This window comes from Furipterus horrens, unplaced genomic scaffold (genome assembly GCF_987537825.1).
Source record: "Furipterus horrens unplaced genomic scaffold, mFurHor1.1.pri manual_scaffold_10, whole genome shotgun sequence".
Taxonomy (NCBI): domain Eukaryota; kingdom Metazoa; phylum Chordata; class Mammalia; order Chiroptera; family Furipteridae; genus Furipterus; species Furipterus horrens.
Window position 1 is genome coordinate 62,846,052 of NW_028327180.1, and position 257,244 is coordinate 63,103,295.

General features: G+C 44.4%; 4 protein-coding genes, 1 long non-coding RNA gene and 2 other non-coding genes across 10 annotated transcripts; 3 read left to right on the forward strand and 4 right to left on the reverse strand.

Moving 5' to 3' along the window:
• Positions 1 to 12,285: 12,285 nt before the first annotated feature.
• On the reverse strand, positions 12,286 to 152,815 carry TRRAP (transformation/transcription domain associated protein). 2 transcript variants are annotated; one of them, XM_090287915.1, is made up of 70 exons: positions 152,663 to 152,815; positions 152,210 to 152,259; positions 140,718 to 140,828; positions 139,363 to 139,467; positions 138,269 to 138,352; positions 136,416 to 136,472; positions 134,590 to 134,715; positions 133,098 to 133,175; positions 132,827 to 132,915; positions 131,898 to 131,994; positions 130,480 to 130,618; positions 127,118 to 127,196; positions 125,219 to 125,453; positions 123,720 to 124,086; positions 123,540 to 123,637; positions 122,641 to 122,835; positions 121,896 to 122,087; positions 119,066 to 119,231; positions 116,865 to 117,121; positions 114,845 to 115,045; positions 106,871 to 107,022; positions 102,268 to 102,467; positions 100,591 to 100,808; positions 100,294 to 100,491; positions 99,178 to 99,438; positions 98,520 to 98,681; positions 96,330 to 96,426; positions 94,660 to 94,781; positions 94,168 to 94,338; positions 89,844 to 89,912; positions 85,528 to 85,647; positions 85,210 to 85,329; positions 84,631 to 84,795; positions 84,357 to 84,538; positions 83,868 to 84,066; positions 83,232 to 83,360; positions 80,108 to 80,374; positions 78,433 to 78,639; positions 77,503 to 77,661; positions 77,276 to 77,410; positions 75,896 to 76,006; positions 74,579 to 74,725; positions 72,921 to 73,134; positions 72,262 to 72,387; positions 69,720 to 69,866; positions 68,824 to 69,023; positions 68,130 to 68,251; positions 67,593 to 67,806; positions 62,325 to 62,504; positions 59,411 to 59,557; positions 58,150 to 58,269; positions 57,647 to 57,934; positions 57,347 to 57,484; positions 56,352 to 56,464; positions 55,778 to 55,913; positions 50,837 to 51,028; positions 45,242 to 45,437; positions 44,378 to 44,643; positions 43,756 to 43,856; positions 41,015 to 41,216; positions 39,708 to 39,872; positions 38,166 to 38,256; positions 36,664 to 36,809; positions 35,624 to 35,885; positions 24,260 to 24,485; positions 23,218 to 23,435; positions 21,739 to 21,923; positions 17,382 to 17,585; positions 17,100 to 17,294; positions 12,286 to 13,384 (listed from the first exon to the last, which is right to left on the reverse strand). In XM_090287915.1, exons 1-70 carry the CDS (start codon positions 152,760 to 152,762, stop codon positions 13,100 to 13,102), a joined length of 11,496 nt encoding a protein of 3,831 aa, XP_090144041.1. In that variant the 5' UTR covers positions 152,763 to 152,815; the 3' UTR covers positions 12,286 to 13,099. The 2 variants fall into 2 exon arrangements, with proteins under 2 accessions (XP_090144041.1, XP_090144040.1); XM_090287914.1 differs by having other exon boundaries at positions 36,664 to 36,863.
• Positions 117,368 to 117,474, forward strand: LOC150000466 (U6 spliceosomal RNA). The gene has a single exon (XR_016513882.1). It is a non-coding gene; the product is annotated as a U6 spliceosomal RNA (small nuclear RNA).
• LOC150000467 (small nucleolar RNA ZL1) lies at positions 152,338 to 152,534 on the reverse strand. The gene has a single exon (XR_016513865.1). It is a non-coding gene; the product is annotated as a small nucleolar RNA ZL1 (small nucleolar RNA).
• Positions 152,816 to 154,493: 1,678 nt separating the features above from the next.
• Positions 154,494 to 157,163, forward strand: LOC150000468 (uncharacterized). Its single transcript, XR_016513479.1, has 2 exons — positions 154,494 to 154,875; positions 155,614 to 157,163. It is a non-coding gene; the product is annotated as an uncharacterized LOC150000468 (long non-coding RNA).
• Positions 157,164 to 190,799: 33,636 nt separating this feature from the next.
• On the reverse strand, positions 190,800 to 195,315 carry NOP16 (NOP16 nucleolar protein). 2 transcript variants are annotated; one of them, XM_090287917.1, is made up of 5 exons: positions 195,099 to 195,315; positions 194,901 to 195,009; positions 193,373 to 193,442; positions 191,756 to 191,862; positions 190,800 to 191,223 (listed from the first exon to the last, which is right to left on the reverse strand). In XM_090287917.1, the coding sequence occupies exons 1-5, from the start codon at positions 195,203 to 195,205 to the stop codon at positions 191,080 to 191,082; spliced, it is 537 nt and encodes a 178-aa protein (XP_090144043.1). In that variant the 5' UTR covers positions 195,206 to 195,315; the 3' UTR covers positions 190,800 to 191,079. The 2 variants fall into 2 exon arrangements, with proteins under 2 accessions (XP_090144043.1, XP_090144044.1); XM_090287918.1 differs by having other exon boundaries at positions 193,373 to 193,458; positions 195,099 to 195,190.
• A 345-nt stretch (positions 195,316 to 195,660) lies between these two features.
• HIGD2A (HIG1 hypoxia inducible domain family member 2A) lies at positions 195,661 to 196,686 on the forward strand. The gene is made up of 2 exons (XM_090287919.1): positions 195,661 to 195,870; positions 196,254 to 196,686. Exons 1-2 carry the CDS (start codon positions 195,717 to 195,719, stop codon positions 196,418 to 196,420), a joined length of 321 nt encoding a protein of 106 aa, XP_090144045.1. The 5' UTR covers positions 195,661 to 195,716; the 3' UTR covers positions 196,421 to 196,686.
• Positions 196,687 to 198,787: 2,101 nt separating this feature from the next.
• CLTB (clathrin light chain B) lies at positions 198,788 to 219,473 on the reverse strand. Of its 2 annotated transcripts, XM_090287920.1 has the most exons (6): positions 219,100 to 219,473; positions 214,103 to 214,149; positions 204,538 to 204,655; positions 204,265 to 204,376; positions 202,199 to 202,252; positions 198,788 to 199,210 (listed from the first exon to the last, which is right to left on the reverse strand). In XM_090287920.1, exons 1-6 carry the CDS (start codon positions 219,269 to 219,271, stop codon positions 199,039 to 199,041), a joined length of 675 nt encoding a protein of 224 aa, XP_090144046.1. In that variant the 5' UTR covers positions 219,272 to 219,473; the 3' UTR covers positions 198,788 to 199,038. The 2 variants fall into 2 exon arrangements, with proteins under 2 accessions (XP_090144046.1, XP_090144047.1); XM_090287921.1 differs by lacking the exon at positions 202,199 to 202,252 and having other exon boundaries at positions 219,100 to 219,470.
• Positions 219,474 to 257,244: the final 37,771 nt, after the last annotated feature.

The window sequence follows — 257,244 nt, forward strand, 5'->3', positions numbered from 1 at the left end:
TAATGTGGTTATGGAACCAGCTGGAAACAAAACCAACAGGGACTGTACAGCAGGCGGCCCCGGGGGCAGGTTCATTTTGTTAAACACGCAATAAACTCACGACTTTACGTTTTCAGCATCTGTTACTTTGCTGTGGAAGTGAGATTCCAGTTTCATGCCATTGCCACAAGGAAGGCAGGCAGTGGTCAGAGACACTGGCCACGGCCTTGTGATGAGAAGGGCAAATGTAGGGCCAGAACTGCAGGGGAAACTAAGGCAAACACACAGCCCATGAGCGCACCCCACCCAGCAAACCCTCATGGGCCTCTGAGTGGTACTGACCTGTTGGCTTCTCCTTCACAATGCTGGACATGTCTGTTGGTTTGGGTTTTTATTTTCCTTTTGATATATTTTATCATGATAAAATATACATAATATCTGTCAGTGGAACCTGAAGTTAACGTGTGTATAACCCAGTGGCATTATATACACGGCACAGCACTGCATAACCAGCACCACCGTCTGTTCCCAAAACCCTTCATCTTCCCGAACTGAAACCATGCCCATTAGCCAATAACGCCCACACACCCCCAGGCGTTGGTGGCCTTTATTCAACTTTCTATGAATTCCTCTTCTTCATATAGGTGGAATCACACAATATCTGTCCTTCTGTGTCTGACTCATTTCATGTATCTTCATGGTCCGTCCATGTTAAGAGCATATACCAAATATTACTCCTTTGATGAATAATACTCCATTGTAGGAGTGTACCACATTTTGTTTTCCATTCATTTAATGAACACTTGGTGTGATAGTTAATTATATGTGACAACTTGACTGGCCACACTACCCAGAAAAGATATTACAGGCTACTATCTTAGGTTTTCTTTAATTTTTTCAGTAGTGTTGTGTAGTTTTCAGTGTGTAAGTCTTCTGCCTCCTTGGCAAAGCTTATTCCTAAGAATTATATTCTTTTCAATACTATTTTAAATGGAATCGTTTTTCTTAATTTTCTTTTTGGATTGTTCATTGTTAGTGTACAGAAACAAACAATTTTGGTTTGTCGATTTTGTATCCTTCAACTTTGCTGATTTCATTTATTAGTTGTAAAAGTGTACGTGTATTCTTTAGGGTTCTCTAAATATAAGATCATGTTGTCCATAAACAGGTCATTTTACTTCTTCCTTTCCAAATTGGGTGCTTTCTTTTTTTTTTCTTGCCTGATTGTCCTGGCTTGGACTTCAGTGCAGTGCTGAACAGAAGGGGTGAGAGTGGACATCTTTGTCTTGTTCCTGATCTTAAAGAAACCACTTTCAGTCTTTCACCAGTATATTAGCTGTGAGATTTTTCACCTATGACTTTTATTATGTTTATTCTGTTCCTAGTTTGTTGGGCGTTTACATCATGAAAAGGTGTTGAATTCTGTCAGGTAATTTTCTGCATCAACTGAGGTGACCATTTGACTTCATTCGGTTATATGATATATTACATTGACTGATTTTTTTGTATTGAGTGATCCTGCATTCCAGGAATAAATTCTATTTCGTCATGATGTATAATTCTTTTCCTGGGCTGTTGGATTCAATTTGCTAATATCTCGTTGGAGACTTTGCATCAATATTCATGAGGGACATTAACCTATTGTTTTCTCGTGGTGTCTTTGGCCTTACAGAATGAATTAGGAATCTTCCCTCTGCTTCATGTTTTTGGAAGGGTTGGAGAGTTGGTGTTAATTCTTCTTTAAATGATTGGTAGAATTCACTTTGTTGGCAGGTATTTGGTTACTGATTCAATCTCCTTACTAATTATAGGTCTATTGAGATTTTCTATTTCTTCATGATTCAGTGTTGGTAATTTGTTTTAGAAGTTTGTCCTTTTATTGGCATACAATTATTCATAGTACAGTTGGCCCTTGAACAACATGGGTTTGAACTGCATGGATCCTTTTATTGAGTAAACACCACGGATTTTATTTGATAAATATATTGGAAATTTTTTTTGAGATTTCCTTACTATTGTGAAGCGGTTGTATTGATGACACCAGGCTACCATAGAGCAATCATATTCCTGCCTCTTTGTTACCAGTGCGTGAATCATTATACCTGTAGTAAATGTGAATTTCTTTTTCCACATTACCTTTTCATTTTTTATGTCTAATGTTAATAATACCTATTACATCTACAGTATTTTATAGGACAATATTGATGTTGCTACTGATAGACAATTCATCTTGTAAACAGACAATAAACTTACAGTATCAATAAATACAGTAGAATACTATAAATGAGTTTCCCTTAATGATTTTAACATTTTCTCTTATCTAGCTTAGTTTTTTAAAGACTACAATATATAATACATATACAAAATATGCGTTAATTGGCTGTGTTATTGGTAAAACTTCTGGTCAAAAGTAGGCTATTGATTGTTAAGGGTTTGGGGAGTGAAAAGTTATAGGCAGGGGTCAGTAACCTATGAGCCCCGCACTGTTCAAGGGTCAGCTGTGCTCTCACAATCCTTTTTATTTCTGTAAAATTCACAATTACTGTCCCCTCATTTCTGATTTTGTCTTATTTTTCTTACTAGTTAAAAGTTCTGTCATTAAGTTGATTTTATTTTAAAGAACCAACTCTTGGCCTCAGTGATTTCTCTATTTTTCTATTCTTTACTTATCTCTGCTATAATATTATTTCTTTCCAATGCTAGCTTAAGGATTTAGTTTTTTCTTCTTTTTCTAGTTCCTTAAGGTATAAAGTAGATTGTCAATTTGAGACCTTCCTTCTTTTTTAATGTAAGCCTTTACAACTATAATTTCCTTCTTAATGCTGCTTTTGGTTTTGATATGTTATGAACTGCATTGTCCTTTATCTCAAGATATTTTCAAATTCCCCTTGTGATGTTGCTTAATTTCCAATTAATATTTATGAATTTTCCTTTCATTATTGATTTCTAGATTCCTTCCATTGTAGTAAAAAGAAAAAATACTCTCAATAGTTTCAATCTTTTAAAATTTGTTGAGACTTGTTTTATGACCCAACAGGCTCCCTCTGGAGACTGCTCCCCTACACCAATGAGAATGTGCGTGGCGCTGCAGTTGGGCTGAGTGTTCTATATATGTCTGTCAGACCTAGCTGCTCTGTGTCGTTCAAGTCCTCTTTTCTTTCCTGATCTGTCTCAGTTGTTCTACCCTACTGAGAGCAGGGTGTTGAAGTGTCCTACTATTATTGTAAAGCTATTCTGCCCTTCAGTTTTTCAGTGTTTGCTGTTTGAATTTATCTTAGTTGGGTTTTGAGTTTCTTAAATTTGTATGTCCACTTTTTCTTTAGCCATTTCTTGCAAGGCAGGTCTTTTGGTAATGAACTCCCTCAGTTTTTATGACTTATTTCTCCCTCCTTTTCAAACAGTTTTGCTGGATATAGAACTCTGCCAGTTTTTTTCTTTCATCAGTTTGAGTAAGTCAGTCACTGCTTTCTGGCCTCCAAGGTTTCTGATGAAGAATTTGCTGGCAATCTTATTGAGGATTCCTAGTATGTGACGTCTTTCTTGCTCTTTTTCAAGAATGTCCTTTGTTTTTCTTTTGACAGTTTGATTATAATGTGTCTTGATATGTCCGTGGGTCCCTTCTACCTGAAGTTTGTTGAACTTTTGGGATTCCCACAATACATATGGTTTGCTGACTGGGGTCCCATGGTCTCTGTGGTTCTGTTCATCACTTTTCTTCATTCCTTTTTCTCAGTATTTCAGTTGTCTTTTAAGTTCACTGTCTCTTCTGCCCACTTGCATCTGCTTCTGAACTCCTCTGAGGAACTTTCATTCCGGTTGTTGTCACAGGTATTGTTCTACTGTCTTTGCCGCATCTGCCTCAAGTCCCTTGAGTGGCTTTCAGACAGCCGTTTCATCCTTGCCTAGCAAATCTGCCATCCATGCGTCCTCAGTGACAATTTCTGGTGACTTTCTGTTGAAAAGTGAACACCTGAATCTTACACTGTAACTCTAGAAATCAGATTCTCCCTGGAGTTTTTGTTTGTTCATTCAGTTGTTAAAAGTGTCTGATGAACCTCGGATAAAAGCCTGCAGTCTTCTCAGGTCTCCCCTGAACCTGTCTCCCTCCCTGGGCGTGAGTATGGCTTTCTGCATCCCCTGGACAGGAGGTCGCTTTAAACACACACTCTCCCCACCGCTCCCGTTTTCCATAGCTTGAGACTCCTGATAGCACATTTGGCGCTGTGCTCCAAGGCTCACAAGGCTGCCTCTGGTGTCGGCCAGACCGATTTCTTCTCTCACGGCTGAACCGGGAAATGAGCCTCTTCAAGTCCTTCATTTGTTGGCAGAATTCTTCTTGTGGGTTTGTGACTGAATGTCCTGGTTTCTTCCTAGTTTTTGTTGTCCATGCAGTTGCTTTTGAACATCCTAATCCTTAAATGTTTGGCTCCCCAGATGGGGAAAGAATTTTGAAAGCTGAGACTGTTCCTTTAAGTCCTTCAGAGCCTTCTGTAGCTGGTAGGGTGTGACAGTGGCTGCCAGGCTCTGTGTCTGCACCTCCTGGGTCAACAGCAGTCAGCAATCAGAACGCAGAACCTAGTAGCTGGAGGACATGGTCCTTCCTTCCTTCCCTGGCTTCAGCAAGTTGCACCAGGAACAGATGGGCACCTGCTGCGGGGCTGGGATGGTGCACAGCAGCCACTCCTGCTCTAAAAGCTGAACTTCACCGAATCAATCCATTTCCCAGCCAAGCTTTCCCCTCAAAGTTATGAGCATTCACACTCCAGAGTTTCAAAAGAATTAAATCAGATTCTGCAACTCTGATTTTTGTCAAAGCAGAGATCCCCCCTGCTTCCTGCTCCACTGGCATCCTTGCTACCACCTTGGTCACCTTTGTCTCCGCCCTGTTGCAGCGCATGTGGCTCAGCCCCAGTCGGACTCATCAGGGGTTTTCTACTACCCACATCACAGTCCTTCCAGGTGTTTAAACAAGTCGTATACCTACCTGTGTCCCCACACCTTCCCTGCCTACTATCGTGATGGCTTTTTAAAGCCTGCTCTCTTGGAACTGCCTAGTCTGTTCCTTCGTCCTCTCCTCCCCGACATAAGCATGCCCTCCCTTGGGCAGGCAGAGCAGCGGTGCCCTCGTCCTCCGCACTTTCCCTGCTGAGTGGACGCAGCTACATACACGCGCACGCACACACGCTTCCTTTCCTGTCAGTGCCATCGAGAGCAGAAATGGGGTCTAGGGTTGAACCCTGGCTTTGGACCATGACCTTGCACATGATCCCTAACCTGTGCCTCAGTTTACTCATTTGTGAAATGAGATGAGAGCACTTCCTCCCAGGGCACTGGAACACTTACACATGTGCTTGCGTGAGGTGCTCAGAGCGGTGTGGACACGGAAAGGCTGTCACCGTGGCCGTCCTGTCCCAGCATCTGTCCATGGGAAACACTGCTGCTTCCCACGTGAGGGTCTTACCTTCCATACCCCGCTTCCCTCTGGGCTCCTCCACACAGAGCGTGGAGGTGGCCTCCCGGGAAGGGCAGGAAACCTGGCCCTTTCAGAACCAGAGGGTCCAGCATCTGGGGCTCTGGGCAGGTGGGGCAGGGTTAGGAGGCGTGAGGAGGGTCCTGAGGTTGAATCTAGCTCCAGTCCACAGCCATGTGATCTTGGGGGAGGGACTTAACTCTGTAGCCTCCATTTCCTTATCTAAAATTAGATTTAAAAGATCAACTGCTATAGTAACACGGAAGATTCTCAGAAACATTGGCCACAGAGCCCGAGGAGATAGCCTGTCAGCACAGCCCTCCCTCCTGCGGGCGAGGGGCCTGCTGGGCCTTAAGAGTGGTGGTCCTTGGTCTGGGTGGTGGCAAATGACGGAAGAGATGAAAGGCCCACCCTGGGAGGAGAGCCCACCCAGGGGGCGTGTGCCCCCTCCCTCCCAGCTCCCATAGGGGGCTGGGGACTCTGCTCCAAAACACTGGCCCAGGCCTGTCACTGTCTCACACCCTAGACAGAAGGTCAGCCTTTGAAGTCCCATATTTTCCATTAGTCTCTCCCTACCCAGATCTTTGATGAAAGGTTTTCAGTTTTTAGTGCAGGATCACACAAGCTTCCCAGCCACCCCTCTCCCTGTGAGCTGCCACCCAGAGCCCCTACCGCAGCTGGCAGGTCGTGCCCAGGCTGCACTCTCAGCACCCTGTGTCCTTTGAGCAAGGGGTCATCCTGATGGAGGGGGGGCTGGACTCAGGCCCATCGAGCACCCACACTTTCTCCCTTGCTGGGCTCCCTCTCGCAATGCTGCCCCCTCCAGGCCGCTCCCCACACGGCCACCGCTGGGCGCCCATGGGAATGCGCAGCATCGCCGAGAAGACGCAGGCCAACTCCACCAGGACATAGAAACCCTGCAGAAGGCAAGCTGGAAGGATTTTTCAAAGAAACTGACAAGTGGCTGAGCTAGGTACTTACTTTAAAACTCTTGAAGTACGGTGAAACCAAATGTATGCTAAAATAGCAAAGAAAGATATAATTGTCAATGCTCTTAAAGATCATATTAAAAATCCCTAAACAGCCCTTGGTGGGTGGTTCAGTTGGTTGGAGCCATCAAAAGGTTGCAGGTTCGATTCCTGGTCAGGGCGCATACAGAAGGCAACAGATCAATGTTTCCCTCTCTCCCCCTGCTCCCTTCCTCTCTAGAAAATCAATAAACATATCCTCGGGTAAGGATTTTTTTTAAATCCCCAAACAGAATGTCACCACAGCCAGAAAAAACAGTGGTGAGTAGATATATCAAATCATTACATTGTACACCTTGGACTCTCACAATGTGATGTGTCAGTTAGATTCAATAAAACAGGGAAATCCTAACACATACAAAAAATTAAAAGCTTGAAACCCTTTTTTAATGTCTTGATGGTAATTCGTCTATGACCTTGTGGGGTTGAAAGCAGACTGGACATGTCCCTCCAGGCACCTGTGTTGGCTGGGTCTCCTTGCAGCTCAAGGGAGTCGGAGCGCCTTGACCCTGCGGGAACATCAGCCACACTGACTCACAACTGCGTACTTAGGAAACCTGGTGCTGAGAAGAGAACCTGGATGGTGTCAATCTCCCATTTCCTTTTATAACTTAAAAAAAAAAAAGGGGGGGGGTGTTGTTCAGGCAGAAACTGCACTGAGATAAATGAATTTCTATTGAATACTCAATGAAGAATGCATTCCCTATGAAGAGAGACTTGCCAAAGCAATTTAAAAGATCAGCCACATGTGCCAAGAACTGGAACTCTTCAGAGACCGAAGTGCTTGTGGAAACAAACCCTCAATGGCCATTGTCGAGGCCAGCTCACTTCCCATGAGAGGAACACATGACTTAGGAAAAGAAAGTGCACACTTCAGGCAGGTTATTCAGCAGGAATCAAAGTTCACCGTGTGTCCCTGCTGTTTCAGGTGACGCACCTGGCAGAGGCCAGACTGGCGCACCAGCGAATCCTCAGCACCCAGATTCCACTGAGCTGAGCCAGGGCCCAGGGTGCACCCATGGCCCCTGCAGGCCCAGAACCTCCATGCCTATCAGAGGAGTTCAGGACCCTGATGGCTGGGCCCCCATCTGCCTGGGACCACTTGGCTGTGGATCTGGTCCTCCACCTCAGACACCTGTCCTCCCCTATATTCAGGAAAATGAGGACAATGTCCTCGCCACCAGGAATTCTCTCCTCCAACAGTCTCCCTTGTCCCAACACACAGTCTACCAACAACAGAAATGTCTACACCAGGCGCTGGACATCACCTGTCCACACAGCTCAAGGTACCGCCATCTGCCTTCCAATGCTCCAGTCAAAAGAGCCAGAACCTCAGCCAGACTCTGTACCTGACAGTCTCTGTACAGAAGTCATTTCGAGTTTTTTCCTCCTTTACCTTCGTTGTTTTTAGTTCACAGATAAGGTGGTTCAAATTAGAATCTTGATGGAATTATTCTAGAATGATTCGTAACTGAAGAGTAATTAAATGTGAATCTTATAAGGTAATTGCCTCCATTCTATCTGTAGGTAGTGTTAATACAGAAATGTTATTAATAAATCTACTGAAGCAATCCGTAAGTACAGCAATAACTTTTTGTCTTCTAAAATAATTTTGACCATTTTCTCTTTTAGTTTTATTGCTGTTATTTAAGTGATTACACAATAGCTGAAATAAAAGCTTCATAATGCTGTAATTTTTAGGATACCACTTATAAATGTACAATATAAAATGTGATCTTATTACAAACTTGTTTCAATCTTATCCAGTTTCTGGCTAATGTAAACTAATGCTGCATTTTCTCCTTTAGTTGTGGTTGGCTACCCAGCAGGATAGGCTGGGGGAACTGGCAACTTGGTCCCTGTCCCCTTCACAAACCAGAAAGCAAAGCAGACCAAACATGATCTTATATATAGGAAAACCTAAAAAAATGCATATCAAAAACTGTTAAAACTAAAAATGAATCTATACCACCCTCCAAAGGGGGCTTTTTAGACCCTTTTACCTAATTATCCCCCAGTGATAAGGGAACCATATTACTCCTTTTAAAAATGCATGGTCTGGGGACTTCCGGCCAAGATGGAGGCTTAGACGGACACGCTAGGTCTCCCTCTACAACTAGAGAGGAATACAACTACTTCAAAACAAAGGATAACTAGAAATTCCAGAAAATAAAACTACACGGAAGCCCAACATATGAAGTTATAAACCAGCGGTGCCATTTGGGCAGGTAAGAGTTAAAGAGGGCAGTGCTGTTTGCGGTCGCACCTGGGACAGCCGCGGGGCGGCGAAAAATCCCGGCTGCAGTCAAGCCCCTGGCAGTGCGTGACCCCAGCGCTGGGGAAAGCAGCCACCGCATCGCCTTGAACAGTGAGGCCCAGGGGGGCGGGAGGACGGATCCCGGTCTCCTAGCTGAATAACTGTGTGAATCCATCTTGGACCCCCGCCCCCAAAGAAAGCACCACAGGGCTGCGAAATAGGTCGCGGACAGGCGCCGGTCGCTGGATTGTGATGCGTACACAGGCACTGCCCCCTACAGCCGGCCCAAGAAAACAAAACGCATCTGTCAAAATGAGGCAGACAACTATAGAAATCCCGGTGGCACAGCTCACCAGGCAACAGATAGAGAACCTGACAGATGAACAGATAAGAAACCTGTCAGAGGCTCAGTTCTGGGCCATTGTTATCAGGTGGCTTACAGAATTCACAAAAGAGCAGGAAAAAGATAAGAAAGAAGCGAAAAACATTCATAATGAAAGGAACAAAACCACATACGAGACAGATGGTGAGGAAAAAAAATCCAGAGTTCGTTTCAACAAACTGGAATATGGAGAAGGAACAAGCAGTCAACCAATGCAGCGAGAGGAAATGGGAAGCAACAATGAGAGGATCAGAAACCTCTGGGACAGCTATAAAAGGCCCAACATAAGAATCATTGGTTTGCCAGAGAGTGAGGAAGATGAACTAGAACTTGAAAAATTGAGTGAAAATATAATAAAGGAGAACTTCCCAGACTTGGGGAAGGGAATAGACTTGCAGGTCCAGGAAGCAAGGAGAGTTCCCAAGAGACTGGACCCAGGGAGAACCACTCCAAGACACATTATAATCAAAATGTCAAAAATTAAAGATAAAGAGAGAATCTTAAAAGCAGCAAGAGAGAAGAAAAGAATTATGTACAAAGGGGTCCCAATTAGACTATCAGCTGACTTCTCAAGGGAGACCCTACAAGCAAGAAGGGACTGGCAAGAAATATTCAAAGTAATGAAAATCCAAAACCTACAACCACGAATACTCTATCCAGCGAAATTGTCATTCAGAATAGAAGGACAGAGAAAGTGTTTCCAGGACAAAATAAAACTGAAAGAGTTCATTAGATCCAAACCACTGTTATATGAGATGTTAAAGGGACTGGTTTAAAAAACAGAAGGTAGGGAGATGAAACAAAGGCAAACTAAACAGGCAACGAGAGTGGAAAAGGAACTGTGGGTACGGGAAGCATATTGGGGGGAGGTCAACAGGGAGGGGGAGTGGGGAGAGGGAGGGAGATGATATAGGAATTGGGGATCATGGTAGGAGGGAATGGAATAGACGGAGAGAGGTTGGGAGGAACTGTATGCACAACTAATGGACATAATCTAAAAGGGGGGGACAACTGGAGGGAGGGGGGCCACCGGGTGGAGGGGAGCAGAGGGAAGGGAAATTGGCACAAATGTAATATTTTAATCAATAAAACACATTAAATCTGAAAAAAAATAAATAAATAAAAATAAAAATGCATGGTCTGGGACTTCCAGCCAGGATGGAGGCCTAGACAGACACACTGCATCTCCCTCCACAACTAAGAAGGAACACAACTACCTCAAAACTAGAGACAACCAGAAGTTCCAGAAAATTGAGCTGCCTGGAAGTCTAACAAACAAAGATATAGAGAAGAAATACTCATCTAGACAGGTAGGAGGGGCGGAGCCGGGACAGAGAGAACGCGGTGTGGTGGCAGCAGCAGCGGTGGCAGTGGCAGGCCAGCGGAAAGTGCAGTCACGCATTTTAAAAAGTCAGGAGGGACATCTGGGGAGCACTCCCAGCACCAGACCAGACTGCACAGCTCACAGTCCCAGCACCTGGGAAAATTAAGCCTCGTTTTTGACTGCGCAAATCAGTGGGGCTTGGGGCAGACGAAGAAACAGCCAGTCTCTCAGTAGAGTCTGCCTGTTTAAAGGGCCCCAATGGTCCTAGAACGTCCGCAGACCCACCCACTCTGGGAACAAAAGCCAGGACAACAGCTAAATAGGTGCCAGTCCCATACGGAAGTGGGAGAGGTGCCTGGAAAAGGAGCGAGTGCTGAGCAGGCGGCATTGTTCTCTCTCGGACCCCTCCCCCACACACAGCGCCACAACGTGGTGAAACAGTTCACCCTGTACTGCTGAATACCTAAGGCTCCGCCCCTTACAATGTAACAGGAATGACAGCTCTACCTAAGACACAGCGGCAAACAAACACAGGAGCCTGTCAAGATGAGGAGACAGAGAAGTATGGCCCAAAAAGGGGAACGGATCAAGGTTCCAGTGGTAGAACTAAGCGACAAGGAGATAGCCAACCTAACAAATGAGGAGATAGCCAACCTGGTGATAAAGATGCTCAATGACTTGACAGATATGCTTAAGTACAGCAAACACATAAGGGAAGAAGTGAAGGCTATGCTAAATGAAACGAAGGAACATACACACAAAACCAATAATGAAGGAAACCGGGGTTCTAATCAATGACTTGGAACATAAGGAAGAAAACAAAAGTCAACCAGTACAGAATGAGGAAACAAGAATTAAAAAAACTGAGGAGAGGTTGAGGAACCTCTGGGACAACTTTAAACGTGCCAACATCCAAACCATAAGGGTGCCAGAAGGAGAAGAGGAAGAGCAAGAAATGGAAAACTTATGTGAGAAAATAATGAAGGAAAACTCCCCAAATTTGGAGAAGGAAATAGACATACACGTCCAGGAAGCACAGAGAGTCCCATACAAGCTAGACCCAAAAAGGGCCACACCAAGACTCATCATCATTAAAACACCAAAGGTTCAACATAATCTTAAAAGCAGCAAGAGATAAGCAGAGAGTTACCTACAACTGGGGTACGTATAAGACTATCAGCTGATTTCTAAAAACAAACTCTACAGGCAAGGGACTGGCAAAAAGTATTCAAAGTGATAAAAAGCAAGGACCTACAACCAAGATTACTCTATCCAGCAAAGCTATCATTTAGAATGGAAGGGCAGATAAAGTGCTTCCCAGACAAGGTAAAGCTAAAGGAGCTCATCATCACCAAGCCATTATTACATGAAATGTTAAATGGAGAAGCCAAAGAACTTACATGCATGACCCATGGATTTTAAGTGCAAGGAGAAGGTTGCTGGAGAGAAGGGGATACTGGACGAAAGGGGGTTAAGGGAGACAAAATTGGGACAACTGTAACAGCATAATGAATAAAATGAATAAAATATACTTTAGTTATCTGAGCACGCAGATTATGTGCATACACTGGTTATGTGCACACAGAGGTTATCCGCTCACACAGCAGCCCTGACACGTGGAAAAAAAGCTGAAAAGAACCAGAATCCTGGGCCAGCTTTCACGCCATTGAAGTCGAACCTGCCTGCCTTGTCGCCATCAGGAACGGTGCTGTTTGTCTCACACCCAAGTTCCAGGCAGGATGCACCCATCACCATGCACAGCCCACGCAAGCCAGGGACCCCCGGTCTCTAAGAGCAGAAGAAACACCTTAGGAACAGGCATCTTAACACAGAAGAGACAATGCATCCTTTTATAAAATATTTATTCTAAAAAAATCACACTGTACAAATTTAGATACAACATTCTCAATACTCACTTATAAAAATGTGAACATAGACTGGAGTTAACAGACAAACTTCCGTTGCTGTTTTTCTTTTTAAATTAGGAAGGGAGAAGTGATTTTTTTCGGGTACAATGATAGTAAATGTCTAGCAGACATTCAGAGCCGGCCAGTAAAAAGCATGAGTCCCCAGCCAGCTCTCTGGTGGGATCCGTCCAAAGGCACGAGGACGGCGCCCCGCAGGTGACAGGGCCTCCTGAACCCGTCACACGTTCAGTGAGACCCCTGGCACCGGCTCACACAGCACAGACATGTATGCTCACGACCTGCTCCTAGATGCCCACATCTCTAACCACTGGGCCTCTGTACAGTATGATAGGGTCTGTACAGAAGCACAAAACCCAGTGAGGCACTGCTTCTGGGAGCTATGGACAGACATCACAGAGCTGTTCCTACAGGTTGGCTATTGCTCACCCAGACGGAGGGGACAGGGAGTCACACATAAAATCCAGGCCAGGGACCCTGCCTTCCTGAGAGGTTCTTTTAAAAGCCCAGAGTGAGTTCCAGCTCTGGAGTTTGGAACCACACCCCCCCCACCTTAGTTCAGCCCCCCACTCAGCTGAATCCACCCTTTCTCACGCAAACTGTCAGCAAAGCGGCAGCACCATGGGGACCAGAGCTCCCAAACACATGTGAGCAAAGCCAAGGAGCTGGCTGGAGCGCCAGCGGTGGGGAGTCTGGGCGGCGCCCTTCCTGTTCCGGGGGATGGGGTGGCCGTGTCACAGCCAGGGATGCCAGGCGGGGTCCATGCGGCACAAGTTGTCCAGACTGTTGGCGGCAGCCACCAGGGTGTTCACTTTGCTCTCCCCACCTTCAAACTGGGCGAGGTTGTGCAGGCGGGTCATGATGGCCGTGACAGCCTTCTGCACCAGGGAGACCAGCTGCTGGCTGTCCATGTTCTCCGGCTGCCCGGCAGCCGAGAGGGGAGAGGAGGTGTCCTCCTGCGTTTTCTTGTGCCAAGCAATGATCTCATCCCGAAGCACAGTTTTCAGGATGCCGTCCACCTGTGCGAGGAGGGAATGAAATGATCCATGTTTAAGCAAGAAAGGCTGGAGAGACAGCTGCCCCAGGGAACTCAGCACAGCCTAGGGCCCTTCGGGTTCAGCCACCCCAAATGCGCTCGGGAAGCTGCTTGGACAAACCACTCCTCCACACAGAGCAGTGGCGGAAAGCCTCACATCAAGGTCCGGCGTTGCTGTCCGGTCCCCACAGAGCTGGGCACACGCATCCAATGGCGCCTGCTGCCTCGTGCTGCTCCCTGGGGCCCACCCATCTGCCCTCTGTTCCACCCCACACCCCCTAGTGCCCAGCTTGGCAGCTAGGAGTCAGAAACACCAACACCAGCTCTAAGAAGGCTCACACCCCTAAACTCACAAGGTGCCGGGCGGCGCTGGCGCGGTCGAGGGAAGTGGGGGTGAGAAAGGCAAGGGGGAGTTCTCGGGGCCTGTGAGGTGGTCACACCGGGGCAAACGGGGGAGGCGAGGGTGCAAGCACGTGGGTGCTGCAGGGCACGTGTCTCGGGACACGGACGGGCACACAGGCCCAAGCTGCGAGTCGCCTGGGGACGCTGGAGGGCCTGGGAGAGCCGCCTGGGCCTGTGAGAAGTCCCTGCACAGACGGAGGCAGAGCCATAGCTCCCCCACTTCCTAACGCTTAGCCCTCAGCGCCTTAGCTTCTCCTTATAAGCAGGGCACAGTAACACAGCCTCTCTTCTCAAGTTATGTGAAGATTAAAAGACTGAATAAATTGTACAGAGTCCAGAGTGGGGCCCCTGCTGGGACCACCTCCTGATGGGAGGGAGCAGTGCCCATGGGGCAGGGCTGCCTCAGGCAGGAGCCAGCACAGAGGGCCCCTCCACTGCCACATAGCTGCCCTCGGTGAGGGAGCTAACAAGGGCAGCCGCTGAGGTGGGGGACACCAGCTGGAGGACGGGAAGAGGGGCCAGTCCAAGTGCAGAGACTACAGACAGGGCACACACACACCACGTGGGTTTGGCATTATGTTCTGATGGTGCCAAAGTAAAACCATCGCCTTTCCAGAGCCAGAGGCCACTCAGGTGGGATCTCCCGCACTCGTCTGTCTCCCCAGGAGCGGTGGGAGTTGAGGGCTGGGCTTTGCCAGCGCTGGACTTTCAATGGGCAAATGCGGTCAGAGCAAGCAGGGGGGCCAGCCAGGGACACCGAGCTGAAGGCACAGGGCTGGCGGGGGTTGGGGGGGTGGGGGGGTGGTGGATCTCACAGAAGCCCGGGCACCGTGTCCTCCAGGGAGGAAGATCAGAAGACTGGGGAGGCGGCTGAGGGCTGCTCTGGCAGGACGAGGAGGGAGCCGGGCTAGAGGAGACGGGCAGGGAACTGAAAGGCAGGACAACACTGGCCCTGAGGTCATCCAGGAAAGACAGCAGTATCACTCAGGAGACAGACCGACTACCAGCCTTGCCAAATCTTCATGAACTGAGACATCCAGCAACAATCCATCAACACATTCAAAGCCTGCTGAGCACTGTCAGGTTAAAACACCCAGGGCCGCTCAACAATAACTTCACAAGAATATGTTGAGGGTTTTACTCGGCGTTACTAGGTGCTAAGAGAATGTGTTTTTAGAAGAGATCCCCATACAGAATGGTCTCCATTTTACCTTAAGGTAAAGGCATTGGCTACATTCAGGCTGTGAAGAAATTTGGGCCCAGTCTGGAGAAGGCCCAATTTTTTCCCATCTTCACCAGCACAGTCTATGCAATGAGTAACGCATGGTGTTACGCCAAGCTGTAACATGCCTTTAAAATAAAGAGCGCCTTATTATCAACAAATCAACAAACAAGTGTTGCTGAGGACATGGAGAAAGGGGAACCCTACTGCACTGTTGGTGGGAATGCAGACTGGTGCAGCCACCATGGAAAGCAGTATGGAGTTTCCTCAAAAGATCAAAAATAGGCCTACCATAGGATCTACCAATTCCACTTCTGAGTATTTATCCAAAGAAATCAAAAACACTAATGCAAAAAGATATGTGCACCCCTAGGTTCATTGCAACACCACTTATAACCACCAAGATATGGAAGCAACCCAAGTGCCCATCAATAGACAAGTAGATAAAAAAGTTGTGGTTCATATATACAATGGACTATTAGTCACAAAAAAGAATGAAATCTTGCCATTTGCAATAGCATGAATGGCCCTAGAAGGTATGATGCTAAGCAAAATAAGTCAGAGAAAAACAAGCATCATAGGATTTCACTCATATGTGGAATCTAAAGAAAAAAATAAACAAAACAGAAACTAATAGATACAGAGAACTGATAGCCAGACAGAACAGGGGTTGGAGGATGGGTGAAAAAGGTGAAGAGATTAAGAAGTACAAGCTGGTAGTTACAGAGCAGTCATGAGGGTGTACAGCACAAACAACTATTTCTGGTGCCAGGTGGGGACTAGCCTTATCAGGGTGATCGCTCTGTCAATAAATGTCTGATCATTATGATGCACATCTGAAACTAACATAACTGAATGTCAACTATAATTGAAAAATAAACTTAAGAAGTACATAAGGGGAGCTTTCGTTCTCTTTAGTTTTCAAATTAAATGCCATTCTAATATTCTAAGGATTACCCTACAATTATTTCCAGAAGTGTAACATTTCTATCTATGCAAGAACTTCACATTTCAAGCCCCAAAGTATAAATGGGTAACAGTGACCTGCTATTCACCGCATCAGAGCAAACTTTTCCCTCAAGAAGAAACCTAAAGGCTCCTCATGTTTACTCGTGTTCACAAGAGTTCAATCCCGATACCCCAAAACAGCATTCCACGCAATAGGTATGTGCCACTGACCATCAAAAAGAGCGTGATGTGTATAAAATATAAAGTATTATTCACAGTTAAGAGTTTATTCAATAATTTAAAAACTATCCCAAGTAAATGTTTCAGGAAAACTATTAGTGTCTGAAGCCTTCTCTAGGCACAAGCTACTTACCTGAGAAAAAAAGATAAAAAGGGAAAAAGATACGGCTGGTCTCGTAAGTTAAAACAACCCAACAAGCAAACAAAAACCCACCGGTTATGTCCTTCCTCAACTGTGAAGAGACAGCTTCAGAATGAAGTGGCTCTGAAGCCCTGTATGTCCTGCCCTAGCTGGATAACCTCTGACCAGTCGCTCACCTCCCCTGGCCTCAGTTTCCCCATCTGCACAACTGCTGGGAGGACTTGATGAGACTCCATCTCAGCAGCCAGTGCAGTGCCAGACCAGACAGCACCCAGGGAGGGCCCAGGTGGCTGGAAGCTGTCCCTGGGAACAGTTGTCACACACCCCCACATGGCCAAGGGCACGCTGCCACACCTCCTGTCACTGGGAGTTTGCAACGAGCCTCGCATGTCAGGTGCGTGCGGGCCCCGTCACCACAGCCCTCATAAGACAGACAGCGCCCTAAAGGCTACTCATGCCTTTTAGCGCACAGAGGTTTGCAAAATGCAAGCAGAAGGTGGCTATAAAACAGAGTAAATACAATGGATGCGCAAGCTAACATTCAGGGAGATTATCCAACCAAGGCTTCTGGACCCCTTTCATAAACGGGTTCCTCAACATCACCAACACTGCATCTTACATCCCTTCTCTCAGCAAATGAGCTCCAGCTGCACAGCAACAGCAGCTTCTGCTGAGCACTCCGGAGAGGCCACAGCGCGCACTCCGTAGCCCCAGCCCAGCTTCACAGATGGCCTCATGACCTACCTTGAAGTTTGGCTGAGCAAAGCACCTGGCGACAGCGATCATGGAAGCGGTCAGGGGGCCAGAGACACCGATGGTGGTCAGGAATTCAGAAATGTTGGGCGTGAGGCGAAAAGGGACAGGACGGTTGGCATCTAAGTCTCCAGTCGCGTCATTTATGTCAAAGCGAAAGTAGGCAACGTTCAGTTTGCCGGTGTCCTGAATTCCAGAAGGAGACACTTCAGCAACTTAAACAGAGACTGCAGGCATCTGAAGGAGAGGGCCTGGCTGGCCACACCACATTACCTGAGCGATCTGCAGCATCTCGGGGTTGAGTCTATTTAAATGCAGGACGAACTCTGCAAAGCCAATCAGCGCCAACTGTATGGTGACCATCTTTCGGAACGTCCAGTAGTCAGTGGCGTTGGGGAAGGTGTGCAGGGCCCACTCCTTCAGCATGCTGCGCGGCACCATGTTGCTCTGGACCTCCTTGAGGATGTCCCGAAGGACCTAAAATAGGGGATCGATCACTCGTGACTTCCCACCTAACGCTTTATTTTTTCATTCCAAAGGAAAACTCTCACACTGTAACGTCTTCCTTCATAACAGCAGAGCTAATTTTGCCAACAAATACACACGCAGTGCCCTCTGACTAAACCAAGGGGTGCACGGGCCACTTAGCTTCCCTCCAGGGTCCCACACTCATGCTCAATGTGGCAGAGAAGCTGTCTACATAAAAGCCCTAGTTCATGGTGTGTGGTGTCTGTCTCACCAAACATTTAAGTAAATGTCTTGCTAACTACAGACTGTAACAGGCCAGTTAACAAAAAGAACAAAAGAATTGTTAGATCCAACACCACCACTTCATATCTAAGACTGTTAAAGACGAAAGTTTTATAACGTAAAGAGCTAGTCTAAAATCAGAGCAAATGTTACACAATACTTAAAACTGAATTCTATGCTGGAAGACTCAGGACTATCTGAAACACTGCAGATTTAGAGACGGCCTCAATAAAAAGTTTACAGAGTTAATTTAGTTCCTGTTAGACCCACTAGTAGAAGTACAAGGTCTATTCTGAGCCACATCCCACCAAGCTCTCTGAGTAACCACTAGCATGTGAGCCCCCAGCAACCAAGAGCCACGCAGGCTATCAATCACACACAGTTTCTATTCATTTCCTCCTTTGTAAAATGGAAAGAATCATTTCTAGATAGCAGAGTGAGGACTTTCAAAATCTGCTCCTTTGTAAAAGTAGTAGGAACACTGGCAAAAATCAGCAAAACAATCTTTTCCAGAACTCTAGATACTAAACAAAAGCTTACAATAATCTGAGCAGCTTTTATTCAATAAAATAAAGGTGACTCTTGGTGAGAACAGTAGGCGTTGTAGCATTTTATTTTTATTATTTTTTAAATCCTCACCCAAGGATATGTTTTACTGATTTGAGAGAGAAAGAGAAACATCGATCAATAGTCTCCCATACACAACCAGACAAGAGCTCAAACCCGCAACGTAGGTATGTGCCCTGACCAGGGATCAAACCTGCAACCTTTTGGTGTACAGGACAATGCTGCAACCCATTGAGCACCCAGCCAGGGCACCTTTGTGGCATTTTAGTTATCATACTCCCACCTCCTTCTCCACAGCTCCAGACGAACCTTGTAACTGTGGCAACTGTAGAAACTAGCAGCCAAAGGAGTGAGCAGAATGGGCTTGGTGATCCCAAAGCAAGCCTCAATGCCACAGCTGTCACTCTTGGACCTGTCCAGCAGCTTCCTGAAAAGTTTCATTCATTAGGCTTGTCTCTAATTGAACTCAGAGTTCACTCAGCAAGGAGCATCCTGTCTGAGGCATTTGTTGGAAACAATCAGGGACAACCATTTCACAAGGTTGAGGGTGCTGAGGCCCTGATGCCAGCTGGGACACAAGAGGCAGCCAAACCAGAGGAAGACCTGGGGAATGAAGTGACAGAGGGGTTCTGAAAAGCTCTAACCCAGTCCTGGGACTGTAGAAGGCCCTATGCTCTCCTGGTTGACCTTGAGACCCTGCACAAGCAGGAAGTGAAGGTCAAGGCAGTTGTAAACTCCTTGGCCACTCTCAAGTATGCCCTGAGACACGCACACACACACACAAAGGCCCTCAAAAAAGGTGAAAGACTTATCATTTCAAGGCATTTAAGACCCTGGCTGGTGTGGCTCAGTGGACTGAGTGCCGGCCTGTGAACCAAAAGGTCGCTGGTTCAATTCCTGGTCAGGGTATATGCCTGGGTTTCGAGCCAGGTCCCCAGTTCGGAGCATGCGAGAGGCAGCCAATCCCTGTATCTCTTGCACATTGATGTGTCCCTCTCTTTCTCCCTCCCTTCCCCTCTCTCTAAAAGCAAATAAATAAAATCTTTAAAAAAAGAAACTTAAAAAGTTTTTATCCAACAAGCTCACTGAATAGTGACTTCAATGGATATACATAACAAAAACAGGAACAACAAAGCCTAGGGGGAAAGATCTGATTTCTAGATCCTTTTAAATAATTATATTACTTAATAATTGTGTTACTTATGTAATTAATTATATTACTTAAAATGTCCAGTTTTCAATAACAACAAAAATTATTACATACAAAGAATCAGAAAAACATAGCCAATCCATGGGAAAAAAAGTTACTTGCTTCAAGTTACTTATGTCCAGAACATATAAAACATTTTTAGAATCAACAAAAGACAGATCACCCAATTTAAAAATGAGCAAATGCCTTAAGTACTTTTCTCCAAAGAAAATATGCAAATAGCCAACTAGCACATGAAAGATGCTTAATATCACTAGTTATCAACAACAGCAGCCAGCTCTTCACACCCACTTGGGCAGCTATAATCAAAGAAAGACAATAACAAGTGTCCTGGGAAATTAGAACCCTCACACACTGCAGTCATTTTGGGAAAGAGTCTGGCAGTTCATCAAAATGTTAAACAGTAAGAGCTACACCATTTAACCTAGCAATTCCACTCCCGCATATGCACCTACGAGAAGTAAAAACATATCCATACAAAAGCTTGTACATTATAGCATTAGCTGTAATACTGAAAAAGTATAAACAACCCAAAAGTTCATCAACTGATGAGTGGACAATTTAAACATGGTATAGTCATACAAAGGACTATTATTCAGCAATTAAAAGAAATAAACTCCTGATCTGTGCTACAAAATGAATGAAGCCTGAAAACATGAAGCTAAGGAGCCAGCCACAAAAACCACCTATTGCATGCTTCCACTGATGCATGTCCCAAATAAGCAACTCAGGGACAGAAAGACCGTGGCTACCAGGGGCTGGGAACAGGGGAGCAGGGTGTGACTCCTAATGGTATGAGGTTTCTCTGGGGGAATGAGGAAATGTTTTACAGATAGTGGCCTCGCTGTAGTTGCACAGCTGTGAATATTCTGAAAACACTGCATTGTACGTTTTAAAGGGTGAATGAACTTTATAGCATGGGAATTATGTCTCAATAAACGTTACAGAAATGCAGAGGACGAAGGAGCAGAGTTCATAACACAGCAAACCAAGGAACTCAGAGCAGGAGGGCATGCAGCTGTCCGTGCTGCTGTCAGCATCTGGACACATCAGTTAGACTTGCTGCTTATAAAACAGCAGACGTGTTTGCAAACAGAGGCCACCGGCTCCCACACTGTCAGAAGTGAATGTGGCCTTAAAAACACCATCCATCCATCTTCCACAAACCCCTCGAAAGTTCCCCTGGTCCAGAGTGACCTGGGCCCCAGTGAGGCCTTGACACTGATTCCCAAGGGAGAAGCTGAGCTATCCACAGGAGCCAACCAGACAGAGGGGTCCCACTGGCTCTGCCTGCACGGAGGTGGAAGGCTATGCCAGACCCCAGGCCTGCACGACCGGGGGCTCTGCCTGCACGGAGCACTGGCAGAGTCAAGTCCTCTGGGCCCCAGATGCACCAGAACAAGCCCCTGGGAGAGCAGAGGCAAGGCTACCACTTCCTGCTCTGTGGTGTCACTCCCAGGACCCATGAGGCCCTCTCGGGAAGCACAAGGACCCACGGCATCTGGCGGCTGCCCCTTGGAGACACACATGGTCCTGGACAAACGTTTCTAATTGTGAGCCCACGCTGCTCTGCTGCCCTCCATGGGCCGCAATCCACAGGTGAGGAGAAAACTCTGTCGCCCCGGTGGGTGCAGTCAGAGCCTATGTGGGGCCCACACAGCCAGGTCCAACGTGCTTCGGGGCTTGTCACTTCCTGTGCTCTAGAAAGTGTGCACAGCATCGAGGCTGTATACCTAGGGCCCAGCCATAGACCGGATAACAGTGCTAAGCAGATCAACAGCCTCACACCACTTAGACCAGGTTTGGCTGCCAATGAGTTTTCTAAGCGCAGGTAAAGAATTGGGGACCTCTCCAAGGTTAAAAACTTACCTCTTTTTCTTGTTATAAAAACCGATCTGCAGCAAATGTCCCTTCACCAAATCTGCAGCCATCTTGCTTCTTCCATCTCACAAGTCCAAGCTGGAACTTTGCACCCCACCCCCACTCCCCCACACATACACCCACCCCTTTCCTGAGCACCCTGTCTCAGAAGGACCACTGCCGAAAGCAGCCGCTTCCAAGGCCTCAGGCAGCAGCTGGAACTCCAACTGCCCCGGCTCATACCTGGTGGCTGGCTTGCGTGCCGCGCGCCTGCACGGTGGCCAGTCTGTCGTAGTACCGGGAGATGGGGTTGTCGTGCTCGATGCCCTTCTTGGCACAGCGCTGCTTGTAGATCTCCACCAGGGAAAGGGAAGAGGGGTTGTCTTCCACCAGGCGCATCTGTGGAGACACCGCCACGACCCGCGGCACTGCGGAGAAAGGGCGAGAGCCGTGGGGCAGCTGAGCGCGTACCCAGCCGCCGGCACTCACTACAGCTGCAAGGCTGTCCTGGAAGCGGCAGTGGGTACGGGGCAGAGCTGGAGGAACTCTGGTCCCACTGCGTGTCCTGAGGCAGCACCCACAGCACGGAGCTCACTGTGCTGGGGCCGGAGCCTGGCCTGCCAGCACCCTATGTTTAGACACAGATGGACAGAAAGTCTCAAGAAGGCAATCTCAAAAAAAAGAATAAGAAGATGGCCAGCTGTACTGGTGCTGCTGAGCAGGTTAGCAGCCACCGTGGACCCATCCCCATCGCTAACCTCTGGGCCACCTGCCCAGGACCGTCAGCAGGGGCACACAGACGCTCCAACTCTGTGAACAGAGCAAGATCAGTCTCCTGCCACATAAACCACAGCTGCTGGCTTGTTGCCGTGCTGTCAGTCTGTGAAGAAATTCAAAAGGACTCCAGCGCATGCATATATACTTAAGACTACAATTTGGTGGTAATTAAATGTCTCTTTGAAAAAAGGAAAGAACAAGCTATTATCCACAGCTGGAAGCAACCCTATAGATCACGTTACATATGTGTCAAAATACAGCTTTCTATAGACTTGTTTTTTTAACCTACTTCTTATCCTGGCAATACTGAATTTAAAAAACTTCCACATGTGACTAGAATATGCACCACAATGGGCGTCTAGCCTCAGGATTCAATACTAAAGCGTTTCACCACCAGTGTCTTCTCTGGGTGGGACTGCAGGTATCTCATCTAGTCCCGTTACAGACAGACAAGGCCTCTCACGAGTGCACCCTCAGGGACAGTTCAGCTGTGGGAGACCTCTCAGGGGCTGATGGCAGCCACCGGCCACGGTCCCTGGTCCTCCCAGGACTCCCCGAGCCACTGACAGCAAGCTGGAGCGGCGCCACACCCTGCAGCATGTGGTCAGGGGGCGTTCAGAGAGCTCACTTCACATGGAAGTGCTGGTCACAGACCCGTAACAGGCCCTCCCCTCAGCCCAGGTGTCGCCGATCCCGGGGCTGATTCCTGGGGAAGTGAAGTTGGCAGTGGGCACAGGCATGGCGCCTCGTTTTCCAAAGACCTCTGGCAAAGAGGAACCTACAGACTGGGCAGAGGCTTCCTCCAGGAGCAGGGGCCCGTGCCCCTCACGAGGCTGTCCCTGAGTGGCGCAGCTCGGCTTGTGCTCAGTGCTGGCAGACGGCGCACACGGAACCGTCCCGGGCAAGCGTGCACTACGAGGGAGCCTGCAAGCGCAGCTCTCCTACCTGTGAAAAATAAGTGCCGCTTCGTGGTTTCCTTCCTCTTCTCCAAACAGGGGTTGAGCAGGCGGAGCAGCTGCAGCACGCGCTCCTCCCTGCGCGACTCCGTCAGGCAAGCATCGTTCATGACGAGGTACGGGTAGATCTTTCCGTTGTGCCCGCGGATGTACAGCCTGCGGGCGGCCGTGTTATGCTTCTGCACGATCTCCACCCGGGGCATGAACCTGCCGGCACAAGCACACCACTCAGTCTCCACTCCGACCCTCTTCTCGGAAAAAAAAACCAGCGTTCCGAAAGCCTCGCAGGAACTGTCACTTATTCGCACCCCGCCTCTTCCTGACAAGGTGGCGCAATCACTCAAGAAGAAACCACAGCAGAGGAAAAGCCAAGGGCGGGAGGGAAGATGAGCTGGAGTTTCAGAAGACTGATCCCAGAGCCCAACTCCAGGAGCGGCATATGGGCCCCTAGGCACAGCAGGGCAGAGCTGGGAGGGCCCAGGGCGTCCCTTCTAGCACTCACAGCAGGGCAACGGACACGCCCTCGCCCTCGCGCTGTGGGCCTCAGCCACTGACTGACAAAGGTCAGGGAGGAGGAGCCTGGCCAGGGCCCACATCAGGCTTGGGGGACAGGGAAGTGAAACTCTGGATTGTGTGGGAAAGCTGAGCTCCGTGTCTGAGTGAAGAATAAAACCAGACAGCTGACTACTGGTTAAGAAAGCCACTTCACAGCCCTCTTTACATTTTAAATGAGATGTAAGGTGCTGCACTGTATTCACAACTGCCTGCATCCGTCTGAATCCTGTGCTAAGTGTAAACAGACACAGGGAACTTTATTTTGTGAAGTTCTGTGGGTAATCTGAAAAGGTCCTTGGGAAGCGAACACAAACTTGACTGAAACAAGACATTCAACCCATCAATCAGACCAGACCCTTCAGGGGTTCCACCACTCAGCCTCGGGCATGCCTGCGTTCTGTGAAACAGGCACCACACCGCCCGGTGGGTATTCTGCGGGCCCGGCTGAGTAGCTGAGCCAGGCCAGGCACACTCACCGAGCAATCTTGATGTAATAGTGCGTTGGCTTCGGCATCAGAAATTCCCCCGGGATTTCAACCTCTGCTGTCTGTGCCGAGAAATTGCTCAGAAACCGACACTTCTCTTCTATGAGGAAGAACTTTGGAAGTTGCTTGGTTTTGGCCTCCAGAATTTTGATCCACTTTTTCAATTTAGAAATAAGGTTATGAAGCTTCATGGATCCTGGAACACTGAAGTCAAAATCTTCAAAATAAAATATGCATAAACGTTTTTAGTCACCTGGGCTATTTCTAATTCACCCCCAATCACTGCTCAAGCACCTCCCAGCTAGAACAGGCCTATTTTCTATCTTATCTGCCACCACGCCCCAAAGACCTTCTTGCCTTTCAATGTGTAAGCTGGGGCCTAAAAAGAGAAAACAAAGTCCAGTGTGGCCGCTCTCCCAGTGCCAGAGATGGACCCTCACCCCAACACAACCCACCCCCTTTAGGAAGGATGTGGGGACCCCGGGAGGCCCTTGCATCCATGTCTCAGCATCGAGCCCCCCCCACCCCACCCCCCTAGGGTGCTGGGAGCCCATCTGCCACACGCTGGTCACCTCTGAGAGCAAGTGTTGCCTTGGACACCAAGGCCCTATGTAATCAAGCTGGAGCAAAAGGAGAAAATAGCCAGAAAGGGAAATTATAAATCAGCTTCATCAGAAGGAATTAAAGGCAAGAAATCAAAATGGCAAAAATGGAAGACATCCCTTTTCACTTAAGCATTAAAAATGCTCTGGTTAACGCAGTCCTCAGAGTTTATTAAGACTCAATTTTACATAGGGGGACCAAGATGGCCGCGGAGTAGGAACAGTGTTCTCAGCTCGCTCCTGTTAAGGAGACAATCCAGGAGGAACAAACTCGGGGAGGAATGACTGAGTGAGTGGGAATATCTGATAACGTGAACGGGGAGATCGTGGGAGCAGCGTGGAGGGGGGTGGAGGGGTTTATCACAAACTGCAGGCTGAGTCATTCTGAGACTCCGTGCGTTTGCAGTATCAAGCTGGAGAGCTCACTAGCTGGGAGTGAATTCTTGTAGGGAGCTAGGGAGAGGATTTGGCCGAAAAAGCCAGAGGAGGGAGAGAACAGTGAACAACCAGGACTGGGAGAAACTGTGTGACCTGAGTCTATTGAGAAACATCCTCAGCTGCAACCTCCGACGGAAAGCTCGGCATCCCGGGCACGCCCAGCACTTGCGCTAGGGCCCTACAGAACAAAGGAGCAGTTTTGGGGCTAGGAGACGGGCCGCACAGAAAAGCTGCTGCGGAACTCCGGACCGGGGGAGAACTGTGTTCTTGAAATCAGTGTTTGCTCTTTAGTCGCGCTAGAATCCCACAGAACAAAAGGCAGGTTTGGGGCTAAGAGAGAAATAGGACGTGCAGGGTGTGTAAGTAGGGAAGAGAGTGGAGGCGGAGGTTCTGGAGGGGAGACGGTTTTAGGGCAGGGAGAAGGGCCCGCAGGGAAGGGCTGCTGCGAAGCTCCAGACCGGCAGAGAGCTCCGGGGAAGGAGAGTGCTGCGCTGACCTACCACACTAGAGTCCCACAGAACAAAGGGACGGTGCTGTGGCGGGAAGAAAGATAGAGCGCGCAGGCCGATAGACAGGGAAGCCAGCGGAAGCGGTAGCTCGGAATAGAGAAAGTTTTGGGGCAAGGAGAAGAGCACAGGCAGGAAAGCCACTGCAAAGCTCCAGACTAGGGGAGAGGCCCTGGGCAGGAAAGGGCCACTGGGCCCGGCACTTTGACCGACTGTGCCAGAGTCCTGCAGAACAAAAGGACGATCTTGAGACAGGGAGAGAGGTAGGGTGCGCAGGCATATAGACAGGGAAGAGAGCAGAAGCTGTAGCCTGGGAATAGACAGGACTGGAGGCAGGGCGGGGATTGCTGGCAGGCACAGGCTGGACCAACAGAGGGAAGGAGTAGCTGGACAAGCCTGAGGAGGGCTGAGGGTGCCTCAGGAGGGGAAAACTAAATGCAGCCCACAGCAGAGCGGTGGTAGGCCCACAAAGAAGAGACTAGCAATCCCAGATCAAGCAGAACCCTCCCACAGCCAGCCCACCAACCAGAAAAGATTTGAAACTCATGGAATTTTGAATAGGAGCAGACTCAGGAAGGAAGCAAGGAAAAACCAAAAAACAAACAAACCAAAAATACCCAGAGACTGTGCATAAAAGTTGAATTGAGTTAAAATCCTCATTCTTTTATCTCTCACTCTCTCTCTAACTACCCCTACCGTCAGTCCCTTCTTATTCTCGCTCCTTTTCTCCCCTCCCCTTCCCTCCCTTCTCTCCCCTTAGCATTCTCCCCTGCATCCTATTCTCAGTTAATTTTATAATTTTAAGTTCTCTCCCTTTCTCAACCTCTCCTTTCTCTGCGCTACACACCTTCAACTTTATTAAATTTCTTTCTTTATTTTGTCCCCCTTCAGTCTACATTCATTTTTCTTTCATCTCTTGTCCTTATTTTCCTTCTCTCCCTATACATAATCTCTCTCTCTCCCTATTACACTTTATATTCTAATCTCTTAATATTCAAATTATAATTCTAATCTATCCCCCTCTCCCTTCACTCTCCCATTCTTACCCCTTCTCTTTTTCTACCCCATCCCCCCACTTCTTTCCCTACCTCTTGTATTTCTCTCCTTCATCCTATCTTTTGCCAACTCTTCAATTTCAATCCTCCCCTCCCTAATATCTCCTCTTCCTCCTGATTTCCTTCCCTCCTCTGAGCTCTTTTCCTCCCAAATCCTCTTGCTTTCCTATCTCCTATTCTTCTCTCTCTATATTCACCCTTTCTCTCTATCTTGCGACTTTATATCATGTTTTAATCTCCTAATCTTTTTTATAACATATAATTTAAAAAAGAATTTTAATCCAGTCCCCTCTCTTCTACCTCCCCTTCTTCTTTTGTTCTCTCTCCTACCCTTCTCTTCTCTACTTTCTCTCTCTCTTTCCTCTCTCCCTTCCTGTCTTGCTATTTTCTACTCTGTATTTTTACCCTTAAAATATTCTCTCTCAATCTAGTTCCTACCTTCTAACCTCCCCAGCCCTCTCTTTCAATTTCTGGCTGTCTGTCTACCTGGATGTCTGTTGTGTCTACCCTACCTCCCACGCTAATCATATAGTATATACCGATTATATAATCCTAATACCATACACTTCAACTTTCACACTCCACACTGTAACCCTCCCCTCCTTTTCAAACAGACAGTGTAAGTGTTAATTGCTCTCTTACATAACCTTGATCCCAATTGCTAATATTAATACTCTATCAACTTCCAGCTCAAAAATTACCCTTCCTTCATTTAAAACAACTCCTTTCTGTTTCTCCTAAGAAATAAGAGTCCCAATATCTCCACAAGTATATTAACACGGGCTCATTTGCAGCCTATAGTGGGATTGTATTTGGGGGAGACATTGGAGGGTGTGGGTTTCTTGCCTGGGTTGTGTAATTATGTTTTAGCAGCACCTCCACAAAAGATCTCTAGACAAGGTGGGCAGAGTGACTCTCAATCAACTAACCAGAGAAAAAGGTCCACCAAAAAGTAGTTGAAATACAACCAGACAGATTAAAGAAATATCATCAAGGACAACACAGACGGAGATCCAGGAGGGCGGAGGAGTAAGTGGAAGCTACACTAACCCCCTCCCAGGACCAGCCAGTGCTGACTCAGCCCCAGTACAGCAGACAGACCATCCCCCTCCAAGTGGTGTCATACTAAGGGGAAATAAAAGCCCTGCCTACAGGAATTAAGTTGCCACACCCACGGTCCTTAAGCCTGACGGCTGATCACAGATTGAGTATAGTAACAACTAAAGAAGAGAGACAAAGGCAGTAGATCCCTGGAAGTCTCCAACAGGCTGCCTAGGGCCAGTCTGGTACATGATCTGACGCTACCAGAGGCAGATCCAGGAAGAACTGATCATTCCAAGAAGCACCAACAAACAAAAGGAATCACAAAAATGGGGAGACAGAGAAACAACCCCCCATCAAAAGGAAAGGTAGAATCCCCAGAAAGAGTGCTAAATGAAATAGAGGGGAGCAAAATATCAGATACAGAATTTAAAACATGGATTATGGAGAAGCTAAATGAGCTCAGCGGAAACTACAAAGAACTCCAGAAAAACTACAGTGAACTCCAGAAGAACTATAAGGAACTTACTGAGAATTATACCAGCATCAAAAAGGACATGGAAACTATCAATAAGAGCCAGGAGGAAATGAAGAATACTATCTCTGAATTGAAGAACACAGTAGAAGGAATTAAAAGCAGGCTAGAGGAAGCAGAAGATCGGATCAGAGAGCTGGAGGACAACGTACACAAAAACTCCCAGACAATGCAACAAAATGAAAAAAGACTGAACAAGACTGAAGAGGTTCTAAGACAGCTGCAGGACAACATGAAACGTAACAATATCCGTATCATTGGAATTCCAGAAGGAGAAGAAGAGGAGCAAGGGATAGAAAACCTCTTTGAAAAACTAATGACAGAAAACTTCCCTCACATGAGGAGAGAAAGAGTCACGCAAATCCAGGAGGCACAGAGGGTCCCAATGAAGATGAACCCCAACAGGCCCACCTCAAGACACATCATAATTAAAATGGCAACATCCAAAGACAAAGAGAGAATCCTAAAAGCAGCAAGAGGGAAACAACTAATAACATACAAGGGAGCTCCAATAAGGCTATCCTCAGATTTCTCAGCAGAAACACTACAAGCCAGAAGGGAATGGCAAAAAATATTCCAAGCAATGAAAAACAAAGGCCTACAATCAAGAATACTCTACCCAGCAAGGCTCTCATTCAAAATGGAAGGCGAAATAAGGAGTTTCTCAGACAAAGGAAGACTAAAAGAATACATCTCCACCAAACCAGCAATGCAAGAGATGCTAAAGGGTCTGCTCTAAGAAGATAAAGAAACAGAGAGAAACAGAGAAGAACACGAGTACAAAGGGGGAAAATGACAATGAATAAGTACTTATCAGTAATAACCTTAAACGTAAATGGATTAAACGCTCCAACTAAAAGACATAGGGTAGCTGAATGGATTAGAAAGAATGACCCACATATATGCTGTCTACAAGGGACCCACCTTAGAACAAAAGATCTACACAGACTGAAAGTAAAGGGATGGAAAAATGTATTCCAAGCAAATGGACATGAAAAAAAAGCCGGGGTAGCAATACTTATATCAGACAAAACAGATTTCACAGCAAAGTCCATAAAAAGAGACAAAGAAGGGCATTTCATAATACTTAAGGGAAAAATCCATCAAGAAGATATAACCCTTATAAATATATATGCACCCAACTTAGGAGCACCCAAATATGTAAGGAAAATTTTGAAAGACTCCAAGAAAGATATAGGCAGCAACACACTCATCGTAGGGGACTTTAACACCCCATTGTCAACAATGGACAGATCTTCAAAGCAAAGAAACACCAAAGATATTGAGGCACTGAACAACACTTTAGATCAAATGGACTTAGTCGATATATATAGAAGTTTACACCCCAAAGAAGCAAAATATACATATTTCTCAAGTGCACATGGAACATTTTCAAAGATAGACCACATGGTAGGACACAAAACAAGCCTCAATAAATTCAAGAAAATTGAAATTATATCAAGCATCTTCTCAGATCACAATGCCTTAAAATTGGAAATCAACCTCAAGGAAAAAACTCAAAAACATTCAAACTCATGGAGAATGAATAACATGCTATTAAATAATGAATGGGTTAACAATGACATCAAGGAAGAAATCAAAAAGTTCCTGGAAACCAATGATAATGAACACACAACAACCCAAAACCTATGGGATACAGCGAAAGCAGTCTTAAGAGGAAAGTTCATAGCAATACAAGCCTACCTAAAAAAGCTAGAAGAATCTCTAATAAAAAATTTAACCCTACAGCTACAAGAACTAGAGGAAGAACAACAAGCAAAACCCAGATCAAGTAGAAGGAAGGAAATCATCAAGATCAGAGCAGAATTAAATGACATAGAGTCTAAAGTAACAATTCAAAAGATCAACAAAAGTAGGAGCTGGTTCTTTGAAAAGATAAACAAAATTGACAAGCCTTTAGCCAGGCTCATCAAGAAAAAAAGAGAGAGAACCCAAATAAATAAAATCAGAAATGAAAGAGGAGAAATAACAACTGATACCACAGAAATACAAAGAATTATAAGAAATTATTACAAACAACTGTATGGCAAGAAATTTGACAACCTAGAGGAAATGGACAAATTCCTGGAAAACTATAGTCTGCCCAAACTGAATCAAGAAGAAGCAGAAAGTCTGAATAGACCAATAACAGGTAGTGAAATTGAAGCAGTAATCAAAAAACTCCCAGCACACAAAAGCCCAGGACCAGATGGCTTCACAAGTGAATTCTACAAAACATTTAGGAAAGAACTAACTCCTATCCTCCTCAGACTATTCCAAAAGATACAAGAAAAGGGAAGACTCCCAAACTCGTTCTATGAAGCCAGTATAACCCTAATTCCAAAACCAGGTCAAGACACAACAAAGAAAGAAAACTACAGACCAGTATCGCTGATGAACATAGATGCTAAAATCCTCAACAAAATATTGGCAAACCGGATCCAGCAACACATTAGAAAGATCATACACCACGATCAAGTAGGATTCATCCCAGGGATGCAAGGATGGTTTAATATTCCCAAATCAATAAACGTGATACACCACATAAACAAAATGAAAGACAAAAACCACATGATCATATCAATAGATGCGGAAAAAGCATTTGATAAAGTACAACACCCATTTATGATAAAAACTCTCAGCAAAATGGGAATAGAGGGAGCATACCTCAACATAATAAAGGCCATATATGAGAAACCTGAAGCCAACATCATACTCAATGGGCAAAAACTGAGAGCATTCCCCCTGAGATCAGGAACAAGACAAGGATGTCTGCTCTCTCCACTCCTATTCAACATAGTCTTGGAAGTTCTAGCCACAGCAATCAGACAAGAAAGAGAAATAAAAGGCATGCAAATTGGAAAAGAGGAAGTAAAACTGTCATTATTTGCAGATGACATGATAGTGTACATAGAAAATCCTTTAGACTCCACAAAAAAACTACTCAATCTAATAAGTGAATTCGGCAAAATAGCAGGATACAAAGTCAATATTAAGAAATCGAAGGCATTTTTATACACCAACAATAAAAACTCAGAGATAGAAACTGAAAGAAAAATCCCATTTACCATAGCAACAAGAAAAATAAAATACCTAGGAATAAACTTAACCAAAGAGGTAAAAGACCTGTACACAGAAAACTACATAACACTGAAGAAAGAAATTAAAGAAGGTACAAATAAATGGAAGCGTATACCATGCTCATGGATGGGAAGAATCAACATCATTAAAATGTCCATACTACCCAAAGCAATTTATAGATTCAATGCAATCCCTATTAAAATACCAGCAACATATTTCACAGACCTAGAACAAATACTTCAAAAATTTATATGGAACCAAAAAAGAGCCCGAATAGCCACAGCAATTTTGAGGCAGAACACAGTAGGAGGAATCACAATACCGATATCAAACTATACTACAAGGCCACGGTAATCAAAACAGTCTGGTACTGGCATAAAAACAGACATATAGATCAATGGAACAGAATAGAGAGCCCAGAAATAAGCCCAGGTTCATATGGTCAACTAATATTTGACAAAGGGGGAAAGAACATCAAATGGAGTGAAAAGAGCCTCTTCAACAAATGGTGTTGGGAGAACTGGACAGGGACATGCAAAAAAATGAAACTAGACCACCAGCTCACACCATACACCAGAATAAACTCAAAATGGATCAAAGACTTAAAAGTAAGCCGTGACACCATAAAAGTCCTAGAGGAAAAAATAGGCAGGAAAATTTCAGATATCCCACGTAGCAACATTTTCACTGATATATCTCCTAAGGCAAGGGAAATAAAGGAAAGAATAAACAAATGGGACTACATCAAACTAAAAAGTTTCTGCTCAGCTAAAGAAAACATCAGCAAGATGCAAAGGAAACCAACCATATGGGAAAATATATTCGCCAATGACATCTCAGACAAGGGATTGATCTCCAAAATATATAAAGAACTCATACGACTCAACACCAAGAAGACAGACAACCCAATTAAAAAATGGGCAAAGGACCTGAACAAACACTTCTCCAAAGAAGACATACAGAGGGCCCATAGACATATGAAAGTATGCTCAACATCACTAGCCATCAGAGAGATGCAAATTAAAACCACAATGAGATACCACCTCACACCAGTCAAAATGGCAATCATCAACAAATCAACAAACAACTTGTGCTGGAGAGGATGCGGAGAAACGGGAACCCTGGTGCATTGCTGGTGGGAATGCAGATTGGTGCAGCCACTGTGGAAAACAGTTTGGAATTTCCTCAAAAAACTAAAAATGGAACTGCCTTTTGAACCAGCAATTCCATTGCTAGGATTATATCCAAAAAATCCCGAAACACCAATTCAAAAGAACCTATGCACTCCAATGTTCATAGCAGCACTATTTACAATAGCCAAGTGCTGGAAACAACCTAAATGCCCATCTGTAGATGAGTGGATCAAAAAACTGTGGTACATTTACACAATGGAATTCTATGTAGCAGAAAGAAAGAAGGAACTTCTACCATTTGCAACAACATGGATGGAACTAGAGAAAATTATGCTTAGTGAAATAAGCCAGGCAACAAAAGAAAAATACCTTATGCTGTCACCTATTACAGGAAACTAATGAACAACACAAACAAATGAGCAAAATTGAACCAGAGGTATGTAAACAAGAAGTAGACTAACAGTAACAAGGGGGGCAGGGGGGAGGAAAAGAAAGGTGTAAGGAGATGGGTCAAGTTAAAATATATATATATATGAATGACCCACAGACAGGTGCTACTGAGTGGGGACTAAATGTGGGGGAGGGGAGGGACAGGGTGCAGGGAAACAAGAGGGCTAAAAAAGTGAGACAACTGTAATGGAAAAACAAACAAAAAATTTTTTAGTGGGGGAAAAATGAAAATATGAAGAATGGAAATGCCAGTTCAGTGAATATTAGGACAAAGATTTTCCTTCACGTTGTATATTTTTCTCCCTGTTTGATCCCTCCAGAGTTTGGCATTGTAAACAAGTAAGTAATGACATAAGTTCCTTTGCATAGAACTAATAAGACCAGTTGTCAACAGAGGTTCTTTTTTTTTTGACCAAGTCTTTGACTGGAATGTCAAGCCTAAAGGAAACATACTTGGGCTCAGATTGTTACCAGAAAGCCCTGAGGAACTGGGAATGACTTTCAAAGGTAATAAAAGCCCGTGAGATAAAAGGCCTGGTACCATGGTTGGTTGTGCGGTCCATAGCAATCTTTCCAGGGAAGGAACGAAGGTTGTTTTCCTGAAAGATGGCTAGAAGGGACCTTAAGGCACAAGGAAAGACCAGAAAGACTTGGAAAAAACAGGTGTGTACAGGCAAGGATGAATGCCAGATATGTGGCACAGCTTCTGTGCCCTGAAGAACAGACTGAAGGTCACCCCAAATATTCCTTGGGTAAGTTCCAGCAAAGCAGAACTAAAGATCATAAGTGATCATTTGCTGCTCTTGTTATGTTTATGCAAACGAACAGGATAAATTAAAAATGGACTTAATGTAGTCCCTTTAAAGACAAGGAGGGTAACCTTAGGGAGAAAAATTAGTATTCAAGGAAAATCACAATGATCAGTAGTAGAGTATAAAACAGGGCAACTAACCGTCTTAAAAGTTTCTTCTCCAGATTTAGAGACTTGTTTGCGGGTTATGTTACATAAATTAACACGTGTTTTTTGTTTTCAAAGGACATAAGCCAATGATCGCATTACCTGAGTGATTATCTGTACGCATAAGCCTCACTTAATCCTCTCTGCAGCGCTGCCTCCTGAGACTCAACGGTTTGGCTGAACTAAATGGCTGGGTTGGGGAAGAATGGGGTGGTCTGTGGGCTTCACTTTAAAACGGGTTTCTCTTTTCTATCCTAATGGCTTGGACAGAAAGGCCCAGAGGTCTGAGAGGGGGAAAAACCTAAACTATTTACCTCAGCCCAAACTAAGTATAATGGGCAAAAGGGTTTTGGACAGGCGAGATGTGCCTAGCACACCTTCTTACAAAGAAGCTTTTTTTTTTTTTTTCCCCTAATATGGAACATTGAAAAATTAATCCCTGCCTTTTGTCATCTAGTAGTTATAGATTGAATGATGTCTTTTAACCCTTTTCGCCAAATCTGTTGCCCCCAGAACACAACAAGGACACCAGCCTGTTAAACCAAGCATGCCGTTGACCGGAGACAGCCAACTGACCTGGAGTCTGCACGATCCTTCCCCATGTGGGAAGGCCACCCTCCCCTCCACACCCCCACTCTTATTAGGGTTTTCTGGACCCAAGGGTAGGTAGGAAGACGACCATGTCCAGCTTGAAGCAGCTAGAGGAGCTTGAGACCTTCGCCCATTGTCCTTTACAAGATTACAAAGGGTCCTAATATTTGAGGGGGGGGGGAATAGTTAATTTTTACGAACCAGGGGTATGGACTTGGGGGGGATTGCTGGGGGAGGGGGGTGCTGGGTGGAGGGGAACAAGGGGGAGAAAATTGGAACTGTTTTAACAATATAATCAATAAAAAACATTTAAAAAAATAAAATAAAATAAAAACACAAATATAATAAAGTGTAAATGCAAAGTATTAAAAAAAAAAAAAAGACTCAATTTTAAAGGTCAATTAAAATGAAAAGTCCTTCTTAAAAAAAATACTTAATTCCCTCCCAGATTAGCACCAGTGGTGAATGGGATTCTTATCCCCTAACTTGCCAGAGTCCAAAGGTCAAGAAAAGCCCACCCACTTCTGTCTTCATGCTGACAAGGACCGGTGGTCCTGAGGCCAAGCAGATGGCTGCAGACGCAGCACAGGCAGCTTCACCCCCGAGCTCGTGGCAGCGCGGCCAGGCCTCTCCACGCCTTCCAGATGCTCTTCTGCACCTTCTGCACCCTCACCTGCCCAGGGTTAGGTTGTGCAGCCTGAGTCCAGGCAGACTCCCGGCCCCTCTTGTAACTGCCTTGCAGAGCCTCCCACCAGCTTGGCAGAGATGGCCTCCTCCCCACCTTCCCACTCTCCAGGGCTGCTGCAGACTGGACTGCAGCTAAATGCAGAAACAATGGCTGAGGGGTCAACAATATGAACGTGGAATCAGAAGCAGCGAAGGCCCAATCAACACCAACACGGGAGGCACCAGAGAGGACGTAGCTGCCCCAATCAAGGTGCCTGAGGAAGACCAGTGAGACTCACCAGTTGTGAACTGTCCCTTCAGCTTCTGGAAGACAGGGTCCTGGGCCGTGGCCTGCGCCCGCCTGGCCAGAGACTCAGAGGCTGCGCTGGAGAACATGGTTGAGACGTTGGACACATTCTCTAGGCCCACCCCAAATGTGCTCACCAGCTTCTTGACAAAATTCAGTGTGTGAGGGGTAATTTTGGCATCGGACACCGCTCCGCTTTTCTCAAAGGCGACAGAGTAACATTTTGCCAGGCCCTGCTGGAGCTGCCTGAGAACCTAGCAGAAAGAGACCAACACAATTTGCAAAGGAGAGCTCAAGTCAAGCCGCTAACCTGCCACAGAGCACCTGGCCAGCACGTCCCGACCCGCCCCAGGCCAGTTTCTGTGGCACACAGCAGGTGGACACTCAGTGTGTGCTCCACGCTTTGAGCTGCCTTTTTAACAGCTTGGAGTAAGTGTCCTAAACATTAAACAAGAAGAATGTCCCCCCACCCCGTTTTTGGTGACATACATCTCCTCTGCTGATTAACCCCAGGAAAACCTTATTCAGATGCTTCGGGTCGCTGCCACATGTCTGTGTGCACAGAGGACGCTGCAACAGCAAGAGGCCTCATGGCCAACTGGGTAAACGTCTAGGCAATAAAGGCTGATTATTTTATCATCAGCTCATACAAACACCACTAAGGGGGTGGCCCCGCTGCTGGAAAGATCACTGAAGAACTGACTCCTGCTGCTAGGGGTTGCCGCGGCCAGCTGCTTGCACCCTGCTCCTGGTCACACCCGCCGCTGCTGCCTGCCCAACATGCGGTATCTAAGTTACTGAGCTCATACAACTAGCAAAGTCAGCATTTTAAGGGCGAAAATGGTTTTCTCAATTTCATCCTTTTAAATCTCCCACTTCAAATATTTAAGGTTGCACTAGTATGCAGACATTAACTCTGCCTGTTGATCCTTAAACTCAACAACAAATATATAAAATGACTAGGCAGCTAACTGAAGGTCACACAGGCACAAATACATATAGAATGACACTCTCAAGATCGCATCCAAATACCTCTTCATGCCAGTTTTCTCGGAACCAGACCATCTGATCGACGATGCCTTCCAGGGAAGACAGAAGGGTTGGGTGCAGTTCCCGCTGCATGTGCATGATTCGGCTGCAGCGCCACATGGGTGCTGTTGCTCTTATGGGCCCTGGATCTGATGCAGAATGGGACTGGTTACCCACTGAACTGGGCTGCTGCTGTCCAGAATCTGAGAGCAACACACACAACGCCAATGTCAGCGCCAAACTGACCGATGCTAGAGCTCGATGCTCTAGAGGACCCACCGGCCAGAGGAACACTGGTTCCTGCCGGTGTGTGGACACACCACGAGGCTGTCTCCCAAGCCTGTGTGGGAGGACGCCTGGTTCTCAGGAGAGGGAGTGAGGGATGCGGCAGGGCAGGATGAGTGTACACAGCCAGGCTGCCACGGGGTCTGTGGAACGCGTCCGTGTTGACAGAGAGCAGATGCAGCCGTGTGCAAGCAGGGGAGCCCAGGAGAGGCCGGGCAAGTGCTTGCTGCACTCTCTTTTCTAACCTGACTATGTGTGAACATTTTTAAATGTCTCGAGAAAGTATTTAGCAATACATTTCTTATAGTGTAGTTCAGAGAACCTGAAAGTATTTAACAAGCAAGTCTACATTTTTCAGCTAAGAAAGCCAAACCACATGTGTAAAATGGCATTTTTGAAAACTACAGTCACTTGCTATATGAGAAGTGAATTAAAACCCCTAAACCCCATTTTTCTAGCTTCAGCCCACTAAGAATAAAACGTCTTAATTTTCAAATGCCCAAAACATGAATCCACCTAGGTGGCTCCAGGAGGTTAGAAAGAGGAACGTGCTGTGCGACCTCCTAACCCGCCAGCTCCCCGGCAGGCACAGGGCCCCCACCAGCCAGAGGGCACCACTGAGAAAGGCTGGGCTTGCAGCACGAGTGTCTGGGTATTAAAATTTTTTAAGCAAACAGTCCTTAACTTGTTTAAAAAGTACTATGCTTAGTGGGCAGCTGAAACCATCACGTAAGTTATTTCTTTACACACTGGGACTACTCAATATAGACTTAAAATATTATATTTTGAGTAAATTTTGACATCTGGTGAAATAGATTTCTATGCTGATTTTTCTGACAGCTGAAGCTATTCCTTATAACCTAAATAACATAAACATAGCAACTAACATTTATACTGCTTACCAGGATGCACTTATAACTAATAACATAAGTTATTTATAATTATCTATAGCTAAAAATTTCATATATGATTTCTACTTAAGGATCAAATCACTCAGGTAAATGGACATCCAATTACACTGGCAGAGGAGACCCATAACCCTCACTCAATAGATCAGGCTCTGCCTTGTGGTCCCCAAATACCCTCTCATGGCTGAAGAAAAGACGGGCTAGGAAGCCAGCCCGTCAGCTGTGGAACCAGCATATCCACAGCAGATGGACAGGACACCCCACACAACAATCCCTCCACAGCCTGGCTGGCGGGCCCCGCCCAAGACATACCGCTCTTGTAGCGTTCTCGCTGTTCTATCTTCAGGGTCAGGTACAGTGTCCGGATGGGGAAGTAGACTGCCTGGGGGTACACTCGTCCAACCTGCTCAGAGACACGGAGGAATGAAGCACACACTCACCACTGTGCTTCCACAGGAATACAGCTAAATCAACAGAACTGGTATAAATCACAAACCATGGCTGGTCTGCACTTGGACCAAGGAGGCAAATGCTGCACCACGGACCTAACTAATAGACGGGGCCAGATTAACCAGCAGGTAAAACATCCAAGAGACAGCAACACAGCGCACGCATTTCAGTGCTGCCCAGGGATCTTACTGACACAGAAAGCACACTTGCATCTGACTCAGTAAACCCCAGGAATGTAAAATGCACAAGTCCCTGGACCTCACTCAGGCAAACAAACTACAGGAAAGCACAAAACAACACCAGTCAGTCTTGCATTTGGCCCAGTTCACTGGGAATTGTGAAATGGCTTATCGGTGAGTAACTTTCCTCTGCATAACTGTCGCAAGGAGAGTGAAATTTTTCTATTTACAGTACGAAAACCCCGCTTTACCAAATTGGGATTACGGGGCTCCTTCCGAAGGGCTGAGGAGATGCCATTTCACTCTGGCACAAGCCACAGGGTGGTTGGCTAATGTGCATTAAGAGTTGTTCACTGAATGACAATACAAATAAATTGACTGAATCTACATCCCGACAGATAAACCCCAAGCAAAATGCCAGTATCCAGAAAAATAAGCTACCTCCTCTCAAGAGAAAAAATAAAACCGTTTCTGGGCACAACGCAGATGACGCACCGTGTGAGAGAAACAAAGTAAACTGGGAGAGCAACGAGCGGCACGTTCCTCAGTGCCAGATGCCGCCACCCCTTGCTCGTGACCAGTTAGTTTCAGGACTATCGTCTCACAAGAGGAGGCACCATACGTATCCCAGACTGAAGCATCTCTCAGTTTCTACTGTTGGGGTCCTTCCTCCGACCCTAGTAGTTTCTCAGGAGAGGAACATTCTGGAACCACTCTCAAATAACAGTCATGAAAGCTGCCTATCCAAGGCCCCGTCCCCATAGCTGTTGACCTTTGACAGCCGCAGCCCAACACTGACCCCACGCCCCAAGGGCAACAGCCTCCACATTCACGGGAGAGTTTATTCTGAAGGGAAGCTCTGAAGACCTCCCAGCACAGGCAGGAAACCAGTTATAAACTCAATCAGGCACACATTTCCCTGTGACTGACTCTCAGAGTACTCACTAATGATCTTACATTTTAAAAGAATGCTTATTTTACTTGCATCTTATGTGGCAACATGTTCAAGCAAAGACTACCATTTTTAATACTGTAACACTATAGCAGATGATTTCATTTCAACCCTGACATATTTTTCAATCACATTTAACTGGTATCTAAATGGGTACATGTTCTCATCTCTTTGACCTATTTTCCATACTTCGAGCATACACATCTTCTTTCTGGAAAAAATGTGAAATAAAGACATAATTTTTGGTGAACAAAGCCACCTTGTTATTCTGACCTGGCTAATAAGGTTCAAAAGCAGCTTCCCTTCGGAGCCCACCAGGCAGGTAAGCAGCTGGGGGATCCAGGCCAGCCACTGGATGGGCGGCACACCAATGCAGTACTTGTCCACAGCATCAGCCAGCGTGTTTTTGTCATCATCGAAACTCAAAAGCCACAGCACCTAAGAGAGAAGAAAAAATTCTAGAGCTGAATGAAAATTCTGAGGCCTTTAAGTGACTTTTTCCCAGCATTAAAATACCATTATAGAGTAGTTTTACTGGAAACATTATCTACCAAAGGGCCAACAATATTGCTCAACATAACAGATATATAAAATCAAAAGTCTGATTGAAGTTTTTGTCTAGACTTAGCTCTACTGCCAATTACTAACGGATTGAATCAGCTTGGCCAGCGACCCCAAGGAGGCAGTGGGAGAACAGCACAGGCTGCCCATCTACTTAGTCACCTCATGATCTCACCAGGACAAAACCACTCCGGCTATAAAGACCTCAGAGGAGCACCAACCTAGGATCAGGTAAGCCACAGGTGGGCAGCCTAGTGTCTGAAACAATGACATCTAGAAACAGCAAATTTGCAATCAGATATTTAGGTAGTTTGTGTCCGACAGTTGGTTTGTTTCTATATGCTGATGATGGACATTTCAAATTTTGGCATAACATCAAGGAATTCTAAAAAAAATCATATTTTTAACAGACAAAACAGAAGAGCACAACTTATTCTTAAGTTTTCAGCAAGAATTAATTCTGGGTTGTATTTATATGTTTCTTGGCACAAGATGGAGCAACACTGAAGAAGGACTCTCACGCTGATGAGCATCAGTGGGCATCTGTCAAACTGCCAGTCCTATGCCTGGCACTACCTCAGAGCAACGCAGGATGAGAGTGCCAGCAACCATGGCCTTGGTCTGTACACAGCCTGCAACCATAGAGCTGACAGGCTCTATGACCATGTGCACTGGCTCTGCAGGTGAGAGATCAGAACCCAGCGGGTGTCTAGCAGGTGTGTTCTCCTTGCCAGACCGTCATCAGTCTGCAGGACCCTATCCAGTGTGTGATCCCACCAAGAACACTGAACTTGAGACCTAAGACCCAGACTCCAGGTTCAGTTTTGCTGCTTAAACGTCCTGGGACCCCAAGTATGTCCAGGCCTCAGTTTCCTCAGCTTTGAAGTTGAACTTGGGAGAGTGATGAGAATGGCAAGTTAAGGCCTCTCAGCCAGCAGAGACTTGCAAATAGCTAAACTGTCATCCAATTTAAAGGCTACCAAATGGTCTTTGGTCAAAGTTACTTCTTTTGGCCTCACCTTGGCTAAGTATTTTCTTGATTTGCTCTCGTTCTGATGCCGACATGCATGCAGGTAACAGGTAATGGCAGACACTCCAAGATGCAGCTGCCGTTCCTTCACAAAGATGTTCTCCAGGTAATCGCCCCACATGGCCCATGCTTTCACCAGCACATCATGCATCTGTACAGCTGCCGAAAAAGCTTTGTTGGCCTCCTCAGACCTGTGAGAACACAAATCAAAATATTAACTTGGTTTCCTTTTCAGGTGAATTTCGTACCCATAAAATCAACCATTTTAAAGTGAACAACAATTTAGTGGCCTTTAGTACATTCATACACTTTGGCCATAGTTTTCATTGTATTCCTTATGTTACGTTTATCCTTAAATATTTTATTCCTTTTGATGTTATACATTGTTTTTATTCATTGTTCGAATTTCTCCAGTGTATCTGTTGATAATAAACATGAGTGAATCAGAAAAAAAAAAAAAAAAAACTAAAGATGATCTAAATAAATGAATCCTGTTTTCATGGATTAAAGGCTTAATACTGTGACAGTGGTGATACATCCCCAAGTTAATCTACAGCTTCAGTGCAATCCCTGTCTTAATTCCCTTGGAAGAGACCTCAAAAAGTCAAAACAATCTTGAAAAAGAACAAACTTTAAGAACACTTCCCAATTTCAAAACTTACTGCAAAGCAGCTGCAACCCAGACAGTGTGAACCAGTGTAAGGATCACACACACCCCAACGGCACAGAGCTACATTCTTATTGAACTGATTCAGTTAATGCCATTTAATGGGGGGAAGAATAGTCTTTTCAACAAATACTGCTGGGACAACACACTATACACATGCTAAAGAAATTAATTTTGGACCACTACCCTCATGCCACATAAAAAATTAACTCTAAATGGATTAAAGGTGTAAAGGTAAGAACTGAAGCTATAGAACTCTTAGAAGAAACCATAGGAGTTAATGCACATGACCTTGGGTTAGGCAATGGTGTCTTAGATACAAAACCAAAAGTATAAGCAATGAAAGAAAAAATAAATTGGACTCATCAAAATGATAAACTTTGTGCATTAAGGACACTATCAAGAAAATTAAGAAGATTGTCTACAGAATGTGAGAAAATATTTTCGAATGATCTATCTGAAAGCAACATAACCAAACGTGTAAGAATCAGAACTCAACCATAACAAGTCAAATAACTCAATCTAAAAATGGGCAAAGTAACAGAATAGATACATCTATAGAAAAGCTATATAAATGGCACAGCAGCACCTAAAAGATGCTAAACTTCCTGTCACTAGAAAAATGCAAATCAAAACCACAAAGCAACAGCACTTCATACTCACTAGAATAGCCTTAGTCATAAAAGTGGAAAAATAACAAGTGCTGCAATGATGTGGAGAAACTGGAAAATACAAACAGTCCAGTACAAATTAAAATGGAGCACCTACTGTAGAAAACCAGCAGTTTCTCAAAAAGATAAAGTATCATGTGACCCAGCAATTCCACTCCTACGTATTAACATGTACCCAATGAAAACTGAAAACATGCTCACACAAAACCTTGTACATGAATGCTCACAGCAGCATTATCCGTCGTAGCCAAAAAGTGGAAACAACCCAAATGCCCATCAATCGCTGAATGAATAAATAAAATGTGAATATACAAAGGAACAGCATTTGGCCATGAAAAGGAACAAGTCCTGATACATACAGATAACCTCGAAAACATTATACCAGGAAGCCAGATTCAAAGGTCATATTGTATATAATTTTATTTGCATGAAAAGTTGAGAACACGCACATCAGAGAGACAGAAAGTAGATCACTGGTTGTCAGAGGATGAAGGCAAGGGAGAAAAGGAAGTGACTACTAACAGTATGTGGCATCTTTTGGGGATGATGGGAATGTTCTTGAATTAACAAGTGGTGATGGTTGTACAATACTGTGAATATACTAAAACCACTGAATTATATATGTTCAAATGGTGTAGTTTATGTCATGTGAATTTAAAACATATTTTAAGAGGATAAATAAATTCCTTTTATCTTGACATCACTTCCTTACTTAAAAATAAGTTTAAAGGAAACCCCTGTAATTAAAAATGTGAGAAGTGGGCTTTAAAGCTCTATATATGGCAATGGGTAGCATCTTACATCTCATTTGCATATTTTTATAAAATTTCATCTGATGTTTATTTCTCTAAAACAGGGGTTAGCTACTTTTTTCTGTAATGGGCCAGTGAGAAAATGGTTTAGGCTTTGCAGGCCATTTAATTTCTGTCACAACTCAACTCTGTGGCTCTCTCATGAACAGCCACAGACACATCAACACGTGGGTGTGTTCCAACACACCATTTACAATAACCAGACACTGGCCGGCTGGGGCCTGCAGGCCACAGATGACTGACCCCTGCTCCAAAATAAGCCCCTCCTCCATAAAAAGGATCTCTGCTCACAGACAGCATGCTGAGAAAACAGAGAAATGAAACCATGTCATCCACTGCTCTGTTTTCAAGCAACTCCTTTTTAAAAAGCTTTTCAAGTTCTACACAACAAACTGGCTCATCCGTTGGCTGCAAGTTTACTACCTCTGCAGAGGTTTAACACCTGAAATATCACTCCTGACAACTATCACTGATTCATACCAATTTCCAACTTGACCTTCGCATTGGCTTCAATAATAAATAAGCATTTAAAAAATCTGATGGGTTATTCTCTTATTCCCCTCTTATGTAACATACATACTTGTTGATCTGAGCCAAGAACATTCCCTTCAGTGCATAAAATTCAGCAGTCATCTCTTTTGTGAAGTATTTTAAGTTTGTAGATTCTATAACTTCAAGGCCCTGTTTAAATAAAAATGTGTAGAAAAAAGTTCTTGAAATTTCTAGGCAATAATATTAATATAACAACTTCATTAAAAGATTTATCTAGGCAATAAGTCCTAAAAGTTATTGACAAATATACTTTCATTTGACAACAGATTTGCCTACCATGAATATGTGTAGACTAACAAAAAGTACTGAAACGGAATCACTAAATGCCAAATTCAATTCGAGACACATTAAGGGTATTATTTTCTCCCAGCTTCATATATCTAATCAGTTTCTAATCATAGCCAAAATCTACCTTGCAATTTTTTTTTTTAGATGCATTACCTCTGCAGTTTTTTTTCCTTAGATGCATTAACCAAGTATATGGTAGGACAGAGACAATGACATGTATTTCAAATATTCAAGGGGTAGCCTTTCCCTTTCTGGTTTAGGAAGGCCTGTCTCCCCAACGCAGGCTGCAGGAGGAGGAGGCTCTAGCCCTATCACCTGAGCCAGCTGCCCCCACACAGCCACCAGACCCGCTGGCACTGTACCTGCATACACTCGTTCTTCCCCATGACCCCTGCCAGCTGCAGGTAGCATTTGACTTGCTGTCGAATCTTCTGGAAGCAATCCACAATAGGAACGGTTGGAATAGTATGAATACGACTTAATATATCCAGAGCTACATTGACCAGTCCTTGTTTTCGGGCAATTTTTCCATATTGGATGATCGCTGAAGCAGACGCATGCACCCCGAGCATAGCGTTATTGGAACTTGGATCATGCTGAGAACTATTTTCATATGCAGTTACAATAGCTAGAGAGCAAAGAAATGACTTATCAGTCTATGCTAAACATTTTCAAAGTGCTCCACAATGAGGCTTAAATAAAAAGTGAAAACAAACACATATTACTTATGAAAATGGAAAGCTCTGTGACTAACTCTCATCACTTTTCCCTGTATTTTATATTAAAAGGAAGATACAAAAAGCACTGTTGAGTTGAGTGTTAGCATCTTGGCTAACTATGAGCAGAGGAGGCCAGAAAACTGGAGGCTATATGTAGCCACAGGAGAGCAGCTCTTCCTCGGGGAAGCAGGGGGTGGGGGGGACACAGCTTCAAAACAAAGAGCCACAACCCACAGCTCTCCGCGCTGTCCTGAGCCCCTGATACAACAAGCAAAGTCTAGCAGTGTTTCTCTTCTAGCTACAGAAAAATATAACAGGTAGGAAAAGTCCTTCCCATCTTTCACAACCTTGATCTTTGCCTCGCCACACCACCACCATCTCCCATACCCACCAAAAAATAGAAAATCTGGTAAAAGAAAATACAAAACAAAACCAAGACACGAAACCAGAACAGTGGGATGTCTGGAAAATTACATGATGAATACATGCCGGACCAGGTAGGTTTACCCTGGTAATGATGCTGCCGCCACATGAAGACGCTGCTCCAGTGGGACAAGTCGTCAGACACGATGGGCAGCCTGTTCCTCCAGGTCTTCACCACCGTCTTCATGTCGTGCAGGCTGTTGTTTCTCCCCAGGTTGGTCGGCTGCAGGCCAGCATTTATTTGCGCGGCTTCCTGAAGTTCAATGATTTGCTGGGCGGCCTGAATGGGACCAATATAAGCGATTCCACAGTAAGCATTATATCAAAGATTACATGAGAAAATGAACCAGAGTTGATCAGGGATCTGATTTACTGTACAGAGCTCACAATTCGATTATGAAAGCAAGCAGTCTAACCTATACAGATACCTTTGATTCCACACTTCACTCACTCTTCACCTCCAGCACGGCTCTCCTGATCCCCTGACCCCAATTTTAAAACCTCAGCTCTGTGGCCACTGTGAGACAGGAGATGGGGAGAATAATGGTGTAGACACCAAAACTTGCTAATGGATAGCCCCCCAAACAATTCTCTTTTCCAACTAGAGTTGACTGTTTACCAACGTCTGAGAACAGCCTAGCTCCCTGCCTGCAAGCTTTCCTTCCATCAACATGGAAAATCCCAAAACCACAGTAACCATTTTAAAATATGGTTTGACGATCTCTTTGGGCTGGCTTAGACATTTTTAATCACATCCCTATTAGTCTGTCTAGTTCACTACCTTTTAAATCCCAGATGTGTTGCTGGCTCCAAATTTCTGGTGCAGTATTCTTACTAGGAAGGCCCTGGTCACAATTCTGAGCCTAACCGAATTCTACCCATTAAGTTCCACCTTCCCCTCCCATGGGAACGGACTGCTCCTACCTACATGGCACTGAAACACAGTCTCCCTCTAATTATTATTTTACATTTTGCTTCTTATAGATTGTCATTTCTCTCCAGTTGGATGCTTCTTTGAGGCAGAATACAAGTTTAAAATATTTTAAATCTTGTTGTTTGGTCTTGATGTTTTTTTAAAGATAGATGTATGGATGTATGGATTTATTGATTGACTGATTGACTGATTGAGAGGCGAAGGGAGGGAAAGAAACATCAATGTGTGGTTGCCTTTCACATGCCCCCAACTGGGGACCTGGCCCACAACCCAAGCATGTGCCCAGACTGGGAATCAAACCTGTGACCCTTTGGTCCACAGGATGGTGCTCAATCCACTGAGCCACACCAGCCAGGCCTGGTCTTAATTTTTTTAATTGCCTACAAGAATTATCTATATTTCAGGTTTAGTTCCTTACATGTAGATTTCTAAAACCTTTATCTAATCCTCCCTCTCCCACCCAAAGCTTATTGAAAATAGAACATGGGATATTTGTTTTGTAAAAACAGTTTTACTGAGATATAATTAAAAGACCAAAATTGCCTCTTAAAGTGTACAATTCAATAGTTCTTTGCCTATTCTCAAAGTTATATAACCATCACCACTATCTCATTCTAGAACCTTTACATCATTTCCAAAAGAAGCCTTGGACCCATTGGGCACCCTCATTCTTCCTCCCCAGCAGGTGACACCTACCCATTTGCTTTCCACTTCTGTGCATTTCCTATCAATGGAATCATACACTGTGACCTTCTGTGTCTGGCTTCTTCACTCAGCCTATTTTCAAGGTTTACCCAAGCTGCAACATGTTATCAGGACTTAATTCCTGATTAATACTCCAGTTAATACATTAATTACTGAATAATACTCTACTTCATGGATGTACCACATTTTATTTATTCATTTTTCAGTTGATGGTCATTTGGAGTGTTTTCACATTACAGCTACTATGAGTATTACTGCCCTGAGTATTTATATTTAAGTTTTTTTTTTTTGTGGCCATATGTTTTAATTTCTCTTAGATTTATACCTAGGGTTAAAAGTGTTAAATCATACTTATTCCATGTTTAATATTTTGAGACACTATCAGACTTATTTCCAGAGAGGCAGAACTATTTCACATTCCCACCAGCAATGGGTGAGGGTTCCATTTCTCCACATCCTTACCAATACTTGTTTTTGTCTGTCTTCTTTGTTCTAGTTATGCTAGTGGGTGTGAAGTGGTATCTCATTGTGGTTTTGATTCGCATTTCCCGAATGACTAATGATGTTGAGCATTTTTTTGTGTGCTTATCAAGGTCATTCATATATCTCCTTTAGAGAAACGTTTATTCAAATCTTTTGCCCATTTTGATATTGAGTTGTCTTTCATTGAGTACTCACAAGAGTTCTTTACCCATTCTGAATAAAAGTCTTTTTTTAAATTTGCAAATATGTTCTCTCATTCTATAGGCTATCCTTTTACTTTCTTGATACTGTTCTTTGAATACAAAAGTTAAATTTATTCCTAAGTCTTCTATTCCTTTTGATCCTATTGTAAATGAATTGCTTTCTTAATTTCTCTAGATCTGGGCAGCTTTCACCCATTATTTCTTCAAATATTCCTTCTGCCCCCTTTTCTCACCCTACTCCTTCTGAAACTCCCATTACGAGTGTCTTGGTACATCTAACAATGTCCTGAAGTCTCTGAGTCTCCATTTATGTTTCTTCGTTAGTTTTCCTTTCTGTTGTTCTTTAGACTGGACAATGTCAATTGATCTGTCTTCAAGTACACTGACTTTTTCTTGTACCTGCTGAATCTGCTATGGAGCTTCTCTAGTGAATTTTTATCTTCAGTTATACTTCTGAACTACTGGGTTTTTTTTTAATCTATCTTTTCATTGATATCCCCTCCAGCTGGTAAGCCATCATTCTTGTATTTTCCTTTAATTATTTACATATGGTTTCCTTTAGTTCTTTGAACATATTTACCAAAGCTGATTTAAAGGTTATGAATCTAGAGTTCGACAACTGGGCTTCCCTCAGGGACAGTCTCTATTGACTGCTTCTTCCCCCTTTACATGAACCATATTTTCCTATTCCTTTTCATGTCTCATATTGTTGAAAACTGAACATTTTATATATTATAATGTTGCAACTCTGGAAATCAGATTCCTCCAATCCAGGGGTTTGTAAAGGTTGTTTTTTTGGTTTCTGTTTTCTTTTTTTGGTTGTTGCTATTTGTTAAATGACTTTCTGGGACTAATTCTATAAAGTCTGCATTACTTGTGGAATGTAACCACATAGTTTCTGCTCAGTTAGCTTAGTGGTCAGCTAATGATTAGTCAGAGCTTTCCTTAAGGACCTGAAATAACAAGACCCCCAGCCAATGCAAGGGGCTCTGTGTGCCTGCAGCAGCGTGCCTTCCACACCCACCCAGGCAATGTCAGTTCTGCCTTAGCCTTCACTTCCTGCCTGTAAGGGGCCTCGAGGTCAGCCCATGGTGAAAGCTCAGGGTCTTCTCAAGTCTCCTAAGCATGTGCAAAGATCTATGAGCCCTTCTAGGTTTCCAAGAATACATTAGAGTTTTTCAAAATCTCTATGGACATCTTATTCCCTAATCTTCTCTTTACTTAGCCAGTCTCTTCTTCTATGTCCCAGCTGGTATTGCTGCCTCAGGCAGCTGTGATGTCAAACAATTGCCACTGATTGTTTTTGACAAATGACCCCAGACATTACTTTCTTCACTAAGTGTGCTTTGAGTCAGGTCAAACAGAAGCAAACCCTGTGAACAGGGCTTTTCTAGAGAGCTGCAATGCTGGTCAAATAGTGCCAGTTCTCCGGGGCTGAGGTTTTTTTGTTTGTTTGCTTTTTGTTCTTCTTTTTGAGTATCTAAATCTGTTCTATCCTCCACTGGTGGCTGATAGGCTACTGGTTGGCACAGCTGCTATGGTTGGAAGTGCTTGGTGTTCAACACTACTGCAGAGAGGGGGAGAGGAATAATGGGAGTAGGACAATTAAATGCTACAAAGCTTGCTATTCTTACTAATTATGGCTGTTTTTCATAAATGCTCCTTGGATTGTTGCAAGTCTGTATTTAATTTCCAGAATCCTGAAAGTTGTTTATGATAATTTTCCCCAGTGTAGTTGCTGCTTTTATGAAGAAGAACTTCAGAAGCCTTTATTCTGCTACTGTGGGTGATCTGGCTGAACAATATGGTAATTAAAGTCACTCTCTCCAAAATAAGACTCAGACTCTCTGTTCCTTTTAAGATCAGTAGTTGAACCAGAAACCCAGTATTGGTGTTTTCAGTATGCCAAAGCAACAGACTAATTAGCTAAAATCTGTACCAAAACTTGAAGTCTAAAATCAGTAAAATGGGAATGTTACTGTGCAAAAGCAACAAGACGGTCCATTCACTAATTTTTTTTTTTTTTTGGTGGCAGTTGGAGAAGTGGAAGAGTCACAAGTTCAAAATATATGCTTTAAAACCTAATATAATAAAGCTTCTTAAAATTAGGCACTTACACTTACTAAGTTTGGGCAAAAGGTACTTATTTGATTTTTTAAAAATAAGCACTTCTCTAACCCATTCTCTTCACCTTCCTTGTCTCAAATTATATACCAGTAATACCCTAAACATAAGAATAGTTATCAAAATGATCAAACTGAAATTTTAAATGTTTCCTAAAATCATTCTTATGGACACAGTCTTTATTTTACAGTCAAATGTGTAACCAAGCTAATCAAAAAAACATTTATCAAGCATCAACCATGAGTGAAGCAGTGGAAGAGAAACAAAACTACCTTTGATTTCACCTGCAAAGTACTTGAATCAAGAGTGTCTGAAATACTGCATTTTAAACTCTATGCTTTAAATATATAACTCAGAATAATTTCTACTTATTCGCAATTGTGTTATTCACAATACTTATGCACTCATAAGTTAGCCTGAGAAAAAGCAAAAGATAACAGAGATAAAAAGAAAAATATCAAAACAAAACAAGTTATCAATGAACTATTTCACTTTGCAGAAGACAGGAAAATCTAAGTACATTAATATACAACTATACTATGATAAAAATCAACATTACCAATTTAGTCTCAAAACTACTCTTTCAAATATAAAAAAAAGTATGACCATTCTGCATTATGGTTATAATACCAGCCTACAGTTTTACTCAGTAACACAGGTAGCTGCTCAGCCCCCAGGGTGCGTGTGCGCATACAGATGCACACGCACACAGGAGCTGGAAGGAGCAGGCAGAAATATGCTCTGTAGAGAAGAGCAGCATGCGTGAGGAGATGTGGGGGGAGAGAGTTGAGCAACATGCCTGGACAAACTGTCCGAAATCGTGAAGATGGCACATAAGGAAGAAGCCAAGGCACAGTCTACTCAACCATAAGAGTTTCAGAGGCAGAGAGACCTTTCCAAAATGAACAGCGGCATCACACTGGTGGCGGTATAGTGGGCCCTAAAGAAAATGCCTAAAGCAAAAACGCACATCATCAAAATCACTCTAAGGATGTCTCTTGACACTTAAAATCCCTAGGAAGCTCCAAAAATGAGAAGCAACATTTCAGTCCTCTACATTTTCACTCTGGCCTTCCTTCCATTGAGGATGAGTTTAAATGGGAAAGCATAAGGCAAGTGGGAGGAGTTTCCTCTCTGCCATCCAGACAGTTTACGGACCTACATCTGGACAAGAGGTTCTCTGCTATGATAGGCCCCCCAAGACTGCTCCCATTAATGTATTGTACCCACCTGGAGAAGAGGGGTGTGCACGTGGGAGACCACGTGGGGCAGCCGCCGCCACTCGCGGATGGCCAAGCTGCTGGCCATTTCCACCAGGCGCTCGATGAAGCTGAGCTGTTGCTCCTCAGGGTGGCAGATAGCCAGGTATCCACGGTACATGTTGACCTTCCAAGCCATCTCCTTGGGACAACTTACTTCAACCTGGTAGTAAAAGAACATTACAGAGGAATGTAATATGGGTATTCTTCCTCTCAGTAGAAAGTGTCAAAGAGGGAAGTCAATTTTTTGTAGTCAATTATGTAAAGCAATAAGCAGAAATTAAGCATAAACAGACATTTATTTTCTTTAGAGAAGTCGTATGTTTAGACTGCTTTTCCTGGACACTCTCCTTTTCTGAATACCAGTCAATGGCTAATCTCTAGCTACGAAGGAAGGTATGCCACAGGCTCTTCGCTTTAAGGTATTAGCAGTTTCAAAAAGGGCAAACTGATCAACACTGCTATGAAAGACCAGATTAACAACCATCACTTAGCTACAAATCCAGCAAGTTTTTTTAAAGATTTTATTTATTCACTTTTAGAGAAAGAGGAAGGGAAAAGAGAAAGAGAGAAACATCAATATAAGAAACACTGATCGGTTGTCTCTCATATGTGCCTCATATGTGCCCCTACCTGGGACCGAACCCACAACCCTGGCATGTACCCTGACCGGGAATCAAATTGGCAGCTTTGTAAGATTATGTCCAATCACCTGAGCCACACCAGTCAGGGCCAGCTAACAAAGTTTTAAAGTACTAAATACATATTCATTTCCATTCTGATAAATATCAATAAAATTATTAATGGTTTTCAATTCAATTTTTATTCTGGGAAATTAATCTAATTTGTTCCACATCACACAAGGAAGCAGAAGGCAGTGATTCAGGTTTATAAGAATGATTGAATATTCATAAATTTACTGTCATTTAAAAGCCACACTTTACTATCTATCATACAACTTTCCCTGTATTCCTTATATCTTGGTTATCAGTTCTATTATGAAGCAGACTGAGCATGCAGTCATCACATCCCTCCAACCCCAGCCCCAACCCCTGCTCCTGCACACACAGCTACATCCGTGGAATGGCTGCACGTGTGCCTCTGAAAGCCATGTGCTGGCTGACCAGCTCCATAGAAAGCGTTAGAACTCATCACACATTAGCACTCTCTTACAGAGCATTTAAGTGATAAAATATTGAAGTCTTTTAAAAAATAACCTCTTGGTGTATAAGAAAATGAAAGGATATCTCTGTTGAAGAAATTGCACAGAACTTGCTCTAACAAGATCAATCAACATTCATTCTGAAGCACTTTTGGGAAGCAACAATTAAAATCATACACATTCTAGTGTCTTAGTGCTATCTGCCCAAATGATGTAATAATGGTAATAATAATACTCTTGCTTATTATACCTTGGCTTATTTTGACATCTTATACTTTCAAAAAAATTTTTACATTCTTGGCCCCTCTTAGATCTCAATAACCCAAGGATGAAGAAATTCAGGAAGGCAAGCTTGTGAATACATCTGCTTCCAACATGAACCTCTAAAACTATATCAATCTCACGTTTTCTGGACTTTATCCCTATTGAACATAAGCTTTTGTCAATTATAACCCCTATCCTAAAATTAAGAGCAAAGGCACCTCTTTCATTTCCCTCCCTGAAAATAATTAGCCCATCCATCAAATCATAATAAGAAATGGACTACTACAAGCAGCCCTATAATCATAATGCACAGAAATAAAAAAATAATTTCAGTTTTTTCTTTTAAATACTGGCAAATAAATAAATAGTCCTATAAAGACCATTTGAAATTAATTCATTATTACTCAGAATGTTTGTATATACTGATCTTTTTTCTAATCAGTAAGTGCCTTACAATCATTGGAAAATAATCAAGACTTTGTGAAAAAAGAAATTTGTTTGTCAGACCTATCGACCATATGATACTGCACATACCCAGCTAATTGAAACCTTGGAAAGGATATTTTTAAAAGATAGAGGGAGTTTTAAGTATTTATTCAGCAGAACTTTTATCAGACTAAAAGAAAGAATAATCAACTTCCAGCCACGATGGAGGCCTAGACAGACACGCTGCAATTCCCTCTACAACTAAGAAGGAATACAACTACCTCAAAACTAGAGACAACCAGAAGTTCCAGAAAATTGAGCTGCATGGAAGATATAAACAAACAAAGATATAAAGAAGAAATACTCATCCAGACAGGTAGGAGGAGCAGAGCCCGGGCGGAGAGGATGCAGTGTGATGGCGACAACAGCAGCAGCAGTGGCAGCGGCAGCAGCGGCAGGCCAATGGAGAGCACAGTCACACATTTTAAAAAGTCAGGAGGGACACCTGGGGAGCGTTCCCAGTTCCTGACCAGACCACGCACATCACTATGCCAGCCCCGGGGAAAATCAAGCCTCACTGCTTCTGACTGTGCAAACCAATGGGGGTTGGGGCGGAGGTAGAAACTGCCAGTCCCTCAGGAGAGTCCACTGGTTTAAAGGGACCCCAAGGTCCTAGAACATCCGCAGACCCACCCACACCAGGAACGACAACCAGGTCAAAAGCTAGAGGTGCCAGTCCCATACCAAGTGGGACAAGTACTTGGCAAATGGGCTAGTGCTGAGCAAGCAGCATTATTCCCTCTCAGATCCCTCCCCCACATACAGTGCAACAACGTGGTGAAACAGGTCACCCTGTACTGATGAATACCTAAGGATCCGCCCCTTACAACATAACAGGAGCAACAGCTCTACCTAAGACATAGAGGCAAGCAAACAGGAGCCTGTCAAGATGTGGAGACAGAGAAGTATGGCCCAAAAGAGGGAACGGATCAAGGTTCCAGTGGCATAACTAAGCGATGAGGACATAGCCAACCTAACAGACACAGAGTTCAAAACACTGGTGATAAAGTTGTTCACAGGCTTGACAGATATGCTTGAGTACGGCAAACGCATAAGGGAAGAAGTGAAGGCTATGCTAAATGAAACGAAGGAACATCCACACAAAACTAATGGTGAAGGGAAGGAAACCTGGGTTCAAACCAATGATTTGGAACATAAGGAAGAAAACAACAGTCAACCAGTACAGAATGAGGAAACAAGAATTGAAAAAAATGAGAAGCTTAGGAACCTCTGGGACAACTTTAAACGTGCCAACATCTAAATTATAGGGGTGCCAGAAGGAGAAGAGGTAAAGCAAGAAATCAAAACCTTATGTGAAAAAATAATGAAGGAAAATTCCCCACATTTGGTGAGAGAAATAGACATACCAGTCCAGGAAGCACAGAGAGTCCCAAACAAGCTAGACCCAAAGAGGGCCACACCAAAACACATCATAATTAAAATACCAAAGGTTATAGATAGAGAAAGAATTTTAAAAGCAGCAAGAGAAAAGCAGTTTCCTACAAAGGTGTGCCTATAAGACTATCAGCTGATTTCTCAAAAGAAACTTTGCTGGCAAGAAGGGACTGGTGAGAAGTATTCAATGTGACAAAAAGCAAGGACCTACAACCAAGATGACTCTATCCAGCAAAGCTATCATTTAGAATGGAAGGGCAGATGAAGTGCTTCCCAAACAAGGTAAAGCTAAAGGAGTTCATCATCACCAAGCCATTCTTATATGAAATGTTAAAGGGACTTATTTAAGAAAAAGAAGACCAACATTATAAACATTAAAATGACAACAAACACAACTATCAACAACTGAATCTAAAAGATAAAAACAAAAACAAACTAAGCAAACAACCAGGACAGGAACAGACCGTAAATGTGGGGATCATTTGCAGGGTTATCAGCTGGGACAGGGAAGGGGAAGAAATGGGGAAATGGTGTAGGGATTAAGAAGCATAATTGGTAGGTACGAAATACACAGGGGGAAGTTAATAACAGAGGAAAGGATGAAGCCAAAGAACTTATATGCATGACCCATGGACATGAACAAACCCAAGGACTGCTGGAGAGAAGGGTGGGTACTGGGAAGAGGGGAGCAAAGGGAAAAGAAACTGGGACAACTGTAACAATATAACCAATAAAATATACTTTAATTATATATATATGTATATATATATAAACGTGTATATATATAAAATCTTTACAAGTGCTTGGTTATTTCTCAGAGCAACACAAGCTCCCTGCATCAGTTCTTCAATCTTTTGCATTTTGTTAAAGGAACACTAGTAACAAAATAAATGCTGTAACCACAACAGCTTAAAGATGTGCTTTTTGCAGCCTCCACATTAAGACAAAGAGACCCCATTCACATGACCGCCACCCAGAGAGGCCAAAACCTGGACCGCAGCTACAGGGACAGCGGCTGAGGGAGCACACGATGGGTGGGCACAGAGGCAGGAAAAAATAAAGCAAAGGAGAACAGCTGTAGCCACTCTCCCATCATGCCCCAACCACTCTTGATAGAGGGTAACTTTTTTAAGTGTGGAGCTCCACCAAGTTAATGACAACTTCACTTACACTATACCACCATCTCTTCCATAACACAAAACGTGCCTGCATAGGATACAGGTTCCTTCACCAAATGTTTACTGACAGCAGCTCATGTGCCAGGCCCCGGCCCTACAGGGCCCCTTTGCAAAACTGACTCTGTTCTTCTACATTTCTCCAAGTCCTATTTATTTGTTTGCTCATAGAATCCAAGGTCTCCACACGATACTTATTATTATAATTGAATAATAAACAAATACTTAATTTCTAGTTTAATTGAAAACGAGGTAACCAAAAATCATTCTTGCTTCTCAAAAGCTACCTTTATCTGCCAAAAGGCCCAGGCTGTTCTAAGTGAGGAGCAATCTCTAGAGGCTCACAGCTTTGGTGAAAGCCATCCACGCAGCTGTGAGGAACGTGGGCTGGGAGTGGACATGTCAGCAAAGAAGTGGGAGGGAGCCTCACCTGCACCAACGCCTCCTTCATGGCGGTCCAGTTTGACACCCGCCAAGCACACTCCAGCACGAGGTAAGGGTTTATGTGGCCTTTGGACTGGCCGTACTCCGTCAAGGCTTCCCACTGGTTCAACTCCTTAGAGCACCTAGAAGACCAGGGAGTTGGTAAGTCAGTTACCACAAAGTCAGAAAGCACAGGCAACAGCCGTTTATTCGCATCCCACCGAAGCAAAAAGACATCCTTCCCCCAGAGAAGGGTGGGCTTCTGTGGATGCTGAGCTTGGTCCATTGCAAGCACTGCATGCCCTCTGGAAGGAGCTGCTGCCTGGACACAAAAGACTGGCCCCCACACAGCAGAGCACTCCACACACCAGAGCAGGAAGGGACCGGAATCACTGCTCTCCAACAGACATTTCTAATTACTCAAGACTTTAAAAGTGCCCATGGATTTGTGTTTGTTCTTTTCTCTATCGGACCATAAAGAAAGCAGCAGAGTTCCCTTAGAAACACTCATTATGAGAACATTTCAGAGATCTGTTATGGGTTCCCTTAACTGACTCCTGATCCATCCCTGTCCAGCTTACCGAATCCAGTGGTCCTCCCAAAGCTGGTATTCAGGGAAGATAGCAGGGGATGCATTAGTCCTCTCGTGCTCTTTTTTGGCTTTATCCATCGCTTTCTCATAGGACTCTTGTGCCTGAAAGAGTTAATAATGCTTTCGAACTGCTGTTTAACTAGAAAACTTTCCACAGCCATTGCTCAATGATTTAGGGCAAGTTGGATCATAAACCCAGGAGTGCCTCACACTCCTCTCTGCAATCACGGGCCTCCTGTGCCTCCTGGAATCCCCTCTTCACAGAGCACAGAGCAGGGAGGAGAACCAAGGGCGTACCCCCACAGGATGGAGGACTAGGAGGCTGCCTGGCCCTGGGTTCGGTGACCAGAGCAGAGGTTTCTTGAGTTTCTGTGGCTCAGTGACCTAAACAGGGCTAAGGACAAGACCGTGCTACACTGAAAGGACAAGCACGAAGCTAAAATTTAAACACAAAATGCCATCTACCTTCCGTTTCCAATAGGACCAATGAGTACAGATAAAAACCATCCATATTAGCTTCTAATGGCAAAGGATTTAGGATTGAGTGTTAAAAATGCTCATTAATAAAAAAGAAAAGAAAATACAAGAATACCCTTTTAAAAAATGCTCATGTTGTATATGTTTCTCTTAATCTTCAGTCAAAGGCCTTTTTTTGTTGTTGTTTTTTTTTTTTTTTTTTTTTTTGGTTTTTCAATTACAGTTGTCCCCTTTTCCCCCAATTTCTCTCCCCCACCCAACCCACCCCCTCTCCCGCAATCATATCCCTCCCCGTTGTCCATGTCCATGAGTCATTTATACGGGTTCTTTGACTAAACCCTTCCCTTACTTATCCCCCTTCTCAAAGGCCTTTTTAAGTGTAGGACGAATACTTCAAGTTAAACAGTAAATTTCTTATGTAAATGTGAACTGACTCGAGGATGTTACAACACCATTATAATTATAATATAACCATGCAACCCATCCATTTCATTTGACAGCGGCTACCTGCTCAAAAAATCCATGCTGCTCGTAAGCAATAGCAGTTGCTGTCTCCGAATACTTGCAACGCTTCTGCCATAAACCAGCCCACATATCTTCCTCTTGTAACAAAGAATAAAGTTCTGAGAGGGAGTCCAGTATCTCCTGAAAACAGAGATCGTGGTTTCTGAGTGCTCATGACAAATACGTTTTTTTTCCCCAATAAAACAACTTCACTGCTGGAACTAAAAATCACTGAGGAGATGTTTACTGAGAGGTTAGGTCACTGGCAGGGAAGACGTGATTGACAAATGGGGGTAGGCGAACCTGCTGAGGTGGTGTTATGCTCTCCTGTTCATAAAATTCCGTCGTTTGCTTCGGCTTAATCTGCAGACTCAGACCTTTTTCAAAAGCCTGGTGCTCCAGCATTAGCGTGGAGCGGAACCAGAGGTTGTGTGTTTTCCCCAGGTACTTCAGCACACAGGGCCTGATGGGGATGGGAGGAACGCACTGGGAAGTGGCCTCCACGAAGCAGTTCAGGGCGCTGGGCTGACAGTCCCGCTGCACCTGGTGGCTGCCGCTGCACAGGAACGGGCTGATCTCGCCCGCGAGAGCCTGAAACCAGAGACCACGCTCATTCAGGCCTTCATTCAAAACCAAAAAGTCTCTGCTTTCACATCCAGCATCTGCAAATGGCTTTGATAATTCACTCTTGTTAGTAAGTCAGTCGTTTCCCCATTCTCTGAAACTTTACCAAAACTATTTTGTCATAAATACTTATCAAAAGCTAAAACTGCATTTTCCAAAATAGAATTTAAAAATACACTCACATGCTGCTGTCTATCAGACAAAATTTTCCACAGTCTGGGGAAAAGCTGGACCCAGGTCCTCTCTGCCAGTGTCGTGGAGATGTGGCACAGCTGGACAAAGGCGCTGAGCAGCGCCCCCGTCTAGAGAGAGAAACTCGGTCAGTGCAGCTGGGCCTGGGCTGCTGCTAAACCTCCTGCCCGGCAGCTGCCAGACACTGCTCCACTTTCAACTTCCAAGGACCTGAGCAAGGGTCATGTCAGAGTGAAAACAGATTCTGGGCACCAGAGACGAACTCACACTGGGCTTAGCGGCCAAGACAGGCAGGGGTAAGAGGCTCAGCAGTGACATGCCTTCATTTTAACTTGAAGGATATTTCCAAACATGCCAACACTGGAAGTGCACAGGAGAGGTACATGGGTGCCATCAGGCAAAGGCCACTGGCCAGAGAAAATGGGAAATACAAGGACCACACATGTAGGAAGTAAGTTATTTGCCAATAGGTACCATTCTGAAGAACAAATCAAGATCTGAAAGTTCAGAGTCTCTGCAATTGACAGCAGACAAAAGATGGACAACTGACTGGAATGCAAGGAAACGCCCTGTGAAGGGGGCCAGAGGTGGGATTCAAGGGCCCAAAAAGCCATCAAGTCCACAGATGCATTTGATTTCGTCCACAGCTTCGTTGTGTTTGAAAATCTGATCTAGCTGACATTTTCCGTAAACAGCCAGCTTTCTAGCATGCTCTAAGCCCCTGGGGCCTGCCCCGTTTCATATGCAAACAGAATCATCCCTGTTTCTTTGTGATACTCCTCAAAAGCAATTCAGAACATGGAGCCATGAGTGATTCTGCATCACTACCGGAAAAACAATCGTATCTATAACTCACCTAAGTTTGTGGAAGCCAAAGATCTGGACAGATCTCAAAACAGATGCACCTAGAGGTCCCCATTCCCCAAAACGAACTTGCTTCACCACATATTCCCATTTTCTCCTTTTTAATTGCATTTGAAAAATAATCCAGCAATGTCTCATCATATATATGCAGTAAATAATCTAACCATTCCTCTCAAGGGACATATTTTCTCGAATCTTTACATAAAGCATCTACTTTAGAATCTCACAGAACTTAGAAGAGTTTCCATTGAGAAAGGAAAGCAAATGCAACTTGTCAAAGTAAATTTGACACTGCTGTGGAAAAATCCTGATTTAGGACTCCAAGTATTCAAGGGGGTGGGGGAAGGGCAGGAATCCAAAACTATCCCTCCAAACCTGCACACAGACCTTCACTTCCCGCAGAGTATCAAGAAATTTGTCATGTCTGTTGGTTAACATATGCAGCTGGTTTCCAATGTCCTTTTCAGAAAGTTCTTTGGTTTTGGGCGTGCTGGTCTGATCTCCAGGAGCTAGTTCAATATCTATCTCTACATCCTAAAACACAAAACAAACATAAATAAGCAAAACCAAAAGTCAATACTTAAAATCCAACAAACATGATTCTTATAAACTTATTACACTTTTAGCAAGTAAAAGTTTAATTTAGATGTTTATATTATTAAAATAATCTTAAATTCTAAAATAAACAATAATTAACTAAACTAGACCCACCTCCTCTCTTACTCTTTTTTTTGATGACCTCATATTGCTCTCATATTTGGACTACAGAAAGCAAAGTATGAACATCAAAAATAATAAAGATTATTAGGGATTACATACAGCCTATCATTCCTCAAAATGCAGTATCGCTGCCTAGCTGACTTGCTCACTCAGGTTAAGAGTAATGTTGGGGCCACCACACAGATCCTTGTTGGCATAATGTTTCACACAACACATTCCCAAAAAGGAAAAAATCTTATTTCTGCCAGAAGTTACTGGGAAGTTAGTCAAAACTCAATCATCAAATTAGCCTCTAAGCAAGGTGCCAAGTGTTTGGTACATGCCCTTGACAATGTGGAAGAACCACTTCAAATTTGGCAATTTACTTCACATAGAAGGATTACAGAAAGCAAAGAAGGTCCTATCACCAAATGAGCTAGTGTTTAGCAATGTAGTAAAGAAAATTTTAAATTCTAATTTGTTAATAAAGTGAATTGAAATCTCACATACAGAAGAAGGAATAAACTATCCCTTTTATAACAAAAAAGGGTACCTTCTCCTTCAATACTGGGTGCCTGTCACCTAAAACCCAACACTCCAGACAGTGTTCAATTCGAAGACCTGTGTTTGGAGTGGTGTCAGCCACTTCATCGTGGGGCACCGAGTGACAACCCTCAAGACCAAGGCAGCAGCCTGGCTGGCCTGCCCTTGGCTCCACAGCTGACCCTGCCAGGACCAGGCAGAGACGTGCGAGGTTCACAGCAAAGGCTACTGGTGGAACCAGCTCCTCAATGGCAGGCATCACTCCTGAGAGCAGTGCTTTGTAATACAACATGGGCTCTTTTCACTCAGACAGAAAAATCACCTGTGGAATACCCTGCATAATAAAGTGCTCTAGGTCAAAACCAAATGGTAGGGCCCTGGCTGATGTGGCCCAGTGGGTTAGTTGTTGTCCCACAAACTGAAAAGGTCACTGGTTCAATTCACAGTCAGGGAACATGCCTGGATTGTGGGCCAGGTGCCCCGTTGGGGGGCGTGCAAGAGGCAGCCAATCAATGTTTCTCTCTCACATTGATGCTTCCCTTCCTCCCTACCCCTCTCCCTAAAATAAATAAAAAAAATATTTTTAAAAAACTGAATGGTAGGCAACATGAGATGCTTATCAATTCTAACTTTTAAAAATCTAATTGAATAAAAACAACCTAAATGTCTGTGGATGGATCAATAGATAAAAGAAAGTGTGTGTGTGTGTGTGTGTGTGTGTGTGTGTGTGTTGAATATTGTTCAGCCATAGAAAAGAATGGAGTCTTGACATTTTTGAAAACATGAATGGCCCCTGAGGATATGCACTAAGAGAAATAAGTCAAGAGAGCAGACTGGTTAAACCAAGCACGCCGTTGTCCGGAGACAGCCAACTGACCTGGAGTCTGCATGATCCTTCCCCATGTGGGAAGGCCACCCTCCCCTCCACACCCCCACTCTTATTAGGGATTTCTGGACCCAAGGGTAGGTAGGACGACGACCATGTCCAGCTTGAAGCAGCTAGAGGAGCTTGAGACCTTCGCCCATTGTCCTTTACAAGATTACAAAGGGTCTTAATATCTGAGAGGGAGGGATAGTTATTTTTTACGAACCATGGGTATGGACTTGGGGGGGGATGCTGGGGGAGGGAGATACTGGGTGGAGGGGAGTAAAGGGGAAAAAATTGGAACTACTGTAACAGCATAATCAATAAAATATATTTAAAAAAAAAAAAAAAAAAAGAAATTCTGATCATGCCACTTATTAGTTGTATGAATGTATATAGTTTGTTATATGTAATTACTCATAGAATTGTAAAGATTGCCAAGGATGATGCCTATGAAGTGTTTAAATATGCTGAAATAATTGCTAAGAAATAAATACAAATCAGCCAGATTGTAGATTATAACATCATCTTTCTTGATATACTTTTTGTCTATTAACAATTTTATATGTTCTTCTTAGTGATAACCTATCTGTTTTGTTTTTTGTTTTGTTGTTATGTGTTTGTTTATTACTATTTTAACACCAAACAAAAAATATATTAACTATTCCAAAGGGTGATAAAAGTTCATTGCATCATCTTTGGAAAAAAAAAAAAAAGAGAGCAGACTGGTGGTTGCCAGAGGCAGGGGGTAGGGGTGGGGATAGAATGGGTGCAAAGGGTCAAAGGCACTGACTTCCACCATGTCATGGGGATATAATGGACAGCACGGTGACTATAGTTAATAACATACCACACTGCATATGTTGAGTCTCTAAAATAGTAGTTCTTAAAAGTTCTCATCACAAGAAAAAGTCTAACTATGTGTGGTGATGGATGTTAACTAGACTTATTGTGATCATCTCACAATATACACAAATATCAAATCATTATGTTGTCCATCTGCTAAGAGCAATACAATGTTGTATGTCAATCATATCTCAACTAAAATCTAATTGAATGTGCATACCACTTTAGAAGCTTGGAAGTACAGATATTAAAACATTGCTCTTGCCTAAAAAAATATAACACCGATACAAAACTGGAGAAATGGGCATTCTACTGTAAAAAGGGGTCACCACACCATCGAGACATTACCTCCTCTTTGGACTCGCTGTTCTCTCGCTCCCGAGGCTCCTGCTTGACATGAGTGACCATTGCAAAGGCCGCGCGATCATGGCTGTCGGCCAGGTTGATGACATTGGTGATGGACGGGAGCATAGCTCCCTGGCAGCTGGTACCGATGGGCGTGCTCTTCTCGCACACGGCCAAAAGGAGCTAGAGGGTGTGGACCAGAACAAAAGCCTAGCACCCACACCTCACAGGTGGGGTGTGTAGAGCCACAGTCACCTGTCACCCACACAGGCAGGCCCATTCTGACCACTCCCGAGCCCACAGCTCTGCTCCGCCCCTCCCCAGCTTAGATGGAAAGTCTGACCTCTGCACACAACCCTCACTGAGGAACCTCTGTCTGACTCAAGTGTCTAAGCTCAGCTCAGCTCAGCATCTCTGCCCTACTAGACAAGCTTGCTCTCCATTCTCTCAGATAAGGCAGCTTCCTTCGTTTCCCTCACCCATCTTTTTCTTCTCTCTGATCACTCACACCGCATCATCAAGTCTTGCCAACTTTACTTCCTGAATACCTAGACAGCGGTCACCTCCTGCCTGGACACACCGCCTGACCCCTCTTGACACCTCTTCTCACACCGATCATCTTCCATGCAGCTGATCCAGGGCCCCGCATGCACCCTCCCATGGCTTCCACAGTCCCCAGGGGACAGTGCGGCTCCTCACAGCATGGCTCACAAGGTCTTCATAGGTAACACTCCATCCACACATGCAAGTAACCCTTCGTGACTGTTCCTCACACCCCAACATGCTGCCCAACCCAGCCGTTGCTCACGCTGCCCTCCAGTCAAGCTGTGCCTGCATTTTTGTAGCAAGTATTTACTGAGCACCCACTTAGTGTGAGGCCCTGGAGATCCATGTGTCAACTTCACAGAGATGGTATCCCCTGCCCCCCGGACATTGAAGTGTCAGAGGGAAGGACAAGACCAATATCAACACATGAAGAGACACGTACTCGTGACAGCAACCAAGGAACAGTAGGCGGACAGAGAAGAGGTTGTCCACTTCAGCATGGCATCCCAAACGTGACCTGTTTGAGAATGTGGAAGGCCAGGAGGATTCCTGGCTTGGGCCCTAAAGCTGGCCTTGTCCTCTACTGATTCCTGTATATCTGCCATGAGCAATGTCTTCCAGGGCCTGGCACCTATAACACCAATCGATAGGTCTCTTGAGTGAGTGATGATTATATTGGGAACTTTGCCCACTCTGTTGCCATTAGCAAAATTCCAAATATATGCTGTACTCAGCAGTATGAAAACATAAATGCAATACAAACAGAAACATGTTAACAAGCTCTCACTGAAACCCAGTGCCACAATTCTCTTTTCCCTCCAAGAGAATTTCACAACCTTCTGTCTCATTAAAACAAGTAATCTGGACTTCCGGCCAACATGGAGGCGTAGACAGACATGCTATATCTCCCTCCACAACTAAGAAGAAATACAACTACCTCAAAATTAGAAACAACCATAAATTCCAGAAAATCAAAGTGCATGGAAGTCCCGCAAACAAAGATATAAAGAAGAAATACTCATCCAGACAGGTAGGAGGGGCGGAGCCAGGGCAGAGAGGACACGGTGTGGTGGTGGCAGCAGCGGCCAACAGCAGCAGGCCAGCGGAAAGTGCAGTTACACGTTTTAAAACATCAGGAGGGACACCTGGGGTGCGTTCCCAGCTCCTCACCAGACTGCACAGCTCACTGTCCCAGCACAGGGGAAAATCAAGCCTCATTGCTTTTGACTGTGCAAACCAGTGGGGGTTGGGACGGAGGCAGAAACTGCCAGTCTCTCAGCAGAGTCCACTTGTTTAAAGGGCCCCCACGGACCTAGAACATTCACAGACCCACCCACTCTGGGAACGACAGCCAGGGCAGCAGCTAGAGGCGCACCGGTCCGGTGCGGAAGTGGGAGAAGTACCTGGAAAAGGGGCAAGTGCTGGGCAAGCGGCATTGTTCCTTCTCAGACTCCTCCCCCACATACAGCACCACAATGTGGTGAAACAGGTCGCCCGGTACTGACGAATACCTAAGGCTCCACCCCTTACAACACAGTGGAAGGGACAGCTCTGCCTGGGACACGGAAGCAAACAAACACAGGAGACTTTTGGCCAAGATGGAGGCCTAGACTGACACGCTCCATCTCCCTCCATAACTAAGAAGAAATACAACTACCACAAAACCAGAAATGACCAGAAGTTTCAGAAAATAAATGGAAGTCCAACGTATGAAGTTAAAAAGAAGTGGTGCTCGTCTGAACAGGTAGGAGGGGCAAAGCTGGGGAGGAGAGGTCAAGCTCTGCTGTCTTTGGCAACAGCAGCGACAGAGGCAGGACACCAGTAAGCACAGGCACCCGTATTTAGGGAGAGGCAAGAAGCACGTGGGGAGCACCCCTAGCTGCACAATAGACCCGTCAGCTTGCGATTCCAAAGCCGGGGAAGGCAGACCTCCATTGCCTTGGACTGTGAGGCCTGCAGGGGTGGTGAGGAGGCTCCCGGTCTTTCAGCGGAGAGTGAACGGCAGGAATCCATCTTGGACCCCCACCCCCGCAGAAAACGCCATAGCATGGTGACACGGGTCGCCCGGTTGTGACAAGTGCACGGGGCTCTACCCACTATAGCATAGGAGTGACAGCCCTGCCCAGGAAGCAAAGGTAAACACAAAACAACAGTCAGGATGACACAGATCATGATAGAGATCCCGGTGACACAGCTGACCAGACAGCAAATATCTAATCTAACAAAGCAGCAGATATGAAATCTTTCTGAGGCACAGTTCAGAGCTTTGGTTATAAGAATGCTTACAGACCTAACAGCAGATCTTAAGACGGAGAAGAAATGAAGGCTAGCTCTGCTAAAATAAACAAAAATATATACGAAACTAGTGGTGAGGGCAAGAAAACCAGGGATCAAATTAACAAATCGGAACATAGGGACGAAACAAACAGTCAACCAGTGCAGAAAGAGGAAACGAAAAATGAGGAAAATGAGGAGAGGCTCAGAAACCTATGGGACAGCTATAAGTGGGCCAACATCCAAATCATAGGGTTGCCAGAAGGTGAAAAAGAAGAACTAGAAATGGAAAAATTATGTGAAAAGATAATGAAGCAGAACTTCCCTAACTTGTGGAAGGAAACAGACTTACAGGTCCAGGAAGCACAGAGAGTTCCAAAAAAACTGGACGCAGGGAGAACCACACCAAGACACATTATAATCAAAATATCAAAAATTAGGGATAAAGAGAATCTTAAAAGCAGCAAGAGAGAAGAGAATTACATACAAAGGGGTCCCAATAAGGCTATCAGCTGACTTCTCAAAAGAAACTCTGCAGGCAAGAAGGGACTGGCAAGAAATATTCAAAGTTAACGAAAAGCAAAAAACTACAACCACAATTACTCTATCCAGTGAAGCTGTCATTCAGAATAGAAGAGCAGAGAAAGTGCTTCCAGGACAAAGTAAAACTGAAGGAGTTCATCAGATCCAAACCACTATTATATGAGATGTTAAAGGAACTTGTTTAGGAGAAAGAGGATCAAAACTATGAACATTAAAATGAAAACTGTATCACAACAACCAACAACAAAAGCTAGGGAACTGAAACAAAGGCAAACTAAGTAGGCAATGAGAGTGGGGAAAGAATTATAGGTATGGGGAACATATTGGGGGGAGGTCAGCAGGGAAGGGGAAGCGGGGAAAGAGAGGGAGATGGTACAGGAATTAAGAAGCATAGCAGGAGGGAGTGGAGTAGATAGAAAGATGTTGAGAAGAACTATATGCACAACCAATGGGCATGGACTAAAAGGGGGGAACAACTGGAGGAAGGGATGTCACTGGGTGGAGGGGAACAAAAGGAAAAGAAATTGGGACAACTGTAACAGCATAATCAATAAAGCATATTAAAAAAAAGAAATAAAGAAAATGATAACAGCCAACACACACACACAAACAAGCAAGTCATCTGGTAACCTAGTTTTTATTCATTCTGGGTGAGAGACTTGGATTACTTGCATCATAGCAGGTACTACAGGAAACCTACGTTGCATGGTGCAGTAAATTGATAACTAAGCCAAAAAATGAAGGAGAGCCAATTAAAATAAGGAAACGAGAAAACAAGAAGTCTCACTACAATCCTATTAGAAACATACAAAAATATCTGACTTACCACCTACAGAACTGGTCTGCTTTACAAAGGCCTTTATCCCCAGCACCCTGACTCCCCACGCTGATGGATTAGAGCCCGTGGGCTGGCGTGGATGCCCTACCTTCCTGCTTTACCAAGCAGCTCAGTTGGTTAGGGCATCATCCCGATACACCAAGGTTGCAGGTTCAATCCCCAGTCAGGGCACATATAAGAAATTGATGGGGTTTTTGTTTGGTTTTTTTTTCTCTCTCTAAGAAATTGATGTTTCTTTTTCTCTCTTTCTCAAATAAATAAATTTTTAAAAATAATTTTAAAAAATTTTAAAAGCCCTGGGCAGTGTGGCTCAGCTGGTTGGAGCATCATCCCGTAAACCGAAGGGTCACGGGTTCGCTCCCTGGTCAGGGCATGTGTAAAAGCAACTAATTGATGTTTCTCTCCCACATCAGTGTTTCTCTCCCTCTCTCTCTCCCTCCCTTCCCCTCTCTCTAAAATCAATAAGCACATCCTCAGGTGAGAAAAATAAATATTTTTTTATAGAAAGAATTATGAGCCCTGGCTGGTATGGCTCAGTGGATTGAGTGCTAGCCTGTGCACCGAAAGGTCACCAGTTCAATACCCAGTCAGGACACAGGCCTGGGTCTGGAACAGGTCCTCAGTCGCAGGCGTGCAAGAGGTTAACAGATCAACGTGCCTCTTGTACTTTGATGTTCCTTTCCCTCCCTTCCAACTCATTAAAAGCAAGGAAATAAAACCTTTAAAAAAAAAAAAAAGTCTTTCCTTTAAAAAAGAAAAAAAAAAAAGAATTATGAGAGCTGACAGTTATTGTACATTCAATGTCTAGGACATGTAGACCGAATTTACAATTTTTATATTTGAGGGAAATGAATCTTTAGCTACAAACTAAGGAGTATTATCCAACTTTGTAATTAAAGCACTAAAAATCACCCCAAAAAAGCTTTAGATAAAAGTATAGCTTTATGTCTTTTTTTCCTACTAGAGATTAAAAGTAATTGAATAGTGAAGATTTCTATTCATCTTGGCATGTGTGAACACCTGCTAGCTTCAGTGTCCCCGCCACAGAGGGTAAACTGAGCTCAGCCTACCTCAATACATTGCTTAATCCAAAAGTGGCTCCCCATGGCTTCCCAATTCTGGGAGCAGGTCACATAAAGCAGACGCTCGTAGACCCGACGTTTCATAGAGTTGTCAAAAACCTCGAAAAACTTTGCCCTGATGAGTGGCTGGGCACAACGCAGCCCAGAGAGAAAGGCAGGCTCAAGTTTCGCAGTCAGCTCACTGCCAGACAGTGCCTCATCCCTGTAATCAAAGGAATAAGTGAGATGAAAAAGCTACACTCAAAGACAGACCCCTCAAGCCATAAGCAAACACGCACAAAACAAGTGGGTATCAACTTCCCAAAACATCTTTGGAAAAACCAATATGTTATAAGTCATCGTAGGCTGATGCAGCATTGGCACAAAACATCCCATAACAATACCAAAGTATGTTACATGATTTGGAACTTAAATGAATATATAAAACTTGAGTATAACAAAAAAAATTAAAGTAATATAACATTGGTTGGTCAGAGAACACATTATGGACTGATTCACGGGTTATGTGAGAATTGCTATAATTACCTGTAGACATAGTTAACAAGGTCTAAGAACTGTGCATTTAATTCAAGGTCGTCTGGAAAACGCTTTTCTATGTAGGTCATCATTTTCACAAGCAAAATGGACTTCTCCCGGAGTGTAGGTGTCTATACAAATTTTTTAAACAAAAGGTCAATTACTTCTACCTGAGAGAAGTATGTCCAAGAGTACTTCTTTCAGCTCTAATACTTTTTAAACTTCTACTATTCAGTCAAGTAAAATAAGACAGTCATTTCTAAACAAACACACAAAATCAAAGATGGCCCTGGTTATGTCTGGACACTTAAAATCAAGACAGACGCCAATATAATGTTCCTAGGGACTACAACTCATTTTGGAGAGAAAGCAAGTAAATCATAAAACAAATCAGAAGTTTGCAAGCATCTGATTATATTACGTAATAGTTCCTCGTTATGTTTTTCTCCACTTACCTTCGCCACCATAAAAGGTTCATTTAACATTTTAGTAAGTAAAGCCACATTAAGGTGAGTTTCTATTTTAAATCCATTAAGTGAGAAAAATTCACCTAACAAAAGATACTGTGAATGCAAATAGAGGAGAACAAAGTGTTTTGCTTGACTGAAAACTTCCAGAAGAGCTGAGAAAGTGAAGCCAGAGTTTTCTTCTATCTACAAAGGAAGGTCACCTGGCCAACATGCAGCCCCTCCTCCCAGCTCACCTGATTGGCTGCCATTGGGGAATTATTTTTAACCCACTCTTCCACAATTTTAACCACAGACCGGAGGATCTTGGCATCGGGTGACTTTTCAATGAGTGAGGTCAAGATGGCCTGAATGAAGCTCTTCCTCATCTCCATGCTCATCACAGCCAGCCGCGTCTTCACCAGCTCCAGGCTCAGCATCACCAGCTCACTGGTTCCTGCTCGGGCCAGGAAGGAACAGAGCTCAGCAGTTTCTACAGATATACCTCAACAGGCTACCACTTTGCACTAGGTGGCGCGTTGATTCTGCCCATTTTTCTCCAAAATATTTTCTCCAGCCACGTCACTTTCTTGCTATTCCACCACCTTGCAAGAGTGGCCCTGAAGAGGCTCCTCAAGGGAGGAGATGATGGGGCTGCTGGAACCAGTGCAGGCAGCTCTGGGGCACAGCCATGAATTCACACCCATGGCACTGTGCTCCAAGGTGCACTGAGCAGCTGTGCTGATCACCCCCCTCTCACCCCCCATCCACCCACACAATATTTCACCCAGATTCCTGGAGCTTGTGACTTAATTCTTCATCAGACGTAACCACTCTAATTAAGCAAGCCCTGTGTTATGGCAAAATTATTAGATGGCTCTCATTTAGTGCTATATGTTCCACATAAATGTCCGATTATTTTAAAATTCTTCATTCTCTAATTCACAAATTTTTAAAGCAATTCATTCGAAAAAGGAGTCTCATTTTGGTTTTAAATGAATCACTCAGAAACTCTTTGTTAAAGCAACTGATAATGAACTGCACACAAACAACAGGCACCAGTGTTCCTGTTAGAATTCGGCCACGAAGCCAGCAGTGTCTAGGTGTTACACAAAGTCTGAGGAAAAACTTGGAGACCATGCAGGGTTGTCACCTGAGTTTGCTTCTGAGCTGCCCGAGGCTGCCTGTGGACTGAGGTGCTCACGCACCACCTTCTGCAGGGAGCGCATGAAGACTGAGATCAGCCGGTCTATGTAGCTCGGGTTGTTGCTGCAGGCCGACTTCAGGATCATGAGGGTCCCTAAAGGGCAGAAATTGTCAGCTGGCTTTTAGAAAGTTCTTGAAAATTGAATGATTGACAAAAATGTGCTAATTATAACATTTTATAATGTGCTAAATAACAATGTGCTGTTTCCAACAAACATGTGGATTAATTCCAAATGTCAACATAATAAGCTTTTCTATGGTATAGACTATATTTTGAAGCATTATGTATGTTCACTCTTATTCATGAGCAACATTTTCAGGCATAAAAATGGATTTTTGTTCTTTAATAGAAACATTCTTATCTTCAGTTATGCATTTTATCTTTATGTTATGTATGGCAAACCATCCTCAGTAAAATTTTTTGTCCCATGATACATTTGGGAGTGGGGGAGGGATGTTTTTTTATGTAGACTATCAGGGCATGACAAATGTTTTAAAATTAAATTTGCATCTCATTCTCAAAAACTGCATAACACCAGAACATGAACCCTGAGTATATGAAAATATTTTATCTTTCATAATTGGCATTTTTATAAACACCTTGACCCTGACCTACACATTAAATTTTAATTTTGTATTCATAGCTCACATCATAAGAGGGTCTTGATTTGCCATTTTCAGGTGCCATCATCCCAGATTTGGACAGTTTCAGCCTTGCTTGTTAAATGGCTGGCTCTCGGTACTGCAGTGAATGAGTGACCGATACGATTCTACAACAGGTAACCCATGGCCCTGGTGGGTGACGACGATTATAAGGAACATGTTCTGGCCGTTCCTGGCTACCTTGCTTGCCTCTACTAAGCAGTCATTAGTAATGGTGTCCTGGGTCTAATAACACTGCGGCCCACCCGACAGACCCCCTCGCCCAAGGCTGTACCGGCATGCTGTCACCCCCTACTGAGGAGGGAGGCAGGGCCCACAGTGGCCAGCTCTTCTCGAAGAGAGTCTTCTGGAGAATTAACAGGATGTTCATGCTGCACTGCAATGGAAGCCAGGTTGCAGAGCAGGATCTACTGTATGAACTCGCTTTATAAAGTCACGAAAGCATTACTCACTATCCAAATCTATCTGGTTCCAGAATAGAAACAGCAAGCATGAATAGCAAGGGATACTATTTTAACTAAATTTATCAGACTCCTGAATTTTACATAGCAAGTAGGAAAAGTCTGGAGAGCAAAAAACTCATTAAAAACATAATGTATTCAGTTTACAAATGCAGACATAAGTGTTTGCATAACAAGGGATTTCTATATGTATGTACAGAAAAAAGACACACACTCCAAAATGCTGAATGAGGACAGAGGCTGACAGGTAACTTCTATTTAGCTTTCCTTCATTTGTATTTTCAAAGTTTTATATAATGAATATGTAATAAGGGAGAAAAAATTTTTCAGAATTGCTAACCCAAGGTCTAGTCCTACTCACACATGTGGGTTTAGCAGAAAGCAGAGTATCTATACATCTGACTTCTTAGAGGCCAAAGTCACCCAGCTGCCCTGATTACCCAAGAAACCAACTTTTGTTTCACCTGGAGCAGCCAGAGCCTCATCAAGTAAATGAGGACAGGTTCTGGTTGGTGAGTGGCTTGCTGACAGGTGAACATGTTGTGAAAAGCAGTGATTCTGCATGTTTGTACATAGCTTTACCAGCATCTTTGTACTTGAGTAAAACAGAGTCAAGAGTATCTATGCAACACCAGGAAATTACCCTCACAACCAAATCCTGCATCTGAGGTTGAAGCAGAAGAAACTAGGAAGCACTGGTGTTGGGCAGGGTGACAGTTATTCACCTCAAAGACCGCAGAGGACCGGCCCTGCCCCAGTGGCTTAGCTTGTTGGAGCATCATCTCATGCACCAAAACGCTGTGGGTTCAAGGCACATACCTAGGTTGCAGGTTTGATCTCCAGTTTGGGCATGTATGGAGGCAACCAATTGATATCTCTCTCTCTATCTCTTGCTCTCTCTCTCTCAAATCAATAAACATATCCTCAGGTGAGGATTTTTTTTTTTTAAAGGCCACAGCTGTGGCTGATGGCTCAGTAGATTAAGCGCTGCTCTGCGAACTAAAGGGTCGCCAGTTCGAGTCCCAGTCAGGGCACGTGCCTGGCTTATGGGCCAGGTCCCCAACTGGGGGCCCACAAGAGGCAACCACACATAGGTGTTTCTCTCCCTCTTTCTCCCTTCATTCCCCTCTCCCTGAAAATAAATAAATAAAATTAAAACTAAATTAAAAAAGAAAAGAGCACAAGGGACCAAAGCCTTGTATGCACCAGGCCAGATGCAGACACCATCACTCTAACAATGCCTCCAGCTCAGAGCCCCCTAGACAGCTGGAGCCTGTCCCTGCTAAGGAAAGCTCATCCAGGGAGCACAGGTAGAGCAAGGCCATGCTGAACTACGGCTGGGAAAACAGTCAGGCACATACTCACCAAAGAGCTGGGAGGGATTTGCGTTGGTGGCCTTCTCATAGTTGGTGAGTCCCTCATAGATGACCTTCCCAACGGCCGCATAGAGGCATTCCAGCTCTTCGTACTTGGAGGCCACACTGGAGGTGCCTGAAACAGAAGCATGAACCTGGGCCCTGTGATCTGGGTCCTCAGGCCTGTCCAGGCCCTGGGACATTAACTTCTTTCACACTGCAGGGCTGAGCTTTAGTTCTGCTGGGATCTGTGGCAACTGGCATGAGCATTCCTCTCCCATTGGTGCCCACCTCTGGGAGGGGCTCCTACTTTACAAAGCTAATCAACAACCTTTTATATCATTAGAAGCCACTCTAAATACACTTAGAGTATTTATCTTGTCAGCTGTTCAACATCTGGCAAAATACTTTCACCTAACTCCCCTTCAATGCCTTAAGGAAACAGTAATGCTCAGTTGATGAAGAACTGCACTTCCAAAGCAGACAAAAAATATAATGCAATGACTACTGCTGTTAAGTTCTTGGTCAGATTCTTTTAAAGGTTGAAAGTAAAAAGTGAGCTAACAAAATGCTCCAAATAGGGGCTAGAGGATGAGCACTCTCCAGTCACAAGCTCTCTGCCCACCCACCTACTCAGAGAGAAAGGCATGGGTGGAAAAGGCCACATACTTGGCTCTGTTGGGAAAATGCTCATCAGGCGTGAGAGAAGGCTGTGGACGGCACGTAAGACTTTGGTGTTTCCACACGTCATACAGGCCGCAATTCCACGCTGCAGGGGTTTGAAGCTACTGAGGATGGCTGGAGACTGGAGGACAGTTAGCAAGAAACTCAGCACCTCCAATCCTGTGCAAATATTTCCATAGTTCACTTGATTAGGCTGCTCCTGGAATGGAGGGCACAGGTCACACACACATGAAATAAATACTCCAGTAAATCGCATCTAACCAATTTAAAACTATGTGCTTCTAAGTATTTAGAAATGAAGTAAAAAACCACTAAAAAATAAACGATACATATAAAAACATGTGACCACCATATTATATTAATACAGTAGGATTTTGTGTTTCTTTTAATAAATTTGCTTAAAATATTTAGGCAAACCTTTAAAAACTCATGAAAAATATTCAACATTAAATGTTAAAATTTTGAAACCCACCAAACTCTGTGCTATGCAAACATTAGCCTATTTGCAGACAGAGGCTGTCTACTTACAGCTGAGCTTGATCTAACTGTGATAGATAGGAAAGAAATCAGACCCTCCAAAGAGAAAAAAAAGGAAAGAAACTGCAGACAATCCAGAAGTTATTTATCAGGCTGGAAACAAAGCCAACTAGAGACTCAGAGGCCTATGATTCAACTGTTTTCACAGCACAGGTTACCTTTGCAACCTTTCAAAAAACCTAAGCAACGATGGTAGTCTCTGCAATGCAAAAGAACAAAAGCTTACAATGGGTTTGCAACCACCATGGTTACAGGATCCAGAGTTTTATAAAAACAAAACAAACCAAAGCCCACCAAATAATCAGCATCGGGGGCTATTTCTTTGTTACTTGACTATACAGTGCTCGATAACAAATTCTATGTCCACCTACTTTAAAAATTCAAGTTTATTTTAAAGGTTGTTGCATAAATCAACTAAAAAATGTTAATTTCAAGCCAACCAGTACTTCAATTTAAAAAATGAGACTTTGAAAAGCAAGAGGACTATTATGTTCTAAAAACTGTACTGTACTGCCCTGACAGCAGTGGTTTTTAAACCATTTTCAGGAAATGAAATTTCCTCCTCATCAGCAGCATGAAAATTAATAAATGAAAGCTCATTTAAAAAGGTGAGAAGGGGGAGCCTTTGGGCACTATCCCTGGGTCAATTATAGACAGGAAGTGGTCAATTACAGACCCCACCAGGAAGAACTGTCAATTACAGATCTCAACAAGAAAAAAAAAAGCACACCACCTTACTACTGCGGCAGGAAGAGCTCCTTCCTTGCCCAACGACTTAGCCAACAAGAAAGTGTGGCCGCCCTGAGCTCTCCCTTTCCTCCACTCCTCCAAAGGACTTGTGTTCAAACAGCCCCTCCCATCTTCCTCCTCCTCTTCTAGAAAGTCATGTTCTTCCCCTTTGCTTGCTGACTTGCCCTGGGGTTTTCTGCTATAGTTTATCATTTCTCTGCTGTTCCCTTTTTTCTGGTCAAATATCTGACTTTTATTTTTAGGGTCAACAGTAACCAGTAGGGGAAGTGGAAGAGGCCACAACTGGCCAAAGGAATGGAAAACTTGGATTCTGGTATAGCGGCCCATGCCCAGGCAACAGCAGCCCCCACACCTACCACGCTCATCAGCAGCTTGTCGAACCACTGCAGTTTGAGCTCGGACTTGGACCACATGTCCGGGCGCAAGGCAGTCTTCAGGAGGGTCACGCAGCGGCGAGACAGCACTTCCCCAGGAGACCCGGCAGCGTTGGTGTTGTCGTTTACCTGGAAATTCACTCAATTCAAGCCCACATGTCACTGCATACATGTTTACCATCATTCTTGGGACACTGCTTCTTGCCGGTGCCCCACGCCCTTGCCTCCCAGCTCTAATTCACTGCCACTTCCCCTCCCAGCTGACTCCTCCTGGCCCTCTCCACCTCAGGGACCCTCCCCACAGGGCCCTCCCTATCCCTTGCAGTGGGTGAGTGGTGAGTTGTAATCATTTGTGTGACTAACTGATCTAACATCAAGAGGCCCCCAGAGAGTAGGATCTGTGTCCCTCCCCTCTGAACCTGCTTGGCTGTGCACTGCCAGCAGGCAGGAAAGTAGGGGCTGAGTCGTTACATACAGAGATTTTCCAACCTGTACGCTGCCAGGATGTTTAAGACATGTAACACCTGACTATGTAATCAAGGGCACTTGACCTCCTTTCCCTTAGATCGTCAAACAAAAAAATGACAACAGCCAACACAACAATAGCCATTCCAGTGTGAATGAATCAAAATTACAACCTGTTTTTTTGTCAGATCAGCAAAAAGTATGTTTTTTGCCACAGAATTTTAGTAATTAGTTTATGTGTGCCATGAGATGAAAAAGGCTGAAAATTGCAGGTTTAGTGGGTTCTTTCAGTACTTGGAAAGCCTCAACAGTATTGTAAAACACACTTTTTGGTTTTTAGTAATTATAAAAACTTAAAATACCCAAATTTTTAAAAACTGCCTAATTTCATTTACAATGTTTTTATGAAATATAAAAATGAAAAGTTTTAGAAATAGATTCCCAATAACTCCATGAAAACATATATTGATATAAATGGCGTAAATTCAAGGTGTAAAAGCATTTAAATTACTAAATGTTGAGTTGGACCATACCAACACCTTTGTGAGATACGTGACTTGGATGTTAAATAATTTGCCCAAGATCACTGAACCACCATGTTTCACCAATACCATGATTCCACTGCCACTAAAAAAAAAAAAAAAAAAGTGCAGATTTCACAATTATTAGCATGTCATGAAATCCATGGAATTTGGTATGAAAGTGATAGAATTAGCTGTCAGACCTTGGTTTATCTATTTCTCTTTTGACTAAACTGTTACGGGTAACATTCTGGAGTTGACCACGCAGTCTCTGCTCTGAAGTGCCCCAACAGACAACATTCAGAGCCCACACCTGACATGCCACTCGAATGAGGAAGTTCACCACAGTGTCCGTATGCTGCTTATCAATGGGCTTGGCCAGAAGGGAGTCCGCTCCAGGCAGTGACTGGCTCCTCCCAAATACCTACAAAGGCAAGAAGAGCCTTCTCAACAATGCACTCCAGTATATGGCACTGACTCGTGCAGCCTGCTATTGGGACAGATGCCACTCTGGGCATCAGGGACACCAGAGGCAGGAGTGGTGTCCACAAGACAACTAATAAAGTAGCCACGAAGGAGGTGATAAGTCATATGCTTGAGACTGGAAGGGACCGTGGTCAAGAAAGTGAAAGGATGCTATCAAGGTGGTTCTCAGACTGAGAAAAACCCAGCCATGGCAAGAGAGAACTGTGCCTGCGGGAGGTGCTGGAGCCAGTGCACAAGTGCTAAGAGAGAGCCCAGAACCGGGCATTGCTGGAATGGAGCAAAGGGCTGGCTGAGCAGGTGCAAGACATGGACGCCCACAGAAGGGCCAAGTCACACAAGCTCTGGAGGCCAGAGTCAAGGGAAAGTCCTGCTGAGGGAAAAGACAGTCTGTCTTCATTTTTAAAGTTTTTATTTGAAATGAGCATATTATTCACAGGAAAGTGCAAAGAGAGTACAAAAGTCCCACGTAGCACTTCACCCAGCTTCCCCTGGCTTAAATTTGGGACTTGTTTGGTACTCTGCTTTGTGAAAAGTGTAATGAAGAGAGATGGAGGAGTGAGGAAACTGGGAGGCAGTTCCAGTGATCCCAGTACAAAGTGATGGGGCACCTGCTCGCACACAATGGTGGGAGCAGAACTGAGAGTAGAGGGTGGGTATTTGTGGCAAAGCTACCAGGACCTGCTCTTGACCAGATGTGTGGAGAGAAGGGAATGGGAAGACTACAGATGGCTCCGGGTCTCTAATTTGAGCAAGGGTGAATGTAGGGGCCACATGTCCAGAGGAACAGAGGAGTGGGGGGCAGAGTGAATACCCCCAGGGCTCTCATGGCACCAGCTGCCCTCCAAACAAAATGGAACACACTATCTTTTTTAAAGCTGAACACATCATGGGTGCATGGTCTCTATCAATTTTCTTGCCCTACAGAGTTTCTTCTCTTGATGCCTTTCTGTTAATAATGACTCATATCATCAGCACTCTAATGGTATGAAGTGGCACAGCGGAAAATGTGTCTGCTAACTTGGGAAACTCCTGAGAGAGTGCATGTCATTGGGTCTCTCTGTGGAGCACAGCCTTTCCCAGATGTCTCTCTAGCACTGTGCTGGGCACTTAGGCCACATTCTAAGTTTGTTGAGTAAGGGAATAAACCTCAACAGGAAGCGTAGAGCCTGGAAAAGAAAGCGCATGCAGTGTATGCACGTGATCTTACTGCGCTGATGGCTCCTGTGGCCGTCCTGAAGCGTTTCACCTCCTGGGCGGAGTCCACCGACAGGCCTCTTTTAATGGAAGATGAGACAGAGCTGACTCCTTCTCCACTGGAATTTGGGTCCATATCAGAATCCGGCTTCAAAAATATACACATTTGACTTTACTGATTTCTACGGAGCAGCAAAACAAACACAATCCTGGATGACACAAGAGGGATGACATCTCTACCTGCTGGTCCTTGATCCTCTGCAGTTCCCACTTAATGACAACTTCCGACAGGTCCACTGCCAGCCTCCTCTGCTCGATGGTGACACTAGGAGTGAAGCCCAACCTCTGCATGGCACTGACCATGTGCTGTACCAAGTGGTGCCGCACCGGATAGTACACCTGTGGGCACACGACAGGGACGCTGTGACCCCAGCATACACGCACGTGCACACACATACACATATGCCCGCACACAACCTGCCTCAGGTCCAAAATACTCACTTCCCCTGTCCCTGGTGGAGTCCCAATACAACAGTGTATTTATTTCTGTATTTTAGTACCATCTTTTAAAAATGTTGACACACTGAATTCTCTTTAGGTAGACAAGTCTAGTCACACATAGCAAACTTTCTACTTACCGTCCTAATAGTTTAGCCATGCTGAGAGTCAAATTACCAATTCTAGCAGAGCTGGCTATAACAGCTTTCAACTCAATACCACTAGTTTCTTTCTCCTCTACCCAAAATCTATAAGAAATACATACTTACAACATTTACATTTGTTGAATATACGAAACCCAACAAAGTGGGCAATGGCCATAGAGAGGAGATGCCGGCAATAGGAACAACTTTTTAAGCCTAGTTACTAAAATTTGGAGTTAATGATGACTCCTCCCAAAGTAATAACCTATAATCACTGTTAACTGAGTATTTATAAAAAATATGCAGTCTAAACAGAAAGAATACACCTGACACATTCTCTAAAGTACCGCACTTTCCATGTTGATAAAGCCATTCACACACACACACACACACTAATCAACGGTCCTGAAATACCTGAACTACAAGATGAATAATCTCCTATTATGGCAAAAACTGAAAAACAGGCAAAAGTTCAAAGCCAATGCCTGAAAATGCATCACACTTCAATCTACAGTGCTTGCTTATGCACCTTAAAATGCTGCACTATCAAATGCAAAATGTGCACCAGCTGAGGGACGGTGTGCCCCTCCTCCACGATGATCTTCCTCGTCCAGTGGGTCAGCATCTGGTGCCCATCCTCCATCCTGGCCGGCACTGCCGGAGTCAAAATGGCCATCGCTTGTCGGACAATTGCTCGAGCTTCCATTGCATGGGCCTTGAGAAGACTATGAAAAACCTAGAACAGGAGAGAAATTCTTAACTAAGATGAGAATGAAGGCTTTAAAAACAAGATGAAAACAATCTCTTGAACCAAGGCACATCTTTGCAAAACAATTTTCATAAAATTCCTCAGGGCTTTTTTGTTTGTTTTTTTAAGATCTTATTTATTTTTAGAGAGAGTGGAAGGGAGGGAGAAAGAGGGAGGGAAATATCAGTATGTGGTTGCCTTTCAAACGCCCCCAACAGGACGCCCTACCCACAACCCAGACATGTGCCTTAACTGGGAATTGAACTGGCGACCCCTCGGTTCGCAGACCAGCACCCAACCCACTGAGCCACACCAGCCAGGGCCTCAGGGCTCTTATTGGAAAACAACGCAATTGCTTTCTCCTTCATCAATTTTGATCCATGAATATATTCATTCTAATATTTACTGAGCAACTATTTTGTGCCCATTCCTGGCTAGGGTGGAGTATATCAAGACGAATGAGACCTAGCTCCTTGCTGGCGTCAATGTGTAGCTTAACTTATGGGAGGGAAGTCAGTCAAAGTACAAAAATCATCTTACTCCGGCCACGGCGGGAAAAAGAGTGAAAGGGACCACAATCAGAAGTAACCTCACAGTAGTTCAGGGAGCAGCAAGTGCTTACATAAGTAAGTTCAGGGCACACAAAGACTGTGCGATGGCACTGAGGGGTGCAGGGACAGGAGGGTGCTGGAAACCCACAGGACTTGCCCAGGCCCTGACTCTGAGGAGAACAAGAGGGTGTCAGAGAGGGCCCTCCGGTCTGCGGCTAGGACAACTGGGGAGAGAGCAGTGCCAATGACAGAGATTATACTCATAACAGCTCAACTGCCTGTAAGAGGTAAGGTCTGAGAGGTCACTGGCTTTTTGGTGCCTGGGGTTTAATGCCACAGACCTCCACAAGAGGGAATGGTCAGGGGGAAACAAAGAGTGACCTCAGAGAATAGGACAAATGCAATTAAATGGGAACAACAGGCTGAGCGCTCAAGTCTATTATCACATTGAATTCTTACACAGAGACAGGAATCAACCCACCCAAGGGCTGTCTGACAACCAAGCCAGCCACCAGGGACTCAGGATGTGCTCAGGATCATTCACACAGCAGAGGGCTTATAAGGTGAGGGTTCATGAGTCCCCGCTGTCTGCAGCAAAGGGAACAAAGAATTGGAAGCCAGAACGCAGTGGGAAGAGGAGCACAAGGTGGACAAAGGAGGCATTTTGTCGTTTCAGAAGCAAGGCTGCAGAGAGACATAAGCAGAGCACTGACTGGGGAGCAAGGGGAGAAGGAACAGTCATGGGGGGCATCACAGCACGTAGGAGACGGCAGAGACGAGCATCACTGAACAGCATCAGGGAAAGACAATAGGGAAGGAGAGATCATGATGGTATAGGAGCAGCATGTGCATGTGTGAGAAAGCCTGCAACTGTCGGGCAGAAGGGAGGGAGCCTCGCAAAATACCTGAAGGACAATTTTCTTATGTATCGCGAATTTGGCAATAATGTGCGCCAGGAGTAAGTGTCCGCTGTATTTGCACGCTGGGTCGACGCAGGCCTTGGAGAGCAGGCAGGGCCAGGCGAAGGTCATAAGGCGGCGCAGCTTGCTGTTGCGGTTCTTGTTGTTGTCGTGGATGTGGTGGGGGGCGTGCTCCACCAGCAGCGTGGCATACTGCAGGAGGTGAATCCGCAGGGAGTCCAGCATGTCCGCCTGCTTCTCGGGGTCCAGGACCTGCAGGTAAGGCAAGCACAAGGAACTCATTTCCAGTTTTGAATTGCGTTACCTACTAAATGCCACACAAGTTTAAACCTTAAAAAAACACACACACGTGCACACACACATGCACAAACCTATCTATAGAATTATATAAGTTTTATAATGAGGGACCCAAAATATCTCATCAAGTTTCCTTTAATACCTATGGTAGAAGCTCACTGAATTTATTTCGACACTGCATCGAAAAAGAGCAGGCTTACATTAGAATGCAGTGGGTAAAGTGACTTGACGTGGAAAAGGAAGACTTCCTCTTTGATATAAGGTGATTTAGGACCGAGTTTCTTAATTTCCAAGTAGTCGACATTTTTTCCTGATCAACTAGCAATTATCCAGTCCTTATTTTTCAGTGTTAGGATCAGAAAATGTTACCTTAAAAAAAAAATCTTGGTTTAAAAAAAATAACTGTTCTAGTTTTCCATGTAATCAAGTATCTGACAGATCTCTTATGTGTTTCATAGAAATTAGAAGAAATATACACTCTGAGAAATATTCTGCATGTCTCCAGTGAAACAAGTATTAAACTGCACCATTCAGTTCCCCTAAGGATTCTCACTACTTTCTGTCTACCGGAATCCCTGAAAGACGGACACCTTCCATCACAACAGTGCCTTCATCTGGGTCCCTATAGTCCCTAAGTCCTTCTTCCCCTGGATCTACTGCGGCTCCTCCTCAGGACTCCAGCCAGCCCAGGACCATTCATCCTCATCCAACATTCAAAATGCCAACTCCTCACTTGCGCTGAGTCAGTAATGGAAACCAAAAAATCATTCCTTGGGCTTAACTCTCATTTCTTTGGAAGGGTGGGACAGGGGTCAAACTGCAGAAGGAACAAACACTATGTAAGGACCAGTAACCTGACAACAGGAACAGCAGTCCACTCTGCTTGGACCCCAAACAGGAAGGCAATGAAATGGGTAAGAGAATTGCATGCTTCCAGAGAGAGCGTTAACGTACATGTGGAGCGCTGGAGACCTGGAACGCCAGTTGCTCACAGCACTCCAACCCACCCACCCATGTACAAACGCTCAACCCAACACCTGCCCATGACATTCAATAGTCTAACCTGCAGAGGGTGGCCAGCCAGGCTTTGGGAAAAACACAGGGCAGGCATTTCCCAAAGAAACATTCAATTCGAAAAAACCTCTTTAGTGCACACTAGAAACACTGTTATAAAAATGCAAAGACCTTAAAGCCTAAGCTAAGCTCAGACATCATCCTGCCACAAAGACACTTCATTAAGCTGGCAACAGAGCGGTCACGGCAGCCCCGGTATCCAGTCTAATATTCTCACTTGACTTTTCGGAGATTCCTTTGCAAAGCTAAATACTGAGTGAGTGAGTGAGTGAGTGTGTGTGTGTGTGTGTTATATATATGTAATGTGTGTGTGTATAAACTATACTGATCAACAACAGGCGTTTTTACAAAAAACTTTTGATATCTGAATTTTCATTGAGATAATTGTTTCTCACTGAAATCTATTAATGTAGAAAAGTTAATTCATTTCAAAGTGAGGCAGACTTTAAAAATTCACTATTAAGAATTATAATAGCGCCTGCCCTCCCCGCATGGTTTCATTTTCCCCAGTCAGTTACCTACAGACCACCATGGTTCCAAAACATTAAATGAAAAATTCCAGAAATAATTCACAAGTTTAAACTGCATGCCATTCGGAGAAGCATGATAAGATCTCTCGCCATCCCGCCCAATCCCACGCAGGACATGAATCACCCCTTTGTCCACAATGTATAAGCTCCCTGCCCATTCCACTTACTAGCCATCTCCATTATCAGATTGGCTGTTGGGATATCGCAGCATTGTGTTCAAGTAACCCTTGTTTTACTTAAAAATGTCCTCAAAGTGCAAGAGTAGTAATGCTGGCAATTCGTATATGCCAAGGAGAAACCATAAAGTGCTTCCCTTTCAGTGAAAATGCAAAATTCTCAACATAATAAGGAAAGAAAAAAAAGTATGCTGAGAGGTTGCTAAGCTCTTTGGGAAAGAACGAGACTTCTATCTGTGAAACTGTGAAGGAAAAAGAGATCCATGCTAGTTTTGCTGTTGCACCTCAAGCAAAAATTATGGCCACAGTGCGTAGTAAGTACTAATTTAAGATGGAAAAGGTATTAAATTTGTGGGTGAAAAACATGAACAAAGAATGAGTTGTGCCAGAAAGCAGTGAGCCTATACGAAGATGTCAGTAAGAGGCCCCCCGAAATGAATGACACCAGGCCAGTTTCCACAGGGAGGGACAGTGGCCACAGACCCAGCCAAGGTCTGGCACTACATCATCCCATATCGTCACAAGAAGAAGGGCAAGAACAGTATAATAAGCTATTCTGAGAGAGAGAGAGAGAGAGAGAGAGAGAGCGAGAGAGAGAGAGAGAGAGAGACCACATTCATATAATTTTTATTATAGCATACAGTTGTAACTGTTCTATTTTATTATTGTTGTTAATCTCTCAATGTGCCTAATTTATAAATTAAACTTGACCAGAGGTATGTATGTACAGGAAAACACATAGTATATACGGGGTTCAGTACTACTTGCAGTTTCAGGCGCCCACTGGGGGTCTTGGAACGTATCCCTCCAAAAATAAAGGAGACTATAGTATAATGCCCTGTTACAAATGAATGCAATCATGAGAAATAATTTAAGTCTTAGGAAATTAAGCTTATTTCAGTGAACCGCTCTCTCTCTCTCTCTCTCTCTCTCTCTCTCTCACACACACACACACACACACACACACACACACACACACACACACACACACACACACCCCACCAGTCACTTTTCAAACCCCTGCATCACCACCTTGGTTATGAACACGCTGGTGATGCTTTCTGGGTTGTCGCCTTCAGGGTTGGGAGGCCCGAGGAGCTGCTCTCCTTCACCCTTCTCAAAGCTGTACAAGAAAGCAGGATTCAAGATATGCTGCAGGACCTGCAAAACAATGCAGTCATGAGGAAGGAGAACAAAGCCATGCTCTGTGTTTCTCTAACAAGGTGGGCAGGCTGTAAGCTCTAAGGTTAGAACTCAATCTGGGGTGCAACTGACAATCCTTACTTTTACTCAAATGGTACACTGGAAAGGTAGGTTAAAAACTTGAGGAAAAGAGACATCAGCTTGGTTTACTCTTCTCACTGCAAACAAGGCATTTTCTAAAAACAAGGAAACTACCCCTGAAACCTATATAATTTTATTAACCTATGTCACCCCAATAAATTCAATTTAAAAAAGTAAAAAGACGATAACTAACAAATTACTCTCCAACACTGCTTCACTGCTGGACCTGCCTTGTGTTTCTCAACAACAGCATTTTCCTCCTAAACAGTCCAGACTGCGACGCAAGTGTCAACAGAGGCACAGCAGGACAGGCACAGTGTCCTGGGCTCCCCAGACAGCTGGCTCCCACAGCCACAGCTGCTCCTGAGTCACAGTGGGACTCACCTTGGCTTTCAGTTCATCTCCGAAGTTGGGCTCATTGAAATCCACAAAGTAAAAAAACAGAGCACGTTTTTGAGCAATGCTATAATTTTTGGGAATCTCTTCCTCCATATATTCTTTTAAGAATGTCATGTTGCAGAGAAAACGACCAGTAAAGGCTCGGAGCAGCTGGAACAGCAATTCTATATCTCCATAATTCCTTCTGAAAGGTCAAATAAGAAAACAGGGTTAAGTTGTGGCAATTTTCGTAAGTTTGTATTACCTCTGACTTATCTGATTTTTTTTAATTTGTTTATTGGTTTTTTTATTACAACTGTCCCAATTCTCCCCCTGTTACTGACTTGTCTAATTTTAAACAGCTAATGTATAGCCCCTTCTCTACCCCGTATGTGACTGCGCATATCCAAAGAACCACAGCTATACTCAAATGAGAAAAGACTGCATATTTGATGAAATACATCACTTGGTATAAAACACAAGAGGTGCACCCACTTGCAGTAATTCAGCAGACAGTAGGCCAGCAACTTGGGCTCTTTCCAGTTTGTGGCAGCCATGTTCTCCTTCCGGTGCCTTTCTTGAAAGGTCTCACTAACCCACACGCGTTTCAGCTGGATCACCAGAGAATGCTGATTGGCCAACCAGGAGTCATTGTTTTTCACTATAATACTTATGATCTGTCAAAGAAGAGATAATTAGGGAACTGGCAGGGTTCTCTGTGTCTCAACTAAGCTCTTAAAATTTCAGGTGTCTAATGAAGGGATGCTACCTTAATGGCCTGGAACTGCAGGTCCAGGCGCATTGTGCTGGTACTGGGTGAGCCGGGCCGTACGGCGGTCTGAGTGCCTCCAGGCACCAGCAGAGCGATGAATCTGTTGGGGTTAGCTGCCAGCACATCTCGAAGAGGTCTGGCATCTTTGTGCTTTAGAAAACTCTAAAAACAAAACAAGCCATTTTAAGCTAATTTAAAAAAAAATCCCAAAAGGTTTACATGATATAAACTCTAAGGTTCTTTCTAAATCTCTCTAGGCAGGCTAAAAAAGAAAAAGAAAAGAAAAATAAAACCACGATGAACACTCTTTTCTAAAAATGCTTTTTAACCAGTAATCATACTTTATGATTATGATTATGATAATACTTGCAGTTCCTTCAGTTGTTACCACCCCCAGAATCTAGACATTCCCGGACTTGAACTCTTTCTATACATAAAAATGATGTTTCTGATTTTTCCATACACTTGAGAAGAAGAGAGTCTGGCACTGAGCACTGAGGTGAGTCTCAGATGTGGAGTCTCACTGGCTGACACAAGTTTGCAGGGACATCCCACCCCGGCCCCTCGCACCCCTACCATGAACATCCTGCTCCACTGCGGGTCGTTCAGCGTCGCCTCCATCATGAACAGCTCCACGGTCTGGGAGGGGTGCCGCGTCAGGAACTTGATCAGAGGCTCCCGGAAGGGACTGCCAGCCTGGAAGGCACACGGTGGCAGCACATGGAGCAGCGTCCCTCCCTCTCCCCCGTAACTACCTCTGAGCTAACAGCCATAGGCAAACAGTAATAGCTAGTATCTGTAGACTGTTAGATTAATCCACCTAAAATATAACAAAGTGGAAATATTAAAAGCAACAGAGGAAGACTCAGACTTAATCCTGAGTTCGACCGTTACCTCAATCAACATAGCCCGTTCTGTTTTCATCACAACCTCCAACAAAGGCTTGACCAGAGTCTGAGGTGCAGCTGGGATCAGATGAAAAAGGTTTATGATAGCCGAACAAATTTTCATTTCCTAATGAAGAAGGCCAGAAATTACAAAACAGGCCAATTATTTTCACTAGCTAGATATATCAACATCACTACAGATCCTACTACAGTCTAGCTGCATTCGCAAGGCTAGCCACCAGCAGCAAAGAGTTAACATGTAAAAAGCACAACTTACCAAACCCCACATGATAGCTACGGCCTAGGGAAACTAACTCTCCTTGGCCTTCGGGTTTCTTGGGGGGCAGCACGGGGGTGGGGTGCTGACTATGTACACCAGACGGGACTGTGCTGTGTCAGTCTCCTCACATACTGGCCAGTGTTGGAAGTGCCCTGACGGGTTGCCTAGGCTGACCACTCACAGGGGAGGGTGTGATCGTGAGAATGTCAGGATTCCCTCAGTTTTCTCTGATGTCATGGGGTCTTCCCAATGTACGAAGCTCTGAAGGCAAAGATTTATTTTGCCCTCAAAACTCAGCACAAAGTCCTCAAAAAATACTTAAGTATTTACCCTGGAAATTAAATATCAATGTAAATAAATTTCTAACCATGGCACTAATTATTTGTCAACCAGGCCTAAAAATAAAGCTGACAACCACTTTATTGAATCATACTGAAAAATGTGAAACACCAAGAATTTTGCACTTTTCAAAAGTGCTAACAGCTCCATGGCCAATTGCTGAGTGTAATTCCAACTTTTCATTCTCAGTTTCAATCCCCCCAGTTTTGTCTGCAATTCAAGGGAATTCCCCATGACCACAGGACGGAAGACTTCCTGATGCACCGTCCTGTCTGGTGCAATCGGATGTCCATTACTCTAAGCACAGTAAAATGGGGATGATACACAACAGCAGCACTGGAGACACAGCTCTAAAACCTCTTTAAACCAAAAGGCCAAACAATGAGATGGGTGAGAAAAGAGAAAAATCAGATGACTGTAATCTCTAGAGTTCTTGTTTCTGGACAGAGTAAGCTCTATCTTGAAATTAGAATAACATTCTAGTAAAAGTACTTTTATATTATGGCTTTTTGTTTTCAAAGCACTGTCACAAAATCACTTCTTTTGGTCTTTGCAAAACCTTCATAGGACAGAAATGACAATTATCATCCCCATTTTACAAGAGAGGGAAACCTCAGTTTGACCATCCAAGTTCCAGTGCTGTGACTACGTTTGTATGGTGTGCGTGAATGAGACGCAGGGCGCACGGGGCAGGGTGGTAGGGGGTTCTGAAGTCAAGGCAGCCCGTCAGTGTAACTAGGCAACTCCCGCCCATTTCTAGCAGGTATAATACAGTCTTTGTGGAGTTTCCTCTCCGGAGTTGTTAGATGTGTGAGTTCATATAAACTATGATAGCAAAATCCAGCGAAATCTTAAATGTTGAGATACTGCAATTCTGACATGTAGAAAACCAGAGAACTTAGAATCTTGTCTAAAATATCCTAAAAGAAAACATGCGTGGCACCCGGACAATTCACAGCAATGATACTGATACAACTCCGCCACAGACAGACAATACGGCTCACTGCACTCCAAGGCACAACGCACTCTGTCCACCACAGAACCACAAGTCACAGCAAAACCAAGGACAACCACGGCCCCCTCCTGCGCCTCCACTGCAATTCTCACCTCTACCCCTTCCATGGCAGGCTGAACCAAAACAAAAATTACAGCATGAAAAAGGGCAACAGAAAGGTGAAAAGAAAAGAAAAGAAAATATAAACTGTTCTTCACATTGCAAGTCATAAACTGACTTTTAATAGGTTGTTCTCACCTCAAACTGACAGAATGGAGACAAGGAACACCTCCCGCACTCTGAAATGCTTTCCTGAGGATGGGGAGGAAAATCATCTTTTTTCTATTTATGTTATTTACATAAAAAATTCCCATATACTCATACAGAAGGGTTATTGGAGTAAACAAGACAGTAAAGACACAATTATCAAAAGCACACAATAATTAACAAATGCTCAACGGCAAAAAGAAAAAGAAAAAAGAAAAATATACCTTCCACCCTTTACATGTCAAACTCAGCCCCTCCTATAGTGTCGAATGAAGTGTATTCCTTCCATACTTCAAATTTTAAAACACAGAAATTTCAAAATTCTTGTCTAGGGGAGAAACTGTAAAACTTTGTTGTAGACAACTACATTTAAATAACTGCTTTGTTTAGAGTGACTACCTCAAGCTGTTTTGTGAAGTGCTAAGACATTTTTAAAAACCTCTATTTATCCCAGCTAAAGTCAGAAGAGTACCAGGGGGCTTAAGCCACATCAGTTAGGCGTGAGGCCCTAGCACTCAGAAGAAGCCATAGGCCACGACTAGATATCTGAGCCATCTTGTCAAGTAAAGCTGTGTGTGTGTGTGTGTGTGTGCACGTGTGTATGCATGTTGGGAGTGTGTGCATGTGTGTGCACACTGCATGCTGGGGGCTGTGTATGTGTTTACAGACATGGCATAACAGGTGGTCCTGAGTTCTGCCCTGTAAGTTCAATGCTAAATAGGCAAGCCTTCCTAAACATGACGGTAAACAAATCTCTGATCATCATCGGGGGTGCCCAACATTACAAAGGGGCTTTTGTTTACTTTTAGTCAACTGTTTAATGTGTCTTTAGTAGTCTCTCAATGAAGTAGTATTTTTGGGAGATTTGACCAACTAGGAACCAACTACTTTCCAAGACCCACTCCCAATCCTGGACAGCATGCGTGAAAAAGGACCAGGACCCAGGAACCGACAGGCAAGGCTTGGCACTGGACGAAGGCGATGATGCCATGGCCATGCCACCTGTGGCCCCAAACACCATGTCCTGGATTCAGACCTGCGAGTCCCCTCAGGCAGCTGGGCGTCCCAAGCTGCTCAAGGAACACATCTTGCGACAGCCCACACACTTCAGCCAGCAGGAGCTCCAGGGCTTCCCAGCACCCGCAACTGCCCCCACCCCCAGCCCTCCAGAGGGCTTGCTCTCAAAGTTTATGGAATCTTTTTGATCTAATGGAAGTCATTCATCAACCCACAAGGTTTTTGAATGTTTATTCTGGGGTTGCTGTGTGTTTCAGATAATTAACAGCTTACTGTACAAACACATACAAAATTTAGAGCAAAAATACACAGCAGACAAAAGATGGGAAGGAAAAGCACAGAAGCACTTGCCCCTAACTCCCAAGGGCTTAGGCTTTTAAAATACACTTGTGCTCTCCCCCCAAAGAATCCCTGGCTTTTTTCCTGTTTATATAAATAACAAACCTTCCAAAAGGTCACAGATGATATACCAATCCTAAAAAAGTTAAAAATCCTGGTTTAGTTTTGCTTAGTTCGCTCTTTAGAAGCAGCAAGAAACAAGACTTACATAAATAAAACGGTTGACACAGGATGGTCAAAACAAAGAATAAAGAAAAAAAAAATCAGGCTGGGATGAAACACAGCATCCACGAGTAGGCACAAGAGGACAGAAGCTGCATGGGTGATACCTCTGCCGAGCTACCGGAGGCCCTCCTCAGGGCACAGTGGCGCTGGCGACACAGACTCAGGAAAACACCACCCCACTGACAGGACACGCATCGACTTAAAGCACATTTCAAAAGAACATTGACATATACAGGTAAGATTAGAGTCAGAGCAGCAAAAACCATTCATGTTTAAGAGACAAAATCTTGAATGACCGTATTGAATACTCAAAAAGATTTAAAGTGGTTTTCTCTGAAAACCTTTGAAGTAGTGGCCATTTGACTTCCGGCAAACAACAGGGGTTGGGGAGTTAGACCTAGAAAACATAAATACTTCTCTATTTATGTAATTCTTTATTACGTTCTCCTAAAATTGCTACTTGGTTTATGAGGTGATGATGACAAAAGCAATGGAGAGAACAGCTGAGAAGTCACCACCATGCAAACAGCAACTGCCAGAACAGTCTAGAAAATACACTTGATGCACTTTAAAGCAAAGCTAGTAAAGCTAAAATACTAACATTTCAAGCTTCCCACAATTTCCATCAACAAAAATGTCATATAGAAGTGAATAAAGGGAGATTTTCAAAAAACACAAAAAGAACTGTTAACGATTTTTTAAAATGCAATGCTGATAAAATATGTTTAACAATTTCAATGGCCTATAGTCATATAAAACTAGATTCTGACCAGCACTTTAATTAAAAGCACTGCTCCAATAGTAACACATAATGGCAGTGCCTGGCAGGGTGGCCCCTCCCAGAAACAAACAAGTCACTCACGTTTCCGTCGCTCCTCTGGCCCCCTTTATGGGTGAGGACCACCACTTCCATCCACTTTCGCAGATGTTGCTGTTGAAAAAAAGTACATCCTTAGACATTTCTTCCTCACAATAGGAGTATTTCAATTCCAAAATGCTGCTTTTAGGTGAAAATACATATGTAAACATTCATTTCCATCCAATTTAATGTGAGAACAGCAGTGTTTCTGTTAAAGAGATAGCCTAACCATCCAACTGGTAATGAGAGTAACTGGCATTTGTTTATGCTCTGTAACTAGAAAGGCTGAAAAATGCCCCAAAACCTTGCCATTCCAATACCAGGATGTTTACTACTGCCACCATCTCTACTGCCACCATGCGTGGCCGGTACCGGCGAGGCAGCTGTTCCCTCACGGAGTGCTGCCATGCCATGGCACCAGTCACGGCGTACGGTTGAGAAGTGAGCAAGCAGACTGCCCTGTCCCACGGAGTCAGGGCTCTGGAGGGGAGAACAAGGTGAAACACACAGGCGCGTGCTGTGACAGAAGGACGGGAGCCGTCTGAGCTGCGGTGGAGGAGGTCGGGGTGAAGCACACGTGCAGGAGCACAGGGGCAAGTGCTGCAGACAGAGAGAAGAGGACAAAGGCCTGAAGCCACAAGAGAAAGGTGGCTGCTGTGGGAGGAGACGGGCTCCCAGGAGACCAGGGATAGGCCACTGAGAATAAGCATGACCCCATCAGCTGAGAGGCCATGCAGAGGAGGGCCGGTGGGCAGCAACTCCCTTCTGTGCAGACTGAGGGCAATCGCTCTGTACTTACCCTGTGTTCTGCTGCTGTAGCGACAGGAGAGAGCCCTTGGGCCCAAAGCAGCTGTAGCCTGACTTGGGCATGGGGCAGTCAGGGTCCTACCCATCCCACCCACGGGGACCAGCAACACCAGGCAGACAAGCACCCAGTGCCTACAGCTAAAACCACAAGACATCCAAATCACAGAAGTATCATTAGCCTACACTGACCTAACTAACATGTTCTTCAAAGCGACATGAACAAGTTGCTTGAAAAGGACTTCACGGTAAAACAGGCTTAGGAACAGATGGTTTAAATACGTCTAAACACTTTTCTGTGAGCCTTTCATGTAAACTTCAAGAGGAATACAGTAAGTTGTGTTTCCCAAACTTAGCCAGTGTAGGTTTTTCATGGAAAGCCTATGTTTTACAGGACCAATGTTCCTAGAAACATATGTTGAAAAACACTAAACACATACTTCTTCAAGAAATAAGGTGCACTAAGCTAACAATGCTTTACCGTAAAATTCCTTGAAGAAAATTGCCAGAATATGTGTTCATAAACCCTGCATCTTATTAGAATAGCTATTTATAACAAAGACATAAAAGTAACAAAATAAAAGATGCAAAAAATGGCCAACAACATCATTCTGCTGTTAGACTCCCCAAAGGAAAAAAAGAATGTTAATAGGTATATAAAACCCATGTCTAGTTCAATAAGGAGATATCCAAAACACCTGAGAGACTTCAATACCAAGTGCCAAGAAGCTCAAATTTTAAGAAAGGGAAATTCCCACAAATGCCCACTCTACAGAGTAAGGCGTCTTGTCTTATCTCTCAAAACTATGCCGAAGGTTTGAGTTGTTAACCTCAAAAGCATACGATAAGGGAAAACAAAGGCTCAGCGACGGAGCACAGTTCTGAAGGACATGACTAAATAAGGGCAAGTGTGTCTTCGACCGCCACACCTGGCAGAGCACAGTGGATGTGGGATGTGGCAGGGACACCAGAGCCACAAACACAAAACACCATCAACACAGGCTCAGGCTGCACACGGGTGAGACGGCGCCAGATGAAAATGGCCCAACACACGCCAGCTTCGGTCATTCTTCATCCAAGTGCACCAACACTCTGCTTTCAGAGGCGTTTCAAGCAGTGAGGAGGCATTTGTACCGCCGGAGAAGGAACAAATCCCCCAAACTCGTGTGACTTTGTTTTAGGAAAAAGGTTTCCTAGCCTCAGTCAGAAACCACAGATTATAAGGCAGTTCTCATCACACTGCTCTAAAAAGACCTGACTAACAACATTTACTGAAGGAATTCCCAGATCACGGCAGATCTGAAGGGTTTAGAATAGGGATAAAAAGAAAGAAGAAAAAAAAAAAGTTGCCTCAGGCAGGCATGCAAAGACTGAAATGACGGCTGACAGAAGCAGAGAAAAATCTTAACAAGAAGGCAAACATAAAAACACTAGGACATTGAAAAGACACACACAAACCTCATATATGAAAGAACTGGTAATGGCAACATTACGAAAGATTAACGCACGTGCTTGTCCAGAGCAGGAAGTGATTAATGTCACTTACTTTAACCATACCTGTGAATGGATGGGTATAAATTGATAGGTATGTATGTGTATTACATATGTTTGGAATCTTAAAGGGGAGGAGTCTTCCAACTTGGAAAATTCACTAGCATAAAATACTTCCCAATTACACTCTTCTATTATGGCACCATGACTTTTAGGTCCAATAATAATACTATCAATTCCTAGTTAAGTGCTTGAGTCATTTTCATTTCTTAGGTGTCTACCGATAAAGAAACAAGTATATTTATATCTAAAAGTAGCAATCTATCTGCTCACTGTTTACAGCTGAGGGAAAGGTAAATCAAAACAAAACAAAACCAAAAAATAACAAAAATAAAAAAACAAACCCCACCTGTATCTTAAAACAGCTAAGTGACCAAACATTACTTATGAAAAATACATGCATATTTGCAGTAACAGTCTATGAAATCCTAAGTTAAATCATTTATAAAAGTCTATTTACCAGAAGCAAAATCAAATACGTAAGAAAGTTAATAGCTGAACCTCCTCATCTGTTTACACATCCAACTTAAACATTGCCAAACAGCTCAGACCAGTGTAGCTCACTTGGTTGGACATCACCCCACAAAGAAAAGATCACTGGTTCAATTACTGCTCAGGGCACATGCCTGGGTTGTGGGTTCAGTCCCCAGTCGGGGTGTGTACAAGAGGCAACCAATTGATGTTTCCCTCCTTCTCTTTCTCCCTCTCTTCCCCCTCTCTCTAAAAAAAATAATCAATTAAATATTTTTTTAATCGCCAGATTTTATTTGCATCATTATTTCCTTGGTAATTCTAAAAACCCAAAGGACTTCTAAAATTCTTACAAGTTTTTCACTTGTAAGTCTATAACAGCAAAAGCCTGGGAACAATCTAGATGGTCATCAGTCGGGGAATGGTGCAATAAATGAGAGCACATCCACATGATCAAGTATTATGTTATCATAATACAGAGTGAAGGAGCACTTTATGTTCTTATATGAAATGATGGGGTCATAAATAGAAAAAGTAAGAACTGTATATATATTAGGCTTCCTTTTGTGGAAAACAAAAAAATAAACACATGTCCCATTACAAATGTAAAACACCTCTAGAAAAACATACAGGACACTGTTAACACTGGGTGTCTCCAGGAAGTGGATAGGGACCTTGAGGATGGGATTGGAGGGAGATTTTTCACAGCATACCCTTCTACACCCTTTGAATTTTAAACCATATAAATACAAGGTCTGTCTGGAAAAAGTCTAGCCATTGTTAATATAACGAGAACCATTGTAGGATGTCTATGTAACGTGGCAGCCAACACAAGTGGACTGGAATGTTCATGAGTGAACAACGACAATTTCACTATACTAGTCAGTGGGGATGGTAGATGCCATTGAGTGAGCATGTGTACTGTGTGGCTGTCGCATTAAAAATGACTGAGCAAGTAAGAGAAACAAATCTGCATCAAATTTTGCATTAAGCTTGAATATTCCTCTGCAGAAATTATTCGGATGATTCAGAGGGCTGCAGCTATGGGCAACTGGTGATTGGCAGCTTCAACACGACAATGCGCCCACTCGTGCATCAAGTCTCATGCAGTTTTTTGGAAAAACATCAAATCACCCAGGTGATTCATCCCCCTACAGCTCAGATTTGGCACCCAGTGACTTCTGGCTTTTCCCAAAACTAAAATCACCTTTGAACGGGAAGAGGTTTCAGACCATCAATGAGATTCAGGAAAACACAACAGGGCAGCTGATGGCAACTGAGAGAACTGGGTGAGGTCCCAAGGGGCCCACTATGAAAAGGACTGAGGTGTCACTGTCCTATGTACAATGTTTCTTGTATCTTGTATCTTCTTCAATAAATGTCTCTATTTTTCATAGTACATGGCTGGATATCTTCTAGGCAGACCTCGTATGTCACTTACTTTAAAAAATTCAAATTGTTCAGGTTTATCATAGAGTATGTTTACATGCATTTGGCTTACCATCATCTGATCACAAAACTTATCATTGAAGGAGTTTGGGAAGAGTCTGGTAACCGAAGTGAGACGATTCACAACATTCAGCGTCAAGCTTCGATAATCCCCCAACATCATCAACAAAGGTCGCATATGTGTATGGATTTGATCTACTTCTATGGTAGCACCTTCTAAAAACTATGTTAAAAGAAAGGTTACAAACAGAAACAGATAACAGAATATAATTTGTAATAGAACAGAACTCATATGCTACTCTAGCAGCAAGCTTTTGTCTTCCTTGGGAAAATAGAAGATTAAATATATGTATTGCAGAAGTTTATATGACATGAGGAAGAGTAGTCATTACAGTTTAATGTTTTTAAAGGTTCAGTATAACTATGGACCAGGTAGGGACATTATTACTGTCACTGTATATTAATAAGCACAGGCAGGTTTCCAGGCACACAGACAAGGTAAACAGAGCTCCTGAGGCAGAGTTCACATACACACACCGCTCACCTTTCTCATACAGGCTTCTCCAGCTTCCTGGAGCTCACTATTGGTGGAATTAAGAGCTTTGAAGAGTGCAGCAATGATCTTCTCCCTGGACTGAGGGAGGTAATTGCAGGCAGCAAGCGCATCTTTAGGAAAATAAATATACAATTTCATTATTAATCCCCAAAATACACGAACAATTTCCTTATCTAAAGGCTCTTACCAACAACAACAACAAAAAAAAAGCATCACTAAACCCCTTCCCTAGTATCTGACCTCGAGAAAGACAGAGGAAGATATGATGTACTCCCATGATCTAGGAGAAGTCAACAGCCTGCCTGAGAGGCCATGATACATCTTACCCTATTCAGACAGGAGGAAGAAAGGCTGCAGAAGGAACAAAGGGAGTCCCCACTGACCCTGCTGGCCCCAAGACACCTTCGTACAGGCTGAGCATGGCTGACCTCCAGGCAGACACATGCTGACTCCATCCAGAGGGCACAGCCTGGAGCTCGGTGATGAAAGGACAGACAGTCACCGCCTGGCCTCTCTGCAGTATTAACCACTAATTGGGCAGCCTTCTCCCAACTTAGGAGATTAAGGCTTTGAAAAATACAACTATTCTTAGGAAAGGGGATACACCTCAATCCTATGTTAGTTAAGAGGTAGCATTCTAGAAAGAGGAATGCCCATATTTGCTAAAAGGAATGTATGAGGGGCACCCCAGAGGAAGGAAAACCCATCAGAATAAGAGAGAAGCTGGCAGACATCCCTGCACCCACTGCCCCTGGCTTCTGTGTCTTGAACACCCCAGCCCCATCCTCGGGCTCAGGTGTACAGTCTCTATCTCTCAGCTCCTCTACTGCTAATTCAAGGAGTCTGGCAATACTTTAGTAAGGGTATAAAATATCAACAAAGCAAGAGACAGCATCAACTGAAGGAATCTGTATTGGGTATTTATTTACCAAAAGAAGAGGAAATGACTGCTTCTAAGTATAGGGTGAATACTGATCTAGTCAAAACTTAGCACAATTCCTATGCTGAACACAGATAATTAATATTTACGGAAACCTAGAGACAGTAGGATTCTCGAATGCTTCTGAAACCTTGCAAAGTCTATAAAGATTCCTGTATAGCCCTGGCTGGTATGGCTCAGTGGATTCAGCGCCAGCCTGAAAACTGAAAGGTCACTGGTTTGATTCCCAGTCAGGGCACATGCCTGGGTTGTGGGCCAGGTACCTGGTTGGGGGCATGAGAGAGACAACCGATTATTTCTCTCACACATCAGTGTTTCTCTCCCTCTCTTTCTCCCTTCCTCCCCATCTTTCCAAAATAAATAAATGAAATCTTTAAAAAATAAAGATTGTTATATATAACTATATAGAGTTGGATAAAAATGGCTATATGAGTGGTATGACAATTCTCTTAAACCGAAATATTAAATTCATAGAACTACAAAAAGTTTATTACAGAGTAAAATCCAGTTTTCTATAGAGTAAAAAAATAACTAAAATCCTAACAATCTACATAAACCATTGATATTTCATTATCGAGTTCAATAAACATACAAACATAATTTTTGATCCAACCCTAAAAACAACATAAAAAGCCAAAAAAATTAGACAACAAAAAAAGGCTACTGTCCGCTTTCACTTTTGTCCCCAGCAGCTCATTTCAGATTTATATTAACTTACTCAGTGCTGCAATTCGCAAAGGCACAAGCGACGGAAGGCTTTTGTAACAGGGCAGCTTTGTTAAAGCGGAATCTTCAGCCTCACACAAATTCAAGAGCTGCAAAAGATAAAGCAACTTAATTTAGCCTGCTCTTACTGTAAAAACCAATTAACACTGCAAATTAAAAAACACAACAATCTTCCACACACCCCACAACACAATTAGCAACTGACAAACGGAACACAAATCCTAAAGAATTTAAGTATGAAAATATGACTAAGCTTCCTTATTCTAAAGGAAACTCAACCTCATTAGTGAAAAAAATTCTTACATACTTTCTCACCCAGTGTTTTTCTTTACACAGAGAATCACTTTATCTAACTGCCAATTCCACGATGGCAGGTACATTCTCCTCCTTGTTCACAACTGGGCCAAGTGCTCAGCAAATGCATGTGCTAGCTACAATTCAAATATCTGAGTTGTCATTCTTTTTTTTTCAAGTACAGAAAAGCATAAAGAAGGAAGGTCAAAGTCTCAAGGAATACTATAACTCAGAGATTCCAGTGGTGATACTTCTGACATTTTATATATTTTTTATATATGTAATATATAAAATATACAGTGTTTTATTATTTCCCCATTTCATTTACATCCTCAAAAAATAAACTATACCATTTTTTTTTTCCTTAACGATTTCCATCTAGTAAGAAATGTAGGAGAGCAGAAAAGGATATACAGTGAGTACTGCAAGCTACCAGCCTGTCCCCCTTCACTAGGAAACACCCTCTGTGCCCCTCACACGTGAAGAGGTGTGTGCACCTGCACAGACACAAACACCTACACGTATATCCAGGTAGCTACGCTATAAAGCCAGAGATCCCAACATGGCCACACACCAGAATCCCCGGGAAACTTTCAGAAGGTAGACTCCCAAGCCTGATCCCAAATCTACTGAACCTGAATCACCAGAGAGAGGACTCAAATTTCTATTTTTCAAAAGATCCTCACATGTTTTGTTGCAGCTAGCATACTGACGCACACTTGGAAAACTAGTTTCGTTCCCCAAGATTTATTATTCAGCACTACCAGGTTTTGGTCTGAAGCTCAGTGAGGAAATTTCCACACTGGTTAAAGGTCGTCTGCCTCTAGAACCACCAAAGAAGCCGTCCTCCCACTTCCGGTGGTTCTGCTGGACCCTCAGTCAAGACTCAGAAGTGATGACTATTATACAACAGACATAAGCTATGAAAGACCAAAACCAGACAGCATGATCACATGACCCTATGTCCAAGCAAACACATAGGACTTAAAAAACCAAGAGGTAAATTTTTGTCATTGGAAATTCGGACTAAGTGTGGATCAGGACAAATTCACTTCCTTAGGACAACGCCTCCAGAAGCGTAATTAATGTCTTAGAAAAACTTCCAACTGGGACTGATCACCAGACGAGTACCATATTCTAAGAATTAATGCTTATAATTTATACCTAGTTTAATTTCTATTTACTGCCTGGTATCAGCACTCCCTGGAAAGTTAACAGTAACACACACTTGCAAGATGCCACCTGCCTCTGCCCACTATCCTGAGTCCAAGGGCAAGTCCAGTCCAGTGAACAGCATTAGAACCAGCCAGACAGAGCAGTGATTAGGGCCCAGGCTATGAAACAGCAGTCATGGTCCCCACCCAAGGTCTGTGGCTTCTCTGCTGTGGCCTCAGGTGTGTGACAAACTCTCAGGCTGCCTTTCTGCATCTCGAGACCTCAGAGCTACAGAGGACACCTGCATGAAGGAAGTGCGCAACAGTGCGGCACAACCAAGTGATCACTAAGTCCAGTAAGCTGGAACTTGCTGTGCGTCTTATTTTGGCACCAGCCACTGGGGCAGTGGCAACTAACATAGATAGTGGTCTCAGCTCTGGATTACAACTTGAAGGCCCTGAAGAGCAAGGATCCCTGAGGAAGGCGTACAGAGTTCAAAGGACTCAGGAAACACCCACATTTTGCGGAACACCTATCTGCAGTCACCACGCCCGCCTTCTCCCCAGTCCCAGACTGACGCCAAGGGCAGAGTGTCGTGCCAGGCTCTGGCTGGTTCCCTGCGGCCACCTCCCAGGCCTCCTCTGAAAGCTGCCTGAGCAATCTTCGCACACAAAGACAGGCTACCAGACACACGTCATCACCATCCACACCATGCGCACCACCACCCCCCTACCTCTGTGTAGAACACCTTATGCTCCACCACGTTCAAATCCATTGTGAAGAGCCTGGGCTGCAACGTGGTACAGAATGTGTTTCCCTCCATCAGGCCAATCTGCGCGTTGGCAGGCTGGTGTCTGAGCAAATGCTTCTTAGGTGGGACCATATCCTGGAGGACCTAGGACGGGCAAGGAGGAAGCACCACTAACCACCTGCCCTTTGAAAAGCAAATGCCTCTCATCACAGTACTCTAGAACAATTACCAATCTGAAAGCCGTAAGAGATGACAGGTTATGACACATGTCTTTTAGTTAGGTGTCAGAGGATATGTTTCATGTGCTAAAACTGGGCTGTGGGTGTCCGATACATTTCATTCCTAAGACTCCAGAATAACCTCTCCTAAAACAAGCAAACACAAACCTACCAGATGATGCTATACTGACCCAGGAAATCAGCCTCCTATTCTCTTGACACTGACAATTACCAATATAGCCACCATTAATACAAACACATTGCTTTTTGCGTATCTGAGGTCAAAAGCAGCATGTATAAACAGTACTCTGTGAAGTGGACACAAAATTATAAATTACATATCCTCTACATCTCAGATTTGAAGTGAAGAAAGCCTCAGACGCTTTGCTCAAGTTACCTTCATCTGGTGACAGAAAGCTCACCTCTTTATGGGGTTCCATTATCACGGTCACACTTTTCCCAGTGACCTGGGCCAACACTTGTAGTGAATGCATAGCTTGTTTTCTCACAGTGGAATTTGGAGAGGTGACTTCTCGAACCAAGTCATGTGTCACATGGTGAAACGACTTCTCCTGAGCGGCCACAATCTCTTCTGCTCTCTCCTCATCTTTTAAAGGTGTTGCACACCTCATCAGAAGCTGCTCCAGCGTAGTCTTGGCCATGGCAACCGCTCCATTAGAAACCTGCAGGCCAGGGACTCCTTAGATTGAAAAGGGAACTGCTACCCAGGGGGCACCCATGTCTGCTGCACAACCTGCCTTCCATAAACACTGTAACCGTTGCCGGGCCGGAAAAGGGGGGCGGCAGGGGGGTGGGTCGCACCCCACACCAACTAATTTAATAAGACTATGTCAAAAGCTCCACTAGGTACTTCAGCCGCTGAATCACCTTCGTATACAAAATTCCTGCTTGTCATTCACAAAAGAAAATGTGGATATTGACATGATCTTTGTAGTTGCCAAACAAGTAAGAGGGCAGTGCCCACCATATTCTATTTGTTCAAGTTACACCTGCACACAGCTTCATAAAGAATGCAGCTGCTACCCTGGCTTGTGTGGCTCAGAGGAATGAACGCTGGCCTAAGAACCGAAAGGTCACCCAGTCGATTCCCAGTCAGGGCACATGGCTGGGTTGTGGGCCAGGTCCCCAGTTAGGGGCGCACACATTTATCTTTCTCTTCCTCTTTCTCCCTCCCTTCCCTTATCTTTAAAAATAAATTTTAAAAAAATCTTTAAAAAAAAAGGAATGCAGCTGCTGTAGATAAATTTGGAGCATGAGCACTGCTGAGCCCAGGGAAAGACTAAGGAGCAGTGCTCCCTCACAGAGGGGCTCTGGCTTCTGAAGGCAGATGGGTGTTTGATAACCAGAGAAAGAAGCCTAGATGGGTTCCGGTCTGTCCTTTTATTAAAGACACTGTTATGAAACCTAAGCTGTTCGCACGAGTCAGTTCTGCAGATCTGTTCTCCTAACTACTATTCTCCAGGCAAACCAGCATCTTGTGACAGCCTGGGTAGGTTGGAAACCACCCCATCACCTACCTCTCCAGTTAAGTCCATCATGACAAAGAGAAGTGCTTTGAGGAATGTCTGCTGGTTCTGGAGAACCCAAGTGAGAGGCAGCCGCTCCATGAGAAACTTAATGGACACCACACCCCCCAGCTTTGCATACCAGGCCTGCTCATAACAACACGCACACAAGCGCTCCACAATGTAAGAAAACAGGGGCAGCTGGCATGCCTGGGGAGAAACACAAACACACCAACCTTAACATATTGCTGCAATTCCCCCTGAGGCACAAACACCCCAAACAGAAGCCACTTCTCAATTTGTCCTTACCCTTTCCTTTGAGCCCAGGATGATACTGGCAACATCAAAGATCACAGCGAGAGCCACCTCCCCGATCTTGCAAAGTTCCTTTTCTTCATATGCCATACAAATAGCTATGGCGTCAATGAGAACCAAGGGATCCATTCCTTTTGACCCGTTTTCTTCACTGTGAAACATGGCTGTGCTGGGCTGGCTGCCCACCTGGTAGCAAGGTAGCAAAAAGGGACCTGGAGGGGAGCACAGGTACGTGAGAGGTGAGTACACACACAATATTCTTGTCCCTCAAACTGCAAAAGTACCTCATTCTTTTCTTTGAGGTCAGGAACTCAATAGACCAACTTCTGCTAAACTGCAATTATTTGTAAACTAAGTGGTCTGATTTGCACCAAGTAATTTTTCTGAATGTTTTCCATTATACATTGTATTATTTTCAGATTTTCTCAATCATAAATCAAAAATGTATTAATTTAAAATGAGACCCACAACCAGGTATCTTCTTTTCAAAAAATCATTAAACAGGCCAAGGGGCAGAGCCCGGGAATGACTATGGGTTACCCTCTGGACATTCCTGACACACAAACCACAATGAAAAGCAACAGCATCCAGCTATGACACCCACCACACACAGGCCAGGCTGCCAGCAGCTATTATTAAATTAATGCCTCCAGGGTGCCCAGTACCAGCAAGAAGCTTACTGGTCTGCTGGGAAGTTAATGTTAACACAGAGGAAACACTGAGAAACAAAGTAAGCGCTAAACTGTACACTACTAACTGTTCAGGCCGAGAAGAGGTCAAAGAGAGAAAGCCCCACATGTCCTGCAGCACTCAGAGAGCTACTCAGTGTCCTCCAGGGCATGGCTCTGAGGACAAAGCTAGATCAGTGCTACTCAAGCATGCCCACCAATCAGTGCTGGTCAGGAGGAGTGACAAAAATTGAGCATGTTCAGCCCTGGCTAGTGTGGCTCAGTGGATTGAGTGCCAGACTATGAACCAAAGTGTCACCAGTTTGATTCCCAGTCAGGGCACATGCCTGGGTTGCTGGCCAGGTCCCCAGCTGGGGGCGTCCAAGAGGCAACCACACATTGGTGTTTCTCTCCCTCTCTCTCTCTAAAAATAAATAAATAAATAAAATATTTTTTTAAAAATAAAGTTTAAAAAAATATTGTGTGTGTTCAGAAACTTAGAAAGCTCTGCGCAGTGCCATGACATTCTTACTGTCTTTTACAAAAAAGCACCAGTCTGCAATGGGTTAAAAATAAAAGCAAGGAGACAAAACCGGTCCTTCACCACTGGAGTCTGAGCACACCTGCTACAGAGGCAAGCAGCCATTCTAGCTAGACAGGGAAAGGGCTTGGAGATCAACCCAGGGCAGAGACGAGCACTGCAAGGGAGCCTTGGAGGAGCTGGCAAGGCAACAGGTGACATTGAAAATGGCGCCATGGGGGAAGGTCAGCCATCAGTGTAACTGCAAACTATCTCTCTTACATACACCCCACAATCTTCACAACACAGCACCCATCACTGAAATACCAATGATCACTTTCAATGTAATTAAGTGGAAAATTAGAAAACAAAGGCCAAAAATCAACAAGCCAAACTCAGCTTCTCTAAAACACCACCCTGTCCTGACCAAGGTTTTGAAGCACCCTAAAGAGGTCACATGACCATGTGCTCTGCCCCACTCACCACACTGCTGGGCCACTGCCACCATTGTGTAGTGGCGGATCAAGCTGGCCACGAAGGGCAGGGCACTAGGTCGGAGATCTTTGATGACAGCTGACATGAAGGCCCCAGTCAGAGCCTGCTCAAACGTCTTCCGAGCTGGAGTGTCTTGTGCTTTGTAGCGATGTGATATGATGACATTAGGTATGGTCTTTTCTGTAAAGCTGGAAGACAAAATTAAATCCATCATCACAACACTGAAGTCCTGAGCTGATGGTTCTGCCATGAATTATTTTCAACCTGCCCACCTTCCTCTTGTTCAGATAGGCCGGAGTGAGTTAATTTCTGCTTTAATTTCAACAACACTGGGAATCAAACATAATGAATTTCGTTATGAACATTTATAACCAATGGTTCAAGAGACACCAAGTATGTTTTACCTGATATGAGCATGACAATGACCCAGAGTAAATTACAAAATGGCAGCAGATTCAATATTTTTATAATTTTAAAATTTTAGGTTGATGTTTGAATTTAATCATTTATAATTAAATAAGCCAAATTCTAAGTAGTAACATGATCAAATAGGGATGAAAAAAGCTATTACTTAAAGGCAGCTATACATCTATATACATTAAAAATCAAACCACAGATACAGGATCAAACAGGGTGATGGGCCTCATTGATAAAGCATTTACTCCCAATTACATGAGATTAGCTAAAGTCCAAACAGGCAGAATCAAGGAAGCAGACTTCAAACACAAGGATAAGAAATAGTCATCAGTATTTTAAAAATTATTAGTTCCTCTGAAATTTGAACAGCTCCAGATAACAGAACTTTCTTTCTGTGACATGAAACCAGCCTCCAATTTTTCCCACTAACTCTCTGGTTCTGCCTCTGAAGCTATTAAGATACATGAAGGTCCTTCATTACCACACGCAGCAGCTTTAAACAGAGCAGAAGGCTTTTTAAGTCTTGTCCAGCTCATCATAATGCTCCTTCCAATGCTACTGGGGTTGAGGTGCCCAGCACAGACATGACTCCCAGTATCCTCCCCAACCTGCTCTTCCCCAAGGACCCCAACACCCCAGTAAAGTGGTGCTTTGGGCTTCAAGTCAAGAAAACCCTCAGTCAGCCAGACTGAGTTACATACTTTCATCCACTCCCCAGAATACTTAAGAGCAAACTCTAAGGTCTCCATTGAGTCCTCCCGAGGCCCTGCTCAGCCCTGACCAGGCACCACCCCTCTCAGCCAGTGCGCCTGCATCCCTGGGCTGCTGGGCCCATCAGGCGACCTCTGCCCTGGCATTCCCTGAGCCTCTGTGGTTCTCTCAACCTCATCTTCAGACTGCACCGCGACCTCTGTTCAGGACCACCTACCACCCCCAGAGGACTACTCTGACCACCTGATTTACTAAACTGCCCTTTTCGACAGCTATCCCCTTAGCCCAGCAATTTTCAACCGTTTACATCCCATGGCACACATGAATTAATTACTGAAGTTCTGAAGCACCACAAAATATATTTTTTGCTGATCTGACAAAAAAAAAAATGGTATAACTTACATTCATTTACCCTGGATGGCTATCGTTGTGTTAGCTATTGTCACTTTTTATTTCACAATCTAAGGGAAAGAGGTCAGTGCCCCTGACTAAAGTCAGGTATCACCTGTTTTTTAAAATCTTGCAGCACTACACACTGGCTGAAAGTCACTGCTTTAGCCTGATATACTTAATAGCACTTTCCACTGCTGAAATAGTACACATTTGTTTCTTTCTGCTTGGTGTCTTCTCCCCACTAGAATAAAGTTCCTTGAATGCTAGGACGCAGTCTTGAACAACACCTGGCACCAGAAGGTACTCAATCTGTGGAAGCAGCGAAAACGCAGAGATGGAGAAAGGGTGGTCTTTATAATAAATGGAGAGTGGCTATCAAGAGGGCCAAGACTGAAAGTAGAACCCTATGCAACACTATTCACAAAAATAAAGTCTAAAGACATTAAAGGTCAAAATGTGAAGAACAGATGATACAACTTTGAAAAGATAATACAAGAGAGGACCTTCATGGCTAGTATGTGGGAAACAATTCCTTACAAATGATATGAAAAATATTACACAAAATTAAAAACTATATCAATTTGATCACAGTAAAATCATGAACTTCTACTTATCAAAAATTCAACTGAAAGGGGAAGAGGGTGTACAGAAGTCGAAAAGAGTATAAGGGGGATAAATGGCAATGGGAAAAATCCCATAAAAAATTAATTAAAAGGTCAAAAAGAAAGACTTAGGAACAACGGCACCCCAATAGCAATGAGCAGAGCACAGCAAAGAGCCCTAGGTATCAGCTCATGTCTGCGGGGAGCCCTCCCTCCTCTCACAGAAACCAGCAAGTCCAAGGCTGGGGGACACGGGGAGAGGCACACAGGGGGCCAAAAGCATCTTGTCGAGCTAGAAAGGAAGTGCCCAGAAACTGATGGGGACACATCAGAAGAGGACAGGAGCCAGGCAGGATAGGGCTCATTGATTACATCTGGATAATTTGGCAATCAAAATAAATAATGAATTGTCAGACATTAAATAAAATAAAAGTCCATGAGCCTGGACTGCTATAAACAAATATACTTCCTTACTTTACAAAAAATGGAAACTGAGAATAGAAAATCAGCTTTTGATATCTCTACAGCAATAAAGAGGGGCAAACTACTGACTAACTGTACATTATAGATGAGTCTCAAAAGCATCATGCCGGCGGAAGAGAAGCCAGACACAGAGACCATACACAGTGTGGTTCCACCTGCATAAGGTGTCCAGAAAGGGCAGATTTATAGAGATAGGAAGTAGATTAATGGTTGCTTGGGGCTGGGAATGGGGGTTAACTGTAAATGGGCACTGAGGAGTCTTACTAGGGGGATAAAAATGTTCTAAATCTGATTCTTATTTGCAACACTCTACTAAAAATCATTAAATTGTAACACTTGAAGTAGATGAATTTTGAATATATAAAGTATACCTCAATAAAATTGTTAAAAACAAAGAAAACCACCCTTTTGTAATCATCATACCAATACTTGAATCAGGAAAGCACCATCAATGAACGTTATAACCAGCAAATAAAACTCTGATGACAAAGAGGATATTTACATTATCTCAAACTCTCTCCCTACCAATTACTTATGAACTACAAACAGTAAAATAATAACCTGACAGTGGAGCGGGGCCGACAACACTCTTACCAAGGGAAGCGCCAACATCAAACAGCCCTTGATGTGACTGTGAGAGGAACACTTTTTTTGAGGGTGTGAGCGGGGTTCTAGTAGATGAGCAGTCTGAATCTAATCATGAAAACAGGCAAATCCACACTAGGGATAGTCTATAAAGTAACCGGTCTAGCCCTGGGTGGTGTGGCCCAGTGGACTGAGCACCAGCCTGCAAAGCAAAGGGTCACCAGTTCAATTCCCAGTCAGGGCACATGTCTGGGTTGCAGGCCAAGTCCCCAGCTGCGGGCGTTTAAGAGGCAACCACACATTGATGTTTCTCTCCCTTTCTTTCTCCCTCCCCTCCCCTCTATCTAAAAATAAATAAATAAAATCTTTTTTTTTTTTAAAGTAACTGGCCCGTATTTTCCGAAAATGTTAATGTCATAAAAGATTTTGTAATGCCAAATAAGTATTCTATTTTTCGATAGATTCATCAATTTAAAACCTTACTGAGCAAAGTAGTTGTTCGTAACTGTCTTTTTAATGTCAAAAGCGCCTAGACTGCCACTACCTTTTTATTTGATATTGGTTATTTGTGCCTTCTCTTCATGCTAAGAAAGGAAGGAAAGAAACTTTAATGCCTTCTTCACCCTTGCCAGTAGCTTTTCTATTTTATCACAGTTTTAAAAAATCAACTTTTGGATTTTTGCATTCTATTGTATGTTTTCCTTCTGTTCATTTCTTCTCATCCTTTTCTTTTTTTTAATTTTCTTCTAATTTTTAAAATAAGTATTTAGCTCAATTAGACATTTATTCTTTTCCATTATGATTTTTAACACCTTTATTGAGGTATAATTTATATTCCATAGAACTCATTTATTTTAATTATACAGGTCAATGAGTTTTAAATTTCTATAGTGGTACAACCATCACTACAATCCAATTCTAAAACATGTCATCCTGAAAAGTCAATCCCATGCCTACCCCCAGGGCAACCACTAATCACAACCTAATTTGTAGGAGCAAAATACAACTATCATGATAAATATCTGGAGAAAGAAAGTGTCACTATGGACTGGAAAAGCAAAAGATGCACTGATGTGTATCATGTGACAGGTGCTATGGATATATATAATGGTGAGAGGAAGGAAGAGAAAACAGTATGACCCTTGGTTCTTGCAACTTCCAATCTTATGAGGAAGCAATCATAAAGGCAGAACACAACGGAGATAAATTCTAATAGTCATGCACTTAAGTTCTCTATATTTTTTCTAAAAGCCAGCAGAAGTATAACTAGGCAAATCACAAGTCATCTTCCTAACTTTAAGGAAAATGCTCACAACACTAAGAAATCTGGGAGGTCCTCTCCATCCCTCATTCCTGAAGCAAGATATGTCCAACTGCAGAGAATTAAATTATCGACATACTTCGGGTGTGCAAGGAGCTGGTAGAGAGCATGTTTATTGTCCTCGAGACTCATCATTGCCACCAAGAAGCACTTGATGACTTCCCAAGCCTGCCTCCGGTAGTAGGGCTCAGTGTTGGCACTTTTCAGGCAGTCCAGAGCAGTTTCAATGGCCTACGACAACAAAGAAACAAAAAAAATGACAGTTTGTACTGAATTACACGGCTTTGGCAGGCTTCCACTGAAAGCATTCGCAGCACCACAAAGAACCTTAATGCGTAATTTCTCCAGAAGTGAGCACTGTGGGCCTACATGGGCCAGCAGGTACTCACCACATGGAAGTACTGTGAAAGAAGAAAATGCACGGTTTAAATTAAAATGAAAAATAGAGTTCACTAATTTTTGTGCTGAAATAGCCAATGGGAGAGTCACAAAAATGGGGAGACAGAGAAACAACCCCTCATCGAAAGGAAAGGTAGAATCCCCAGAAAGAGTGCTAAATGAAGTAGCGAGGAGTAAACTATCACATATGGAATTCAAAACATGGATTATGGAGAAGTTCAATGAGCTCAGCGGAAACTACAAAGAACTCCAGGGAAACTACAAGGAACTCCAGAAAAACTACAAGGAACTTACTGAGAACTACACCAGCATGAAAAAGGACATAAAAACTATCAATAAGAGCAAGGAGGAAATGAAGAATACGATCTCTGAATTGAAGAACACAGTAGAAGGAATTAAAAGCAGGCTAGAGGAAGCAGAAGATCCGATCAGGGAACTGGAAGACAATGTAGACAAAAACTCCCAGACAGTGCAACAAAATGAAAAAAGACTGTACAAGACTCAAGATATTCTAAGACAGCTGCAGGACAACATGAAACGTAATAATATCCGTATCATAGGAATTCCAGAAGGAGAAGAAGAAGAGCAAGGGATAGAAAACCTCTTTGAAAAACTAATGACAGAAAACTTCCCTAACATGAAGAGAGAAAGAATCATGCAAGTCCAGGAAACACAGAGGGTCCCAATGAAGAGGAACCCCAACAGGCCCACTTCAAGACACATCATAATTAAAATGCCAACATTCAAAGACAAAGAGAGAATCCTAAAAGCAGCAAGAGAGAAACAACTAGTAACATACAAGGGAGCTCCAATAAGGCTATCATCAGATTTCTCAGCAGAAACACTACAAGCCAGAAGGGAATGGCAAAAAATATTCCAAGCAATGAAAAACAAAGGCCTACAACCAAGAATACTCTACCCAGCAAGGCTCTCATTCAAAATGGAAGGTGAAATAAGGAGTTTCCAAGACAAAAGAAGGCTAAAAGAATACATCTCCACCAAACCAGCACTGCAAGAGATGCTAAAGGGTCTGCTTTAAGAAGTTGAAGAAACAGAGAGAGACAGAGAGGAACATGAGTACAAAGGGGGAAAATGACAATGAGTAAGTACTGAAAGAAAGAAGGAACTTCTACCATTTACAACAACATGGATGGAACTAGAGAAAATTATGCTTAGCGAAATAAGCCAGGCAACGAAAGAAAAATACCTTATGCTGTCACCTATTACAGGAAACTAATGAACAACACAAACAAATGAGCAAAATTGAACCAGAGAATACAAGGATGCCAGCCTGTTAAACCAAGCACGCCGTTGTCTGGGGACAGCCAACTGACCTGGAATCTGCATGATCCTTCCCCATGTGGGAAGGCCACCCTCCCCTCCACACCCCCACTCTTACTAGGGATTTCTGGACCCAAGGGTAGGTAGGACGACGACCATGTCCAGCTTGAAGCAGCTAGAAGAGCTCAAGACCTTCGCCCATTGTCCTTTATAAGATTATAAAGTGTCTTAAGTCTGAGAGGGAGGAATTGTTCTTTTTTATTGTTTAATTAATTAACTAATTAATTATTTTAAAAATGAAAAATAATAATATATGAAAGGATGAGGCAGGAGAGCTTGTATGTACGACCCATGGGCATGGACTTGGGGATGGATTGTTGGGGGAGGTAGGGTGCTGGGCGGAGGGGAGCAAAGGGGAAAAAAATGGAACTATTGTAACAATATAATCAATAAAATATACTTTTAAAAAAATGCCAAAAAAAAAACAGCCAATGGGAGATCCCAGAAATTACGTGAGCTCAGAAGACCGCTTGCAGTGGATTTGCTGGATTACACTAGATACTGAGTCATCTACACAGGTGTCAAGGTCCCCAAGAGAAGAGAGAACTCTCTGCAGACTTCCCTGTGTCTCAGTTCAAAGCTAGAAGACAACTTTCCCAAGCTTTCACTAAATTGCTCTTTAAAAGAGAAAAAGTTGTACATCATTTTTGCAGAAAACCTGCATAGCAACACTCCACTCATATTTTTATCCTTTTTATTTCAATGAGGTTGACCAAGAAGGCAGGAGAGTCACAATCACACAAAAAATAATTTGAAGCCATTAACCACTAAGATATTAACTTGGTAATTATATACATAAACATCAAAGAACTAATCTGTGTCAAAGATTAAATATTTATCCAGGCTTTGTGTGAGGAGCCAGAGAGGGAACCGAGGGACAGAGCTCTGCACTCGAGACCCAACCAGGTAACAAAGCGCACATAGCTGCTCCATGTGGCATGACCACTCAGAAGGTGACAGGGCTCCTCACCACAGTGCCCCACCATAGGCCCGAGTTCTTCTAGGGCACTTTAGAATTGTCACTTCCCCTACCGCCTCTGACCTGATCATTAATAGGTAATAATAAATCATGTGAAGATAATCTCAACAATTTTATTTTTAAGAACCAATGTGGTCCTGGCTGGTGTGGCTCAATGGAGAACACCAGCCTGCAAACCGAAGGGTCACCAGTTCTACTTCCAGTCAGGACACATGGCTGGGTTGTGGGCCAGGTCCCCAGTTGCGAGAAGCAACCACACACTGATGTCTCTCTCCCTCTCTTTCTTCCTCCCTTCCCCTCTCTCTAAAAATAAAACAAATAAAATCTTTAAGAAGAAAAGAATCGATGTATGAGACAATTACCCGCTGAAAAGAATAAAGGGTTGGAGAGTATGCCTAACGCGGGATTACTGGAAGGGAATTCGCTGGCCACGGGCTTGGCCTTGCTCTCACTCCCTCTGCCTAGTGCCCTCCTTCAGCACATGGCTGCACCAGGCCCTGAGGATGCTGCCTGCTGGGAAGGGAGGCCCACATGAGCCGAGAGGTTCCCACACGTGTCCAGGATTGTGGGAACAGAACCCATCTTCAAAACCTGGTGCCCCAAGGCTTTAGCTGTTTTGGGAAAAACAACTTCTGAAGAGATTTTCTTGCTCTGCTTATCTATACAGATGTCACAGATGTCAAATAAAAGTCAGATGCCTTAGTTTTCACTGCTATCAACCTTGCCACTGACAGAGCTAAAGCAAACAGAATCCTAACTTAAAGAAATTACCTGAAATGTGAGAACATGCTGCAAACACAGGAAGCTCACTACAGTGATTTTCAATGTCAAGATAAGAGAGAATTTTAGTTGTCAGTATTCTCTTAAAAGGAAAGGGTGTTTACTTGGCAAACATTTTGATAAGGGTTTGGATGAGAAGCTGAGACTGCACTTCACCCCTAAGGTTTGGAGAAGGCAACACCGATCTACAGAGTAAAGCTGGAGAGGGCTGGGGATGATGGCATGTGCTTAAGGGAGTAGGGGGACAGCTGGACTAAGAGATGACAAAAAAACAACTCCTAACTGACAATTATCCTTCCTCCCAAACATTTAGTCAAGTCTGGTTTTAAAAAAATAACAACCAAATGGGGTTCATTCCAGGGATTCAGGGATAGTTGAACATCTGCAACCAATCAATGTGATACACTGCATTAACAAAAGAAAAAAAAGATCACATAATCTCATCAATAAGCACAGAAAAAGCACCTGACAAGATACATCCATTTAAGATAAAAACACAATAAAAATGGGTATAGAAGTACCTCAACATAAAGGATATACATGATAAATCCTCAGCTAATATCATACTCAGTGATGAAAAACTGAGACCTTTTCCTCTATGATTAGAAATAAGAATGCCCAATCTCAACACTACTATCAATAGAGTCCTGGACATCCTAGCCAGACCAATTAGGCAAGAAAAAGAAATAAAAGGCATCCAAATTGGGAATGAAGAAGTAAAACTGTCCCTATTTGCAGACAACATGATCCTATATACAGACACCCTAATGACACCACAGAAAAAACTATTAGAAACAGTAAACAAATACAGTAGAGTTGAAGGATTAAAAATCAATATACAAGAATCTGTTGCATTCCTATATACTAATTAAATAACAGAAAGAGAAATAAAAAAGTTCTAACAAAACAAAAAGAATGAAGTACCTAAGAATAAAACTAACAAAGGAGACAAAGGACCCATACACTGAAAACTGTAGACACTGTTGAAAAAATTAAAGAGAACATAAGGAAATGATGTAAAGAAATGAGAAGATAGTCTGTGTTGATGGATTAGAAAAACTAACATTGTTAAAATGGCCATAATACCTAAAGGAACATACAGATTTAATGCAATCCCTATCAAAATCCCAATGGTATTTTTCAAAGAAACATTCAGAACAAAAAAAGTCATCAAATTCGTATGGAACCACAGAAGACCCCAAATAGCCAAAGCAATCATGAGAAAAAAAAGAAAAAAGCAGCTCTGGTGATGTGGCTTAGTGGATTGAGCACCGGCCCGTGAACCAAAAGGTCACCGGTTCGATTCCCAGGCAGGGCACATGCTGGGATTGTGGGCTAGATCCCCCAGTTGCAGGTGTAGGAGAGGCAACTGATCAATGCATCTTTCGCACACTGATGTTTCTCTCCCTTTCTCCCTTCCCCTTTCTCTAAAAGTACTATATTTTTCACTCCATAAGACAAACTTTTTTTTCCCCAAAAGTGGGGGGGAAATGTCTGTGCGTCTTATGGAGCAAATATTGTGTCACAGACTGTGATGTGTATTACCTGACCTGTCAGCAGTGGCGACAGCAGTTAGACGAGGAAGTGGTGGGCCCACATGAAACCCCAGGGGACACTTAAATGTTCCACTTTACTGCTGAATCTCAGGGTGTCTGGTCAGTATGAAGACAGTGAAGAAAGTAATATCAGTGATTGTGAGCAACTAAGCTTCATAAATTCTGACACTAGCAATGATGAGTTCTTAGGGTTCCCAGAAAACTAGAAGAGTAATTGAACCTTAGAGTCTCTCCTCATTTGTTAATGACAGTGATGATGATTCTTAATACCGCTGTTGACTGCTGTTCACTTTACATGGTTGAAATATTATTCTATTATATTTTATTAAATATTTTAGTACACCATTTGGTTCAGAATATTTTTTTTCTTGTTTTCCTCCTCTAAACCTAGGTGCGTCTTATGGTCAGGTGCGTCTTATGGTCAGGTGCGTCTTATCGTGCAAAAACTATGGTAAATAAATAAAATTAAAAAAAAAAAAAAAAGTAGGTAATTAACACTCCCTGGCTTCAAACTCTATTACAAAGCACCAGCAATCAAAACAGTATAGTACTGGCAGAAAGTCACACAGACCAATGGAACAGAACTGAGAGCCCAGAAATTAAACCACACATATATAAGCAACTAATTTTCAAGAAAGGAGCCAAAAACATATAATGGAGAAAGAAAAGTCTTATTCACAAAACTGGAAAGCCACATGCAAAAGAATGAAATTAGACTGCCATCTGACACCACACACAAAAATTAACTCAATATAGATTAAAGACTTGAATATAAGATTTGAAACAATAAAATACAAAGAAGAAAATATAGACACTAAACATATAGACCTCAGACTGAGAGGGGTTTTTGTGAATTTGATCCCAAAGGTAAGCAATATAGAAGAAAAAAATGAATGGGACTACACAGCAAAAGAAACCATTAACAAAACAAAAAGGCAACCAACTGAATGGAAGAAGTTATTTGCAAACAATCCCTCCAATAAGGGATAAATATCCAAAATATGTAAAGAACTCACACAACTCAACAATAAAAAACACAACCTGAGTAAAAAATAAGCAGCACTGGCTGGATTGCCCAGGTGATTAGAGCATTGTCCCATATACCACAAGGCTAAAGGCTCAATACCGAGTCAGGGCACAGGCCTGGATTGTGGGTTCAATCCCCAGTCAAGGAGTGTATGAGAGGGAGGCAACCAATGTTTCTCTCTCACATCAGTGTCTCTTTCTCTCTCAAATCAATAAACATATCCTTGGGGGGGAGGGAGGGAGAAAAGGAAGGAAGGAAGGGATGGAGGAAGGGAGAAACTGGGCAGAGGACCTGAATAGACACTTTTCCAAGGAAGACACAGAGATGGCCAACAGATAACATGAAAAAATGCTCAACGTCACTGTTATAAGTTAAATGCAAATCAAACCCACAATAAGATACCACTTCACACCTGTTAGAATGGCTTTTATCAGTAAGAAAAGAAACAAGTGTTGGAGAAGATGTGGGAAAAAAGGAATCCTCATACACTGCTGGTGGGAATGCAAACTGGTAGAGCCACTGTGTAAAACAGGATGGAGGTTCCTCGAAAAATTAAGAATAGTTACCATATGAACCAGCAAACTCCCTTCTGGATATCTATCCAAAATATTGAAAACATTTATTTGTAAAGATGTATACACCCATATGTTGCAGCATTATTTACAATAGCCAAGACATGGAACTTAAGTGTCCTTTGATGGATGATTGGATAAAGATGATGTGGTACATAAATACAATGGAATATTACTCCACTGTAAAAAATGATAAAATACCGACTGTCATTTGCAACATGAGTGTATCTTGAGAGTATTATTATGCTAAGTGAAATAAGTCAAGATATAAAAGGCCAAGAGCCATATGATTTCACTCATGTGGGATATAAAACAACAAACAAAAAAAATCTCATAGATTCAGACAACAGAATGGTGGTTACCAGAGGGGAAGAAGGTGGGGAAAGAACAAAAAAGGTAAAGGGGGTCCAATACATGGTGATGAAGAGACTAGACCTGGGGTGGTGAGCATACAACAGAGCATATATAGATGTCACAGTATGAAGTTGGACACCTGAAATTTCTATAATGTTATTAACCGGTGTTATCCTAATATAATCTCACACACGCGCACACACTCCCAGAACTCATTATATGGGTGAATTCTTATCCAGACAGGTACTCATGCCAACTTCTAAAATATGAAACAACCTGAGCAAAGTGACAGCTTTGAATCACTCCATGTCATAGAATGCCGTTTTAACACCAGATCTGCAAGTAGCACAGGAATCTCTGCTGACGGGGGTTTAACGAAATGACTGAGCTGCTTAGATACACATAAAAGCCTACTCTAATAATCTTTTTCAAATACCCAATATACAAGACATAGTAATAAAAGCACAGTGGGGAAAAAGCTGGTTATACAATAAGGAGGAAAATTCAAATGCAACAATGTAAATTACAATTATGTAGAATAATACATACAATGCATATGTAACAAAGGACTGAGAGGTGTAATTAAATGAAGGGGGAAAAGTTTTCTTTTTTTTTCAATCCTCACCATAGGATATGTTTACTGATTTTAGAGAGGAAGGGAGAAAGAGAGAGAGAGAGATCAACATGACAGAGAAACATCCATCAGTTGTGTCCTGTACATGCCCAGACCACAACCTAAGTATGTACCCTAACTGGGGATCAAACCTGCAACCTTTTGGTGTACAGGATGATATTCTAACCAACTGAGCCACCCAGCCAGGATAGAACAGTTTTTTTAAGGAGGATAAAGCAAAAGCAGTTGAATGGAACACTGCAGGTTATTGGGCACACAATTTGTTCATTTGCTATGCAACGGAAGTGTTCTAAAAGGCATGTAGAGAGCAACAAAAGAGCTGCTCACAGCTGGCTAAGGAGCCAGGAAAGAGAGCAGCAGTTATGAAACTTATAGTATCTTTAAGAAGCTCCCAGAGACTTCCAAATTTACCTTCTCCATTGGGAGTTGAAGAGATGCTTTACAATCGGAAAACTCCACTGTAATACTGGGGCCTTGAACTTCAGTCACAATATAGTGCAGCTTCTGGGACTCCTTTAACATCTTCCTGTTACTGCCACCAAATTTACCAAGTACACGATAGGCCACGTGAGAAATGCTATCAGCAGGATTGCGTAAAGTGCGCCATAAAGCCTAGAAATCAACATGCTTTCATTAAAATCCTTTCAAGGTAATGCATGTACATGGTTCACAAATCACAGTTCAAAAGTTATAAAAGACTACACAGCAAAAATTCTTCCACATCTGTCCCCCAAACACACAAGTTCTTCTTGGAGGAAACCAATGTTATTGGCCTTGTGTGTGTATCCTCCCAAAGAAATGTTTTGTCTTTACAGAAATGCATGTATGTATATAAACATTCCTCCATGCTCCTGAGATACAAACGATAGCATATAGTAAATATTGCAGAGCTCAAAAGCAAGAAAATTAAGCCATATATAGTTTAAGCATCTTAACAAAATGAAATTAGGAGGAGCATAGAAGGAAATGCAATTTACTGGTAAGTTCTCATCCTGGGGTTAGATGGTGAGTTCTGAGGTTTTTACTTCTATTATTAGGTTTTATATCTTTAAAACACGATATATAAATTAGAGATTTCAAATCTCACATTAAAAAGGATAGCAAAAGGGGGAAATGGGGATCATGTCAGGATCTGCATTATGGGAATAAATAATGTGTACCTTGTACTTACAATTAGTAAAAGGGGCACATGGACTCAACTGTTCCAAAAACTGTCAATCTTCCCATATTTTCCCAGCTAAATTACCATGTCTTGAAAATTACCATAGCTCACTATTAAAGTATTTTCTTAAATCACCTTCTGGAGCAATGCCCAATGTTAGTATCTAGCAATAATCAACATAAAATCATGGTACCTTTCTTTAAAGTAAAAATGTCTCTTCCATTCCTGTAGGTCGAAAGAAGCTTCTCCTTAACAACTGCTGAGAGGTGTTGTCCTGGTCCCCTCACCCCGCCCCTCCACCTGGCCCACCAGTCCTCACACATCCTCAGAAGTGACCTCTGAGTAACTCCCCAGGCAGGGCTGATGGCCCGGTGCTCACACGGGCTGAGCAGGCTGATGAAGCTGAGGCGAGGCAGCTCACACCGCCGGGCCGGAGGACAGGGGGCCGTGACTCCGAAACGCGCTGGGGCCCTGCCTCTGCCTAGGGCCGTCTCCTGAGAGGAGGGCAGGAGGCCAGAGAAGCCCTTCCACCTCTTCCTCCCGCATGGCACTCACCCCTGCCTGGCTTGGGCCTTCCAAGTTGCCATCTCCAATCTACTCTGTCCAAAGACTTCTGTCCCCTAGGAGTTACTGAGTATCTATCATATAAAGCCACCAGAATTCTGGCTTTATATTCTGCCTCCCTCCCAGCTTGGGGTCAAACACTATGCTAACAGGGTACATGAGTAAGTAACAGGCAAACCCCTTAACAATGACCAACCACATTACAAACCAATAACAGCAGCAATACATGAAGGAAAAACCTGATATCTGATATCTGAACTTTAATGAACAAAAAAATACAACATGTTTGCAGACAGATATACCTTGCCTTAGGAATCTGCATCTCTTTACTGTGTAACTCAAGATCTTTGGTGAATAAAGAAAGGATCTCCCTGGAAGCGACAGTGTTTCTAACACCTGCCTTTGTAAGCAGCACCTCAGTGAGAATAGGGCACCTGTGAAAACCTCCAAAAAGGGGAGCGGTACTATGAAACCAACATCCACTCAATACTTACAGTACTTCTTTACGCCTTCCCATGAGCCAGAAGACGCACAAAGTAACTTGAAAGCTTCACCTCTTCACTCCGCAAAGTTACCCACTGAGCATGGAGAGCTCAAGAGGGGCCTGTCACTGCCAGAAACTGCCTGCCTGCCTGAAATTTTCAGTGAGGACCAGACACAGGCGCACCTGACGCCCCTGCTGGCGCTCAAGAGAACCAGACTTACCTGCATGAGCTCTGCGCGTACCGGCTGAATGTGGTCGTACAGGAAATCGGGCTGCAGGTTGTCCACACACAGCTCCAGAGTCCTCAGGCCTTGGCTAACCAACGTCTGTGAGCCATTGAGAGCAGACACCAGGGGATCCATGAGCATGGGCAGGTAGGGCAGGAGAGAGCTCAGCCGCACGGGCACGGTGAGACACAGCTCCACAAAGAGGTCCTTCATGTGCTGCTTGTGCAGGCCACTCTGCAGCATGTTCAGCCCTGAGGGGGGGAGCACACAGAAGGAGAAGTCACCTTCCAGACACCAGCCAGAGTTACTGCACAAAATGACTGGTCCACATTTTGTCATATACATGAACATGATGACAGAGAGACTGTTTATGCCCTCCTTAAAAGGAACTGCATTAATTAGCTACCCTGTTCTATAACTGCATCCATGATCGCTTTTGTCTATGCTAACCAGAGGAACAGCAAGCTGCATATAATTATTATAAGTTAAATTATATAGTGCTCGCTTCGGCAGCACGCATACTAAAACTGGAACGATACAGAGAAGATTAGCATGGCCCCTGCACAAGGATGACACGCAAACTCGTGAAGCGTTCCATATTTTTAAAATAAAAAAATAAAATAAAATAAATAAACTGCAAAACAAAAGAAAAAAAAAGTAGAGTATCTGCACTACAAAAAAATTTTTAAAAATAAAAAATAAATTAAATTAATGATAATATTATGCTCTTGTAATAACACTAGGATTACACATCAACCTTTTAATAATCTTATACTATTAATAAGCCCAATCTAAAGACACAGGCTTTCTGATATGACATATTCATCTCAAGTTTAAGGTTTACAATCTTACATCTTTTTTCAAGCTTCCAGTAGACCAGTTGATGTCTACACTTTAAAATATAAATTTTTCTAAAACTCCACTTCTGTTTTTTTATACAGAGGAGAGCCTCCTCCTTATAAAGCCGACCTCCCAACTCTGCATGAGGGGAACCAAGGATTTACTGAGCTCTTCCCTGGCACGAGGCAGGTCCAGACTGGCTCACGGAGCACTTGGAGACGAACAGAAAGAGAAAAGCATGTGGCAGCCAACCTGACACAAGGCACATCCAGGTACTGCAGATTAACAAGAGCTTGGAAAAGAGCCACTGACAGAAGGCATCACATGGCAGGAGGAGGAGAGGGAGAGACTAAGTGCCTAGAAGGGTATCCGCCTGAACACATGTGGTTAGGGAGAGAGGAGCATGGGGCCAGCCGAGAGCGTGCAGAAGAAGAATCAGGCTCATCAGAGCAGAGGGCTCAGGTTGAGGACTGACTGGAGATGGGACTAAATATGAAAAATGGTTTAGCAACATGTCTGGCTTATGGAACAATCATGACCATGTTACAGTCAATATATCCAAATATTTCCCAGTTATTTCCTGGTTATACTATGTTGTAAATGGCTTCCCCGTGCCAGGATGCCAGGAGCTCACACTTCACAAAAATACACGTTCCTAGGACAGTGGTTCAATCAGTTCATACCCATAAACACTGAATGAACTCAAGATGCCCTTTAGCTCTATATCTTTTTATTGTTGTTCAATTACAATTGTCCCATTTTTCCCCCTTTGCTCTCCCTGTTCCCACCCCCACCCCTGCCCCTCTCCCCCACAGTCAATCCCCAACCTGTTGTCCATGTCCATGGTTCATTTATACTAGTTCCTTTAGCTCTATGTCTTGAAAGAATTCCTAATTATACAGGAATTACAGGATTATGGTTGTGTAATTAGTAACTAAATAAAAATATAAATGTATAAATCAACTTTATAACTTGCTTTTTCCCTTCTTATTCTGATTCTCTTTCAAATCTAGGGATTCCTGATCTCATAAAACCACTAGAAACAACTTTCTTTCTAGATCAGCTCACCAAATGCTAACTGGAGAAGCTAAAACCTTCTAACTCCCATTCAATTCTGAGTGGAGAGACGAGCCCAGCCTAAACAGGGGGGGCTCCTTTCAAAGTCCCACTGACTTGAAAGAGAACAGAACATGGGACTGGGGCACACTCTCTCTCTTTCTCTCTGCAGGGAACATGCATTTATATACCCACATCATGACCTTCAATGGGTGCAGAAGATGAACCTCAGCAAGCAAAAGCAGCCAGATCCAGGCACGCAAACAAGGCTAAAAGGCAACTAAAATCATTGCTCTGACCTTGCAGGAGGTTTGGAAGGAGAGGCAAAAATTCCTGATACAGGAGATCATGGCTTCCTCCCCCAATAGAGCGGAAGAGGGCCCGAAGCAGCAGGAAGTAGTTGTAGGGCTCTTTGGCAGTCTGTGCGAGCTCCATGGAGCTGTTCACGATCTTGTGCAGGTGGGGCTGCAGGGCGGAGAAAGGCAGGTTAATAAGTTCCAAATGAGGACGGTCAACATCCTTAAGAACTACGCTAAACATTCACTGGAATCAAACAGAAATGGAAGGTAATTCTTATAAAATTATTCCCAAAGGGAAGAAAAACAAGAACTTTCCAACCTTTATTTGACTCAAATGTATTTCTCTTAAAATATATGTTGGTTTCTACATATATTTTCATATTCACTGTTTGGCTGTGAAAGAAGCATTTAATAGGTTCCTATCTGTCAGCTCTGCAGTTCTTGAGAATACGTCACTAAATAATCAAGCAGATCAAAGAACCCCATTTCCTAGAACAATCTAAATACAAGAAGTAACCTAAAGAAACTAAACTTTCCTATCAATCAAATATGTAAAGCTTGGCCCTGACTTGTGTAGCTCAGTGGATTGAGTGCTGGCCTGCAAACCGAAGGTAGCCGGTTTGATTTCCAGTCAGGGCACAGGCCTGGGTTGTGGGCCAGGTCCCCATTTGGGGCGTGCGAAAGGCAGCCAATCCATGTTTCTCTTGCACATCATCGATGTTTCTCTCCCCCTCTCTCTCCCTCCCTTCCCCTCTCCCCTCTCCCTTCCCCTCTCCCTTAAAAAAGATATTTAAAAATCTTTTTTAAAATATGTAAAGTTTGGAAGAGCCTCAAAAGTCATTTAAGATAAGGTGTTAGAAGACGGTTGAAAAATAGGTATTTCTTTAACTAAAAAGCACTTTATTAGCTTATAGTAATTTTAATTAACCTTGTAATCCAGATTAGGCTTTTCATCTTGTACTTCGAATCCTGGTTTTGACATGTGACAGTTAAATCATGTAACTTTTTTGCATGGTCACAGTGAACCATGAACTGTAAACTATTGGTATAGTTACTGATACTGGTCGAAACTTGTTCCTGTATATGGCATGACATATTTACTTTACAGAATAAATCAACTATATATAGTTCTCGAGACCAAAAATTCTATGAATTTGTTCTTTAATATATTCTTGAGCATCTTCCCATCAGGTTTTGTGGATTTTTTAAATTGACTTTAAGAGAGAGACAGGAAAGGAGGGAGTGAGAGAGAGAGCACAGGAGAAACACTGATTTGTTATTCCACTTATTTATGCACTCATTGGCTGCTTCTTATACGGTCCTTGACCTGGGATTGAACCCGCAACCTCAGTGTATTGGGACAATGCTCTAACCAACTGAGCTATCTGGCCAGGGCTAACCCTGTTAGGTTTTGTTTTTGTTGTTATAGTTTTGTATTTTTTCTTTCACATATTTTTTCTTTCATAGTAACACAAAAGTAATATTAAGATTCTTCATAATTACTGTGTAATTGAAAAAAAACTGGGAAAACCACCTTGGCTGGTGTGGCTTGGTGGATTGAGTGTGGGCCTGCAAACCAAAGGGTTGCAGGTTCAATTCCCAGTCAGGGCACATGTCTCGGTTGAGGGCCAGGTCCACAGTTAGAGGCGAGCCAGAGGCAACCACACATTGATGTTTCTCTCCCTCTCTATCTCCCTTCCCTTCTCTCTAAAAATAAATTTTAAAAATATTTAAAAACAAAAAACCTGAGAAAACCATCACAATCACATAAAAGCACAGACTGCTTTTTATCACTATTTGTACTTTTACTCTAGAAAAAATAGATCTTGTTTGCAGCTTCAAATTTTCCCTATGTGAAACATCTCTCTTCAGACTCAACTGGATAATATTCAACCTTCTATAGGAATTAAAATTTAGCCATAAGTGGAAATGAATGTTTACAAGTTTTTGTTCTGCCATCTGCCACTTTTAAGGGGTGATATAACCATGAGTGGGTTTTCTTACCCATTTTCTAGATTCAAACAACTGACAAAATCAATTTACACAGGATTAATCACTTAAAAAAATATAGGAGTCACACTCCTCCAAGATGTCTTTCTTAAGGAACACAAGATGATCAGAATTCTTGACTTAAAGGGGAATAATAAACAGTCCTGAAATGGAATGTTTATGTATTGCCACAAAGAATACAAACACACAGAAGAAACAAAATTAAAAGTGGAAAACGGCTGATATAATCAGATTTGAGAGGTAAGACATTTTTTCCTTCTATATTTTTTTGCATCACTTAATATTTTTAAAAAGGATGATGTGCTTCTAATTTTACTTGTGTAATCCAGAAAAAGGAATTGAATTTTATAAAGAAAACTGGGCCCTGGCCAAGTAGCTCAGTTTGTTAGCGTGTCGACCTGATATATATATATACTAAGATTGTGGGTTCAATCCCCAGCCAGGGCACATACAAGAAACAACCAATGAGTGCATGATAAGTGGAACAACAAATCAATGTTTCTTTCTTTCTTTATCTCTCTCTCCCCACCCCACCTTTCCCTAAAATCAATAAAAATAAAAACTGGAAAAAGAAAATTAGTGGTAGCAATATATCCTAAGTGTTCCAAAGTTTTCATTCTAAATCACCAGATAAATTAAGCTCTGCTTAGAAATACATGAAATGTTTTTCATACTTGGCCCTTAGTTGTTGCAAATATTTTATTAACTCAAAGAGCACTTTACAAATATAAAAAGAGCCATTCTAATTTGTGTTCAAAAGGGAAAACAAGAATTAAACAAAAAACCCTAAAACAAAGTACTACTTGGATCTAAGCTTTACCTTTAGCATTTGTTCATTTTCAGCTGCAAAGAGGGAGACTGAGCCAAAGACCAACTTAAACAGCTTGAGGTACAGGTTGGAGAGCTCCACATTGGAGCCCATTTCTGGCAGGCGATCAAGGAGATATTCCACCAGAATTGTAGCAAACAGGGCAGAGGTAGTAGGATTTGCCAAGAAAGAATTGGCAACAATCTGTCAAAACAAGAAAAGACTGTGACAAAAAATAATGCCTTCCCCAATGCATCCTTAAGAGAAATAAACTTGCCAAAAATACAAAATTAAACCTGTCACACTCCAAGAAATTACTCACCAAAGGAAAAAAATAGAGATTTACTGAGCCTTGAGTTGAACAGTTCACTTCAAGTACTTTATCTAGTATTCTATCCTTACCATGAAACACCAAGAACCTACGCATAATACATACTGAATTTGTACTAATGAAAAGAACTTGTCGAGCCCTGACCAGTGTGGCTCAGTGGGTTGGGCATCGTCCTGCAAACTGAAAGGTCGTCAGTTCAATTCCCGGGTAGGTTCCCAGCTGGGGGTGTTCGAGAGGCAACCAATCAATGCTTCTCTCACACATTAGTGTTTCTCTTCCTTTCTTCTTCCTCTCCCTTCTCTAAAACTAAAGAAAATCTTTTAAAAAGGAGGTGTGGAGAACAGGGAGGGGGATGAGAAAGGAATTTGTCCAAAGCATCTCAAGTCGACACATAAAGAATTTGAATATAAAAAAGGAGTTTTATACCTGAAGAGCATAATTCTTTGAGATTCTTTCCACCATATAGGGGACTGTAGTTTGAAAGATTTCTTTAAATGTTAAGGGATTCATCATTGTGAACACACCAGCAAAGTGTTCCAGTACCTCCTTCTCTTCCTTCATTCTAACAGTCTGGCAGTTTGCTACTCGAATGTACGTTTGTCCATTTCCTGCTATCTGGACCTAGCACAGGAAAAAAAACAAACCAATCATTAAAACCAAACATCTCGCCCTGGCTGGTGTGGATCAGTGGATTGAGTGCTGGCCTGCGAACCAAAGGATCACTGGTTCAATTCCCAATCACAGCACATGCTTGGGTTGCACGCCAGGTCCTCAGTTGGGGGCGCATAAGACACAGCCACACATTGATGTTTCTCTCCATTTCTTTCTCCCTCCCTTTCCCTCTAAGAATGAATAAATAAAATCTTTAAAAAAAAAAAAAAAAAAAACCCTGAACATCTCTGAATACATTCCATCACATAAACAGAACACTTGCATTCTTAAAAGAGAGCACCTGAATCAGAGAGTAAATGCCACCCCCTAAAATCTTTCAAATTCTCTATTCTTTGCTTAATTTTAGAAAATACTTTTAAAAATTTTTTTTCAGCATTCCTAAAGGAACAAATTATGTTTTGTAAACTTAAACCTTATTTCTATTACATTCCATTTACACTACCTCCCCTCAAAATACACACATGGACACTTATAAATAACAATTCTCACCATAAATGCAATGCTGTACTACAGACCAAAAGCACACCTGCACATATAAACACTGTAGACCATCAAAAAGTAACAGAGCTCTCAAGACCTGTTCAATCACCAGCATCTCTAATACTAAGGGGTGATTTCCACATTCAATAGACTGGTTGAGGGCACTTCCTTACCTGATATATATCTAAAGCCTGCATTGCATATTTGACAAGCTTTATGTAAATCTGAGTTTCTTTTGGCTGTAACTGCTTGTTGGGAATGAACTGAGCTTCTGGAAAAGAGATAGCATAATAAGCCAATGCAAATAAACCCACTCTGTGAAACACATTGTCTAAATTCAAGAGCGGAATTACCACCAGGCGCTTTACATGACGTTATGCCCCACGTGATTGTCTTAACTCCACAGACCAAGGTTTTTACCAAACTTCGGCAGTCTGTGACCTGAAATGTCTGCTTGTCCTCCTTGTCCTTTTCTCCTTGCTTCTCAAAGGGCGGCACAGGGGCTGGGGTCACAGGGGTGGCGGGGGTAGTGGGGGGCAAGGGGGGTGGGGCTGGGGTAGGAACTGGGGCTGGGGAGGGGGCAGGGCCTGGAGCTGCAGGGGCAGTGGGCACCCCAGGCAGAGCTGCTTCCACGGCTCCAAGTTCTGACTGAGGCTTGCACTTCTTAAAAATGGCAGAGAGCTGGTACCGAGCAATGGTGTGGAATTTGAGAACAAAAACCTAAGAGAATGAGAAAGTGGAGGGGAAGATGGAAATCACTCCTTTTCAATAGGTCAACAACCCTATCAGAAGTCAGGACAAGAAATGTTCTCCGAAACCACCTGCTAACATCATTCTGCTTTGTATCAAAAGAGAGAGTGGGCCCTGGCCAGGTAGTTCAGTTGCTTAGAGCTTCATCATGAAACTCCAAGGTTGCAGGTTGAATCCCTGATCAGGGTACATACAAGAATCAACCACTGGCCTGGACTGGTGTGGCTCAGTTGGTTGGGCGTTGTCCTGGAAACCAAAATGTTGCCAGTTCAATTCCCATCAGGGAACATGCCTGGGTTGTGGGCCAGGTCCCCAGTTGGGGGCATGCAAAAGACAGCCAGTAGATGTTTCTCTCACACATTAACGCTTCTTTCCCCTTCTCCCTCCCTGCCCCCCCTTCTAAAAATAAATAAAAATAAAAATTTTTTTTAAAGTCAACCAATGAATACATAAGTGGAACAACAAATCATGTTTCTCTCTCCCCCTTCCTTGCTCTAAATAAATACATACATACATACAAATCAATTTTTTAAAAATTAGAAGGAAAAAAAGAGTGCTGTCTGGCCCCTCTGGTAACTGTAGATGTTTCACTATCTCCACTGCACCAGTGAGTAACCTAAAATCAGCTGGGTGACCGGGCTAGCAGGCAGGGCCTGGGAGTAACCTAGGACAGCTCCATGGCCCACACGACTAACCACTGGCTGCAGAAATCACACTTTAGCCCTTAAACACACCCCCAACTGGACATCACTCCAGAAATGTTCACAGCTAATTCAGCACTTGGCTGTGCAGTGTCTCAAGACCTTGGAAGGTACTGTACTAAGAGGTCTTGTGTGATGTCTTCTCTCTCACAACCACCCTATGAGGTAGACACTGTACATATCCCTGATTAGAAGCTGAGTAAATTGGCACAGAGTTCAGCATTCCACCCACGGACACTTGGCTAGTTAATGGGAGGCACAGGGATTTGAATCAAAGTAGTCTAATGTCTGGGATCACTCTAGACCATCTGGCAGCCCCATAAACTTGCCAGTAAAGCACTGGTCCAAGCTCAGCAGCATGCGGGGTTCAAGAGCATGGGCCCTCTCCCGAGAGCCAGTACCTCCAGCATCCGCATGAGGACATCTCGCCCATTGCCACTCTCCTGCTCGCTCTTGGAGCGGATGCAGTCCACCAGGTTCAGCAGGAGCTTGCAGGACATGGTCTGGATGCTGCTGGGCAGGGACTCGTCATCAATGTTCTTGGCAAAGAGTTGGACTGCGAGGGAGAGGTCACTGAGGGGCAGATGCTGACGAACGTGGTGCACAAGATCGGCCAGAGTGCTGTAGGCGAGGGGCCTGCGGGCAGAGACCACTGCTAGTACACGTTGTCACATTTCCACAGGCCCACATCTGCAGGCACCCCTTTACCACTGCCTGCCCGGGACACTGCCACTGGGACAGCACGCCTGGAGCATGCTTTATAGGCTTCCGGTTTCCCCAGCTACACAACTGAAACTCTCATGTTGGTGCTTCAAGTCTTTCCTTTCCAAGTTCATGCATGTCATAATAACCTTGGCACACAGACTTAACATAAGCAGAAATAAGTACCAGCTCAATTATGCACTGATGGGTTTTGTTGCTCAAAGATAAACAGTATGTGTCAATTAATACCTTGTATACAGAGTGGGGAAAAGACAGGCTTACAGTTGTATATGAAACAATTTATTCTTGCATTATTATTTATTAATTATTGCATTACTTCCCATAAGAACAACTGTAAACCTACTTTTGCCATACCCTGTGTGGGAGCCATTTTATAGAGATACAACAATGTCTGGGTTGTTTAGTGCTTTCACTCACTAAACAATTGGGCACCAGCCAGACACTGGGCTAGACACCAGGAGGCCACAGTGACCCAAGTAAAGAGAGTTCCTGCCCTCAGGAAGCTTATTTAGAGAAGGGGAAACACACGAGTAAAGAAATAAAATGTATAAGTTAATTAGTGCTTGGCAGATGTGAAAAGAGCACTGTGGGACAGACAGGTGGGGGACTACTCTGAAAGGATGCCTGGCAAAGTCCCTTTCAGGTGACATTAACACTGAGACCTTAAGGACAAAAGATGCTGTGGAGCAGAGCCTGAGAAATGCCCAGATGGAAGAAACAAGAGTGACAAAGCCCTGAGTGGGAACTGCCTGGAATAGCCCCAGAGCTGGAGGCCAGCATGGCTGCAGATCAGGGAAGGAAGAGCCAGACCCCGTGGGAGTCGCATGCCACAGTCAAGAGAGTCTAGGTTCTGTCTTTGCCAAAGGGAAGCACTTAGCCATTGGAGGGTTTCCAGCAGGAGGGACATAATCTAATGTCTAAATCCAGGCAAGTTCAACCACAAGTTATAAATAATGTCTTACTTACTATTTTATAACTTTTATATAGAAAACAGTGAATTGTCTACATCATATTCAAAGCATTCTGCCTATTTTTCAAAAGATCCAATATACCTCCCTTATTTAAGCCAAAAATATTACTAATGTTGATTCATTGTATGTTGTGAGATGATTAAATGTTAATTTTCTCCTTGAGAAACAACAAACATGGTCACAACTACATTTATCTTATAAAATGCCTAAGAAATAAAAACTAGAAGGAAATACACCAAAATATTATCTGTGTTACTTGAGCTCCTCGTGCAGGACCAAAAGGTTTTCTTTCCTTCTTTCTTCTAGGTAGGTTATCAAATATTCTTTTATAATAAAAAGATTCACTTATATAGAAAGCAAAAAACAGAAAGTAATGCTAGTCAGATAGTTTCACCTCCAGTTAAAATCAAAATGACTACTCTGATTATTCCCTTGAAGCTGAGGCACAAAAAGCAACCTCAGGCATTTCAAAAAATCCCTGCAACTCTAAATCCAATCGCAACGAGGGCCCAACAGCCGGTTTGTTGAAATATTTGTAATATCTAGCACCAGGAATCACTGTCCCTCACGTTTCATCAACCAGATATCATGAGTGGGATCGCATACCTGAGAGTCTCTCGAGCAGTATATCCTGAACCAATCAGTATGGATTCATCGAACAGCTTGTCCATGCAAGGAATGAACTCTAGAACACACAAATGTCCATTGCACATATCACCAACTAAACCAATTATACATTGCTTAACAGTACTTTCACAGTAGCCAATCTGTAGGGTGAAGGAGAAAAAAGCACACACACTGTGTTTTAGTCAAAGGCATTGGCTTTACTGAGCCTCAGAAGCCATCTGCTGTCCAAGATACTGTCAGAACCACGCACAGCATCGAAGCATAAACTAAGAAAAGGTAGGCATCATGTCCCACTGCAGAGACCTTGCCCCCTATCCATTGTCCTTAGAAAGGTGCCACCATCAGCCCAAACCTTTCTGGAGAAGGGGGCAGTATCTCCTCAATGCCCCTTGAGCCACTGCCCTGATGTCACCCTTCTTAAAACATTTTATGGTTAGTAGTTATGGAGAATGAAGAATATTTCAGCATATAAATCACAAAGGTCTAGGAAATGTTAGTTTTCTCAAGGGCATGGGTCCCAGGTTAGGGGTCCCAACTTCCTGGATGAAACTGACTAGAAGCTGACAGGGGCATCTCTGTCCCTCTAATCCTGCAGACAGAAACAGCACTATCCCTTCCTCTCCCTGCAGGCCTGAGGACCGAACAGGACTAGGAAGAGTGAGTCTCCACTCAGGGACAATTCACATGTCTGAGGACATGCAGGCAGGTGGCAACCTGTATTTTCTAGGCCTCTATTCCATATTCCCCTTGGGAAACTTCAGCCAAAAACATCAAAGGACGTTTAGATTCTGGAACAAGCCTGATATTACGGCCAGCTTCAATAAGCCAAATAAAGCACGCTCTTCCCCAGCAATCAGCTGCTGAGGGTGAAGCTATAAGACAAGTGTGTGCATTGGAGACACAATACCCACGCGGGCTAAGTAACAAGCACAGCAGCCCAGGGGGATGCAACCAGGGAGAGCAGCTCAGAGGAGGCAACACCCCTGCACTGTCCTCCATGAGGTACCAGGAGGAAGGAGGCACAGAAGGAGAGGGGCAAAGGGCTTAAACACTGAGCGCTGCAGGGCTGGCTGGGGATAAGTTCAAGGAGAAGGGTAAGTAATGAGGTTGTACAGCACTGGTTTCCAGATCACCTCCGTGACCAAGAACCGGAGTGTCTGAAAAAATGGGTAAGTAACTCAGGTAAACCATCAGGTTCTCTCAAACGACTGCTCTTCAGAATTAAGGCAAATGGGTTATCATTTGATATCATCTAAGATGCCAAAAAAGTAAGGCTACATGAGAAATGTTAGTGGATGTGTAAATTCTAACTATGTGCATACATTTTTGTACTTTTCAATAATGTGGTTAACATTTAACATTATTCTTCAATATTTCTTTCAATAAAAACATTTTGAGGTGTGATGCTGTTAGCTATTTAACTCCATGAACTACTATGGCCTTCAAAATAAACCGTCTTAAAAGCTGAATTCAACAAGTCTAACGTGATCAGCCCCTGGAAGTAGCATCTCATGGTCTCAAGAGAGCCTGGGAGTGCATGATGGGGAGCATGAGGAGTTTTCAACCTGTCAGCACTTCAACAGGTAGAAGCCTCCTGCTACAAAGCCTCCCAGATGCAACTCCAAAACCCGTATTATTTGAATGGCAGGAATACCAAAGTTAACGTGAAATGGTAGTCCAGGCACAACCAGTGACTTCAGTAGATCTAAAACGTTCCATTTGAAATTACTCTGCTTTGACCTGATTCAGAGAGAACACACAGGAAAGGACACAAGAAAGGAAGCAGCCCCTCAGCCAGCCACAGAGCAGCATTCAGTCCTCAACCTGTGTGATGTCTGCACATGTTTGTCTCGTCATTTTTGGTGAAATTATATATTTCTTCTATGTACTTTCCTGTATGTGTTACATTTTAAAACATGTTTTAAATCTACCTTCCTTTCAGCAATAGCAACATACAAGAGTCACACTATAATTTGTACTTTAATAGCACAAAATGTCTGAGCTTTACCATATTAACTCAAGTGTAAACACTCAAACTGCACCCTTATTTTCATGTCTAAAAACTACATTAGGAAGCTCGATCTCAGTTTTACATATGCTCTGATTTACAAGCAAATAAAACATTTAATATTGAAAAATTACTGAAAGAAATGATTATCATATCAAAACAATTAGGATGTAACTTCAACTTAATGATTTGGACATACCAAATATAAAAGTATTTAAAAATTAAAATTTAATAATTGACAGGAAAAGTATAATTATCAGATTAGCAAAAGTATCAATCTTGTGCATAAAACAGAACCAACCCATTACTTCACAGAACAAAATCATTTTTTCCTTCTTACCTTTTAAAGTCACACAGCAAATGTCTATTTGCAATTTCAAAAGTTATGCAGTCAAAAGGCAGAAATGTACCAAGCAAAACTCAGAACGTAAGCAAGCTACACTGAGGAAATCATCACATTAACTATGAGGTTGTTGAGAGGATGAAGGGAGAACCCTGGCGGCAGGCACGGGGGCAGAGGGGGCAGTAGAAAGACAGCAAAAGAAGGGGAAAGAATCCACTCACAGCAGCAATAAAGAAAGGAAAAGTTGAGCCTGAAATATTTGGCCACTGGAATGAGTTAAACTCCCCATGACAAGGGAATGTCAGGCAGAGAGAGGACATCCATGTTGCCTTCTGCCACCCAAGACACAACTCTTAGTAAACTCTTAATGTGAAAAGAATGGAGGCGGGGGTATGTCTCCACACCAGGCCCCTCTCCTTTCTTGGAGAGTGAATAAAAACTTTACTCACTATACTTTCTTCCCTTTGTGAATTATTTCATAGCCCATGTCACCCACCACCTGAACATTGTGGTGGCCTGTACAGGGACATTCCCTATTTCTCCCCCTCCTCTGGCCTCCTAAGACTTGCAACTAGAGGAACAGTGGGCAGTGGAAGTTCAACCCAGGCTAACCCCCTAACTCTGTCTCTGTGAGGTTTGGAGAGCGGATTCTAATCCTTCTCCATCTCTCCTGACTCTGTGGACAGCCTCCTCCTATCCCATCTTCACTGCCAGTCAGTGATCATTGGACTGGAAATTATTAGAAAGCAAAAACAGAACTAACTGCTCCCTATAGCCAACCACAGGCAGAGACAACACTGGAACTAAATGCAGCCCCAACAGCCCAGGGGACACACAACAGCAACCCCCCACACACCTTTTTTTAATCCAGTTATAATCCAATAAAAGCTCAGAGCCCTGACCAAAAAAAAAAAAAAAAACATGGAATGTCAGCAGGTCCCAGCCCTGAAGATGAGGACAGTCTGCCAGAATTCCAGACAAAAGACATACGGTTTCTTAGCTCTGTTGTGAGGATGTGCTTCGCAGCAATCAGAAGCTCCTTTCTGAGGTGTGCAGTCTCCGCTGGGCAATTTGAAAGTAACTGTAACATCCCTTTTACCATTTGCTGAGAGTACTTCGTCACCAACTCCTATAAAAATAAGAGGAAAACAACACAATTACACTGATTGGTGGGTATTAAGAAAACCCAAAATTTATAAACTTAAAAAAAAATTCAACAAGGGACAGACTGACAGTGACCAGAAGGGTCAGGGGAGGGGGAGAAGGGGAAGGGACTAGTCAAGGACATGACCCACAGACATGAACAACAGGGTGGGGGCTGACTGTGGGAGAAGGGGAGGTGGGCGGGGCAGGAGAGAGCAATGGGGGGGAAATTGGAACAACTGTAATAGGACAACAATAAAAAAAATGTAATAAAAAAAACAAATCAAATACATTCAAGAATCACATCTATGTACTAACTTCCACAAAGCATTAACAGTGGAGGTATCCATGCAGAAAAATAAAATAAAATCACTAAGACTAAGATTGGCTCAAAGGACTCCCAGAAAGTAACAGGCTTAAGAAACAAGTATCATACAAAAGGTTTTAATAGTTCATGTGTGCAAACTGCCACACTAGAAGGATGGTTAGCAACATAAATGACAGTTTCTTTTACATAATGGGATTATGAATGTCTTCTTTGTATTTTTCTGTATCTTCTCAACTTTCAACAATGTACATGCATTACTTTAGTATTAAGGAGAAAGAGAGAGAAATATTGCCTTTTTTTGTTTGTTAAATAGATACTCTTGCTTTGGCTGGTGTGGCTCAATGGACTGAGCACCGGCCTGCGAACTAAGGGGTCGCCAGTTTAATTGCCAGTTGAGGCACATGCCTGGGTTTTGGGCCAGGTCCCCATCTAGGGGTGAGAGAAGCAACCACACATTGATGTTTCTCTCCCTCTCTTTCTCCCTCCCTTCCCCTATCTCTAAAAATAAATAAAATCTGTTTTATAAAAAAATACTCTTTACTCAGTCATCCCATTAATGCAAATTCTGAATGACACAAAAGACACGTTTAATCAACTCAGAATAAGTTCTAATCACAATCGCTTTTTAAGGGGTTTTAGGAAGGCAATTCACCGTGGTGACTCAAGCTGACTAAAATATTAAGGGGTGCCTAACTCAAATTTTTAAAACCAAATGTTCCATTTTCAGTACTTGAGAGGTTTTGGGGGTGGGAGGAGGAAATAAGACTACAAATGTACAAAAGAAAAATTTTGGAGGTGAAGAAAAGTTCTGTATTTTGATGTGTTGGTGGCTACCAACCGTATGCAATGGAACTACAATGCACCTACAAAATGTGAACTTTATTGCATGTAAATTATATCTTAGTAAACCTGAAAAAACAAAGGTCAAAGAACTTACCTGGTAAATTCTGATGATATAAGCTAAAAATGACAATGTTTTAATCTGAGCAGCAATAAAATCAGCATACAACTCCTTGTTGTAAAGTTTATGTTGCCTGAATGAAAAATGAATAAAATGTACTTATTAGCCTATAATAGTTACTGAGCCCGAAAGTTTGATTCCTACGCAGACTAGAGCAACACAGCAGCAACAGTAGCCACTCCATACTTTCATGCAGCTCCAAGTGACAGAAAGGGTTCAGAGGCATGAAGAGAGCCGTTCTGCCAGGCATTCCACAGCCACTGCAATGGGAATCCCAGAGTCGCTGACTGGCAGCCGGCATCAGGCACCCGCTCGCCCCGGGGAAGAGCCTGGGCTAGGGCCACATGGACTATCCAAGCCGATTTACCCTCAGATCCTGCCCTCAAATGACTCAGTGCCAAACAGGCTATAAGTCAAGAAAGCAAGTGATAAAGGTCTTAAGAGGAGTGCTATCAAGTCTAAGAAAACGTGTCCCTGGGAAAATGAACATGGTTCACCTAATCAGGGATCGAGAGGGATGGCTGGGGAAATGGCAGTAAATAAAGAGGGTAAAGAACATTCTAGCACTCGTGTGGAAAGGAATGGCAAAAACAAAGAATGGCTTGAAGGTGAGAAAGGCTTGTAGATACCACAGACAGATAAATGAGTCTAGTAACACCTAATGATAGTTCTAAATTTACAAGACACCAAATACCAAGGTTTAGTTCATTTTTCAAAATAAGAAACTAAAATGTGTTACTATCATCATTGAAACACAAGTTCAAAAAGTAAAAAATAAATATACTTTTCCCAAAATTTCATCACTTAAAATTTTTATCCCTTACAAATGACAGCAGCAGGTGTGTTTTTACTTGGAATTAAAGCACTATGACAGTCAGCTACGTCGCTGTCTGAAGAAATCTTACCTGGCTTGTGCAGATATTTGAATTGCGATGGTATTCATGATCAAGGGCACAAATTCAGCAACAACATTGTGGATATTGAGTTTGTACAGCTAAAAGCAAACACATCAGATTTTAATGCCTTCACACTTTCTGCTATAGCAAAATAATTTGGCATACCAAAGACACTACAGGAGTCATTACATCAGCTACCCTGTATCATACACATCTATTTGCCACAGATAATTATATGTGAACTGTGTTATAAAAGAAGCCAAAAACACAAGAAACATACCTGATACATTAAAACAACAATAATGGGCAATTCCGCCAACACTTTCAGAGAAAGAGATCCTCTTGGAATAATGGAATGCTGTAAGACAGAAACAAGCAGGACTGTGGTTGAAAACAGCCCCAGTCAGTGCCCATTACTGAGCAATGCCCCACTAATATAAAAGGGAAAATACTGATGCATCCTTTAAGTATCTGTGGGGAAAGATCCAAACTTTTTAAAACAAAGTACACAGAAAATTTAATAGAGAGGTTTTTATATTTTCCAAATGTAGTCACCTGTAGTAAATAAGTTCAGGAAATTTTTCAAAACTTAGAAATTCAAATCATGTGAGAAAAAATTTAAATTAGTATCTATGATTTTACTTAAAAGAACAATAACAAAGAGTGCACATTTACCAAGTTTTATTCAAAAATACTTAATAGAGACAGAAAACGCTTACAATAAATATAAGAAAAAATTTAGCCCTGGCTGGTGTGGCTCAGTGGATTGAGTGCCGGCCTGCAAACCAAAGGGTTGCTGGTTTGATTCCCACTCAGGGCACATGCCTGGCTTGCAAGCCTGGTCCCTATTTGGGGGCATGAGAGGGGTAACCACAAATTGATGTTTCTCTCTCTCTCTTTCTCCTTCCCTTCCCCTCTAAAAATAAATAAATAATATCTTTAAAAAAAAAAATAACGTGAATAGTCTTAATATATGAGAATTCATAAAACAGGTAAGGAAAACGTTGGTCTCAATATACAAATGGGCAATGGATAGAAACAGACAAGCAAAAGAAAACACAAAGGCCCATAACAGAAAACAAGTTTCTAATTCAGGAAGAGCAAAGGAATGAAAGCTTAACTCAAAATGCAGTTTCTTGTTTATCCTAGCACAAATTAAAAATTCTGCAAAATCATCTCAGTAAAACTAATCTAGATGATACTCTTAATGCAATCATAAAAAAATAGTCATAGTAAATGTTCAATACATGTTACCTATGGAGCAGATACTACAAGTATATTCCCCACAGACAATACCAGCCTGACCTTCACAAAATTCCACACAACAGGTTTTTCAGGTATGTAATGAGAGGAAAACTTAAGGTCAGAACAAAGGTTCATGAACTTGCCTACACTCAGAAAACCCAAGTAAGGGAGCCATATTATCGTCCCAGAGTTTTTTGTCCCCAGAGTCCATACTCTCAGACACTGATCTAAAGGGACTCATTAGTGTCAATGCTAATGGTGGACCAGAGGCATCCCTGGCCTGGTCCGCTGTTCTTCCCAACAAGTATTGTGGATCTCCACTACAATTATGTTTCTATGCATCAACGCTCTGAGGTTGCGCAGCAGAGCCAGCAATGCTCTAGTGCTCCCACACCTGTTCATCTTAAATACTTCCAAGTTCTTAAGAACAAAAAATTTAAGCGTTTTCAAAAGTCATTATCTCCTATTTTACTCTACCAAGTACAGAGATGTGGACAAAAACGAAGCAAAGCAACTGAGAAACTTACTGTTCTCGTCTCGCTGTCCTCCCGTTCGGGACTGACCTTCACAGCAATCGTTGTGATCATGCCCACCATTTCCGGGGCAGGGACTGTATTCTCAGGGATCACCTGGGGGCTCTCAAAATAGCGGTTCTACATAAAGACAAGAGAAGTCATCTTTCCTAAAGTCTAACACAACACCCCTGAATGAAACAGACCTGACACATGTGGTGAAGAAAGCAAATGTCCTCCATGTTTCTCTTGCTCCATCCCATAGTACTTGGCTCCTCTTTGTTCAACACCATAAAGACAACATGACAGGGACAGCACTTCTCCACCTCCCACAGAAACAAAAGCTCATCCTAAGCACTTCCTGCTCCTTCCTGGATGAAGCAAGAGGCAGTGCATGCCAGATGACATCACTAGCTTTGTGGGGCAGGAAGAGCAGACCCATCCCTGCAGCAGTAACTAGGAGTTAGTACCCCCTGAATTAACTTTCCAAATAGTCACCTAACTAGAGATCAAAGATGGGGCCAGAAACAGAGAAGAGAAGACGTTCTGAAAAGCCAGGACCTCACTGTCGCCTCGGTTCTCAGGGGAATTTGGACTTCATGTTCAACAAGATAGCTTCTTGTGAACAACTCTGACTGCTATGGTAGGTGACACAACTTGATAACTCAATGTAATTAATTTTAAATTTATGTTATTAGCAGATTAAAATCCTCAAAATACCAGTCAACTTTACCATGTTCATTATTTTTTAAAACTTTTAATCTTAAAAAAATCTTTAGTTTTCCAGCAATGACAACCTTGCCACGACAACATGCCTCTCACTAAGGACTGCCTTCATCCCTCTCCAGAGGAGAAGAGGAAACACAGAAGACACGCCTGTGCAGAGCCCTTGTTCCTACTTTATGGATGTGAAATGCCCAGGATGCTATAAATCACCATCTTTAGCCCTGCACAAAGGGTAGTTTGTGTGTTGGCTGCTCCATGGTCCTCTCAGCCTACAAGAGGAAAAGCAAGGCTTCCAGAAGAATGCTCCTCCTTCAAAAGGAAGCAGCACTTAAAAGCACCCTGGATCTAAATGAGTGGGAACCATCCCAATAAGCATATTTTGGATACAAAAATCAAAATCTTTAAAATAAAACTCTGACACATAAACAGGCTTAGGCGCAATGATTTTTACCAAAGCATATTTGTGATAAAGAATTGAAAATCAGGAAAACCAGCAACAAGGAGGTGGTTGAGGAACACATATATGACAGATAATGATGGGAACACTAAAAGTTATGGCTGCCAGAAAAAGAGTCTGGGAAGATGTTCCAAACTGTTACTAGTGATTCCTTCTGTTAGTGAGAAAAACATGAAGGGGAGACAGTCCTCTTCTATTCCACACATTGTACACTGTTGGTATCACATGGGAAGGGTTCATTCAATAAAGGAAAGAATTTTAATGATACAGAAAAATGCTGAAAGCCTCCCCAAACACAACCATCTTTAAAAAGCATCAATTAAAACACAAAACAAAACATCAATGTCAATGGTTGCTTGCAAGTGATCAAGTTATGGATTTATATTTTGGTTTGTCTTTTGCAAAATTTTTACAGTAAGAATATATTAGATAAAGTATTTAATCTAAACAGTGAAACCAAAAGAATTCGTTTTTTGTTTTATTTTTATGACTGAGATCATTTAAAACCTAGATTCTGATTATCAATAAACACTACCAACTCTAAAATTAGCAACCCCTGCCCAATTATTCCTTCAACCCAAGTGCTCCAAATTCCCTTTGGAATAAGGAAATAATAAATAAACATAAGTTATAAATTCAAAAAATATTAAAACCATACCACTACTTTTGGAAGCTCCTTGTAAATCTGTTTCACAAAATCCAAAAAATGATGAATCTAAAGAAATAAAAGTATAAGGAACTTATTTATAAACAGAAAATGCTTACAATAAATATAAAAAATGTTAATAGTCTTAACATACAAGAACTCTTAAAACAGATAAGAAAAATGTCAGACTCAAAATACAAACAGGCAATGAATATAAACAAAAAAGATGCGCTGGCTCATGTGGTTCAGTGAATTGAATGCCGGCCTGTGAATCGAAAAGTCACCAGTTCCATTCCCAGTCAGGGCACAAGCCTGGGTTGTGGGCCAGGTCCTTAGTTTGAGGCAACTCAGACACATCTCCCTCCCCTCCCCTCTCTAAAAATAAATAAAATATACTTTTTTTAATTTTTCAAATAAATAAATAAAACACAAAAGGCTGACAAACAGAACACAAGCTTTCTAGCTCAGGAGGAGTGAAGGAATAAAAACTAAAATAAATACCACTATTTGCCTTTCATGAAATAATACTACCCCACACTGGAAAGACTGCCACGAGAGGGGGCTCTCATAAACTACTGAAATCATTCTGGAAATCAGTTTCACAATATATGTGTGTGTCTATATATATATATATGTATATATATATATCAGGGGTATGAAAACATTAACACTTTTGACCTAGTAATTCTATGTTGATAAAGCCAGTCTATGAAGTAATTTGAACTAGAAACATATTCAATAATAGTCAAAAATAAAAAGTTTTTAAATACGTTAAATATCCAAAAAGGAGGACACCAACATGTAAGAATACTATACATCCATTAAAAATTAACTTTATAAAGAATTTATTGAAAAAGTGCTTATATAAGTGAAAGGAAACAATCAGATGTAAAATGTCATATTCAGTCCTGGCCAGTGTGGTTCAATGGATTGAGCACTGGCCTGCAGACCAAAAGGGTGCCTGTTCGATTCCGTGTCAGGGCACACGCCTGGGCTGCAGGTCAGGTCCCAGTTAGGGAGTATGCGAGAGGCAACCTATTGATATTTCTCTCACACATTGATGTTTCTCTTGCTCTCTCTCCCTTCCTTCCCCACGCTCCAAAAACAAATAATAAAATCTATTTTTAAAAATGTTAAAATGTCATATACAGTATTACTGCTATTATACAGAAAATATTACATATACACAAGGTGGGGGAAAGAAAAGGAAATTAATATTTTCTGTAATATGGAAGAAATTCTATTTTATTATAATGCTTCTAATTTCCAAATAATCTACAACAGGCATTTACTAAGCATATCATCACAGAAGATACTATTAATTATTGCTAACAGAGAGTATTTAATGCTTACTCCACAGGTGCTAAGCACTGTGCTAAGAACTTTAACTTTTATATTTAATTCTTCAAGCAATCTTTGAGGATATACTGTGATTGTCCCCATTATGCAAAAAAGGTTCCAAAAGGCTAGAAATTAACCCAGTGTCACATAGCTAGTGAGTTGCAGAGCTGATATTCAAACCTAGTTCTGACTTCAGAACCCACATCTTAACCCCTGTATTAACATAAAATGATTGGCACCTTCTGGTACATCAGACATTTCTGAATACCAGAATCACCAAACAGCCCTAGCAATTTAGCTGGTAACACTAATCAACTACTAAACAAATTCAGTTAAATATTCAAATACACATTCAAAATAGAAAAGGTAACTGCTAAACCCCTATAGAATTTCCCCCAAAGAGGCTATATTTTCTATACCTGCAAGCAGTATGTGTTCCAACAACACAAAAAGAGAATAAAAATTTACATAGCACAAGGAACTTGTCAGCACACTTTAGAAATGCTCTCAAGATAAAGACTTACTTCTTGAGTGATGGCTGGCCTGAACTGTTTGTGTAGCTCAATAATTATTCTTAGACAGATAAGAACGTTTTCTTCATTTTCTGTCTTTAAAAAAAAAGCATTTAAACAGTTACAATTCTAAAGACTTAATTTAAAGATTAAAGACTATTTTCTAAGCATTTTTCTGTCTATACATGCTCCATCAACCAACTCAGATTTGATTTGTTGAGAATTCACTAAACCATAAAATAGAACTGCCCCAACAGGATGCTTTCATGGTCTTTGGTGGACCATCTGGAAGGTAGCCCACCAGTAAGTTCAGGTCAGTAACACTCTTAACAGAAGAGGTAACTGGCATTTGTGGCAAGTCACACAGTGAACAAAGTGAGGTCTGAAAGTACTGCCAAAAGAATAAACAATTACTGAACAACCACCCTGTGCTGGACCCCAAGCTAAACATTACACACAACCTCTCTAAGTGGGAGGTGCCATTCACACCACACCTCCAGGAAGCTAAGGCTTAGAGAAGACAAGGACCATTGCTAACCCCATACAGCTAATAAATGGCAGAGCCGGGATCTGAACCCAACCCTCTCCCCGCTCCAAAGTTCATCTTTCTAAGGGGCCCAGAGATACAACAGAATTCTAAACACATCAAGACTAAGAACAGCAAGAAAATAATTTTAGAGGTTAACAGGTAGCAGGTAAAAGAGCCCCAAGTTTTTGAGAAACTCTTTATGAGCCTCTACTGCTGCTTGACACAAACAAAACTAGAAAGCACAAAGCCAAAGCATCCTGTACGGAGTTTGTCAACCACCATCAACTCATTTTCAAAGATTTCCACTATATGGACGTGAGGGTAATCTGGCTACAACATCTGTCACCCCACTGATCGCCAGGGTTGATTCGGCTGATCTGGCTGGCTAGGCGGGTGTCCCCTTCCTCCCTCACCGATCCATGTGCATCCCTCCTAAAAGATTTCTTCCAGAGTAATTTGGTTGGCAAAATAGGAGAAAATAGACATTGTGAATCAGTTGTATAACACTGGATTTTACATTAAGAAAATCACTGACAGTTCTGAATATAGCAAAATAACAAGAATTCTCAAAGGTTACCTCTAAAAAGCGAAACATCACAGACAAAACATTTTTTGTATGAGGACGAAGATGTTCATTGGTCGGTATTCTGTGGATTATTTCAAGAACTAATTTCCGCAGTTGCTGGTGAAAAATAAATTAACAACATGAATATAAAATCCTTCCAAGAATTCCAAAGTAAATCTTTGGCATTCTACACATGTCATATGGCCATCTGTACCCACCACTGGTAACCACCATACCACAGGATGAATTCCATCTTAGAAACACTCCTGTAAATTACTTCAGTGTGATCCAAAGCATATACTGCAAATCATTTCTTCCAATATTTCTACAACTATGTACCAAATCAAGTACATCAAATTTTTCCTCTTTCACACCTTATTTCAGCCAGATAGGGCACTAGTGTGTGAGCGTGGAGTGAACTTATGATGAAAGAGCAAAACAACAAAGGGAACTTCATTACAGAAATCCCCTCTATAATCTCAGTTTAGCTCCTGTAATGTTCTCTCCAATTACCTTGGACCCAAGGACTAATTTCATCATAAGCTACACTAAACTGTCATGATTCTGTCTATGGAGCTGACAACTACAAAGGAGATCAAATATACATATATATTTTGAACTGGTACAACATAAAAATGCTTTATTTAGCCCTGGCTGGGTAACTCAGTGGGTAAGAGTGTTGTCCCGATACACCAAGGTGGTAAGTTTGGTCCCAGTCAAGGCACATACAAGAATCAACCAATGAACGCATACAAAAGGGAAACAACAAATCAATGTTTCTCTCTCTCTCTCCCCTACCCCTTTCTCACTCGCTCTCTAAAAATCAAAAAGTAATAAATTGTTAATGCTTTATTTAGCGATATACTGGTAACATGGTAATATTTTTTAAGTTATTTTTAAGAGATACATGCTGAATAATATAAAGAAAAAAAATGATGTAATGGGATTCCCTTAAAAAAAAAATCACAAGGAGGGGGTAAAAAGAGTGGGTGGGGCAACAGGTAAAACAAAACTGAATTACAGGAATTAAAATGAGTAGGAGTAGAGTTTAGACAAGAGGTGTGGGAAGGATCAATAGACTACTATTCCTTCTTTTGTATATATTCCAATTCATTTATAATAAAGAGTGTACACACATATCACCGAGTCAGCAAATGTGAACATTTTAAATTGTAAGAGAGATGGCCTTGACAAAATAAAACCAGTAACTGAAAAAGCAAAGGCCTTGGGTAAAGTCATCCTTATGTAACAAAACCTCTTCCATTTCTAAGTGGAACCACGGGGTTTTTATAATTGTTTTAATCCATAAATGTCTTCAATCCTACCACAAGCTATTTTTTTCTCACTGATGTTTTTAAACAGATTACCTGGGCCGGTTTCTCCTGAAGAAACTGAACTTCTCCGTCTTGAAGAAAGGTAAGAAATCGAGGGATGATATGTTCTAGGAATGTGGAATATTGAGGAGATGATGTGACATTCTAATTATGAAAAATAAAAGAAATCCCCATTAAGTTTGTGTATATATTTTCATTTTAAATTTACATAGTATATAAAACATTTTACAGATTCAACAATAATTTTTAATACTTTAGATACTTTGGTGATAATGTAAACAAATTAGGATGATTGTTGCCTCTGAAATCCAATTCGAGAGAACTGAATGCTAAAATTTACCGTTAAAACTAGAAATGCAATTGCTGTGGAAAACAGTGAACTTGGAGCCAGTTCTCAGTAGGCTCCGCCACACTAAGTATGAGACCTCGGAAAAGTCATTTAGCTTCTAGAGCTGAGTTTCTTCATATGAAAAATGAAGAGCCTAAACAACTGACACCATCTTCCAACCTAAAAATCTCATGTATTAATTAGGTCTAGATGAATTAGATTATAATTAAATCTAATCCATTATTTTTCCCAGCACTAATTTTAAAAGGAAAATAGGAAATCAAACTTTAGTTTTGAGTAAAATGGCTACTTGGGCAGCTTTTGGATCCCACCTAGGATTATAAACCTCTGTGCCGCAGTGACCCCATCTGTTAAGAAAGGATATCTGCCCCGCCGGGTGGCTCAGTGGGTTGGAACATCGTCCTGTACACCAAAAGGTTGCGGGTTCCATCCCGGTCAGGGCACATTGCATGCCGGAGGCAACCAATGGGTGTTTTTGTTTCTCTGTCTCTCGTCACCCCAATCCCTCCATCTACCTCTAAAATCAATGAATATATCCTTGGGTGAGGATTAAAAATCAAAAAAAGAAAGAAAGGATATTTCCTGCCTTATGTGATCATGTAAACATTATATAAGTTAATATATATAAAGCTTATGAATGCTCAATAAATATTCTGTTGTATTCAGAGAGCACCTATGTGCTAAATAAATACTGTGCTACATGCCTTTTATTCTTTTTCACTCAGGCCTCGCCACAACCCTCAGGTAAATATTCTGCCCATTTCCACAGATAAAGAAAGAGGCTCAGAGAGGTTAAAAACTTGCTGAAATGTCAGAATCAGTAAGTTTTGGAAGTGGATTCGAATTAAGTATAACATCCAAGTCTTTTTCTCTTTTTAAAGTCTCACTAGTTTATTTAACAAATATGTATTAAGCTCCTATCAGTTGCTCAGCAGAGAGAAAATGATGCAGAAAGTATACAGTTCACAACATAAGGGATGGGAAGGCAGCAGTGAACAGTGTGCTGTGGAAGACAAATATCAAGAGAAAAACTAACAACACAGAACTATGATGAAGGAACACCTAACAATGGAACATAATTTATAGACAGAACCAATGGCAGAGACCACCTTCCTGAAGAAGTGATGTTTATACTAAAACACAGAAGGTCAGTAGGAGTCAACCATGTGAAAAAGTGGAAAAAGAAGAAGGTTTCATGAAAAGCATATGCAAAGGAACGAAATTATAAGAAAGCTCTAAAAAAAGTTCACGAGTCAGACAAGCCAGGGAGACGCAGCACCTGGGCAGTGAAATCTAACTGTCTGGAACTTCAGACACCCATCTAGATTTGGGGTTGCCTACTATATAAGGTAATCTTAGAAGAGTAGTCTACCAAGGAAGAAACAGAGAAACAGGAAAAAACCAGAAGAGTGAGGTGCCACAGCGGCAAAAGCCAAGCGCTGCAACTCTTGGAATACACAGCTGACCATCAATCTCCGAGGGCCAGCCCAGGGGACAATCCCAGGGGACAATCCCAGGGGCTCCACTCACCTAGAACACAGCAGGCGCCCCAGGAGTTGGGCAGCACCTCAAGAGCCTCCCCCCAGCTAGCCGGTGAATTCACGAAGGACAAGAACTGTGTTTCTAGACAGAAAAAATCTAAAGGAGTTCAGCACCACCAAGTCAGCATTACAAGAAACAATAACAACTCCTTCAAGAAGAAAAATATGTGTATATAAATAATACTATGTATGGCAGTAACTACTTGCCTATCAATAATTACTTTAAATGTAAATGGATTATGCTCTAATCAAAACAGAGTGGTTGATTGGATAAGAAAATGAGACCCATACATATGTTGCCTACAGATTGAAAAACACAAAGAGATGGAAAAGACATTTCAAAGATGAGGCTTCCAGTCAAGATGACGGCACTGGGGAACATGGCTCACCTCCTCGCACCACATCAAAATTACAACTAAAATGTGGAACAAACATCACTCGGAACCATCAGAACTCAAGTTGAATAAAAGTCTGACAACTATGGAATTGAAGAAACCACATCTAGCCCTGGGCGGTATGACTCAGTGGATTGAGCGCCAGCCTATAAACCAAAGGGTTGCCAGTTCGATTCCCATTCAGGGCACATGCCTGGGTTGAAGGCCAGGTCCCCAGTTGGGGGCGCACAAGAAACTGCCACACATTGATGCTTCTCTCCCTCCCTTCCCCCTCTCGAAAAATAAAATCTTTAAAAAAAGAAAAAGAAAAAGAAAGAAACCACATCCAGAGGCGGAGATGTGGAATGTGCTGGTCCAACATCCATGTGTGGTGGATAAAAAATTGGGAGGGATACCTCAGGAGTAAGGGGTCCCAGCCCCACACCAGGCCCCCCAGCCCAGGGTTCCAGTGCCAGAAAGATAAGTCCCCACAACTTCTGACTACAAAAACCAGCAGGAACTGAGTCAGTGGAAGAAACTGCTGGAGCCCCCAAGCAGTTCCTCTTAAAGAACCCACACACAGACTCACCTAATCAGATTCACTGCCTCTGAGCTCCAGCACTGGGGTAGCAGCTTGAAAGGTACCAGTGTGTATTTTCATGGAGGAACTAAATTGTCTCGCATCAAGGCAAGAGCTGGGGGACAGTTTTCTCTCAGACAGGAAGGCAGGCAGGCAAAGGCCATTGTCCCGTTCTGAGCCCTCCCCACACAGAGCCACAGAACTACAGAGCCAGCAGGCAGGTGCCATAGCTGAGATTCTTTATCAACCTAGCTAACACTTTATTTGCCCTGCCCTGGAGATCCCCTAAGACTCAGTTCCCACCCAACTTATGGGCCAGTGACTTTTCCATATGAATGGCTGGTCTTGGCCCATGCTTCACAACTTACTAAATCCTATCAAACAAGCAAAGCCCAGTCTTAGTGAGCCTAGAGCCCCCCTTCTTCTTGCTAATTAGTCTCAGACTGGGCACTAGCAGCAGCCAGCCTAGATTCACAGTTTGGCTTCACCTGGGAATTGCCAAGCCCAGAACAAGTAGCAGCCATCTCAGATTGCTTTATAGCTCAGGCAGGGTGCCCCAGAGAGAATACACGTGGAGGCTGACCCCGGAAATCCCAGAGCCTGCACACCCAGTGGACAGCTACAGATCACATCAGAGAACCACCACCATGACCCTACACAACTGATCCTCCAAGGAGGGTGGAGGTTGGTCATAAGTGGTCACAGTCAATCCTTGCAGCTAACTGGCCTGGGTAAATGCCTCCCACTGACCTGCCAAAGCAATCAAGGCTCAACTACAAAAGGAGGATGTACTCAGCCCACACAAAGGGCACACCTTGAGTACCCAGCTTGGGTGATAGGGGAGGCTGTGCCACTGGACCCTACAGGACACCTACTACATTAGGCCACACTACCAAGACAGAAAGTCACAGCAGCTCTACCTAATACATAGAAACAAACAGAGGGAGGCTGCCAAAATGAAGAGACAAAGAAACATAGCCCAAATGAAAGAACAGATCAAAATTCCAGGAAAAGAGCTAAACAAAAGGGATATAAGCAATCTATCAGATTCAAAACACTGGCTATAAGGATGCTCAAGGAAGTTAGTAAGGACTTCAACAGCATAGAAAAGATCCTGCCAGAAACAAAGAATACACTAATTGAAATAAAGAACAGTTTACAGCGAAACAACAGTAAAGGTGATGAAGCCAATAATCAAATAATGATTTGGAACATATAGAAGCAAAAAACAACCAATCAGAAGAAAAAAGAATCAAAAAAAAAAAAAAAAAAAAAAAAAACGTCGATAGTGTAAGCAGCCTCCAGGACAGCTTCAGGTGGTCCAACATTTCCATCACAGAGGTGCTAAAAGGAGAAGAAGATGAACAAGAAATTGGAAAGGTATCTGAAAAAATAATGAAAAGAAATTTCCCTAATTTGGTGAAGGAAATAGACATGCAAGGATGCAAAGAGGCCCACTCCAAGACACATCATAATTTAAATGTCAAAGGTTAAAGATAAAGAGAGAATCTTAAAAACAGCAAGAAAAAAGAAGTTAGTTACCTACAGGGGTGTCCGAATAAGACTGTCAACTGATTTTTCAAAAGAAATTTTATAGGCCAGAAGGGATTGGCAATAAATATTCCAAGTCATGAAAAGCAGGGAACTACAGGCAAAACTACTCGACCCAGCAAAGCTATCATTTAGAATGGAAGGGCAGATAAAGAGCTTCCCAGACAAGAAAAAACTAAAGGAGTTCATCCTCACCAACCCATTATTATATGAAATGTTAATGAGACTTATTTAAGAAAAAGATCAAAACTATGAACAATAAAATAGCAATAAATACATATCTATCAACAACTGAATCTAAAACACAAACTAAGCAAACAAGAAGAACAGAGATAGAATCATGGATACAGGAAGCATTCTGATGGTTGCCAAATGGGAGGGGCATATGGGGGACTGGGTGAAGACGTGAGGGGATTAAGAAGTACAAATAGTAGTTACAGAATAGCCAGGAGGCTGTAAGGTACAGTACAGGAAACGGAGTAGCCAGAGCATGGACATGGAACAATGGTGGGGGGGTTGCCTGAGGGAGTAGGGAGGGGGTGCTGGGTGGAGCGGGGCAAAGGGGGAAAAATCGGGACAACTGTAATAGCATGATCAATATTTTTTTTTTTTTAAAGAAAAAGATATTTCATGGAAATAGAAACAAAAAAAAAGCTGGAGTAGCAATACTTATATCAGACAAAATAGACTTTGAAACAAAGACTATAACAAGAGACAAAGAAGGACTCTGCAATTCCACTTCTAGGTATTTATCCAAAATAACCCAAAACACTAATTCAAGAAGTTTATTTTAACAGTATTTACAATAGCCAATATACGGGAGCAATCTAAGTGTCCACCGATGGATAAATGGGAAAGGAGATGTAATGCACATCTGCAGTGGAATATTACTCAGCCAAAATAAAAAAAAAAAGAAATCTTACCATCTGTGACAACATGGAATTACCTAAGGGCATTACGCTAAGTGAAATAAGTCAGAAAGACAAATACCATATGATTTCACTTATACGTGGAATCTAAAAAAACAAAATAAATCCACAAACAGAACAAACTCATAGATACAGAAAACATGCTGATGATTGCCAAAAGGGGAACAAGTGAAAAAGGAAACAGGATTAAGATGTGCAAACTGCTAGTTATAAAAGCAGTCATGGGGATGTAAAGCACAGCATAGAGAATGCAGTCAATAATATTGTAATAACTATGTATGATGTCCAATGTGTACTAGACTTATCAGGGTGATCACTTGGTAAGTTATATAAATACCTAATCATTATGGTGTACACCTAAAACTAAATAATACAGTATGTCAACAGTAACAGAAGAATAAAAAATTATTTTTAAAGATTGTGCTTGTCACCTTTTATCCCCAAAGCTTAAAACTTTACAAAACACTCACATTCAAGGATTCAAGGAAAAGAGGGGTAAGCCTCACACTGAAACATGATCGAGATTATCAAGAAGTCAAGCTCACGTGCACAGCAGCCCACACCAACCACTGATTCCATACCCTTCAAAGAACACCTGAGTGCCAAATTTCTCCCATAAAAAAGATTCATTAAACAAATTTTTGCCCTGACTGCTGTGGCTCAGTGGATTGAGTGCAGGCCTGCAAACCAAAGAGTCGCCAGTTAAGATTCTCAGTCAGCGCACATGCCTGGGGAGTTGGGGACGCACAAGAGGCAACCACACAGTGGTGTTTCCCTCGTTCTCCCTCCATTTCCCTCTAAAAATAAATAAATAAAAATCTTTCTTTTCTTTAATTGTCCAGTATTTTAATTTGGCTGTCAGCTTTTTGATCCATATGAATTTTTCAATGATTTCTAACTCAACAGTTTTCTTACTTTCTGACCTGAAAGATGGCCCATGATATTTACTTAGCCTACAATCCTATCCCTGAGTGATTAGTGAAATGAACTTCTAAGACTCCTGAAGTCATGGGGATTTTTTTTTTTTTAATTTCATTCACTTCATTTAAATTTTCCTGGGATGACATTAACAGTAATTTAAAATTATCTACTAATGGTTCTTCTATTACAGTAGTCCCTCTCTATATTGCAGTTTACTTATCGCGGCCTCACTGTATCGCAGGACTTTCAAAAATATTATTTAATTATTTACCACAGATTTCTCGCAGTATCGCGGGATTTTGTGGTACTGTATACGTATGTTGTTAAAGTTATGTAGGTTTAAGAGTGTAGAATATGTTTAAGAACATAAATAGTGTTTATAAAAGTGTGGAAAAGGTTAATAAGGGAGTGGGAAAGGTTAATAAGGGACTGGGAACAGTTCATAAGTGTGTGGGAAGGGTTTATAAAGCCTTAAAATATATATAAATACTAAAATAAATGTAGGGTTCATACTTCGCGGATTTTCACCTGTCGCAGGGGCGGGGGGGGGCGGGTCTAGAACATAATACCTGTGATAAGTGAGGGAATACTGTATTTAATTCTTTGAAAGACTTATTCATCTGAATTTAAGGTAAATGTCTATATCGTACACAGCTCAAAAGTCACTTTTTGGAAAATCCCAAGTATCCTGCTTCAATAACTTTTAATTCTGCTAATTTAATCAATACATCTAAGACCAAAGCCAGGAACTGACTTGCTAACTGTCAGACTCTAAACAGGAGAGAAAGAGATCAGACACTTGATCCAGAGAGCCTCAAGCCCACACTTGGAGGCCTGCCCAATGTGCTGGTTCCTACAGGTTCATATGCTGCTCCGTGACTTCAACCTCTCAAATAACCCTGTCAGGGCTCTCATTCTCTCCTATAGGCTCTTCCAATAAAATGCAGAACAGCCCCGGCTGGGTAGCTCAGTTAGTTAGCGTACTGTCCTGATACGCCAAGGTGCAAGGTCTATCCTCAGTCAGGGCACATACAAGAATCGACCAATAAATGTGTAAGTAAAACCAAAAAATCGATGTTTCTTTCTCTCTCTCTCTCTCAAATCAATAAAAAATTTTAGTTCAAAAAATGCAGAATTCAGGCCTATCATCTTCTACCTCCCACCTTTTTTTGGGGTTTCTTTTTGTGTGTTTTTTTTTTTTAACAACTTGCCTTAGCAGCTTGAGCAAAAGAGAAAGCTCTTTGGCTTAATCTCTAAATATTTCAGGATGTTTTTTCCAGTTCAGTTCAAGTCAACAAGTCTTTGAAAACAGCTATATAAAAAAATTAATGAAAATACTATCCATTACTACAGATACTAGGGTATCTGGTTCAATCGCACTAGCATTTATTTAATGTTTACTAATTCAAATGACCATGCCACAGGCTAGGAAACATTTTATCTATTGTTCTTAAATCATATTGGCCAAGGTTTTATAATTTCCGTGTTAAAAATAAATGTGACTGTCTAATCTGCCTATGAGATTAAATGGAACCATACTAACTATAAAGTTGGACAAAATATGAGAGAACAGCTTTCAGGTGCTGGACAAGAAGCAGCAGGACCATGACCTCCAAGAGAAGGGGAAGTCACACGCTGAGCCCACGGTCACCATGGCTCTCTGCCTAGGTCTGAATTCCCAACTGGGGCTCAGCAGGCTGGGGCCCAAAGTGATCATGGGGTCCTGGCAAGAAATCTGTAGGGCAGAGCCCCAGAAAAAAAGGAACTGCAGGATGAGGGTGAGCATGGTCTCCCATGTATCTGAGACCTTGACCTAGACCTTGAGCGCTGGGCTACATGTACAGATAAGGTAGCATAAGACACTTGAGGCTTAATAGAGAGTGGCAGCTTTGGAGCTGAGAGATGACCAGAGATATCAGAGGTCTAGCAACACTAAAAAATGCCGGGGGTCCAACGTAGCCACAGTGCAAAGACCTTAACACCTCCACAACACCCCAGACATCCATCTGAAGATGGACAACTTTCTAGAGTAAGGACTATTCTAGACTGGTTCCAACACATTCTAAATTCAGCCTCTCATGTAACACCTTGGGTTTCCCACAGATCCTCCCTACCATAGCATAAAACCAAGATTAGCTACAACTGAAGTGCCAGCTACAATAAAAGTATCAACACTGCTCACAGGAAAATAACAGAATGTACATTTCACATATAATATCCACTATACAATCAAAAACTACTAGAAGACTTACGGCCAGGATGGAGGCATAGGTAGACACGCTGCATCTCCCTCCACAACTAAAAAGGAATACAACTACCTCAAAACTAGAGACAACCAGAAGTTTGAGAAAATCGAGCTTCATGGAAGTCTAACAAACAAAGATATAAAGAAGAAATACTCATCCAGACAGATGGGAGGGGCAGAGCCAGAGCACAGACAACAGTGTAGCAATGGCTGGAAAAACAGCAGCTGTGGCCAGCAGACAGAAAGCACAGTCACACATTTAAAAAAAGTTGGGACAGCACCCTCCCTCCCCCCCCCCCCCCCCGCACCAGACCAGACCATGCAGCTCACCACTCCAGTGCCAGGAAAAAAAAAGCCACATTGCTTCTGACGGTGCTAACCATTAGGGGTTGGGGCAGCCAAAGAAACTCCTGGTCTCTCAGCAGAGTCTATTTGTTTAGAGGCCCCCACATTCCTAGAAAGTCCACAGATCCACCCACTCTGGGAATCACAACCAGTGCAACAGCTAGAGAGGCACCAGTCCCATATGGGAAGCGGGAGGATTGGGAAAGGGGTGAGGGCTGAGCAAGCAGCATTATTCCCTATCAGGCCCCTCCCCCACATACAGCACGCCACAGGTGGTGAAAGGGGTCACCAGTACCAACAAACACCTAAGGCTCCACCCCTTACAACGTAACAGGTGTGGCAGCTCTATGACACAGAGGCAAACACAGGAGACTGTCAGGCTGAGGACACAGAAAAGTATGGTCCAAAAGAGGGAACAGATCAAGGTTCTAGTGAGAGAGCTAAGCAACAAGGAGTCAACCTAACAGATGCAGAGTTCAAAATACTGGTTATAAAATGCTCATAGACCTGACAGATATGCTTAGGTACAAAAAACACAGAAGGGAAGAAGTGAAGGCTACGCTAAGTGAAACGAAGGAATATCCACACAAAACCAGTGGGGAAGGGAAACCTGGGTTTAAATCAATGATTTGTAACATAAGAAATTAACAGTCAACCAGTACAGAATGAAGAAACAAGAATTGAAAGAAACAAGGAGAGGCTTAGGAACCCCTGGGACAACTTTAAACGTGCCAGCATCAGAATCATAGGAATGTCAGAAGGAGAAGAACAGCAAAAAAACTGAAAATATATGTGAAAAAAATAATGAAGGATAACTTCCCTAATTTGTCAAAGGAAATAGACATACCAGTCCAGGAAGCACAGAGAGTCCCAAACAAGCTAGACCCAAAGAGGACCACACCAAGTCACACCACAATTAAAATACCAAAGTTTCAAAATAAAGAGAGAACCTTAAAAGCAGCAAAAGAAGAGAGTTACTTACAAAGGGGTTCCTATAAGACTATCAGCTGATTTCTCAAAAGAAACTTTGTAGGCTGGAAGGGACTGGCAAGAATTATTCAAAGTGATGAAATGTAAGGACCTACATCCAAGATTACTCTATCCAGCAAAGCTATCATTTAGAATGGAAGAGCAGATAAAGTACTTCCCAGACAAGGTAAAGCTAAAGGAGTTCATAATCACCAAGCCCTCATTATATGAAATGTTAAAGGGACTTATTTAAGAAAAAGAGGATCAAAATTATGAACAATTAAAATAACAGCAAACTCATAACTATCAACAACCTAAAAAAATTTTTTAAATAAAAAATAAGCAAACAACCAGAAAAGGAACAGATTCATAGGTATTGGGACAATATGAAGGGTTATCAGCTGGGAAGAAGGGGAAGAATGGGGGAAATGGTGCAGGGATTATGAAGCATAACTAGTTGGTACAAAATAGACAGGGGGACGTTAAGAATAGTACAGGAAAGGGTGAAGCCAAAGAACTTATATGTATAACCCATGGACATGAACTAAGGGGGATGGGACTGCTGGAGGGAAGGGGGATACTAGGCAAAGGGAAGCAAGGGAAAAAGAAATTGAGACAGCATAATCAATAAAATATACTTTAAAAAAAAAAAGAAACTACTAGGCATGCAATGAAACAGGACAATGTGACCCAGTCAACAGAAATCAACCTTTAGAGTTCAAATGTTGTACGTAACAAATTTTGGCAGTCATTATAAATACGTTAAAAAAAATAAAAGGAAAATATCTTAATAAATGAAGACAGGGAAACTGCAGAGAAGTGAAATCTATCAAGAACCAAATCAAAATTCTGTAACTGAAACTACAATAATGAAAATTTTAAAATGCAAACACTGAACATATACACACTGAATTTTAAAAGTAGTATCCCAGCCTGGCCGGTGTGGCTCAGTGGATTGAGCACTGGCCTGCGAACCAAAAGGTCGCTAGTCTGATTCCCAGCTGGGGCACGTGCCTGGGTTGCAGGCCAGGTTCCTGGTGGAGGGCACGCAAGAGGCAGCTGACTGATGTTTCTCTCCCTTTCTACCTCCCTTCCCCTCTCTCTAAAAGTAAATAAAAAATAAAATCTTAAGGAAAGAAATTTTTTTAAAACATTAACATTCCAGCAGATTGGAAATGGCAGAAAAACAGTCGATGAATCAGAAGGCAAATCACTAGAAATTATCCAATGAACCTGAAGGCAGATCACTAGAACTTACCCAACCTAAAAATCAAAAAAGAAAAAACTAAAAAATGAACCAAGCCTGAGGGACCTAATGGATAATATAACTGTAGTTTGTGAGAGATAAACTGCTTGATCAAGGTCATAGAAGTTATAATAGAGCCAAAACTGATATCCTGGTCTCATTCCAGTCATATACCACTTACTGACCGAATATAAATTCACAGCAAAAGTTTGAGTGCATCCTGAGAGAATATGCCTAAAGAGTTATATTTAAAAATTAAGAAATGTTAAACAACCAAAACCAAAGCAACTATCCATAATATAAAGAAGTTGGACAACACTGGGTGCAAACTTTCAAATTCCAACTTTAAAATACAATAAATTACATTAACATAAATAATATTTTTGAAGTTACTAGTGAAAAGATTGACACAGAATAGGAAAGCTCCTAAGAATGTTTACCTCAAAATGAAAAGCATAAAATATAAAGATCATACCTCAAAATTTTCACTAACTTCTTGCATCATTTTTAACTTTGTTTCATCCGCTGTAAAATCACAAAACAAATCATCAGGTAATTGAAATTATGTTAAGGAGGTTCCTAAAACTACTGGATTTAATAAGAGAAGCAATCAGATCTTATCAGTCATACTGTCATGGTCCAACAGAAGGCACATAACTAGTTCCCTACAACCAGTCAACACACATTCATACTCCCAGACATATGTGTGCATGCACATATCAGGAGAGATAAACACACACGCACACACACACGTGCCTCTTTGGGGCTCCAGCCAGTAATGCTCATCACTTTGCTTCTCCACAAGGCAGGGAAAGAGGAAATTAGGATAAAAGTGAACATTACTATTTATAGATATGTGTATACTCTTTGAACTGAGATGAATGAGTCACAATAATGCATTTCTTAATGACAAAAAGAATCAACTCACGGGTATTTACATCAGTGAGAGCTGCAACAAACTGAAGGTATTTTTTCATCAGAGTGGTTTGGTCAACCACGGTGGCCCCTTGTGTTGCAACAAATGCCATTTTCTTTTTATCTAGTTTACTTCTCAAGAGGAAAGTATCAAGTCCATGAGTTTACCCAGTCTATCAAAAGAAATAAATAAATTAGCCAATTTATTAAGGGCACAGTCTCACAATTGCTACAAAAATCCTACCTAAATACCTGCATTTATGTAAATATTTTTGCATTAATCCAGAATACACTATTCCAACCCTGCTTTTTTAAAAAATAAAACCTACCTAAATCCACTTTATCTATTAATTTCTATACATGATTTTTCTAGACAAATGCTATTCTCTCCTACCATATTTCCTTCATTCACTAGGCCAGGGGTTGACAAGCATTCTTTATATTCTCTATAAAGAGCCAGATAGTAAATATTTTAGGCTTTGTGGCCATGAAGTCTATCACAGCTACTCAGCCACAGACACCATATAAATGAACAACGGTAGCTATGATCCAATACAACTTTATTTCTGGACACTGAAATTTCAATTTCATATAATTCTCACGTGTCATGAAACATTTTCTTTTGACTTCTTCCCAACCATTTAAAACATGTAAGAACCATTCTTAGCTCACAGCCTATATAAAAACAAGCATCAGGCTGCATTGCTCAGCAGGCTGTAGGTTGGCCAATTCTGCCCTAGGTGACTTGTCTCCAACTTCAATGTGCTTTCATTAAATCACCAGGAGCCAGAGATGGATTCCCAAGCAGAACCCAGAGAGAAGCCAGGAAGCTGTAAACAATCTGCAGTTGGAATACAATTGGCATTCAAAAAATGCACATTGAATAAATGAATAAAATGCTCTAAAAAAAACACCTGAGTCAGAAACAGGCTGTTGTTGACCACACTGGGAGAAATGCCACTTCAGACTGAAAAATAGAGGAAAACTTGGATTCTATTTTCAAAGCCTGCACAAGTGTCCAGAGAACCTGGGGAATCTATTTACCTCTCCTCCTTGCACATACCTCAGTTCAGTATGCCTGAAGAGGCGCTTCCTGTCTTATTTTCTTTCTTCAACGCACACCAATAGCTCTTCCGCAGACCCTTCAAAAACTTTGCCCCACCCGATACACTGCGTTGCAGCTCACACTACTTCCCCATGCGACGGGGACACTCTGACACCACAAAGCCGCTCTGGCCACTCTCCCAGGACCCCAAAAGCACTGCTCCCACCGAGGCAGAGAGAGCACTCACAGCTGTTCCATCCTAGCAGAGCCCACCATAAGTCCCACCCCTCTGGCCCAATGCAGGAAAAGACCCTAAAGAGACCAAAGGTAGGAATTCTGTCAACCCTGCTGGATGATGACCAGACTACTTACTGCTGCTTTTTCCAGGCCACATTCCCCTCTCCAAACGCAGAAGGCCCCACACCCCATTCGCATCCCCATCTCGGACACACAAGACTCAGGGTCACGGCCGCCCCCGTCTAATAAATTTCTCGTCGTCCCCAAATTTCATAACGGTTCGGACCCCCTTTACCACTGGGTTCGTCAACTCTTCCATTTCCCAGATCTCTGAGGGGCCTGGCTCCGTCTTCCAGCCCTGGAGGAATGGGGGATGCCTAAGGCCGGAAAACGTCCCATCCTGCCTTTCTGTTGGGGAGTAGATCCAAGACCCCGGAGGCTGAGGGTCCAGGCCCTGCTTCCATGGAGCCCCCGCGTCCAGATCCAGGTGGGAAGGCCCGAGCCTGCGCCGCAGCCGCACTCAAGCAAATGGCCCCGCCACCCAACGCCCGCTGCCCGTAGCCCGCCGCCAGTCCCTGAGGAGGCGCCGCCGGGCCAGAGGGGGTGCTGTCCTCGCCACTACCTTCGCTCTTCACGCTAAGCCAAGCGAGCCAGGTATCTGCGTGAAGGCCGAAAAATGCCAAGGCTGAGCGAGGGCACTTCGGAGGAACGGTGCCCAAATCCCACGCTCTATCTCCCGGGCTCCAACGGCCCCCGCTTCCCTCCTTTTGTCACGGCCCCAGGACCCGCAGCGCCCGCCTCCCAGGCCGTGCTACGGAAAGGGCCGAGGACCAATATCCGCGCAGCTAATCCTCCGCCTCCCGTGGCTCTCCAGCTCGAACAGGCAACAGCACAGGTTGCCGCTAGAACTGGGCCCCGCGAGAGACTGGGAATCGTGGGCACAGGTAGGCCTCCCTCTGTCACTCCACGTAGCCGCCGTGTCGCAAAGACCTCCCCACGCCTGGCCCGCGCCGCACCCGTGGTAGCCGCCGCACGCGCCTCCCGGGGCCGTTCCGCTCCTCTCCCACACTTACCCCGAATTCGGCGGCCGGCCTCGCGCAGCTCCGACCTGCGACCACCAACGCAGCACAGGCCTCGGGCGAACTGCCGCACGCCGTTCTGCCCACACTTAAAGCAGCTGCGGCCGCCGCGGGAGAAATAGGCCCTGGCGCACCACCCCCAAGTGGGTGCGGCCTGGGCTGGCAGCGGGAGCGGGAGGGGCTGTGCGGCAAGGGAGGACCCACCCGACCCTTTAAACCTCGTCTCCGTGGGCGGAGCCGCTGGCAGGGATGAAGCCGCCGCCAGGTACCTACCAAGTCTCTTCCTTGGGCTACTGCCCTAAGTCTACTCGCGGGAGCCACACTCTGCGAGAGTGCAGGAGTGACGCTGGGCGGCTGCTTCCCACGTGGGCACCCGATGGCGGCGATCGGGTTCGGGAAGAGGCCACCACTGAACTGAACGTTGCAGGCAAGGCGGGGTTTTCTCCCCCGCTGCCTTCCCAGGCTCCCTCTTAGACCCAGAGAGGGTGGAGGGAAGGAGGGTCTTTGGGTAGTGAAAGGCTGGAGACAGGCTGATATTTTGTAAGCAAGGGAAAACCCTGGTGTTCTGCCTACGAGTGGCCGACTCGTTCATTTCTTTTGCAGCAGAATCACCCCGAGGCTGGACCCCAGAGGATAGCTTTCTGTCCCATGTGGCAGATGCCTCGGCCCAGGCCAGAGCAATGAGACGGGGACGAGTAGGACAGAACGCCCTCGTGCCCAGTTGTGATGGCGTGGGCAGGACCAAAACACCCTGAGAGCGCCCTAGAACAACGGAAAGCTTTCAGGAAAAGATCCAACGCGAGACACACGAAAACCCAACAGTATCAATAAGTAACCGGATGCTGTAGGAACTGTAAACCACAAGGACCGTGATGGCGGGAGGAGTGAAATATGGGAGGACCTGTGACGCCAGGAAGGACCGGAAGAGAAATAGCAGAGATGGGCGTGAGGGTTAAACCTTATTAAAGCCGGAAAATTGGCCTGAGATGGGGTGGACGTTATTAACACCAGAAATCCTGTTTCCACCAACCCTCCCACCTTGGCCGCCACTCTAGATAACCCCCTGCTATTCTGAGATACTCAACCTGCGGAAGGAAGGCCCAAAGATGGAAGGGATCCCGCCACTAGCAACCTGCTGTGTCCCCCTCCTCAGGCTGCCTGGACACAGCGGCCGCCCTCACCTACGCCCTCTATTGCTTTCACCGACGTCAGAGCCAGAGCTCCCAGCTCACGATGCGCACGATCTAATGATTCCCAAACTTTGGTGCAGCTGGGGCACGTCTTAAAAGCAGAGATTCCCTAGGATGATACTATTTGGGAGAGGGAAGAGGTCTTTCCAACAATTTCCAAACTTTCAGTAGAAAAACCTGTAAGAGAGCCTGCCATGGTCCTGTCAGAGGCAGGGGTTTGGTCCCCCACTGTGCTTCTCTGCTCCTCACACCCCTTCCACCTCCTGAGAACACCTAAGACTACTGATCTAGACCATCCTGTTGTGGTTCTTGATGCATTTCACAGAACAAGAAACGAGCTCAAAGAAGCAGCCTGGTGTAGTGGAAGGAGCACAGTACCAGAGCCTGTCAGTGGTTTGTGTACCTAGTGTCTCACAGTTAAGGAAGAAAGGAGGCTGAGGACCTGAGCAAACTCTAGAAGACAAGCATCCTGTGACTTTTGCACTTTTGCATTCATGTGCACTATCAAGCAGGTGTTCCTGGTCTGGTTGCAGTAAGCTCTGGAGTGTTGATTCACACCTAGGTTCCTTTTGTAGGAAACAAGGACATAGTGACTCCCAAACCAGTAGCAAAGTCATTAGTAACAAAGGGCAAATGTAATTAAAGGGTCTCTGAGAAGGGAGCTGACAGCATTGGTATATTCACAAATCACAAAAGGGCATTTAGATGAACGCACGTTAGATTGTAACTCTGGAGTAACCAGTCACAGAGAAACGGGGAAGGAGGAGAGGGAAGGGGGAGCTGATCGCCCTCACTTTATGTGAGGAAGCTAGTCAATTTCACTTTAAGGTGGCAATTTCAGGGTGGGGAAGCCAAGACTATAAAACCAGCCATCTTTGTCTACTTGGTGCCCACATTCTCCTGGCTGTGAGGGTGTGCCCGGCTCTGCAGACTCGTGAATAAAGGCCTCGCTTCACTGCTCAAGTCCTGTGTCCCAGTTTTTATTGTCAGCGTTTCTCACAATTTGGGGACTCGTCCGGGATCCTCCGCCTGTGTGTGAGAAGGGGCTCTGAGCCAACGCGGGGAGATGCGTCCTACCCGCTTTTGGGTGGCCCGCTTGACCCAGGGCCCACCCACCTCAGTGTCCGGAAACAACCCGAGACTTCTTGTTGGAACAGCAATGGATCGACGCAGGGGGGAAACAAAAGCAAACACCACGGCAATCAGGCAACCTTGTGCATGGGCCAAGGTAAGAAAATTAGACTTAAGTACTGCCTTGGTGGTTGGGTATCCTCGGGAAGCTGATTGTGTGTGTGGCTGGTACGAGTGTGGAGTGCCCCTCCGCTGGGTCCGTTCTCCCGCGAGGAAAACGGCCGGAGACGGTTGAAGCATCTCGGGCTTGAGTGCATAGGTAGATTCAGCCACGGGAATCAGCTGAGGATGGGAAATAGAAATTCTAGGCCTAGGGATGGGGCCAAGGAAGGCCCCACAAACATTCCACCCAACAGTCCATTAGGGAGAATGTTAGAGCACTGGGGAAAGGATCCCCGGACCAAAAGTAAGGAAAAACGGACAACGGTAAATTATTGTTGTTTCCTTTGGCCAAAGGAACCCATTTAGGGGAACTCTGTCTTCTGGCCCCAATTTGGGTCTGATGAATGTTGGATTTGTCAAGCCCTGGTCTTATATGTGAGTGATTGGGCATCAGCCTTCTTTTTGGATTTGTTTGTTTGTTTGTTTTTGGAGAGAGGAGAGGGGAGGAAGAGAGGGAGAGGCATCACTGTGTGGTTGCCTCTCGCTCATGCCCCCAGTTGGGGACCTGGCATGCAGCCTGGTCATGTGCCCTGACTGAGAGTCGAACCAGCAACACTTGGTTCACGGGCCGGCGCTCGGTCCACTGGACCACAGCAGCCAGGGCCAGGCATCAGCTTTTAAGCAAGAGAGGGAATATTCTCTCTGCTAATCACTACCTACGAGCAGATCCGCAGGTCTCTTCCCTGGAAAAAAGAAAAAGATAAGGCCTGGGACCCTCTGTCCTGTCTCTCGCCACCTTATGGCCCTGGCCAGCCAGCGGCCAACTGGGCAGAGGCACCGTGGACGGACAGTACAGACGGAAGAGGCAAGGAACACCTAGCAGCTACCCCACCAGTATCCGCCCCCATGACACCTACGGCGCTGGTGGGAACTTATCTAAATTAAGAAAGGAATTGAAGCAATGTAAGCAAGACCTAAAGAACTTCCCTGTGCAGCCAATGTTTCCCCTTAGGGAGGTCTCCATGGGTCCAGGACATATTAGATATGTCAAATGCTCCTTCAACAAGCACTGAAGTTAGAAACTTCAAGCGCAATATGAAGCGCTTGGTAGAGGACCCCCTTGGACTGGCGGAACAACTAGACCAGTTCCCCGGACCCAGCATATACATGTGGACAGAATTAATGTCTATACTAGACATCTTCAGTGGGGAAGAGAAGGTAGTGATCAGACAGGCTGCTATGAGGATATGGGAAAGGGAACATCCTCCCGGTCAGGGAATTGTCCCGGCCTAACAAAAGTTTCCCAGTATAGACCCTGAATGAAATAACAGGCCAGAGAATAGGGCTCAGATGAGAGACCTGAGGAGCCTCGTCATCAGGGGAATCAAGGAGTCCGTTCCCCAAGCACAGAATGTCTCCAAGGCATTTGAAATATTGCTCCATCAAATTCCTACAGAAGCTCAGGGACCAAATGAGGAAGTATTCTGGTCTAAATCCAGAGAGTCCTGTAGGAGAGGGACTCTTTAAGAGTCACCATTGTAACAGAAACTGGCCAAATAGTTGTAAGAAATTGCAAAAAGTAAATGAATGGGCCAAATAAGGCAATTGAAAAACTCCTCAGGAAAGCTCAGAAAGTGTATGTTAGAAGAGAGGAGAAGCAGGAACTTCAAAAAGCTGCAGGATATCTCTGCAAATCTAGGAACTTTTAGCTGCCAGATACTGAGTTTAAGTACAGTCCTTCACCACGTGGAAAAGAACAAGAATTGGAAACATGTTATGGTTAAGTCTAAAGAAGTAAAGGGTGTTTAGAAAGTTTGTGAATGTTGCAGAAGTTCTGTGGAAAAGTTGTTTAAACCCTGCTAGCTTCCTTTGGGCAGGGGAAAAGGGGACTCAAGAGGCTTTAGAGCATAAGTGCCTTGATGTCATAGAATACCAGACTAGGTCAGACCGGATTTTAGAGAAAAGCCCTTACAGGATAGACAGTCCCTCTTCATCAATGGCTCTTCCCGAGTAATCAATGGGAAAAGGCATAATGAATATGCCATTATTAATGGGGACTCTCAAGCGCTTTCTGAGGGAGGGAGGCCGCCTAATAATGGGTCTGCACAGACATGTGAACTCTATGCTTTAGGGCAGGCATTAAAATTACTAAAGAATCAGAAAGGAACCATCTATACGGACTCTTAAGTACGCCTATGGGGTAGCCCATACCTTTGGAAAAATTTGGCTAAAACGAAGACTAATAAATAGCAGGGGGAAAGAACTAGTACATGAAAGACTAGTCAAGTCAGTCCTGGATGGCCTCCTACTCTCTGCAGAAGTCACTATAGTCCACATCAATGGGCATCAAACTGGGGAATCATATGAAGCTAGAGGAAATAGGCTGGCTGATAATGCAGCAAAGCAGGCTGCGTTAGAGGGAGAAAGTAAACTCCTCTACCTGGTCCCGTGCCTCCCCACTGTGTCAATAGCTCCTACCTTTTCCTTGGAGGAAATCAAGGATTAACTCAGATAGGAGCCTCGAAAGATGCGACTGGTAAGTGGAAACTCCCAGATGGGAGGGAGATGCTGAATAAGCATGTCCTCAGGGAAATTATGATAACACTGCATCAAGGCAGCCATTGGGGACCTCAGCCTCTCTGTGACACAGTCCTCAGACAATATGGGGGGTTTGGAATTTACACTATAGCTAAGCAGATCTGTCATGGATGCCTCATATACCAGAAGGTGAACAAACAGGCAGTACGAAAGATGCCAGCTGGGGGAAGGCCGCCGGGACTCAGGCCCTTTCAGAGCATTCAGGTTGATTTTACTGAAATGCCAAAGGTGGGTCATCAAAAATTTCTCTTATAATAAATCATTTCTCGGGGTGGGTAGAAGACTTACCACTTCCATCAGCCACAGCAAGCAAGGTGGTTAAAATAATCCTTCAACAAACTATCCCCAGGTTTGGCTTAGTCGAAAATATTGACTCAGACAGTGGGAGTCATTTTACCTCCCAAGTGCTAAAGGGTGTTATGAAGTGTCTAGACATCAAATGGGAATATCATACCCCCTGGCACCCTCCTTCCTCAGGCCAAGTAGAACGCATGAACTAAACCCTAAAGAAACAATTAGCTAAATTGAACTTGGAGACCAAGTTACCATGGACCAAGTGTCTTCCATTGGCTCTCCTCAGGATCAGGACAGCTCCAAGGAAGGATATTTGGATATCACCCTAGGAGTTCCTACATGGACTCCCTTACCTAGGAGGGAGGACTGAGCTACCCACCCTGGAGACTAAGGATCAGTTCTTAAAGAAATATGTATTGGCTATTTCATCTACCCTTGCCTCTCTCAAGGTGAAAGGCCTCCTTGCCCAGACCCCACCACTCGAGTTCCCGGTTCACCGCTTCCAGCCTAGTGACAAGGTCCTGATCAAGTCCTGGAGAGAAGAGAAACTTCAGCCCAAGTGGGAAGGACCGTTCCAGGTGCTCCTGACCACTGAGACTGCCGAGAGAACTGCTGAAAAAGGGTGGACTCATTACACTAGGGTAAAGGGACCCCTAGAAGAAGAGGTAGAGGCTAAGTGGGAAGTAACCTCGGAGCAGGGGAGGGACCCTCTGAAGTTAACTCTCAGGAAAAAGTCATGTTCCCCAGGTGGGGGTGTGGGCCCTTTATTATAATGCTCTGTTGGATAACTGTCTCCTTCCAGGGCACTCTGGGCTGGGTCAGGCCAATAACCCTAATTATTAATGTAACTGAAAGTACAAATCCCCAAACTCTGAAGTTTGATGCATGCCGAGTTTTGTCTTGTGGGGACCTTACTTATCAACATTGGCTGTCATCCCAGGAGAAGTATCTCTGTCCCTATCTAGAAAACAATGGGATTCTTACATACTTAGGGAACGGCCCTTGTCCTACCTGGGAGGATATTTGGTGGACAACTAACCCTAGTGGGTAAACGTCTGCTCCCCCTGAGCAAGTAAAACTGCTCCTGCCTAAAATAACTTTAAGCAAAGGAGCTCCTCCCCCAAACTGCCAGACTCTCCAGTGCAACCCTCTTCTTCTGACACTGAACCAGCCACAGACCGTAAGTCAGGAACCCCATGTGACTACCAAAGTTTACGGCCTAGGAGCTGATGTATCTGGCATAAATCCAGTAGGGTGGCTAGGTCTTCACTTAGTGACAACTCCTCATACCCTAGAAAATCTAACTTCCCCCAGCCGGACCTCAGAAACACCTCAGAAAATACCTCATAATGATCCAGCCAAGGTAAAAGTTTTTGAAGTGATAGATCTCAAACAAACCTTAGAGATAGAGACTGGGTAGAGGGACGCAAATGTTTGGGTAGAATGGGTCAAATTTACCATTAAATCCCTGAATAAAAGCAACTGTTATGCTTGTACCACAGGGAGACCCCAGGTACAGGTCATACCATTTCCACTAGGCTGGGACTCTGGCCCCTCGGGAATGGCCTGTATGCTCACTCTCTACCATGATGAGAATGCATGGGGAAACGAGACTTGAAGAAGCTTGTCTCCTCTTTCCCTCTGTAGGGAGTAATGGGACTCAATCCCTCCCTTCATACTCAGTGGGGCCCATGAATTACTCTTCTTGCCTCTCTAGGTGGGAAGCGAATTCGGGTACCCCTGTAGGAGAACTCCTAACTTGCACTCATACCAGAAATGCGAGTCACCTTCACAGTGGGGCCGGCAACTATATTCCCCTCCAAATCCCCAGAGCAGATGTCTGGTGGTATTGTGGGCAGAGGAATCTCTGAAAAATCCTACCTGACAGGTAGAGTGGAACCTGTGCCCTGGTTCAACTGGCTATCCCATTTACCCTGGCATTTCCAAAACTGGTCCAGACTGTCCCTGCTAGGAAAAAGAGGTCAATGGCGCCTGGTGGATCCTTCAATCCTCATATCTATATTGACACCATCGGGGGCTCCAGAGGAGTTCCAGGTAAGTTTAATGCTAGAAATCAGATAGCAGCAGGGTTTGAGTCAGTGCCCTTCTGGTGGTCGACCATTAATAAAAATGTTGATTGGATAAACTATATTTATTATAACCAACAGAGGTTTATCAATTATAGTAGGAATGCTATAGAAGGAATCGCTCAACAATTAGATGCCACCAGTCGAGTGGCTTGGGAGAACAGGATGGCACTGGATCTGATGTTGGCAGAAAAGGGAGGTGTATGTGTAATGTTCAGGGGACAGTGTTGCACATTTATCCCTAATAATACAGCCCCTGATGGATCTATCACTAAGGCTCTGCAAGGACTAACTACCTTAGCAAATGAGCTGGCGGAAAACTCAGGTATTGACAATCTCATAACAGGATGGTTAGAAAATTCGTTTGGCAACTGGAAAGGAATGATCTCATCAGCTCTCGAATCCCTTGTAGTGGTAGCAGGCGTCCTCACAGCTTTAGGCTGCTGTATTATTCCATGCACCCCTGGCTGGTTTGGCTCAGTGGATTGAGCGTCGGCCTGCGAGCTAAGTGTCGCTGGTTCGATCTTCCAGTCAGGGCACATCAGAGAAGGAAACACTGACTCCAAAAAACCTCCGCTGCCTTGCAGCATACCTCTTCAGGGGAAAGGCTAAGGGAGTAAACCCTGACAGAAAATCCGGAGCCGGAGTCCCTAAGGCGGTTTGACGTTGTAGTCAACACCGGCAACTCCTGCGGCGCACCTGAAACCAAGCTGTATTGACTTCGTCTTTCCCTTGGACCCTTCAGCTGCGAAGAGAGGGGGGGGTCTGCTGCATGGGCCACAGCAGACCCTCCATATCACCCTGCCCAGGCTCTGTAGCTTCAGCTTCACTGGAGAGGACACTCCAGCGTCATTGCAAGATGTCGATTCAACACGGGAAGAGACAGATACCGTGTCACTCCCGAGTCGGACTGCACAACCATTCTCGGCGGTGCAGATAGACTCTTAAGAAGCTACACCATCGTCTCTCGAGACGGATGGCTGCCGACGATTATTCCATGCGTCAGAGGTCTGGTTCAAAGGCTAATTGAGACTGCACTAACTAAACAGATGCCAGCAACTTTTCATAATCTCCTCCTCCAAGAGACCAAAGGGAATCCTAACCATGAGGAAGAAAGTCGAGAAATCCTCCTTAGATTTGAAGGGATAAATAGAATGGTTTGAGTAGTCAATTTTTCAAAAGAGACAGGGGGGAATTGTAGGAAACAAAGACATAGTGACTCCCAAACCAGTAGAAAGTCATTAGTAACAAAGGGCAAATGTAATTAAAGGGTCTCTGAGAAGGGAGCTGACAGCATTGGCATATTCACAAATCACAAAAGGGGCATTTAGATGAATGCGCGTTAGATTGTAACTCCGGAGTAACCAGTCATGGAAAAACGGGGAAGGAGGAGAGGGGAGGGGGAGCTAGTTGCGTTAGGAAGAGGGAGCTGATCTCTCTCACTTTACTGCGAGGAAGCTAGTCAATTTCACTTTGCCATGGCAATTTCAGGGTGGGGAAGCTAAGACTATAAAACCAGCCATCTTTGTCTACTTGGCGCACACATTCTCCTGGCTGTGAGGGTGCGCCTGGCTCTGCAGACTCGTGAATAAAGGCCTCACTTTACTCCTCAGTTTTTATTGTGAGCGTTTCTCACACTTTCATATGTGACTTCCTTAAATTCAATACCAGCGCAAGTTGCCAGAATGGAAAAGAGGGTGTAAAGAAGACACACCCACTTCTTGAGCACCAGGACACAGTCTAGGTTTCTAAATGGAGGAGTGTATGGCCTGGGCCAGCTAAACTGCCCCACTGTGGTCTCTCAACATAAGGGAAAGAATGAGTGTAGAATAGTTCATTGTAGTGACCCTTTCCTCAAGCCTCAAGGATATAGATTGGTAAGGACTATGGCACAACTAAAGACGAGGGTTACAATGTTGTTGTTTTTTATTGTTTGTTTGTTTTTGTAGTTGAATTTAGAGAGAGGAATGGAACAAGAAAAACATCAAGTTGTTATTCCATTTATTTATGCATTCACTGGTTACTTCTTGTATGTGCTTTGACCAGAGATTGAACCCACAACCTTGGTGTATCAGGACAATGCTCTAACCAACTGAACTACCCTGCCAGTGCTAAAAATATTTTTTTTTACAATTTATTTTTTAATTAGTTGACATAAAATTACATGTTTCTGGTGTATAACATAGTGCTTTGACATTTATATACCTTACAAAGTAATACCCCAGTTAGTACCCATTGGACACCATGGATAATTTTTGCAATATTATTGACTGTATTCCCTATCCTGTACTTTATATCACTGAGTAGTCACTATTATTTAACTGTTGCCATTATTGTTTACCTGAAAAAAGCTATGTTGAATTCAACTGCAGAACCTCATATGTGATCATATTTGAAAATAGGACCCTTACAGAGGTAATCAAGTTAAAATGAAATTAAGGTGGGCCCTAATCCAATGACAAGTTTTCTTATAAAAAAGGGGGAAATTTGGACAAAGACACACATAGTGGACAGGCCAGGTGATTGTAGTGTTGCATCTACAAGCCAAGGAACACCTGAGGTGGCCAGAAGCTGGAAGAGAAGCTGAAACACACCCTTCTCTTGGGCCTTCAGAGGGACCATGGCCCTGCTGACCCCTGGATTTGGACTTCTGACCTGGAGAGTAATGCCATCTGTTGTTCTAAACAAAACACTGTCATACATTGTTACAAAAGTTCTGGGAAACTAATATGGCTGGCAATTAACCTAATCTTTTTAAACACTGTGTGGGTCACAATGTTTTGAATATAGCCAGGTTTGCAACCTCTGCTGAAGGGGAGGAAGGTGTGGTCACTGCTTTTTATCCCAAATCTACAGGGGGCACAGCTGAAGGAAAGAGAGCCCTGGCCATCCACAGGCAGAGCCCCCAGCCAACCCCAAGGAAGGGGCGCTGGCGTTAAATGAACCTCCACTGGGAACCTCTGCTCTCGCCTCTGCCCTCCCACTTCAAGCCTCAGACCCTCAGGAGCCTTAGTGTCTGCACCTATGTGATGAGAACACCAGGATCCCCATCTCACACACTGGTTTCAGGATCAGAAGGGGTCAAGGTGGCAAAAGCATTCCGTGAGAGGTTCTTTGCTCCTGGGGGCGAAGGAGAGAGGCAGCAGACCTAGACAGCTCAGCCCTTCACTTGCAGCAGGGAGCTCCTGGGTTTCCAGGAGAACAGCCTCATCTCTCAAGGCCATGAGGGTGGGGAAGGTCTAAGCACAAACGGAGCCCTGACACCATTTGTGGCTTCCAGAGAAATGAGAATGATAGTAAGTGTAAAGAGAGTTAACAACACACCCTTTGAGCCAAGAAAAAAATACAACGGTAGGGACAGTCGCAATTTTGTGGACTGAGAGGTGGTGTGAGGGGCTGTGCCCCAGGGCCACGAGGGACTGCTTGAGAGGGACAGTTCCCTCCCTAGCCCTGGGAGATGGGGGGAACGGGAGGAGGCCGTGTGCAGCAGCTGCTCCTTCTCTGCCCCTGCCCTGCCCGTGCTCTGTGGCCCCGCTGGTGACAGGCACCTAGCGGGACAGTGGTGTCTGCTTCAGGGACCTGAACACAGAGCGCAGACGAGACACGTCTTTGCACTGCTTGCTGCTCTTGGGGTTGAAGTCACACAGCTGGGCCACCTTCTCCCACTTTGTGCCTGGGATATCCTCCTTGGATTCCTTCATGAAAGCCTCCTCGGATGTCCTGCAGGTGGAGATAGGACAGAGGTCTCAGAGCTGTCTGCCTTTTCCCTGAATCAGTGATGCTCTGCCCCCACTGAGCACGGCTGCTTTGCCCAGCCTACTCTGGACTGCCCTGTGCCCTCTGACCTCAGGCCCCTGGGAACAGCCTTGGCATCAAAGGAAGCCTAGTTTGGTCCTGCCTCAGGGCCTCTGCACTTATCAACTGCTCTGGGAATGCTTTTCCCCCCAAACCCGCTGCTCATGGCTTGTTGTTTCTAGTCATTCAGGATTGAGTAGACCCTGCTCTGTGTGGTGGGCCACTGTGGTTGGAAGTTGGTATTCGCAGGCAGTCCTTGCAGCTGATCAGCCTGGGGGTAAATCCCTCCCATTGACGTGCCAACAGCAATCAAGGCTCAACTACAAGACCAGGGTATACAAAGCGCACACTGGTTTGGAGGGGTTTGGTATGTAGAGGCATCAGCTATTCTCTGTAAAAAAAGTCGCAGAGGTTTGCTAAATATGTAAATATGTAGGAACCTCAGATGTTCTCTAAAAAGTACCAAAGACTTGCTAGAAAGCCTTAGAGAAAGAAATGTGAGGGAGGAATGTTGCAGCAATTGGTGATTTACAAGCTAAAAGGTCTCAGCCTCTATCTCCTTCTATTTGCTTATGTCTTGTTTATAACATATGTTAAGTTATACTTTACAGGATATCTAGCCCTTTAAAGATAAATTGCTTCGCAGAGAATTCATCCGTGGATAGAGCGCTATGCTGCCACCGGAGATAACTTTATGGCCCTGCAAACTTTTGGCCCTGAGAACTTTATTCCTGTTTGACACTCCTGCAGCCCTGTCCTGCCACTCCGCTTCCCAAAAGCTGCTTCTCACTAGAGAGGGAGCCAAATCCTATATAAACCCCTGCCCAAAAATCCCATTTTTGTTGGTACTTTGTTTGAGACAAGTTCTCTGCCCGACCGCTGGCAAATAAAAACCTTTGCTTGCTTTAATCCACTGCTCCAGAGTGTTCAATCTCACTTAAGTAGCCGCAAAAGGTACACCTTGAGTACCCAGCCTGGGCGATCAGGGAGCCTGTACCACTGGACCCTATAAACACCTGCTACATAGCAGCTCTACCTAATACATAGAAACAAACACAGGGAGGCTGCCAAAATGAGGAGACAAATATCTCCCAAATGAAAGAACAGAAGAAAACTCCAGAAAAAGAGCTAAATAAAATAGAGACAAGCAATCTACTAGGTGCAGAGTTCAAAATACTGGTGATAAGGATGCTCAGTGAACTTAGTGAGTATAAGAACGGTGTTACTCAGAGAACCATGAGGATGCAGCAAGCAGAAGAAAAGTTTATTGAGGGAAATTAGCAAGCGGGGAGGAAGCCCTGCTGCGAATGGCCCGACTCTGGGGTCCTAGGGAAAGAGGGGCTGTTTTATAGGGGGAAGAAAAAAGGCACTATTGAATTCAGTCGTTATCGTGCAGCTGCAAGTCTAGGGGCTGATCAAGGCCGAATGGAGCTCAGCTTGACACTCCCCACTGTCATGGGAGACTTCCAGAGAGCTGCAAGCAGGCGGTGAGATGGGGGATGGCATCGGAACTGAGCCTGTCAGTGAGAACCTCCACAACAACAAAAAAGGACCAGTAAGAAATGAAAAATATGCTCACTGAAATTTAAAATAATTTACAGGGAATCAACAATGGAGTAGATGAAACCAAGAATCAAATCAGCAATTTAGAATATAAAGAGGCAAAAAATACCCAATCAGAACAGTAAAAGGCGGGTGGGTGGAATAAAGATAGTATAGGAACCTTCTTGGACAGCTTCAAGCATGCCAACGTTCACATCATGGCAGTGTTAGAAACAAGGTCATAGTGACTCCCAAACCAGTAGCAAAGTCATTGGTAACAAAAGGCAAATGTAATTGAAGGGTCTTAAGGGCAAATGTAATTAAAGGATCTCTGAGAAGGGAGTGGATAACATTAGCATATTCACAAATCACAATAGGGGCATTTAGATGAACGCGTTAGATTGTACCTCCGGAGTATCCAGTCATGGAGAAACGGGGAAGGAGGAGAGGGGAGGGGAAACTAGTTGCGTTAGGGTGGGGAAGCTAAGACTATAAAACCAGGTTCCTTTGTCTACTTGGGGCGCACATTCTCCTGGCTGTGAGGGTGCGCCCGGCTCTGCAGACTCGTGAATAAAGGCCTCGTTTTACTGCTCAAGTCCTGTGTCCCAGTTTTTATTGTGAGCGTTTCTCACAATTTGGGGGCTCGTCCGGGATCCTCTGCCTGTGTGTGGGAAGGGCTCTGAGCCAAGGTGGGGAGACGCGTCCTACCCGCTTTTGGGTGGCCCGCTTGACCCAGGGCCCACCCGCCTCAGTGTCCGGAAACGACCCGAGACTTCTTGTTGGGACAGCAGTGGATCGACGCAGGGGGAAACAAAAGCAAACACCGCGGCAACCAGGCAACCTCGTGCACGGGCCAAGGTAGTAAAATTGGACTTAAGTACTGCCTTGGTGGTTGGGCATCCTCGGGAAGCTGATTGTGCGTGTGGCTGATACGAGTTGTGCGTGTGGCTGGTACGAGTTGTGTGTGTGGCTGGTACGAGTGTGGAGTGCCTCTCCGCTGGGTCCGCTGTCCCGTGAGGGAGACGGCCGGAGTGCACCTCCGCTGGGTCCGTTGTCCCATGAGGGAAACGGCCGGAGTGCATCTCCGCTGGGTCCGTCCTCCCGTGAGGGAAACGGCCGGAGTGCTCTTCCGCTGGGTCCGTTCTCCCGTTAGGGAACGGCCGGAATGCACCTCCGCTGGGTCCGTTGTCCCGTGAAGGAAACGGCCGGAGTGCACCTCCGCTGGGTCCGTTCTCCTGTGAGGGAACGGCCGGAGTGCTCCTCCGCTGGGTCCGTTGTCCTGTGAGGAAATGGCCGGAGTGCACCTCCGCTGGGTCCATTGTCCTGTGAGGGAAGCGGCCGGAGATGAACGAAGCATCTCGGTCTGTGTGCAAGTAAGCGAGTGTGGAGTGCCCCTCTGCTGGGTCCGTTAGGTTGAGAACACAGCCGGATTCAGCCACGGGAATCAGCTGAGGATGGGAAATGGAAATTTTAGGCCTAGGGGTGGGGACCAAAAGTAAGGAAGAACAGACAATGGTAAATTATTGTTGTTTCCTTTGGCCAAAGGAACCCATTTAGGGGAAATCTGTCTCCTAGCCCCTATTTGGGTCTGATGAATGTTGGGTTTGTCAAGCCCTGGTCTTATATGTGTGTTCAGTTTTTTTGGATTGTTTGTTTGTTTGTTTGTTTGTTTTTGGAGAAAGAAGAGAGGGGCATCGCTGTGTGGTTGCCTCTCGCTCGTGCTCCCAGTTGGGGACCTGGCGTGTGGCCTGGTCGTGTGCCCTGACTGGGAGTTGAACCGGCGACGCTTGGTTCGCGGGCTGGTGCTTGGTCCACTGGGTCACAACAGCCAGGGCCAGGCATCAGCCTTTAAGGAAGAGAGGGAATATACTCTGCTGATCACCACCTACCAGCAGATCCGCAGGTCTCTTCCCTGTAAAAAAGAAAAAGATAAGGCCTGGGACCCTCTGTCCTGTCTCCCATTGCCTTATAGCCCTGGCCAGCCGGCGGCCAACTAGGCAGAGGCACCGTGGACGGACAGTACAGACGGAAGAGGCCAGGAACACCTAACAGATACCCCACCAGTATCCGCCCCCATGACACCTAAGGCGCTGGTGGCAACTTATCTAAATTAAGAAAGGAATTGAAACAATGTAAGCAAGACCTAAAGAACTTCCCCATTCCCTCAGAGCAGCCGGTTTCCCCTTAGGGAGGTCTCCATGGGTCCAGGACATATTAGATATGTCAAATGCTCCTTCAACAAGCACTGAAGTTAGAAACTTCAAGCGCAATATGAAGCGCTTGGTAAAGGACCCCCTTGGACTGGCAGAATAATTAGATCAGTTCCCCGGACCCAGCATATACATGTGGACAGAATTACTGTCTATACTAGACATCTTCAGTGGGGAAGAAAAGGGAGTGATCAGACGGGCTGCTATGAGGATATGGGAAAGGGAACATCCCCCCAGTCAGGAAATTGTCCCGGCCTAACAGAAGTTTCCCAGTATAGACCCTGATTGGGATAACAGGCCGGAGGCTAGGGCTCAATTGAAAGACCTTAGGAGTTTCGTCATCAGGGAAATCAAGGAGTCCATTCCCCATGCACAGAATGTCTCCAAGGCATTCGAAATACAGCTCCATCAGATCCCTGCAGAAGCTCAGGGACAAAATGAGGGAATATTCTGGTCTAAATCCAGAGAATGCTGTGGGACAGGGAGTCTTAAAAGTCACCATTGTAACAGAAACTGGCCAAATATTTGTAAGAAATTGCAAAAAGTAAGTGAATGGGCCAATTAAAGCAACTGAAAAACTCCTCAGGGAAGCTCAGAAAGTGTATGTTAGAAGAGAGGAGGAGAATGAGGAAGTAGCCCTCTTTAACTCTCTAAATCCGGGAGACAAAGGAACTGTTTTGGCGCCAAACTGCGCCCAGGTAAAGGCGCCTCCCATGGCACCACCCCTTCCACAGGTAGGGGCGTCTCCCGCAGCACAGCCCTCTCCCCAGGTGGGGGCGGTTCCCGCAGCAGCATCGGAGGCTCCTGGGGCGCAGCCCCCCTGCAGGTGAGCGTGGTTTCTGCAGTGCCCACCCATCTGCAGATTCAAGGGACTTCCCTCTCAGCACGCCTTTTGGTTATGGCCTCTGAAGTGACTGCAAAGCCAAAATAACTCCACCTCTGCAGGAGGAGAAATGGGTCTCTCCCTGCAGAGCCTGCATGAAGGTTGTGATTCGGACACTAAGCCTCATAGGTATACTGCCATTTAGGGTAAGCCACGTGAGTGCTCCACCATGGTGGATAAGTCAGGTGGGTTTGCCACCTTCTTGTGGGTGGCACTTATGGGTGCCACCGTCTTCAAAGATGCTGCATGTAATGCTGCCGCCATCTTTGAAGTGGGCAAAATGGTGGGTTAGATATGCTCTTAAGGTGATGTGCTTTGTTTGCAAAGTGGTATATGTCTAAACATTCAAGTCATTGCTGCATGACAGGTGTTTGCAAGGTCTAAGCTTCAGAAAACTGCAGAATATCTACAAATCTAGGAACTTTTAGCTGCCAGATACTGAGTTTGAGTACTGTCCTTCACCGTGTGGAAAAGAACAGGGATTGGAAGCATGTTATGGTTAAATCTAAAGCAGTAAAGGGTATTTAGAAAGTTTGTGAATGTTGCAGAAAGTCTGTGGAAAGTCATAAAAATGTATAGAAAGGTTGTGAAAGTTTTTAAACCTGGGAAAAGGGAAACCTCAACTACTTGTGGTCTAATTGTATGGTTACTGTACCTCTGTATTGGCATTAAGCCATTGGGGACCTATGAAAGGTCATTTGGAATTCCCTGTATTGGTTTGGCATTTAGCTGTTGGAGACCTAGAATTCTCTGAGGCCTAGGAAGGGTTTGGAATTCTCTGTATTGGTACTGGCCATATAATCTGAAAGGAAAATTGAGGTTTCCCAGAGAAAATTTAAAAAAACTTCACATGTAGGAAAGTGAACAAAAGAAAGTATAAGGCATGGAAATGCAATTTTAGGGAATATTAGAAGGACAAGAATTTTCCTTCATACTGTATATTTTTCTCCCTACCTGATCCCTCCAGAACTTGGCAATTTAAAGAAGTAATTACATTAGGTTTCTTTGCATAAAACTAAAAAGACAGTTGCTAATGGTGGTTATGTCAGCCGAGGCTTTGACTGGAATGTCATGCCTGAAGGAGACATGCTTAGGCTAATGAAAGCCCATGAGGGAAAGGCCTAACACCTTGGGTGGTTGTGCGGTCCATGGCAATCTTTCTAGGGAAGAAACAAAGGTTGCTTCCCTGATAAATGGCTAGGAGGAAACTTAAGGCACAATGGAAAGCTTGAAGAATTTGTAAAAAGCATGGGTTTTACAGGCAAGGCCAGATGGCAGGTATGTGGCTCAGCTTCTGTGCCCAGAGGGCAGACTAAAGGTAATCCTGAAGGTTCCTTGTGTAAGTTCCAGCAAAGCAGACTTAAAAGATTTATGCTATCAATGGCTGCTATTGTTGTATTTATGCAAATGAACAGGCTAAATTAAAACTGGACTTAATGCAGTCCCTTTAATAACGAGGAGGGTAATCTTAGGGAGAAAAATCGTGATTTGAGGAAAATCACAATGATCAGTGGTAGACTATAAACTAGTGCAGCTGTGTCTATAAAGTTTATTTTAATTAAAAGTTTGTTTTCATTCAAAAGTTAAACCAGGTCTGTGACATTATCAATAATGCTTAATTTACAGGCAAGAAGAATGTCAAATGCCTTGCAACTGGATGTCTTCCCAATAAGACAGTCTTGCAAATTTAGAAATTGGTTTGTGAATTGTGTTGTGTGAATAAACATGTGTGTGTTCTTTCTGTTTTCATAGGATATAAGCCTATAATCTCATTACCTGAGTGATTGTCTGTACATAGAAGCCTCACTTAAGAAGCCCATCTGCATTGCTGCCTCCTGAGACTCAACAGTTTGGCTGAACTAAGTGGTTGGGTTGGCGAAGTATGGGTTGGTCAGTGGGCTTCACTTTAAACTGGTCTCTCTTTTGCTTAAAATAACTTTCACCAAGGAGCTCCTTCCCGAAACTGCCAGCCTCTCCAGTGCAACCCTCTTCTTCTGACACTGAACCAGCCACAGACCTTAAGTCAGGAACCCCATGTGGCTGCCAGAGTTTATGGCCTAAAAGCTAATGTATCTGACATAAATCCAGTAGAGTGGCTAGGTCTTCACTTAGTGACAACTACTCCTTCCCTAGAAAATCTAACTTCTCTCAGCTACACCTCAGAAAAGACTCCAGAATAATCCAGCCAAGGTAAAAGTTTTTAAGGTATTAGATCTCAGACAAACCTTAGAGATAGAGACTGGGTACGGAGACGCAAATGCTTGGGTAGAATGGGTCAAATTTGCTGTTAATTCCCTGAATAAAAGCAACTGTTATGCTTGTACCACAGGGAGACCCCAGGCACAGGTTGTACCATTTCCACTAGGCTGGGACTCTGACCCCTCGGGAATCGCCTGTATGCTCGCTCTCTACCAGGATGAGAATGCATGGGGAAATGGGACTTGCAGAAGCTTGTCTCTCCTCTTCCCTCTATAAGGAGTAATGGGACTCAATCCCTCCCTTCATACTCAGTGGGGCCCATGAATTACTCTTCTTGCCTCTCTAGGTGGGAAGCGAATTCGGGTACCCCTGCAGAAGAACTCCGAACATGCACTCATACCAGAAATGCGAGCCACCTTCACAGTGGGGCCGGCGACTATATTCCCCTCCAAGTCCCCAGAGCAGATGTCTGGTGGTATTGTGGGCAAAGGAGTCTCTGGAAAATCCTACCTGACAGGTGGAGTGGAACCTGTGCCCTGGTTCAATTGGCTATCCCATTTACCCTAGCATTTCCAAAACTGGTCCAGACTAGACTGCCCCTGTTAGGGAAAAGAGGTCAGTGGTGCCTGGTGGATCCTTTGATCCTCATATCTATATTGACGCAATTGGGGTCCCCAGAGGAGTTCCAAATGAGTTTAAAGCTAGAAATCAAATAGCAGCAGTGTTTGAGTCAGTGCTCTTCTGTTGATTATTTATTAAATGCCACCAGTTGAGTGGCTTGGGAGAACAGGATGGTACTGGATATGATGCTGGCAGAAAAGGGAGGTGTATGTGTAATGCTTGGGGGGCAGTGTTGCACCTTTATCCCTAATAATACAGCCCCTGATGAATCTATCACTAAGGCTCTGCAGGGACTAACTACCTTAGCAAATAAGCTAGCAGAAAACTCAGGTATTGACAATCCCATAACAGAATGGTTAGAAAATTGGTTTGGCAACTGGAAAGGAATAATCTCATCAGCTCTGGTATCCCTCATAGTGGTAACAGGTGTCCTCACAGCTTTAGGCTGCTGTATTCCATGCATAGGGGCATTTAGATGAACGCGTTAGATTGTACCTCCGGAGTATCCAGTCATGGAGAAACGGGGAAGGAGGAGAGGGGAGGGGAAACTAGTTGCGTTAGGGTGGGGAAGTTAAGACTATAAAACCAGGTTCCTTTGTCTACTTGGCGCGCACATTCTCCTGGCTGTGAGGGTGCGCCCGGCTCTGCAGACTCGTGAATAAAGGCCTCGTTTTACTGCTCAAGTCCTGTGTCCCAGTTTTTATTGTGAGCGTTTCTCACAGCAGTGTCATAAGGAAAAGAGAGCAAGATACTGAAAGCCTATTTGAGAAAATAATGGCAGAAAACTTCCCTAACTTAGGGAAGGTAATAGATATACAAGTCCAGGAAGCACAGAGTCCCAAAGAAGATGAACCCAAAGAGGCCCCTCAAGACACATCATAATAAAAATAAAAATAAAAACCTGACACATTAGAATTAAAATGCAAAACACTAACTACAAAGAGAGAATCTTAGAAGTGTTACGGCAACATAGGCGAGATTGAACACTCTGAAGCAGTGTATAAAGTTAAGCAAAGGATTTTTAATAATGGCCAGGAGTTGGGCAGACCCTGAGCAGGTCTTTAACATGCTCCAATCTCCAATGGAGTCTAACCGCTGGGTTTTTATACTGGTGCAGTCTTTTTGTTTCTTCTTTGGCGGGAAACAGCCTTAGGAAGAGGGGGCTGGGCAGGACTGCAGGAATGTCTTGGCAGTAACAGGAACAGAAATTTGCAAGGCTAAAGGTTATCTTCGAGGGCAGCATAGCTCTTCAGCCAGGGACGAACTCCCTGTGAAGCAATTTATTTTTAAAGGGCTAGACATTCTGCAAAGCACAACCTTCACAAATGTTATAAACCAGACACAAGCAAGCAAATGGGAGGTGATAGATGCTGAAGTCCTTTTAGCTTGTAAATTACTAATTGCTATAACACTTCTTTTTACATTCCTTTTTTCAAGGCCTTTTAGCAAGTCCTTGCTACTTCTTATAAAGAACATTTAAAGCCCTTACATACTTACATATTGAAACTTTTTACAGGGACTATTTGGTGCCCCTACAGAAGCAACAAGAGATAAGCGGTTAGTTACCTACAGAGGAGTTTCCATAAGAATGTCAGCTGATTTCTCAAAAGCAGCTTTGCAGGCCAGAAGGAATTGGCAAGAAATATTCGAAGTGATGAAAGCAAAGACCTACAAACAAGATTACTCTATCCAGCAAAGCTATCATTTAGAATGGAAGTGCAGATAAAGAGCTTCCCAGACAAGAAAAAGTTAAAGGTGTTCAGCACAACCAAACCAGTATTACATACATGTTAAAGGGTCTTCTTTAAGAAGAAAAAAAAAGGATTAAAAAGGACAACAAAATGGCAATAAATAGATATCCATCTACAAATGAACGTTAAAAAAAAAAAAACAAGCAGAACAAAAATAGATCAGATAACAGTTTGATGATTGCTAGATAGAAGGATGGTTCGGGGGGATGGGTGAAAAAGTTGAAGGGATTAAGAAGTACCAATTGGTTATTACCGAATAGTCACAGGGATGTAAAGTGCAGCACAGGGAAATCAGTCAATGGTATTCCTTTTTTTTTTTTTTTTTTTTTAAGATTTTATTTATTTTTTAGAGAGAGGGGAAGGGAGAAAGAGAGGAAGAGAAACAACCATGTGTGAGAGATACATCAGTCGGTTGCCTCTCACATGCCACCAACTGGGGACCTGGTCTGCAACCCAGGTATGTGCCCTGACTGGGAATTGAACTGGTGACCTTTTGGTTCACAAGCCAGAGCTCAATCTACTGAGCCACATCAGCCAGGGCAGTCAATGGTATCCTAATGACAATATATAGTGTCAGGTTGTAATGGGTTATTTTTTTTACTCTTTGCCATCTTTTGCGTTTTACCTCAGTGGCAGGTTATTTTTTGCTCACGTATCCTAGCAACCTTGAGCCCCCTTTTGCTAGCTGACTCTAGCTGTTATCTGGCTACCCCAAGGACATGAGAATAGTGTCCAGCCAAGTATTTATCAGCTGAAGTTCCTTCTAAATTAGAAAGTATGTATATATGTAGTTTCTCACGCCTGTGTAGTTTTTTTTCTCTTTTGTTGTTATCTAGTTACCCCAAGGACATAGGAATAGTTCTGTTGCCTTTAAAAACCTTTTAGTCTGTAAGGCGGGACGGCTCTCCCATCTTCTGCTTCTGAAAGTGGGAAGACCCGTCCCTGGCCAGGTAAATAAACGCCATAAATTTACTTCTAAATTGCCTCGTGTCCTCTTTGCTCGCTAATGCTCCATAACATTTGGAGGCCCCAGCGAGATCCCCAACCTTTGTTGGGAAAGGAGGTCGAGGTTGGACGGCCACCGGACGAGAGTAAGGGGGAGATCTCCGAGAAATTTTTCTCGGCCCCGACTCTGCAGTCCAAGCTGTACCACTACTGTATCCTTGATTGGCTGTTTGGCGTTCAGGTATTGCCAAATACACCGAGGGAAAGGTGTATTTGGACAGGTCTGGAATTGGTGCACCCAGGGGGTCCGGTGGAGGACTGGACGCAGTCTTACTCCCCGGACTAGGTCGGACCGCACGACGGTGGGTTCGAACCTCAGGTTTTCTGGTTACTGTTCTGTTTCCTGTTCTGTTTGCTGTCTGTCTCGGTCTTGGTCTCTTTTTTGCTGAAATAGGTCAGTCCTCTTCGTGTTCGTCTTGTTCTCCTTTAGAATGTTTTCTTGAGAATTTTCCTGATTTTAAATGAAGGGCTTATAGCTTCTTTAGGGGGAAGGTGTCCCCCAGACGACTACGGACTCGTTGTGAATTTTATGAATTGGAATGGCCTACATTCTCAGAGGCCTCCTGGCCATCTGAGGGGTCTTTTGACCTTCAAACGGCCTACGGGGTCTGCCAGGTCTGTGCCGGGAAGCCTAGCCACCCCGACCAAATTCCATATATTCAAATTTAGATTGAAATCTTAGAAGAAAAGCCCAAATGGCTACAAAATTGTCAGAAGAGAAATGCAACTATTTTGCTTACATCTAAACCGAAGGGTAGCCCTTTAAGGGTCCCCCTCCGGTCCTCCCGGCCTCGCAGGAAAGTCCCCTTCCTGTGAGACCCCCTCCCTACACCCAACTGATTCCGGAGCCTTCTGTTGGGGGGGATGCGGCAGGCCGCAATCCTCCTTGCAGTCCTTCCCAAACCCGTTCAGGCCGGGATTGCACTCCCCCTGACTCGACAATAGGGCCAGCTCCCCTTCTCCTACTGCGAGAGGCCTCAGCCCCCACTGAGCCCTCAGGTTGGCCCTTTATAGTATATGTCCCTTTCTCTACCAGCAACTTGTATAACTGGAAGAATCAAAACCTGTCTCTTTCACAGAATCCTACTGGACTTATCTCCCTTTTAGAGTCTGTTTCCTTTACTCACCAGACAACCTGGGATGACTGTCAGCAGTTGCTCCATACCCTCTTCACTTTGGAGGAGCAAGAGTGCGTAAGAGGGGAAGGGCGGAAGCTCGTCCTTGGGCCAGACGGGCAACTGTCTGAGGACTCGGTGAGACTAGAGCACGTCTTCCCCTTAACGCGCCCAACTTGGGACCCAGTGAATGAGGTAAGGAGGCATTAAATCAATATCGCCAGATTCTCCTCTGCGCCCTCCGCGCTGCGGCTTTCTGGCTGACTAATCTGTCTAAGGTCACAGAGGTAAGTCAGGGCTCTAATGAGTTGCCAGCCGCGTTTCTTGGAGGGCTCTAAATATAGCTTTTGCATCCCAGTCGGCCCCTGATATTAGGAAGAAGTTGCAGAAATTAGAAGGCTTTGAGGGAAAGCCCCTGACCGAGTTGGTAGAGATTGCCCAGCGTGTCTTTATCAACCGAGAGGATCCTAGGGACTTGAATAAGAAGATGGCTCGTGTTCTCCTAACTATGACAGGAGATCCCCCACGGAGGGACAAACGACTGTTTAAAGGACCAAGGTATATGGGACAGGAAAAGACTCCCCCCTTGGCAGAAACCAGTGCGCTTACTGCACACAGGAAGGACATTGGAAACATGAGTGCCACAGGCGCAAGGCTCATATGCCCCATCAGCCAGTCTTGGCACAGGAAGCTCAGGACTGATGGGGCCGGGGCTCTCTACTTTATGCCCCCAAAGAGCCCAGGGTCTGTCTCAAAGTAGGGGGCCAACCTATCAATTTCTTAGTGGACACAGGCGCGACTTTCTCAGTTCTTCAGGAAGCCCGGGGCCAATCAGCCAGAAAAAGACTCTTATACAAGGGGCTACAGGCAAGGCTAAGTCGTACTCCTGGACTGAGGCCAGAATCACAGACCTCGGTGGCCGCACAGTCATGCACTCCTTTTCAGTCATGCCTGACTGCCTGTTTCCTCTCCTGGGTCGAGATCTTCTCTAAAATAGACTGAAACAGAGGAGGAGGCATTCCAGGCGTTTAAGGAGGCTTTAGCAACTGCCCCCGCCTTAGCCCTACCCAAACTTGACAGGCCCTTTCAACTTTATGCAGCAGAAAACAAAGGAATCGCCAAGGGGGTGCTCACACAACAACTAAGTCCCTGGAGGAGGCCCGTAGCATATCTATCAAAGCGATTAGATCCCATTGCTTCGGGATGGCCGAACTGCTTGCAAGCTATAGCGGCTATTGCACAACTAGTGAAGGAAGCCACGAAGTTAACTTTTGGGCAAGAACTACAAATTATCTCTGCCCATGCAGTAAAGACTCTGCTAAAAAGCCCCCCTGATAGATAGCTCTCCAATGCTCGTATTGTACAGTATCTGTACAGTATCAAGCTTTACTTCTAGATCCAGACCATGTCAAGTTTTTCCAGTCTGCAGCCCTCAATCCAGCTACTCTCCTCCCGGATGATGATCCCAGCCAGCCGCTTCGACTGTCTTGATGTGCTCACTGCCCTCACCAATTACCGGGAAGACCTAACAGATATTCCCCTGACAGATCCTGATGCTGTCCTGTACACCGATGGCAGCAGCTTTGTCAAGGAAGGGATCTGGTATACAGGAGCAGCTGTTGTAACCATAGATACTGTCATCTGGGCGCAGGCTTTAGGACCTGGGGCATCTACCCAGAAGGCGGAACTGATAGCCTTGACACAAGCGCTGCACTGGTCAAAGGGGAAGCGGGTAAACATCTATACAGATAGCCGGTATGCTTTCGCTACTGTACATGTTCATAGTAGCATTTATCAGGAAAGGGGACTCTTAACATCAGAAGGAAAGCATATAAAAAATGCTCAGGAAATCCTGAACCTCCTTGCTGCTATCTGGCTCCCAAAGCAGGTTGCTGTAATTCACTGTAAAGGGCACCAGGTTATCCGGACGCCAGAGGCCCGGGGAAAAGCCTTCGCTGATCAGGAGGCCCGGAAGGTTGCCCTGCAGCCAGTGGAACCGCTCACTCTTTTGCCGCTTATCCCGCCTCCAGTTCTCCAAGAGCCTCCTGTATACTCAGAGAAAGATCAGGTGCTGGCTATCAGACTAAAAGCCCCGGAGACCCAGGACGGATAGAAGTGCCTCAAGGACGGCCACCTCTTAGTTCCAGAGGCTTTAGGGAGGGAGCTCATCAGGCAAGTACATCAAAGCACACACTTAGGGGGAACAAGATTAGCAGAACTCCTGCAGACAGCCTATTATATCCCGGGACTATACCAAGAGGCAAAGAGTGTCAGTCGCCTGTGCCCCCAGTGTGCTGCTGTCAACCCAGCTCCAGTCTCCAAGGACCCATTAGCACCTCATCACTGTAAGTGTGGACTCACGCGGGGAGAACTATAGGAAGTTGACTTCACAGAGATGCCTGCAGCTCGAGGTGGTTTCAAATATCTTCTAGTCCTTATAGATGCCTTCTTGGGCTGGGTTGAGGCTTTCCCCACTCGGTCAGAAACAGCCCTAATAGTAACTAAGAAGTTGTTCCAGGTTATCATCCCTCGATTTGGCCTCCCCGTAGCTATGGGGTCCGACAATGGCCCGGCTTTCATTAGCCAAATAACCCAACAATTAAGCAAAGCTTTAGGCACCAAGTGGAAACTCCACTGCATATATAGACCCCAGAGTTCAGGTCAGGTAGAAAGAATGACTAGAACCCTAAAAGAGACTTTGACTAAATCAAAGCTAGAAACTGGCGATAACTGGCTAAGCCTCCTTCCCTTTGCCCTGTTAAGAGCCCGCTGTACTCCTTATTTTCAGAAGTATACTCCTTTTGAAATTATGTTCGGACGGCCATCGCCCTTGCTCCCCAAGCTCAGGGCCGATTTTACAGCTATTATAACTAACCAAGAACTTCTTAAGGCCCTGCAGGCTTTTTCAGCAAACACCCGAGGACTGCACGCCTATATCCGAGAGTGCCGGCCCGCTCCAAGTGACAACAACTCCGGACAACCACTGGCGGAACCGGGAGACCGCATGTAGCTAAAGAAGTGGAATCCGGACAAGCTCGGACCGAGGTGGACTGGACCACACCAGGTGATCTTCAGCACCCCCACTGCAGTTAAAGTCGCCGGGAAAGGTACTGGATCCACCGCTCCCAGGTCAAGCCGGCAGAACTATCGGACAAGGACCTTGAGAAATGGACAGTCGAGCGGACAGAGCACCCCCTGCGGGTGTGGCTGCGGCGGCACTCTTCCTCTTCCTCTCCCCCTTCCCCCTCCTAACTATAGTTGCAGAAAACCCCCACCGCTTAATTAATTACACCTGGCATCTCTCCCGAACTGGAGACGGAAAAATCGTCAGCCAGGTTAGCACTCCTAGAGCCCCACTTTTGACCTTTGTGCCCTTCTCGGTAATCAGTTTTACCCTGGAGAATGGGGGCAAAAGTGGACCCCAAGACTCCCTCCAGGGCTGTTAGGCGCCCGGCTAGGTACTAGGGCCTTTAATAAAGCTTTAACCGGGCCTGGGTGCGGTACCCTACCAGGAGAAAAACAGTTACAATCTGTTCAATTTTATATGTGCCCCCTCTCAGAATCCCCACCGTGTAATAAAGCCACAGAGTTTTACTGTCCCCAATAGTCTTGTGTTACTATAAGCCAGCAAGCCAGCTCTGATACATCCCTCTCCCAGAGCCGGCCTAAAGGTCCGATGACATGTGAAACCTTGCGCACCTGTAATCCTGTCTCAATGTGGCCTCTCGAACCCTGGGACAAACAGTGGGAAAGTGGAAAAACCTGGGGACTGAGACTTGTCGCAGTTGGTCGGGATCCTGGAATTCTCCTTACCATCCAAAAGCGTCTTATCTCCCAGCCTAGCCTCCCAGTCAGTCCCCTTGCAGGTTTCGGGTTACCCGAGAAGCCCAAGGCACCCCCGCCCCTGCCCAGAGCTTCACCGTCCCCTTATAGGAAACCCGGCCCCCGAAGCACTAGGGTGGTCACCTTCAGACCAGTCTCACTTACTACCCCGGAGCCGGAGACCCAGCCTATATTCAGGACCCTGAGCACTGTCTTTCAATATCTAAACAAGATGCAGCCTAACATGACTAAAGACTGCTGGCTGTGCCTTAACCCAGAGCCTCCATATTATGTTGGCATAGGTGCCAACCGCAGTTCTGGTAACCAAAATAAGAATATACAGAACTTAACTCTATCCCAGTTAGCCAAAAGACCCCAAGACTGCCGGTGGGGCCATGCTCCTAAACTAACTTTAGGGTCTTTTGAAGGCCAGGGAGCTTGTGTTCTCTCCTCCAGTTTTGCCCTCACCACTTCCCCGTATAGTAGCTCCTGCGCCCATATGACTACCCTACCCCCCAGAGGTACAGCGGAATTTGTCTTAGTTGCTCCTTCAGGTACCTAGTTTGCATGTACAAGTGGATTAACTCCCTGTATTTCTTCCTCTGCACTAGATCCCAGTTTTCCTGAATTGTGTATTTTAGTTCATATCCTTCCCCAAGTATACTATTATTCTAGCAGTCAAGGTCAAGAGCACCTAAGGTTAGAAGGTTTATACTGGTATAAGAGAGCTCCAGTACTGGTCCCGGCGCTCATTGGCCTTAGAATAGCAGGATCTGCTGCCATAGGAACCTCGGCCTTACTAGTTGGAGACAAGAACTTTAAGGATTTAAGTGCTCAAATAGATCAGAATTTAGGAACGTTAGAAGAAAAGTATCAGTAAATTAGAAAATTCACTCAGTTCTCTAAGCAGAAGTAGTGTACAGAATAGAAGAGGTCTAAACTTGCTTCTTAAACAGGGAGGATTATGCTTAGCTCTTGAAGAAACCTGCTGTTTTTATACTAACCACTCTGGAGTTATAAAAGACAGCCTTAGCCAGCTTCGTAAGAGGCTGCAGGATAGGGAAGAGGCCAGGAAAAAAGATGAAAATTAGTATGAACAATTGTTATCTATGTCCCCTTGGGCAACAATTCTTTTAACAGCCTTAACTGGGCCGCTTGCCCTTCTCCTTTTTACGTTAAGAGTAGGACCTTACATTATTAACTGCCTAGTAAAGTATATCAAACGTAGAATTCAAGCAGTAAAGCTACTAGTTCTCCATAGCCAGTATAATAAATTAAATACTCAAGATTCAAGGATTTGAATCAGTCACAAAAATCAGTGGGGAATGTAATGGGTTATTTTTTTTACTCTTTGCCATCTTTTGCGTTTTACCTCAGTGGCAGGTTATTTTTTGCTCACGTATCCTAGCAACCTTGAGCCCCCTTTTGCTAGCTGACTCTAGCTGTTATCTGGCCACCCCAAGGACATGAGAATAGTGTCCGGCCAAGTATTTATCAGCTGAAGTTCCTTCTAAATTAGAAAGTATGTATATATGTAGTTTCTCACGCCTGTGTAGTTTTTTTCTCTTTTGTTGTTATCTAGTTACACCAAGGACATAGGAATAGTTCTGTTGCCTTTAAAAACCTTTTAGTCTGTAAGGCGGGGCGGCTCTCCCATCTTCTGCTTCTGAAAGTGGGAAGACCCGTCCCTGGCCAGGTAAATAAACGCCATAAATTTACTTCTAAATTGCCTCGTGTCCTCTTTGCTCGCTAATGCTCCATAACAAGGTATGTTAGAAACAAGGTCATAGTGACTCCCAAACCAGTAGCAAAGTCATTGGTAACAAAAGGCAAATGTAATTAAAGGGTCTTAAGGGCAAATGTAATTAAAGGATCTCTGGGAAGGGAGTGGATAACATTAGCATATTCACAAATCACAATAGGGGCATTTAGATGAACGCGTTAGATTGTACTTCCGGAGTATCCAGTCATGGAGAAACGGGGAAGGAGGAGAGGGGAGGGGAAACTAGTTGCGTTAGGGTGGGGAAGCTAAGACTATAGAACCAGGTTCCTTTGTCTACTTGGGGCGCACGCTCTCCTGGCTATGAGGGTGCGCCCGGCTCTGCAGACTCGTGAATAAAGGCCTCGCTTTACTGCTCAAGTCCTGTGTCCCGGTTTTTTTTTTTTTCAGATTTAATGTGTTTTATTGATTAAAATATTACATTTGTGCCAATTTCCCTTCCCTCTGCTCCCCTCCACCCGGTGGCCCCCCTCCCTCCAGTTGTCCCCCCCTTTTAGATTATGTCCATTAGTTGTGCATACAGTTCCTCCCAACCTCTCTCCGTCTATTCCATTCCCTCCTACCTTGATCCCCAATTCCTATATCATCTCCCTCCCTTTCCCCATTCCCCCTCCCTGTTGACCTCCCCCCAATATGCTTCCCGTACCCACAGTTCCTTTTCCACTCTCGTTGCCTATTTAGTTTGCCTTTGTTTCATCTCCCTAGCTTCTGTTTTTTTAAATCAGTCCCTTTAACATCTCATATAACAGTGGTTTGGATCTAATGAACTCTTTCAGTTTTATTTTGTCCTGGAAACACTTTCTCTGTCCTTCTATTCTGAATGACAATTTCGCTGGATAGAGTATTCGTGGTTGTAGGTTTTGGATTTTCATTACTTTGAATATTTCTTGCCAGTCCCTTCTTGCCTGTAGGGTCTCCCTTGAGAAGTCAGCTGATAGTCTAATTGGGACCCCTTTGTACATAATTCTTTTCTTCTCTCTTGCTGCTTTTAAGATTCTCTCTTTATCTTTAATTTTTGACATTTTGATTATAATGTGTCTTGGAGTGGTTCTCCCTGGGTCCAGTCTCTTGGGAACTCTCCTTGCTTCCTGGACCTGCAAGTCTATTCCCTTCCCCAAGTCTGGGAAGTTCTCCTTTATTATATTTTCACTCAATTTTTCAAGTTCTAGTTCATCTTCCTCATTCTCTGGCAAACCAATGATTCTTATGTTGGGCCTTTTATAGCTGTCCCAGAGGTTTCTGATCCTCTCATTGTTGCTTCCCATTTCCTCTCGCTGCATTGGTTGACTGCTTGTTCCTTCTCCATATTCCAGTTTGTTGAAATGAACTCTGGATTTTTTCTCACCTTCTATCTCGTATGCGGTTTTGTTCCTTTCGTTATGAAATTTTTTCGCTTCTTTCTTATCTTTTTCCTGCTCTTTTGTGAATTCTGTAAGCCACCTGATAACAATGGCCCAGAACTGAGCCTCTGACAGGTTTCTTATCTGTTCATCTGTCAGGTTCTCTATCTGCTGTCTGGTGAGTTGTGTCACCGGGATTTCTATAGTTGTCTGCCTCATTTTGACAGATGCGTTTTGTTTTCTTGGGCCGGCTGTCCGGGGCAGTGCCTGTGTACTCGTAATGACCCAGCGACCGGCGCCGTTTGGCGTCACAAATCAGCGACCGGCGCCTGCCTGTCCGTGACCTATTTCGCAGCCCTGTGGTGCTTTCTTTGGGGGGGGGGGTCCAAGATGGATTCACACAGTTATTCAGCTAGGAGACCGGGATCCGTCCTCCTGCCCCCCTGGGCCTCACTGTTCAAGGCGATGCGGCGGCCGCTCTCCCCAGCGCCGGAGTCGCGCACCGCCAGGGGCTTGCATAGCCGGGATTCCTCGCCGCCCGCCGCTCCGGGTGCGACCGCAAACAGCACTGCCCTCTTTAACTCTTACCTGCCCAAATGGCATCGCTGGTTTATAACTTCATATGTTGGACTTCCGTGTAGTTTTATTTTCTGGAATTTCTAGTTATCCTTTGTTTTGAAGTAGTTGTATTCCTCTCTAGTTGTAGCGGGAGACCTAGCGTGTCCGTCTAAGCCTCCATCTTGGCCGGAAGTCGTAAGTCTGTCCCGGTTTTTACTGTGAGCGTTTCTCACAGGTAGGTGTGAGATTTATTGGGATAATCACTTAGTAAGTTGTGTAATGTCTAATCACTGGAGTGTACACCTGAAACTAATATAATGATATATGTCAACTGTGATTGAAAAATAAAAATGATTAACTTGAAAAAATAAATAAACAATAAATAAGATCTTCAAAGCCAAGCTTTCAGAGGTTTCCATGTGCTAATGTAAACCAGTGGAGTAGTAATGGAGATAGAATCCACCACGTCCCCAGCCTGTTTGATGGAAGAGCTCTTTTAGCCCAGGATGACTGTTACCTCTATGAGGCCACAACCTTGGGACTTTGCTTTTGGTTGGAATCACACTGATACATACAGAAATGCCTGATCAGATCACTGGGGAGGAGAAGAGGGGCTGTAGAGGAGTTTGCCAAGACAATGGTAAACTGTCTAGGAAGGGATTGGCTGAGAAGGTGAAGGCCTCCAGAGCACATGGAATTATGTACAAGATTTGAAATAAAAGAAGGGCTCTCTGGTTCCCTGGATCTCTCTTCTTCCTTGAGGATGCCTGGGTAATCACATGGTAGCTGCCTGCGTTTCCCAATGGACAGTATTTTAAATGGAGGGGGACCAGAGCTCCTAGGATCAGGCTGGCCTGGCCGACGGTGGCAGGGTTAGTCTTCTTAGGATGTTATAGAGGGAATATGTTCCTGAGGCAGAAGCCTGCCATTCTTCCAAAATTGTGTAGCTTCTGTACCTTATGTTGTTTTAGTTTATAAACTAACCTATAGAAATAAGATACTTAAAACTAACAGGGACACCCTAGCTGGTGTGGCTCACTGGATTGAGTCTGGCCTGCAAACTGAAAGGTTACTAGTTTGATTCCCTATCAGGGCACATGCCTGGGTTGCAGGCCAGGTCCCCAGTTGGGGTGGGCAAGAGGCAACTGATCAATGTTTCTCTCACACATGGATGTTTCTCTCCTCCCTTCTCCCTCCTTTCCCCTCTCTAAAAATAAATAACATTTTAAAACAGGGTTAATGATAGAACTCAGTTGTTAAAAAGTTTAGCCTTAGTAGGTTTAAGTGATTAAAGCTGTAATTAAAGAGTTTAGCTTTAATTGATAGGCTTCAGACACTAATGCATGTGGAAAGCTGTTATCCCAAAATTGTGATGCTTTTGAATAGACTTCTTTCCTTTATGATCAAACCTTGGCATCTGAAATTTTGCCTAGTGGGTAGTAGCAGGCAGCGGGACCACACTTCCTGTTTGGTAACAAAACGAACCAAACAGCTTTCACTGATGAAGTGGACCCAACTGAAAGAATGGCAGGGGATGCAGTCAATCACAGCCTCCAGTCCTCTGCAAAGAGATGCCAATAAAAAAATCTCACAAGGCCCACCCCGACTGGTGTGGCTGAGTGGATTGCACACCAGCCTGCAAACTAAAAGGTTCCAGTTTGATTCCCAGTCAGGGCACACGCCTGGGCTGCAGGTCAGGTATCCAGTTGGAGGTGTGCAAGAGGTAACTAATTAATGTCTCTCCCTCTTTTCTCCCTCCCCTATCCTCTCTCTTAAAAAAATAAATGAAATTTTAAAAAGAATTCTCACAAGCCCTGACCTTTGGTTGGGCATCGTCCCACAAAGCAAAAGGTCACCAGTCCCATTCCGATTTCTGGTCAGGGTACATGAGCACACGACTGGGGTTGTGGATTTGGTTCCTGGTCCCCAGGAGGGATATCTCTGAGAAGCAACCAATCCATGTCTTTCTTCCTCTCTTTCTCTCTCCATTTCTCTCCATTCTCTAGTAAAATCTTAAAAAAATAAAAAATCTCCAACTCTTGATATGGCCCAGGTAGGTCCAGGTAGGTCAGTTGGTTAGAGCATCATCGTTATACGCCAAGGTTGTGGGTTTAATCTCCAGTCAGGGCACACACAAGTAGCAACCAATGTCGTCGTCGTCGTCGGCAGCCGTCCGTCTCGAGAGACGATGGTGTAGCTTCCTAAGAGTCTATCTGCACCGCCGAGAATGGCTGTGCAGTCCGACTCGGGAGTGACATGGTATCTGTCTCCTCCCGTGTTGAATCGACATCTTGCGATGACGCTGAAGCTACAGAGCCTGGGCAGGGTAATATGGAGGGTCTGCTGTTGCCCATGCAGCAGACCCCCCCTCTCTTCGCAGCTGAAGGGTCCAAGGGAAAGACGGAGTCGATACAGCTTGGGTTCAGGTGCGCCGCAGGAGTTGCCGGTGTTGACTACAATGTCAAACCGCCTTAGGGACTCCGGCTCCGGATTTTCTGTCGGGGTTTACTCCCTTAGCCTTTCCCCTGAAGAGGTATGCCGCAAGGCAGCGGAGGAGCAACCAATGAATGCATAAATAAATGGAACAACGGATCAATGTTTCTCTCTCTCCCCCTTCCTCTCTAAAATAAAAAAAAATTAAATTTAAAAACAAAATTTTAAATCTCACAGCTCTGATTTGTCTCCCCAAGGGCCATGCAGTTGGTCATTCCATAAGCATTTCCCTAGCACCTGCCTCAGGCCAGGCTCTGAGGATTTCTAGATCAGGCCCCTGCACTCAGCAGGCCTGGTTGGGGGATGTCAAGCAGGTTAAAATGCAGTTATGACTGTGATAGGTATTGGTAATAGGAGGTCTGGGACATTGGGACTCCAGGACACTTAGCCTGGGCCAGGGGATAGTGTTAGGAAGCACCTTTGTCCCCAAATGACCCACAGCCCCTGGTTTTAGGGATTGGGGAAGGAAATAATACAGCTTTGAAGGTAGTTTATCTATAGCTGATAGGTAGTTTCTTAGTTATGCAGATAGCTATGGCTGCTGCCTGGGGTGGAGATCAGGGAGATGGGAGGAACTTTGACCTTAAGAGTGGTGGCTCACAGGGCCTGTGTGATTTCTGCAGGTGGCTAGGACTGCTCACTATACCCACTGAGTCACAGACCACAGTTAGGATTTATTTATTTATTAAAAGATTTTATTTATTTTTAGAGAAAGGAAGGGAGAAAGAGAGGGAGAGAAACATCAATATGTGGTTGTCTCTTGCGTGCCCCAAGCTGGGGACCTGGCCTACAACCCAGGCATGTACCCTAACCAGGAATTGAACCAGCAACCCTTTGATTCGCAGGCCGGTGCGCAATCCACTGAGCCACACCAGCTAGGGCCGTAGTTAGGATTTAAATGAAAGGTGGCAGCCATTTTAGGCGCTGGGCCACACAGTTTGAGACTACAGAGGGACCCCACTAGCCCATCACGAGGTCGGGTGTGTAAGAAGGTGCCACGGGGTTCTAGACTAAGCATGGAGAACACTGTGGCACAGGCAGGACCTCCCAACTGTGAGAAATACCCATAATAAAACACTGGGACACAGGACTTAAGCAGTAAACGAGGCAGTTGTTTATTCACGGATTTGCAGTTGCGGGCGCAGTCTAACAAAAGGCACACACCAGGGCTTAGATTAAACCACTTTTATCCTAACACAAGTAAACCCCCACTTTCTTCCCCCTCCTCTTCCTCACCGTTTTTCCCTACTGGATACTCCAGAGTTACAATCTAATGCGATTGACTAAATCAACTAAGGGTAGCGATTAGCTTATGAATAAGTTTCCTTATCTCACTGACCATGCATAGTCCCAGGTTATAAATATTCCATGACGGGTGCCCTTCACACTCAGTTAACTCTGACTGTTTATGCCTTCAGCCTCATTTCCCCTAGAAAGTTTTCTTAACTTGCTTATCACATTTTCCGAGGTTATAAATATTATGTCCTTTACACTCTGGGTTAACTCTGTTTCTCAGGTGATAAATATTCCTTAATTCTGACCATCTGTGTCTCTAGCCCCTCTTGAAAGTTTTCTTAACCTGCTTATCACATTTCTCTTTTGCTGCTAATCATTTCTTATTGGTTTGAGAGTCACTTTTCTTTGTCCCTCACACAACCAGGAACGGATGGATGGAAGCTACCAGGAACACTGAGAGAGGACACTCTCAGGACTTGTGCCTTTCCTGGACTTCGCCATAATCCAGTGTAACACGGTACATGCTTTCCTGGACATTATATGGTGGCTCATGACATCATACCTCAGATCCTGAAGGACAGCTGACAGATAAAGAGGTGGGGAACTACTGGGCTTGGTTTCGGCATATAGCCTTTTGAGGAGAAGTACTGGGTCTCAGGGGAAATTGAGGCTCTGAGCACTCCCAGGTTGCAATATTGTAAATAAAGACCCGTTTTTCTCAAAACAAACAAACAAACAAAAAAACACACCCTTTTTTTCTCAACACTAATTGGTAGGTCTTACACTAAGGCACCACGTGAATGAGCCACACTTTGCTCGGTAACAGTAGTGGTAGGGAAAGCTTTCAAAAGTTGGCACCTGAACTGGGTAAAGAAACAAGGTAAAGTAGTAGTAGCCTAGTGAAAGACCTGAATTTGGGGGGGCTACGAAGGATAGAAGTTATGGGGCCAAATAACGAAGGCCCTCCGGAGCTCTGCTGCAGACTCCATCCTGAAGGCTGTGCTCACAGTGCTGGAGTCTGAGTAGGCTGGGTCCAGCAGGGGAGGGCTTTCTGGACACTCCCAGCCTATTTGCCTGGACTCTGTGGCATGGGCAGGCTACCTTCAGGAGCCAAAGGGAAACACATCAAGTGAAGGCCTAGGTTTAGTTGTTGAGAGACATGCCTTCAAACCCTGCCCCCATTAACACCTCTCAAGCCTCCATTTTCTTACCTGTAAGATGAAAATAAAGCCACACACCTCATAGGATTTTATGTGAAATGATCTATATAGAAATACTAAGCCCTTCTTTTCAAGAACACTGAGATGTTTTAGATACTTCTAGAGACCTTAGAAATAAGAGGATTTTCTGTATTATTAATACCTGATGACAAACTAGCAAGACTAAGGAAATGCTACATGCCCACTCCACACCCTGCCTAAGATCCTGTTATGTGAGGTCATCATCACCATATCCTCACGTCACCCTGATCAGGCAGGCCCAGTCCCAGAGAATGACCATACAGTGTGTAGCCCAGGGCATGGCACACAGTAGGATGGTACTCGGCAGTCCCCAGTCTCAGAAAGCACGTTTGGGTGCCTCAGGTTCCCTTAAGGCCAAGGCCAAGACAAACAACCTGAAGATGAGTATGGAGGGCAGGTAGGAGGTGGACCAGGAGGCAGCCAGGCAGCTTCCTCACCCTCTGGCAGCTGAGCCACAGCTGGCCTCAGGCTAGAGCCATGGAAAACCAGTCCAGCAGCCCCCAGCCTAGCTGGGGGGCGGAGTGGGGGTAGTACTGGCGAGGAAGGCCCCTTCAAAGTGGCCCAGGGTTCCTGAGAAGCTTCTGTAGGAGGGTTAATGAACTGCCATGCAGGAAACCAAAACAGAGCGATACAAAGACAGGGAGAAATCTCTTCCCATCTCAGGAGCCTGCACCCAGGAGGGACGTGAATGAGACACATGAAAGGCTGGGTGGCTCTCCTATCCCCGCTGAGCTGTTTCTTACAGGGGTGGCCAAGTGCTTAGCTGGGAGAGGCAAACACAAAACCATCAGAGAAGTAAAATAGTTTTATTTTATTATATACATAATATATTCAAGCAAACCACCTCTCTCTAACCAGCAGGTTCTGGCTTTCCCTGCAATCCCAGAAGGATATACACTGAAGCCTTTGGGAGACAGTTCCTTCCGCAGAGTGGGTAGTAAGAGAAAAAGAAAATCATTTGATTACATGAGGGTGGGCCCACCTCACCTGCAGCCACACACCCCTCCTTTCCTTGAACCCTGGCTCCAGCCTCTCAGGTCCAGGAAGAAGCCTCAGCCTGAGGCAGGTGTTACCAGTCACTCAACCTCCATCTTATTCTTCTGCAAAGAATCAATGAAGGTTTGCCACTCTGCTGGGTAAAAACGCTTATAGACGTTGATCTTATTCCGAATCTGTTTTGGGGTGTCTTGGTAATAATTCTTCTCATCCCGGGCCATAGCCTAAGGAAGGAGAAGGGCCACTTGAGGGCTGAACAGGCAAAGGTTCAAATCCCACTTCTGCTGGAGGTGGGCAAGCCGCTTCCTATCCCAGAGGTTAACATTCCTCACTTCAAAAGCCATGGTGTATGTGTGGAAATGGGTGCAGATTCCCACAGGGGCCAGCTGAGCAGCTCATGCTCCATCCATGGCCAACTAATCCCATTAAGGCACAGGTTGCAATGTAACCAATCTTTCCATTTTTAAGAAGCCAAAAATAGGGACTTTTATTTGAAACCTCCCACAATTAAAATGGCAACTAGTTCAAGTTCTTTTAAAACACCATGCAAACAAAACAATGTATCTGTGTAATCATCCACTCAGTCTACCCCAGCTATGAGCATCATCTGTGGGATCCACTTCCTAGAGTTTTTCATACCTTTGTTCCCACTCAGTTTCAGGAAATAGGCCCAAGGCAAGCAGATAAAATCACAAATGGTCTAGGGCACCTTCCCAATGGGTTAAGTGGTCCATCTGCCAGGCCCAAGCCACTCACCTTATAGTCTTCCCCATGGTTCTCCACCATGTAGAGGACGTAGTCAATGAGGTCCCGAGACAGTGTATTTCCCTTCTTTTCTGGGAGGCTGGCTTCTGCCTCCAGGTCTGGGGTAAAAGAAGCCGGGAGACAGGAATGAGGTATTGCTTCCTATCCTATTTGAGCTGCCCAGTCTCCTTCACCTAATCCCAAGCCACAAGAGTTGCTACACCAGCCATCTGATGGGCTTTGCCTCTCCATCCCCATATAGAGCTAGAACCTTCTTTAGCCCTCAGATTCCAGGCTCTGTCTATGATACAATCACCTATCAGTGAGGCAACTACCTAAAAGGCAGGTCATCTCTTTGGGGTAAAAGAAAAGACACCAAAATAATCATCTTTACTTAGTGCCAGGGCAGGGTTCCCTTCCAGCTCTAAAACTCTGTAAGAACCTCTTATCTTGAAGTGGAAAGGTCTGAATAAATGAGAACTACAGCTGTAGCAACTAGGGCCTAAGGCTGGGCCCAGGTAACTCTGCTTCTTATGAGGGAAAAAGCCAAGCTATGGAGCTAATAATGGGTTCACTTTTAAAATAGCTTAACAAAAACTCCCTATTTCTTGTCTAAGAAGAAAGAAAAATAGTTCAAAGAAATGAGGTGGTCAAATCTTATCCAGGGATTGATTGCTACAAGTGCTATAGTTAAAATTATCTTTCCCTCGGTTGCCAGGGTGGTGGGGGTGGAGGAAATGAGTAGCTGTTGCTTAATGGGGATAGTTTCAATTCTGAAGATGAAAAAATTCTGGAGATCTGCTGCATGACAATGTGAATATACTTGACACAACTGAACTATACATTTAAAAATGATTATTAAGATGATAAACCTTATGTAATGTTTTTTTACAATTTTAATTTTTTAAAAGAATTAAAACTTTTCAAAATTAGCTTTGACTACAGTTAAGTACACGATTTTGTATATGCAAGCCAATGCATTAATTCTTAGAGACTCACTGAGATACACTAAAGACAGAAACTCCAAGAATCGTTTATCAGATGTCTGGCCATGCAAATCCTTTTATGTTCAGAACTGATAAAAATCATAGACAGGTAAGAGGAAGGATGTACAGAAAATTCCACAGTATTCTTGTTTTCATGCAATATTTATTTCCTTCTCTTTGGCCTCAATATACATGAAATTGATTTGTCATTGGAAAGATTAAATGAGACGGTGGAATCTCTAAAAATCTGCTCACCCTTAAAGTCATGAGAAGCTGAAATGCACACCTAAGACTTAAAAGTTTATTTTGTATCCTTTTAGGGACCTAGACATTTTCTTTCTTTCTCTTTTACTTTTTTTTGGTGGACACCAGAAAGCTTGTTTGTTTTTAATTTAATCTTTATTGTATTTTCTTCTATTACCGTTTAGGAGACCTGGACATTTCTGATCTCACTTCATACACTTTAGTTAGTAGACTGAAAATGTCCCAACTGGGGACACAGACCCTGGACTGTGAGCCCTGGACCAGCTGACTTCCTCCCTCTGAACTTAGGTTCTCCACCTGTAAAATGAAGACCTCTGAGGGCTCTTTCCAGCTCTAACTGTACAGAATGGTGACCTACAGGAACATGGCCAGCACCTACCATTTAGCACATAGGGTTTCCGCACGAGTTCCTGAGGCCCATCCACTGCATCCACATCCATGGCCTTTACCTGCATAGAACACAGACTAGGAGATAAAGGATCCTGGATGCAGGAAAAGACTAGAGGCTCCCAACTTTCCCTGCACAACTGTATGACCCATAAAGATCCATATACAAAGCCTCAGGAATAGATGACAAGGGGAACCCATGCCCCGGAGGCCTCATGGTTCTCAAGAGATTCAAGCAAGCAACTCACATAATACCCCTTGCCTGCCTCACTGCAAATGAAATAGTACACCTGAAAGTGCCTTATAATTTACAATGAGGGGGAGACTTCAGACACCTCTATGAGGAGCAACCTGATGGTGCTTGGCTACAGCTTCACATTTGCTCTAGAAATAGTATTCCATTTCCCTCTGGCTTGAAGGGATACAAAGAAACTTGCCTAAAGGCAGTGAGACAAGTTCAATCACCATTCAGTAGGTTAACTATTTATTTATTTACTTAATTGATGTTAGAGCAGAATAGGAAGAAACACTTATGTATTCATTGCTTCTTTTTTTCTTAAAGATTTTATTTATTTTTAAAGAGAGAGGAAGAGAGGGAGAAAGAGCAAGAGAAGCGTCTATGTGTGAGAGATACATAGACTGGTTGCCTCTCACACACCCCAACTGGGGACCTGGCCTGCAACCCAGGCATGTGCCCTTGACCCCTAAGGAATCGAACCAGTGACTTTTCGTTCGTTCACAGCCCGGTGCTCAGTCCACTAAGCCACACCAGCCAGGGCCATTGTTTGATTCTTGTATGTACCCTGACCAGGGATCAAACCTTCAACCACAGCGTATGGGGATATCTCTCTGAACAACTGAGTTTTCCCAACAAGTATATTAAGCACTAGTCACATGTTAAGCACCACTGGGGATTCAGTAGTGAACAAAATCCAAAGTCCTTATCCCCAAGGAGATAGAGTATGTTCAGGGAAAGAGATACAGACAATAAACAGATAAATAAGTACATAATATACCATCAAGTATCTGTAAACGGTATGAATTCAAATAAAACCAGGAAGAATTAAGTGGGTGGAAACGTGTGCTATTTTTGAAAGGGTGGTCCAGAAAAAGTCTTATTCGGGAAAAACCAGACTCAGTAGTTAAAACCAATGACGATTAGAGGAAGAGTAAGTCAAGATCCCAAATTCTGGGGAGTCTTTATTAGGAAAGGTAAGGACAGAAAATAAATTCTGGAAAATACCAGTAAGATGCCAAGGGACCCAAAGGAGGTTAATTTCAGAAGAAAAAAAGAATGAAGAAGGAAAGAACTTCAACCCATGCCCAATTTGTGCTGAGGTCGGAAGTATGAGGAAGGTCTAAAAGGGACCCTCAAACAGTGCACGCTGGCCGAGTTGGCTATCTGCGGTCGCAAACCCAGGAAGGGCTTGAAAAAGATGAAGGATCAAGTCCTGAAACCCCGCTAAGAACAGCGAATGGGGCGGGGCAAGGGCCGGGATCCTGCCGCTTCAGTACAGTACCTTTCTCTTACGGAGGGGCACCGCCTTGTTGGGGTCCATAGCCAACCCCATCTCGGCCAGGTTCTGCCGCACGGATTTGGCGTGGTCCCAAGCATGTCGGATGTGAGAGCTACGTACAAAGAGAGGGAGATTGCAGCACCATCAACTCACCGGCCGTCCCGGCCAGACCCCCTGCCTTCTGAACCCCGGATGCCTCACCACTCGATCCGTGGCGCCGCCTTCCGTCGAGCATTCCGGTTAAGACGCTTCCGATTAACGTTGTAACCGAATTTCTGCCTCCGGGTCTTCCCCTTGGCCTTAGGCATTGCGCTGACCACCTCACCGGCTATTCAGACTCAGCGCCTTCACTTTCAGCACCTCATGGAACAGACTCCTCCCCCAGCACAAGCATGGCCTGCCGGGCATTTTGGGAAATGTAGTCCGCCCCGTAACAGCAGACCCTCCATATCACCCTGCCCAGGCTCTGTAGCTTCAGCGTCATCGCAAGATGTCGATTCAACACGGGAGGAGACAGATACCGTGTCACTCCCGAGTCGGACTGCACAGCCATTCTCGGCGGTGCAGATAGACTCTTAAGAAGCTACACCATCGTCTCTCGAGACGGACGGCTGCCGACGACGACGACGACGACGACGACGACGACGACGAGTCCGCCCCGTACCGATACAATGATGATTACTACGACTCCCAGAAAGCAATGGGGAGACTGTGCCTGCGTACAAGGCTCAGCGAATGCCTATTTCCGCCCCCTTTCATGACTTCACAGGAGGTGGAGTTTACAATACCCATTTTCTCCGGCTGCTTGTTGACTAAGATATGGCGTCTCCTGGCCCTGCGACTCCTAAGGCACCCTTCGAACCATCGCAGCCCCCAGTCATTGAGGGCTTTAGCCCCAGTGTCTACAGCAATCAGGAAAGCTTCAAAGAAAAGTTCCTTCGCAAGACTCGCGAGAATCCAATGGTACCCATAGGTAAGCGAGTACTGTAGGAACTGTAGATGGAGAGGCTAGTGCTTTCGGGGGAAGTGAAATAGGGAAGGACCCGGGAGCCGAGTGAGCCCGGAATAAGAGCTGACCAGATATGTGACGAAGGGGCCGGGCGGTAAGAGGTGAACCTGATTGGAGCAGGAATGGGATTCCGTGGCTGGGACGCGGCATATTCTTAACTCCGAGAACCTTGCCAGGACCAACTCCTCCTACCTCGTCCCCCGGCCTCCAACCCCCGCCATACATGCCCACCCCTCGCCATCTGCTCCTGTTCCGAGATCTCGACTCATAAGAAAGAAAACCCAAAGCGTGAAGGTGCCTCTGGGGCAGCACCTGCCACTTCCCACCTGCTGTGTCCCCCTCCTCAGGCTGCTTGGGCACGGTGGCCGCCCTCACCTACGGCCTCTACTGCTTCCACCGAGGTCAGAGCCAGCGCTCCCAGCTCATGATGCGCACCCGGATCGCCGCCCAGGGCTTCACGGTCGCAGCTATCTTGCTGGGTTTGGCTGCATCCGCTCTTAAGTCTCGACCCTGAGTCCGCTGCCTGGCCTTGGAAGCTCCGCAGGGTTCTTTCCCAGGCCCAGGAGCAAGCAGCAGTCCTACCACCGGATTTATTCCCTCTTCTCCCCTGACAAGCCCCTGTGTCAATGGTGGACGAAGTGGCCAGTTGAGTTCCTGATTTTTTTTCCCCCAGGAATCTTAGGTTCAGTTGCATTTGGATGTTGCATACTGCTATGTCTGCTGCAACTTTTCCATTCCCTACTTAATAAACTCTGATCCACTTGTAGTTTGATGAATTCATTCTCAGTCTCACCCTCAAGATTTTTGTGTTCTAGTTACGGGATAAACAGACTGCAGAGGGGCACTTGTTAAAAGCAGAGATTCCCTAGGATGATACTGTCCGGGAGAGGGAAGAGGATCTTTCCAACAATTCCCACACTTTCAGTAGGAAAACCTTCCGTAAGAGGAGGCCTGCCATGGTCCTGTCAGAGGCAGGGGTTTGGTCCTCCACTGTACTTCTCTGCTCCTCACACCCCTTCCACCTCCTGAGAGCACCTAAGACTTTACTAATCTAGACCATCCTGTTGTGGTTCTTGCTATATTTAACAGAACAGGAAATGGGCTCAGAAAGCAACCTAATGTAGTGGAAGGAGCACAGTTCCAGAGTCTGTCAGTGGTTTGTGTACCTAGTGTCTGAGTTAAGGAAGAAAGGAGGCTGGCAACGAAAGAAAAATACCATATGATATCACCTAATACAGAAAACTAATGAACAACACAAATGAGCAAAATTGAACCAGAGGCATGTAAACAAGGAACAGAGTAACAGTTACCAGGGCGGATGGTGGGGAGGGAGAGAAAGGGGTTAAGTAGGGGAAGGGTTTAGTAAAGGAACTAGTATAAATAACCCATGGACATGTACAAGGAGGTGGGGATTGTCTGGGAGAAGGGGGAGGGGGGGAGAAGTGGGACAATTGTAATAGAAAAACAATAAATCAAAAAAATTTTTTAAAAAGGAGGCTGAGGACCTGAGCAAAGTCTAGAAGACAGGCAGCCTGTGATGTTTGCATTCATGTGCACTATCAGTGTTCCTGGTCTGTGGTTGTGGTCAGCCCTTTAGTGTTGATTCAGACCTTGTGTGACTCCCGTAATTTCAACATCTAACTGCAAGCTGCCAGAATGGAAAGGAGGGTGTAAAGAAGACACACCCACTTCTTGAGCACCAGATAGTCTAGGTTTCTAAATGGAGGAGTGTATGACCAGGGGCAGCTGAACGTTTGCCCCACTGTGGTCTCTCATATAAGGCAAAGATTACAAGTGAAGAACAGTATATTGTGTACTTTGGCCTCAAGATTCTAAGAATGGATATGGATTGATGACTATGGCACTTCTAAAGGGGATGGTCTCTTTTTTTTTTTAACTGTAGGCATTATTGTATCCCTCCAAAAAGATACATTTAAGTTCTAACCCCAGTAACCTCAGATTTGATCTTTAGAAATAGGATTTTTACAGAGGTAATCAAGTTAAAATGAGATTAAGGTGGGCCCTATCCAATGGCTAGTTTTCTTATAAAAAGGGGGAAATTAGGACAAATACAGACATGCATAGAGGACAGGCCAGGTGATTGTAGTGTTGCATCTACAAGCCAAGGAACACCTGAGGTGGCCAGAAGCTGGAAGAGAAGCTGAAACACATCCTTCTCTAGGGCGTTCAGAGGGACCATGGCCCTGCTGACCCTGGATTTGGACTTCTGACCTCCTGGAAAGTAAGGCCATCTGTTGTTCTAAACAAAACACTGTCATACATTGTTACAAAAGTTCTGGGAAACTAATATGGCTGGCAATTAACCTAATCTTTTTAAACACTGTGTGGGTCACAATGTTTTGAATATAGCCAGGTTTGCAACCTCTGCTGAAGGGGAGGAAGGTGTGGTCACTGCTTTTTATCCCAAATCTACAGGGGGCACAGCTGAAGGAAGGAGAGCCCTGGCCATCCACAGGCAGAGCCCCCAGCCAACCCCAAGGAAGGGGCGCTGGCGTTAAATGAACCTCCACTGGGAACCTCTGCTCTCGCCTCTGCCCTCCCACTTCAAGCCTCAGACCCTCAGGAGCCTTAGTGTCTGCACCTATGTGATGAGAACACCAGGATCCCCATCTCACACACTGGTTTCAGGATCAGAAGGGGTCAAGGTGGCAAAAGCATTCCGTGAGAGGTTCTTTGCTCCTGGGGGCGAAGGAGAGAGGCAGCAGACCTAGACAGCTCAGCCCTCCACTTGCAGCAGGGAGCTCCTGGGTTTCCAGGGGAACGGCCTTATCTCTCAAGGCCATGAGGGTGGGGAAGGTCTAAGCACAAACGGAGCCCTGACACCATTTGTGGCTTCCAGAGAAATGAGAATGATAATAAATAAGTGTAAAAAGAGTTAACACACCCTTTAAGCCAAGAAAAAAGTACATCAGTAGGGATAGTCACAATTTTGTGGACTGAGAGGTGGTGTGAGGGGCTGTGCCCCAGGGCCACGAGGGACTGCGTGAGAGGGACACGTGTTCCCTCCCTAGCCCTGGGAGATGGGGGGAACGGGAGGAGGCCGTGTGCAGCGGCTGCTCCTTCTCTGCCCCTGCCCTGCCCGTGCTCTGTGGCCCCGCTGGTGACAGGCACCTAGCGGGACAGTGGTGTCTGCTTCAGGGACATGAGCACAGAGCGCAGGCGGGACACATCTTTGCACTGCTTGCTGCTCTTGGGGTTGAAGTCACACAGCTGGGCCACTTTTTCCCACTCTGTGCCTGGGGTATCTTCCTTGGATTCCTTCACGAAAGCCTCCTCGGATGCCCTGCGAGTGGAGATAGGACAGAGGTCTCAGAGCTGTCTGCCTTTTCCCTGAATCAGTGATGCTCTGCCCCCACTGAGCACGGCTGCTTTGCCCAGCCTACTCTGGACTGCCCTGTGCCCTCTGACCTCAGACCCCTCAGGAACAGCCTTGGCATCAAAGGAAGCCTAGTTTGGTTCTGCCTCAGGGCCTCTGCACTTGTCAACTCCTCTGGGAATGCTTTTCCCCCAAACCCACTGCTCATGGCTTGTTTAGTCATTCAGGACCAAGTGTAGGCCTCTCCTCCTCAGAGTGGTCTTCCCTTAGCATCCTAGCTAAAGTTCCCTTCTGTTCCTACCCCACCCCAGCCCCAGCCTAAGCACTCTCTGGTCATTACCTCTCCATAATGAGTTCCCAACCTGGGGCTTCTGGCACTTAATGGTCATGGAAGAAGTAATGTGTTACCTTGGCCATTTTCAATGTTTCCAAAAACTTGGCAGAGATAGGACATTGACTAACCACAACTAATTGAAGAACCTAGTTTAGCATTGCCTCAATGTTCTATGTACCCTATAAGTGTTCCCCAGAAAAGGGTTTAGTCAAACACCCATAGAAGTACCTCAGTGAAACAGGATCTTCAAAGGCAGACTTTCAAAGCCTCCCATGTGCTCATTTGCATGGGTGGGATAGTGATGCCGAGAGAATCCACTACAGCCCAAGCATATTTGATGGCAGAGCACTTTTTAGCCCAGAATAGCTTATCTATGGAGCCACAGCCTGGAGACTGCTCCATTTATTTGTCTTTGCTTTTGGTTGGAATTAATTAGTATGAACTGGTGGCTTCTTCATTAGAAGTTCTGGCTGACAGCAATTAAGCCACTGATGAAGGAACAATGGAAAGAGGATATCATAGTTTCATAGACAAAACTTAAACATGGGCATTACTAAGAGAAAGACAAAGGATTTTCAGGTGGGGAGGGCTGGGCCTCTGTCTTGTTTGGCCATCGAGGGTCCCTGGAAAGCCCATTTGTCCTTGAAAGCCCCCTCTGCATCTCAAGCATGACCAGGCACTGGCAGATGGTCCACATGGGCTGTGCCAAGGATGCTCTGGCCCATTATCAGGTGACTTGGCCCCTCCATAGTGATCTTGCTTATGTGCCATGTGCTTATTACCATCTGTCAAGTCTCCACCTTGGTGAGTGGCCTGAGAATCTGAGGAGATGGCACGTGTGTGCAAGCTTGGGAAGATGGAGACTGCTGTGTGCAGTTGGGTGTCCAGGGGCTAAAGGGGGCTTTCCTAGGAGCTGTCCTGCATCAGGAGGCTCCTGTTAACCTGGAAGCTCAACGTGTAGTGGGTGGTCCTGCCACATCAGTGGTACCACGGAGCTTGCTAGAATGCAGAATCATGGCTCACCTCCGTCCTACTGAGTCAGAACCCTCATTTTGACAAGATCTCTGGTGATTCACAGGCACATGAAGGTCTGGAGTGTGCTGGTCTGCACCTTGGTCCATTTTCTGGGGTACAACAGGAGCACTGACCACCCCACACCCCAGCCCCGATGCCCCTCTGCCATTCCCACTCTCCTGCTTGAAACCTCTGTGGCTCCCTGCTGTCTTCAGGATCACCTTCTTGGCTTGTCACAACAGGCATCTTTGCAGCTGGCCCCAAGCTGACCTGCAGCCACAGGTTGTAAGGTATCTCCTATCCCACCTCCTTTGCCCCAGCAGCTTCTTCCACCTAGCATGCCCTTCCCCTCTCATCACCTTCCCCATCAAGTCGTTTCTCCTCCCACTCTAAGGTCCAGCTGTAGATCCCGCATCTCTGAGGCCTGCCCTGGTTCCCACAGAAGAAGGTGGCTTCCAGAGCTTCATGTGTCTTTCTGCGCAGCTCTGATTACCACACACTCCCGACCATGAGCAGTGTGGAAGTATGGACCATATGTGCCTTATTCCCGTCCAACAAGAGGCTGGCACTGGCTAAGTACCCGTGAGGATTGTACAGCCAAGGGAGTGCATGAAAGGCTCATACTCGGGGTGTCCTTGGCTCTGTAAGAGAAGGGTCAGCCAGACAGACAGTCTCAGGCCTGCTGGCCATATCCCAGCACCAGAAACCACCAATACTGGGCTGACCTCACCCACTCTTCGCTGCATTTTCCCTTCAGCTTCACAATCCCCAACATCCCCCTAGGTGTCGCTGTCAACCAACTTAGGTGACAGGAGAAGGAGCCTATGCCATCTCTTGTCTAGATTAGTCACAGTACCAACTAGAACCCAAACCAGGAACACAGGTGAGGGCCCTGTGGTGGTCAGGGCAGGGGTCGTGGCCAAGCTCAGGTAGGAGCTTTGAGGAGGAGCAGTGCACTTGGGGGCAGCAGAAGGGGACAGGTGTGCTCCTAGCTCTTTGAATCACCAGCAACCAGCACTGTTTGCTTTGTTCAGAAGACCTCTTCACTCCACCTACCCTCAAGAGGCATCTCTTTGGGAAGGAGTTGGGGTGCTTTGCCATTTGTCCCTCCCACCCAGACATGGCCAGTGCATTCTTTTCTTTCCTCTGCCTGGATTTAGCAAAGGTGCCTCCAGGCAGAAGAAGCCTCAATAAGCATTTGCTGGAGGGTGGAGGTGCTGCCCTGCCCTAGGTATTCACCTCCTGCTCTGGTCACTATGCCCCACCCCCACCCCTGCCTGGCCCCACACTTATACCCCATAGCAGGAGACTCAAGAAACTATGCTTTGCCCTGAATGCTGTGGTTCAGTGACATGGGCATCATCCAGCTAAAAAAAAGGTCAGTGGTTCAATTCCCGGTCAGGGCACATCCTGGGTTGCAGGCCAGGTCCCTGGCTGGGTGTGTGTGAGAGGCAACTGATCAATGTTTCTCTACCTCTCTTTCTCTCTCCCTTCCCTTCTCTCTAAAAATAAATAAATAAAATCTTAAAAAAAGAAAAGAAACTGCCAGCCACACAGAGGCCTCGCGCTCTCCAGTGCCCCAGCCAGAGCAGTGGCCGGACACGTACACGTAGCCGATGATGTCAGCATCTGGCTGCTGGTAGAATGCTTTGTCAGCGATCCTTAAGGGAAAAGGATTATGTTGGGGAGGAGATGGGATGGCAAGACAGACAGACAGACAGGCAGAGGATTAAAGAGAAAGAGAGACAGCGTTAGTACCTCCAGTTCAAGAACTGTTAGGAAGCACAGTTCTGGAAGGCTCTGCAACTCCCCACAGCCAGAGAGGCAAGCAGGGATCCTCCACCACCCACCCGGGTGCCTCGGCTGACACTCGCCCCAATCACGTTACTCCTGTTCACAGACCTTCAGTGGCTCCCCACCGCCCATGTCTGCCCAGCATGATGACCTCTCCCACCACTCCCTGACTCCCTGCTGCCCAAGACACAATGTCCTTTCTTTCTTTCATATCATTCTATCCCTGGTCTAATTTCCCTCCCTGACTCCTGCCCTCTTTTCCCTAACGAACTCCTAATCATCCTCCAAAGCCCAGGTCCCCAGACACAGAGGTGCCCCCAGCAGCAACCCTGGCTTGCACGGCCTTCCTGCAGAGGTCCTGCTGTGGAGCTCAGCTGGACCCGTGTTTCCTCTGAGCTCTGAAGATACAAGATGGGTGCTTCTCATCTGTCTTCCCAGTACCCAGCCCAAGGCCTGGCATGCAGCAGCTTCTTGAACACAAGTGCAGTGGCTTCCCAGAGCTGGCCTTCCCCTTTCTGGCAGGCTTGGTACCTTGAAGGGCACAGCCTCAAAGGCTGGGCTGCTGGATAGCATCTCGGAAATGCTCTGAGACCATTTCCACAAAGGTGGCATCTGCTGTTTTTGTCTGCTTAGCATTTGTCCCCCTTCTTCCAGGAAGGGCACCTTGATTGACCTTTGCACTTCAGTCCCTGTGGATAAGGGAAGACTGACCCCATGCACCTGGACAGCAATGAGACTATTGCCTAAGCTGGGTCCATCAGAGTCCCTCCCTCTGGGACAGTCACTGGGCCTGACCCATGCCCTACCAGCAAGGGTCAGGTCAAGGACTTATGCTAGAGCTACTGGGAGCAGGAGGCTCTTCACTGAGATTGCCAAGTGAATACAGCAGAAGCCTATAGCTGCTGGTGGCACATTTTGCCCCCATCCCAGGGGTGTGTGTGTCCAAGAGTAAAGGCCCCATAGGAAAGAGGAGCTAAGAGATAGTAAGAGTGGGTGCCAGCTGACTTTGTTTCAGCCCCTGAGCCCACTGTGCCTGCCCCTGCCACTGGGGGAAAAGGGCCATAAGCAACAAAACCCCAACCCAGATTATGCCTTCACTCTCAAAAGGCATGCACTCTTGGTGACACTGACCAAGGCCACAGGGGGTCCAGGCCCAGCGGTAGGGCCCTAGCACAGTCTGGCTCACATGCCAGGTACCTGGGCCTCTCCTGCTGATGATGGCAGACCTGGCTTCACTCTGTGTGGTGAGGAGGTGAGAGCGGAACAGTGTCCAGCTCTTCAGCGGTCAGCGCTTACCTCCACATGCCCCCAAGGCAGGAATCAATGGCACTTCATCTTCTCTTACTACCATGTCCTCGCCATGAAATCACCCTCTTCAAGATAGTCCCCTAATAATGAAGCTCCTTTCCTGTCCCCATACCTACTCTCTGTGCCCACAGCTCCTCTCCTGTCACAATAGGGCCCTCCTGTTGCCATATTTCCTCTCCTGTTCCCATAGATTCTTTCCTGTCACAATAACCCCTCTCGTCCACACAGCTCCTCTCCTGTCTCCATATCTCTTCTCCTGTCCCCACAGCTTCTCTCCTGTCACAATACCATCTCTCCTGTCCTCATAGCTCCTCATATCCCCATAGCTCCTCACCTGTCACAATAGCCCCCTCATGTCTCCATAGCTCATCTTGTGTTCCCATAGCTGCTCTCCTGTCACTATAGCTCCTCTCCTGTTCCCAGAGCTCATCTCCTATCTCCATAGCTACTTTCCTATCACAAGAGCCCCCTTTGGTGGCCACAGCTCCTCTTCTATTCCCATAGCTCCCCTCCTATCTCCATAGCTCCTCGCCTGTCCCCATAGCCCCTCATATCCCATAGTATCTCTCACCGGTTGTTGATCTTATTCTTTTCGACTTGTTCACTCTGGCGCTGGTTCCACTCTTCCAGGTCCCTCTTGGCCTTCTCCCGCCACTCTTGCTCTGTCACCTTGGAGGCAGCATCTGCCACCCCAACAGGAGAATAAGTGGTAGCTTTTCAGTACAGATGGGAAGTGCATGGCTGTTTTGGCTGCTTCTCCTCTCAGCTCCCAGTGCCCATCCTCACACGATTCCCCACTCCTCACCACATTCCCAACAGCAGTCCAGCCTCAGCCCTGCCTCACCCAGCTCTTGCAGCCGTTTCCTCTGCTCCTCTCTCCATTTGCGAATGCTCTCAGGTTCCTGCGTCAGCCTGTCAGCCTGGGCAATGGCAGCATAGCCGTCAGCTGGGCCGTTAGCCTCCTAGGGCACAAACACACAGCTGTGCACCCAGGCCATCCACTCGAACCCTGGTCTCTGCTGCCCCAGGATCCGGGGATCCCCTCACACCTCAAACAGCCTCATACCCACTGTCTCCTTTGCACCCGCTATGCCCTCTGCCAGCAAACCTTCCCTTTGTGTGACCCTAGGCAAGTTATCCCACTTCTCCATGCTTCACTTACTTTGTCATAAAATGGGCTAAATAAGAGTACCCATTACTTAGGATTGATATAAGAATGAAATGAGGAATCAGCCAAGATGGAGGCGTAGGAACTACGCTGCATCTGCCTCCACAACTAAGAAGGAATACAACTACCTCAAAACTGGAGACAACCAGAAGTTCAGGAAATCGAGCTGCATGGAAGTCCAACAAACAAAGATATAAAGAAAAAATATTCATCCAGGTAGGAGGGGCAGAGAGGACACAGTGTGGCGGCAGAGACAGCGGTGGCAGCGACAGTGGCTGTGGCCAGCTGGTGGAAAGCGCAGTCACACATTATAAAAGTTGAGAGGGACACTTGGGGAGTGCTCCCAACACCAGACCAGAAGGCACAGCTCACAGGTACAGCACTGAGGAAAATAAAGCTGCATTGCTTCTGACTGTGAAAACCAGTGGGGGTTGGGGCAGAGGAAGAAACTGCTGGTCTCTCAGCAGAGTCCGCTTGTTTAGAGGCCCCCCACAGTCCTAGAACATCTGCAGACCCACCCACTATGGGAATGACAGCCAGGGCAGCAGCTAGAAGGGTGCCAGTCCTATATAGGAAGCAAGAGAAGTGCCTGGAAAAGGGGTGAGTGCTGAGCAAGTGACATGGTTCCCCTTCAGACCCTACTCCCACATACAGCTCCACGATGTGGTGAAACAGATCTGCCCCATAATGACAAGCACCTAAGGCTCCGCCTCTTACACAGAGGCAAAGACACGAGGCTGTCAGGTTGAGGAAACAGATAAGTATGGCCCAAAAGAGGGAACGAATCAAGGCTCCAGTGGGAGAACTAAGTGACGAGGAGATAGCCAAGTTAACAGATGAAGGGATAAGGAACCTAACAGACACAGAGTTCAAAACACTGGTGATAAAGATGCTCACAGACTTGACAGATATGCTTGAGTACAGCAAACACATAAAGGAAGAAGTGAAGGCTATGCTAAGTGAAATGAAGGAAAATCCACATGAAACCAATGGTGAAGGGAAGGAAACTGGGGTCAAATTTATGATTTGGAATATGAGGAAGAAATAAACAGTCAACCAGTACAGAATGAAGAAACAAGCATTGAAAAAAATGAGGAGAGGCTTAGGAACCTCTGGGACAACTCTGAATGTGCCAACAAATGAATCATAGCGGTGCCAGAAGGAGAAGAGGAAGAGCAAAAAATTGAAAACTTGTGTGAAAAAATAATGAGGAAAAACTTTCCTAATTTGCCAAAGGAAATAGACATACAAGTCCAGGAAGCACAGGGAGTCCCAAACAAGCTAGACCCAAAAAGGACCACACCAAGACACATCATAATTAAAATGCCAAAGGTTAGAGATAAAGAGAATCTTAAAAGCAGCAAGAGAAAAGCAGAGAGTTACCTACAAAGGGGTGCCTATAAGACTATCAGCTGATTTCTCAAAAGAAACTCTGCAGGCAAGAAGGGACTGACAAGAAGTATTCAAAAGTGATGAAAAGCAAGGACCTACAACCAAGATTACTCTATCCAACAAAGCTATCATTTAGAATGGAAGGGCAGATAAAGTGCTTCCCAGACAACATAAAGCTAAAGGAGTTCATAAGCCCTTTTTATTTGAATATTAAAGGGACTTATTTAAGACAAAGAAGAACAAAACTATGAACATTAAAATAACAGTTCGATTCCCATTCAAGGCACATGCCTGGGTTGCTGGCCAGGTTCCCAGTTGAGGTTGTGGGAGAAGCAACCACACATTGATGTTTCACTCCCTCTCTTTCTCTCTATCTTCCTCTCTCTCTAAAAATAAATAGATGAAATCTTTAAAAAATAATAAACAAAATGACAACAAACTCCCAACTATCAGCAACAGAGCCTAAAAAACAACAAAACAAAAACAAACTAAGCAAACAACCAGAATAGGAACAGAATCATAGGTATGGGGATCATCTGGAGGGTTGTCAGCTGGGAGGGGAAGGGGGAGAAATGGGGAAATGGTGCAGGGATTAAGAAGAATAATTGTTTGGTACAAAATAGACAGGGGGAACTTAAGAAAAATATAGGAAAGGATGAATCCAAAGACCTTATATGCATGACCCATGGACATGAACTAAGGGGGATGGGATTGCTGAAGGGAATGGGGTTACTGGGTAGAGGGAAGCAAAGAGAAAAGAAATTGGGACAAATGTAACAACATAATCAATAAGATATACCTTTAATAAATGAATGAAATGAGTTTTACAAATGTCAAGAACTTCTAACACTTCTTGGCACATAGTGAGTTCTTTGTGTTCCTATCATTAAAGTCAATCTCTATCACGGTTTTATTTACCCAATATATAAACAGTCCGAAATGACCTTTCTGTTTGCTTGTCCATTGTCTGTCTCTTCCATCAGAATGTCACTTTCATAGTGACAAGGACTTGTCTGTCCTGTTCCCTGCTGTGTCTTTAGCGCCCAGCAGAGTGCCTGGCCCATAGTAGATGCTCCATTAATATTTGCTGACCAAAAGCAGCCCTGAGATAGGTAGGACGGCCATGCCTAGCAATGTGGTGAAGAACTTGGACTCTGCAGTCAGAGCGTCTGGGTTCAAACCCTGCCTCTGCTGCTTACTAGATGTGCATGTAGCCAGGGGCAAGGGGCTTAACCTTGCTGGGCCTCAGTTTTGTCACCTGAAAATGAGAATAATAATAAAACTGCCTCTTAAGAGCTGTTGTGAGGACTTGGGGCAACAATATTTGCAACACATTTAGAAGACTGAATGGTCTTCATTCCCATTTTATAGGGGAGGAAACTGAGGCCAGGAGAGATGGCATGGTGTAGTGGCAGCCTCTGACTCCCAGTCCAGGGCTCTACCCACTTCTCCACACCACCTGCCAGAGGTGGGGACTGCAAGCACTGGGGTTCAGAGCTCAGCCCAGTAAGGATGTGGTTCCCCTCTAGTGTAGCTAAGCCTTTTAAGATCTAGCCCATCTCCCACCACTCCCACTCTGGCACTCAACATGCTCTCTGCATTCCTGTCTGTAGCATCCAACCCCCTCCGGTGGCCCCCTCTGCTTTTGGCCTGAAATTGTCTCCCTTCTCTTTTCCAGCTAATGGAATCTTACTCCATCCCACAAGTTTTCAGCTTAAAAATCACAAGCTCTAGGATAGTTCCCAACCCCAAGCAGATGTCACATCCTTTCCCTCTGTGCTCTGTCACAGCCTTTACCTTCTGATGGGGAACTCAAATGTTGGAAAAGTTCAGTTTCAGTTAACAGCTAATAAGCTTAGTAATCAATATGTGTAAAAAGCTATTGTTTCAGGAACTGGAGGTCTGACCCACCTTGACTCCAGGAGACCATAAGCAGTTCCACCTCTGTGCCTCAGGAGGACTGCAGGCAATCAAGATGGTATCTGAGCCATTGTACTCCAGGGTGAGACCAGTCAAGCCCAGGACACAAAGACCACAGCCCAGGGCACAAGGACCACCGCCCAGGACATAGATGAAGGAATGCTTCAGCTTTTATCTGATTAACCTTTTCCCTGAATTCCAAATCCCTTACCTTTTCTTCTCCTTACAAAAAGGGTCTTTATAATGGAATTTAAGGTGGTCTATTAGGGTACAAACCTACCATCTTCTTAGATCGCCAATCATCTGAATAAAGTGCCCATAAAGATTCACTCCCTATCTCTGCATATTGGATCTGATAGGTGACAGGCAGCAGGAACACCAGCTTTTCTGATTTCACTTCTACTGTGTAAGCCTCACTGCATCCCAAGTCTGGGGGTGGAGGCAGGCAGGGCGGGACCTTGCTTGTAGCCTCTAAACCCAGCTCCGCCCTTTCATGGCTCTTCTTTCAACCACTCCTCAAAACTGTCATGAGTATCAGTGTTGCGCAGTTTCCTCCCTACAGCATTTGGCACGCCCTCTGTCCAGGGTGCCCACCACTGTCTTAGGCACGCAGTCAGTGCAGTGGGAGCCAGCACAGGCAGCCAGGGTGAAGGAGCACATGCCGGTCTCCTGCTGTCTGGGGAAAGGGCAAGGACAGCCCAGAGTGGGGCACTTTGGGTGGAGCCCTTATTCCTCTTTCCTGCACAGCACTGCACTGGAGTTTAGTCTCCAGACATCCCCAGGGACTTTTCCAGGCCCAAAGCTCAGCGCTGCTGGGCCAGCCCCACCCTGTCCACTTCAGAGAGGGACCCTGCCCTGTGGCCAAGCTGCCAGGGTCCCTGCCCAACCCTCCACAAGCCCCTCTGTAGGCTGCAGTTGCTCTGGTGAATGTCTTAGTCCATGTGCTGTATTTTATCTTCTTCATTGTACCTATCGAAATTGGAAGACAGGCTTGTTTAGAGTTCACTATCCGTCTCCTACCTCCAAGGAAGTGAGCTCCTTGAGGATAGATTGCCTGTCTGTGTAGTATCCAGAACAGGGGAGGGGGGAGGGGGGAGGGATGGCTGTAGGAGGAGTTCAAGAACATTTTTTGCATTTTTAAATTTATTTTTTAACAAGGTTACTTTATTTTATTTTATTTTTATTTGTCTGTTTTTAGAGACAGGGGAAAGGAGAAAGAGAGAGAGAGAAACATCAATGTGTGGTTGCCTCTGACGCACCCCCAACTGGGGACCTGGCGTGCAACCTAGTCATGTGCCCTGACTGGGAATCGAACCAGTGACACTTGGTTCACAGGCCAACGCTCAATCCACTGAGCCACAGCAGCCCAGTAAGAACGTTTACTGAATGAATTAACATGCCCAGGCTTGGGGACAGGGATGAACAACACAGCCCATCTGCGGGGCCTGTCCCTCACAAATGAGGGCCAAGGCTGGGGTACATGCTGTGACACAAGTCAGGCAGCAGGGGGACAGGAAGGGCATGGCCATTCTAGCCTGAGAGCAGAGCAGGACAGTAAAGATGGGGGAGGGCCTTTCAGGCCCTGCGGGGAAGGTGCCTTTGGGAAGCTCTGAGTACAGAGGTTACCTGGGGGGGGTGGGGGGGGCTCTGGAAGGGTCCTCTGGGCAGGAGCCTCACCCTCCCGGTCCCTCAGGGCCCACTGTCTTATGAAGCTTGCCCTAAAATGAACACTCCCAGATGACAGAGCTTTAAAACTGGCACAGAACTTAAACGGTTCTCTTTGATCTTTAAATGGTGGATTTTATAATCTTTGTTTTACAGGTAGGGAAAGTCCAGCACCAAAGTCCAAGATCACCCAGCCAGGAAGCGGCAGAGCCAGGACTCAAACTGAATTCCTCCGTGTGAACATAGTGGCCACATAGTTGCCAATAGGGACCAAAGTCACTTCTGTGTCATATGATTTCTGCGCCTACTTTTTGTCTCCCAGATAAATCTATCTCCCCAGGACCAGAGCCTGTGTCCCTCAGCCCCTGCCCCATCTGCCATCTCTCTCTCTCACACAGCTCCTGGGCACACTTGGTGGTGTGATCAGGAATTGGTAAGAAGCTTCCTGGGCTGCAAAGCACTTTGTTCCACACACCTGAGAGATCTGGCTTGAGCAATGACTAGCCCAAGGTCATCTGCCTGAGAAAAGCCAGAACTGAAGCCCAGACTGTCCGACTCCACCCAGTATGGGTCATGGAGCAGCCTTGAGGAGCATTTGGCCTCCCAGGCAGTCCTTTCAGCCTCTGGAACAGCTGCACATGCACGGTGGTGCCTGCTGCACGCTCTGGCCGGCAGCCGGGTCTACCCCACACCTCACGCCACAGGCATGGCAGCCTTGGCCTCCACGGGCCCCCCAGCACTCCTCCCGCCCTCTCCACAGCGGGCCTCTGGTTCTGGGCAAGCCCTGGATGGAGTCTTACCCTCTGTGCCTTGGCACATGCTGTCCACTCAGCCAGGACCACCCACATCCCCTTGGACAGCCTGGACACCACTTTCAGCACCCCCTCCCTGAGGCACTCCCCGACTTCAGTGCAGCACCTGGCGCCTGAGCCTTGTTCAAGTCCCAGCTGCATCACCAGAGTGAGCTTTAACTCCCGACGGGTACCCCCCCTCACCTGCAAAGTGGGGACAATGTCAGAACCTACATCGTAGGGTTTGGGGGAGGACGAAATGAGTTAAACCACATGAAGCTCTTGATGGTGCCTGATACATGGGCAGAACCAGAGTCGGCTCCTCATACTCCGCCACATCCAAGCCCTTGCTGTCCGTTCAACCCTCACTTCTTCCCATGCAAGCTCTGTGGACAGAGAGGTGCTGCGTTTGCCTCTGTCTACATCCACTGCCCCACAGAGTGCGTGGCACTCAGGGGCCACTAACTGGGTCAGTGAAGGAGGAAGTGGCTGCCAGCAGAGCACAGTGGAGGGCGGGGAACTGCCTGGGACATGGCATCAGAGGGACTGGGCTTCAAGTCCCTTCCTGCCACTCCTGGATGTGAAACCTTTGAGAGTCCTTTTCCTGGGCTTCTTGTGCTTCATCACCTGTCAAATGGGAAGACCAACATCACACTCAGGATGCAAAGTGGGGACCATGTACCACAAATGCCATCCATGTGCAGGACGTGCACTTGAGAGGGCCGTCAGGTGAGGCAGCTCACTGTGGCCGCATGGCAGCCCCAGACGCACCACCACCAGGGCAAGCACAGTGGTACTGCCGCACGCCAAGTCCTGAGACACAGTTTGCGGGCTCCTCTTCTTTAGCTACTATGAACTTGTCTCCTGGCTGCGCCTCTGCCAGCAAGGGGTGAGGGGAGGACACCAGGGCGCCTCTTTAATCATGGGGATGTTCCAGTGAGGAAGCAGGTCAGCTGCCAGGAGGGCTGGCAGCCTGGGAGGACACCCTCCACCCCCGTGGCTGCAGGAATGCTCTGAGCCCCTCCCAAGCTGGAGAGGGAAGGGGTTGGGAATGGCAGGACCAGAAGGTACCCCTCTCCTATGGCTGCCCTGCTGGACTATACACATGAGCATCCGCGTGAGCCAAGCCGTGCTGTGAGTCCAGAGACAGCCAGAAGGGTGAAGTGTATCATCTTTGGGATTGAGCAGTAAAGCTAAGCTAAGCTGAGCTGAGCTGCTGATTCCTCTAAGTAGCTCAAAGGGGGATGCTGGGTGGGGTGAGGTGGGGGAGTCTGTGCAGAAGGGAGCGCTGCAGGGACCTCCTGCTGTTGCAGACGTAACTGGAATAGGTGTGAGCAGGCTTTTTCTTAGGCCTTGCTAGGGATCAGGTTCCTAGCTGGGCCCCCTAGTGGCCCACAGGCTGCCACCAAAAAGAACAACAAAAGTAGCGAGAAACCCCTGCCAGGGCCCCTTGAAAGTGTTGCTGTGCGAGGCTCCACCTCCCCTGCAGTATGAGCCAGACCCTGCTCTATGTTCCACTGCGGGCCTTCCACTGGCAACCCGTGTACACTGCCCACCAACAAGGATGTGGTGCAAAGGGTGCCAGGTCAGGGCCAGGAGGTCTGATGGACCTGGCTTCTGAGTGACAGGCCTCATCTGTGACCCATCTGCCTGTAAGGCTTCACGGGTGGCACAGATGTGAAACAATGTACAAAACAACATACCTGGGGTTATCACTGGGACCCCTGAGAACGAGCGACCCCACCGAGACTGGGGAGGAGGCACAGGCTTCCTCAGATCCGCAGGACACAAAGCCAGGCTAGAGCATACAGAGGGAGAAGGCCCAGATCCTCAGCTACCGGAAGGGACAAGGCCCAGATCCTCAGCTACCGGAAGGGACAAGGCCCCTCCTCAGAGTGCTCGCGCTTCCTCTGTGGTTCCAAATGTATCTCCAGCTCCAGGTCCACTTTAAGACACAGGCCCCTGGGCCAAGCAGAGTTCTCTGGACGGTGCCTGGGGCAGGGGCAGCCTGGGTCTCAGTGATCTTCCAAACTGAACAGGAGGCAATGCCGATTATTTGGGGCTCTCAGGCCCACACAGACTCTAAGTCTGAAAGCCCCAGAGACTGACTTTTCTAGCTCTCAGATAGTTGAGTAATTTTCCAGAAGCAGGACTTGGCCAGTTTCCTTGTGTAAGGTACCAGCCCATCCCTCTTACATAAGAAAGTATTGTTTTTTCTCCCCAGGGATTCAAGAGGCAGCCTCCTTGACAGGGCAGCAGGGCTGGCTGCAGGGGGCCAGGGCGGGGCTCCACAGACCCCAGAGCTGCATCCAAGCAGGCAAGGGTCTTCCATCCAGTCCAGTGGGAATTAAGGCTCATCCAATGAAGGCTTTGCCATAGCCAAGCATCTGGGACGAACAAGGGGGAGGTAAAGAGTGAGGTCATGGGGAGGGTGAGGACTGTTACATCAGTGGGATTCTGGGGATACCGTCTGTGAGTCGAGTTCTCTACATCTAAATACTTCTTTTTAAAAATTAAAGTGGATGACATACAATATTACACGAGTTTCAGGTGTACAACAATTATTCATCAGTCTAAGTACTTTCAAACCAATTTACATCTATATGAGGGGAGGAGAGTTAGGTGGGTACAGAGAGAGGCAGTCTTTAACTAGTAATGTCCTCACTAGGTATTTGGGCGGGGGGGGGGGGCGGTTGTGGTGAGGACCAGTATAAGGAGTTTTAAACAATGAAAGTGAAAGCCTTTCTCTTATTCCTCTGCACGCCTCACCTCAGGGCTAACCACTCTGAACAGCTGGTACACATTCTTTCAGATATTTTGTACATATTTCTTAGAGAAAAAAAAAAAAGGTAGGACCATACAGGGCATATTATTCTGCAAGCTGCTTTCCCATTGACTATACTGCCGGCATCTTTTCATGTCAGTACAGAAAGCTCTGACTGCTCTTTTTAACAACAGTATGGGTTTCCAACTTACCCACCCCAGCCTCAGCACTGGACACATAAGTGGTTTCCATTTGTCTGCTATTACACATCATCCTGCAAATAACCTGGGTGTCCTTGTCCAGTTACTTCCTTAGGGAAAATTCTGAGATGTGGAAGCTCTGGGTCAAAGGCCTGCCCAGTTAGAGATGGCCACTCAGTTCAGCTTGGGAGGGCCCACATGAGCAGGACCTGGTATTTCCTTCAGACCATGCCTCTGTGGGCCACTTTATCCCTCCCTCTGGAAGCAGGACAACCCCATGGGCAGACTGAGGCCAGACCCCATTGCTCCCTGTCTCAATTGGCCTTTATTCCTCATCCCTTTGTCCTACATGACAAGAAAACATGTCAAAACCTCGGTGTGCCCCTCCCAATGCATTAGACTGCAGTGAGCCAAAGGCTGGCAGCCCTAATCCTACTGATGACAGGGTCAGAAGTTCCTGAGGTACAGGCTATCAGTCCCTACAGCTGCTGAGGCAGAAGCTTGCTTACCTGAAACACATCTCCATTGATCGTGGTCCCCATGTCCTCAGCACCAACTAGAAAGAGAACAAGGAGACGGCATTACCTGTTGCTCGGCTTATAGCAGGCATGGATTGGTCCTGCATTAGTGCTTGAGCAAACTGTTGTATGTGCCCATCGTGTATGGACCCCCCCAACCCAGGTGTCATGGATATTTGGGCTCAGTCCTTTGACTGTTCACCACACCCCCTCACAGCCTGTAACATGTTTGATTTTCACCACAGCCTTAGGATGATGTTGTTATCAACCCATTTTATAGATTCTCAAACTAAGGTTCCAAGAGGCTATGTGGTTGCCCATGGTCACCCAGTAACACACTCCTTTCCTACCTGAAATTGATTTACCTCTGCTGAGCTGGGAGCAGCCTGATTGTCTGCAGGGCCTGTGCCCAGTGAGAAGGCAGAGGTGCTGCAGGTTCAGGGCGGGGTCTACCAGGCGGAGGAAGAGGGACCTGCCAGTCCCTGTCTGTCCCTGCCGTGCTTGAAGCAACTACTCCACCTGGGAGAGCAGGAAGCACCTGCCCTATTTTTCTTCCTTCTGCCTCTCCCAGAGGATTTCATTTTCCCCTGGATTAGGGCTCCTCCTGGTTCCCTTCCCTGACATCTGCTTCGTCACAAATTCCTGCGGCTTCTGCTGCAACAGTGACCCGCAAAGTTGTCCTCTGCCCTCTGCCCCTTGCCCTGCTCCGGCTCCGGCTCTTGCCCAGGGAGTATGCCCATAAAGCATATGTTGACCTATGTCATTCCTCTGGTTTAAAATACAATAAAAACAAACCAAAAGGAAATCCACTTCCCATGGACCACAGTGGTCTATAGGATCTGCCCCTGCCTCTGGGACTCAACAGGTACTGCTCCCTCTACCTGGGCTGCTTACTCACTCCCTTCAGCCTCTGGTCACCTTATTATTGGCCTTCCCTGACCACCTCCTACCCCGGATATTCACCCCTGGGGCTCCCCACTCCCCAGCATATTTTCTCTATAGTACTAACCACAGCTTCATGTGTTCATTTGTGTGTGTGTGCTTATTGTCTGTATTCCCCACCTGAATGGACCCTTCATGAGGACAGGAACGTTGTTTTGTCCACTGTGGGGGCCCAACACCTAGTGCCTGGCATGTAACACAGACTCAATAACTACCTGTCAAATGAGCAGATCAACCCTCAGACCATAGCACTTGAGGGTCTTTCCAATCTGGTCCTATCAATTTTCCCTGCCTCACTGCCCACCAGTCCCTCCCACAAACCCTTTTCTGGTTTCCTCCCGCCCCAAATACACCTCCTATACCCCATGCCTTTCTTCCTGCTTCCCTCTCTAAAAAATGTTCTTAGATCCAGTTGTGCTCCAAGACCCAGTTCATAAGTCACCTCCTCTGGAAAGCCCTCCACTACTGTTCCTGCTTCCCTTGGCACTGATGAAAGATCTCACCTCTGGGGTATCCTGGAATACTTTACAGCATCCCCCACCCTCTTATGCAATTGCTTGTGACCTCCCAGGGTGATGCACTCCTTTATCAGGCTCTGTATCCTACTCAGCTCCCAAAGGCTCCTACACGAAGTGGATGAACAGTAAATGTTGGCTAAGTTGAAATGGAATTGCTCTTTGGGGGCCCGCTGTTATCCATAAAGCCTGCCTGCGGCCTCTCAGAAACTGCAGTGCGTCCTAGAAAAAAGTCACAGGAGACCACACAAGATGACCACAGATGGACTAGTATCCCTTTACAAGCCAGACAGAGCTGTGAGCAGCAGCAACTGCTGCTTTCAGCCTGGTGACTGAAGGGAGGGATGCTTAATCCATGGAATAATCCCCAGTTGATATAAATTATAATCAACTCTGTTTTTAGTCAAACAGTGACTGATTCCAACCAGCTGTGTCAGCTGTCATCCCTACTCATTCAGACAGGGCTCCTCCTGCCCAGTGGCAGCCTCTCCCCCAAGGCCTTACGTTATCAGGGTCCATTAAAGACAATGCCAGTCTGTGCATTTGACCACTCTGGAGCGAAAGCTGCACCACCCTCCTCCACTCGGACCAGTCCCAGGCTCAGGCCTCGTCCACAGGAGGTTCACCCTAGCCTTCAGAAAGTGTCTCAGCACCAGTCTGCCAGTCCCATAAGCATTCCTTTGGAGATGAAGTTTCAACCTCTTTGGGAACTCACACACACCCACACACATAATTACAAGTATCTGTTCCCACAGTGCTTTCTGACTCGTCCATGGCACAATTTATAACATGTGTCCCTAGTCAGAGCCCGGCAGAGCAGGAGCACAGCAGACACAAGTCCCATGCATGACCAGTGGGTGCTGTTTCACTCCGATCCCTGACCCTCTTTGGGACGGGGAAAGACAGGGTCCAGAACATTCCTGGGAGCTTACTGAGGCCCACTAGGGGAAAAAGGCTTGCCAGGAACTGACTAGGCCAAGTCAGGAGCAGAGCTGGGCGTGGCGCTCAGCAATCTGGGTGTGAAAAAGTAAACCTTCTGGGCCCTACCCCAGGTGACGAATGGAAACAAAGTGTCCATTGCTCAGGCTGGCCACAGATCCAGCCCCAGAGGAGACACAATGTGGCTGAGGCTCAGGCCTCCATCAGACACCTATTTCTCCGGGGGCACTGGGGACCCAACATTAGGGCACCCATCACAGAAGCGTCATATAAGAAGTGACACTCAGAGGTGCTGACTGGCAGTGGTGGCAGTGGCAGGAGCCAGTGTCCGCCCAGCTCCCAGCAGGCCAGAGCACATGCTCCCCCTCCATCTCGGCTGCTGGCACTCAGCACTAGTCAGGGGACATTACTTGCTCAGCACCATTTAGGCCTAGAAGAGCAGATGAAGTCTATCCTGCTCAGACACCTATTGAGCCACGAACTGACAACACCTCCGGATCCCCTTGCCCCACTCAGGAGGGAACTGAGTGTTTGCAGCTTCTGCGGGTGTGTGTCCCGGAGACCCTCGGAGGGCCGTGTTCCTGCTCCTCTCCCTGCCACCTCAGGCATGCAGTCAATCTGAGCCCCACCCCTGCCAGAGAGGGAACCACCACTCCTGGAGCCCCACTGTCCTGGGAGAGGCCAGGACCTGCTCAGTTCCCAGGGGCCTCTGGCTGCCCTGCGCCTGATTCTACCTGCTTCTCCCTCAGGGGGTTCTGACTTGGGCTCTTTCCAGCAGCACATCCCTCAGGCCAAGCCAGACTGGTGAGGCTCAGAGCCTCAAGGAGGAGGTGCGGACAAATGAACACTGGTGCCTGACTGTGGACAGGCATTTCCTGGGAATTCCCTGAGAGGTGTGAGGGTCCCAGCTGAGCTGCTGCTGACAAAACTTAAATGGCTGCTTGGGTAACAAAAGACTCACTCCCCTCCTCACCCTGACATGCCATCACCTCCCAGGGTGACTGCGCAAGCATTTCAAAGAGCATGCAACCCAGATTCGGGAGGCCTGGGACTGGATCAAGTCCCAGATCTGTCGCTCATAGCTGTGTGACTTCAGGCAAGATAGCCAAGCTCTCTGGGCCTCCAGTTTCTTTCTTTCTTCTTTTTTTTTTTTTTAGATTTTATTTATTTTTAGAGAGTGGGGGAGGGAGAGAGAAAGAGATGGAGAGAAACATCAATCTGTTGTTGCCTCTTATGCAACCCCCAACTGGGGACCTGGCCTGTAACCAAGGCATGTGCCCTGACTAGGAATCGAACTGGTGACCCTTTGGTTCACAGGCCGGCACTCAGTTCACTGAGCCACACCAGCCAGGGCTGCCTCCAATTTCTTATATGTTACAAAAGGCTGTTTCATATCTCATAGCAAGGGGCTACAGAGATGCTTCAAGTTTCTCAAGTCACAGGAACTGTCTTAGTCATGTCTGTATCACCAGCAGGCCTGTCACACAGTGGGTGCTCAGTAAATGTTGAATGAATACAAACATGACTTTAAGGAGGCTTACTTATAAACTTTTTTTTTTTAATATGGAAGCTACCACTTATTCCAACATGCCCATAACCTGCCCCCCACCCCCGCAGAAAAAAACCTGACATTAATAGGAAGCAAGGGCTGTTTGGGTTCCATCCATGAGATGATACCTACTTTTTTACTAAACATTTCAAGAAGTTATTCTTTTGCCTCTTTCAAGCCAGAACCACAGCAGGCCCCTGAACCCTGAGTCTGAAGCTAACCACAACAGCCCTGGGCCCCCCCTGGAAAACGCCTGAGGGCGGGACCCCATTGGAGAGAATTCCTTTATGCCCCGGTGTGTCTAACTCAGAATCAGGCACGTGCAAGACAGTGTGGTCAGGTGGAGAGGGTGTACAGTTCCATAGAAACAGGTTTAGATTGTAGCTCTGCCACTTGCTAGTTGTTTTAGTACTGTGCTTTTTGAGCCTCAACTTTGCCCTCTCTGAAATAGGTTTAATACTGTGTGTAAAATGATTGAATGTAAGTGAAGTACCTAGCCCTGTGGCTGCAGTATAGCAGGTGGTCCCAAGGTCAAGTCTGTGAGTTTTTGGAGCACCCAGTGTCCTCTGCCTTCCCAGCTCTAGGAGAAAGCTAAGTCTGAGGGGCAGAGAGGTGTGCTATAGCACCCACACCCTCAGGCCTTAGCTGGGTGCCCAAGTCAGCCGGGCTACGTGCGGGGTGGTGGGGGGAGGGGGGGTGCGGCTACGGGGAGGCTCCAGTGACACTGTCAGGGCTGGGCTGCTGAGCTGCATAGGATTCCAGAGCCAGGCAGTGGTGGAGCTGGCCTGGGAATGAAGTGTCGTGAAGCATTCTTGTCTGGGGAGTACCGGATCCAGGACTCAGATGGGGCTCTCCAAGAAGGCTCCTCCCATGTTCCAGGTCCTCCTCACGTACACAAACGCACAAGCCCGAGGCCTGACCCTCGCTGGTGGAGAGCAGGCCCTCTGCACTCCACTGCAGGTCTTGGAGGCCCAATTTGCGCTGGCCCTATACCCAGTGCGAGCCCCAGGCCCCCCCATGCCCAGGCCACCGTGCTGACTCACCGCCACTCGCGGGTCCTGGCTGCGCGAGGGCAGGTGCCCCAAATCCCTCGTCATTCTCTATGCCCGCGATCTCGCTCTCCTGCTGGGCCAGGAAAGCAGCCGCCGGGTCCTCCTCGGCCGCCTCGGCGGCCCCGCTCTCCGACGATGAGAAGAAGCCAAAGTCATCAGCCATTTTCCCCCGCGTCTCTGCTGGGGCGTCCGCCTGACGCTCGGCTGTGCGCGGCGCGTGCCCGGCGCTGCGCGCGGCGGTCGCGACACTGTCACCCGACAGCCCGGGGAGCGGACCTCAGCAGGGACTGGCTCCGTGCAGCGGGCCCGCACTTCCTCTTTGCTACCGCCAGCTCGCCTGTCACAGCGGTGCGGTCGGGAGGAGCCCGGACAGGAATGCGGTGATGTCACTGTCCAAGGGAGGGGGCCCGCAGGACGGCCGGAGGTCGCCTCCCGGCGGCCACAGGAGGGCGGCGCAGCCGGAGGGGCAAGGAGGCCGGGATAGCCTCTGCTCTCTGCCACCCGCGGTCGCTTCCAGGACAGCGGGACACCGCACAGCTCCGGCCGGGTTTAGAGGCGAAATGAACTGGACAAAGCGGTCATAGCGAGAGGGCCACCGGGGGTGGGCATCCGGGAGTTCGGGAGCACGTAGGGGGTGGTTGCTGCGCAGACCTTGCTTTTGATTTATTCTACAAAGTTTCTCCACCTAAACTGGGCAGATGTTATGAATTCCATTATTATGAGATTTTCCTCCTCTGTAACAGGAGAAAAATGAGGCTTAGAGAGGTGACACTAAGTCCCATGGCCTCATTGCACCTTGCCCGCACTGCCAGGCCCGTTCACTTCAGTGAATTACTTTCGCATTTCCCTTCATTTGAGGAGGCTTCAGCTCAGGCTGCCAGAGTGTGTATGACCTGATTGGATCACAGCTTAGGGGCTGGGCCCCTTAAGTGTCCGTTAAGTATATGAACCAGCCTAGGAAAGGCAGACAATTTATCCAGGCAGCCTGCCATTCCTGCACCCATTCACCCTCAGTAAACAGTGTCCTGCTGCCTCCTCCTTGCAAGCGCTGTGCCAAGCACTTGGGCAACAAAATGTAGTAAAATTAACCTCGGGCGGTTACAATCTACAAAACCAACAGACGGCCAATGGCCAGTCCTGGCCCGTGTGCAAGGTGCTCTGGCATTAAAACACGGAGACCTGGGAGACACTGAGAGCCACCGTGGGATTTGTGCTTTGGGATTTTCTTTCTGAATTGAGACTTGAAGATCAATGAAAAACTGGAATAGAGAAAGGAAAGATATGCCCAAACTGTGGGTGGTGGTTCCCATAGTGGGTCAGTAGTGGATGTGGAGTTGGAGGATAGGGGGATTTCAGATATGCTCAGTAGGTTTCACTCTTATGATGAGAATAGTAGTAGTAGTAGAAACAAGAAAGAAATTTAACCTGGTCCAAGCACACTGCTCCACCGTCATCTCACATCTCTTCCTAGTTCCTCCAACCATAGGTTGGGATACTGAAAAGACCAGGAAAGTTTGCTAATTTAACAAACCAGCCATGAATATCAATTCCAGGTTTTAGGAGACAGGACTAGTGAACATGCTATGTGTCCATTGTGACCTCCGCCGGGTGTTCTGATTTGATTCCCAAAGATGTCAATCAGTAACTTAGGCAACAGGACCCAGCATATACCCATGCAAATCCATGGCAGATGACCCTTTGAACAACTTTCTCCTTCTTTCCTGCTCCTTCCTAATTAAGTCATTGGAAGAATTTAACTCCATGCTTAATTTATAAAAGTTACTGGTCCAGGTTATTCTGCTACCATGCTTGCTTTTGTATATAACACTTACTCTTAAGCATTAATATGAAAAATTATTATTAAAGTTATATTTTTAATAGATTTTATTTTTAGAACAGTTAAACTCGTCGTCATCGTCAGCAGCCGTCCGTCTCGAGAGACGATGGTGTAGCTTCTTAAGAGTCTATCTGCACCGCCGAGAATGGCTGTGCAGTCCGACTCGGGAGTGACATGGTATCTGTCTCCTCCCGTGTTAAATCGACATCTTGCGATGATGCTGGAGTGTCCTCTCCAGTGAAGCTGAAGCTACAGAGCCTGGGCAGGGTGATATGGAGGGTCTGCTGTTGCCCATGCAGCAGACCCCCCCTCTCTTCGCAGCTGAAGGATCCAAGGGAAAGACGGAGTCAATACAGCTTGGCTTCAGGTGCGCCGCAGGAGTTGCCAGTGTTGACTACAACGTCAAACCGCCTTAGGGACTCCGGCTCCGGATTTTCTGTGGGGGTTTACTCCCTTAGCCTTTCCCCTGAAGAGGTATGCCGCAAGGCAGCGGAGGTTTTTTGGAGTCAGAGTTTTCCTTCTCTGATGTGCCCTGACTGGAAGATCGAACCAGCGACACTTAGCTCGCAGGCCGATGCTCAATCCACTGAGCCAAACCAGCCAGGTAGAACAGTTAAACTACAGAAAAATTAAAATAGTTATTCAAGTTGTATTTTGAACTATGCAGCACTTCTTTTTCATTTGATGTAGTCCCATTTGCTTATTTTTTCTTGCCCAGAGACATATCCAAAATAATATTACTATGAATGATGTCAAAGAGTTTACTGCCTATGTTTTCTTCTAGGAGTTTTATGGTTTTGGGTCTTATATTTAGGCTTTTAAACCATTTTGAATTTATTCTTGCATATCGTATAAGAAAATGATCCAGTTTTATTCTTTTGCATGTATCTGCTCAGTTTTCCCAACACTATTTAATGAAGAGACTGCCTTTACCACATGTATTCTTGCCTCTTTTATCATAGATTAATTGACCACATGTGTGTGAGTTTATTTCTGGGCATTCTATTTTGTTGCATTGTCTGTTTTTATGCCAGTCCCATGCTGTTTTGATTACTATAGCTGTGTAGTATAGTTTGATATCAAGTATACTCCATGAGACTTCCAATTTTGTTCTTTTTCAAGACTGCTTTGTCTCTTCAGGGTCTTTTGTGGTTCCACATACATTGTAGATGTACTTGTTCTAGTTCAGTGAAAATGCCATTGGAATTTTCATAAGGATTGCATTGAATCTGTAGTTTGCTTTGGGTAGTAGGCCATTTTAATGATGTTAATTCTTCCAATCCATGAGCATGATATAGTCTTCCATTTATTTGTATCTTCTTCAATGTCTTACAGTTTTCTTTTTTTCTTAAGTTTATTTTATTAATTATGCTATCACAGTTGTCCCAATTTCTTTGCCCTTTGCCCTCCTCCACCCAGTAACCCCATTCCTTCCAGCAATCTCACCCCACTTACTTCATGTCCATGGGTCATGCATGTAAGTTCTTTGGCTTCTATATTATTTGTAACTTCCCCCTGTATATTTTGTACCTATAATTATGCTGCTTGATCCCTGCACCATTCCCCCCTTTCCCCTCCTCCCCCCTCCCAGTTGATAACCCTTCAAATGATCCCAAAACCTATGATTCTCTTCCTATTCTTGTTGTTGCTTAGTTTGTTTTTGTTTTTATTTTTATTTTTTATGTTCTGTTGTTGATACTTGTGAGTTTGTTGTCATTTTGGTGTTCATAGCTTTGCTCCTCTTTTTCTTAAATAAGTCCTTTTAACATTTTATATAATTAGGGCTTGGTGATGATGAACTCCTTTTGCTTTACCTTGTCTGGGAAGCACTTTATCTGCTCTTCCATTCTAAAAGATAGCTTTGCTGGATAGAATAATCTTGGATGTAGGTCCTTGCTTTTCATCACATTGAATACTTCTTGCCAGTCCCTTCTAGCCTGCAAAGTTTCTTTTGAGAAATCAGCTGATAGTCTTATAGGCACCCCTTTGTAGGTAACTCTCTGCTTTTCTCTTGCTGCTTTCAAGATTCTCTTTATCTCTAACCTTTGGCATTTTAATTATGATGTGTCTTGGTGTAGTCCTTTTTGGGTCTAGCTTGTTTGGGACTCCCTGTGCTTCCTGGACTTGTATGTCTATTTCCTTTGGCAAATTAGGAAAGTTTTTCCTCATTATTTTTTCACACAAGTTTTCAATTTTTTGCTCTTCCTCTCCTTCTGGCACCGCTATGATTCATTTGTTGGCACATTCAAAGTTGTCCCAGAGGTTCCTAAGCCTCTCCTCATTTTTTTCAATGCTTGTTTCTTCATTCTGTACTGGTTGACTGTTTATTTCTTCCTCATATTCCAAATCATAAATTTGACCCCAGTTTCCTTCCCTTCACCATTGGTTTCATGTGGATTTTCCTTCATTTCACTTAGCATAGCCTTCACTTCTTCCTTTATGTGTTTGCTGTACTCAAGCATATCTGTCAAGTCTGTGAGCATCTTTATCACCAGTGTTTTGAACTCTGTGTCTGTTAGGTTCCTTATCCCTTCATCTGTTAACTTGGCTATCTCCTCGTCACTTAGTTCTCCCACTGGAGCCTTGATTCGTTCCCTCTTTTGGGCCATACTTCTCTGTCTCCTCAACCTGACAGCCTCCTGTCTTTGCCTCTGTGCCTTAGGTAGAGGAGTTGCACCTGTTACATTGTAACGAGTGGAGCCTTAGGTATTTGTCAGTACAGGGTGACTCATTTCACCAAGTTGTGGTGCTGTATGTGGGAGAGGGGTCAGAGAGGGAACAATGCCACTTGCTCAGCACTTACCCCTTTTCCAGGCACTTCTCCTGCTTCCTGTAGGGGACTGATGCCCCTCTACCTATTGTTCTGGCCATGATTCCCAGAGTGGGTGGGTTAGCACATGTTCTAGGACTGTGGGGGCCTCTAAACAAATTGACTCTACTGAGAGACTGACAGTTTCTTCCTTTGCCCCCAACTCCTACTGGTTTTCACAGTCAGAAGCAATGAGGCTTTATTTTTTCGGTGCTGGAACCATGAGCTGTGTAGTCCGGTATGGTGCTGAGAGTTCTCCCCAGGTGTCTCTCCCTAGTTTTTTAAATGTGTGACTGTGCTTTGTGCCTGCCAGCCACAGCCACTGTCACACCGCCACCACTGCCGCCGCACCATGTCCTCTCTGCCCCAGCTCCACCCCTCCTACCTATTTGGATGAGTATTTCTTCTTTATATCTTTGTGTGTTTGGCTTCCATGCAGCTCGACTTTCTGGAACTTCTGGTTATCTCCAGTTTTGAGGTAGCTATATTCCTTCTTAGTTATGGAGGGAGATGCAGCGTGTCTACCTATGCCTCCATCTTGACCAGAAGTCTCTCTTATACTTTTCTGAGTAGAGACCTTTTACCTCCTAAGTTAAATTTATTCCTAGATATTTTATTATTTTTGATGCAATCATAAGTAGGATTTTTTTCACTTTTCTTTCTAATAGTTTATTATTGGTGTATAAAAATGCAACCAAGACCTGACTGATGTGACTCAGTTGATTGGGCGCTGCCCCATAAAGAGAAAGGTCGCTGATTCAATTCCCAGTCAGGGCACATTCCCGGGTTGTAGGCCTGGTCCTTGATTAGGGTGCATGTTAGAGAGAGCCAACTGATTAATGTTTCTCCCATACCTCAATGTTTCTCTGCTCCTCTTTCTCCCTCCCTCCCCCTCTCTCTAAAAATAATAAATAAAAAAAAATTTTTTTAATGCATCCAAATTCTGTCCTGGTCAGGTGACTCTGTTGGTTAGAGCATCATCCCATACACCAGAAGGCTGTCCCTGGTCAGGGCACATACCTAGGTTGCAGGTTCAGTCCCCAACTGATGTCTCTCTCTCTCTCTCTCTCTCTCTCTCTCTCTCTCTCTCTCTCTCTCTCTCTCTCTCTCTCTCTCTCTCATCAATAAATATATCCTGAGGTGAAAATTTTAAAATGCAACCAATTTCTGAATACTAAATTTTTATCCTTCTACTTTACTCTCCTATGTTTTCCTCTAAGAGTTTTACTGTTTTAGGTCTTACATTTAGGTCATGGATCCATTTTGAGTTAATTTTTTGTATGTGGTGTAAAGTCTTGGTTCACCTTCATTCTTTTCCATGTCGATATCCAGCTTTCCCCTTATCATTTGTTGAAGACTTTCCTTTCTCCATTGCATGACCTTAGAACCCTTGTCAAAAAATCATCTGATGCAAGGGTTCTTTCAGGGCTCTTTATTCTGTTGGTCTATGTGACTGTCTTTATGCTAATACTATACCATTTTGATGCTATAGATTTTTAAATCAGGAGGTATGAGTCCTCCAGTTTCATTCTTCTTTTTAAAGATCATTTTGTCTATAGTCCCTTGAGATTTCATATGAATTTAGAATGTTTCAAATTTTTCCACCAAATATGTCCTTGGGAATTTGATAGGGATTGTATTGCATCTGTAGGTTGTTTTGGATAGTATTGACATTTAAACAATATGAAGTCTTCCAATTCATTAACACTAAGTGTCTTTTCATTTATGTAGGTCTTTCTTAATTTTTTTCAGCAATGTTTTGTGGTTTTCAATGTACAAGTCTTTATCTCCTTGGTTAATTCCAAAGTATTTTGTTCTTTTCTTCTTTTTAAGTATATTTTATTGATTATGCTGTTACAGCAGTCCCAATTTCTTTTCCCTTTGCTCCTCTCCACCCAGTATCCCCCTTCCCTCCAGTAATCCCACCCTTAGTTCATGTCCATGGGTCGAGCTTGTAAGTTCTTTGGCTTCACCCTTTCCTACATTATTCTTAACATCCCCCTGTCTATTTTGCACCTATCAACTATGCTTCTTAATCCCTGCACCATTTCCCCCTTTTCCCCCCTCCCAGCTGATAACCCTCCAAATTATCCCTATACCTATGATTCTGTTCCTATTCTGGTTGTTGGCTTAGCTTGTTTTTGTTTTTATTTTTTAGATTCAGTTGTTGATAGTTATGGGCTTGTTGTCATTTTATTTTATTCTTTTTGATGCAATTGTACATAGTTTTTTCATTTACTTTCCAAATTGTTCATTGTAATATAAAGAAATGCAAGTGAAATTTCTGTGTTGGCTTTGTATCCTGCTACTTTATTGAATTCGTTTATTAGTTCTAACAGTGTGTGTGTGTGTGTGTGTGTGTGTGTGTGTGTGTGTGTGTGTGTGTGAAATCTTTAGGGTTTTCTACATATCAGATCAGATCATCACATGCAGTTGCTATTTGGCAAAAAATTCATGGGCAACTTCTATGTATGTCTGGAATTCTTGCTCTGCCTAGCTCTGCTCCAGGATTCTGTTATTTAAATCCTAGTCATTTAAACCTCCCCACACTGCTTTCTCTTTGGCTCTTGAGACCATTGGGCTCTGTTAGAGTTGCACTTTTCTACTCAGCAGTTTATAAATTTCTTCAGCTAGAAAGCCTGGAGGATCATAAGGTTTACATGTTTGTTTTTCTTCTCAGGGATCACAGTTCTGTACTGCTTATTGTTTTGTTTGTTTGTTTGTTTGTTTTAATTTATTGATGAGATAGAGAAGTATCAATTTGTTGTTCCACTTATTTATGTTTTCATTAGTTGATTCTCATATGTGCCCTAACCAGAGATCAAATCTGCAATCTTGGCATATCAGGGTAATGCTCTAACCAACTGTGCTATCTGGCCAGGGCTTGGATCTTTACTATTTCCTATAAGTTGGTAGTCAGTTCTAGAGTAGTAGGTTTTTTCCTTTTTATTTAATTTATTCGGGTTACACTGGTTAGAGTAGTGATTTTAAACAGGTTGAGACCTGGGGTAGAGACAATTTGGTAATATTTAGAGATCTTTTTGTATTGTCACAATTTACAGGAGTGCTACTAACATGTTGTGGGTAGTGGCCAGGGACTCTGCTTACCACCTTACAATGTATAGGAGAGCCCTTTATGAAAAAAACAATTATCCAGCCCAAAATGTCAGTAATGCCCAAGTTGAGAAACCCTGATCTAGAGGCTTGATCAGATTCCAGTTGAATTTTTTGCAAGAATGTTTCATACATGGTGTTAAGAAATTTCCATTGCATTACATCAGACACCACATCATGTCTAGTTGCCTCTGAGTGACATGAAGATTGATCAGCTGTTTTGGGTGGTGTTACCCAGTCACTTGATAATAAAGTTCCAGGTCAGCTTCTCACCTCTGCTTTCAGCAGTCTTGGTATCATTATCTTAAATAATCACTTTATTTGGAATTGAAAAATTGTGCTGATTCTCTGTCTCTCAATATTTCTGCATTAGATGGAAATTCTCTGACTCCAAAAAACCTCCGCTGCCTTGCGGCATACCTCTTCAGGGGAAAGGCTAAGGGAGTAAACCCCGACAGAAAATCCGGAGCCGGAGTCCCTAAGGCGGTTTGACATTGTAGTCAACACCGGCAACTCCTGCGGCGCACCTGAAGCCAAGCTGTATTGACTCCGTCTTTCCCTTGGATCCTTCAGCTGCGAAGAGAGGGGGGGTCTGCTGCATGGGCAACAGCTGGCCCTCCATATCACCCTGCCCAGGCTCTGTAGCTTCAGCTTCACTGGAGAGGACACTCCAGCGTCATCGCAAGATGTCGATTCAACACGGGAGGAGACAGATACCGTGTCACTCCCGAGTCGGACTGCACAACCATTCTCAGCGGTGCAGATAGACTCTTAAGAAGCTACACCATCGTCTCTTGAGACGGACGGCTGCCGACGACGACGAGATGGAAATTCTTAAAGAATTTTCACTCATTATCAGTTTGGCTACGCAGAGGTAGAGTTCACAGAAGAAAGATAACATGAATACTTGTTTCTCTTAATTTATCAGCTTTCAGAACAATGGTGTGCTGGCAATTTCCAAAAATGAATAATGAACTATTTATTTGTGGGTTGTTTTCTTTTTGGTACCATAATGAACTCCTGGATTTATACATATTCGCTATGTTTCAGTTCATTGTAAGCATTATATATATGTTTAAATTTTATTTATTTATTTTTTAGAGAGAGGAGAAGAGAGGGAGAAAGAGAGAGAGAGAAACACCAATGTACGGTTGCATCTCATGCACCCCCAGCTGGGAACCTAGCCTGCAACCCAGGCATGTACCCTGACTAGGAACAGAACTGATGACCCTTTGATTTGCAGGCCAGCATTCAGTTCACTGAGCCACACCAGCCAGGGCATAGGCATATGTTAAGTACATTTATTTAGCTATAATTGACATACAATAAATTGTACATATTTAAAGTTTAAAATTTGATAAAATTTGACCTATGTGTACACCTAGAAATCCTCATCACAATAAAGATAATGAACATATTCAATGCCCTGAAAACTTTCTGGCCCTTTGTAATTCCTCTCCTCCTGATTTCTCTGCAATCTCCAAGAAACCACCGAGGTACCTTATGCATGGTCTTGAGTGTTTTTAATATGTTTTATTGATTATGCTATTACAGTTGTCCCAATTTCTATTCCCTGTTCTCCTGTCCACCCAGTGACTCGGCCTCCCTCCAGTTGTCTCCGCACCCTTAGTCCATGCCCATTGGTTGTGCATATAGTTCTTCTCAACATCTTCCTGTCTACTCCACTCCCTCCTACTATGCTTCTTAATTCCTGTACCATCTCCCTCCCTTCCATCTTCTCCCTCCCCGCTGACTCCCCCCATAATGTTCCCTATACCTATAATTCTTTTCCCACTCTCATTGCGTACTTACTTTGCCTTTGTTTCAATTCTCTAGCTTCTGTTGTTGATTGTTGTGATACAGTTTTCATTTTAATGTTCATAGTTTTGATCCTCCTTCTTCTAAACAAGTCCCTTTAACATCTCATATAACAGTGGTGTGGATCTGATGAACTCCTTCAGTTTTACTTTGTCCTGAAAGCAGTTTCTCTGCCCTCCTATTCTGAATGACAGCTTCGCTGGATAGAGTAATTGTGGTTGTAGGTTTTTGCTTTTCATTATTTTGAATATTTCTTCCCAGTCCCTTCTTGCCTGCAGAGTCTACTTTGAGGAATCAGCTGATAGTCTAATTGGGACCCCTTTATACATAATTCTCTTCTTCTCTCTTGCTCTTTATCCTTAATTTTTGATATTTTGATTATAATGTGTCTTAGTGTGGTTCTCCCTGGGTCCAGCCTATCCAGAACTCTCTGTGCTTCCTGGACCTGTAAGTCTATTTCCTTCCCCAAGTTAGGGAAGTTCTGCTTCATTATCTTTTCACATAATTTTTCAATTTCAAGTTCTTCCTCCCCTTCTGACAACCCTATAATTCAGATATTTGCTCTCTTATAGTTGTCCCAGAGGTTTCTGAGCTTCTCCTCATTTTCCTCACTTTTTGTCTCATCTTTCTGCTCTGGATGACTGTTTGTTCCTTCCCTATGTTCCGATTTGTTTATTTGATCCCTGGTTTTCCTTCCCTCACTACTAGCTTTGTATGTGTTTTTCTTCATTTCAGCAGGACTAGCCTTTATTCCTTCTTCACCTTAATTAAGTCCCGCTGTTATTTCTGAAAGCTGTCTTATAACTATAGCTCTGAACTGAGCCTCAGAAAGGTTATCTATCTGTTCGTCCATTAATTCATGTATTTGCTTTCTTATCAGATGCATGATTGGGATTTCTATCATTATCCCTGCCATCCTGGCAGCTTTTTGCTTCCTGGGCAGGGCTGTCACACCTCCTATGCTATAGGGGGCGGAGCCCCGTGCACTTATCACTACTGGGCCACCCTTCTCATCACACTGTGGCGCTTTGCCTGAGGGCGGGTGTCCAAGATGGAATCCTTCGGTTCACTTTCCGCTGGGAGACCAGGAGCCTCCTCCTCTGTCCCCACACCCTCTGGGCCTCACAGTCCAAGGCAATGGGGGTCTGCCTTCCCCGGCGTTGGAATCACGAGCTGACAGGTCTGGTCTGCAGCGAGGGGTGCTCCCCAGGTGCTTCTCGCCTCCCCTTAAATACGGGTGTCTCTGCTTACCGCTGTCCCCCCACCGCCGTCACTGCTGCTGCCGCCACCAGCACAGCTTGACCTCTCTGCCTCAGCTTTGCCCCTCCTACCCGTCCGGATGAGCACCACTTTTTTATAACTTTGTATGTTGGACTTCCATGTAGCTTTATTTTTCTGGAACTTATGGTATTTCTGGTTTTGCAGTAGTTGTAGTCCTTCTTAGTTGTGGAGGGAGATGGAACATGTCCGTCTAGGCCTCCATCTTGGCCAGAAGTCTTGAGTTTTATATAATAGAATCATACAATAGTCCCTCTTTTTTGTCTGGCTTCTTTTAGTCAGCATAATTCTTCTAAGATTCATTCATGTCACTCCATGCATCAGTAGTTAATTCATTTTTATAGTGCTGAGTTTCAGAAGTAAATTTAATTAAAATTTTTATCATTTAATTTTATTTTTTATTTTTTAGAAGAGCTTTAGACTTACAGAAAGGTAGTACAGAGAGTTCCCGTACCTCCCATGCCCAGCTTCCTCGTTAACATTTTACATTAGTATGGTACATTTGTGATTATTAATGATGCAATATTGATATCTTATTAATGAAAGTAAGTATGATATTAGTATAATATGTCTTCACTGGTAAAATATCTGTTTAAATTTTTACCTAGGTTTTTTTTTTAATTGCTTGTTTTCTTACTATTGAGTTTTGATAGTTCTTTATATTTTCTGCCTAAAGTCCCTCATCAGACATATAAATTGCAAATGTTTTCTCTCAGTCTGTCTGTTTAGTTTCTTAATAGTGTCTTTTGAAGAACAGATGTTTAAAATTTTGATGAATTGTAAGTTATCAACTTGTTCTTTTATGGATTATGTCTTTGTATCATATCTAAGTAATCTTTGCCTAACCCAATATTTTTGCCTAATGTTATCTTCTAGAAGTTTTATGGTTTTATGGGGTTGTTCATTTGTTTGTCTGTTTTCAATTAGCAATAATTGTTTCTTGTTTAAACTTCATTGGCTACAATACTGCCACTGTGGAAACCTAGTTTTATGTTTTACATTTAGGTCTATATTTTACTTTAAAGGCACAAACTATCAGAATACCCATACATCTATTAAAGAAATAGAATTTGTACTTAAAAATCTTCCTAACAAGAACACTCACTTCTATTCAACATTGTACTGGAACTTTAATCAGAGCAATTAGGCAAAGGAGGAAGGAAGGAAGGAAGGAAGGAAGGAAGGAAGGAAGGAAGAAAGGAAAGGAAATGCCAATTGTAAAAGAAATAAGGTTATTTCCATTCACAGATGAGGTGATTTTATATGTAGAAAATCCTCAAGAATACATGCAATAAAAAACTATTCGAGACTTCTGGCCAAGATGGAGGCATAGACCTACACGCTCTGTCTCCCTCTACAATTAGGAAGGATTACAACTACCGCAAAACCAAAAATAATAAGAAATTCCAGGATATAAAGCTACATGGAAGTCCAACATATGAAGTCATAAACAAGTGGTGCTCATCCAGACAGGTAGGAAGTGAGAACCCGCGGCTGAGAAAGATGGATCTGAGCTGGAGGTGGCAGCAGCAGCAGCAAACAGTGGGACCTGGTAAGCAGACACCTGTATTTGGGGGGAGGAGAGAAGCACCTGGGAGCTGGCCCTGGCCCCGGCTGCAGACCAGATCCATTGGCTTGCAATTCCAACGCTGGGGAAGGCAGACCACATTGGGAGGCAGCTCCCTGTTCCTCAGCGGAGAGTAACAGCAGAAATTCATCTTGGACCCCCGCCCCCATGCAAAGTGCCACAGTGTGGTTAGAAAGGTCGCCAGGTTGTGACGAGCACACGGGGCTCCACTCAATATAGCACAGGAGGCGTGACAGCGCCCCGCCCAAGAAGAAAAAATAAACAAAATGGTCAGAATGGCAGAATTAATGATTGAAATACCAATCACACAGCTAATGAAAAAAACAAGTGAAAGTCTTGACCAATGAACAAATAGCGAATCTTTCTGAGGCTCAGTTCAGAGCTGTAGTCATAAGGCAGCTTACAGACCTAACAATGGGGCTGAATCAAGACAGGGAAGGAATGAAAGCTAGTACTGCTGAAATGAACAAAAATACATACAAGACAAGTGGTGAGGAAGGGAAAGCCATGGACCAAATCAACAAATCAGAACATAGGGAAGGAACAAATAATCAACAAGTGCAGAAAGAGGAAACGAAAAGTGAGAAACATGAAGAGAAGTTTAGAAACCTCTGGGACAGCTATAAGTAAACGAACATTGAAATTATTGGATTGCCAGAGGGTGAAGAAGAAGAACTAGAAATTGAAAAATTATGTGAAAAAATAATGAAGCAGAACTTCCCTAATTTGGGGAACAAAATGGACTTACAGGTCCAGGAAGCACAGAGAGTTTCAGATAAACTGGACCCGGGGAGAACCATACCAAGACACATTATAACCAAAATGTCAAAGATTAAGAATAAAGAGAGAATCTTAAAAGCAGCAAGAGAGAAGAGAAGAATTATGTACAAAGGGGTCCCAGTTAGACTATCAGTGGATATCTAAAAGGAGACTTTATAGACAAGAAGGGACTGGCAAGAAATATTCAAAGTAATGAAAATCAGAAACCTGCAACCACGATTACCTCTATCCAGCAAAGCTGTCATTCACAATAGAAGGGCAGAGAAAGTGCTTCCAGGACAAAGTAAAACTGAAGGAGTTTGTTAGATCCAAATCACTGTTATATGAGATGTTAAAGGTACTTGTTTAGAAGAAGGAGGATCAAAACTATTAACATTAAAATGAAAACTGTATCACAACAACCAACAACAGAAGCTAGGGAATTGAAACAAAGGCAAACTAAGTAGGCAACAAGAGTGGGAAAAGAATTATAGGTACGGGGAACATATTGGGGGGAGGTCAGCGGGGAGGGAGAAAAGGGAGGGAGATGGTACAGGAATTAAGCATAGTAGGAGGTAGTGGAGTAGACAGGAAGATGTTGAGAAGAACTATATGCACAACCAATGGGCATGGACTAAGGTGGGGGGAAAACTGGAGGGAGTGGGAGCAGGGGGGAAAGAAATTGGGACAACTGTACAGCATAATCAATAATTTTTAAAAACTATTAGAGCTAATAAATGATTTTAACGAAGTTTTAAGATATAATATCAACACTCAAAAATCAGTTGTATTGCCCTGGCTGGTGTGGTTCAGTGGATTGATAACTGGCCTACAAACCAGAGTCGTCCATTAGTTTCCCAGTCAGGACACATGTATGGGTAGCGGTCCAGGTTCCCCATTTGGGGGTGTGCAAAGGCAACCAGTCAATGTATCTCTTACACATTGACGTTTTTCTCCCTCTCTTTCTCCATCCCTTCCCCTCTCTCTAAAAATAAATAAATAAAAATCTTTTTCAAAAAAATAAGTTGTATTGTGCCCTGGCTGGGTAGCTTGGTTGGTTAGAGCACCATCCCAATACCCCAAGGTTACAGATTCAATCTCCAGTCAGGGCACATACAAGAAGCAACCAATGAATGCATACATAGGTGGAGTAATGGATCTCTCTCTCTCTCTCTCTCATCAATTTTTTTTAAATTAAAAATCCCAATGGCAATTTTTGCAGAAACGGAAAGTTGATTCTAAAATTCAGCCCTGGCTGGTGTGGCTCAGTGGATTGAGTGATGGCCTGTGAACTGAAAGGTTGGTGGTTCGATTCCCAGTCAGGGCACATGCCTAGGTTGCAGGCCAGGTCCCCAGTTGGCAGCATGTGAGAGGCAACACATCCATGTTTCTCTCTCTCTCTCTCTTTGTCCCTCCCTCCCCCCTCTCTAAAAGTATATAAATAAAACATAGGCAGGAAAATTTCAAATATCCCACACAGCAATATTTTCACTGATATATCTCCTAAGGCAAGAGAAATAAAGGAAAGAATAAACAAATGGAACTACATCAAACTAAAGAATTTCTGCCCAGCAAAAGAAAACATCAGCAAGATGAAAAGGGAACCAACCATATGAAAAAATATATTTGCCAATGATACCTCAGACAAGGGATTGATCTCCAAAATATATAAAGAACTTATATGACTCAACACCAAGAAGACAGACAACCCAATTAAAAAGTGGGCAAAGGACCTGAACAAACACTTCTCTAAAGAGGACATACAGAGAGTACATAGGCATATGAAAGAATGCTCAACATCACTAGCCATCAGAGAGATGCAAATAAAAAACACAATGAGATACCACCTCACATCAGTCAGAATGGCCATCATCAACAAATCAACAAACAACATGTGCTGGCAAGGATGTGGAGAAAAAGGAACCCTAGTGCACAGCTGGTGGGAATGCAGACTGGTGCAGCCACTATGAAAAACAGTTTGGAATTTCCTCAAAAAACTAAAAATGGAACTGCCTTTTGAACCAGCAATTCCATTGCTAGGATTATATCCAAAGAATCCTGAAACACCAGTTCAAAAGAACCTATGCACCCCTATGTTCATAGCAGCACTATTTAGAATAGCCATGTGCTGGAAACAACTTAAGTGCCCTTCTATAAATGAGTGGATCAAAAAACTGTGGTAAATTTACACAATGGAGTACTATGTAGCAAAAAGAAAGAAGGAACTTCTACCATTTACAACAACATGGATGGAACTAGAGAGAATTATGCTTAGTGAAGTAAGTCAGACAATGAAAGAAAAATACCATATGATATCACCTGATACAGGAGACTAATGAACACAAACAAACAAGCAAAATAGAACCAGAGGTATGTAAACAAGGAGTAGACTAACAAAGACAAGGGGGGTGGGGGGAGGGAGAGAAGGGGGTAAGAAGGGGAAGGGTCTAGTCAAAGAACAGGTAGAAATGACCCATGGACATGGACAACTGGGTGGGGACTGACTGTGGGAGAAGGGGTGGGGAGGGTATGGGAAAGGAATAGGGGAAAAAGTGGGACAACTGTAATAGAAAAACAAACAAAAATTTTTAGGGGGAGGTAAAAATTGAAAGCAAAATAAATTAATAACTGAGCCAGCAAACCCACCCCCCCCAAAAATCCTCACATGTAGGAAAATGAACAAAAGAAAATATAAAGAATGGAAATGCAATTTTCGTGAATATTAGAAGGACAAGGATTTTCCTTCACACTGCATGTTTTTCTCCCTACGTGATCCCTCCAGAATTTGGCATTCTCAAGAAGTAAGTAATGACATAGGTTCTTTGCATAAAACTAATAAGACCAGTTTTTAATAGAGGCTTTGTTGACCAAGACTTTGACTGGTATGTCATGCCTAAAGGAGACAGGCTTGGGCTCTGGTTGTCACCAAAAAGCCCTGAGGAACTAGGACTGACTTTCGAAGGTAATAAAAGCCCACAAGAAAAAAGGCCAGGTACCTTAGTTGTTTGTGCAGTCCATGGCAATTTCTCCAGGGAAGGAACGAATGTTGCTTTCCTGAAAGATGGCTAGAAGGGACCTTAAGGCACAAAGGAAAACCTGAAGGACTTGGAAAAGACAGGTGTTCACAGGCAAGGCTGAATGGCAGGTATGTGGCTCAGCTTCTGTGCCCTGAAGGGCAGACTGAAAGTCACCCTAAAGGTTCCTTGTGTAAGTTCCAGCAAAGCACACTTAAAGATCATATGTGGAGACTTTCAGCCAAGATGGAGGCATAGATAGACTGCTGCATCTCCCTCCACAACTGAGAAGGAATACAACTACCTCAAAACTAGAAACAACCAGAAGTTCCAGAAAATCAAACTGCATGGAAGTCCAGCAAAAAAAGATATAAAAAAGAAATACTCATCCAGATAGGTAGGAGGGGCAGAGCCGAGGCAGAGAGGACGCGGTGTGGTGGTGGCAGCAGCGGTGGCAGCAGCGATCGCAGTGGCAGGCCAGTGGAAAGCGCAGTCACATGTTTTAAAAAGTCAGGAGGGATACCTGGGGAACGATCCGGCTCCTCACTGGACCTCGCAGCTCACGGTCCCAGCACCAGGGAAAATCAAGCTTCATTGCCTCTGACTGTGCAGACCAATGAGGGCTGGAGTGGAGGAAGAAACTGCCTGTCTCTCAGCAGAGTTGGCTTGTTTAAAGGGCCTCCATGATCCTAGAATGTCCGCAGACCTATCCACTCTAGGAACGACGGCCCGGGCAGCAGCTAGAGGGGCGCCAGTCCGGTGCAGAAGTGGGAGAGGTGCCTGGAAAAGGATCGAGTGCTGGGCAGGTGGCATTGTTCCCCCTTGTACTCCTCCCCCACATACAGCGCCACAACGAGGTGAAACAGATCACCCTGTACTGACGCATCCCTAAGGCTCCACCCCTTACAACATAACAGGAGCAACGGCTCTACCTGGGACGCGGAGGCAAACAAACACAGGAGTCTGTCAGAATGAGGGAACAGAGAAGTATTGCCCAAAAGGGAGAATGGATCAAGGTTCCAGTGGGAGAACTAAGCGACAAGGAGATAGCCAACCTAACAGATGCAGAACTCAAAACACTGGTGATAAAGGTGCTCACAGGCTTGATAGATATACTTGAGTATGGCAAATGCCTAAGAGAAGAGGTGAAGGCTATGCTAAGTGAAACGAAGGAAAATCCACACAAAACCAATGGTGAAAGGAAGGAAATCGGGGTTCAAATCAATGATTTGGAACATAAGGAAGAAAAAGATCAGTCAACCAGTGCAGAATGAGGAAGCAAAAATTGAAAAAAAGTAGGAAAACTTCACAAATTTTGAGGAGATGGACATACAGGTCCGGGAAACACGGAGGGTCCTGAGTGAGCTGGACTCAGAGGGGACCACACCGGGACGCATCATGACTGAGATGCCAAAGGTGAAAGATAAAGAGAGAGTCCTAGGGACAGCAAGAGAGAGGTGGAGAGTTGTCTACATGGGGGTGCCTATAAGACTATCAGATGATTTCTCAGAGGACACTTTGCAGGCAGGAAGGGACTGGCAAACAGTATTCAATGTGATGAAAGGTAACCTGCAACCAGGATTACTCTATCCAGCAAGGCTATCATTGGGAATGGAAGGGCAGATGAAGTGCTTTCCAGACAAGGTGAAGCTGAAGGAGTTCATCATCACCAAGCCATTATTATATGAAATGCCAAAGGGACTTAAGAAAAAGAAGATCAAAACTATGAACACTAAAATGACAACAAACTCACAATGATGAACAACTGAATCTAAAAAATAAAAACAAAATCCAACTAAGCAAACCAGAATAGGAACAGAATCACAGGTATGGGGATCATTTGGAGGGTTATCAGCTGGGAGGGGGGAGGGGGAGAAATGGGTAAATGGTGCAGAGATTAAGAAGCATAATCGATTGGTACAAAATAGACAGGGAGAAGTTAAGAATAATATAAGAAAGTGTGAAGCCAAAGAACCTATATGCACGACACATGGATATGAACTAAGGGGGGTGGGATTGCTGGAGGGAAGTGGGGTACTGGGCGGAGTGGAGCAAAGGGGAAAAAAGTTGGAACTACTGTAACAACATAATCAATAAAATATACTTTAAAAAAAAGAGTTGTAGAAATTAAAAGGATAAAATGATTTCTATGAAGCTATGAAAATGGAAAATTCCTTAATTCCAAATTACATATTTTCATCTTTGGCAATGAGTTTATTAAAAATGAAGGTGAAATTTAAAAAAAAAGATCATATGTGATCATTTGCTGCTCTTGTTGTGTTTATTCAAATGAAAAGGATGAATTAAAAATGGACTTAATGCAGTCCCTTTAATGACAGGGAGAGTAATCTTAAGGAGAAAAATTGTGATTCAAAGAAAATCACAATGCTCAGTGGTAGACTTTAAAGCAGTGCAGTTAACTGTCTTTAAAGTTTCTTTTCATTCAAAGTTTGTTTTCATTTGAAAGTTAAACTAGATCTGTGGCATCATCAAAGATGCTTAATTTACAGGCAAGAAGAATGTCAAATGCCATGTAACTGGATGTATTTCCAGTAAGACAGTCTTGCAGATTTAGAGACTGGTTTGTGGGTTATGTTGCATAAATTAACATGTGTTTTCTGTTTTCAAAGGGCATAAGCCTAGGATCTATTACCTGAGTGATTGTCTGTACATATGGGCCTCACTTTATCCTATCTGCATCGCTGCCTCCTGAGACTCAACAGTTTGGCTAAACTAAGTGGCTGGGTTGGTGAAGAATGGGGTGGTCTGTGGGCTTCATTTTAAAACTGGTTTCTCTTTTCTATCCTAATGGCTTGGACAGAAAAGGCACAGAGGTCTGAGAGGGAGGAAACCCAAAATATTACCCTCAGCCCAAATTAAGGATAGTGGGCAAAAGGGTTTTGGACAGGTGTGATGTGCCTGGCACACCTTCCTCCAAAGAATCCTTTTTTTCCCTAATGTGGGACATTGAAAAATTAATACCTGCCTTTTGTCATCTAGTGTTTATGGATCGAATGATGCCTTTTAACCCTGTTGCCAAATCTGTTGCCCCTAGAATACAATAAGAATGCCAGCCTGTTAAACCAAGCATGCCGTTGTCCAGGGACAGCCAACTGACCTGGAGTCTCCACGATCCTTTCCTATATGGTAAGGCCACCCTGCCCTCCACACCCCCACTCTTATTAGAAATTTCTAGACCCAAGGATAGGTAGGACGATGATTATGCCCAGCTTGAAGCAACTAGAGGAGCATGAGACCTTCACCCATTGTCCTTTATAAGATTATAAAGGATCTTAAGTCTGAGAGGGGGGAATTGTTATTTTTTATTGTTATAAAAAATCAATTAATTAATTTTTTTTAAGAATAATATAGAAAAGGGTAAAGCCAGAGAACTTGCATGCACAACCCATGGACATGAACTAAGGGGGCTGGGATTGCTGGGGCAAGGGAGATACTAGGCAGAGAGGAGCAAAGGGGAAAAATATTGGATCTATTGTAACAATATAATCAATGAAATATACTTTAAAAATTAAAAATAAATAAAAGTATATGTAGGGAAAAATAATATAAAAAAAGTAATGTCTCTTTTTTTAAAGTATATAAATAAAATGTTTAAAAAATAAAATAAAATAAAATTTATATGGAATCTCAAGGAACCATGAATAGCCAAAACAATCTTGAAAAAGAAAGATCAAAGTTGGAAGACTTACACTTCCCAATTTCAAAACTTACAACAAAGCTACAGTAATCAGGAGTGTGGTACCAGAATAATGATAGACATAGATCAATGGACTAGTATTGAAAGCCCAGGAATCAATCCATATATCTATGGTCAGTTGATTTTCAGAAAGGATGCCAAGACCATTCATGAGGAAGACTAGCCTCTTCCACAAATGGTGCTGGGACAATTGGATGTGCACATGCCAGAGAATAAATTTGCCCACTTGCCTTGCATTAAACAAAATTAAATAAAAATAGAGCAAAGACTTAAATGTAAAACTTAAAACTATAAAACCCTTAAAAATAAGCATAGATCTTCACAACATTGGATTGGGAATGGATTTTTAGAGATGACACCAAAGCACAAGCAACAAAAGAAAAAAAATTGATAAATTGGATTTCATCAAAATTTAAATTTTCACACACCATAGGACACTATCAAAAAAGGGAAAAGACAAAAAAAGAAAAGAAACAAAAGACAAAAAGAAAACAAAAGAAAAAAACTAAAAGATAAAGAAAAGAAAAAGAAAAAAATGGAAAACACAACCAGCAAAATAGGTGAAAATATCTGCAAATCATATATCTGATAAGGGCCTAGTATCCAGAATATATAATGACCTCTTAAAAATCCATCAATCAAGGCAAACACACACAGGAGACTTCTGGCCAAGATGGAGGCCTAGACTTACATGCTCCATCTCCCTCCACAACTAAGAAGGAATACAACTATCACAAAACCAGAAATAACCAGAAGTTCCAGAAAATAAATGGAATTCCAACGTATGAAGTTATAAAGAAGTGGTGCTCGAACGGGCAGGTAGGAGGGGCGAAGCCAGGGTGGAGAGGTCAAGCTGTGCTGGTGACAGTAGCAGCAGCAATGGCGGCCCGACACCGGTAAGCAGAGACACCCGTATTTAAGGGGAGGTGAGAAGCGCCTGGGGAGTACCCCCAGCTGCAGACCAGACCCACCAGCTTGCAATTCCAATGCCAGGGTAGGCAGACCCCCTTTGTCTTGGAATGTGAGGCCCAGAGGGTGTGGGAATGGAGAAGGAGGCTTCCAGACTCTCAGCGGAAAGTGAATGGCAGGAATCCATCTTGGACCTCCACCCCCACAGAAAACACCACAGCATTGTGAGAAGGGTGACCCAGTAGTGATGAGTGTATGGGGCTCCACCCCCTATAGCATAGGAGGTGTGACAACCCTGCCCAGGAAGCAAAAGTAAGCACAAAACTGTCAGGATGGCCCAGATCATGATAGAGATCCTGGTGACACAGCTGACCAGACAGAAAATATCTAATCTAATGGCTCAGCAGATAGGAAATCTTTCTGAGGCACAGTTCAGAGCTTTGGTTATACAAATGCTTACAGACCTAACAGCAGATCTTAAACAAGACAGGGAAGGAATAAAGGCTAGTCCTGCTGAAGTAGACAAAAACACATATGAAACACATGGTGAGGGAAAGAAAACCAGAAATCAAATCAACAACTCAAAACATAGGGAAGGAACAAACAGTCAACCAGTGTAGAAAGAGGAAAAGAAAAGTGAGGAAAATGAGGAAAGGCTCAGAAACCTATGGGAGAGCTGTAAGCGGGCCAACATCTGAATCATAGGGTTGCCAGAAGGTGAAGAAGAAGAACTAGAAATTGAAAAATTATATGAAAAGATAATGAAGCAGAACTTCCCTAACTTGGGGAAGGAAGTAGACTTACAGGTCCAGGAAGCACAGAGAGGTCCAAAACAACTGGACCCAGGGAGAACCACACCAAGACACATTATAATCAAAATGTCAAAAATTAAGGATAAAGAGAGAATCTTAAAAGTAGTGAGAGAGAAGAAGAGAATTACATACAAAAGGGTCCCAATAGGCTATCAGCTGATTTCTCAAAAGAAACTCTGCAAACAAGAAGGGACTGGCAAGAAATATTCAAAGTAATGAAAAGCAAAAACCTGCAACCACGATTACTCTATCCAGCGAAGCTGTCATGAAGAATGGAAAGGCAGAGAAAGTGCTTCCAGGACAAAGTAAAAGTGAAGGAGTTCATCAGATCCAAACCACTGTTATATGAGATGTTAAAGGGACTTGTTTAGGAGAAAGAGGATTAAAATTATGAACATTAAAATGAAAACTGTATCACCACAACCAACAACAGAAGCTAGGGAACCAACAAAGGCAGACTAAGTAGGCAATGAGAGTGGAAAAAGAATTATAGGTATGGGGAATGTTATGGGGGGAGGTCAGCTGGGAGGTGGAAGGGCGAAAAGGGAAGAAGATGGTACAGGAATTAAGAAGCATAGTAGGAGGCAGTGGAGTAGACAGGAAGATATTGAGAAGAACTATATTCACAACCAATGGACATGGACTAAGGTGGGGGGGACAACTAGAGGAAGGGGGGTCACTGGGTGGAGGGGAGAAGAGGGAAAATAAATTGGGACAACTGTAACAGCATAATCAATAAAGCTTTTTTAAAAAATCCATCAATCAAAAGACAAACAATCCAATTTAAAATACAGGCAAAATTTTTGAATGGAACTTTCTCCAAAGAAGATATATAAATGAGCAGCAATTACATGAAAAGCCACTCAATATCATTAGTTATTAGGGAAATGCAAATTGAAACCACAATAAGATGCCACTTTAGATTCACTAGAGTGATTATAATATTTTCAATAGTGCTTAAAATTTTTAAAAATTTATTGATGAGAGAGAAACATTGATTTGTTTTTTCCACTTATTCGTGCAGTTGTTGGTTGATTCTTGTATGTGCCCTGATGGTGGATTGAACCTGCAACCTTGGTGTATTAGGATGGTGCTCTAACCAACTGAGCTACCTTGCCAGGGTGGCTATAACTTTTTTTTAAAGGATCAATAAGTGTTGCCCAGGATGTTGTGCAATTAGAACCCTCACACCATACTGATGGAATGTAAAATGGTGCAGCCTATGTGGAGAACTAGTAGTTCTTCAAAATGTTAAATATAAATTACCATTTGCCCTAGAAATTCTACTCCTAGGTATATTCCAAAGAACTGGAAACAGGTATTTCAACCAAGAGTTGTCCACAAATATTCATAGCAACACTATTAACAAGATCCAAAATGTGGAAGCAACAGAAATGTCCAGCAACTCATAAATGGGTAAGAAATATGATATATACATGTAATAGAATGCTATTCAGCTATAAAAAGGAACTGAGCAGTGGTACATACTACCACAAGAATCCTTTTTATTTACCTTTGTGTACCATGTGAGGCAAGTGTGCACCTTTGTTCTTTAGCATATGCACATCCAATTGTCCCAGCAGCATTTCCTGTGGAGGCCAGGCTTCCTCAGTGAATGGTCTTTAAAACATAATACTAAGAGAAAGAAGCCAAACAGAAAGGCCACATATTGTATGATTACGTGTATATTAAATATCCAGAATAGGCAAATTCATAGCAACAGATGTAAATTAGTGGTTGCCACTAATGAGTGAATTCTACACTATAAAATGATCAAAATTGTAAATTTTACTGCAATTTTTATTAATTTTATTATTTTTTATAAAGAATGTTTATCTTAAAAAATATATTTTATTTATTTTATTTTTAAAGAGAGGGGAAGGGAGTGAGAAAGAGAGGGAGAGAAACATAAATGTGTGGATGCCTCTCGCACACCCCCAACTGGGGTCCCAACCTGCAACCCAGGCATGTGCCCTGACCAGGAATCAAGCTAGCAACTTTTTGGTTCACAGGCCAGCACTCAATCCACTGAGACAGCACCCAGGGCTTACCACAATTTTTAAAGAATCAATCAATGTAATTCACCGTATTAACAAAGCCAAATCAAAACCTTCGACTAAATTCAACAAGGATTCCTAATAAAAGTTCTCAGCAAACTAAAAATCGAAAGGAACTTCTTCAATCTGATAAAGGACAGCTCTGAAAAACCTTCAGCTAACATAAAATTTAATGATGAAAGACAATGTTTTTCCTTTACTATAGAAATAAGACAAGAATGTCTGCTTTTACAACTTCTGCACAGCATTGTACTCGCAGTTCTAGCCAGTGAAATAAAGAAAAGACAGAGGGAGAGAGGGAGGTAGGGAAGGAGAAAGGGAGGGGGGAGGATAAGAGAGAGAGCAAAATTGGAATACTAACATTATCTGACTTCAAGATGTATTATAGTAACAATAATCAAGACAATGTGGTATTGTCATCATGATAATGACTATAAAAAGACACATATATAAACAACTGATTTTCAACAAAGTTGTAAAGGCAATTCAGTGGAGAAGAGCTAGTCCTTATACTTAAAAAAAAAAGATTTTATACTTATTTTTAGAGAGAGGGAAAGGGAAGGAGAAAGAGAGGGAGAGAAACACCGATGTGTGGGAGATACATCAATAGGTTGCCTCTCGCATGCCCCCAACCAGGGACCTGGCCTGCAACCCAGGCATGTGTCCTGACTGGGAATCGAACCAGTGACTCATTATACTTATTGATGCTTAAACTCCCTCCCAAAACCAGAGTCTAAGATTGTGGGGAAAATTTAAATGCATCTGAGTTATTTAAACCATCTGTAAATAGGTCTCTTCTCCTGCCAACTGCGGTGTTGTTTGACCTTGTGTAATTTTTAAATGGACATGGGGTTTTAAAAGAGCAATAAAATATCTCCACTTTAAAGGACATCTGTTATCAGAATTTTTCCCCCACCATCTAAAATCCAGGTGGTCCTTTCATGTTCCAATTTAAGATACCCTAATTAAACACCATCCCTCTCCGTCCCACAGACATTAGCTGTATCTCCTAATTTGGTTCCCATTGTTACAGAACCCTACCGGCCGGCTGTTCAGTTATGAGGGGCCTGACTGCCCACCACCAGAAGCATAACTCTCAACACCAGAATTTGGTGAAAAGAAAAAGGATTGTTTATTTAAAGATTACATGGATTTAGATCTGTGGAGTTCCCAGCTTCCTTGCAAAGAAAGCATAGATCTCTCCTCTACCTCTCTGCAATACCACGTGATTCTCTTTCTCTACCTTTCTCTTTGTAAACTGTCTAATCCTCCTCCTCTGCCAGCCATGTGGAACTCTCTTCTTTTCTTTCTTTCTTTCTTTCTTTCTTTCTCTCCTCTTTTCTTCCTCCTCCAAATGTCTGCCACCCTTTCCTTAAATCCCTGACTGTGGCCTGTGATGCAATAGGTGTGGTAACTTGTTCTGATCATTCACAGAACCTTCCTCAGGCCTTGCTTATTCACTGCTCATTACTCCTTGGAGCTGTGGAAGAACCAAAGCCATTTATATAATTAAGACCCTAGCTACCAGGGTCTTAGATATGCAAAGGCATCTTGAAAGCTGTTTCCCTTCCCCCATCCTCCAAACCACAGGTCCTGGGGTTTCCTGGGGGACCCCACTCTGTAACACCATGGCTTAATTCCCGTAAGTCCATCTGTTACCAAGCAAAGCAGGTCTTGTTCACGTGGTGCCTTGGTGTATGACCCAACAATTAGTGTTGAGAAAAACAGGTCTTTATTAATAGTATTCCAACCTTGGAGGGGCTGGGAGCACTTCTGCTCAGAGCCCTGTTCTCCCACTGAACTGGAAAAGCTGGTGTTCATGCTGCCCGTCATCTACCAGACCCAATAAGCAAAGATAGGCGTTGAATCTTTATGGGCACTTTATTCAGTTGGTCGGTGGTCTGAGAAGACAGCGGGTTTGTACACTAACACACCATCTTAAATTCCATTATAAATGGACCCTTTTTATAAGAAGAAGAGTGTAGGTAAGGGGTTTGGAAGTTAGGAAAAAGGTTAATCAGATAAAAGCTGCTGCATTCCTTCATCTGTGTCCTGGGAGGTGGTCCTTGTGCCCTGGGCTGTGGTCTTTGTGTCCTGGGCTTGACTGGTCTCACCCTGGAGTACAATGGCTCAGATACCATCTTGATTGCCTGCAGTCCTCCTGAGGCACAGAGGTGGAACTGCTTCTGGTTTCCTGGAATCAAAGTGGGTCAGACCTCCAGTTCCTGAGACAATAGCTTTCTACACACATTTATTACTAAGCTTATTAGCTGTTATCTGAAACTAAAATTTTCCAACATTTGAGTCCCCAATCACCATGAGACCCAGCACTTCCCTTGCTCCCCACAAGATTATAAGCCAAAACCAAGCTAAAAGCTGTATTATCTGCTTCCCCCATTCCCAAACCATGGGCTGTGAGGAATAGCTGCACCCTCTTTCACATCCACGTTCATGAGGTCTTTGCTCTAGGATCTAGCCTGGCCCAATATTTACGTACTGTCTGTGCCCAGTGAATTTTAGCACTGGAGACTCAGTGGTGGCTCAACCCAACCTGTTCTCTGTTACCCTCATGGAATGCTGCACTGGGAGATAAACAGTACACAAGATAATATCATCTAGTAATGTTACAGAACCCCTGGGCTGCTCCAATTGAAAACAAACCCACAGGCTCTTTAGTGAGGGGCCCAATTGCCCGCCGCCAGAATTACAACTCTCAATACCAGAGTTTAGTGAAAAGAAAAAGAATTGTTTATTTAACAGTTATATAGATTTAGATTCGTCTGCTACAGAGCAGACGACCGCCTAGCCTGGAGGCTCGCGGTCAGGCAAGGTACGTCACGTGCAGAGGCTGCGCGCAACGAGGAGGCGGTCCAGAAAAGATCGAGGCGGAAGCAGCGTCAACAGCAGCAACAACGGCCATCTGCCTTCACCTGTAACAAGTGTGGCAGGGACTGTCACTCCCGAGTCGGACTGCACAGCCATTCTCGGCGGTGCAGATAGACTCTCAAGAAGCTACGCCATCGTCTCTCGAGACGGACAGCTGCCGCCGCCGCCGACGACGACGAGATTTAGATTATTTGTGGATTTCTGCTGTTAAGTCTTATGTTCTTTAAAACACCCATAAACACATAGCCTTGCCTCCCCCTACCAAACCTGGCCAGTCTTAGGAAGGTCAGGAACACCGTTTCCCTACTTTCCAAACACAGTTCAGCTTTACCAGCAGCTGCCAATCACTCAATCCTGATTGGGGAGGTCCTTTCTGTGCTGTGGTGCCTTACAGCTCTCAATGCAGAACCGCCTGGATTCTCAGCCTCCTTGTAAATTGCCTTCTTCCTGCAAATCGCATGGATCTCCTCTCCTTCTCAAAACCGAATGGCGAGAGCCTCTTAAAGCAGCCTGGAGACCCCTTCTCCAAGCCACATGGAGGGAGCACAGGAGAGAGAGAGAGCTAAAATGTCCGCAACTGCTTATATATCCCTGACTGCGTCTTCTGACGCAGTGGGTGTTGCAAACAGTTCTGACCATTACATAGGCTCTGTCTGCTTTTTCCATACCATCCCCTGGTTCAAGACCCCTCCCATCTCTCTGAGGCCTTGGAAGCATCCAAGCCATTTTGCATGAGAAAGACACTAGCCACCAGCCTCAGGCATGTGGAGGCATTCTGAAAGCTGCTTCCTTCTCCCCATCCCCCAGCCACAAATTCTGGGGATTTTTGGACTCCCCTGTTTCTGTAACAGTAACATGTGCTTTGAAGAAAACATCACATATTTAGGTCTTCTCTGAGGACACAGTATACTCATGCTGAGATCTGAATGCTACAAGGAGCTAGCCATGTGAGGACTCCAGGAAAGGGCAAGAGGCAAATGCAAAGTACCTGGGGCACAAATGAGAATAATGAGGAGGAAGCTTGAGAGTAATGAGTTCCCAGTAACCGGGTGAGAGAAGCAGTAGGGGCCACATCACATAGGGCCATCAAGTAGGCCATGGTAAGGATCTTGGATTCTATTCTGAAGACAATATGAAGCCAACAAAGGGTTTTGAGCTGGCAAGTGATGTGATCTTGTTACAGAATAGGGGTCTCCAAAAAATTCCCAGAGCCTGCGGGTTGGGGGATGGGGAAAAGGGAACAGCTTTTAAGACACCTTTGCATGACTATGGCTAGAAGCTTAGTGTCTCAGTTATGCAAATAGTTTTGGTTCTTCCAAGGCCCCAAGAAGATGGGAGGGGTTTTGACCATGGAATGGTATGGAAAGAGCATACAGAGCCTGCGCAAGGTTCTGTGAATGGTCAGAACTGGTTACCACACCCACTGCATCAGAGGACACAGGGCTTTAAAAATAGGTGGCAGACATTTTAGTGAGGTTCTCCATGCAGTTTTGAGAAGGAGGTTCTCCATGTGGTTTTGAGAAAAAGGTTCTCCATGAGGTTTTGAGAAGAAGAGAGGAGATCCCTTCAGTTTGCAAAGAAGCAGGAGAACACCATGCAGCTTTGAAAGGAAAGGGAGAACTCTGTGGTTTACAAGGAGGCTGGAACTCCACGCAGTTCTGCATTAAGAGCTGGAGGGCACCACAACACAGGCAAAACCTCCTCAATTTGGAACGATTGATTGGGAGTTGCCAGTAAAGCTGAACTGTGTCTGGGAAGTAGGAAGACTGTATCTCTGACTTTTACAAAACCAGCCTGGTTAGGTAGGGGGAGGCAGAACTATGTGTTCATGGGTGTTTGAAAAAAAATAAGACTTAACGGCAAAACTCCACAAATAATCTAAATCTATATAACCATTAAATAAACAATTCTTTTTCTTTTCACTGAACTCTGGTATTGAGAGTTATGCTTCTGGCAGCAGGAAATCAGGCCCCTAATAACTAAACAGCCCATGGGTTCTGTTTCAATTGGAGCAGTCCGTGGGTTCTGTTACAATCTGATTTCCTTTTTAAATATGATTTACTCTTTGCCATGACCAGTGTGGCTCGGTTGGTTGAGCATCATCCTACAAACCAAAAGGTTGCCAATTTGATTCCTGGTCAGGGCATGTGCCTGGGTTGTGGGCCAGTTTCCCACTGGGGTGCATGGGAGAGGCAGCGACCAATATTTCTCTCACACAACAGTGTTTCTCTCCCTCTCTTCACCTCTTTCTAAAAATAAAAAATAATATAATTTTAAAAATTAAATAATTCTTGCCATAATATAGTGTGAACTAAAAAAAAAGTGGTTCTATGGATAATTATCTCACAGGGTGATGTAATCATAAATTTCTAACTGGACAGGTCATGGTGGGTAGTTCCGTTCTAGGCCTACACTTTTTAGTAAAAGGTTTATCTTTGCCTTAAGCCAGCCCTGTCTTGTTCTTGTGCATCTAGGTTAACACACCTTTGAAATACCAGAAGGGACAGCCCTTGAAGAAGGTATTAACCCTCCAAAGAGCACATAATCTTGATACCTAACCTGTAATCCAATCTCCACCTTGCTTTCTTTCATCTCCATGTATTCTTCCTATGTTCCTTCCTTAATTTCAAATGTGAAAACCCTGCAAATTGTCCTTCTCTGGAGCATTTGAGATCTTGTTCCCAGGTATATGTAATCAGTTTGGCTCAAATAAACTCTTACAAAAATTCCCTACTGTCCTGGTTGATGTGGCTCAGTGCATTGAGTGCCGACCTCCAAACCAAAGGGTTGCTGATTCGATCCCCAGTCAGGGCACATGCCTGGGCTGTGGGCCAGGTCCCCAGTTGGGGGAATGCAAGAGGCAACCACACATTGATGGTTCTCTCCCTCTCCTTCTCCCTCCCTTTTCCTTTCTCTAAAAACAAATAAATAAAATCTTTAAAAAGAAAAAAATTTCTTATTGTTAGGGTGGTCAGTGACATGGACTGTGAAAGAATTTCACAAAGAGAAGAAATTGCAGAAAGCATACTTTTTAAAAGTATATTTTATTGATTGTTGTTACAGTAGTCCCAATTTGTTTCCCTTTTCTCCCCTCTGCCCAGTACCCCACTTCCCTACAGCAGTCCCACCGCACTTAGTTCATGTCCATGAGTCGTGCATATAAGTTCTTTGGCATCACCCTTTCCTGTATTATTCTTAACTTCCCCCTGTCTATTCTGTACTAACCAATTATGTTTCTTAATCCCTGCACCATTTTCCCCCTCCCCTTTCCCAGCTGATAACCCTCCAAATGATCCCTATACCTGTGATTCTGTTCCTATTCTGGTTTGCTTAGTGGGATTTTTTTTTTTTTAGATTCAGTTGTTGATAGTTGTGAGTTTGTTATTTTAGCATTCATAGTTTTGATTTTCTTTTTCTTAAGTCCCTTTAACATTTCATATACAGTAGTCCCTCTCTATATTGCGGTTCACTTATCACAGCCTCACTGTATCGTGGGATTTTTTAAAATATTATATTTTATTATTTATCTCGGGTTTTTCGCTATATCATGGGATTTTGTGGTACTGTATATGTATGTTGTTAAAGTTACATAGGTTTAAGAGAGTAGAATAAATGTAAGGTTCCTACTTCGGCGGGGGGGGGGGGGGGGCACGGCGGCTAGAACGTATTACCCGTGATAAGTGAGGGAATAGTGTAATAATGGCTTGTTGATAATGAACACTTTTAGCTTTACCTTGTCTGGGAAGCACTTCATCTGCCCTTCCATTCTAAATGATAGCTTTGTTGGATAGAGTAATCTTGAGTGTAGGTCCTTGCTCTTCATCACATTGAATACTTCTTGCCAGTCCCTTCCTGCTTGCAAAGTTTCTTTTGAGAAATCAGCTGATAGTCTTATAGGCACCCCTTTGTAAGTAACTCTGCTTTTCTCTTGCTGCTTTTAAGATTCTCTCTTTATCTTTCACCTTTGGTGTTTTAATCATGATGTATATTGATGTGGTCTTCTTTGGAGCTAGCTTGTTTGGGACTCTCTGTAATTCCTGGACGTGTATGTCTACTTCCTTCACCAAATTTGGGAAGTTTTCCTTCATTATTTTTTTACATAAGCTTTCAATTTTTTGCTCTTCCTCTTCTCCTTCTGGCGCCCTTATGATTAAGATGTTGGCACGTTTAAAGTTGTCTCAGATGTTCCTAAGCCTCTCCTCATTTTTTTCAATTCTCGTTTCTTCATTCTGTACTGGTCGACTGTTTTTTTCTTCCGTATGTTCCAAATCATTGATTTGAACCCTGGTTTCCTTCCCTTCACCATTGGTTTTGTGTGGATTTTCCTTCGTTTCACTTAGCATAGCCTTCACTTCTTCCCTTATGCGTTTGCCATACTCAAGCATATCTGTCAAGCCTGTGAGCATCTTTATCTCCAGTGTTTGGAATTCTGTGTCTGTTAGGTTAGCTATGTCCTCATCTGTTAATTAGCTATCTCCTTGTCTCTTAGTTATGCCACTGGAACCTTGATCCATTCCCTCTTTTGGGCCATACTTCTCTGTCTCCTCATCTTGACAGGTTCCTGTGTTTGTTTGCCTCTGTGTCTTAGGTAGAGTTGTCGCTCCTGTTATGTTGTAAGGGGCAGAGCCTTAGGGATTTGTCAGTACAGGACGACTGGTTTCACCACGTTGTGGGGGAGGGGTCTGAGAGGGAACAATGCTGGTTGCTCAAGACTAACACCCTTTCCAGGCACTTCTCCCACTTCCAAATGGGACTGGCACCTCTCTAGCTGTTACCCTGGCCGTCGCTCCCAGAGTGGGTGGGTCTGTGGATGCTCTAGGACTGTGGGGGCTCCCCAAACAAGTGGACTCTGCTGAGAGTTTTGCAGCATCCTCCTCTACCCCAACCCCCACTGGCCTGCACAGTCAGAAGCAATGAGGCTTGACTCTTCCCAGTGCTGGGACCGTGAACTTCGGAGTCTGATCAAGAGCTGGGAACGCTCCCCAGGTGTCCCTCCTGACACTTCAAAACATGCGACTGTGCTTTCCACCAGCCCACCACTGGCCACGGCTGCTGCCGCCACCACCCCACATCCTCTCCAACCCGCCTCCACCCCTCCCACCTGTCTGGATGAGCATTTCTTTATTTCTTTGTTTGTTGGAACCTCTAGCTGTCTCTAGTTTTGAGGTAGTTGTACTGTTACAGAAACAGGGGTGTCCAAAAACAAACCCCAGAGTTTGCAGCTGGGGAATGGGGAAAAGGAAGCAGCTTTTAAGACACCTTTGCATGCCTGGGGCTAGTTGCTAGTGTCTTTGTTATGCAAAATGACTTTGATACTTTCAAGGCCCCAAAAGATGGGAGGAGTCTTGAACTGTGGGATGGTATGGAAGGAGCCTACAGAGCCTGCGTACAGTTCTGTGAATGGTCAGAACTGGTTGCAACACCCACTGCATCAGAGGACACAGTCAGGGACATATAAGCAGCTGTGGACATTTTAGCTCTCTCTCGCTCTCTGGCTCGCTCTCTCGTGCTTGCTCTCAAGCTCGCTCTCTCGTGCTTGCTCTCAAGCTCTCCCTCCATGTGGCTTGGTGAAGGGGCCTTCTCCATGTGGTTTTGAGAAGCTAGGTTCTCTGTGGGGACTCAAGAAGCTGAGTTCTCCATGCAGTTTTGAGAGGGCTCTCCAGGCTGCTTTAAGAGGCTCTCATCATGCGGTTTTGAAGAGAGAAGATCCACGCGGTTTACAGGAAGAAGGCAGTTTACAAGGAGGCTGAGAATCAATGTGGTTCTTTATTAAAAGCTGGAGGGCACTACGCCACAGAAAGGACCTCCCCAATCAGATTTGAGTGATTGGCAGCTATTGGTAAAGCTGAACTGTGCCTGGGAAGTAGGAAACAGTGTTTTTGACTTTTCTAAGGCTGGCCTGGTTTGGTAGGGGGAGGCAGAACTATACGTTTGTGGGTATTTTAAGGAATGTAAGACTTAACAGCAGAAATCTACAAATAATCTAAATCTATTTAACTGTTAAATAAACAGTTCTTTTTCTTTTCACTAAACTCTAGTACTGAAAGTTGTAATTCTGGTGGTGGGCAATTGGGCCCCTAACTAAAAGGCCTGTGGGTTCTGTTTCAATTGGAGTAGTCCAGAGGTTCTGTCACAGTACTCCTTAGCTGTGGAGGGAGACCCAGCATGTCCGTCTAGGCCTCCATTTTGGCCAGGAGTTTAGAAAGCAAAGTTTATTTTACTTTCCCAAGAGAAAGAAAGGGCTCTGTGGAAATACATAGCAGTCCTGAGGGGTGGGGGCTTTGAGTTTTAATTGGATTATAATTGTATTTAAAAAGCCCAGGAGAGGGAGGTGATGTTGTGCGAGCCCTGGGCAGCTGGGGGCAGTGTAACACAGAGGGCTTTGGGTGGTTTTGCATTAGCTGCAGTTTGCTTCAGTTATCTTTTGTCTGTGGCTGTGAGGGTGAAGTTAGTCAAGTTCTGCTCTTGCTTTCCAGTAATTTCCAATCCTGAGGACAGAAGCTCAGAAGAGTAAAATGCTAGTCATGTTTACCAAGGTCACAGACCTGCTAGGAAATGGCACTTTAGTGAACAAGAAGCAAGCCAGTGACTCTCACACCTGTAGGAGATAATTAACAGGTGAATCATGGAAAAGTGGTGAGGAAATGACATTCCACAGCTCCTCACACATACCTCTGGGACCAAAAGGAGAAAGACTGTTATCACCAAACACAGAGGAATGGGAAGATGTAGCTAGATAACTTTGCAAATAAGTTGGAGATAGACCTATAACTAGATTACCCTTAGTTAATCACACCCTGAGGTAAGTAGTTAATTGCGTTAGATTGTGAACCCAGATTAACCAGTAATGGAGAAATGGGGGAGAAGGAGAGGGGAGGGGGAGCTAATTGCATTAGTATAAAACGAGTTTTCTTTGTCTACTTCGTGGGCACATGCACCTGGCTGGTGGTGTGCCCAACTCTGCACTCATGAATAAATGCCTCACTTTGCTGCTGAAGTCCTGTGTCCCGGAGATTTATTGAGTGTTTCTCATACTACCACAGTAGCAAATGGCACTGGCTTTGTCCTTTCACCTACAGGTTTGGACTTTTTTATGTGGACACCTATGAGGTAGAGGCCATCAATTTGTTTATACCTGAGAGCTGAGCAGGCTGGAGCTTGGAAACGGTACCTTGCCAAAGTACACACTCAATGAATGGTGGCATCAGAGTTTGTACTCAGGTCTCCCTGAAGAGCGTGGGAGGTACTTTGTGACTTATTGAAGGCAAAGCTATAATAGACTATTGAGTGCAAGTATTACCTTTCTCACTCTTACTTTTTGGATGAATCTATAATGAATAATTTGATGGAGCAGGAGGCCAAACAAAAAGTACTATTGACATCTCAACAGTCTGCTATACTCAGCAATCAAGATGCTCTGTTAAAGACTCATGGTCTTGGAAAACAGTGTGGTGACTGTGGTGTGGAGAGGAGTATAAGGGGGATAAATAGTAATGGGAAAAAAACACAATAAAAATACATGCCAAAATAATAATGTCTTATAAGAGAACATTTATTTAGAAAGTCACAGAGGTAGGGGTGAGTGGTAGAAGAAATGGGCTTAGAAAACAAGTTACAGAGGCAAAACAAGGGCCCTTGGAGCTTAGGAGAAAGAGAGAAAAGTAAAGAAGAAGATATGGGGTGGGAGGGAGCACAGGCATGCTCCTGAGAGGAAGGGCATGGTGGGTCCTCTGTCTTGAGGGCTTTTAGGGAAGGTCCCAGGGGAGGATGTCCATAGAATAGTCATCAGCTTTCCAGGTGTGACCTTTCAGGTGGCATGGGGTCATTAGTCAATGCAGCTTGTCCTAGTGTCAGTCAGGGTGTTGCTTGTCTGGTTTTGGTGCTTTTCTGGGCCTGGAGCTGAAACACAGCTTTCTGGAGGCTAGCAGTCTGAAATCATGCCCCTCTTAAACCTGTCTTCCTTGCTTCTGCCCAGTTTCTGGTAGTATGCTGGCAATCTTTAACAGTCTTTGATTTATAGGTGCATCCCTCAAGCCTCTGTCTTCACATGGCTGCCTTCGCTCTGTGTGTTTCATTAGGATAGTCAGTGACACAGGCTGTGAAATAATTCACAAAGAGAAGACAGTGTAGTGAATAGAGTTTTCATTCACTCACCAAGAAAGAAGAGGGGCCTGGTGTGGAGAGATACACCCACCTAAAGTAATTCTTTCTTTGGAAAAAAAAAAAAGGATGCCATGTTCCCAACTGATAGGAAAGAGCTTTTGTTCAAGGTACCCAGAAATCAAGGGCTTGTTCTAGGATTTCCATGACTCAGCAGGACAGACTTTGTCCTTTATGAGGAACAAAATGGTAAGGTGTCAGCAGAGGCTTATTACTAGGATTAGATAAACAAATACTCATTAGATTATCTGAAGTATCTCTCGGTCACACATCCCAGTGTGTTATACGAATAAAACTGGGACCCAAACACCTCCCCATACACACACATTCTTTGAGAGTGATAAAATTAATTTAATTTTCTTTTTTTTTTTTAGGGGTAGGGAAAGATGTGGGGTGAATTATGGCCTGGGAGGGGACAGCAGGGCAGGGAAGGGGAGGTTTTGAGGAACAGAGAAGAGAGTAGGGGAACCCTGATTTTTGGTAAGAGCTACTAGGTAAGGCAGCCAGCCCACCTAGGGCTGGGGAGGAAGGGGGCCGGGCAGAGGAGCCTTGGAATAGTTTCCTATTAAACTGTTTGTTCTTAGAGGGTAGTGGCGTGTCCTGTTTATCTTTGAAGCATCTGGTCCAGAGTCACTCAAAAAACATCTGTTTACTTCCAGGCAAGATGGAGGCCTAGACTGACACACTCCATCTCCCTCCACAACTAAGAAGAACACAAACTACCGCAAAGCCAGAAATAACCAAAAGTTCCAGAAAATGATGCTACATGGAAGTCCAATGTACGAAGTTATAAACAAGTGGCGCTCGTCCAGACAGGTAGGAGGGGAGAGCTGGGGTGGCGAGGTCAAGCTGTGCTGCCAGTGGCAGCTGCAGCAACGAGTGGTGGGACTGCAATAAGTACAGACACCCGTATTTAAGGGGAGGCGAGAAGCGCCTGGGGAGTACCCCCAGCTGCAGTCCAGACCTGTCAGCTCGCGATTCCAGCACCAGGGAAGGTAGACCCCCATTGTCTTGGGCTGTGAGGCCCAGAAGGCTTGGGGATGGAGGAGGAGGCTCCCGGTCTCTCAGCAGAATGTGAATGACAGGAATCCATTTTGGATCCCTGCCCCCATACAGAGCGCCACAGTGCAGTGAGAAGGGTCGCCTGGTACTGATGAGTGCACGGGGCTCCGCCCCCTATAGTGTAGGAGGTGTGACAGCCCCGCCCAAGAAGGAAAGGTAAATAAACCTGTTAGGATGGCAGGGAAATGATAGAGATACCAATCACGCAGCTGACCAAAAAGCAAATACACGAATTAACGGATGAACAAATAGATAATCTTTCTGAGGTTCAGTTCAGAGCTATAGTTATAAGACAGCTTACAGAAATAACAGCGGGATTTAATCAAGACAGGGAAGAAATGAAGGCTAGTCCTGCTGAAATGAACAAAAACATAAAACAACTGGTGAAGGAAAGAACACCAGGGATCAAATAAACAAATCAACATAGGGAAGGAACGAACAATCAACCAGTGCAGAAAGAGGAAATGAAAAGTGAGGAAAATGAGGAGAAGCTCAGAAACCTCTAAGACAACTGTAAGAGAGAAAATATCTGAATTACAGGGTTGTCAGAAGGTGAGGAAGAACTAGAAATTGAAAAATTATATGAAAAGATAATGAAGCAGAACTTCCCTAACTTGGGGAAGGAAATAGACTTACAGGTCCAGGAAGCACAGAGTGTTCCGGATAGGCTGGACCCAGGGAGAACCACACCAAGACACATTATAATCAAAATATCAAAAATTAGGGATAAAGAGATAATCTTAAGAGCAGCAAGAGAGAAGGGAATTACATACAAAGGGGTCCCAATAAGACTATCAGCTGATTTCTCAAAGTAGACTCTGCAGGCAAGAAGGGACTGGCAAAAAATATTCGAAGTAATGAAAAGCAAAAACCTACGACCACGATTACTCTATCAAGCAGTCTGGATATGCAGAATAGAGGGGCAGAGAAAGTGCTTCCAGGACAAAGTAAAACTGAAGGAGTTCATTAGATCCAAACCACTGTTATATGAAATGTTAAAGGGACTTGTTTAGAAGAAGAAGGATCAAAACTATGAACATTAAAATGAAAACTGTATCACAACAACCAACAACAGAAGCTAGGGAATTGAAACAAAGGCAAACTAAGTAGGCAATGAGAGTGGAAAAAGAATTATAGGTATGGGGAACATATTGGGGGGAAGTCAGCAGGGAGGGTGAAGGGGGAAAAGGGAGGGAGATGATGCAGGAATTAAGAAGTATAGTAGGAGGGAGTGGAATAGACAGGAAGGTGTTGAGAAGATCTATATGCACAACCAATGGGCATGGACTAAGGATGCACAGACAACTGTAGGGAGGGGGGTCACTGTGTGGAGGGGAGAAGAAGAAAAAGAAATTGGAACAAGTGTAACAGTATAGTCAATAAAACATTTTTTAAAAATCTATTTAATGAATTCCTAAAATCTGTAGATGAATATAATTAATAAATCTATTAAAAAATCTTCAGGGTGATTCAGCTAGTTAGAGTGTTGTGCTGTGCACCAAAAGGTGGCTGCTTCTATCCCTAGCAGGGGCACATACCCAGGTTGTGGCTGGATTCCTGGTCAGGGTGGGGTGTATGTTGGAGGCAGCTGACGGATGTTTCCCAAATTGATGTTTCTATCTTCTTTGTTCTCTAAAAAGTAATCGGTAAAAATATCCTTGGGCATTTAAAAAATTTTCAGAATGTCCTAGAAATGCATGTCCACTATGTACAGTAGCCACTATCCATATGTGTCAGTTGAGTACTTGATATGTGGCTAGTCCAAGTAGATGTGGGGTAAGCATAAAATACACACCAGATTTTGAAGACTTAGAACTAGCAATTGAAGGTTGTTGTCACTGCCAATTCAACACCAATTTGAGTTCCCAATTTGGGACACAGTGAAGGGGGAGACTATATATTTAGTGAAGACAGCTCTGCTCCGATCCAGTGTTATGGTTCCAGCAACAATACTGGATGGAAACCGAAAGTCGGATCAGCTGAGGCAAAGGTGAAGCTGGCTTATATATAGAAGAGCACCCAACTCCAGTCCTTGATTGGTTGGGATGGAGCCCTTTTGATTGGTTGATAAAGATGCAAATGAAACTCTAGCTGCACAGCCTGGATGCTGGGGCAGGTGTTCAGCCCACTGGTTGATTACATTCCTAGGATCTCCTTCATAAGGGTTTGTTCAGGCAGCAGAAGACAATCCAGGAAGTTGGCAGCTCAGTGCAGAGAGCATGAGAGGTCCCTGTTTAATAAATGGCTACTAGACTCTGAAAATTTGAGCCCAGTTAGCCACTAGGAGTCCTTTCTAACTGGCATTTTTTTTGGAT

What these genes read in the sequence shown, in the direction of transcription:
- TRRAP (XM_090287914.1), bottom strand. Translation starts at nt 152,762, where the DNA reads ATGGCATTTGTTGCAACACAAGGGGCCACCGTGGTTGACCAAACCACT. An exon ending in CAAAGAATTATGCTCTTCAG is followed by an intron (nt 122,088 to 122,640) that starts GTATAAAACTCC and finishes TTGTTTTGACAG; the next exon opens with ATTGTTGCCAATTCTTTCTT. An exon ending in TTTTGAACCTTATTAGCCAG is followed by an intron (nt 38,257 to 39,707) that starts GTCAGAATAACA and finishes GTCTCTGAGCAG; the next exon opens with GTTGGACGAGTGTACCCCCA.
- NOP16 (XM_090287917.1), bottom strand. Translation starts at nt 195,205, where the DNA reads ATGCCTAAGGCCAAGGGGAAGACCCGGAGGCAGAAATTCGGTTACAAC. An exon ending in GCGGCGCCACGGATCGAGTG is followed by an intron (nt 195,010 to 195,098) that starts GTGAGGCATCCG and finishes CTTTGTACGTAG; the next exon opens with CTCTCACATCCGACATGCTT. An exon ending in TGCCCCTCCGTAAGAGAAAG is followed by an intron (nt 193,443 to 194,900) that starts GTACTGTACTGA and finishes TGTTCTATGCAG; the next exon opens with GTAAAGGCCATGGATGTGGA.
- HIGD2A (XM_090287919.1), top strand. Translation starts at nt 195,717, where the DNA reads ATGGCGTCTCCTGGCCCTGCGACTCCTAAGGCACCCTTCGAACCATCG. An exon ending in GAATCCAATGGTACCCATAG is followed by an intron (nt 195,871 to 196,253) that starts GTAAGCGAGTAC and finishes CCCCCTCCTCAG; the next exon opens with GCTGCTTGGGCACGGTGGCC.
- CLTB (XM_090287920.1), bottom strand. Translation starts at nt 219,271, where the DNA reads ATGGCTGATGACTTTGGCTTCTTCTCATCGTCGGAGAGCGGGGCCGCC. An exon ending in GCCAGGACCCGCGAGTGGCG is followed by an intron (nt 214,150 to 219,099) that starts GTGAGTCAGCAC and finishes TTCTCTTTCTAG; the next exon opens with TTGGTGCTGAGGACATGGGG. An exon ending in TCAATGGAGATGTGTTTCAG is followed by an intron (nt 204,656 to 214,102) that starts GTAAGCAAGCTT and finishes TTTGTGCCCTAG; the next exon opens with GAGGCTAACGGCCCAGCTGA.